Consider the following 245287-nt stretch of genomic DNA (forward strand, 5'->3'; position numbering starts at 1 on the left):
ATTTTGTTGTGCGGCTTATTTATCTTATAAATACTGGGCTATGTTTTTCAACTGCTTTTTACTGACCTCTTGGATTTTGTTTGGATACATGTATGTATGTATGTAAATTAATTTTTTAGGTACGCGTATGTATTGTGACTATAATGAATTTTGCTATCAAAAAAAATATGTCTTTCAGTTTAAGATCGGAAATATAAATAAAATATTTCTTTTTTTTTTCTTTCCTCGTCGCTACATCCCTTTAATTTTTAATATTATGGTTTTAATCATCAAATATTAGAATTCCTATCTTAAACTTTTCAAATTATTTTTCCCTGGAATACTTGGAAATGTTGCTTAATTTTTTTACTGTAGGAAAACTAAACACTCACTTACTTAAAACACACTATTTATTATTGTTTAAGTATTTTTTTTACGTAAACATAACAATGGGGTCCCAAATAGACAAATGAATGACCTTTCTAGGGGGGCCCCTAGAAAGGTTATACCTGCGTATACAACCAACGAACGTCAAAGTGTTGAGTATTAAAAAAAATTGTACCTATTTAAAAGTCATATTTTTGAAGTTAACAAAGTTATCTTCGACTGTATATAAAGAAATGCCGATATTTGTGTACGAAAATGAGTGCATTTGCATGAAAATTTGAAGTGTCCTCGTCAGTAACCTATAATTAAACATATTTAAAAGAAAAAAATGTATGCATATTCTGCTTTTCATACATAAAACTTAATTTTACTTTGTAGATAAAATTGAAGATAAATATTAACTTCACATATCGGGGCCCTGGAATTAAACCTTAAATTAAACCATTTTTTTTCAAATTTTGCTTTCTGGCTTTAGTTTGAAGCTGTGTATTTATTTTAATGCGTGAATTTTTACTAAAAGTATTGTTATTTTTAACGAAAGTCGTGATATATAATGGTTTGTAAAAAAACAAAATAAAACAGTATTGAAGAGTTTTTTATTAATATACACGGCACATACAAGAAATACATAGTGTGTAGAAATAAACACTTTTAATAATATGCTGTAGGTAAACGAAAAAAAAGTATAAAAAAGTTTATATGTACATATTATAACACAATGGTTATATACAATAAACACGCTAACATGTTGTGCAAAAAATAAATCAATATGGGAAAATAAAAAAAAGTTAGAAAAATGTGTTTTTAAATAGGTTATGTGTATAAGTTATGTGACAATACAATATAATATTATTATTGCCGACAAAGATTAACATTAACAACAAATTAAATTGTAGGCTTAAAGTGCGAAGAGACATTTAATTAATCATATTATTTCAATTCGGCAAACTAAATGAAACTAACTCAAATGTTTTTATTATTTATCCTTGAAAATTAAGTCAAAGTTAAATAAGTATCCGAATCATTCGGAACTAATAAATAACCTTAGAAAAATATAAACGCTAGTTTTAAAACTTCCCAGTCATATTTAGATATAAACGTTCTAATCGTCAATTTCATTATATGTAGTTACTTTGTATTAGGTATAAACTCTTCGCCACGCCATTGTCTGCTTAGACGTCGCTGTGTCACTAGGGTGCTCGAGTTTGGGTAATAATTTATTGGTAAACAGTAAACAGTAAACACCTCATAAGCCAATATATGGTCTTCATTGACATGTTTACAGAAGGGATTATTCTGCTCCATTCCACTCGGTGATTAGCCAGCATCTGTAAATATATTTCTAATTCGACAATCTACCACGAATGTGTATTATTTCTAGAGATATGTAATTTTAATACTCTTTCATACTTTTTTAACTTTTAATTTAGAAATGAATTTGTAACTATTTTTTCGATCATGTTCATTTCGATTTGATCATAATTTTAATTTTATTTATTTATTTATTTACATACATAAGTTTATTGTACATTATTTGAGCCAGCCCCAGCCAACTATTCCATATTTTGATATTGGTTGATCTTTTTCACTGCCCATTACATAAACATTGTTATATGTTGTATACTTTTTTTTAAATAGGATTTTTGAATGTTGCGTTTTATTTTTATTAAATACATTTTCCTCAGTCATTTGTTTGTTTAAAGCCAGTATAAAATATTTCCTATGTACTCGTAACATTGCTACTACGTGTGTGAAATATTGACTGGAAAAATTGGACGGAAGCAACGAGAATAATATCAAATATATCGTAAATAAGACGACAGATTTCACGATTTATTTTATAAAGCACCATGAAAATATGGATACGTATTTCTAATAACTAAAATATATTCGCAGAAACGGAACTGCAATGGTATTATCACTATAATAATCCTAAGCAGGATATATTTTCCTTGTTGCAGCACCCCATTTCACCCTTCATAATATCATTTCGCGTGACACGTAATAAATATTTATTCCATTTGCCAGTCTGCAGCACTAACTATGCACAACACTCTTTCCTTTATCCACTGGCGGCTCCTGACCGAAAACATTGGCAGTGCATTTCTTTACATTTTGTCAACTTGTAACTTGTATATTAAGTTCAATAATAATTTAAGAATATGAGATGATAAACGGGCAATAGTATGACAGATGACAGCCCGCGCATCGGAACCAGGAACGCTAAATTCGCCTATATATTTATTTATTTATTTTTTTATTTATTTATATTTATTTATTTATTTATTTGACACTTTATATACATATACAATAAATATACATATAAGGGCGGGCATATTGCCTTAAGGCAATTTCTTCCTACCTACCCAAACCGTTCAGTTTGAGAAAATTATAAATACATAGACATATTGAATCTTACAATTTTATACAAAAATTAAAAGCAAAGATTAACAAAAATAAATATAAATATTTTTAAAAAATAACACTATACTATGAAGAGAGGAGAGGGGATGGGAAGGAAAGAAGAAGGATAAAGGAACAATTTAAATATTTAGATAGTGACATTTCAATCTTGACTTAAATGTAAATAAAGAAGGGGCGTTATATACGCTCGTTATAGGATACTAATCAACTAAATTCGTACTAACATCATGTCATTACGCATGTTCAAAGTGACATTGCAAACGCACTTTTAACTTCATATATGCGCATGCGTTGGCGATGCCCGGAGTATGTATATTATCTTCTCTCTAACGCACGATTCACCGGTATGAAGCGTTGTCTATCTCGCTCAAATGACGATCTTAGAAGAAATTACATATTTCATACAAATTCAGGGTAAAGAATTGTGCAAAACAGAACATGCACAGGGACGATTGCGCATGCGTAGACAAGATGTGAAAATCGTCCGCTAGAGTCGATCTCGCTAGATTTTTTGGCGCTAGTATTTAATATTATAATGTTTACGAGTATAATATTGCAACGAATCCCTGTTTTTTATAGCTACCTATAACATATTTTTACTATCAATAAAATTACTCCTTTATTTGCACATATTTTTACTTGGCAGTGCACTGCACTTATGCACATACTAAGAAACCGCCCCTGCCTCTATCGTTCTTGTTCAAATTATATATGTATATTTTCATCTATTGATATATTTACCATGCCCTTTCATTTATATAAAAATAAATTACGGCTTATTATATATGACTACGATACGCTCTCACTTGATTTTTAATAATGCACACGCTTACACACACCCGAACACTTACTCTCATGCGCAAACACGCCGTTTTACATATTATATACGCACGCACACATTTAACTCTTAAAACCCGCTGACTAAAAAATATAACGGGCGTGGCGGTGGTGGGTCTTATTAGACCCAGTTTCAAAAGTTTCCTTTTAGGCATTTTTTTTGTTTTCCAATATTATTTTATGTTCTGAATCATAAAAACACGTCTGGTAATGTTTTGTGTACGATTTATCATGACTTTGTTAAGAAAAAAATAAATATAATATGTATAAATAATACTTTTCACGTAATCGATAATTTTTTAATGTCGTAATCTGACCTTTCTCCGGGGGGTATAAGTTAAGAATGTACCATAATTTAATATGTATGATTATTATTTGGGAATTTTGCTAGTCTGTGTTTCAACTTTATCTTTAATATGTAATTAATTTAATTAATTTTAATCGGGTTGTGGTCCTGTGGCTAGTGTCTCGGACTCACGGACCTTAGGTCCGCGGTTCGAATCCCACTCTACCCCAACTCGATTCCATTTTCTAATAGTGAGTTAATTACAACTCGTTGAAAATGGCCCTCAAATTTAAATATTTGGGTAAATCATAAGAACGCAAATATTTCTTTTTATAAAAAATAAATAAAAATTAATCATTGTTGACTATATATTTCTATTGCTTTTGAAATAATGCAGCTATTGGAATCACATTAAAAACTTATTTAAACATGTCCAGCAAAGTTTATTGTACAATTAATTTAAAATTAAAAACTTCTTTACTCTTTCTTTCATGATAACGATCTAGCACGGTAAATTTAGAGTGGGTGGATGCCTGTATATATTTTTTTTCTTAAGTTTCTACTCGCGAGTGAAATTATTTCTAAAGGAAATCAAGTGGAGATTAGTCGGCCTCATGGTGTACTGATTAGTGCGTTTACGTGTCTATTGTCTGTCGGACTGGGTGGATTTGTGCTGTGGTGTAAAAACGGCCAATAGGCGTTTGCAGTTCAAATACTTTAGCTAGAATATGAGTAAGATCTGCCTTATTGGTTAAAATATTTTTTTAAATAATGAAACCGCTTTTTAAAATTTTAATTGTGATTCGATCTCTTTCGGTTTATAATTAAAATCGACGAAGACAGCTACTATTTCACACAGGTATAATACGATGTTCTAATTTTGTTGTGACTAAACAAAAAAGTTTTTTCACCAACATTTTTGTGGCTCGACTCCATTCTGCAAGCTTCTGGATTGAACAGAACTTTTATTTATTTGATAGTAGGTTTTTACTTCTTGTTGACACTTCCAGATTGTTATCGTTTGGATTTTGCCACACGATTTTCGCACTTCTTGCGTTTTTCTACTCTCTGCGATTTCGTTTTATGTCTACGGATACTGATTGCGAAGGAATTATCAGTCCAGATCGTCCTGCAAGATTATTCTAAGAAAATTTGTCGACTGAAAATGTCTTAGAAGTGCGACATCTCATTTAAAAACATGCTAACGCCGCCACCGCAACCTCTGACCCTGTCTTGTTTTCTGTTAAAAATAAAAACCTAATGTATTTGTGGTTTGTTTAAATTTAAATATAATTATGGATATTAGCATTCAAATAATATGTTAAACATAAGATATCTAGTACGTTTCTCAATAGTACCTACGTATAATTTTAAAATCATTTATCGTTTTAAAATATTTTCCTCAATGGTGTTTTTTACCGTGACGCGACTGAGATTGGCGTTACTTTAAATTATAATATTTTTATTGAATTTGTAAAAAAGCATCAAAGCCGATTATAATGTTTCAATTATTTTTTTGTGTGCGCTATTTATCATAAATTATAGAAGTATGTTAGTAAAAGAAAATGTGAAATATTGTTTAAACATATCCGAATTAATTTAGGTTTTTTTAAAAACATCAACCCGAATTTTAATTTACCTCTCAAAGGTTTCATGTTCTACTCCCGCTTAAATCACAAAAATGAAATGTTTTTTTTCCAAGCCTGTTCTTTGCTGTTTATTTTTTTCTTCGCCACAGCAGGCCAGAAGACTCGATTACAGTGGTATATTACAGCTCGCAACAACCGGGCTTCAGAAAAAACACATTCAATTTTTTGTGTTCTTCCCGGGAATCGAACCCGGAACCTTCCGTGCGTGAGTCAAACAGTCATCACTCCACGGAGGACGACATTTTAACATGCCTCTTGGCTTGTGATGCAAAAAGAGTTTTTTTTTTTTTTTAAACATTTAAGTTTTGTCAAAATTCTCGGTGGAAGTTTTTTGTTATTTATTTTACAAATTTGTCGATTTAAGTACCACTCGTCTTTTATTTCCATAACAAATTTAATTTATTTATTAAAATTTACTGTTGAAATAATTATCGTGTTTTATTTTTTTATTAAATTAAGGCTACTTGATTGATTCTTCTGTTTGTATTTTAATAGTTAATAAAATAGAAAGTAAATTTCATAATTTCTTCACATGTAATATGTGTATGTCAGGGGCGTGCGGTGATTAGGGAAGCAATTAGTATATAAGTAATAGGTTAATATACACAGTATATATACATATACACATAATATATATATACACATAATATACACTGCCCTTAAGAAATTGAAGATAAAATAAACACTTATATGATTAGAAATAATAGCAATAATTTCACATATCTAGTAATAAATTGAAATAATAAATCAAACAACTTCACTATATATACTATAATAAATAACTGCGAGTATTTTGTGGCGTTATATTTTATTTGACTAAAATTCAGTGAAACCAAAATTGATATTATCTTGTTAAAAAACTTGACTTTTCAACGAGAAAAAATTGTTCATTATTTGAACCCGAAAAATCAAAATATGTAGTAGATTATAAACTTTTTTCTTAAAACAAATCAACATCATATTGATACAATGTTTGAATTAAATTCTAAATTTTATTTTGTATTCCTATTCCACCAGAAAATAATAATAATAATATTATGTTCAGCGTCAAAATACCAAAATTGCATCTGCTGCGCGGCGCGGCGCGGCGTTACGTTCGCATCGCATCTAAACTACATGGCGAAAAACGCATTGGTGTGTTTCGATTACTTCCCTTGCCTGGTGAGAATTGAAGTCTGCGCCTGCGCCCGGACTGCGCGTTCAGTACGGCGCTGGAATGGAATTTCGAATTTGCTTCCACCGCGATCGTTCTTTAAATCGATACCCAGCAAGTCCTCGCCGATCAGTACGCGCATGACAGCGCTGGTGAACGGATGCGTTAGTGGATTGCGTTTCTTTTTAACATTTTTTTATGAAGCGATTGTAAAATTCTTCCGCAATTTATTGCGATTATAAATAAAATTATTATTACATTATGTGTTCATAGTAATATAAATGTTGGGTATTATGACAGATAAATATGTATTAAACATGATGTTTTATAAACATTATTTGGCTAAATTTAGAAAAACCAATGGTTCCATGCAATCTATGAGCGGACCGCGCATGGTGTATGTATGTATATTTTTCCTTGTTGATATGTGAGTGTGAGAATGTCCATGTTGTTGTGTGCACATATAAAGGTATTTTGATAAAATGTAAACAATGTATTTGGGTATTGAGGAAAATAAGGCTTATGTAATTGAGAAATAAATTTCGATCAAAATTGCAGTAGGTATGTATTTGCTATGCTGCGTGCCGACAAATTAAATTTTACCAGAGTAGAGCCCCGAGAGATATTTTTATTTAATTATTTATGTTACCAAAGTATCACGTTTCTTGCGATGTACATGTTCACCTTTGGGTAATAGCAATGGGATCAATTAATTAATAATATGCTCATTATAATAATAACTCTTTTATGATTTTTAATATATCTCTAACTTGCAATGTTTTGCTTAACCTTGCTTTAAAGTTTCACGCTTATTGGATTACGATTTTAAAGAGTCAAGTACCGTTTAGAGCCGAGGAGAAGAAATTCGCTTGCTTCGCAGTCTTCCGTCTAATTCCTTGATTAATTTAAAGTTAGAAATAGTTCCTCACGTTCGTTGAAATGAAAAATATTGCTAATTTAAAAAAAAATCATTAGCGTTGTAATCCAAATAGTGTGGGATATTATATTTTTTTAAACTATTAAATTTTGTTACATTTTGTGTTGAAAGGTGGCCTATTTTATGTTATGTACAATTTTTTGTTTATTTTATCCAAGATTTGTGAGTTTTTCTTGCCAAAAAGAATTAGCGACAATTTTTTTAAATTTTCATCTGTTTCCGATAACCTACCTGATTTTTCTGCTGCCAGGAATCGAATTCGAGACCTTAAGAATGGTAGGAGAATGTGTCAACCGCTACACTACTAGGCTGACTTATCCCCACTCGATTTCCTTTGTCAGGGTTTTTACCTGATAGTAGCCATCGAGTCGAAATCGCTCATCCAGGTTTCTGGTTCTATTTCACACACAAAACTGTTATCTTCACACAAAAACAGAAAATAACATTGATAATACCTGCATAGAATTTCATTACATTTAGCTTGTTCAATTATTACATGCTAGTGCTATTTAATAAAATAATGATCATTTCACGATGTTAATATTAATTATTCTCTCACTATTCCGCTGTACGCCGGGCAGCCTTCACTAAGCTAAGGGTTTAAGTCTCACGACTCGACTGTTGCTAGAGCCTTGGCTCATTAAGCCCCCAACTGTTTTATTGCACACGCTCGTCTGCCTCACTCCTTTCTTCCTACGACGTACAACTTACTGTTCCTCGTTCTCCTGTCTCTTAGTTTCTTACTGCTTCTCTCTCCTAGACGAGGCTAGCCCGCTAATCCTAGAGGTCGGGATTAGAATCTGGTTACCGGGTACAGGACAGGGGTGAATTCTCCTTATAATCGATTATTTGCAGCTTACAATATTTTTTACATCGAAAGTAATGTTTTAGTTTACATTATTATTAGGAAAAAACACGTTACAAAAATAAAACATTGCATTTCTTGGGTTAGTAAATTTGCATCATATTCCTTAATTCCATACAGCGAGCGCCTCTATCGGCCAAAATTATTAGTACTGGATTACACGGGATTACTCTGCTGAAGAAAAAACATGAATTTAAATACGTCTCAAACCAAAAATTTAAAAATATGTTCGAAAAATTACACTTACGATTACAGTAAAATCTTGCAGCTTTTCATAATTTCAATTTAGTATTTCGATACTTCTTCATAAGGGCTATTATTCTTTAAATAAATCTATTTGACTAACGACGGTCTAATGGAGGTGGCATAATACGCACTTGTTATGTGTAAGAAAGAGATAACGAATATATTTTGCGTATCTTAACGTTCAATAATAGGTACTTGATATGTTTCGGTGGTTTTGTGAAATTATAATTTTGAGTTATTGTAAAAACGTTACTAGTGTACAGTGTTAAGAATAAATATATACAAAGAATTATAAAATGAATAATAAATCGTTTTGTGAATATTAATGTGATATAAAAATCGATGAAATGATGATTCTTAAAACGCAATTTATGTTTTGTTTAGTGAACTATCGTACTTGGTAAGGAATACTTTTAAATAATTTTGTTTTTACATTCACTAAGAAATAGTGTTTTATTTTACGAAAAGTTATAATAGTCAGACTTAAACAAAGGTGCACCGGTACGCTAATAAATTATACTTATTTATTTATTTTATTAGGTAAACAAACAGTATGTACACATATATTGCCAATTTCTTTGTATATTTAGTGTAAGAAACTCATGCACACACCAAAAAAATTGTTTACACTTAATACAATAATTTTAATTATGTTCAATGTTAAAAGTAAAATGAAAACATATGTATATAATAAAAATAATAAAGTTAAATATCTGCTTCTCTCAAAATTTATATAATTTTTGACTTAAATTTACATACATTATTATACAGGATGTTATGGATTATTTATCATATATAAGAAGATAGGAGTGGACTAAATGAAATAATTCTTATTTACAATATTTGAGTTTGTCCAAATGTTCGTAGACAAAAGACTGGATTTCACCCCTCGGGAGTTTGATCAACAAATTACTACAGGGATGGAGAATACCTTAAATAAAGGAGTATGAAAGTCTTGGCATTTACAGGGCTTATGACCTGTCATTGGCTGGTTTAAGTGGCCACTTTACACACTGTATAACATTCACCACTTTTCCTATGTTTGAACATCCATATTTCTTAAATTCAACCATTTGTTGATTTTTGTGTATATTAATGACTCCCGAGGAGGTAAAATCCAGTCTTTTGTCTACAAACATTTGGACAAACTCAAATATTGTCGATTTTTTTTGTTTTAAGAGGTTATCAGACGGATTGTGAAATAACAAAGGTGTCCTAACTAAAATATTGTTTAAAAGCTTGATAAGCTATGCGTCCTTCTCATATCTCTTCGTGAGTTGGATAGTTGTAACACCCTAATTAGTCGTCCGTTTAGGCGCCCAACATTGTCTCCCGTAAAACTGTCTCGCGTTCTCTTATCGCGCCCACTTTATAGTTCCGGAGAAATAGTTCAGATAGACGCCAAGGTCGGCGAACCTTACCGCCCCTGCCTGCTGCGACAACGAGAGTAGCGCCACACGTGAAGACAGTCTAAAAGAACCTTAACCATATTCACACTTAATGGAGCTTTAAAAATAAATCTGTTATTTTGACATATAAAAAGGGACATAATATATGAGGCGCTGAGAGCCAGAGAAACTTGAACGACAAGTTTTTAGCAAATTGGCTTGCAAACATTTTTGACTATTGTTTTTTTTTAATATTTTTTTTTTTGTTTGTTTATTTTTCCAAACACATATTATTTACAAAGAAATATAATTACAAAAATACGCTTTAGAAAAATACATCTTAAAATTAAGGTATAACATGAATTAGAAAAAATGCCCACAAAGACATCAGCGTCTGAGCGTAGGCTATTACTTTTTTAATTATTCAAAAGTTTATAGCATATATATATATGGTATGACATGAACATGAAAAGAAAAGAAAAGAAAAGAAAAGAAAAGAAAAGAAAAGAAAAGAAAAGAAAAGAAAAGAAAAGAAAAGAAAACATAAATAAAAGAAAAACTAAATTAACATATGCTGATATTACGAAAACCTGATTCATTTGCAGTATGCATTTATTTTTAATTTTAATTATTTTTTTTAAGAATGCGTCTATCTGTTCCTTCCATGCTAATCCAAGACCTCGAACCTACTTTACTACATTATTATTTTTGGGTTTCGGATAACATAAATTGTGAGCATATGCGGTGACATGGAATTTTGATAAATAGGTATTTGAACATTGTTTTCCTGTCACTGTCTTGCAGATGCTTCTTCGATACTGTGCGAAAACTGCATATCGGACCTTTTGTTAGAATAGACAAAATCGACGTTTCGTGATCCCGTTTTCCGCACCTCAAAACTGAGCAGATTTTGTAATTTTTTTAGACAAAGTATCAAAATAAAATTTTCTGTATCAGTACGCTCTGCGTTTTTCAAAAATAGTTTTATTTGTATACCGTGCACCCAAAGACATTTAATTCTAATCCAAATTCATATTCAAATATTGAATTTAAGTAGGTATCTAAGTACTTGTTTATGCTTGAATTGCAAAACATAAAATAATTAATTTTCAACCATAGAATTCTTTTTGCAAATGTCAAACCCTGCTTTTCTAACCAACGGGGGTGCACTTTTATTTAAGAATGCGATTTTTTTAAATGTATTGAATGTCAATAAATATTATTTTAGTATTCCCAAAAATCCAGTAAAACGAAGCAAATGGGTAGAAATTAAAAGGAATTTTAGGAAATAATCTGATTGGGATCCATAAAAACAAAGTTGTTTGGAAACATTAAAAAACACACTTTTCTTAAACTCAAAAAAATTACATCATTCAAATTTTTTTGGATGTCCATTTTTGTCGAATGCAACCTTGGTGATGGATGAAAAATGCATTTATGCTCCTACCTTTTTTCTACTTAAGAAATTGAAGATTTTAATTGCCAATAATGTGATCGTGGCAAAGATCTACATTTCGCTAAAAACTGCCCGTAAATCGGTCCAGTAGTTATTCAGTCCATCGGGGACACACATGCGAACATTTCCTTTTATATATACATAAATGTATAAGAGCATGCATATTTTATAAAAAATTGAAGGATACTTATTTTTGGTACATAAAAAAGTTTGTATTTTAACCTTAACAATCAACATTCGCTTTTGGTGGATCCCAATCAGGTTCTTTCCTTAAATTCCGTTTATTATATTTTAATATTATATTAATACATAATAAGAATAAAAACATAAACTATTAAAATATATTATTTGTTCCGATTATTAAATATTAGTTTGTCATCGGATGGTCAGATATTAGTGTTAATTTTAATTCAACTCTTATGAGAATATACATATTATTGTTTACATATAAAATAATAAACATGTCGATGCTGGAAAGGAAAAAGTTACAAAACGATGTTTAGAAACTTTACAGAAAAGCCGATAATAGTTTTTTTTTTAAATCATTTAAGGATCTCGCATTTAAATTGTGTACGAATCACGCCAAAATAATACTCATGCGTAAGATATTTTTGTTAATTAAAAAAAAAAAAAGGCAAAAAGTATTTAATCGGCTCTTTTGTTAAGTTGCTACATGTCGCTTGGTATTTTTTTCCTTTTCAGTGTCGAGTATTATGGTTTTGATGCTTTAAAAATCATCATCATTCCCTTTCGCACCTAATGGTGCATAGGGCACTGCATTGGAACACCAATTACAGCGTATTTGGATCATTTTTGTTACATGAAGATAAGATGATCAGTTGATCAGTCTTACGCTTCAGGTATTAGTCCAGGGACTATGAAATATTCTAGTGTAAAAACATCCATTTAAATAAATATTTCAAATCAAACATGTCGGGAATAGAACCCGAGACCTCCTGCATGGTAGGCAAACGCGCTGACCGTTACACTACGAGGTTTAAAAGGAGGCGCTTTAAATATAGGAATAGTATTTTTGAAAAAGCTTTAACGAAAACAACATAAGATAGTTTAACATAATCAATATGTATAAAAAAAGATTTATAAAAATACAATGAAATTAAAGAATAAACATTTATTTTATGGTTTTAATGCTTTTAAGAGAAATATAGTAGGTGCTCATAAATGCAATTAAAAAAAAAATGAAAAAAAAACAATATGATGGTGATATTGAAATTGTTTTGATCTTTAAACCTTTTAACTTTTCATTTCTCAAGCTTTTATTGTATAGGACTTTACGCTATATAGCAGAATATTTAATATACTAGTCATTCAGACATAATTACATATATTTCCACAAAAAGATAAATAAATTATTTGCAGTCTGAAAATCTAAATGTAAATTACGTGTTTTTTTATTTTTATTGTATATTTAAATTGCGTTTGGAGTTTCAACTTTTCATTTTGAAACTTTTCCTGTGAGTATATATATGGCTTTGTGCTTGACGTAAATTCAATTTGCTTTCAGGCAGAATCATTATTTAAGGATGAAACAAAACGTGTAACGTCTTTGGAAACTTTCACAGCGTCAAACTTGTATTTTTAACTGCAAACGAACGAACGTAAAAGCTTCCAAAAAAGTGTGTGTTTTTACGAAAGTTCTAAAATAATTTATTAAACCTGGAAAAATAAAACCTCGCTTAACATTTAAATATAAACTATTTAATAAGTTCTGAAATTTTTTATTTCTTTTGTGTAGTATATCAGAAATGCTATGTCCAAATAAATAGTAAATTAATACGACATATTGTGATATGGGCTAAAGATAGATGGCACATATCTGAGTCACCTTAGATTTGCTGATGACATAATAGTTATAAGTGAAAGCGATAAATTGAGTCAATCAGAATTGCATGAGGCTTCTAGTAAAATCGGTCTTAATATGAACATTACAAAAACAAATATTATAAGTCCTAAAACAAAATCATCACTGTTAACGATTAAAATCCGAAATGGTAGATGAATATATACTTGGACATAAGATAAAATTGGGTAAAGAAAACCAAACGGCAGAACTGCCAAGACGAATAGGAATGAGTTGGGCAGCTTTTGGAAAACTTAGGCACATACTTGAAAAAAAAGAGATTCCGATTTGTCTGAAAAAGAAAACTTACGAATCATGTTTACTGCCAGTGACTGCATATGCATTAGAGACCATGGCTCTCACACAAAGAAATGTAGAAAAGCTCAAATGCACACAGCGATCCATGGAAAGATCCATGCTTGGTATAAGTCTAAGAGACAAAATAAGGAATGAAGAAATTAGGAACAGGACCAGAATAACGGATATTATGGATCGCGTAGCAGGACTGAAGTTTCAATGGGCAGGACATGTTGCGAGACAAGACCCCACAAGATGGACCCCTAAAATTTTAAGATCGAGATCTTGGGAGAAATATAGATGTTCAAATATGGGCAGAATGGTGAATGTTACACAGTGTGTAAAGTGGCCACCTAAACAAGCCAATGACAGGTCATAAGCCCTGCAGATGCCTAGCTTTCTATATTACCTTCTCTTAAATGTTCTTAATCTCTGTTGTAATATGTTAAAGTTACACGTAAGATTTAAAAACCGTTGCGCCTTATAATTAAAATAAATATAAAACAGCTTTTCAACAGCTAATTTTTTTTTCTACCGACCGGTTTCAAAGCTACACCAGCTTCTTTATCAAGGTACACTTTACTATTAGAAAAAAAATATGTGGTTAAAAACAAAGTTAGTGCTTCATATATAAATTTTATAAAATAAAAATTTAACTCACATAATTGTTCGTAATGTTTTTTTTTAAATTAATTATTTGCGTTCTTATGATTGACTCAAACATTAACAATTTTGTGACCTTTTTTAATGAGTTGTAAATAACTCACTATTAGAAAATGAGAATCAAGTTGTGTTAGAGCGGGGTCCGAACCTCGGACTCTGATCCATGAGTCCGAATTTGATTTGCCGGTTTTTTTTCGTGCTTTGATTTTATCATATACCAACATAAGTAATAACCCGCTAAGCCTCTATTTTAGAGGCTTGTCAGCAGGTAGGAAAGGAAGGGTATGGAAGGATGTTATGAATTATACACCGCAAACCACAACACCCAGACCCATTGAGAAAAAAATCTTTGTTGGTTGTTTTCTTGCAACTGGCGGGAAATTTTTATATATTTTTTTGAAAGTTTTATTTATTTTAACAAATAAGTAACATACATAATTGTATTTTTGTTCCTGCAAAGCCGAATCTTGTCTGCAGCTTACTTTACATTTTTTTTTTTTTTTTATTTATAAAAGGTAAGTACATAGTTAAATAATAAATGAAGAAAAAATATGTTTATGTGCACACTGAAGTTTCACTTGCTGTTTTCAATAAGTTTTTGACTATTTTTTAAAAATGAATATAGGTTTTTTTCCTCACGGTTCACAGCTGGTATTAAATTATACAGTTTTGGTACTACACTTCCCATTGTTCTATCTCCATAGTAGTACTTCTGTCGTGGCACCGTCAGCTGCTGTGCCGATACTTGTCGGGTCACGATCTGGTGGGTTACTTTGGATTTAAAACTGCAATCGAGGAAATGATCTGTCACTATCTTATACTGACACTGCTTGTTAATTGGCAAAACGTTAACATAATCAAATAATAATAATTGAACCCGCGACGCCAGTTTCACAGTTGGCCGTTAAACCAACTAAACCACGACGCCTGTATAGTTAACTAGTTAAACAAACATTTGATTATAATAACTTTAGCAAGAGCTTAGCTCCAGCCCCGGGGAATGGCAATTAGATGTGGCCACATGTAAAGGAAAAAAAAAAAAAAATGTGGCACGTGCGATGATAGGTAGATGATACCCAGGTTACTCCCGTTTCCTTTTCCCGCTGGCGCTGTTTTATTATAGTGCACAAAGCATAGGAATACGATCACATAATATAATATAACACTCCGTCATAATCTATCGCTTGTGGCAAAAAGTAAAACCGTGTTTTCTTTACCTATCCTGGCAGGGTTCACCGCTGCGTGTGAAAGTGATAGTTCCTTTAATACCGTTCCGGGTGTCTCCCTACGCGGATTCGCTTCTGAATAGGAATCCAATACTCTTATACCAGCTCGACTCGGCTCCAGCGCCGTAGTACGTAACGCCTCCAAAGTATAATACAACATCGTCGTCCCCAGAAATGCCCGAGACTAGTATTGAGAATTGTACACGCTAAAAGAAAAGCAAACGCCCAAAAATGAAGAAAAACTCGTATCTAAATTTGTTGCAACAGAGAGGGAAAACATTTTTGAGAAAGGAATATGGAAGTCTAGCCATTTACAGGACTTATGACCTGTAATTGACTGGTTTAAGTGGCCACTTTAGACACTGTGTAACATTCATCATTCTGCCTATGTTTTCTCGACTCTTCCATTTGTTGACTTTGTGAATGCCTAGACTTCCATATCCCTTCTCAAAAATGTTTTCCATCTCTTTTACAACAAATTAAGATCTAAATAACTCCCAAGAAGGAAATCCCGCCAGTTTGCAAATATTTAGACATACTCAAAACATTGTTGAAAATCTCTTATCGCTAAATACTTATCGGTGCTTTGGTTATTTATTTTTTATTTCCTCTTTTTCAGGAAACATACAGTACGGTTGTATAGTTTTATATTTTAAACAGGTTAACTTAACTCTAATGGACCAGTGAAGTGTCCATATTATATAATAATTATGTCAAAAGTAAATTGAGTTACATGATCGCCTTCTGGGGAACGGGTAACAAGACAGACATAACAAGAATACAAAGACAACAAAATAAAATTCTTAAACTAACATACAACCTACCCTACCTGACCTCTACGACTGAACTGTACAAAAAAACACACCAGTTTGACATAAACTACTTGACTAAAATTAAGACCTTAAAAATTGTGCACAAAATAACACTGGGAAACATACAAGACGACGACATAATATTAGTTAAAAATGCTGACAAATATAACACCAGACAACAACAACACTATCATATTGAAAAAGCAAAGACAAACACAGGACAGTCAAAAATACTACATAATGGACTTAAACACTACAACGACTTACTTTACTACTTGAAAACTTTTACTGGAGACAAATTTAAAATCAATCTGAAAAAGCACATGATGACTGAACTAACTAGACTAGACGAGACATAAAATGACTAGACAATATTAAATTTCTAATGTAACCCTAACGGGTTTTTTAAAATTGTAAATAAATTTTTAAAAAATATGTAAGGTTATCAATGAAAGTACAAAAAAGAGAAGGAAAAAAAACAAAAATGGAAGTTGTTTAAAAATTAAAGTAAAAAAAGTTATTTTAAAGTTTGTAGTTATGTGCCGCGGTTTACTTAGCTTCCATTGCTAGAAAAATATAAAATGTAACATTCAGTTTACTAAGAAGATAAAATTAAACAAAATGTATTATTGAAAAATGGGAAAGGAGAAAAAAAACGTAAGCCAATGTATAGAAATCAACAAACTTATAACAAACATTATTAGATCACAAAATGTTGACAATTGAGATGTTATGAAACATTGTTTTTTGTGGTTTTTCGGGCTATTTTGTATGTTCAAATTAGTAAAAATATGAAAGCGTACCAACTATTTTTAATATAGCCTATTATGAAATATGAGATACTTGGCATTAATGTATAAATTGTATTCATTAACATGAATTGATAGATTTAAATACGTGTAAATAAGATATGTATTATTGACGTCGTTTTGAGCTTGTCCAATTTTTTGTAGACTTGAACCGAATTATAAACGTTGAATATATGAACGTTATACAGTGTGTATAGTGGCCACTTAAACCTGCCAATAACAGGTCATAACTTTTAGACTTTTACAAAATCTTATTCATCTCTGTTGTAATATATTAATTTGTACTATCAATTTTATTTATTAATGATTTTTTTCTTTTTTCCAGGTAATTTTAACTTTTCGGCGTCAAGCATGTTAACCGTCATTTACAGATTGTAGGGTAAGTTTATCATTTATAATACCGGTAAATTATACTATTCAAAGACGAGGAAAATGATGGAATATGCAGGGATCATACCAAAAAATATTCACAGTTTTTGTTTGAAGTTTTCTTTATTGAAAATACAAAAAATGCTCATGACATAATTGTACTTCCATGATTTTGCAAACTTATTCTGTGATAGTTATAATTAATTAGATTATGACATAATAAGATATATAGAGTTATACAATTAAATATAAATTAAACAAATAGTGCACAATTTTAAATGAATAGGCAGAAGTAAATGGGATGAAACAATGCAAAGAAGTGACTTAAGAGTGCACATGAGGTAAATAGATACAGTTATAAAAATTATGTTAATCAGTTATTTTATTTAAAACATCTATGTTGGAACAATACGTGTTAAAACATGGAGCAGATAAGATAAATAAATGACTTTTAGATAGTTGAATGTAGTTATGCAGAAAGCAGCCAGCCATGTATATGGGATAATAGCGCTTTTGTGAAAAGAGTGAATAATCAAATCTGCACAACAGTTGTAATTTTTTTTAGTTTGACAACCTAAAATGTGCGTTTTGCAGAACACAGCCAGCCCCAGTATGTTGTGTTATTATGTTTTGAACATTTTTTTTTTCGGTCTTGTGCTCTTCTATAGGCATTCGTCAGTGACTTCTATAGGCCGCTCCATCTTGTCGGTTGACGTCCACGCGACTTTGTTCTGCGACACTTCTCAGGAGAATAGTTTTCTCCAAATTATCAGAGTTTCCCTTGGAAATATGTCCAAAGAACCGCAGGATTCTTTTCTCGCACATGGATGTAAGTTTTTCTACTACGTCTAGTTCCTGGCATTTAGATACATTTGTACGTCTGGCCGTCCACGGAATCCGTAGCATTCGCCGCCAACACCATATTTCGATAGCTTAGTTTTTTTTTGTTTTTTTTTATATTCTCTGTTGCCAACACTCCACACCATACATGAACACTGAAAAAACTTAGGCTTTTTGCATAAATACATTCAATTGATGGTATTTGGTGCAAATATAAATAAGCGTTCTTAAATGCCTTTAAATTGTGACCGATATTTATTTATTAATTAAATATACGGCCTAAGCCAATTACAACAGTTACATGAAGAAACATAAATGCAAGAAACTGAACAAAAAGAACATAAAACTATTTAGCAAAGACAAACAAGGGCAAAACAATAATTGTACACAATATATTTAAAAAAACGAAAGACCTAAAACTTTGAGCTAAACCATGCCAATCCAACTTCATCCCACACTGTTTAGTCGCGAAGAGATCTACGAAAAGCCGGAATATCTATCCCAAAAAATTCCAAGTCGTGTGATGAATTGACTAATCTACACATTCTGGACATTGGGGCATAAAAACCAAAGTTGCTCTTATAAGATTTTATAAATAGCAGATTTTGCCTTCTGGTGACACGGTTGGGAACATGAAAAGAAATTGATTGCAACAGAGATGGGACATCACTTAAAGCATTAAGTATTTCGAAAATGCATATAAGGTCCATCTCAGTTCTACGTCTCTCCAATGAAGACAGATTAAGAGATTGCTCTATTTCAAAATAAGAATAATTACCCCTTTGTAATCCGAGCAACCATGCCACTTTTCTTAAAAAACGGTGTTGGACAGACTCGATATGGTCAATATGAGTCCTGTAGAATGGAGACCAAATATGAGAAGCGTATTCTAGATGGGGTCGAACTAGTGAGCAATAAAGAGTTTTGATGGTATTAATATTTTTGAAGTCCGCCGTCACTCTATTGATAAAACCGAGAAGTTTGAGAGATTTGTTTACAATATTATCAATGTGTTCACGATAGGAGAGCTTACTATCTAAAGTAATGCCGATTTACTGACGAAACCATTGAAAGGGAAGTATTTTTTACTTTGTAGTTGAATTGTATAGGTTTTTTTCGTCGCGAGAAAGAGATTATTTTACATTTGTCAATATGATTACTTATTACCAGTATTCCTGTACACGGTATGAAAATGTATTACTGTCTGCATCATATCGACTCCATACTATTCTTTAGCTATCGGTCTTCTGTCCTTATATACTGCAGCGTTCCCTCGGGCCATTGCGGGAGGAGGGGGGAGGAGCTTTAATCATCTCAACCCCCCACTCCTATTATTCTCCCGTGTCGAGGATATACCACGCCAAGTCCATCCGACAGTGTTGGGGATTAAATGCCACCGCTGAATACCATTATATTCGTCAAGTCAAGAAGCGCAGGATCATTCAAAATGATATGCTTATATTTCAACTGAAAAATAATCAAATTGATTTTTAATTTATTGCAACAGAGAGGGAAAACATTTTAGATAAAAGGATTTGGAAGCCTAGGCATTTACAGCTCATGGGCTTGTTTAGGTGACAATTTTAAACACTGTAACGTTCACCATTCTGCCTATGTTTGGATGCAGTGTGGTGCCTCAGAAGTAGGTACCGCCAACCGTCGAGCATAGACAACAAACACGACAGGTTGGCGACACAGTGACGTAGGTAAGCATATGGCAGCACCGACGCACTGATCGCTCTCTCTTCTCCTCTACAGCTCGCCACCTACTACCAAGATCTACGTCGTCCGAAACTATTGTTAATCGCGTAGTAGAAAATATGAATATTATCTTAACCCTACACTGCATTTTGTATCATATATGACACATCTCTCTAAAAGGTCAATTTAAGTATGTTAAAATACGTCGAATACCTTTAAAGCTCAAGTTTACAGATCTGTTACATCTTAAGGCGTAAGAAAATAATACACACTCGGATGCAGTAGTCTGGTAGATAATATTATTCAAATTAGTTTGACTGCTTGTCCCAACTTGCAAATGTGTTATATTTATGCTGCTGGTTCTTATATTGAAATAAATTTAATTTCTCAGTAAAACTTTCATTAAGTATTGTTTTTAACTACACCAAGGTTTGTTATTGTATTTTTAATTATTTTTATCAATCTAACTTCTTTAAATAATTTCTAATATCATAATTACTTTAGTTGTAACATATCTGATAACTTGTGCCTGAACGCGTGTTTTGACTTGCCTACAGAAATAATGTCGGACTGGATTAATCGTGAATTTATCACAGATAATGAATACAACGACATGCTTGCAGTCTTTTCCGAGAGTTAAGATGATAAAGACGAATCTGATGATGTTGATAGGGTTGGCGAAACAATGCCGCCTATTATACATAATGAGGTTTATGGCACATAGACTATGCCAATTATTTTTGATGATGGTAAAACACTTATTTGTTTATTTCTTACTACTGATTAGCTTTTATTTATTTCTTACTACCAATTAACGTAGTATATTTATTTTATTTTTTTATTTATATCCCTACAGAGATGAGGTAGAATTTTTTCAAATTCAGGATTATGGATATTCGAGCGTTTACAGGGTTTACAGCGTTCACAGGAGAAATCCAGATTTGTGTATGTACAAAATACACGTACCAAAATAATGTTATTTATTTTAATATTATAAAAAATAAGTACCTAAACATTATACCTATGTATTTAACTTTCAAATGATGACCGAAAAAAGCCCGTTGCTCTCATTTATAATGTAAATGATGATGCTAAATGTTTACTAGAAAACTTATCTAACACCAATTCTAAATAAGAAGCTTAAAAAAACATTTTCAAGAATTATGTGAAGACAAAATAACTTGATTTTATATGAAAAAAAAAAAATGTAGAGGTGATTCATAATTTCGTCTGTCAATTACAAAATTTACTACTCCATCAACTTTTTTCAAATATTTATCTAGATCTCATGGATGGATTGATTGGTCGATAAATTGGGATGGTAAATAAGAATAAGAGCCGATAAGTGGTACATGCGATTATTCTATCATCTCCTGGACACGACAGTAATAAACACAAACAGTTGGCTTCTCTAAAAGCAAGTATGAAAAGATGACAAAGAATCAGCCCTGGCCAATTTCTGGGCTGAAAGAGCAAATAGCTTTTTCCATTCAGGTTTTACGTGACCAATAAACGAAGGAGACCAAGCACATATGCTGTGGAAACAGAGATTTCCAAGAAAAAATAGAGATCAGCAACGACTGCTCATGTGCCTTCTGAAGATGTAAGAATGGATAACGTTGGGCTCTGGGTAGTATTTGGTGATATGTAAAAATGGTGCAGGTTACCTGTTTGCTAGGTACTATCATTAATCGAATACTCAAAATGTGAACTAAATTTATGTGCGAATAAGAATAACAATTGTTTTTATATTTTCCACACGCCTTAAAAATAAAAGTCTTCAAGTTTTCTCAATAAAAAAATATCTCAAATTTCTAAGCTATAATTTTAAAATGTATGAGTATAATGTCTAATTTATTATTGCTCAAATTATTTGAAAAAATAAAAAGAAACGAATGATACTCATCGAAAACAAAATCACTCCTTTACGTACAAGTTAACATATATGTTACATTTGAATTTTTCGTAATAAAGCATACAATTTTATTTTTTTATTATTATTTTTCCCATACTCTGTGTATTAAAATGTAGATAAAAACTATTTTTAATTTCATTTACAGAAAATCATGCCATGTAGGGTTAACTTCCGTGTTCAAGTTTATTAGTTAAATATTCCATAACATATCTCGTTTATTTTATTGTATTTTATTTTTGTTTTAGTAAATAGTGCTCAAAACTCATGCAAGTACCGACTTCCTTTTATTTATGAATTTTGAAGCAACCTTTTGAAGAGCAAAGTAAAGGCCACGCGTCATATGTTGGATGTTGGACTTCAGACGACTTAATCTGTCGACATCTCTGCGTAGCGTATACACGCTGGTAAACCTACCTACGGAGATAATAGTACAGTCGACAATTGGTGACCAATACAACTGGTGACGCCGACAATAGGTCCCTCCACAGCAGCATTTCCTCAACTCTTTTTTCGGTTGACTCTTGTGAAGTAATCGGGTTGTGGTCCCGTGGCTAATGTTGCGGACTCACGGATCAGAGGTCCGAGGTTCGAACCCCACTGTACCCCAACTTGATTCCATGTGGGTTATTTACACCTCGTTTGAAAATGACAAAAAAAAACAAACGGAAATATCGTTTTTTTATTTTTTTTGAAAAACCACTGAAACCTTTTTTTATGTGTGAGATTCATCATTCTGGAAACGCCTGTAAATACTTTTAAATGTTTATTATCGTTCAATGTGACCCTTTTTGGTTGCACGGCAAACATTTTATCAGTAATTATGTAATAATTAATATTTCTGTATACCACAGTTGTCTGTTAAAATACTTGGTACACTTCCAATAGCATGTTATTATTTATACACGTTAAAAAAATCGACGAATTTCAATTTCAAGATAGACAAGATGTATGAATGTGAAAGAAGCTAGACGTGGGTTGTGATAGTCCATCGTTCTGCCAACACTTCCGGGGAAATGGCGTGATAGTAGTAGTATATGAAAATAAAGGTTATTACTAATTACATTGGGATTTCATCAAGAATTGTGAATAAATTACATGCATAAATCGAATCAGTAGCTTGACTCATTCCATACCCGATGAAGCTCGTTTTTCCTTAATAAAACGCTATTTCTAATTGAATGTTCAATGGTCATATCAAAAAACTTTTACACCTCTTTCAATTACTAATTACTATTCAGATCGTTCACATATTTTAACATTATAAGTCATTATAATATTTTAGCGATCGTGCGATATCACGCAGTGGGTTCGTGGTTTGCACGCGCACAGCGGTCCAGGCTCCGTGAATGTACGGAACGTTATATTTTATGTTTTGTTTATTATTTACCAAGAATAGGTATTCGCAGACCCTCAGAGTTAAAACTTTTTAGTTTGTACGTTTACGTACATTATTTTGATTTCTCTTTATTGCTATACGATGCTAGATACTGCGCTTTATATTATGCCGCGGCCAGTGTAATGAATATCCTAAAGTAACCAACCCTCCACGAATAACAGTCGATATTGGATTATTGAAAATATCTGAAAACGAAATAATGGGTAGAAGAAACTCCTTCGTGTCCGAGCGCCCTCTTCCTACTGTTATTTCAATAATTCTGCTTCGAGATGAACATTGAAAGTATTTTGAAGAAAGTTATAACGAGTTAAATATTCAGCGATCGTACATAATTATTATTTCATTTTGAATTCTGCCTTGGGTAAAATTTTAACCCGGGAAATGTTTCGGCCCCTCGTGGATTACAAAAACCAGCGTTTCAAATCCGCGTTACCGTTTTTAGATTTTCAAAAAATACATTTTCACATTCTTAAATAAAGGGTTCTGTTTCTTTAATAATAATTGTCACATGAATTCTATGGTTATCGAACACGGATATTTGGCGTGTATAAAAAATACATTGATATAAATAAAAACTGCGTCGTTGAAAATGAAGGTTTGTCAGTTTTTGTAATTGATTTGCAATAGCAGGTAACTTTCGTGGGAGAAGATACGTATATAAAGGTACCCAATGAACCATATGAAAAAAAAAATATCATTTGAAATGTTTTTATTTTTTCAAGAATTGTTTAAATTGGCGACGTAAGATGATTTTGACTTATTTGAACAATTTTGTGAAAAAGACTGATTGAAATATTTGTGGAGGCTTTTTTCTCTCCATATTTCTTACTGTTTTGGCATCAATACCAGGGCCCCCAATTACAATGGGAAGTTAACAGAGTTATCTTTGATTGTCAATAAAGTAAAATCGTTTTTTTTCGTAAGAAAATTTGTATACCTATCATATATTTTTTGTATTTACAACATGTTAATTACCCGTTATCGACGAAGATACATCAAATTTATATTAACATATTATAACAGAGATGAAGAACATTTAAGAGAAGGTAATATGGAAGTCTAGGCATCTACAGGGATTATGACCTGTCAATGGCTGGTTTAAGTGGCCACTTTACACACTGTGTAACATTCACCATTCTGCCCATATTTGAACATCTATATTCCTTCAATTCTTTCATCTGTTGATGTTTGTGAAGTTATTCTATTTTACTTTATGGATATTCGAAGCTAACTCTGTTATCTTACCATTGTAATTGGGGCCTATTTGACGCATCTTATCGCTTTGATTTCAATCTCCTTGGTTCTGATTTTAAATCAAAGATAAACGACGGTCTAAACTCTAAACTATTACACAGTTTTCACTTAGTTGTCCATTCCATATAACTGTGTACAGTGTGGAGTAGGCATATATGTATAATGTAGAGGATGACACCACAGTACCCACGTTGGATACTCGTCTTAACTTTAGGCGCACATCCACAGATGTAATAATGTGCTCATGTCAAATTGAATGTCGGCTCTTTGTGTGTGAAACTTACTTCCCAAATCCCTTTCCGGATCTGTTTCTAGACCATTTCCTGCCAATTTGCTCCATCCGCCGAAATTTCTTCCAGCGCAATGTGTTCGCTCGACCACTATCATAATAATTGCCCGGAATTCGTTCATAAACCCCGAAAGTAAAATAATAATATCCATATTCATATGAAGAACGTCCTTTACTAGCCGAGACAGAAATATTATCGGCCATAATTCCAGGCGTCCAGAACGCTTTCTAACTACAATATAATACTAATGCCAATTTCTGTAATATAATTTTTCAGAATTTCATAACGATTCTTTCAGACTTTTAAGATTAAATTACTATGAAAATAAAACGTTTTTTATTAGTGTTACACAATTTTCGGCGGGTGCGATAAGAGAGGTGCTCTCCCGAGACTGTAGTAGTGTTCTTGTAAAAGAATAAAAATTGTGTAACACTAATAACAAACATATTACAACAGAGATGAAGAACATTTAAGAAAAGGTAATATAGAAGTCTAGGCATCTACAGGGCTTATGACCTGTCAATGTCATTTCACTTTACACACCTTGTAACATTCACCATTCTGCCTATATTTGAACATCTATATTCCTTCAATTCTTTCATCTGTTGATGTTTGTGAAGTTAAAGAGCTGAAACCTTTATTTATGCAGGTGAGATTCATCTAATTGAATTATTTCACCTACATACAGGTCATAAGCCCTGTAGATGCCTAGACATCTATATTACCTTTTCTTAAATGTTCTTCATCTCTGTTGTAATATGTTAATATAAACAGCTCCCCGGGGAGTTGAATCCAGTCCTTGTCTACAAAAATTTGGACAAACTCAAAATATTGTTGACTAATAACAAAGTTTTATTTTCATAATAATTTATAATGAAGTGTTACGAAATGAATGCCGTTTCAATTAACAATATCATTCGAGATTTCTTAATATTTTCTGATTATTTTTATTCGTGATGTCCTTTTTTTGTATAAATCTTTTTTTTGTTCGTATTTTTTTGTACTTAACTTACGGTAAAAAAAATTCGCAGTTTTTATATTATATTGATGATAAACAAAAATAAGCTTAATTAATATACATCATCGGCATTCCCTTTTCGCTCCTAATGGTGCATAGGGCACTGCATTGGTACACCAATCGCAGCATATCTTGATATTATTTTGTAACATGAAGGTAAGATGATCAGTCTTACGTTTCAGGTGCCTTTCCAGGGACTATGAAATATTCTAGTTTAAAAACACTTTTAAATATATATTTATATATATATATATATTTCATGTCAACCATGCCGGGAATCGAACCCGAGACCTTTTGCATGGTAGGCAAATGCGTTGAACACTTCACCACGTGGCTGACAAATTAACATACTATGACAAAAAATCGACGAAAATTCACATGCATAGTAAACAGTTTCAGCAACAAATATGTATTTTTCAAAATAACAACAAATTAATATAAACAACAGAAAACGCCGTTTACCGTGGGGATAGGAAGAGAGAGAGAGTGGATTGAACTCCATACAACTTTATTTACACAAATATCTCGGTTACTTTGTATTCGTGGATTACTAATACTAATGCTGACAGGGTTAAGAATGATGAAAACAGGCAAAAGTGCAAATCTGAGATAGGTATAATTGATAAGATTTAAAAAGGGTCACTGCGATGGTTTGGTCATCTAGAACGAATGGATAACGAAGGAATGGTAAAACAGATGTATAAGGCGAGAATGAACGGCAAGGTAAGACGAGGACTATCAAGAAAGGCGTGGAATTATCAGATAAACTGAAATCTGGAGTTTGGTTATGTCAAAGGCAGACACAACTGAAGGGCATATGTGACAAGACATATGAATGTGAATGTGAAAGAAGCGAGGAATGTATTTCAGGGTAGACATGTGTGGCGGTCCAATCCTCTCTGCCTTACGGTAGCCATTTTACCACATACATCCACATGTGCTTCGTAAACATTTTAAGCCGTTCTTTCGCCTTTCTATCGCTCTATCCCGGCTACCTTCATCGTTTGTTAACAAAACCTCGTGTTGCCGGTGATGCCATATTAACTAATTGAATACTGAGTACTTATTGATTACAACACAGCTTAGTAGTCCATCGGTCTACCTACATACTACGGGTACATAATATTATACAATCTATCTATCTCTCCCCGTACAAGTTACATGGCGAGGGGTTGACCCCACGGTCCCGGCGCTAACTGCTGGCGGTTTGACACACATAAATCTCAACGGCTTCCTGGCGGCAGGGCTGGGGGCGGGGGTGGAATCTAAAAATGTTCATTTTGCATTTGAGGGCGGATTTCTTTTCGTGTAATATGTGTATTTTTAACGTATTTTTTTATTCTTTATCACCATCATCATCAAACCCTTTCACAGACCCGGTGGCGCATAGGGCACTGAATTATTTGATAAAATGCAGCGTACCTCAATCGAAAGTTACAGGGCCGCGATTATAAACGGCTATCTTCTTCGGTATATATTGAGACAGTATAAACTAAAATCGATATTTATGTATGAAAGTGTGTATATTTCTATGAAAATTTAAAATATCTTCGTCGGTAACTTATAATTGAACATGTCTTGACAAAAAAATATATGCATATTCTGCTTTTCATACAGAAACTTAATTTTACTTTGTAGATAAAATTTAAGGTAAATGATAACTTCCCATTGTAATCGGGGCCTAGGGACAATAAATACTTCAGTGGAAAACCCCTGAAGTATTTCGGCATTTTTAAAATTATTTTATTTATTGATCGGGTTGTGGTCCCGTGGCTAGTGTCTCGGACTCTCGGCTCAAAGGTCCGTGGTTCGGATCCCACTCTGCCCCAACTTGATTCCATTTTCTAATAGTGAGTTATTTACAACTCGTTGAAAATGGCCCCTTAAAATTAAATATTTGGGTAAATCATAAGAACGCAAATATTTTTTTTTTTTTTAATTGAATAAAATATATTATTACCCTTCTATACTTCTCTTCATTTATATCACTCAATTATTAAAATATTTATTTTTCAATCAACAAAATAAATTCCCTTAGATATTCCGGAGCAGAGTTGTGCAGTGATTTATACAAGCCGACAGAGTTTGTATTCGACCCTCTGATATATATAAAGACTGTTGACTTTATGCATTCTGTCAGTAAAGCCTCCTATATATATTTTAAATATTTTAAAATATAGGTGCAAGCTGTAGATTTCAACTTTTATGCTATGCCTAGAATAAAGATTTAAAAAAAAAATTATGGGAGAAATAATGCGTTAAAGGAATAAAAAGGCTTTAAAGGCGATTATCCCGGAATTTGTTTTAATGACTTAATGCATTCTGTGAGTAAAACTTCGATATACGACTATGATTATGTAGTTATCACTGAAACCAGCCAATGGACTGGTCATAAAATAAATAAATCATTCTTCGCCTTTGTGTAGATTCTTCATTTTTTTTTGTATCTGTAATGTTCATTTTTATATATTTTATTTTTTTAAACACTATATATACATACAGTTTACATACGCGTGCATAAGGGCGGGCATATTACCTTAAGCCAATATCTTCCTACCTTACCAAACCGTTAAATTCGAGAAAATCAGTGGTACATGAAGATCTTGTTGGTATATTATTATATTTCTACCATAAAACAAAACATAAATGTACATATATATTTTTTAAAGAAATAAAAATTTACTTAATATATACACTATAAAGAGGGGGGGGTGGTAAGGAGGGAGGAGAAAGGAAAAACTCATATATTCAGGGAGTGACATTTCATACGCGATATGAATGTAAATAAAGAAGGCGTCTCCGACATTATGATTTTCATTGATGATATTTTTCAATCGAAAAGAACACTCTCGAATATTACTGTTAGAAGGCTTACGGGGTGTTTCATCCAATAATTGAGCAGCAATTCTCCCGTCCAGCCCGGCGCACGTCCGTCATACCGGGACGCTGATTGCTTCCTTCTTCCTTCTCCAGTCACTGTCTCCCCCCTGCCCCCACCCGGGCCGTGTTTCCCGCCATTTCTGTTCCGCTCTCTTTTGTTTCCGCCACGGATTCATTTGTTTCTGGGGGCGGGTTAACCCAGTTTGTTTTCAAACTGTCGTTATTTGGATGCCCCCGGAATTAATTTTGCGTTTCGAAATTAAAATTACTCCCCGGTAAGTGTCGCCGGGTAGGAGCTGCGAATTCGGATGAGATCGTTTTTTATGTGTAATTAAAGTGATTCGTCGAAATTCCAACGTAACTTTTTAATGGCGCAAATTTTTTGTTCATTTTATGCAACGTTATGAAATTCTGTAAAATGTAATTACTCCATTACATTAACATTACCAGTACAAGCGTATAACATTTTGATATTGCATAGGATTAAAAACATACCTACTTACAAATTGTATTTTACTTAACTGTTTTTTTTTATTAGTTTATTCAGAAAAAATCTAAGTATATAATATGACAACGAATTACAAATTTGTGTATAAATTAAATTCATACATTTATATTAACATTTACCATAACGTAAAAGAAAAAACAATTTTTGTATACATAAAGGGTAGTGACGTCTTACAATAATGTGTTTTTTTTTTTTTTTTACTGATTAGTAAATATTTTCAATATAAATTAGTGTTTTCAATAAGTAGGTACTACATAAAAAATAATTATGAACAGTAGTAAGCCAGGGTAATATAATATGGCAACAATAAAAGAATTGGGTTTTTTCGTTAGTGGAAAAAGGAATATTATCAAAAGTCAAATATCAGAAAATAGTTTTTTTATTATTATTATTTTTTTTAATTTAAAAGGAATAACCCGCTAAACCTCTTCTTTAGAGGCTTATCAGAATGTGGTTAATATGATATGGAAGGAATTTATGAAAAATATACCACAACACCCAGACCAATTGAGCAAAAATCTTTCTTAGATTTTTTTCTTTCAACTGGCGGGAATCGAACCCGTGACGCTAGTTTCACAATTAGCTGTATTATCAACTGTGCCACGGCGCCTAACTTGCCTATATTGCATATAGTTAGATAATTTATAAAGCGTTATTTTTGTGAAAATTACCTCCAGGGCGTTGTACAGTAAATAAATATTTCAGCACGTCTTGCAGCTACAGAACGCATGGACGGTTGGGATTCTAGTTCCTTGTTTCCAATTAAGATTTATTTAAATTATAACAGATAGGAGCTTGATTACAGCACGTCTTGCAGCTACAGAGCGCATGAACGGTAAAAAAATCTCGCACCCATTTACACTTTTTAAGTGACAATGAAGTTAAGTGTATTATTACAATTAAAAAATATATTCATAATAATGAGTAAGATTACAACACGTCTTGCAGCTACTAAGCACATAGATGGTTGGAATGACATGTTAATGAGTGGTTTAAGTGGTCACTGTACACACCGAATAAACTATTCCGCATGAGTTTAAACCTTAGAGTGATAACCCAATAGAGTCGCCCATACGGAGAAAAACCAATCTACGATTATTGACCATGATGTTAGCTACAAATTACACCAATACAACGGGCCGTAGGTACTCGGGTAGAGAATTGCGAGCGCTAACCGAAATCGACCATACACATTTGTTGATAAAATAAAAACTAAAACGAAACCAAAAATTTAGAACGCTTTTGTTCTATGCAATAAATCTTAAGGGCTTCTCTAGAGAATTATTCATGTTCACTCTGAGGTTTAAACATATTCCTTAACTCTTTCATCTGTTTATTTTAGCTAAGCAATCTTCTCTTCTCAAAAATATTTTCTCTGTGTTACAATAAATGTCATTCCACGCGTCTTCAACTCTTCCATAAGATGATTTTTGTGAAATTTTATTCGTTTTACACAAAATTAATTAATTTAAAGTAATGTATAACTTTTTGTCAGTCCTGTTAATATGCAAGCGATATCCTATATTAGGAGACCAGTGCCTCGATTATGAACGCTATCTTCATCTGTATACATCGAGACGGTATACTTAACTTCTGTACTATCTGTATCTTACCTCGGTATGTTCTACCTACTTGTCATATCGACATCGTATGATCGAAACAAGCCAATGGAATGACCGCAAACAATTAGTCCGCTTTCCTTACGTCATTAACATTTAAAATAGTTCACATTTATAGTTTAAATAGGCTTCTGTAATAAAAATTGCTTACTTCAAAGTGATTATAAACTCCAATAAATCCCAATTCAAGCAAAAAATGCTCGCTTAAACATGAACATGATGACTCTTAGAAATCACCTAGACGATACGCTTAACGATCGTCTGTATGTATCTACCGATCGACTACAAAGCCGGCTCCTTTAACGTCTCGATACATACACTCGGAAAGATAGTAAAACAGATGGAAAAAATATAATAACTATTTTTTTTTTTTAAAGTGGTTACTTTCTAACGCCTAGATACTCTTATTTGTTAATAGGACAGAATCTAGCGACATTATTTTCACATCTAGGCGTTCGTTTTATTAAAGTGACAGTTATGTCGGAATTTAATTCGACTTCAAAATTTACTTATTTCTCTCTCATATTTTTAATAGGCTTTTAAGAAAAAAAGTGCCAACCTCAAAATGATTCTAAATTTTAATAAATCATAAGTATAGAAAAAATTGCTCGGTGGAGAAATTTTTTGACACTTTTAATGCATAGATAAACGTATTGGGGGTTCAAGACCCGTCGGCTTTGGTATAAACCGATATACTTACATCAAAACTTGATGGTGGGGGGTATCGGTAGTGTACCTTTATATTCGGTCGGGAGACTTTTATCTTCAACTATGACGTCATACTGAAGCTATGTCATTTTAGAGCGTAGATATGTGTACCGTGACGTACGCTTCCCTTTGATTCATATCGATGTACCCACCCAAAACTTGAATGTGGGGGATCGGTAGTACATCTATAAACGCTAGTGGGAATTTGTCTTCAACTCTACCGTCAAGGTGAAGGTATGACGTCTTTATCTTCCCATCATAATCGAGGCCCTGGAGACCAGGAGACATACGTTTTATAGATAGACGCTGTTTTGCAGCACTAAATTATTCAAGAATTTAATTTTAAAAAGCTTTATAGGTAGTTTTTAGATACTATTAATATTATATCGACAGTACCTTCAATTCTACAGATCATATTGTAGCAAAGTAAAATATATTTTAACTAAAATTACTGAAACACTGAAAATTAAAATATTGGTAGGGTAAGAGTAAATAAATAATTATGTCAATATATTAAAATTAGAAAACCTTTTTTATTGTTTATGTACCACTTCAAAAAAAAAAAGAAGTACAGTTAACAACTTAGAAATATTAGAAATTAAAAAGCCTGTAAATAACAATTTAAATGTGATTTATAATCAAATAAATAGTGCTGTTTTGAATATGTTCCCTCTCCTTAAATGCACACATAAACTCCAATTTTCCACCTCCTCTCTTCTTCCTTAGCCACACCCACTCTACCCTTAATGCGTAATTTTTAAAATATATATATTAGTTTGTAACTAACTCTGAAAATGGTATAGTGTTTTTGCCGAAACTGGTTGATTATTAAATTATTTTTAAAAAGTAGTACATAAAAAAACAAAGTTATTTAATTTTAATATGTTGAATCATTTTAATATTGTTCCACAAAGTTAGTGTTTCAAACATTAAAAGTAAGTATTCATGTTTTTCTTCATTTTATTAAACAGTCTAAATCACAATTAATCTTATTATGATTTATATTTCCACTTTTAACTTTCTTTTTTGCTGTATCTTGGTCGTTTTGTCATTTTGTCGTTTCTTGTTATCTTTTGCTACTTTTCTCGTTCGACAACGAGGATTTTTACTTAGTATATGGACACCGCCGAAGAGACTCGTCTTTAAGTGCGATATGTGGTTTCTTCTTCTTTTCGTGTCTTGTCCGAGATCTGGCTTAGAAACCCACCTTCGGCTACCAGCCTCAGTCCGGGCGCAGAACAGCAGATTTTCAGTATTCGGCTGTCCTGTCCACGTCCTTTCATAACAAACAATATACAATATAATTTTTCCTACGGATAAATTCCCTCTTCTTATTTAAAAATAATAATTCAATTATCTTAGAAATTTTTACAGACGTAAACCATTCTCAACATCTCAGTCTTTTGTGTCTTTGTTTCTTGAATAATAAATACTAAAGCCTTTGTTCTTCCACTGTTACTTTTATATAGTATCTGTATAGACTATGGACAAATTCCTTTGTATGGCAGGTCGGAGAAGGTGACACGTCTTATATTTTGTGTCACCGCTATTTTACTGCCATGTTATCAGTATTTTTTAAAAGGTATTTATGTTTAGTACCTGATTTAATAGCAGAATATAAAAGGATATATCTCAACAAACCCCCATAATGATAAAAGTATTACGCTTGCTCGTATACATAACTTTTTATAGTTCTCGGAAGCTTTTTGCCATAATGTATTTGAAAATGTTGTATTTAATAAATAATGGGTATTTTCTTACTGATTACATGATTTAATTTTAAATTATATTATAACTTATATTTTAGTATGAGTTATAAATTTAAAATGGTTGGTACACTCCACATATTTCTTTGATTAATTAGCGCTTTCAACGGGCATTTTCAGACTGGTTAATATTATACAGTGTTGAAATCATTAGTACCAAACGGAACATTGTCTTAAGTACCTATAGATAAGTATAAAAATCAAATTGAAAACTATATTTAAAAATAAATTAAAAGATTTAAACAAAACGTACACTAAAAATAAACATATTTTCATTTTTATTATCAAATTATGTAGATATAATTTTTTTTTAATTTTTAGAAGAATATTGAGTCATTATTTTGTTATTGTTTTTATTTTTCACTTTTGTACCTTTTATTTTGATGATTTTCTTCGCAAAACAAATACATGTTATTTTCTTGCTGTATTTCTTTAAATGTGTTTTGTTTGTGTACCTGTATCTTTTAAATGTGAAATATTTGTATGAGTCCTATGGAAGTGGAAAAGAAAAAAATATATATTTAACATTTATTTTTACATCTTTTTAAGTATTGATGTTTTTTGTTGATATTTCTTGATAAAACTCCATAGTTAATGATTATAATAAAATTATAAATAAACTTATCAATGAAACTTCTTGGTTTAGTTTTACTTTTTATTATTTTGACCAACGAGCGCTTTCGCCTAAGTAGACATTTTCACAGTCTTAAAGATGCCTACTTAGGCGAAAGCGCTCGTTGGTCTAAATAATAAAAAGTAAAACTAAACCAAGAAGTTTCATTGATAAGTTTATTTATAATTTTATCATAATCATTATATGTTTAAGTATTTCTACAATTTATGGTGCAACTGAGCTGTTAGTACCATTGTTAGTTTAACTAACGTCTGAATAATACTCGAATCGGACAGCTTAATGAAGCGAAAATCAATTAATTATTCGTGTATTTTAATGAAAATTATATCGCTCTTATGATTTACTAAAATATAAATCCTTTTTGGCGAGGACTCGTTATGTTTCCCATGCCTATGTATTGTTAAATTTTGATTTTATAATTGAAATACATTGATTTATTTATAAAACAATGACGATTACCAGTACCTAACACTTCTATAGGCACATACAAAACGAAATATGACTGGGTCAGTAATTCTTAATAACTGTCCACAGTATGCGAATAAAAAAATCATTGGAAAGATAAATTTAAGAAAATGTATAGAAAAAGTACATCGATCATTAGGATATGCACTGATAACCATGTACCTATAGTACTACTACTACCAGGGCGAACCGTGTATAGAAGCGATTATGCGCAGCTTACCTAATGGTAATGGTAATATAATTATTTGACTAACCGTAATAATGTTTTTTTGTAACTTTATTTACAGAAAAACAAAAAAATAATTACTATTTATTTTAAAACATTTCCAACGTTTGTATTTTTATCCTTATACAAATATAAATTTTAATAAAGCGCGCCCAGCGCCTGCGGTGAGCCAAGAAAATAGCCAATTATTTTTTCATACAAATAAGTATACTATATTTTAAATGTATTAACCCCAGTGCGGGTTTTTTTTTCCTAGATTAAACTTGCAGATAACACAAATTATTTGAAGATTCTTGATTTGGAAAACAGTATTTCAAACATTGTTTCTTAAGGGCTATTTTTCTTTGAGATGGTACTTTTGACATAAGACCATAATTACTTTCACGCGTCATATTGCAGGACATATAGCACTCCACGCGGCCGTTTTTAGCACTAGTAATTACTATAACAATGCGGCCAGTTGACATTTTAATTGAATACCTAATATCGACTGAATTCATAGTGGTATTTTTTATTTATTTTTTAATGAATTATTTATTAAAGTAATGGATAATATATCTATATAATTCAATATATCACGAAGTTACATCGTTTGAGTTGATGGATGAGAGTTGTTGTATCACACAGAACCACAGAAAAATATCAATTTATGGTATATATTATTACTTACATTATATTATTTACCTCCTATGTAGGTACAAATATATGATATCTTTAATAGCTTACCTGTAAATAAAATCACCATTCGCCACTGACGACTACTATGATTACGCCAGTTCCCCGTAGGGGTAAGCAGAGAGAATGCACCGCCACACACGTCTATCCTGGCATACATTCCTAGCTTCATCCACATTCATACATCTTGTCACACATGCCCTTCGGTTCTGCCCGCTTTTGATATGACCAAGATTAATTAAGACCGTACATCGTTAACATTTTATCAAATTTGATACCGATGTATCGGCGATATTTATTTGCCAATACTCAGGTACGTTTCGAATTCAGCTTATTAATGTTAATTTTTAATTGTTAACTTTTGTTGTATTTCAAAATTACAGTTTTCGTTTCCTTTCTGTGCTTATCTTTTCAATCAATTAGATAAATTGATGTAAGCACTTTGTTTGTTTTATTTACAATTTACAAGGGTTGATTGATGTGCTTCACCCCTGACCCGGAGGAGAAAACGTTCGATGTTTTTCAACGTATTCCCTCTTGACTTGTATTTATTTATTTATGCTTTATTAAGTTAGTTCATAACATCTTAAGAACTAATATAAACTTTTATGAACATTACAATTTTTTAGTAAAAATTTCTCAATAACATATTATTTCAAATTAATTTTCAATATTTCGATCTTTTCTATCTCCTTTGTTTCTTCAGGTAACTCATTGTACAGCTTCAATCCCTTGTACAATGAGTTTTGAGATTCTGTTTTTCTCCTCATTGGTAATTTTATCTTTTTTTGATCCCTTGTTTCATATGCATGACATTGTTGGTTAAATTTTACTATTGTTTTTATTTTATTCATCCCCTTAATTATTTTATGTATTAAATTTCTACATTATATTTAATTTGCTGCTTTACTGTGAGCAAGCCATTTCTTCGTGTATTTTTTCTACATTAGAATAGATATTTCTTTTGAGTATAATCCACATCGCCTTATTTTGAAGAATTTGTATTTTTTTTTATTTCTCCTTCATTACATAAAAAAAGAATAGAAGAACAGTAATTTATGTGTGGACATATGATTGTTATATATATAAGAACACTACGCCTCCGTGGTGTAGTGGTCAAGACGCTTGACTCACGCACGGAAGGTTCCAGGTTCGATTCCCGGTGAGAACACAAAAATTAAAATGTGATTTTTCTCAAGCCTGAGTGCTCTGTGGTGTAATTCACCACTGTAATTAGGCCTCCTGGCCTGTTGTGGTGCAAAAAAAATGTAATTATTATGTAATGTAATACTCTTTACATCTATTTTATTTCGCAATCTTCCCGTAAATAATTTTTTTTTTGTTGCATATTGGGGATGTGTTTTGAAATTCAACTATCTATCTAAGTAAACCCCGAGATATTTTATTTCGTCCGCAGAATTTATATTTAAATTATCAATATTAATATTGTATCCCTGTATTGTAATTTATCTTATTTATCATTGTATCATAATCATCACCTGATATGTAAACCAGTGCATCATTTGCAAAAAGTTAAATCTTACAATATTTAATATAATATCCACTTCTCCCAGCGATGATCCAACATTCCTATAGCTTCCTGGTAAAACATTAATTTGTCCAAACCCTACCAACCGCTCATCTACACAGCACATTACCGCATTGTCGTCCATAAATATCTTTTTTAATTTTTTGTTTGTCTTTTCGCAATATACATAAGAGGTAAAACAAAGTATTAAAAAAATTAACGATAATTACATAGCAATGAAATACATATTGATAGTAAAAATAGTAAACAAAAGACTTACAAAGGCATGGCCTCTTCGTGGGTATACAAGAAAATGCTAATGAACTTTTGCTCCTATAATAAGTAGACAGTTATAATATTTTTGTGTAACATAAGAAAGAGAAAATAAATTATTCTGTAAAAGATTATACAGTATTTGTTTTTACAGTAATTAAAAAAGGAAATAAAAAATATTAAAAAAAACATTCCTTATTATTAAAGGGCATCATAGAAAAAAAGAGTTTATATCTTAAGTTTGAATCCAGGATAGTGCTTGTTTTTTAAAAGAAGGAAAATTTTGAAAGTTTGGAATCAATGAAATATTATCAGTAAAAAAATAATTAAAAATATTTCGGCCTATAAAATACGCATGCCTCTGTGCGAGCCTCGTTTTACAATGTTGTATTTCTAACACACGACTCCTTCTTTGTCCTGATCTATTTGAATTACTTGTAAATAAATTTTGGTTCTTAAATATATATTTTAAACATTGAAAACAATATATTTGTCTCATGTCTAAAAGTTTAGCTTCTTGGAACAATTGGAAAGAGGGAAAAGTGCGATTTTTGTGAAGCATTATTTTTAATATAAATTGAACAGTTTCTAATGGTTTAATATGGTTGTTGCACGTTCCCCCCCATCTAATTATTCCGTAGGAAAGCGATGACTGTACAAGTGCATAATATACCATTTTAATAGTACTAAGCTGGGCGTAAATACTTAGTCGTTTGAACACATAGGTTAAATATCTCAGTTTATTAACAATTATTATATTATTATATCCACGCAAATATTCCTTGAGTTTCGAGAAGAGTCATTAGATCAGGTGAAGATGAGGGGTGTTCAACTGATTCAACCCCAGCCTTATAAATAGCAACCATTGACACAAACGCCTCGAGTGCTAGAGAATTGTCCTGATGAAACAGCACCTTGCAGCATTTTGCAGTGGTCAGCGACCTGTTGTAACTAAGCCGTTGCACGTTGAAACTTCTCGCTCGGTACTGCACACGTGGGCACATCATACTACAGAATGCATGGACATCAGCTCGACCGGTCAGCTCAAAGCAGGTCAGGTGTGGAGCATATTAATAAACCCCCATGTGCCTTCTTGTATCCGTAAAAAACGTTGCACAACCGCCTAATTTTGGGCGTTTTGAAGTGACTTTAAACTTTTTTAAATAATATTAACAAATTACAACAGGGATGGAGAATACCTTAAAGTAGGGAATATGAAAGTCTAGGCATTTACAGGGATTATGACCCGTCATTGGCTGGTTTAAGTGGCCACTTTACACACTGTGTAACATTCAACATTTTGCCTATGTTTGAAGATCCATATTTATTAAATTCAACCATTTACTGATTTTAGTGAAGTTTCGAGACCACTTTCGGACAAAGCGATTTTCAGTATTATTCAATTAAAATCTATAACTACTTCCACTATCTATTAAAACAATTAGTAACAAGAAAATGTTTAAAAAGGCTATAAAAAAATGAATAGTGGAGCTAGGTAGAAGTAAAATGGATTGTCTCATTCGCCCATGTTGAATCAACTGCTCCACAAGTGTATAGCTTATGTTAGGTTTTTGTTATTTTCATTGTGTGTTTTGTAGTATAAATAATATAGATGTACATAAATACCTTGTTTTTAAAACTGCCCGAATATTTGTTAATTATTTTCGTTTTTTTTAAGTTAGTCTTCTTTGTTTATTCTCAAATGTAAATTTAAAAAAGTACATTGTTAAGTGTCCTCGGCATGGGAAACCCCAGTGAGGTCACATTATTTTTATTATTAATTATAGTTTGTTAGCAAAAAATATGAATAAATAAATAAATAAAAAGTTGAAACCTGTATTATTGTGGAGAGATTCATTTGACTGAATCATTTCACATACTAGGCAACGCCTGAAAACAATTTTTCAAGTTTCGGTTTCGGGCAAAATTAGAACAGAAGCCAATTTTTTTTTGGCTGATAATCTTGTTTCGGCCAGTCACTATAAATAATACTTATCGGAATCGAATCGGCAAAAGCGCTTATCGATGCATCCCCATTTTATTTACAAATAACCGACACTTTATCTATGTATCACTGAACTGAACCGCATAAAACTATTCTGTACGATTAATTACGTTTCAAATACGTCGTTTCTGGGTACCGCTCGCGGCCATAGATCATCTAGAATATTCCTTTGTTAAATGTCTAACGCGAATCTCGTGCCGTTTTTCTTCTCAGTGTCCCACTGCTAATTGCTTGAGATGGTGGTAAAGTGAGTAAATGGGGGAAGGAGAAGTGAGTAGAACCGAGAGAGTTGGAGTAAAAGTAGATAAAGAACCGTTTGAGTTCTACTCTTGACTCCCGGACCTTTGTCCCATATATTTTCCCTTTCTCATACCTATTTTTTATTCACAGTGATATTAATGTCCTTTGCAAAGCTGCTTTATATTATTCTACGGTGCATTTTTTACTGCTTACTACTTCTAAGTATTAGTACTTACAGTCCTTAAAATATAGCTTGATTAAAATGACGTTTGTCAGAAAAAGTGACGACATAACTTTGTGGTAACGTCAAAGGAGTTATTTATATTGACACACGAAAAATCATTCGTATCTGGCGTGTTAATTATTTTTTTTAATACAATGCTTGACACATAAATCAACATTAAAATATAAAATCAGCTTTAAAACAAAAATAATAATAATGCATTATTAACGACGTTCTTACAAGGTTACATCATTTTGCAAAAACGTTTGAGATGAGACAAATTGATCGAATGAAAAAATAATTCATTTGATGTTGTTCATGAAAAAAGTATAAATGTCTTATTTTTTGGCGAATAATTGTTTTAAACACACTATCTATAATAGGCTTGTTTTTGCGTTTTTATATCAATTTTCAGAAACAGAGTTTCATGATTGCATGAAATAACTGATAAAATCGATTTGATCAGTGATCACTAATGAAATTAGTTTGACAGCTGTCATTCTAATCAAGCTATATTTTAAGGACTATTGTAGGGGCGAATCGTCAGAATAAGCGTTTATGCACTGCTTACCATTAAATGTGACTTTCAATATTCAATCATCATCACCGTTTATGTCTTCCTATGAATAAATATCTATAAAGTGCGCCCAGCGCCCTGCACGTTCTCAGTGAACTATGAAACAAGCCGATTACCTCAGCTTATTGCTCCATACAAAAAAGTACATTATGTTTTACATCTTTAACCCGAGACAGCTTTTTTAGTACTAAACAAGCTTGCAAATTACAAATATTTGAAGATTCTCTATTTGTAAACTAGTATTTCGAAAGTTTTTTCCGAAGGACTATTTTTCTTTGACATGATACCGTTGACATATTATGTATCACACAGGACATGTGGCGTTCGTTCGCAGTGGCCGTTTTTGGCATTATTCATTTTTAAAGGAATCGGCCAGTGCTCAGTGTTGACAGTTAAATTATAATGGAAATATCTGCTGAATGTCATTGTGGTATTCATTAATAAACTTTTGTGCAAGTATTGTATTAAAATAGTCTAGAATAAAGCTATGTTTATCGCGTGGTTAACAACAATTGTCATTTGAGTTGATTGTCACAGAACCACAGAAAAAATAGTCATTTACAATTATATAGGTCAATTTATATGATACATAGTTCATAAGCTGGTCAGTTAGGAGATTTATCAATCCTCTGCTCCCTGGCGGTAAAAAAATGACCATCAGCTCAATCACAAATAGCTATCGACGTGCTAATAAGCGACGTGAAAACAATTTCTCACCATGTTTGTTTATCGTATTCGTGATCACAATGCAACATCCGTGAACACATAATATTAAATGTCAAAATATTCACGTTTCGCGACGTATAATCCTGCTGCGCAATCACATATTTGAATTTCACCGGTGTAAATATTCCAAAACTGCTATTTTTATTAATTAATTTATTAATCATCATATATACCAGCTGACAAGCCTCTAAAAATCAGGGCTTAGCGTGTTTTTCCTCAAAAAATAACTAAACGCAATGCAGAATTACAGGTTATGTGGTTTTTTTTCTCATAAATAGCAGGCAATTGTCTTGCAGCAGAGTAGCCATCTTTAAAAAAGAGAATTGCTAAATGTTCAAATTTATTCGCACAACACTGAAGTACCAAAACGAGAACTTCTGTTTTGTCTTTATACCGTAACGTTTGTACCAGTTCCTGGAACTGCTAAATGGTGAATTTACTCATTATCTTCCCTTTCTATATTTATAGTGACCGACCGGAACAAGATTTTCAGTCAAAACCGAAGCACAAACCGAATTTCGGCTTCTTTTTTTGTTTCGGCTGAAACTAAAACCGAAATTTAACGTAAAAAGTCACTTCAGAACGCCTAAAATTAGGCGTTTTTATTTTTAAACCTCACAAATTCATTCAAATAAGTAGTGCATAAAAGGCATAATTGAAATGAGTAGATGTGTTTATTTTTAGCGCTTTTTGGTTCATTGTTATGTTATACATATAACTTATGGTAAGTTTGTAATTTTTTCTACAAATTCAAGTTATACTTACTTACACAGTGGTTGCATCGTCTGTGAAGCATGTAATGTTAACGACATTATCTCCCTTAGTCGTAGATTTACCACTTCCTTCATTCTTAAAAGCGTTTAATTAAAATTTTAAAAAAACTTGTTGCAGTTTGGAGCTCATTTCACAAACGTATTTGTTACTTTTATAGCGAATTTTTACAAGTGAATCTACGTACTTTTATTTTATCTAGCAGTTCAGTTACCGCTGTTCCTTAATTACATTAACATAGCTGGCTGTTCACCCTTTCTTTGTATCTCCGACTACAATTGGACCAGTGGCTCCCAACTGAAATTATTACTGTTATAGCGCCGGTCTAACGCCCATAATGGGGGCGCGGACATCGATGACTGGCCACCGTACCCTTGGAAGGAAACTTTAAAGACCACGCTAAAAATTTCATTTGAAACATCATTTAATTGTTTATGCCGTACAAATGCTTTTTCCTATGAAATGTTGCATAGGGCACTGTTATTGTATACCAATCGCAGCGTATCATTATTGATCCAAATGAAACTAAAACATTCAACAAAACGAACTAAAATGTGAAATTTAAATGTGTTTCCCATTTTCTATCATTCAGGTATTTGCTAGTTAAGAGTAGAACATTTGAGTAAATCATTAGAATGCAAATACATATTGTAAACGAAAAGCGGACTGTATACTATAAAAACGAATATCATTCAATTTCGTACAAAAGTAGAGTATTTGAATAAACGAAAGGAGCACGGAAATGGACCTACCTTTAATGCGATGAGGATGTTCTTCAATATTGGTGCACTGGATGATGAAAGTTCACTATGATTATAATATTTAACGATTTATGGTTAAAAAAAACTTTTACAAATGATTCTAAGAATTCTTACGCAATGTGTCATGTTGTCAAAATTATGTTTTTAATGTTGATTTTGTAAATCTTCATTCTTGATGTTAGTTAGGTTAGGTTAGGTTAGGTTAGGTTTGATTTTGTAAATCTTCATTCTTGATGTTAGTTAGGTATCATAAGGATGGGTGACGGGAAGGATGGGAAACAAAGGTAATCGGTTGTTAATAATATCGATGCACGCTGCTTTATACTAAACGCGTTTTAAAATATCCTAAAAAATTAATCCACAGCGCTTCACATGGCAAGTATTCAATGCTCGTATTTAAATTAAATTAAATGCAATCGGAAATAACTTGCATCGTTACTTAGCTTTGATCTAAATAGCTTTGGAACCTCTGGGTTACACGGTAGCCGGTTGGTAGAATAGTAATATTTGTGTGAAGTTCAGTTCCTATGTAGTCACATGTAGTGTTCTGTGTTCTGTGTTCCAGTCGTGTAACTTAACTTAGTTCAATATTCCAACTTATTCATATGCATATGCATGGCAGTGTCTTTTACTAACCTGCCTAAAGTTCTGTAGAAAGTTTTTAGTGGGTAGTTTTGTATAACATTTTAACAGGATTATGTATTAATAGAAATATAGTATTCATCAGATTAATAAGGCGTAAGGTAGATGGTCGAAATACACTGCATTTAGTTTACCAATGCAGTGCCATCTGCACCACCGGTTGCGGAAAGTGAAATGATGGTAATAAACTGAACGTAGATATGCAGAAAGCAGCCAGTCCACAATTTTGAAAAAATGATATATTGATGTTATCGAATGCAGTAAGGTCAATTCTATGTTCGGCTTAAAACAGCCAGATCGCTTTCATACAAAAAACTGTATTCATCACCTTCTGAAAATGGTGTCGATCACAAAAACGGCATTTCTCATTAAGATGGGTGAATGGTAATTATATTTATTTATTTATGCATTTCATAAAATATTAAAATTTTTGTTCACCTTGCCCAGCTGTATGAAACAGTACTTATGATTTTCTTGTTATATATTTTATTACTTTAAAATATTTTATTATTTAATTTGTTTTTTACATTTATTCTTGAATTGTTTAAACTGTCTACTGAATATGTTAATTTTATTATAATTTTTAGGTTAATTTTTTTTTATAAATCTTGGGTAAAGGGAAATTTATGTATAAAAAAAATATCTATATACATATTAAGCCAAATATGCTAGTACTATAAATTTTTGTAAAAGGCAGATTTGCCGTTTATGTTAATAAAATAAAATAAATAAAATTTCTCAATTTGCTGAAAACACCCACAGCACTAGAAAAATCTTATGGGACTTAAAAAATCATTAAAACTGGTCAAATACATTTTAAGATTCTCGTTTGTATAATAAAAAAAAACCTCATATACCTATTTATTGTTTATCATTTGTTAAAGTCAAAAAAATTCGAACTCTTGTGTAGATTAGATAACTTACTCTTTTCACAAAAGTGCTATTATCTCAGTTTCACTTTTCTATGGCTGGCTGCTTTCTCCATAAATAAGTTTGACTGAAGTACCGTATTTTGCGGAAGATAAGACGCATCCCAAAATTTATCTATTAATTTTTAGAAAAAAAAACCTTTTGGATGATAAGACGCATCGGACCATAAGACGCACCCCAATTTTTGGTTGAATTTTCAGAGTAAAAAAGCGTGTCTTCTGTCTCATGTCCCTAAAAATACGGTAAGTACACCCGCTTCTGGCTGTTTTTGGCATTATTCATTTCTAGAACAAATCGGCCAGTTGACATTTCAATCGTTATGAGAATACCTAATACTTACTGAATTATAAACTTTTAAATAAGTTATGTGTTAAATTAATGGATAATATAGCTAGACGATACAATATGAGTTGATTTCATAGATGAGAGTTGTTGTATCACACATAACCACAGAAAACAATAGCAATTTATAGTATAAATAACTTACATTATATTATGTACCTATGTAGGTACAAATAAATAATATTTTTTTACAGCTTACCTGTAAATAAAATCACCGTTCGCCACTGCTGTATACTTATTCCCTCTTCTTTACTCCAACCAGCATCAGACCAGTGTCAGTGCACTTAGCCGCGGCTCGCGGGGAATCTCCCATCTCCCCCATCAAAGAAAAAACTATAACGACTGTTTAGTCTTCGTTTCATTTTATTTGTTTTCGTTTCATTGCGGGAGATCCGCTCTTCATTATTACCGCCACGTGTTTACGTTCCCCGTTTAACGAGACAAGATACATGAACGTGTTAAAAAAATATGTTCAATAAACACTAAATACAACAAGGCCTTGTGGTACAACTGTCATCGCGTTTGCCTACTGTGCAAGAGGTCTCGGGTTCAATTCCCGACATGGTTGATATGAAATATTTAATTAAAAGGGTGTTTTCACACTAGAATTTTTATAGTCCCTGGATTGGTAGCTGAAACGTAAGAATGATCATCTTACTTACATGCAACAAAAATGATCAAGATACGCTGCGATTGGTGTACCGATGCACTGCCCTACGCACCATTAAGTGCGGAAAGGGAATGATGATGATGTAAATACAAAATAAAATCCAAAAATCATAAATAACTTAATAATTTAAATATTATTAAATAATTGTAAACGACCATTTATCTATTTTTCTATGTCTACCGATTTCGAGACGTACCTGTCTCTTCGTCAGGACACAAATTAAACTAATATTGAAACCCCACTAACCTTCACCATAGTTGTTGCGCTTAAATATAAAACTTACGTGCTGATACGAGACATTTTTTTAATAGCTAACGATATCATTTATGAAAATATTTGATTTATTTTTTATTGTTTTTTTTTTGCACCACAACAGACCAGGAGGCCCAATTACAGTGGTGAATTACAGCCAATTAACACCCAGGCTTGAGAAAAATCACATTGAATTTTTGTGTTCTCACCGGGAATCGAACCCGGAACCTTCCGTTTGTGAGTCAAGCGTCTTAACCACTATACCACGGAGGCCGCTTGATGTTGTGAGAGAAATGTGAGAGGAACGTGAGTTTACTAGGTATAGGGTGGCTATTACGATGGAACATCGTATAATGGGTGCAATGTTTCAATTTTTATTCTTCATCCTGGACCAGTTGGTTTAGACCAGTGGTCTTTAATCTCAATAAGGATGTGAGCTACTTTCAGAAATTGAACTTGTCTGGTGAGCTACCCATACCAATTTCCTCCTTTATAATTTTTTATCATCGGCCCTTATCGTACCATACATAATATTTTTTATATTAGTTTAAATAAATAAGAACATCAGATTAGCAATAAAACATAAAATGCGTACTTTAAATATTTATTTACAAACAAAATAATAATTGAAAATAGGTGTGATTAAAAATAAACATAAAAATAAAAGTAAAAATAATTAGTGAAAAGAATGGCATTCACTTTCCTCCACAATTTTTTCAAATCTCGGTGAGTACCTTGTCACTCCCACCCGAATGCAAATATCATGATGTAAATATGCGAGTCTGTTTCTATATTTACTCTTAACAATCTTCATAGTGGAAAACGTTGATTCACATAAGGCGCCTTAGATATGATTTAATTTTTCTTTTCAAAATTCTCAATAACATAGTTGATTCGCCGTATCTTTTACAAAATATTGGTTTCCGTTGTCCTCTTCGCTATACTAGATTGAATTCCCTTTTTTATTTACCAACTTGTAAAAACAATTATACCTCGAATTCATTCATACCTGTAGAAATTATAACGGACTCAGTATTGATGTAGACATTTTTAACTGCACGTTGCATTTGTACAGAAAATTTCTTCATGGGGTCGATTATTTGGGATAGTTGCTGAATGTACATCTTGAGTGGTTTACGCTATGTATATGTGCCACATGTAATGTATATGTTTGTGTATGTTTTATATGTGCGTTCATGTGTGTGCGTGGATGGCTCGGAGTGTACATTCGGTATTTTTATTTATTTTAATTTATTACCTCCATGGAAAACGCAAATGTCAACAATTATCCTTTTCTCACTTAAAATTCTTATTTATTTTTTATTTTTTGTCACATTTCATGTTTATATCTTTTTAATTTATGAAAACTCAATTGGTCTTTTTATGTTAAAAAATTGTTGTTCTTAGTACTTATTTTGTATGACTGTGTGTTTTCTAAATAAAATAAAATAAAATAAAATAAATAAAAATAAGTAGGTAGAACGTAGAACAAAACAATGCCTTCATTTTGAGCGCAATTCTAACTCAAATTGGATACTTTTCTTTACCATAACATTCATCATTTTGTCTAAACTTTAGTCAAAATGGTGAATGTTACACAGTGTGTAAAGTGGTCACTTAAACCAGCCAGCGACAGGTCATAAGCCCTGTAAATGTCAAAAAAAATCCGTAAGATTGTTACAAAAGCATGTTAAAATTTGCAAACAAACAAACAAAACTTAAAACATTTACGCCGTTTCACTCTGATAGAACGCCACATCACTCTGTCTTTGCATTCAGATCTCGCTTCCATCATTCATACATCTTCTTATGCCGATTATGCCGACTCTTGACATGTCCATCTTCGAGTATTTGTTGGATTTGGTCATGCCGTGTCTTTCTCGGTCTCGAAATATATCAATACTGATACTATAAATGCGAAAATGTGTTTGTTTGTTTGTGTGTCCTTCACGTCTCAACGGAGTAACCGATCGACTTAATTTTTTTGCGCAGAGATAGCCGAAGAGATAAGAAGTAAAATATGTTACTTACTTTTCATCCCGAAAATTAAAATAGTACACTAAAAAATATTGAAATATTGTAACAATTGGCAACATTATTTGAATGAAATTCTTTAAATTTCTTTAATTGACTTACTTTATCTATGGTTTGTTTGGTTTGTTTTTCGTTTTGGTTTTGTAGTAGAATTTTGGAGTAGTGCAGGGGTTCCCGAAGTGTGCGCTGCGGCGCTCTGGTGCGCCGTGAGTCGATCCTCTATCATCATCTGAAACCACAAATATTCGCGGGTATCTATAAAGCTTTAAAAATTTTCATTCCGTTTGCCACATCATATTTATGCGAGGCAGGATTTTCAGCCGTAGCTGTAATCAAGAACAAATATCGCTCAAAGATCAATGTGGAGCTAGAAATGAGAGTAGCAGTCTCAAGTCTTATTCCCTGCTTTGAAAAACTGTGCGGAAATCATCAATCTCACCCGTCACATTGATTTGACTGAGTAACTATCGTATATTATTTTTTTCTTTTAAGTCTTTTTTGTTGTTCTCTGTTTCAATTCTGAAATATTATAAATATAATAAAACTCAATTTTATATTGTGGATGTTTTAATTTTTGTGCCTATCTACCTAACTACTATTACTGTAGGTACCTATTTCTTTCGACTATAATATATATCAGGGGTGCTCAAACTTGAACTGCTGGCGATCTACCTCAATATTTTTAGACTACTTACGATCGACTTGAGAGGCTGCAAGTATGTGTGATGCAGGGTTGTCGTACATACACGATACACCCTACCTACCTAGGTAGGGTGTACCGTAGCATATATAGATATTAGCTTTTCGCACGGTCGATCGCGATCGACCGTTTGAGCACCCCTGATATATATATATATATATATATATATATATATATATATATATATATATATATATATATACAGGGTGTTCTATAAACCCTGTCACATTCGAAACCACGATGATCAGTATGGGCAAGAAGACATATTAGCATATTTAAAAAAATATTTAGACCAAAGATTTTTTTTTTAATAAAGTATTAAAAAAAACAAATGGTTGCTTACTTCTGCAGGGAAGAAGTGAGGAGAGTGCGGCGCAGTATCAGACTCCCCAGAAAAAAAAGAAAAATAAATGTGTCACGTGCGATGATAGGTAGATGATACCCAAGTTACTCCCGTTTCCTTTTCCCGCTGGCGCTGTTTTATTATAGTGCACAAAGCATAGGAACACGAGCACATAATATAATATAACACTCCGTCATAATCTATCGCTTGTGGCAAAAAGTAAAACCGTGTTTTCTTTACCTATCCTGGCAGGGTTCACCGCTGCGTGTGAAGGCGATTGTTCCTTCAATACCGTTCCGGGTGTCTCCCTACGCGGATTCGCTTCTGAATATTTCAATAATTCAATTTCATAAATTAAAAAATACTTACTTGTTTATTTTTATTACCTTATACTTGTTTTTTATTTTTTACTATAATATCAAATTGCATTGTAGTATTGGCAAATACGCATTTCATATATACATATTTTTATTTCTTCTTTTTTCGCGATAATATATGCTTGCTTGTTTATTATTTTAACTTAAATTTGTCTTTCTTGCTTACCGTAAAACTTTATTTACTGTGTTTGCTTTACAGAATTTATTTCATACGCTTATATCATTGCATTTTTTGTTTTTATGGTCACTGTTTTTTTTGCATACCTTTGTTATTTTTGTTATTGTTTTATTATACCCTTTCTAACTAATTTCACATATTTTTTCTGTATATTCTGTATTAGTATGTTAGCATGTATTTTATTTTTTGTAAATGCCTTTTGGGCGTTAATGAACAAAATAAATAAATTAATTACCTAAATCATTTCTCTTTTACACTGCCGCGGATAAGAGCTAGTATTTCAATACATACATGTTTCTATTTTCTATGACTTTTTAAAAATGTGCTGTTTCCGTGTTTTGCAGATAATATTTACATAATTTGCGTGCGCCGTAAACATTTGGTTACTGGGTGAAATATTTCCGGGACATAAAGAATGAAAGCTATTTACTTCCGCGACAGCAACTTCGCCCTAACAGTGTGACAAAAAACGGTTCAGGATTCAATCAACCGCCAAATACGTAGCGAGAGCGAGACGCGTTGGTGCGGGAGCGCTATCTTGGCTATTATCGTATATTGTTTAGTATGAAGATAGGAGGGGGGGCAGCCTATAAGTGCGTGTGTTGTTTAGTATGGAGAGAGAGATGAGAGAATGGCCCATTTTACACGTATCGTCCAAATCCACACGGCGCGAAAAAAATTACGGTGGATTGACATTTCTCTCTCTCTTTTTCCAAAACAGACATTTTTACATAAAAGATTCTAAAATCTTATGCTCTTTCAAATGGAAAAAGGATACATCACTCTAGAGCTTCTTTCAAATGACCTTACGAAAATTTGAGGGGTATCTGTTCTTTTAAGGTGATTCTAAACGAAAATATGAAACTAATTATTTCATATTTTCGTGTAAAAATAAGATAAATATTTTTTTGTTTTGTACACCATTTTGTGAAAAGAACCTTAATTATATTGTTATAGTATTTGTTACAACCAATATAGTGTAAAGTTTCCACAAACCAAGTTTTGTAACATTTCCATCGAAAATAAACGTAAAAATAGCATTTTTTAATAAAAAATTCTACAAGCGCCATCTACGAATAATTAGTTTCATATTTTCATTTAGAATCACCTTGACACTTTAAGCTGTGTGATAGAAGGAATTATTTGCTTGTCTTGTCAATGTTTCTTTTTAAAAGCATTCAGTTCAGTTCAGTGCCGAATATCGGCGTTTATTATTATTCTGTTTGCAAAACAGTGAAAAATGTAAAAAAATATACAAATAAGCAAAATTAAAATATAAGCAAACATATTAAGCACTGTCAATGGTCACTAGGTATAGTAAATATCTGTTCTGAGGTAGACAGCATTTCTTCTCTTTTTTTAAATATTAAATACAGCATGACGTTTTATTAGAGTTGTTGTGAAATTGCGTTGTGAAATTTTACACTAAATTGAATAATATATAAAAATACTATACTCTTTAAAAAATTACGGAACTAAAATTGACGAGCTATCGACTTTTTTGGGTGGTGAACTGTGGTTTTAATACCAACTGCAGTTGTGTTATGATTAGAAATATTTAAAGATAAATATATGAACAGAAAATATAAAAAGAAAAATAATGAAACCCACTAAACCGCGAAACCGGCTTGTCAGCAGGTTTCCTTTTTTTGTTAAAATGCGTATGTGCAGATTTAAAATAAATAAATAAGAAAATATAATTATTATTGAGTCGGAGATTGAGTAGATTTTTACATTTTCAGGGGCGCGCTTAACATCAATGAAAAAATAGTTGCTTTTTAATTTTTTGTCTTATTCTGAAATTTGACATTTGCAAGATTTTAACCAATTTATTTATTACAAGACACACTATTTTCCAAGTCAAAATTACATCTGATCCATATAATATAGTCTTACGTCGAGTACCGCTTTACCCACTGTTAAACTACTGGGAGTCATCCTTAATTCTGACCTTTCTCTTGACGCTCAAATTAGTAGAACGATAAGTTCATGCTTTTACCAGCTGAGACAGATTAAATGCATACGCAAAAATTTGCCAGTTGATGCCGCCCGTCAATTAATAAATGCGTTTGTAGTGTCTAGAGTCGATTATTGTAATGGTATCTACGCAGGTCTACCAATGAATAAAATGACTCGCCTACAGGCTGTACTAAATGCCGCAGCGAGACTTATTTTTGGAATCTCTAAATTCAGTCATATCACTCCACTACTTCGGGAATTGCACTGGCTACGTTTTCCACAGAGGGTGGAATACAAACTCTGTTGGCATATGTATAAGTCACTGCACAACTCTGCTCCAGAATATCTAAGGGAACTCAGCATTCCAGATGAACTAGCTGACAGACGTCTTACGCTTAGATCAGCTACATCTACGTCGAAAGGAAAAGTTATTATACCTCTACGCAAACAGCGCACTAAATTCGGCGAACGTGCATTTGCGGTCGCAGGCCCTACGGCATGGAATGCTCTCCCAGCAGAAATCCGAAACTGTGAGAGTGAAGTGATATTTCGGAAGAAACTTAAAACCCACTTGTTCTCTAAATCATTTGAATAAATTCTTAGCATGTGGTGGAAAAGTAATATGAAAAAGTACATTGTTTTTCTTAAATTAAAAAGTTAAAATTAAATTTATATCTTTATATAATCACTTTGTAAAGCGCCCTTGAGGTATTTTATTACGAAAATGGCGCTATATAAGTTATCCATAATAATAATAATTATTATTACGTCCGTAGGGTATATTATTTTCTACGGTGTTAGAGAAAGGTAAGCCGGGCCGCCTATTAACATTTATTTTACGTTTTACGTGTCCTCCCAACTTGAATAGTAAGATTTTGTATGAGAAAATTTTAGCCGAGAGTGTGCAGTCAGTAAATTTCATAGAAACTAAAAAGTTACATACATAAAAGGCAGTGCTTTTTCCATATTAAAGGTGCAGGATATAAAGGATGAATGTCAATTTTAATGTGTTTTAAACTAATGATCTGACGGCAGTTAACTTGATCTACATTTCTGTTGAATAAAATTTGACATTGCGGCTCTACTTTCCAAGATACCTGAACAAAATAAATGCATACTTAGGGTAAATTTAGAAGGTTCTGCCTTAAAATATGAATTTTATAGCTAGTAGGGATCTGAAAGAATAAACCTATGTACATTTAAAAACTGAAAAAAAACTGTGAATGTCAGTTAAATACTGGGAATAAAGCGATAATTTATTAATAATGAAAACCATTTTATATTAAATAAAAGAGTATAGCCTATTTACATTAAACTTATAATTAGAAATCAAACACTGATTTGAGTGAAACGACATTCGTTTGAAAATGCCCTAATAAGGCGAAACAATTGTCACGAAGTTTTTATTTTTATATGTTTATATTTGTAAAAATAAAATAAAGTGTTCAGTAGACTCAAATCAGTGTTTGATTTCTAATTATAAGTTTAAATATGGAGTTCTACAAAATAAACACCAAATCAATCAATATTTACATTAAGCAGGTTCTTTTATGTTTATAGGTTTATTCAAATGTCAGGGTAGTTTGTAAACTTAAAAACGTTTTTTCTCAAAACTTTAGTTTTTGTCATTCGTCCTTTATATCCTGTACCCTTCATATTAAATAGCTGGTTAGGATTGTACTAAGTTCTTAACCAGTACTTACATTTTTTTAATGAGGCGTTTCGTCTTTTAAATATTATATTCTTTAACTGATTTTTTTTGCGTTAATAAAAAACAAAAGTATTTTTATTTTTTTCTCGTATTTTACAGTTCAAATCAACCCCTGAACTCATAAGAAAATGGTAGAGTTTTCTGTAAGTATATTTTTTATTTTCAGTAATTAAATTTAGTTTCGCAGAAAGCCATAGAAAAATAAAACTGAGATAATAGCACCTTTAAAAAAAATAGTATTCCTCAAATGAAGAATATTCCCGTTTTTTTTATTAATCCAAATTTTCGGGGTCGTTTTAAATGGGTTGTAAATAACTCACTATATGAAAACGATAATAAAATTGTGTTAGAGCGCGACACAGTACGGTTCTAAATTGTATACATATTTAATAACATTTAAATATTTAAAACATATTTTATAATAGATCATTTTGGATGTGCGATGGTTTGCCTTCGAAAGGAACGTTGAAATGAGGTAACGGCCGCTACAAGGACGTAGAAATTAGACATGGAATGGTATGTATGCCCTTTTTTTATAGGAAAACTAAGCATTAATTATGCATACCGGCTTTGAAGGGCTGTATATTAGTTCAGTGCCGAAAAAATCGGCGTTTATTATAAGTAAAGCTTAGTCTTATTATGATCTGTTTGCGAAACAGTGAAGAAGGTAAAAATATACAAATAATCATTTCAATGACGATGAACGGTAATTTTCCATTTTTTATATTATAGTGCTTTCTATGTTTACTTTTGTATGGGTACTACTATTGTGTACCATATATACGCGTATACTTATTTTTTAAATTACTTTAATTGTCATTATTATTACTAATTTTTTATTTTTTTTAATACTTATATTTTGTACCTTTTAAAGAAAAATATATATAAATTATTTTCCTTTTAAAATTTTATCTGCACACATTGTTTAATTATTTTTTTATATCTAAATATGTTCTTAATACAAAACTGCTGTGTTATATACGTATATAGATAGTATTTATGAAAAAATAATACTTTTCAATTTAATTTTAAAGTTTTTCACATTATATCGAAATGTTTATATTATTTTTAATATGTTTCTTTTTAAGGTATAAGGCACTGCGTGCCGTGTATATTATTAAATAAATAAAATAATCTAAATTTAAATCGCTTAGTAGATAACAGATACCGCCCACCCTTGGGTAACATTAGCTTTAGCGTCTACTCCCGAGGAAAGCTCTCTTGCAATTCCCTAATAAAACATACACTTTGACCAAAATATTTTGCTTGAATGGGGTAATTCCTTAGATCAGCGGTCGGCAACCAGCGGCCCGCGGGCAGCATACGGCCCTCAAGGCGTCTTGGCGCGGCCCGCAAGGATTTCGCCGCAACGCACGCGACGGACGATAGCATACGCAACGGAGTTGCATACCCACCGACTAAAGATATCATTTTCTGGATTGCAAACAAGCGATATTACAATCTGGGGTGAATTTTGTTTAGCAAAATACTAAAATGAATAATGCGTTATAATAACTCAAAACTGAATTAGAAAACGGTTTTGTGATTCCAAAAAGATCTATGTAAAATGGATTTTTCGGAAACCTCTTCGTAGTAGATATCGATTATGAATACTTGCTTTTTTTTATGGGATTTTACCTTTTGAAATTTACAAAGACTTTAAAAGGTTTGCTAAGCAGAGAAATTACCATGTTTGATAGTAAATACATTTGTGAGAAAACTTTTTCAATTCTGAATTACCGAAAAAACAAACTCTGTTCTCGATTATCAGATTCAGATTAAACGCATCTATACCTCAAAACATGCAAGCTTATGTAAAACAGACATGCAAGTCAGATACAGTTAAAAAATTATTGCTTTGACTTGATGATAATTGATTTTACTAACCACTTTTAATGTCGAAAAAATATATAACGAGCGTTTTATTTTTAAAACAAATATTCCAGGTAAACTGTTAACATACGGCCCAATAGCGGCCCGCACTATAATAAAACGAAATATTTGTCTTAAAGGTTGCCGACGCACTCAGATGCTCAGATAAATCTTCCTGTGTTGCCCCTTTTTTTCTCCATCCGTTGTACAGTTGCGGCTAAAACTATACTCTGGGTTTATACATAATACCTGGTGAACTCTAACCGGAGAAAAAGCTTCATTCCAAATAATCAAACTTGTGTATGTATGTGCTCTTTTAGCCACTAAAAATATAATATTATATAACTAATGAATAATATGTGATATTTGTTTAAAGCTTAATTAGGTTTAATTACACTTTCATCTTTCCGTTTCTTATGATGGAGATCGCAACGCATTAGTAATTATTGGTACACCGAAATTCGCTGTGACGCTTAGCAATGACGATAGGGTATTATCACCGAAATGTCGGTTTTAACACGTTGTACATATAGAGGATTTTTCAAAGAGTCTTTTAGTGTTTATGAAAGTCCTAATAATCAATAATTTCATTAAAAAATTTCGTTTACAATATTCGATGTCTCAGAAAAGCCATTTTGTTCGGTTGGTAATAAATCTAGTCATACAAATCCACCTAACAGTACACCGCGAACCATGCATTTATTTTGATGTTAGTAATGCCATTTATAGAAATTAAAACGACCCGTATTGTTGTCTTTGCTTTTTTCTCCCTCTCTCGTCACCTTGTAGCTAGTAGCTATAGTAAAATGGGGCGACATTTGAATCGTATGGTGACTTTGATAAGTAGATTGGAGTTCATATTTCTCCTCTATCACTTGGAACCCTCTGACAATTTTTAACTGTTTTTTCTATAAGGTAATACGGAATACGCTTTAAATGCAAATTTTATATGACTACTTCAAATAAACGTAGTTATGCAGAAAGCAGCCAGTTCACAATTTTGGAAAAATGAGATATTGATGTTATCGGGTGCAGTAAGGTCGATTCTATGTTTTGCTACAAACAGCCAGACCACTTTCATACAAAAAACTGTATTAATCACATTCGGAAAGAGGTGTCGATCACAAAAACAATATTTCTCAATTTGCAGAAAACACCCTTAAAACTAGAAAAATCTTATGGAACTTTAAAAATCTTTTAAACTGGTCAAATACATAATAAGATTCTTGTTTGTAATATTAAAAAAAAAAAACGTATGTATTCATTGTTTATCGTTTGTTAAAGTCAAAAACATTCCAACTATTGTGTAGATTTTATAATTCACTCTTTTCACAAAATGGCTATTATCTCAGTTTCACTTTTCTATGGCTGGTTGCTTTCTGTATAACTACGTTCACATTATAGTGTATTATAGCGAACTTATATTATAGTGACAAATTATGGTGTATTATAGCGACCTTATATTAAAATGGCCCAAAAATGTTAATATTTTAAAATAATAACTCAAATATTTATTTTGAAAAGAAAGTACCCAGACATTTACTTTCGTTTTAATAAAACATATTCTTAAACACCAACATTATTCACGTTTATATTTGGTTCACTAGTGTTTTTTTTTTTTCATAGATGAACTATTGATAATGCATTGTCTCCGCGCTATTCCTTTTACCTGTTTTCTACGTATTTTCTTTGCCAATTATTTATTTTAATTACCTTAATTAGGGTTTCGGGGCTTTCATGAAAGTTAGTATTATCTCTGAGGATTTAAATTTTAATCGAAGTTTCAATAACTTTTTGGCCCCCTCAACCTACCTATCAGCGAAGCACTTCTCCCACTTAAAACAATTTCAACAATTTAATAGCAACATAATTCGTGTAGATATTTTCCCCGTTGAGTACGTTAGATCAATTTTTATTTTTTCTTGACGGTTTGTCGATGCTAGTCCGAAAAATTAAGGATATACTCCGTTCAGAGATTTAAAAAAAGAAACAAAGATATTAATTTTTTGAGGAAATTTATTAGGTTTTTTTTTTAAATATATCTCTGAAGTTTTGCGGTTTGTCCCTGAAACACGTGTATGTCGTTAAATGAAATTAGGAATAAACTTGTTTTTTTTGCAAGGGTTTCATGATATTCTTACTCTTGATGAATTTTTAATTTTAGTTAGCGAAAATACCTTCATCGATAAATAAAGGTAACAAAATTAATTAGTAATTGCCAGCTTGGTTATTAAAATCTCCTCACAATACAGCAGACCGTACACCAGAGGATGGTCGGCGGCTCTAATCTGCAGAAAGAACATTAATTTCCATTTACGAAACGAAAAATACGCTTATAAAAAGCAGCAGCAGAGTGGATTAAGCTTAAAAGTGCTTTTACCAAAAGGGGATTAAAAAACTTCTTTTTTTTTCGCAACTCTTTGAAGAACGTCATCCCTTTTTACGCGGAGGAAAATAGAAAGTCTCATTTCCCAGGGGTTTAGAGTGAAGTTTTTCAATTTTCCATCCCTGGTCCTAGAATGTATAGCTCCCTCTATGTACCATTTTCTTCAGTCTTCTGTATTTTATCTTGCATGTTTCCTTTTTGGTTTTATTATGTTAAGCGCACTTCTTTTGATTCAACAGTACGCTAACAATTTCATTTAACTTGAAATAATGAATATTTTCCTAATATCCAACCTTATCTAATGGTTTTGCCGGTAACCGCTTTTGCCTTTAACTGACTAATTCCGACTGTCTGGTATTATAGTGCTAAGCCTAAGCAGGCTCGATCGATGGTCAATAATTGGTAAAACTAAACCAAGAAATTCGATGGATACTTCTGATCAAAATGATTATATTTCCTATGATTTCTATTTCCGTAAAAGGGAGGAGGGTTAATCTACTAATACACTAACGAGTAGGGCTGGTAGGCGTGTATCGGCCGGGCTCGGGCTGGGCTGCTCCTTCGCCGCCGTGGTGTATTATTGACGACGATGTCCTAGTATGCAGGATTCGGTTTTCATATTGCGCGGGGTTAATAAGGTTGGATGATAGGTTGGTTGATAGATTGGTTGACAGTTCTTGACTAGGATGATGCCAGGTTTTGAATTGGGTGGTGCTAAGAATAGGGCGAATTTATGAATAATGATTTTCTTTTGGCCTTATAGGTTTGAATTATTTGGCCGGTGGCGGGGTGGTAACGGTTCTGGTTCTCCCGATCGGCCTTGTTTCTTCCGGTTTATTAACAAGCTAATGAACTAACATACCCTATCGCCGTCAGAATTGAAAAAAATAGTTTGAGGGTGACAGACAAATTGTCTGTATATACTTAGGTTGCTCTGAAAGCAGTAAATGTAAATTTAAAAAAAAAATTGTTTTTATAATTTGCGGATCTGAAAAGAGGTCACAAGACCTTTAAAACGGATCCGAGTAAGTAGGTGAGGCTTTCTATGATCAAAATGATTATCTATGGTATGTAAATATCAATATAATTCCTTGGTTAATTATTTTTATTTTGACTAACGTGTTCTTTCGCCTAAGAAGGCATCTTCAGGACTGGTAAATTGTTTACAACATTTTCAACTTTCTACTATTTTTTACAAGGTTGGCGGATAGTATACTTTAGAGTTTTATCAAGACTACAAAAAAATAGATTTTAAACACTGTACTAAAAACAAAATAGCACACTTATACATTGAAAAAAATGTATGTTTAAGAAACAGGCTATAAAGCTATTAGTTCTTAAAACTACCGACAAAACATATACACTGAAACGTCGTTTCACAGTTTTTTTTACTCGGTCCAAAATACGGTCCAAAAATATTTTTAGTTTTATTAGACACAAATTTAAAAATGCGTAGTAGTAATATAATTATAATGTTTGTTATTGGAACGCCCTACATCTCTAATTATACTTGGCATATAACATAATATGAAATTGATTTTTTAAATTGAGTATGTTGATGTATGTCGTATTTAAGAAAAAAATTAAGGTCTATTAAATATTATTGAATTTTTTTTGAAATCCTGAATTGATTTCTGTACAAAGAAACCTATCCAGCATTGTTATTTTTATTATACTTTTTTTACACGGTACTGTGTGGAACGCATTCTCCGTGTAAAAAGATGTTCCAGAGTATATTATTTTTACACATCCAAATTATCTCTTTATACCCCGTGTAAAAAGCGGTTCCGTTGTATTTACTATTAGATATTATAGAGTTTATTTTCTCAATAAATCACACTCACGAAGGATGGAACACTAAAAATAAAATACTTAAACTCATTAAAATAGCATTATATCAACTCAGTAGTTAACCCAAAAAAAATTGATAATGATCTTTAAGATAAAAATTACTTTATTTAATTTACTTTCATATAATTTTGAATTCTCTATCCTTACCTCTGTTTTGTATAAATACATTGAACTCCTAAATAAAGATACCAGTCTCGAAGATATCGCGAAAGCGATGAAACCGGTCACTGGATATTCCAAATTTGTGGATTAAAGTATTATTCGTCTTTTATTTTTATAATAAATTACAATAAACTTCCATCAAGAGTTTTCACTTACAAACTTAAAGATTCTAAAGAACGAAATGTATGTACTTCAATTTTAAACACCTAAATAAATTTATATTATTTAATTCATTTATTCAACATTTGTGTCTATGAAACTGCCCTCAATTGAACGTAGTAATGCAGAAAGCAGCCAGAAAAAATGAGATATTAATGTTATCAGGTGCAGTAAGGACGATTCTATGTTCTGCTAAAAACAGCCAGATCGCTTTCATACAAAAAACTGTATTAATCACCTTCTGAAAATGGTGTCGATTACAAAAACGACATTTTTCAATTTGCTAAAAACACCCACAACATTAGAAAAATCTTACGGTTCTTCAAAAATCATTGAAAGTGGTCAAATACATAATAAGATTTTTGTTTTTCAAATAAAAAATACTAATGTTTTCATTGTTTATCATTTGTTAAAGTCAAAAACATTCTAACTGTTGTGTAGACTGGATTATTCCGTCTTTTCACAAAAGTGCTATTATCGCAGTTTCACTTTTCTATGGCTGGCTGCTTTCTGCATAACTACGTTCAATTGTCTTGCATTTTCACTTCCAAATTCGGTACATGTTGTAATATTTTTTTGTTTTATTTCAGGTAAATACTGTACTGCCATTTTGTCGTCGTCGTGTTGTCACGTGGTCGTGACGTCACCGCCGCCGTCGTACTTGGCTAATTGCGCGAACCTTCACTAATTTCAATCACATTTTTTACCGCATAAAGGTAATCACGTTTTCATTTTGTCTTCACCTTTAAGTAACCTACTTCAGAACACTATTTTTTTATGTTCTTAGCGCCTGTAATCTTTATTTTAATGTGTAATAATAAATGTCGCTTAAAAGATAATGTTTTTTTTCAGTACGTTTTTTTTTCAAATTAAATTTTATTTATTCATATATGTGTACATTACAAAATGGAATATCTCAATTCGTACATGTAGAAATAATTAAAATAATAAGGTAAAATTAGGTATATATGTATAAAAATTATACATAATATCCAGAGAATAATATGTTAAAAAAGTAAGAGAATCTTGTAACGAAAAACTCCCTCAGAGACGTGAAAAATGTCAATTAATTATTGCAAAAATATTCAGGCTTTACTTTTATTACTACTACGATTATTACTACGATTCAACAACGGAAAAATAAAGTTTTTTTTTGTAGCTAAATTCTGTTGTTGTACAATAGGGAAATATCACATACTACGAATACCAATAAAAATATATGAAATGGATTAAAAATAATTTATTGTATTTTCAAAATCAATTTGGATATTGTGGAGAAATGTTTTCATGTTTTCATGTTTATTATTTTTTTTTTTTTTTCAATACGTCACTAGAAAAACGCAACATGTTTGATAGTTGTGACGTCAAGATTCGTGACAATGTTCTAATCAAATTTAAATAGTCAGGAATAAATAAACACGAATCGTGACGTATAAGGGGTGTGGCCAATAGAATGACCGTTTTTGCGGGAATTCAAAATTCAAAATTTAAAAATATTGTTTATGCTACTAATAAGTAACAATTTTTTTTGCTGGACAGTATTTCATAGACCTTTATTACTTTACAAATGTAAAAAAAGTGATATTTCCCTATTCTAGTAATAGATATTTTTTGGGAAACGGAGTATAAAAAAGTAAAGGCTTATGTCCTGTCGTCAATGTTCACTGTGTAACATTCACCGTTCGCTTATAAAACTTTTATTAATGCTGATTTTAAAACAACCCTTTATCGAATTAATATAACTAAAAATTGAAGAATTATTTGAATAATACGTGTCAAATTCTTATTTTATTTTACTGTCTTTTTTGCACAACAACGGGCCAGGAAACCTAATGAATGTGGCGAATTACGGCATCGAATAAGGGAATCCAATCCGAAACCCATGTGACAAGCATCTTTGCCATTACACCACAATGACAGTTCATTAGCCCAGTAAACACCTAGAGTTTTCTTTTACTCTGTTAAAAGGACTGTTTTATTAATAAAGGTTGGATTATCATGTACCGTTTTATGCTCATTTTTAAAATCTCTAATATAGCCAATGTGTTTCCTATTAATTTTATTTGTCCTATTACGATTTATGTACTACTTTTTAACATTAAAGATAATGTTCCCTCACTGGGGTGTCCCATGCTGAGGGAGCCATTTTATATAATTTTGAAACATGCCTTTTTAAACATAATTTAACCGTAATATCAAATACGTATAAAACACGTAAAACTTACAAATAAAAACACTATAAATATAAATATATTTCTACCTGTTTGGCCTGATCCACTCATCAATCCGTGTGCATCCCACCCCCATTAATCATTTCTTAGTGGCCATTTTATTTTAATTTTATTTTAATTTTATTTTGACACCCTGTGGTCGGTTTACGTTGAGGAGATACAAAAGCTCACCGTCCACCCGCAGTCCTGAGGGACTCTTTGTCCAATGCTTGTGGCGGAAGGTTAACTAAATTATTTCCAAGGAATACAAACTCTATGCAGGGAAGAAGATGTATGGACAGAGGCCAACCCATCAGTCCCCATTCATCGGATCCCCTCAACGCCTCTGTTTTTTCATTTATTTATTTAACAATAAAATACATACAAAAATTTACAGACAACTGATTGAACAAAAATAAAAAAAAGGTTCAATATTAAATATAAAGTTTTGCGCAGTTTATAGAAGAATATCTGATTGTAGGGGGGTGTTTGTGGGTGATGAATGAAAGGGGTGAAGAAAGGGGTGTGTGCCACCATTTTGGTACCGCCACCGGCTTGTAAAGGTTGAAGGTTGCTGCGCAAACCGCTTTCAAACTGCAACTACGGTACTCTGTACATATATAATAATGTACATGTACACCTATTTATTATTTATCTTCTGCCCAAATCTGGAACACCGTATTGGCTCGGGTAAAAATAGAAACTGGATGAATACTTAAAATAATAGTTTATTTTACACGTATGCCTGTGAAGTCTGATCGCGCCACTTAGCTTAGATAAAAGGTAAGCGCACGTTTGATAGCTCGCTGGTTCGCAGATTTTATGTGCTGGTTGCAAATCGTGTTATTTATAATACTGAACTCCAATACAAAATGAACACAAGTACTCACCTTATACTGGGGTTCAAGTCTTGTTAGAAGTTCTTCTCGCGAGCAGGCTTACGGGATGCTGTGTTTAACAAGACCCTAAGGCTTGAACAGTCGCGCTAGATTGTTGTTTTTAAATACCTGTGTTTCAAAATATATCGTTTTTTGCTTAACACGGCATTACAGCTCCGTTTTCAGAGGGATTTTGTAGCATAGTCTTTTAAGAATCAATGTTTTAGACGACTCCAGAACATGTTCTTACGTGTCACGTTTTAAGTTTTTGATGGCGTTTGTAAATTTATTAACCTATCGTAGCCGCGTTATTTCTCTGAATTACTTGATAAGTTTTTTTTTCAAAAATATTTACAAAATAGTCTTAAATTAAAGTCCTGCTGAGTTGCATACATACAACTCGTCAGCTGGTTCATTGCAGAATGTTTGTATACGTTATATCTTTGACCTTCGCAAACTTGACCACTTAACCGAATATCGCACGCAACTACACTTTCTATGCCTGATACTTAAATATATTTTGGTGTACAAATACTCCAATATGAGGAACGAAAATTCAAGTTTGCCATATCGAAAAAAATCGGCAACTTTCTTACTATTGTTATCGATGGCTTGGACTAAAATGGCGAATAAAACACTGATCGAGCCATTTCTAATGTCAATATTATACTAGTACTAGTTTAGCATCGCGCAATCAATCAAACCGACCCAAGAATACACCTATCAATATTTTATCTCTTCCCCCCCCCCCCTCCAATATCGCCTGAAGAGTATTTCACTTAACTGACAAACGATACTTTCGTGCTTCCCATTGTTAGCGTTTGACGCATGTAAGGGCGCCCTATTTCGGCGGCCGGGTCCGTTTTCGACGCTCTGTTAACCTTCGTCCCTCGCGGACTCCAACCTTTTAGCGGGGCGGTAGTTTGTTACCCCCGCACGGGTGGCGGCATCGCGTGCCGAAGGAGACTCTTCGTTTTTCTTGTATTTCCGCCTCGTGACGACATATTGCGACAAGTTTCGTATTCTGAATTGTTGCGGTGCAGACGGCCTCACAGAAGCTTTCAATTTTTAAAAGTTTTCCTCAATAGCAATAAAAAACAACAACAACAACAAACCATCACGCCGTTTCCCCGTAGGGCTAGGCCGAGAGGATAGAACGCCACATCACCATCTTTGCATACAGATCTCGCCTCCTCTACATTCATTCAGTCATGCACGCGCTCCGATTATTCCGACTTTTGACATGTCCATCTTCAAGTATTTGTTGGATTTGATCATGCCATGTCTTTCTCGGTCTTCCTCTATTTCTGCATCTATCAACATTCATAGAATAAATACTTTTTGTGTTCGACCACTTATTATTAAACCTCACTGTTTAATTTGAATACTGTCTTAAGTCCAATACATATTATAGAGTAAATAAATCGTGAACACCCGAGTTGAAAGGGCCATTCAAAAACGAAGAAGTCTTTATGCCAAGTATTATTTTGGGTTTGTGGAGTTATGAAATTCGATCATTTGCACTTGGTCCAAAGTAGATAGGAGTGGACTACAGGAAATGTTGTTTGATTTGATTTACTTTTTTTTTTTTTTTTTTCTGAGTTGTCTAATTTATTATATTATTTTTAACGTGCAGAACCTTAACCCAGTGTTTTTATTAAAATTATGATTAAAGGTGTTTTCATTTTAACTTTAGTTACAAAATAAACGATAGGTATAAATATTTTATTTATAAAAAAATTCAGCCTTTTGTCGGTGTCATTTGATGAACGTCTATGTCAAAAATAGACCGTTATCTGGTATATATTTTTGACTTTTGTCGCAGCTTGGCGATCGTCATATACTGGGTATATCTCTAGTCACCTTTAAAATAATTACTTTTATACCCTGCGCTCTGCATGCAAAATGACGTTTGCATTTATCATGAAATGTGAATTTTCCCAAGCTTGAATATTTTTTTTATATTTTAACATACATACAGTAAAACTCCAATTATCAGGATTAATTAGTCTTAGATTTTATTTCTCTCGAAATGACACAGCGAATTGACGTAACATTAAAAACTTACTTAAATATATCCATAATCATCATAATTCCCTTTCCGCACCTAGGGGTAAATAGGGCACTGCATTGGTACACCAATTGCAGCGTATCTTGATCATTTTTGTTACATGAAGGTAAGATTATCAGTCTTACGCTTCAGGTACCAGTCCCATGAAATATTCTGGTGTAAAAACACCATTTTAAATCAATATTTCATATCAACCATGTCGGGAATCGAACCCGAGACCTCTTTCATGGCAGACAAACGCGCCGACCATCACACCACGTGACCGACATAGACATAAACACATCCAGCTCATAAAGGTAATAAACCAAAATCAGTGATCGAACATCCCATTTCCAAGACAAACAAAAACGATTTTTTCCGAGTACCTTAGCCTTGTACATGACACGTAAGGCTACTAAATACAGGGGTCCAAATATATATTTAAAAAATAAAATAAAACATACCTAGTAAAGTCAGTTGCGTAATTAAATTAAAATCAAAAACTTATTTATTTTTTATTTCCTAATCATTATTATCCAATAATAATGATTAGGATCATCATTAGGATTATCTGGCAATCCGGATGACCGGAGTTCAAGTAAACGGAGTTCTATTGTATTACTTTATTATTTACAATGCAACTACACAGAGACGGTGTATCGCCAGTGTCCTTGTGAATTTTATTTAACTGGAGTCAAAACCTCTTTGACTGGACAGTATTCGGATAAGACATGCAATGGACAAAACTGGACAATCCTACTTTTGTGCAGACTAAATTGCAAGTCTGCAGAAGTGCAGAATGCAACCACGGTACACCCCCACGCTCGCATGCAAGTGGCAATGTGGGTGTGTGTGTGTGTGAGGGTGAGTGTGTGTGTGCCGATCGATATGCCGGTGACCTTGCGAGCGCCGCACAGTGTACTAAATTTCTTATGTCTTGACACTGTGCCAAATTTTGGGAAAGCTATTCCAAACCCACATATTTCTGCAAACATACATTCATTTTTACTTTTCTTTAACGCTCTTACCCGGGATGCATTTCATCACAATGCAATGTCTTTAGATATTTGCAACAAAAATGCAAGAAGATGTGTGTAATACCCACCTTTAAACTATTATTTTAATTAACAACCACAATATTTTAAAGTTTATATTTGAAGCACTAACTTTGTGGTTATTCATTATAATTAAATAAATAAAACAACTTTGTTTTTAACCACTATTTTTTTATAATTAGTTTTTTCCACCGACCGGTTTCAAAGCAAACAAGCTTCTTCGTCAAGGTTTACGTAACTAATGAATCAATTCCTATTTTATTTTTATCATGTTCACTAAATACTACATGTGGACCCAATAAATCAAGTCTTATCTACATTGGAAAAACTAATAGAAACTTTAATATTAGAGTAAAAGAACACTTAAGATGCTTAAATAATAATAATTTTTCTGAATTCGCAAATCATTTGATAGAAAATAATCATAACTTCAATAAAGACACTGGATTAAAAGTACTTCATTTTGAAAATAAAATATTAAAATTAGAAATCTTAGAAATTAAAAAGCGATTCATAATAAGAAAAAAATAATTAATAACCAAATAAACAATATTTCTTTTAGTCCTCTCCTGTCTAGCTTCGAAAATATTGATATCAAATTAACACCCTTGTAAGAAAAAAATACTTGAAAAAAACAAAGTTGTTTTTTTAATTTTTTTAACCACAATATTTATTTAAGATTTTAAGTACAAAAAATTATGTGCGCTTTGACGAACTTATTGCTAAATGCAATATCTTCCAGCCAACTAAAAAAAAACAGACGGATCATATAAAAAATTCGTCAATTTTTTTTTACAAATTTTAAATACACATATTTATTTTCAAATTTTAGCTGTTTTAGTGGGTAGAAACAGCTTGCAAACCTTAACTTTATTTTTTTAAAGGATTAATCCGCTAAGCTTCTATTTTAGAGGCTCGTGGTCGGAAAGAGGGCATATGGAAGGAAGTTATGAAAATACACCACAACACCCAGACCAATTAAGAAAATAATCATTCTTGCAACTGGCGGGAATCGAACCCGCGACGCCAGTTTTTTTACGCCGCGATACAGTCGACCGTCTCACCAACTGCGCTACGGTGCCTGACAAAAATACTTATATTTTATTGTATTTATTTAATCAATTTATTGCATAGGTAAATAAGTATAAATATTTACTACCAGGGAATAAAACTAGTGAATCGAAAATGAATACGAAGCGTTCTCTGGTTAGGATAGTCTCCATCTAACATGGCTCAGCCTGTTCTAAGATGGAGATTTTTTATCTTTTAAAGTATAAATAAGTTTCATTGCCTTTTTTGTTCGAGTTGTTGTTGGTTTTGTTTATTTTAATTTCTTCCCATTGAATTTGTATTATTGTATTTATTTATTTTATACTCTATCACTATGTAGTTTATATTTACCATATCCGTGTATTTTTTATAATGTAAAACCCCACTAGGGCGCTTAAATAAATAAATAAGTACTTTTATACTAATATAACAACAACAACAAAATAACTGAAACTAATTATAAATGCATAGCTAATCAAATGTAAGAAATTAATAATCGTTATAGTATAAATATAAAGTATGTGCTAAGAATACATAATATTTCTTAAACATAAATAATATAGTATAATCTTAACAAATATAATTCCTCTGTACGTGTGATGTAACTAAAATCCTCCTAAACGGCTTAGTCGATTTACGTGCAGTTTTCAGAGAAATGATATATGCGCTGCGCGTGTTCGTAGATATTAAAATCTTCAATCTAATATGTAAAAAAGAAGTTCGGAGCATATTTTTTTTATTTATTGATCTACCAGGGTTGCATTCCAGGAGAATGCATTTACAGAAAAATGGAAGGATGTTGTATATTTGTGTATAAAAAAAGTTTGTTTTTGAATGTTTACAAAGAGCATACATTTTTTGTGGATCTCGATCAGATTTTTTCCTTAAGTTCCTTATAATTTCTACCCATTTATTTATTTTTACTGGATTTTTGGTAATACTAAAATAATATTTATTAACATTCAATACGTTTTTTAAAATCGTATTCCTACATAAGTGCACCCCTCTGTTGGGGAGAAGAACGGAGTTTGACTTTTGCAAAAATGATGCCATATTTGAAAAATATTAATCGTATGTTTTGGAATTCAACCATAAACAAGTACCTACTTAACTTCAATATTTGAATACTAACAATTTTTAACTTTTGAATTTCATCACAAACAAGTACCCAATTATCAATGAAAAGTCTTTTTTTAAGGCAATAGCAGGCAAGCCAACGTTCGGGCAGGACAACGTCTGTCGAGTCAGCTAGTTGTTAATAAAAAACTAATTAATATAAAGTAATGTAATACATATTATAACTATTATAAATGATGGCGGTATGTGGGATCAGGTAATGAATTTAGAATGAAACAGAAGAGGATTCAGTTATAAAAAATTGAGGGGGTGTTAGGTTCTAAGGATATAATAATTGTTCAGGCGTTTCTTAATAGCAGTCAAGGAAGGAGCATTTTTCTGTGAAGAGGTAGCTAATTCCAAAGTCTGGAATATTCATTACATATTTAAATCAAAGTAGGTGTATTTCGCGGGGTAATTACTTCAGCTCGTTACCTTAAAAATCAGCTTTTGTGAGTTACCCATTAAAAACACATTTTTTCAACCTCCTCCATAAATGCTACAAATAGTCTTGTCATGCATTGAAATCATCATAATATGATTTTAATGAATCATGACAATATATGAATAGGTAGCATTCATAAAGGAAGACACAAAATAGTGTTTTTAGTTCATAACTTAAAAATGCTGATTTTAAAGTTACCTAGTTTTGGTAATTACCCTACGATTTAAAAACGACACAACCAACGTATGACGAATATTCGAAAATAACTACCCAATAAGATAAACAGGGAACTCAGCCCCTAGTCACTGGGTCACCTGGTGAGGGGTGGGGTTGGGTAAAACGAGGGTGGGGAGACTATTTGGCAATGTTCCAGCAGTGCGCCAACACCCCCACCACAAAACCGTCCTATACACCAATTGTGTATTTTTTAAATATTTATACCGTTATTTATAGAACTGATGGATAATTCGTCATCGGCGCCTGATATTTTTTTTTTTTGACTTTTTAATTTTTTAAATTTAATTTTATTCCTTTTTTTGCACCACACAACCTACACCTACAGCACAGAACACCTAGGCTTGAAAAAAACCACATTTAATTTTTCTGTTCTTACTAGGAGTCGAACCGATTCTCTTAAAAAATGCATAAAATATATAATATATATATTATACATAAAGTTACAACATGTTAGCAAAAAAAAAACATAATAAAGCTAAAGTACAAAAACAAAAATACGAAACGGAATACCACACCAAAAAAGAAGCAACTTCTTGTGCTTGCTGTGAGATTACAATATTAATAATTTAAGCCCAAAATACACATATATTTCAAAAAATTAATGAAGGTATATAAATCATTTTTTTAAAAATAAATGCATATACATATGCATGCAAATGAGCATGCGTGGGCACGCATGTATAATTACACACACATATACACGCACACTCACTCACTCATACGCACAGACACATTCACCCACATACATAATATAACATGGTAAAGAAAATTATAAAATAAGGTAAACATATATATCCATATGTGTTTTGTTGTACAATAAAATTATACGATTTTGTTTTAATGTATCTAGATGTCCATGGAATACTTATTTTCTCAAACTGAACGGTTTGGGTAGGTAGGAAGAAATTGCCTAAGGCAATATGCCCGCCCTTATGTGTACGTATAAAGTGTTAAATAAATTAATAAACCCGGAACCTTCCGTGTGTGGGTCAAGCGTCTTAACTACTACTCCGCGAAACCCCCTCATTAGTATCAGGTTAATATTTAAAATAAATAAACTTGCTAGGTTAAAATCAAACATGTACATAACCACCTTTGAAGGCAATATTTTACTGCCCCTGGACTGGTACCTAAAGCGCAAGACTGACCAGATACACCGCGATAGGAGTGTTAATGCAGTGCCTTATGCACCACCGGGTCGCGGGTAGAGAAATGATGATGACGAACCCTGACGGGTTATATTTCATTACAAATAAATCAAATTAAAAAAAAAAAAATCGATAAAAAATATTTGACACTTTATATACATATACAATATATATACATATAAGGGCGGGCATATTGCCTTAAGGCAATTTCTTCCTACCTACCCAAACCGTTCAGTTTGAGAAAATTATAAAAACATACACATATTGAATTTTACAATTTTATACAAAAATTAAAAACAAAGATTAATTAAAGAATTAAAAATTCACACTATACAATGAAGAGAGGAGAACCGGGTTCCGGTTCTATTTCACACAGAGAACTGTATTCTTCGTCCGCCCAGATACGGAGTAATTGTTTAAGTGCGCTATTAAAACGCTCTATGAACTAAAGACCGCACTAACGTTTAAATCAAAACCAAACGATGTAGCATTATTTTTCTGTGTGGAATTCGCGGTGCAAATTCATTTTGATTGTCACTTATCAATACAAGGCGACTGGCGACCCAGGCATGTATGTGTAAATGTGTATAGATATAATACTGTTTATATCGAGACTATGTTAATGGCTGCTCGTGTCCCAGTTTAAAATAATCTCTATTTTTTTATCGATTTGCAAATCTGGCAATATGGGAATCACGTTAGCTGAATGCGGGGCTTTTAAAACTACTCGCCAGCGGATTTGTTTAATTTCTTATTAACATATTACAACAGAGATGAAGAACATTTAAGAGAAGGTAATATAGAAGTCTAGGCATCTACAGGGCTTATGACCTGTCATTGGCTGGTTTAAGTGGCCACTTTACACACTGTGTAACATTCACCATTCTGCCCATATTTGAACATCTATATTCCTTCAATTCTTTCATCTGTTGATGTTTGTGAAGTTAAAGAGCTAAAACCTTTATTTATGCGGGTGAGATTCATCTTTACATGCATTTTTAAAATTTAATTTCGGGTTGGGTTGGAATTCCTCATTTTAAGTAGAAATAAAGGAAAATGTCACAAAAATTTATGTAATTTAAAATGCTTGTATTTCTTTTAAAAATTCAATTTATTATGTTTAAATTATACCACAAATTTTAGTTCAAAACTTAGTATTTATTGAGATCCCAGATGCCTAAGTTTAGTCTAAATTTGAAATGGCGTAATCTGCCGGTCTAAAAGTAATTATATTTCAGTTACATAAAACTTTTAAGTAAATTTTTTAACAGAAATACCTTCAAAAAATATTGTTTTTATCTAATTTGTGTTTTTTATTTTATTTTATTATTGCGCGATTAAAAAAAAACATTGGTTTTCAAATGGCAAAATAGTATAATTTTGCGTTCGTTTTACCAGACTACAGCCTTAAGAGTTGAGATTATATTCCCCAATTTACAGTAAACGTGAATGTTGAAGTATAATTTTAGCATAGTCTCCAAACACCCTACGTCGCTAAAATCTCATTTGAAACATAGTTTTCTTAAGCAATATTTTTAATCAAATTGTTTTCAGCTATTCTCTTCATTTTAAATAAAAAAACCTAGGATTTAGCCTTCGGTCGGTGGAAATGTTTCTGGATATCAAAATGTAGAAGTACAGAACCTTCCGAGTGGATGTTGATTCTTCCATAATTCTAGCTTACCGTATCGCGGACAAAGTGTTTACATTTTAAAGTACAATTCCACTATGTGAGGGAAGCTTTTACTCTTACCTACTGGGGATTGGGGGTTGGGGATCCGAGCTGTGACCGGCTTAAGCGGGCAGCCTTGTATCGCCATTATGTGACGCATTAAACAATATTCAGACGTAATCGGCTTATAAATCATAGAACGGGTTATGGTTCCGTGGTTAGTGTTGCGGACTCGTGTATCAGACGTCCGAGGTTCGAACCTCACTCTACTCCAAGTTGATTGAAAATGGCCCCGAAAATCGAAATATTTGAGTAAATAATAAGAACGCAAATATATCATTTTCTTTAAAAAAAATTTTTTTAATTCCTTACAGCATAATCAGTATCGATATGTATAGGAAATAATGAATGTATATTTTATTATGATTTTTTATTAATATAACTAATATATAAAGTAATGCCTAGTGGTCTTAATTTCAACGAATTTTACTGTTTTTTCACCCTCCTGTATTTTTTTTATTTTTGGAGATTGGAGTTTTGCAAGTTAGTCAGACGATATAATAAAAAAAAATGGATTGTCTAATTTTTCTTCATTCAAACGTATTCCCGTATTTACTTCCTGAATTTTAGCACTAGAGTAGTGATTTTTTTACACACTATAGATATTTACCATCGTCGTGTCTCTATTGTTTTGATATTTTGATCAATTGTTTCTTATAGGAGCTAGGACCATCCAAACACCCATAACATCACCCAGTTTTATTTTTCGTCTGTGGACGTACGGTATACAAATATAATAATATACCAATATAATAATATACCAATATAATAATATACAAATATAATAATATACAAATATAATAATATACAAACATAATAATATAATTATCATAATAATAAATATAATTATTCTGAAAAACGGAAAAGGTACCGACAGAAAATTTCATTCCAATGCTCTTTCTCAAAAAATGGAAAACAAAATCGTTTCAGTTTTAGGGCTCGGAAAACCGGACAACGAAACGTCCATTTAAGCTAGGCATATTCAGTCCGACGACATTTTCGCAATACCGGGAAGGCATTTGCGAGAGAGTGACAAAAAACAGTGTTCAAATACCTATTTATTTGTTATTTTACAATTTATGTTTTACTTTGTTTACATTAAAGCTAATGTTCCCTCACTGGGGTGTCCCGTGCCGAAGGAGAAAGTACATAACTTAAAAACATGCCTTATTATACATATTTGAATCGTAATATCAAATACATATGAAACGTAATAAAAACACAAAAAACTCACAAATAAAACCACTATAAATAAAAACGTATTTCTACCTATTTGGCCTGATCCACTTATTAATCCGTGCGCATCCTACCTGCGTTATCCATTTCATAATGGCGATTTTATAGTACCGACATGGAACTTTTCCTGAATATATCCAGTCTCCCACAACGTCGATTTAATGCAGATTTAATTTGCATGTTTAAGACACTTTATAGTGTATTTGATGTCCCGACTATTCTCCAACAAATATCTCTTAATGTTCCTTCACGTAGACTCAGAAATAATGAAATTCTGTTTCTCGGTCATCATAAGACTAATTATGGTTCCCATGCGCCTCTACCCGGAATGATTAGATTTGTAAATGAAAATCAAGATCTAAATTATTTTGATTGTAAATTGAGTTTTTTTACAAATAGGCTGAAGAAATATTCCCAATAAATTAACTGTATATTTGTAGAATTAACCTGGATTTCATAATGCCTGTCTAATGCATTATTCTGTCTGCTTTTCTTTGTTGTATTCCTTTTATTGTTTGTTACTATATTATTACTGTTTTTCGTTATATAATTTGTTTGAATTGGACATTGTCCGTAAATTTGTTGAATTAAATAAAATAGTAACAATATTGACTAATTGTCCTTATGGACAATCGAAGTAGGTTGTATCTAAACTTCTTTGAACGAAAGAAGTGTTAATTTTCGATTGCGTTTGCAGCATCAGGTGGAATGTATAATATAATGATCTTCAAATAGTCTGAAATTACATATCTTAAGGTTCGCGGTTTCCGAATCAAAACGAAAATTTCTAAATTTGTAGGGTTCACCAGCCAGATTTTCGTTTCGTATTATAAAAACAATATCGCGAGATCGAGCTGAGCTACCCATTTACAATTTTCCTCTTCCCATTCGATTTTGGAGCCAATTTTTATTTTCTTATGTCAACACTTCCCACGCCCCTTCCTTTGTTAAGGGATTTCGCCACTCGCCACCCGCCACCCGCTGTAGGAAGAACGGGGATCAGCTAACCTTTTTCTCGAAATCATATTAAAGTCTGTTTAGTTCTCGTCTTTGTTTATTTACTTCTTTTATATTATCTCTATTGTTTTTTGCTGCTTCCGAAATTTCCCTCTGAACTTGTCACGATCTTGACGGAAATTCGGAATGACCTCAGTAGCTCAATCACAAATAACTGCTTAAAAGCGACGTGATAACAGTTTCTCGGCATGGTTGTTTATCGTATTCGCGATCACAATGCAACATCCGTGACCAGCTAATATTAAATGTCAAAATATTTACGTTTCGCGACGTATAATCCTGCTGCGCAATCACATATTTGAATTTCACCGGTGTAAATATGGAAAATATTCCAGAACTGTTATGTTTATTTATTATTTATCATGATGTTCATTGCATTAAGCCGGCGGCGGCGGTTGGCAAGCCAAATGTCAAGAAAAGCATTTGCCACAGTAATTGTAATTTAATTTTCACTTTTTCTGTATTAGATACTCACTATTTTGCAGTGTATTGTATTATTGTTTACAATAAACGCCGATTTTTCGCCAATGAACTGTATTTATTTACGAGGAAAACAAAAAACAAATCGACACGAGCGTTGGCTTAGAGATTGCACACGCGTTGACTTATGACTGCGATAACTTAAGCATGTTCATTATTCAACAATGTTTGATTATGTCCAAATGCTTGCAGACTGGCTGGATTTCCTCCCTAGGGAGTTGTTCGTATTTAAATTTATTTCAACAGAGAGGTCATAAGCCCTGTAAATGCCTAGACTTCCATATTCCCTTCTCAAAAACTTTTTCCCTCTCTGTTGAAATAAATTTAAATGCTCATTATTGTTCATTGTGATCGATCAAATGCTTAGCTTGTTTTTAAGCGCGTCGATAGTTATTTGTGATTGGGCTACTGAACAACAATAGTTGTACTAGTACGTCAGAGCCACTGTGATAATTTCCATAAATCCGGCGGCCTCCGTGGTGTAGTGGTCAAGACGCTTGACTCACGCACGGAAGGTTCCGGGTTCGATTCCCGGTGAGAACACAAAAATTAAAATGTAATTTTTCTCAAGCCTGGGTGCTCTGTGATATAATTCACCACTGTAATTAGGCCTCCTGGCCTGTTGTGGTGCAAAAAAAAAAAAAATGTAAAAAAATTGTAATAAAAATATTGTTTTTTTTTAAATGCTAGATTTTTTAAATGAAATTAAGGTACATTAAATAGCAAACCATTTTTTATTTTTTAATGGAAGGGTTATACAAGGAAACCTATCCACCATTATTTTATTTTATTTTTTAAACCTATATTTTATTTACTTGGTTCTGCTAAAACATATCCTCCGTGTAAAAAGAGGTTCCGGTGTACTGATGTTAAGTCTACACAATTAATCGAGTCCTTCGTCTTACTGATACTTTAGATCATAGGTTCTCAAACTTATTTCGCCTACCGCCCCCTTTGATAATGAAAAAAATTCTAAAGCCCCTTGAATCTGCTGCGCATCTTAAAAACAGCTATCGCAATTATTATTTTTAAACGTGCCGTATCCTATTTCTGAATTCAAATTTACATTTTATATTAGGCTTTTTAATCAGAGCAATTAAAATGCATAACTACCTAACCATTTTTTTTTTAAATTATTTTTAAATATATATTATAAAGTAATGCCTAGTAGGAGAAGACCAGTGCTAAGGCAGACTAACATATATGTTTTTTTAATATATTGCCATAAACATACACACACACGTGTGCACCCTTATAAACATTCATACATATAAACACATACATACACGCCCATACACACATATACGCCCATACACACATATACATGTATATATACACACATATATGTACACATACACATACATATACACATACCCACATAAACATTCATACAAATATACACACACATATACATAAACACCCTTACATACACATACATACATATATACATTTATAAATTTTATCCTTCTTGTCATTGTATTGTCTAGTGTTTAAATTGTACCATGTTTAGAAATCAACAATATTTTAAGTTTTTCCTAATTTTGGTAGACAAGGACTGGATTCCACTCCATGGGGAGCTGTTAATATTAACATATTACAACAGAGATGAAGAACATTTAAGAGAAGGTAATATAGAAGTCTAGGCATCCACGGGCTTATGGCCTGTCATTGGCTGGTTTAAGTGACCACTTTACACACTGTGGAACATTCACCATTCTGTCCATATTTGAACATCTTTATTCCTTCAATTCTTTCATCTGTTGATGTTTGTTTCCGAGGCGGGGGATCTGGAGCGTGCGGCCGCGGTCTCAATTTGGAATTAACACTGTATTCCTTCACTGTCATACTGGGAAATTAGAAAAAGGTGATTGTGCTAACCATGTGTATTTGATTGATCACGAATTGACAATACTGCAGTGAGGGGTACAATGAAAGCTTTTAAAGTTTCTTTGTTTTGTTATTTCCGCGGTTTGATTGTAAAGAAATATTAAATTTTCGCTTAATTAGTTAGAAAAAAATGATATTGATATGCGAAACTGAAGAAAGGTTCAAGTCTTTATGAACAGTTTCGGGAAAGGGGTGGATGCTTTCATTGTTGATGTTTGTGTTATAGAGCTAAAACCTTTATTTATGCGGGTAAGATTCATTTAATTAAATTATTTCACCTTAATGCTAGGCAACGTCTGAATTTTTTTTTTCCATTTCCATACTTTTTCATGAACCAGGTGGATTTATCAACAATATTTTGAGTTAATCCAAATTTTAGGTTTCAGCTCTTTAACTTCACAAACATCAACAGATGAAAGAATTGAAGGAATATAGATGTTCAAATATGGTAAAAATGCTAAATGTTACACAGTGTGTAAAGTGGCCACTTAAACCAGCCAATGACTGGTCATAAGTCCTGAAGATGCTTAGACTTCTATATTACCTTCTCTAAAGTGTTCTTCATCTCCGTTGTAATATGTTAATATTTGGAAGTATTTTTATTACTCTGAAAACCTCAGAGTACGTAATAATATGCCACCGGCTAATAGAGTCGCCCATACGGACAAAAACCATTACAAGATTTTTAACCACGAAGTTTTTTTTATTGTGGATAACTTAAATAGCGCCATTTTCGTAATAAAATACCTCAAGGGCGCTTTACATGGTGATTCTATTGTTAAGTTAATTTAATTGAAGCTTTTAAATTTGTAATTTAATTAAAATAATTTATTTTGTTGTCACGTGCTACGGATTTATTCAAATGATTTTACAGTTAGCTACAGTTTACAGCAATATGGTATATTAATACAAAAATATATACAAAAAAGCGGCTGTTGTCGGCCTCGTGGTGTATTGGTCAGCGCGTTTGCCTACCATGCAAGAGGTTTCGGGTTCCATTCCCGACATGGATGACATGAAATGTTTATTTAAAAGGTTGTTTTTACACTGTAATATTTCATTGTCCCTGGACTGCCACCTGAAGCATAAAACTGATCATCTTAACTTTATGTAACAAAAATGATCAAGATACGCTGCGATTGGTGTCCCACTGCAGTACCCTATGCACTATTAGTTGCGGAAAGGTAGTGATGATATAAAAAAGCATTGTAATTTATTACGTTGTTTTTATTAGTGATCATTCTTTATAATGTGAAAAAAAAAATTACAAATATATGTTATCCTTCAAAAATATTAATGCCATCAAAACTCTTTATTGCTCACTAGTTCGACCCCATCTAGAATACGCTTCTTCTATTTGGTCTCCATTCTACAGGACTCATATTGACCATATCGAGTTTGGCTTTTTTCTGGGCCTTTTACCACCCCTCTGAAGGCCTTCAGCGCCCACTTTGAGAAATACTGCTTTAGATTAACATCAAACGTTTCCAGTATTTACTCTCGAAAATCATTCTCTGATTTCGGAATATCCGAGACGTTTAATTACGCCTTCAAATATACAATAAATATTTGTCGTAGTTAATAGATTGCCCGATCGTTAATATGTAGGTATATTTTCCTGTTTGTTTACAGACTTATCCACCCCGCTCCCCTCCCCTTCCGGCGCCCCACTAACACAGAGATAATATAATATAGACTCCGAAAAGTTGCGCATTGCCGAACTTGACGCTTATCCTCTATTCACAGTCTTTTTCAGGCTAGCGTTTTGATAAATATCTAAAAAAGACGGCGAAGTCCTTTTTATAGGGAATATGGAAGACTCGTAATATTTGATTTGTTTAAAACTGTTATTTAGCAAAAAGGTTTAATACCAAACGCACGTAAATTATGTTAGTACTGAATTTTAAATGATTTATTTGACCACTGTGCCTACGTTTGAACGTTAATATTTCTAAAATTATGGTCCTTGATAAAGTCATAGTACCGAAAACCATTCGTATAATTATTTAATTTTTCAAATAAATTTATTTGGAAAAGTTATCCATAAATAATAAATGCTCAAAAAAAAAGTATTTCAAAGCACATTGTCATTTTTAAAGTTAAACTTTATTTATTTATTTTTATCTTTAACATTGATATCTACAGATTTTTTGTCTCATCAATTCTTCAAAGATCAACTTTGGATTTTATGCGCCAATGTACTCTTCGTACAACTTAGAGATTTCCAGCGGTGCTATTCTGAATTGCTCCTGCGGCCGTAGAAAACACTTTTATCTCGCGTATTTTGTATGTAAATACGCGAGATAAAAGCTTTTTCTACGGCCGCAAGAGCGTTTGGAATATAACCCAGGATAGATCTTCCCGCGTTTCGTAGATCTGATCATCATTAATATCATGTGGTGTTTAGGGGGATTGGCCTAACTCGAAGTTAATCTATATTATATATATTTTATTAGTTCGAATTGTCAGTAGGGTCGCAGTGAGTCACATCTTGCTGGAGGGTGTGATTCTTTAAATGCTGTAAACGCCCAGTTGCATTCCACCCGCAACACTACTGACTAGTCCCATTCGTTAGCGTCCAAATCGCGAACTCTGGGCAATAGGATCGCACTCATAATGGTGTGATCACAGCGAGTTTCTGGGGCCCCCTAACCAGAACCAACCAGCTAAGGGAAGGTAACCCCGACAGAAAAATCCTCCAGAGAAGGCAACGGGAAACCACTCTGGTCATCTTTTTCCAGGAATTACTATGGCGAGTACATCCAATAAGCAGTTGTCCTGGCTGTGGAATACAAAAGAGATGCTTTTGCCGTAGTGATCGCCAACGTCGGGGGGACCTGACAAGGCACCGCAAGAAGAAGAATTTTATATTTAAACTATTTATTATTTAATTGATAAAATTAAATTATACATATGTATGAAGTACCTACTACTACTACCATCACGCCATTTCCCCGTAGGGGTAAGCAGAGAAAATGGACCACCACACACGTCTATCCTGGTATACAATCCTAGCCTCTTCCACATTCATACATCTTGTCATACACAACCTTCGGTTCTGTCTGCTTTTGATATGACCAGAATTAAAATTTTGGTTTATCTGATCATGCCACGTCTTCCTTGGTCGTTCTCGTCTCGCGTTGCCGTTTATTTTCGCCATATATACTTGTTTTACCATTCTTTCGTCGTCCATTCGTTCTACCTGACCAAACCATCTCGGAGACCCTTTCTCAATCTTATCAATTATACTTGACTCAGATTTACACTCTCGCCTGATTTCATCATTCGTAACCCTGCCATACATTGATTTCCCGCACATTCGTCTAAGAGATCGCATTTCAACAGCGTTCACTCGGCTTTCATCCTTCCTCTGCCAGTTCCATGTTTCACTTCCATACATAAGTGTTGGGACTAAAACTCCGTTGTTCACTGCCAGTTTAGCTTCGATTGACATATTTTTATTAGAAATTACTGTGCTTAGTGCTCCGTTCATTTTGTTGCCCGCATTCACTCTTCTTTCAACATCTTTTTCTACTCTTCCATCTCTTGAAAACATGCCTCACAGATACACAAATTCTTCTACTTGCTCGAGACATTCGTTGTTTACCTACTTAATTTTACCATTTTAAGTACCTACTTCATTTTTGTATTTGTAAAAAACAATTGAATGAATATAAATCTTAAAATATGTATGTGTATTACGAGCATATATTTTTTTTCTTTTTAAAAATACGCTTGTTTATCTCTACGTTATCCCTTTTATGTAAACATTATCTGTTCATGAATACGGCGTCAGTCCTGCGTCCTGCGTCCTGCGTTCTGCCCTCTAAGGGCGAAAGGTAGACGTTAGCTTGGTGGGTAATGGATGCCTCCGCCTCGCCCTGTCCGTGTGTAAGGGCGCCTTTCAGTTAAGAGCGAAATGGGAATGTAATGATTTATCGAAATCGCATTATTCCACCATTTTCAGAAATGATTTTACCGTTTGTTTTTCCAAATTATTTGTGTTCTCAACGGGTGGTGGTGTGTGGTTGAGTTTGGTGTAATATATGGAATAAAATACATTAAATATACCGTGAGAAAGAAGCTTGTTTAGCTTTGAAACCCGGTCGTTAGAAAAAAAAAAATAGCGGTTAAAAACAAAATTGTTTTATTTATTTTACTATAATTAATTATATATTGTATTAGTTAATTAGAAATAGTGTATTATTATTTATTATTATCTTTTTCTGAAATTGATGTATCAAATATTTTTGTGTACCAGATATTATGTTATTATTTATTTTATTTTATTTTATTTTATTTAGAAAACATACAGTCATACAAAATCAGTATTAAAAACAACAATTTTTTAACATAAAAAGACCAATTAAGTTTTCATAAATTAAAAAGATATAAACATTAAATGTGACAAAAAATAAAAAATAAATAAGAATTTTAAGTGAAAAAAAGATAATTGTTGACATTTGCGTTTTCCATGGAGGTAATAAATTAAAATAAATAAAAATACCGAATGTACACTCCGAGCCATCCACGCACACACATGAACGCACATATAAAACATACACAAACATATACATTACATGCGGCACATATGCATAGCATAAACCACTCAAGATGTACATTCAGCAACTATCCCAAATAATCGACCCCATGAAGAAATTTTCTGTACAAATGCAACGTGCAGTTAAAAATGTCTACATCAATACTGAGTCCGTTATAATTTCTACAGGTGCGTCTAATGAATGAATTCGAGGTATAATTGTTTTTACAAGTTGGTACATAAAAAAGGGAATTTAATCTAGTATAGCGAAGAGGACAACGGAAACCAATATTTTGTAAAAGATACGGCGAATCAACTATGTTATTGAGAATTTTGAAAAGAAAAATTAAATCATATCTAAGGCGCCTTTTTTGTAGTGATTCTATATTAAAATTGATCAAAGATGCGCTGTAATCATTTTCAATGTTACCAAAACGATATTCCAGGCTCCTTATAAATTTCTTTTGAATGTTTTCAATTTGATTAATATATACATTATATTGAGGGGACCATACTAATGAAGCGAATTCGAGTTGACTTCGCACATAAGTATAGTAAAGAAGTTTTAATGTATTTGGTGATGAGAATGGCTTGGAGATTCGTAAGATAAACCCTAGAAGTCTGTACGCCTTATCTACTATTGTATTTATGTGATCTCTAAATAAAAGCTTATCATCCATCAGTACACCCAAATCTCTCGCTTTCATTGAACGATTGACAATTTTCCCAGATAGTTTGTAGTCAAATAGTATACTTTTTTTCTTTCGAGTAAATGACATGACAAGACATTTATCAGAATTCAATAATAACTGATTGTCCTTGCAATAGCAACAGATTCTATCTAAGTCAGCTTGAAGAACTTCGCAATCATTTATTGAAGACACAATTTTAAATACTTAATTGTCATCAGCGTATAGCAAAAAATTTGAGTTTAATCTTATATATACTTACTGTAAACTAATTTTTATTATTTGTTTTTAACAATAATTTGTTGATACATTTTTTTTTATACATAAGTATATGTAAATGTACTTATTTTTTTGTTTAAATTCTTTACAAGTTATTTACAATTTGCTTTTTAATTCAATTACTTTTCTTATATCCATTTAATTTATTATTTTTTTTTACTATGTAAAGTTTCACTTTTTATTTTGCACGGCAGTATGCTTTTTATTTTTTCTACATGTAAACAAAAAAGCGTTGTTTATCTTTTAAATTTTTGCTCACTATGTTTGTACTTACCTGTATATTTTGTAAATGCCCCTTATGTGTATTGTAAAATTAAATAAATAAAAAATAAATATACTAAATAACCACAAATTTAGTGCTTCACATGTAAAATTTATAAAATACATAAGTTTGAATTAGTTGTGTGACTATGTCATTAGGTCAATGCAAAAGTTACGAATCTCCAACAAATCTAAAAATCTAAAACAAATTAAGCTTAAGATCAGAATAATAACTCAATCTAGGATTTAACAAAAAGATTGTAAAATGGCTTCATATATTTTTGTACCTGAACATAGCGCAATATGCAAGACCGGGCCAACACGAGGCCCTGTAAACACTTAATAAAGGAAGAACAAGGAGAGATCGTTCTCTTTTCCACGCCGACAGCCTCCGAACGAATGTAGGATGTTTATTAAATAGTAAATTATTCTTACCATTGAAAATACAGTGAAAAAGTAAATCCCATATAAGTTATCCTAATCGCGTGTTATTTAATATTCGTAATTATTATAATTGTAATTAATTCATTTTAAACCGGGAAAATAACACCGGATATTATTCTGACAAAATCTTTACATTTTGAGATGTAACTATCATCACATCATGTGAGTATTTTCTGTTTCCATAAATGTTGAAATGCAATAAATAATTGCAATTTTCGTTTACATTTAATATATCAATTGATGAATTATAAAATTTTATACCTATCCATATATTTTTAGGGCAGTTTAATAAAGAAAGAAAAACGAAACAATTTAAAAATATAATTTTGTTTATACTGAGGAACATCGTTTTACACCGTTTTTTAAATAACACGGTCCAAAAATTGGAGCGTTGACATTGCGTAATAGTACCTAATAATATAATAATTATACTATTCGTTTTTGCAATGACCTACATCGCTCTTTTTACTTACTTGCGTATAATATATTTTTAATAGAGATAGCGAATAATCTTGTTGAGATTTTTGTAAGTATTTTAGTTTCATGTTGTATTTATGAAAAAAGTTGAGTTACAATTTGTTTTTTTTTTTTTTTAAATCACGAATCGATTTTGATTCTTCCTCCAACGTCACGATTCACCTGCATAAAGCGTAGTCTATCTTGCTCAAATCACGGTTTTAGCAGATATGATAATTTTCACACAAATTCAATATGAAAATAGAATATTATATTTTACGAACATAATGTTGCAATGAATCCCCGTTTCTTCTTATTACATATTTTTAATATCAATTACTTATTTATTTTCACATATTTTTACTTGGCAGTGCACCGCACTCATGCACATGCTAAGGAACCGCCTTTGGTTCCAGTGTATTTTTATTTAAGTATGTATCTAAAAAAAAACGTTGTAATTTGCTAGTTATTATTTTTTTTATGAAAAATAAATATTTGCGTTCTTATGATTTACACAAAAATTAAATTTTTAGGGCCATTTTCAACGAGTAGTAAATTACTCACAATTAATAATGGGAATCAAGTTGGGGTAGCGTGGGATTCGAACCACGGACCTTTGATCTGCGAGTCCGAGGCACTAGCCACCGGACCACAACTCGACTCAATTATCAATTTATCATAATCATCATTCCCTTCCCGCACCTAATGCTGCATAGGGCACTGCATTGGTACACCAATCGCAGCGTATCTTGATATTTTTTGTTACATGAATTTAAGATAATCAGTCTTACGCTTCAGGTACCAGTCCAGGGAAATATTATTGTGTGAAAACACCCTTTTAAATTTAATCGAATTGTGGTTCCGCGGCTAGTGTTGCGGAACGGTCGGCTAGAGGTTCGCGGTTCGAACCCCAATCTACTTCAACTTGATTTCATTTTCTAATAGTGAGTTATTTGCAATACCTTGAAGATGGTTACCAATATGGAAATATTTGGGCAAATTATAAGAACGTTAATATTTTTTCATCTTTTTAAAAATGTTTTATATCGACCATATCAAGAATCGTACCCGAGATCTCCTGCATGGTAGGCAAATGCGCTGACCATTACACCACCAGGGGTGGTATTCTGAACGCAAAATAGAAAACGCATTTTTAACGCGTATTTACGTACTAAATACACCCTATCAGAGGGATCTCTTCGCGCGTAATTCCGTTCAGAATACCAACCCGGACCGATTTATTTTCATTGTATTGATTTTTTTTTATTTCGTTCTTAACTTTTAACCGAGTATCCTCTCTCGTATTTAGCCCATTTCACATTTATGGGTAACGAATACATTATTAAAAGTAAACTTCCTTTTTTCTTCCTCTGGGCTAACATAGGTTTTTATACATAAGGTAGACATAGGCTTTAGACATTTAGGAATTTATAACAGCTTTTTCTCACCCTCACGCTGTACAAATTCGCAAGTCCTGTGAACATTTTCGTTCCTGTTGAGCGCTTATAGTCTACATTTTTCACAGCTCAATATCTACATTACGTTTCTCGATGCGTAAATATACTTTCTTAAATTTATTTTACGTTTTCGGTACTAACTTGACCTTTAGTAAAAAGACCTAAGGGTAAGATCGAAACTTTTAGGATAGCTGTAGGTTTATATACATCTGTGGTATTTGGGTAACGAGTAATACGTCACGATATGTTGAGTGTGTCCAAATGTTTGTAGACAAAATACTGGATTTCACCCCCTAGGGAGTCATTAAGATTAACAAATTACAACAGAGATGACGAATATTTTAGAGAAGAGAAAATGGAATTCTAGGCATTTACGGGGCTTATGGCCAGTGGTGTAGTCGGGCCAGAGCGCACCGGAGCGGCGCTCCGGCACTTTTTATCTGAGTGGAGCAGCGCTCCGGCTCTGGCCAGGAACAAATATTACAGATTATTATATCTACTTAAGTCTCTTCAAACAATTCGAAATAACAACAACCGTATTTATTGCCGATAACTTGAAAAAGTCTAAACATGTGTGTGTTTCCCCCCCCCCTCCCTCCCCCCTCCCACTTCCCTCCACTTCACCGTAGTGGTGGCGGTGCGCTCCGGTACTTATTTATTTAGGACTACACCACTGTTTATGGCCACTTAAACCAGCCAACGACAGTTCATAGGCCCGGTAAATGTCCAGACTTCTATATTCCCTTCTCTAAAATGTTCTCCATCTCTTTTGTAATTTGTTAAGAGTACAATTTTTCACAAGTTTGGGTGAAAATACAAAATTTAGTAAACGTTCAAACATAATTCAATAGTAAAATTAGTTTATATCGTATAATTCGAAAATATTACAAGGTAACAAGAACAACTTGCCCACGCATACCGCACACCGCATCTGAGGACATAAGTCTCCTTGGCGGTGCCCACATACACGGAAAATTTGCTCGTAGTCTAACGAGAAAAGCTGCCCGAAGGAGCTCTCTGAAATCTGGTAGCCTTAGCACCTTTGTGCTGAAAGAAAGTAATCCAGAAGTACATCATATGTACTTCATTGGATTGAGAAGAGAGGGAAGTGAATTCTTCACTGACTGAGATTAAATTTATTGAACATGATCAATTCGCCGAAATGATTACAAAACTTTTTAAAAGCCTCGAAATTATTTTTGGAAGCCACCAAATCTGCATATCCGACAGGACCTATAACAGGGCCACGGATAGTAGCGAGAAGCTCCATTCGGTAATCATAGAGAAGGGGAAAGGAACAAGACCACAGGATGTGTTCAGAAGGAAAAAAGAACATTTAACTTGTATTAATATTCCCTTTTGAAAATACTAAAGGTCTACCGTACATTCACGGAGACTGGACCGCTGTGCGCGTGTAAACCACCAGCCCACTGCGTGATATCGCATGATTGGCCTATTTCACACAACGGTAAAAATCTACACGGCATGATAAAATACAATACGGTGGATCGATATTATTGTTTTACAAATATTTACTTATTTAATGCCTGGCAAACGCAATATTCAGTACACCATTAGACCGACTGATCTCCAGTCGATTTCTTTTTGCAGGATTTTTACCTGAGAGTACTCGCTAAATTTAAATAATGATTTTGATAAAATTATTAACTAACTTTTCGGGCTGTTTAACCTATTACGTAATGTAAACTACCGATTATGTAAAATGTAACTTAATTTGATATGAAAAAGAAACATATTATAATCTAATCAATAATCAAGAACATCGAATAACAAAATAATATTTTTTCCAAATGGGTCGCAGAACGTGTAAATTTCATACTCGGTATTGATATAAATTTAAGATATTGAATTCCCCGGTAAATCAACATAACACCCGCGGCCGAAGACGTTATCCAGTTTGGCGACGAAGGTTTTATACACCCACATAAAACACCGGATAAACTTGCGTCTATAAATTTTCCTTAGTTCTGTGTGCTCCGCGGAGATATGGGACTGTACCCACTAGAGATGGTAAAAAAATGTAACTGCTGTTTTAAAACAGTTACACCTCCGAAACACTTAAAACAGTTTCACAAAAATAAATTAAATCGTTTAAAAGAAACAAAATCTAAATCACCAAGCGCTGGAGAAAATACAAAAATAAATATTACGGCCCTTCGCCCTATCTTCAAACCTTTATCCATAATACCTACCTATTTGTATTATTATTACCTAAGGAAGAAGTACATATTGGTGGTTTAACTTAAGCTGGCGCGTTCAGAAAACTAACACTAACGCATATAAAATGAAAACTTTACAATTTTAAATAAAATGTGATTTTCTTCACCATTTAAAAACAACTGCGTTTCAAAGAAACTGTTTAAAATATGACCAGGGTAATATTTTTTACGTTTTTGCGCCATTTATCTCAACTCCATTCAATATTATCGGAATTCACATACAGTATTGAGGGACTTAATCAACGCACTATTTATCTAAAATGTCGACCCTGTCTTATGTATAAAACGAAAGCCAAGTTTACTAAGCTCGCGTAAACATTGTAAGTAAAAAAGCCCGGCCAATTTACATGCGCATTTTACGACAATTTCTTGGATATACAATATTGATAATTTTACGTGGGTAATTTATTATAAATGTTAAATTAATATTTAAGTACATTTAATACGCATATAATTCGAATGAAAACATAATTATAGGTATAAATGAAATGACATTTGGTGAATTTAAAGGTTTCTATTTGGATTTAATAAAAAATTTAAGCTAAAAAATATTAATATCATTCCATAAAATAGGGTTTCGATAAAAAACATTTAATAATAATTAAAAAACGTTTTAGAAACTTGGTAATTTTTTGTTTCTTAACTATCAAAAATTTGAGCTACAGAAAAAATTTTCATATATTTTTTTTTCATAACATAATATTTAATGCGATTAGGGAAATGGGAAGCTAAAAAAATAATTTTTATACTTAAATTGAGATTGTTGGGAAGAGGGGGGGGTTCGCCAACTGCACTAAACTGTTATTTTTTAAACGTCTTTACGAAACAGCTTAATTTGTGAAACAGTAACTGTTATTGCTATTTTTATAAAAAACCGAAATGCCCACCTCTAGTGTCCACAGCGACAGCGTACACTGTACTATGGACTACGGACTACCGCTCAATATTGTTATTTCTCCGCAGTTCCTTTTTCCGAAATTATAGTCCCGACTATGTTTTAAAAAAGTGTTTTTTTTTGTGAGGATCAAGTGCCGAAATTTAACTATTTATTATAAAACAATTTCTGTATAATATAGTGCTACCTATCTATGTTCATTTAAAAATACAAATGATACGTTTTTTCCTGTATCACCTAAAATTACTCGAATATCAAAAGTAATCACACATAAGTTTATCTGACATCTTAATCAAAGTAAAATAATAATAATCAAAAATTTTAAGCGGATAGATTCCTTGGTACCTACACTCTACACTACGCACACAGATGCGTTTCTACTATCATCTCCCAGGGAACAGCCAAATGTGAACCAAGTGTTTTTACAGTTATTTACTAGGAAAAAGACAATAGATCCTGTTTACTGCATACTAAAATAAAGCAGGGATGAGTTTGAGTTTGAGTATCGTCTATTGTCTTGTTAACCTTAATAATAAGTTAAGGAATGCTATCTTTGTTTAGTTTTTTATATTTTACTTTTTGTGTTGTTACATGTTCACTTAATTGCCATACTTACTAGTTCTTTGCTTAATGTATTATTATTGCGTTTTTTAAAATTATTTTTTATTATTAACTTTTTTAAATCATTCTTATGTTGTTGAAATTCCATTTGTCGATGCGTTTTGAAGCTGCAAGCCTTTTTGTGATGTTAACTATCATTTTATTTTTATCATATTATGTAAATGTTATCAACTATCAAATATCTAAATTTAGTAAATGGGGTCTAGAATTTCAACCGTCCATGCGCTCAGTAGCTGCAAGACTTGTTGTTATCTAACTTCTAATTGTGTAAATTAGCTTTTTATTTCGTTTTTAAAATATCACTTAAACTCTAAACTTCATTGTCAAATAAAAATTTTAAAAATTAAAATGTAAATAGGGGCTAGATTTCCTATTGTCCATGCGCTCTGTAGCTGCAAGACGTTCTGTTATCTAGCTCATATATATCATAATTGTAATATACCATAATTGGAGACGAGGAACTAGAATCTCAACCGTCCATGCTCTCTGTAGCGGCAAGACGTGTTAGGATATTTATTTATTATACAGCGCCCTTGAGGTGATTTTTCACAAAAATGGCGCTGTATAAATTATCCAAACATTATTATTATTATGACTATCTCTACCAGTACGTCTCACTCCCCAGTCCCATACTGTCGCACTGCCCTGCTTACGGAGATAGATCGAACCCATTCTTCTGGTAATCACGGTCACCCGCGTCTTTTATCTATCCTTCGTTAGCAACAATAACAATATTTCTTCTTTTTCATAACCACCCGCAATTTATTTTTTATATTGTGCGCTATAAATTATTTTAATTCGATGATAGAATCACAGATTGTATGACTATTTGACATATGTAAGTACATAATATTTTATTTTTTAAAATTATTTTTTAGCAAAATTAAAGTTAAAAAAATAAAAAATTCTTGAGGCCCAAGACAAACCTGGGCCCCGATTACAAAAAAACATTTACAGTGTTGAAAAAATAATAACTTGAGTCCACATGTGTGGTGTACCCAGGGACGCTGAAGGATAATAAGAATTAAAAATATACACGTAAATAAAGTGGCCGTTTCAACCAGCCAATGGCAGTTCATAAGCCCTGTAAATGCGTCGAGTTCCATATTTACATATGTATCTTGTTCTCAGTCTCTGTTGTAACATGTTTATATAAATAAATATAAAATTAGCCCTTTTTCTTATCATCATAATTTCTCTATCCGCATAGACCTTGTGGTTCATAGGGCACTGCATTGGCTCTCCAATTGCAGCTTATCCAGATATTTTTTTGTTACATGGAAGGTAATGTGACCAGTCTTACGCTCCGCATACCCGAAAACTGTTTTAATGACCAAGGGTCTTCCTGTCGGTTTCGCTCACACTAAAAAAACTATACACTTGTTTCTCAAAAATCAAGTAGCTTTTTTTTTTTTTATCTTTTTAAATTTTATATATTTAATGAAGGCAACAGAATACAACACAACAAATATATCAAAACGAAAATGTCATTTTAGTTGTATTCCAATCAGAGCATATTTTTTTTACTGGGTATGTCAAAACAGGGTGTGTGTGAGTGTATGTGTATGTGTATGTGTATGTGTATGTGTATGTGTATGTGTATGTGTATGTGTATGTGTATGTGTATGTGTATGTGTATGTGTATGTGTGTGTGTGTGTGTGTGTGTGTGTGTGTGTGTGTGTGTGTGTGTGTGTGTGTGTGTGTGTGTGAGTGAGAGAGTATCATAAAAAAATATATAAGTGAGGATAATAACAGTTCAAAATAAAAAAAAAATCAGAATATTATTTTTAAACGATATTGCAGAGTCTAGTAAAATGTCGTGTCGAAAGTATCTATTTGATTGTACAAGGTCAGGGCACGATTAAATTTGTTGCTGGATTCGTATTGTATTTCGATATATGAAAAAGTTTTGTGTCTGGTCCGCCTAGGTGGGATATTGACATGAATCGAAGAGAGTAGGTCTGGGCAGTCAATTTATGTCATGAAGTATTTTATGAATAAATAAAAGGTCCGCAAGTGCTCGCCGTTTCTTTAAAGTTGGAAGTAGGTGACACCTATTGTTGTTTCGAATGTCTTAAATGTGTTCTATTTTATCTATACATATTTTATATTGCGGATTCCATATTGTAGATGCATATTCCAGTGGACCACGATTTTAATTGAATTAAACTTTACTGCTTTCATTCACTCTGTGAGTTTGGCAAATTACGTGGAATAAAAAATGCAGGAAAAACAATTAACTGTGTCAACAGTAATGCGCTTTCTTTTCTGGAGCAAAGCGGTATTGCCAAAGCGGCACAAATTCTTGTAGCCAATATGTCAGCCGGGTCAAGGTGGCACGTTCCAGGGGGGGCGGAGGCGGTCGCCCCAGTGCTGAATTGGGCCGCCTGAAGCCCGGCTTCAGGTGACGTAGGCTCTGAACTGGGACATCCCCCCGAGGAATGCTCTAAGTCCCATTCGTAAGAGGTAAGATTAATCTCAAACGACCAGGAAAACTGCTGATATCGTGTAGCATCCTCTCAACCGAAAACAACTCCATAATATACCAACCAGCATTACCAATGACCCGTGAAATCACGTTTCGAAGTAGTACCACAATGTTTTATTTTTTATTCCATTCATTTTTTTATGCCTTTGCAGTAAATTCTTACTTTCTAAATTCTATAAAAAAGGTTTCAACTAAAATATTTCAATAAATACATTTTTTTTAAAAGTATTACCGAAAGCATAATTTTACGTAGAAATAAAAGAAAAAAAATTTTTTTTTTTTTTAACGGACATTGTCCATGTATACAATTTATAGGGTTTAATATTACAATAAAAGAATAGTTTAAAACATTAAAAAAATAAAAGAACCATTGACAAACATAAGGGACATCGAGACAAGATCTGGACTATTTATTTAGTGCTCGTTTAAATCGTTGTAAACTTAAACCAAAAAAGTCCAGATCTTGTCTTGAGTTAACAATACAGAGGGAGAGAGAGAGAGGAGAATTAAGGCCATAGTTTGTTCTATGCTGATTGATGAACAGTACTTCATTGTTTCTCAATCTACGAGTCGGAATATTGAATTTTACTTGTCCCAGTAATGATGGAACATCGATTATACCATTTAGTATGCCGAACATATATATGGAGCCAATAAAAAAGACAATAAAAAATGTCACAATAATGTATGTGATTTAAAATGCTTGTATTTATTTTCAAAACCAAAAAAAAAAAAGATTTTGATTCGGCCACTTTCATGTTCAATTTATTATATCCAAATTATTACAAGTTTTAGTTCAATACTTAGTCTTTATATGAGAACCCAGATACCTTAGTTTAGTCTAAATTTGAAATGGCGTAATCTGCCGGTCTAATAGTAATTATATTTTAGTTACATAAAACTTTTTAGTATATTTTTAAATAGAAAAACCTTTAAAAAAATTTTTTTTAAACTAATTTATGTTTTTTCATTTTTTTTTATTGCACGATTAAAAAAACAATCGTTTTTAAATCGCAAAATCGTATGATTTTCTCATTTTGCGTGCGTTTTACCAGACTACAGCCTTAAATCATACTTACTGAGTTCTTAAAAAAACAGTATATAAATAACAAGTATATTTCTTTTTAAATTCTTACGAAAATAAAACTTTGTTATTAATGTTACACAATTTATTTTTTATTTTTGCATTGTTTTTACTTATATACAGGGTGTTTTTTAAACCCTGTCACATCCGAAACCACGATGATCAGTATAACCAAGAAGACATACTGGCACATTAAAATAAATTTTTAGAACGAATAAAATTTACAAAAATAAAATATTGAAAAAACAAATGGTTGCTTACTTCTGCAAGAGTGAAGGGAGGAGAGGGGAGGGGGAGTCTGATACGCCGTCAACCACTTGGCCACGCCCCCCTCGCTTCTTCCCTGCAGAAGTAAGCAACCATTTGTTTTTATATATATATATATATATATATATATATATATATATATATATATATATATATATATTTTAATTTTTTTTTATGTCTGCGTTCTAAATATTATTTTAAATATGCTAATATATCTTCTTGCCCATACTGATCATCGTGGTTTCGGATGTGACAGGGTTTAAAGAACACTCTGTATAGAAAACCATAATAGGGAAATATCACATACTACGAATACCAATAAAAATATATGAAATGGATTTAGAATAATTAATTGTATTTTTAAAATCCATATGGGATATTGTGGAGAAATGTGGAGAAAGTCTTCATATATAAATGTAAAAAATAAATTTTAAAAAATACATTCGTAGAAAAACGCGACGTGATTGGCCTTGGTTGTTGTGACGTCAAAATTCGTGATATTATTCTACACAAATTTCAACGACCAGCAACAAATAAACATGAATCGTTACATATTAGGGGCGCGGCCAATGGAATGACCGTTTTTGCGGGAATTCAAAATTACAAATTTAAAAATATTTTTTATGTTACTCGTAATAAGCAAAAAATATTTTTTTACCGGACACTATTTCACGGACCTTTATTACTTCAAAATTTTTTTAAAAGTGAAATTTCCTCATTGGCCTTTTGATTTTGGTTTATTTGTAAATATTGTTTTTTTTTATTTTTTTAATATTATAATGGTTTTTGCTTTTTTCAATACATAAAATAAAATACATATTTTAAAAATTCATTCATAATATAAAAATAATAAAAACTCACATTGTAAAAAAAATTAATCACTTTTCACAGTGAATGATATAAATTATTATTATTTCATTACATTACGTGTACCGGGTTGTGGTCATGAGGTAATATTGTGGACTCACGGACCAAAGGTCCCAGGTTCAAATCCCACTCTACCACAACTCGATTAAAATTTTGCCAGCACACGTTATTTACGACTTTTAGGAAATGGTCTGAAAATTGAAATATTTGACTAAATAAGAACTCAAGTATTTCTTTTTTTTTAAAAATAAACATATATACCTTATATACAATCAGTCTCGTATTATAAATTTAGTAAAAATATAAAATCAATAATTTATATATTTGCAGGATGCCTTGAATAAAAATATTCACTTCGATGTTCCTATATTGTAAAATGCAAAAGAATAAAAATATATTTAATTCCGAATTATTTTTCCGCTTAGGTCGTTATAACAATTACATAACATCGTTGTGTACGTCTATTTTACAATGAGTTTTCAATTTCGGTTTAACCGCAATCGAGCAGTCACGCCCCATAAGTTATACGGTGCTAACTGCCGGCTGGAGATTAGTCCGCGTAACATCTTGGCTTCAGTATTTGAACTGCGCTCAGCGCGTACGATTAAGGGTAATCCACGATCATAAAGCCCTCGGGGGAGGCTTAGGCACGTGTGACGTCACTGTGGAATCGTGCTGGACGAGTCCAGTAAGGGGTATTGTAATACTTTTGATAAGCCATCTTAGACTACATATTACACCGGAACTAGCACAATGCCCCGTTTTGTAGGGGGATTATCACAAACGATCGATATTGGATGTAGCTTATTTTTAAAATTATTTTTGTCTTATAAAGGTTTTACAACTCAATGTTTTTATTGCTAAAAGCAGTATCTTACAGTCAACCAAAAGACAGGCTGGTCAAAAGAAAACATTGTGCATTTAGAAGAAAGGAAATATATAAAAATAGACATCATTATTTTCAAAAAGTAGCTGTTCTTTCGTGGGTAGATAAAGCTTGCTCGTGTAAACTTATTTTTTTTAAATTACTTATGTAATACACATTATATATATATATATATAAGAAAAGTGGGATCAGTGCCTCGATTATAAACGCTATCTTCATCTGTATATATATCGAGATGGTATACTTAACTTCTGTATCTTACCTCGGTATGTTCTATGATGAGGTATGGTAGGATATTTACTATCCTATTACACTCATTATGTTTCTCCTTAACGAGCTTAGGTCATGGGCCAGAAAGGATAGCGTAATGCTTTGGCAAAAAGTACCCAGTCAGCACCATGCGAAGGAACTGATAAAAGGGTTCTCGCAAAGGTTTGCCTTCAACCTAAAAAAGCTCAGCCGAAATCGAGTGAGGGTTATCACTAGAGCCCTTACCTTAACACCTTACTAGAATGAACTTTTCCGAAAATTCCAGCTGTAGGTTCTGCATCGCAGATGAGGAAACACCTATACACCTTCTATGTGAGTGTGATGCTTTGCATCATAAAAGGAGTCTCATCCTCGGGGCACCACTGGTTAAACCTGAGGATGTCAAAGAGCTCGCTCCCTGCCTAATAGCCCGATACTGTGCGGATGGGCTTGGAGGGGAGATTTAGCAAAATGTAAACTCTCGCCTTCCACACAGTAGCCAGGCTCTTTATAGACCTGGGCTTGGAGGGCGAGAACTATTCACGGGGACCCGTCACAATAGATCTACACAGGTCGCAGTGACGACAGGAGCTTGCAAGCACTGACCCCCACCTCTAAGCATAAGAATAAGTATATTTACTAGGGTATTATGAGGCTGATTTTACATATTATAATCATACCGGCCCTTGTCGGCACCGGTATGAAGGTAACAAATCCTAAATAAGATATGGTTAGAAATTGAATATTACTACCAGAATTATCTTCTTAAAAAAAGAGATCAATTAGAATTCTATAAAAAAAGGTTTTAACTAAAATATTTCAAAAACTATTTTATTTTTAAGTATTACCGAAGGCATAATTTTACGTAGAAATAAAAGAAAATGTCATAAAAATGTATGTGATGTAAAATTCTTGTATTTATTTTCAAAAACAAAAAAATTAAGATTTTGCTTCGGCCACTTCCATGTTCAATTTACTATCTTCAAATGATTACAAGTATTAGTTCAATACTAAGTCATATATGAGAACCCAGATACCTAAGTTTAGTCTAAATTTGAAATGGCGTAATCTGCCGGTCTAAAAGTAATTATATTTTAGTTTCATAAAACTTTTAAGTGTATTTTTTAACAGAAAAACCTTTAAAAAATATGTTTTTATCTATTTTATTTTATTATATTTTTTATTATTGCGCAATCGAAAAAAAAACATTCGTTTTAAAATGGCAAAATCGTATGATTTCCTCATTTTTCGTGCGTTTTACCGGATACCTATAAAAGTACATGGTCAAAAAATACATCGAATTATTCAGAGCTCGACACCAACCATTTATTCGGACACTACAAGTACACCTAAATCACCCAATGTATTACATACGTATATTATATGTAGTTGTGTCGTGTTTGTGTATGTGTGTGTATGTGTGTATGCAGATTTCATTTGGCGAAGCGATGCCCGGAATCCGGTAGCACAATGGAAACCACACCCCTTTACACTTCAAAGGAATTCCTAGTTTTGGCGGATTCCAAATGCATTCACACATCCACGGAGCTACGAATATAGGGGAACCTCGTTTATTATTATGTTTTTTTTCCTGTTTCCAGATGTATTAAAGAATACCATTTTGTGTCTCAAATAGAACTAGAACCCTACACGAGTGTTTTTGACTCAATGGCCACTGTCGGATAAAAATCTTAAAAAAGAAAATTCAGTGTAATTTAGTCCGCATCGCTGCAATATTTCATAGACCCTGTACTGGTGCCTAAATCGATGGACTGATCATCATTTTCTCCTTCATTTTTATTTATTATAACTCCTGTGTGGCTATGATGTCACGTGAGCCTACATAGGATACAAGACTTTATAAATCTCTCTTTTTTTTTTAAATAATGAAGTCGTATTTTTTCCTAATAAATAACATGATAATTTTTTCAATACCTGTATTTTAAAATATAGTTTTAAAGTATAGGCATTTACAGAACTTATGACCTGTCATTGGCTGATTCAAGTGGTCACTTTACACACTGTAATATTCACCATTCTACCATCCACATTTTCTTAACTATTCCATCTGTTGTGAATTAAAACAGACGAAACCTTCACCATGTGGGTTAGATTCATCCGGCTAAACCAATTTCACATACTAGGCAACGCCTGAAAACAATTTTCCAATTTTTATACTTCTTCTTTTACCAGTTGGTAAATTCAACAATGTTCCGAATATGTCCAAATGTTTGCAGTCAGGCTGCATTTCAGATCTAAATTTAGACCTTAATAACTCCCTAGGGAGAAAATCCGGCCTGTCTGCAAACATTTGGACATACTCAAAACATTGTTGTATCTCGTCTTATCCTAATTGTAACACGACGTTACAGCCCCGTTTGTAGATACTGTAATAAAAATATTAATAATGTAATAAGTCAATTATATTTATTATCTTTCATCCATGACACGCGTACATTTAAATGATGTCCATGCTGCACAACTCCCCACACACCCTCCCTAGCCCTCGGAAAGTGTACAAAGCAGTCCGCAGACGTACATATTGTGTACATTATAATATGTTTTATCCATTTCATTTATTTTTCAGCTTAAATAATTTACTATGTATCTTTGTTATAGTAATTTTTAACAATCGACTCTATCAGGAATTTGTGCAAATATTTTTCGCTTCTATGAAGGTCATTTATTTATTTATTTATTCATTCAAAATTACAAAATTAAATATTTATGAACTTATTAAGGCCTTTTAGGCTATGCCCGTGTCAAGCCACAATAAATAACAATAAAAATACATAGTAAAATTAAATAGATCAAATTATTATGACATAGAAAAACAATCTATAAAAAAAGGTAAATGTAATAAATAATCAGAAATAATTTTTAAAATATAAAATAATACAAATTAAGAATCACAGATAATCAAATATACAAAATAGTGGTATCAATAAAATCAACAAAATAATAGTAAAATATAGTAGTATTAAAAAAAACAAAATAAGAGAATCATTTAAATCAACAGAAAAAGAATATATACATAAAAGCATACTTGAAATGATAATTGAGATATGTATTCTAGAAACTCACTGAATACTAAAGTAAGAAATATAATAAATAGGAGTAATAAATCATATGCCAAATAATAGGACGTACTAAATTAAATTAAACAAAAATATATAATGAAAGAAAAACATAAAAATTAAATTAAACAAAATTATTTAAATCGTATTAAAATGAGCTTGAATATAAATAATAAATATAGTATACATTCATGAGTTCTGTAGCTGCTAGACGTGTCTTGATCTCGCTCGCATCCGTAAATTCAATACATCGAGGCTTTACTGACAGAATGCATTAAGTCATTAAAACAAGTTCCGAGATTATTTTATTCTTTCAACGCATTATTTCTCCCACAATTTTCTTTTTTTTTTAGTTTTGAAAGAGTAAGCTTTATTTTAGGCAAAGCATAAAATTTGAAATCAACATCTTGCAACTATATTAAAAAATATTTGAAATATATGTTGACTTAATACATTCTGTCAGTATATTGTATAATTAAACCATACGCTCTGTAACTGGAAAATATTTTTGTTGTGTAATTATAATATATGGCACCCTTATCAATTTATAAAAAATATTTACTAAAGAAATTTTCTTTTTTTTTTCTATTTTTGGAGACCTTATCACGTTATTTTTTACGCTTGAATACGCTTATTTTACCAACTTTTTTCATGTTTTTCAATTAAAATTTAAGTGCTGCAAGCAGCTTCAAATAATAAATTGAATTATCATGTTATGTACGTGAAAATATACATATATATATATTTTTAAATATTTTATTCCCCCGTACATCTTTTCACACTACGATCCTGTCTTTGATTTTCTGAATTATTTATTTATGACAAAATACAAGGTTTTTAAACTTCTCATATTACATTACATTACATATTTTATTTGTACGAAATATTCCCAATCAGCAAAAGTGCTGGTATGAGGGGATATTATATGTAATAACACAATAGTTTAAATAAAAAGTCGATAAAATAACATAACATATCACTCGTCACACGGGCTCTAAGAACTGTTTTATTGAGGTGTTTTTTAAGTACGTATATGTTTTGTATATTTTTAAGGTCATTAGAAAGTGAATTGTAAAAATTTATTGCTGTACACAAAAAACTGTTTCTTTTTCTGTTGGTCCTAGGTTGTTCGTAAGTTAAATTATTTGATGTTCTTGTATTTATTTTATGTATGTTGTAGTTAAAATTAAATTTAATATTTGTTTTTATTTTATTCTTTTTTATCTTAAATTTTATTGATATTTTTTCTGTGTAGATTAATTCCTCTAGAGTGAGCATTTTTGTTATTCTATATAAATCTGTGGTTCTAGTATATTTATTCAAATTAAATGTTACTTTAAGTGCTTTATTCATTGTTCTTTGTATTGATTCTTGCATCTGTTTACTACATTGCGACCATATTGGTAATCCATATACGAAGTGTGGAAGTAGTATATCATTAATTTTGTTTTTTATCAAAGACTTCTGTTCTTCTCATTATTCCAATTTAAAATACGATCATTACAAGTTTTAAGAACTTTGATTTCAATTTCAATACGTTTATGTACATTACAAAAATATATTCAAGGCATGCATAGCACGAAAAAAAAATAGCAATACAATTTGAATATGAAAAAATGGTACTTATAAGATGGTAATGAATTGGACAGAATGTCTGCAGCCGTTCCATAAGTGTTACCTAACCTATGCAGTCTCGGTATTAATGAATTGTTTTGTTGGTTGGAAGAAGTACTGGAGCAATGAAACAATAAAGTACTCCTAGTGTTGACAGCAGGTACTCTAAAATTAATCAATTCAAGTATTTTTGGTGCGTCAAAAAGAGAGTTTACAATTTTATACAGTACAATGAGATCATTAATAGTTCTTCTTTCAGAAAGTGTTGTTAGGTTAAGCAGTTTTGATAAATAGTCATAATTCATATTTTGTATTGGAATGTTTAGTTTGTAGTTTATATATCGTAGAAATTTATGTTGAATATTTTCTATATTATAATCATGAACATTATAGCAGGGTGACCATATTGATGAATTAAAATCTAAAATACTCCTTACAAGAGAACAGTATAATATTTTCAATGATCGGATAGACTTGAAATTTTTTGTATTTCTCAAAATAAAGCCCAACATTTTTAATGCCTTGCTTGAAATTTCATTGACATGATATACAAAAGACAATTTTTCATCAAAAAATACCCCGAGATCCTTTATCACTGATACTGTAGAAAGATTGACACCGCTAATACTGTAACAAAAAATGAGCGGTTTTTTTATTCGATGAAAACGAATGATCTGACATTTATTAGTGTTTAAGTACATTTTATTTATATGTCGAAATCTGAAGAGATACGGTTGATTAAAGACATTACTCTTCCTACTGGCATTACCATTGATAAGCCTCCTTTTTTACGAAATATTCTAACGTTGAAGTAAAACCTTGTTTATTCATTAAAATAATTCGTATGTAAATTTCTTTCTTAGGCTTGTCTGTGATTTGGTTGTGTTCGTTTCTCATTTGTATTTTCTCTCATTTTTGCAGGTAAATTCCATCAGCCATCTTGTCCGGTGTGAGTCCATGATGCTGACGTCGCCCATAATGGTAATTTGTACAAATAAAAACTTTTTTTCATTGCATGTCCTCGAAAATATATAATATGCATATTGCATGTCATCTAGTCTGTACATATTCAGAACTGTATTCACACAACGCATTTTTTATTATTTTGAAAAATGATATTTTCGACTTAACGCAACATTCCCAAAATTGAAATATTTCAGACTCTAATATTTTTAAATGAGTCGCCCATTTCCAAAGTTCATCTCGCTTGGTTTTGAGATATTCACGTAAAATGTGTATATACTATAGACCTCTGTTTTAAATATAAATGAATAAAAAAATAAATTAAAAATAGCGTCAACGAAAAACACAACGTTTTTTAAAATATAACCGATAGTTTTTAAATTATTTTAATTTACCTATATCGAGCCGTGATCGCCAAAACACCGTAACCGACAAAGGCAAATTTTATTTTTTCTCAATTATTAAGGAATACAATTTGAAAACCAAGTTTTGAAATACAGATTGATTCTCAAAGTTGTTAATTGAGAAAAAGTTGTCGGTTTCGATGTTTTGGCGATCATGGCTCAATATCATGGATAAGATGAGTTTTGTTACTGTTTTATGACACTTGAGAATTTTTAAAAAGAGACATATTTTATTATAGCAAAGAATAAGTCCAAAGGTAAACAATATGTAACTTGAAGATGAAAAATATGATATTATTTGGAAATGGGGAGCAGATGGACAAGATTTCCTTTGGAATTGGACGATGTTTTTCAGCCGTTATGCTGACTGTAAAATACTAGCTTAGGATTTTTTTCTTGAAGATTTATGTGCCATACTTTAATTACCCATAATTAGCATACTCGGTTCATTTTTGATAAAAACTGGACAAGATGAATTTCAGAAATAGGTTACTCGAATATTTTTATAAGAAAAAAGAGTTGGAGCACTGTCAACGAATAACGGACTGTATAATGTAAAAACGAATATCATTCATTTTTGTACAAAGTTGGAATATTTGAATAAAGAAAAGGAGCACGAGAATGGACCTACATTTGATGCGATAGTCTTCAATATGGACGATAAAAGTTCACTGTAACACGTGATATTTAACGATTTATTATAATAACGTTCACAACGATACGCGACGATTCTTAGAATTATTATATATGTGATTTAATGTCAAAATTTTGTTTATGACGTTCTATATCCAAATGCTCTATTTTTCTATCTCGATGTTAGGTAGGTACCATAATGATGGGTCAGAGAAGGATGGGAAAGAAAGGTAATCAGCCAAGTATAATATCGATAAATGCCGTTTTATACTAAACAAGCACCATTATGAATAGTATTTTTTAATTGGCCTTTAAATTTTCCAGTGGGTTTAATCTATCTATTTGTCTGACTAACTGAAACTATTAGAACATACTTAAAATATGCTTTAATCAACATAATACGATAACAGACACTTAGAAGTGGCAGGAACCATTTTAATATATTTCTGCTGAAAAATTGCATTTTTCATATAACCGCTCTATCCAGTTAGACCGTCAATGTGACCTTATAAAATTGATGACAAGTTTGTACCTTTTGACCTTAAGTTGTAGTGGGGTGCAGATTCCCGATTGGAGCTTGCCTGCGCCCCTGACATTTCGGTGGAGGCAGTGCCGCATTGGAATTTTTTTTTGGGACTGCGCTAACCCTACTTGACTGGAGTGAAAACGTATATTTTATTACATCGATTAATTATTGACAGAAACTTCTGGGAAATATTATATTTGTGTTTTTTACTATAAAAGTAAATATGAATAAACAAGTAAATAATAATACACTTAAATTATTATGAAAATAAAACTTTACACTGATAACAAAGTTTTATTTTCATAATAATTTATAATGAAGTGTTACGAAGTGAATGCCGATTCAATTAAAAATAATACACTTATTTTGTTCGATCAATTTACGAGTTTGTATTAATTGTATTTATTTTTATTTAATTCACCTAAACGCCCGGAGGGCTTTTACAAATACGCTTAAAAATAGCTTTGGTCGATCGTAAATTGAAATTGCGTGAGATAACTGACACCTCAAAGATATCAGGGGTGGTATTCCAAACGCTCTCGCAGCCGTATTATCTCGCGTATTTACATACAAAATACACGAGAAAAACTGTTTTCTCGTGCCGCGAGAGTGGTTCAGAATAGCACCCCTGAAGGCAACGTATTCGCTATTTTGCGTCGACATTTGTCCACAAAAAGCTTTGTTCGAAGTTGGTACTGCGTTTGCTAACAGTTGATCAAAAACAATAACGCGTCGATAATTTATTCAAAGCGCTGTTTGGAGCTGTTTCAGCTAAAAAACAATTTGTTTCATGCGTTATTTGACAATAAATGAGACATGGATCCATCACTACACTCCAGAGTCTAACCAGCAGTTATCCGAGTGGACAGCAACCGGCGAAAGCCGCAAAACGCGACCGAAATTACAAATGTCTGCTGGTAAGGTTTTGTCTTCCGTATTTTGGGATTCTCACGGTATTGTATTAATTGTTTACCTTAAGAAAGGAAGAAGCATCAATAGCGAATGTTATATGGTGTTGTTGGTGCGTTTGTTGGAAGAAATTGCGGAAAAACAACCCCAAATGAAGACGAATAAAATTACTCTTTCACCAAGACAATGCACCGTGTCACAAGTCGATGGTAACGATGGCCAAATTGCACGAGTTGAACTTCGAATTGCTTCCAAACCCACCGTATTCTCCAGATTTGTCCCGGGAAAGAGATTTGGCTCCAATAAAAAAGTGATTCCTAAAACTGAAGCCTATTTTGATGCCAAAGATAAATCTTTTTACAAAAAAGGCATTGAAAGCGTTAGAATGAATTTATCACTCTTGAAGTAGCTAAGTCGATGAACAAAGTCAAATTTTGTCTAAAAGTTGTTGTTTTATTAGTTATTTCGTATTTTCATTTAGATCTTATTTTTATTTCTCCTTAATATTTTTGCAAAAGACACATTGCCGGCTTCGAAAGACCAACGGCGGTAATTTACAATTTACTTGATTACTCACAGCGAAAGAACGGCCAAAAATATGTATGATGCGAATGCTGATGGACGCAAAAAGAAGAATAACACCGAGAAAAAAATGGCATTATCAAATCCAACAAACTCCTGATAATGGACATCTCAAAAGTCGTAAGAATCGGCGTGCATGCGTGAGAAGTTGTATGAACGTAGTGGGAGTGAGGTATGTATTCGAAAACGATGACGCAGGCGAGTTAGTTTGTTTTTTTTGCACTTACTGCATCTTTATATGCGCTGCTTAGAAAGTAGCGTCCCCAGAAGTAGATTAGAGCAACATTGTATATTGTGTACAGGGTGGATATCGCACCCTCGCTAAAAATGTGCCACAACTCAAAAAAATCACTTTGAGAAACAAAATATTTAGTACATTTATGAACTTCTGGTATTGATTTCGAAGCAAATACAACAAAACTGCAGTTATACAGTATTTTTATTATATCTTTCATGTTTTCTGTTTGATTTGTGATGATTATTAAACAGTTAACTGCTTAGTATCTATACTTTTTGCTTTGAAGAAACCTTTCAGATTTCATACACCACCAATATTCATTTCAGTGTAAAATATTTTTAAAAAACTGTTACAACACAAAATGTAACAGTTTTGTACCCAACTTCGATAAGGTTTCCAATGAAAAGAAACAAAAAACTGTCATATTTCAAATGTGTCAGATTTTTACTTGATTAAGTTTTAATTGAAGAGTTACGAAAAATTCAAAAGTCACAGAGCGTAATAGAACGGGGTTTTTACTTACCTCCGGTAATAGATCTATTATTCATTTAAATTTGATTGATTTATTTCACATAAAACTTTATATATTTTTGTTTTCTTTATAAACACCTCACTGGGCATAACCGTGTCGAGGAATTCATTTTCATTATTTTAGTATTTTGTTTTAGTTACAGTAGTTGGTATTTATAATAATATATGCGCATACATACATTTACATAATTTATGCATAGATTTACACATACATATACTTAGAAATAAATAGTAAAAACAATAATAATAATAGAAAAAAAGTCATAATAGTAATATAATACACATAGATACTGTGCAGATATTAAGCCAAGAAGCATACCACCGTCGCGGGCTATTTGGCTCCTCTACACCGGCCAGCTACCGCCGGTCCTCCAAAATCCAAACAAATACCAAATACATACCTGTTTACATATACGACAATGTTTTAAATGATAAATCAAAACACTGTATGGATAAAAACATAAATTATAAATAGCAAACATGCAACAATATTTCCGACTTCAAATAGACTACTGTTTTGGTGGGGTGACCGTGTCGAGGCAGTTGTCGGGACCCAAATTCAGAAGCCATTTTTTAACTTACGAACTATCACAATACAAAATGTAACACGCGCTCGTGATACAAGCCTGTTGTGATCCTATCGATCACAGCCACAACTGAATACCATAGAGCTAAAGATAGCAGCTTAGCTAAATTAGCTTAGGCTACAATTTTTGAGTTATGACACTTTTCTAGCGGAGGTGCGATATGTATTCTGTACATTTATATGCTACGTGTATTATGGTGTATATCGTACCCAGTGACCAGTAGTTGGTCACTTTGCGGCCCGTAAATCTCTTCCGAGTAGTAAAGCCTTATTTATATCAGAAGTTTACTTCTGAAGACGCTGTGAATCCGGGCCAAATTGAATTTCTGTGTTACTTCCTTCGGGAAATAATTTACTGTTATTTCGCTGGCCGGGTGTAAACTTCAAAGCGTTGACGTGTCTCGCACGTTATTTCGTTACGTAGCCACATTACGCGCAACTTTGTAATCTGTAATTTGTTAATACAATCAGAATATGCGAGTATACCACGGCAAAAATCAAAAGGCTCCTTTGATTTGGCACTCACAGGCTATTAACGACGTGGAAGCTTACCTAATACCACTAACCAGGGTTGTCAAATCAATCGACTGAAAATCAAAACAAACAACAAACAAACAAACAAACAAACAAACAAACAAACAAACAAACCATCACGCCGTTTCCCCGTAAGGGTAGGCAGAGAGGATAGAACGCCACAACACTCTATCTTTGCATACAGATCTCGCTTCCTCTACATTCATACATCTTCTCATGCACGCGCGCCGATTATTCCGACTTTTGACATGTCCATCTTTAAGTATTTGTTGGATTTGGTCATGCCATGTCTTTCTCGGTCTTCTGAAAATCCGAAAGGTAAAATAAAAAAAACTAAAATCAAACATGAGTTTATTAAAAATAAAGCATTGGATATTCACAAAACGTAATTTTTAACATTATTTATTGTAAAAAATAACGTTGCAACAACATAACAGAGTGTTTCCTTACAATTCTACTTGTTTTCGCTGCGCGCAGAACCCGAATGACTTTTTAACAAAAGTTAATTTAGTACACCAAACCACGGAAATATCACATACTACGAATACCGATAAAAATATATGAAATGGATTAAAAATAATTAATTGAATTTTTGAAATTAATATGGATATAGTGGAGAAGTGTTTTCACATATAAATTTAAAAATTGAATTTAAAAATACGTCACTAGAAAAACGCGACTTGTTGATAGTTGTGACGTCAAGATTCGTGACAACGTTCTAAAGAAATTTGAATGGTCAGGAACAGATAAACATGAATCGTGACGTATTAGAGGCATGGTCAATGGAATGACCGTTTTTGCGGCAATTTTATGCTACTAATAAGTATATATATATTTATTTTTTTACTGGACGGTATTTCATAGACGTTTATTACTTTAAAAATCTTTTTAAAAAGTTATATTCATTTAACACACTCGTCTTTATAATAAAAAAAGTAGTCTACAGCATCTTAAACAGCAATCGATTTCGGGAGATTTTAACTGCATTCTGGGAGACAAGATTAAAAAAAAACTTTCTGCAGGAGAATCCTGGGAGGGTTGGGAAAATACCGTAAATTGTATTGTAAAAATGTTTTCTTGTGCAAAATAAAAATACGAAGATAATATTTTTTATAAAGAATTTTCTACGAATTGGGCGAAAAAAATCATTGAAATATTTCCCTAATCGTAATCGCTCGTCCACAGATTTCTTAGCACATCTTTACTAGGAATGATCGCTCTCTGTCTGGTTATTCGCAATACTATTTACTATTTAAATACTATTTGCGGTCTACTGTAAGTGGAGCGTTAAACTTCAACAATATGTCCAAATATTTGTAGGCAAATTCTGGATTTCACCCCTAGGAAGATTCCTTACAGCGGGAATATAATTATTTTTGAGAAGAAAATTAACGATTTTACACACACATACATCCCTGTAAATGCCTAGACTTCCCTAATACTCTTTTCAGAAATGTTCTCCATTTTTGTTCTTATGTATGCACATATATTATCTCTCATTGTTAATATCGCGTATTCAAACGTTTTTATTTATAGCATAAAATTACATTTTTGTGCACGTTTATTTATAAGGAAGTTCATTGGTTTTTTTTTGGTTGATAGACTATTAAACTGAGCCAAAAAAAATATTTTTTTGTATTGTATTATCAGCGCTATGATTTTTATAAGTTTTGTATTTTTTAAACCGAAAATCTATCACAACTCTCTTATTATTGGTTGATTCGGAAGAACCATTGACGTCATGCAAAGTAGTTTGTTTTTATTAAAATATTTTTTATTATTATTTTCATACATTTTCAAGAAACGTCGCCGTACCTACAATTTAATGCTCTATTTTTTACTGCGCGTAAGAATACATTTAATATATCCAATTTCCCTTGGGGCTGAACTTCTTCGTTATTATTTTAGAAATTAAAAAATATTTTGAAAATAATTTTGATAAATATTTTTTTATTTTCTTTTTCTTCTTTTATTTTTGCACCACAACAGGCCAGGAGGCCCAAATACACTGGTGAACTACATCGCAGAACACCCAGGCTTAAGAAAAATCACTTTTTTTTGTGTTCTCACCGGGAATCGAACCAGGAAACCTTCCGTGTGTAAGTCAAGCATCTTGACCACTACACCACAGCGGCCTCCGTAAAAATTATTGCATTAATTGTTGTTAAATAATAACAATTATTAATGTATCAGAATGCTTATCTTTGCACTCTCAACGTACTATTCCCCTCCCCCCCCTCCTTGTCGACTTGCGTTGAGCTTTTTGCATGCGCGTAAAGATGGCAGCATAAGCGTTCGCGTGGCGCTAGTGAAACTGCTTGCAATCAACATAAGGTCCCAAGTCTCCCCTCGTTTCAGTACTCTGGTTTCCCTTCAATACGAATAAATCTTTCGCCTTTTACTAAAGATTTCCGTGGAGGGGAACACTCAAATGAGTCTATGACCAATTTTTTGTTTCCCGCTTTTCGAAGCGGGACCTTAACTTTATCAAAATTCTACTCAAGTTTGAGGATCTTCTGTCGGTAAACCCGCTTGACAGTTGATCTTTAAAATCGATATTTTTTCTATCCGGTAATGCGACAGAACTTGAAAATTGTAAAAAAAAAAGTATTGGGAAGATTTACAGTGCATTTCGACGGTCCCTATGCATGCTATCGAAATGCATTTTGCATTTTGCGAGGTTTACAAGAAAGCAAAAACAAAGCCTGATTTTTTTTACGAAGCTATCAGGTGCTGTAGAATAGGAAAATATCGCCTATTTTTTAAACATTTTTGAAGTACTAAAGGTCTATGAAATTCTGTCAAGTAAAAAATATTTTTGTTACTTATTACCAGCATAAAAAATATTTGTAATTTTGGATTCCCGCAAGAACGGTCATTCCATTGGCCACGCCGCTAATACGTCACGATTCATGTTTATTTGTTCCCGGCCATTCAAATTTGTTAAGAACATTGTCGGGAATCTTGGCGTCACAACTATCAATTCCAAACATGTCGCGTTTTTCTAAAAAAAAAAATAATGTATGTATGAAAACATTTCTCCGCAATATCCATATTGATTTTTAAAATTCAATTAATTATTCTAAATCCATTTCACATATTTTTATCGGTATACGTAGTATGTGATATTTCCCTTTTGCCAAACATGAGCCTATCGAAATACGATAGTCACATGTTTGACAATTCTACAGTATCTGATACTTTGTTTTTGCTCTTCTGTAAACCTCGCAAAATGCTGTTTCGATAGTATACGCAAGGACCCGTCGATTTATATCTTTATTAAACGTTTCTTATGCTTGCGTAACAATTTTTTTAAATATTTAAATCATTGAAATGTGCGTGCTTAAACAAGCAAAAATTGCATGTTTACTTGGTTCACCGGCACTAACACATTTACATATTAAACATTCGAACGTAACTTGCATTATAATGTTCTATGTATGTAGGCTTTTAATGGAAATATGTCATGACGTTTTACTTTGATAACGTTACTATGGTAAATAAATATACAGCTTTAAACAATTCTAATCGGATTTAGTCAGAAATATTCTTAAAATTTGTTTTGGCTTATAAATTGCGTTAATTTGTCATTAAAAATGTGTACCGGTCACAGTACACTAAACCGGTTTATCGTTTTAGCGACGTCACCGGCCATGTGACCAATCTGATAAAATTGAACACCTCGTTTTGAAAACAATAAGTATTTTTTTTTTTTTTTTTACATTTTGATTTTATGATTCTCTGTCCGTGACTCTATACAATGGTTCTTGTCCCCATAATTTACGAATTGACAAAGTTTATTTGAATACACATTTTCTTGTCATAATTTTAATGTTCATTTAAAGTTTAGTGATTTAAAAAATATATACAGGCTGTTCATTAAACCCCGTCACATCCGAAACCACGATGATCAGTATGAGCCAGAAGACATGTTGGCACATTAAAATATTTTTTTAGAACGAATATTAAAAAAATATATATATATATATCAAAAAAAGCAAATGGTTGCTTACTTCTGCAGGGAAGAAACAAGAAGGGGGGAGAGGGAGTCTATGCGCCGACACTTCGCGGCCGTGCTCCCCTCACTTCTCCCCTGCAGAAGTAAGCAACCATTTGTTCTTTTAAATATTTTATTTTTAAAAGTTTTCTTTGTTCAATTTTTTTTTTTAATTAACTAACATGTCTTCTTGCCCGTCTTGCCCCACTGATCGTCGTGGTTTCGGATGTGACAGGGTTTAAAAAACACCTGTATTTCAAAAATATTTACACAATAGTAATCCTGCTGAATTGTAAGCATACATTTCGTCAGCAAGACATCGGACCCTCCCAAAAAAAAAAAAAAAAACAGGTTCTTATATGTTGCTTCGATTTTTCATACTCAACCTACATTAATCATAATTTTATTAGAAAAATATTTAATATTATACCATATTTGTATTTTATGAAAAATAAAAAATTATCAATAATGCAAAAAACCTATTTCCATTAGTCATCATTTGAGCATACTTCTCATTCATGAATTTAACTCACTATTGTGTTTTGTTGTGTTACTGGTGTAATGTTAATTTTTTCTTATAAAATGCGTTAACGAAATACATTAAATGTTTTATTCCAACGATTTAAAGTGAACTCTGCATAGTTTGCGCTAAAAACAACAAATTTCCAACATATTATTTTGTTGACAAATTACAACAGGGATGGAGAATACCTTAAAGAAAGGAATAAAGAAGTCTAGGCATTTACAGGGCTTACGACCTGTCATTGGCTGGTTTAAGTGGCCATTTTACACACTGTGTAACATTCACAATTTTGCCTATGTTTGAACATCCACATTTCTTCAATGCCTAAAAACAATTTTCGTATAGTAGGTAGTATACCGTCTTCTATGTTACTCCCCCTATTTTTAAGTTTTAAGTTATCTCAATATTTCAAATTCCTATCCTCCCCCGTGTTAGTGAGTATTTCGGTTTAAATTGTTCCATAAAGGGATTTATCTGGAGTTAATAAAGTCGTATATTAGTCCTGGCGACGCGTAGGGCTTAGGAAGTTTAATTAGTTCCGTCGTCAGGACTGCTGGTGGCTGTCGGGTATTTGTAATTAGGAAACATCTAATACTGTCATGGAACAATCTAGAGTCTGCTCTCTGCTACACCTACACGATCGTGATTATAATAATAATACTTACGGATGATTTATAAATCGTCATTTTACAGCTAGATCTCAGCATGTAAGGCGTCATGCAGCTGCAGTAAAGAATGTTTATTCTAAAAGTTGAAATTATTGAATCCGCACACCGCAACTGAGGACTAAAGTCGCATGTACTGTCATGTAAAGTCGCATTGGTTACGCCACATTTACTATATGTGTGTATAGCACATTTACTCGGTTGAGGCGTTCAAATTTATTTGCTACCTACTGGGCCCCGGTTAATATATTGCAATGCCTACCGTGGATACCAATATTGTTCCAGCCCCAATAATAACAACTGAACTGTCATCGTGTGTGCACCTTTTTTTTATAAAATCTTAAAGGTTAACAATAAAAACGCTTAATTTTGGGCGTTTTTCAGTCACTTAAAACTGAAACATCAGCTGAAATTCAGGAAAAGTCAATAAAAGCACAAATCATGGAAAAAATGTATTGTTTCTCTCACAGTATGGACTCCACACATCCGCTTTATAGGAGCTTACATAATAGGAGTTTTAATAGTTGATAAAACTCTCTTTCAAATTTATATTTTGTTTGAATCAAAAATAAATCTGCATGAAATGTGAATATTCAGCAAACCGTTGAATGACCAGATTAAATATGGATATTTTTTTAGCCAATATTTTGAAAGTGTTTACTCTTCCATTATGCATGTATGGAGCGGCGGAACAACTGCACTTCAATTTGTAGGAACTAAATTCAGACCACCTAAACACTAGGGTAGAATTAGCGTAATTGTGCAAATTTTATGTGATGTTAACCCGCGTTTCCCCTTGTCTCGGAGCCATTCATTATGTCGCGGAAAATTCGGAAAACAGTGCATTAGGGTATTACTGGAGGGTATAATATATCCCGCGGGAGCACATCATGACGTCATAGGGCACATTTCCCATTTCTATCTCCTTTCCTTTACGTCGGTAATTCGATTGGCCTAAGTGGAGGGGGAAAGGGCACCTTTGGTACAAAATAATCGAATAATTTACTTTTGTTAACTTTTACACTGTAAAATCGCGTGTTGCTGCGGTTGCACGTAATGGCGACTAATAAATAGCCAAGTTCATATTGATGTGCAGAGTTTTTTTTTTACTAATTCGAGGTATAAATTATGGACGCAAGCGTTTTTTTTTGCCACAGGTTTTAAACATTTGAACAAATTTAATTATTTTTTACCTAAAATAACTCAACTTGTGACAATAGTGGTCTGGTCTTCATTTTATGTGAATCGCATAAATCACTTTGAATCAGTCCAACATCGCTGGCTTCGAAAAGTAGCGTGGATGCTTGGACTATAGAGAGGTCATTATTCTTATGCTGAAATAGAGTCAATGTTAAATATTTCTAGTCTACAAAAACGTAGAACTAATATTGTCTCCATATTCGGTATACTAAATGGTATAATCGATGTTCCATCATTACTGGAACAAGTAAAATTCAATATTCCGACTCGTAGGTTGAGAAACAATGAAGTACTGTTCATCGATCAGCATAGAACAAACTATGGCCTTAATATTCCAATGACCCGTCTTTGTCGTATTGTTAACTCAAGACAAGATCTGGACTTTTTTGGTTTAAGTTTACAGCGATTTAAACGAGCACCAAATAAATAGTAATATCTTTTTGGTTACTATTTTTACCGTCAATATGTATTCCATTGCTATGTAATTATCCTTTAATTTTCGAATACTCTGTTTTACCTCTTATGTATATTGTAAAAAAACAAAAAAGAACAAAAAAATATACATTTTTTTTTTAATGTCCCTTATGTTTGTCAATGCTTCTTTTCTTTTTTTAAAAAATGTTTTTAACTATTCTTTTATTGTAATATTTAAACCCTATAAATTGTATAAATGGACAATGTCCATTAATAAATAAATAATTAATAATAAATAAATCATAACTAAATCAACTTATGGTACAGTCTAAAAAAATATTATTATTTTATTATTTCTCTGTGTCCAGGCGGATAAAGAATACGGTTATGTGTGTGAAATAGAACCAGAAGTGTTTTTGAATAGATAGCTGCTCTCAGGTAAATATCCCGAATAATGAAATCGAGTGAAGATAACGCCGCCTTCTAGTGTAGTGGTTGACACTATTCTCGGAGTACTGGGTTTGATTCCTGGCAGCATGGACATGAAATGTTGATTTTAAAGGTTTTTTGAACTGCGGTACTTCATTGTTCCTGAACTGAAGTGTGATCGAACTACGCTGTACTTGGTTTACTAATGCAGAGCCCTATGCACCGCCGCGCACCGTCTGCAATGGGGGATGATGGTGATAATATTTTTATGCATTTTTTTATGGAGAAATTTTTGTACACGCCTGAAAATGAGCAAAAGTACTGAATAAGTAGACATTTATTCATTTATCGCAAGAAAATTCAGATATTAATTGTTCTAAGTCAGCCAGGGTTTTTGTCAATTATTAGCTCTAAATCATTTTGTCGATTAATATAATCATCATCATCATTCCCTTTCCCCGCACCTAATGGTGCATAGGGTACTGCATTGGCACACCAATCGCAGTATATCTTGATATTTTTTTTGTTACATGTAGTTAAGATGTGCAGTCTTACGCTACAGGTCCAGGAACTATAGAAGATTCTAATGTAAAAGCACATTTTTCAATAAATATTTCATGTCAACCATGTCGGAAATCGAACCCGAAACCTCTTGCACGGTAGGCAATCGCGCTAACCACTACACCACGAAGCCGACAATAATAAATTACAACTATTTATATTGTATTTATATACGTGTTATATTGAAATTCGCCTCATAGAAATGATATATAGTAGATACTACGAAAATAACATGCATGTCCACTCCATTCAAATATTTAATAACCTCCGCTTTATGTGTGCGAAACAACAAGTTTTCATATAAATCATTTTAGTGTACCTACTAACACGAATGAAATTTGTATGTTTACTTGGTTTACCGACACACTAACACATTAACAGAGGGTTATTAAACATTCAAACGCATTGTACATATTTTTTTATTGATAAATTTTAAATTGTACAAAAATTATAGTAAAATGTTTTGTAAGCATAAAAATCTATCATAATATTTATTTCTTGAACCTACACCATACTATTCCCATAAGTATATAGTAATTAAAATAATTTCGGCCTCGTAGTGTAGTGGTCAGCGCGTTTGCCTACCATGCAAGAGGTCTAGGGTTTGATTCCCGACAGGGTTGACATGAAATATTTATTTACAAAGGTGTTTTTACACTAGAATATTTCATAGTATCTGGACTGGTACCTGAAGCGTAAGACCGATCATCTTACCTTCACGTAAAAAATATATATATATATTAAGGTACTCTGCGATTGGTGTACCAATGCAGTGCCCTATGCACCATTAGGTGCGCAAAAAGAATGATGACGTATTAAAATAATTGTAATTATTAGTTTATATACAAACGTAATATTTACTAACTAAAGCAAATAAATAAGTGTTCATTACAATGATTTCAGATATCATATTTTGAATTAATTTGTCGGCCCAAAATTTTTTTTTTTATTTTGTGAATTTCAATGGCTATTTCGTGTTTATTATTTATCTTCAATTTAATTACTATGCCTCGCATATTATTATTTTTTGTTAACATCCGATTTTAATATTCTCACTTGCACGCCGTTTTAGCATTTAGTACAAATGAATAATTAACTTCCATCGGCCAAACCGCAAACGTCACAGATATAAACCGCATGCACTTACTCGATCAAGATAACTCCCATCTCCTTTATACATAAATAGTGTGTGCATATTATATTTAATACATTTATCGCCTGATTTACGCGGAAAATCGGTCTCCATTCGAGATTTCCGTGTAAATCGAAATTTTCTATTTATTTATTTATGTAATAATTATTATTATCTTATTCATGTTTGCATCTTAAGACGATTGCGTTTAATTTATTTTTTTAAAATCTTACTTATATCATTAAAAAATATATGCTTTAAATAAAAATAAATTACAAAATATGAAAAACAAAAAGGAAAATAAATATATAAAGGCAATTACAACAGAGATGTAGAACATTTAAGAGAAGGTAATATAGAAGTCTAGGCATCTACAGGGCTTATGACCTGTCAATGGCTGGTTTAAGTTTAAGGAAAAACTGCTTTTGCAGTTTGGCGGGAATAAAAAAAATTGTTTAGAAGAATGCTTATATAATTTTTTTAAATTTTTTAAAGTGACCACTTTACACTCTGTCTAACATTCACCATTCTGCCCATATTTGAACATCTATATTCCTTCAATTCTTTAATCTATTATTGATGTTTGTGAAGTTAAAGAGCTGAAACCTTTATTTATGCGGGTGAGATTCATCTAATTGAATTATTTCACCTACATACTAGGCAACGCCTGAAAATGTTATTTTTCAATTTCTTTACTTCTTCATGGACCACGTGGATTTATCAACAATATTTTGAGTTTTTCCAAATTTTTGTAGACAAGGACTGGATTCAACTCCCTGGGGAGCTGTTTATATTAATATATTTCAATAGAGATTATTCTCTGTTGTAATATGTTAATATAAAATACTGTTTAAAAATATGTTAATATAAACAGCTCCCCAGGGAGTTTAATCACGTTCTTGTCTACAAAAATTTGGACAAACTCAAAATATTGTTGATATTAAGGCAAGATTAGATATTTAAAAAAATGCGTGCAATTAATTGCTATTGTTGTTTCATCTATACAATATATTGTTTTACATCTAAATATTTCGTTGTTTAGATAAACGATCAAAAGTGATTTTAATTTCATTCAAGTCAGTAAGATTTTGAACAGTACTTTTATTAAGAAATCCGTTGGTATAAATGTGTCAAAAAACACGGATATTTAAAATACAACAAATGAATATGGTGTTTTAAAAATTATGAAAAACTCTTTTTTAAAGTCAACTTCTGCTTAAAATACGCTCAGTGGGCATTTATAAAGGATGAGGAAAACAGTAAGAGGAAAACTTGTCGAAATCCGGCGCTCCCCAAACACTAGATTTGGAGATCGTGCTTTTGCCGTTGCCGGCCCCTCTGCCTGGAACCAATTGCCTTCAAACTTACGAATCATCGACAGTCCCAGTCAGTTCAGATCCCAACTAAAATCCCACTTCTTCAGACTATCATACCCTCAATTTTAAATCTGGAAATATAATATATCACTTTAGTTCAGTTAGAATGTAAGCTTAGGTATACAATTGTAAAGCGCCCTTGAAGTGATTTTTTACAAAAATAGCGCTGTATAAATCAGCCTAATATTATCTATTAACATTATATTATAATATAAAATATACACAATTCTTTATAGTAAATGTACAAGAATATAGACGAAATCATTGATATGTGATAAAGGTAAGAAAGGTAACAAAATTCAAATAGGTTGGAATGGAAGAGGGTGAGAGATGGTTATAGTTGAGTACGCCAATCGCGGCGTTTCTTGATCATTTTTTTTGCTACATGAAGACAAAGTTATCAGTCTTACGCTTCAGGTACCAGTCCGGGGACCATGCAATATTTTGGTGTGAAAACACCATTTTAAATTAAAATATCATATCAGCTATGTCGGGAATCGAACCCGAGACCTCTTGCGTGGTAGGCAAACGCGCTGATTATTACACCACGATGCCGACAGATTAATACGTACGACAAAATGTTTTTTAACATTAATTTTTTAATTATTTTGTAAAAAAAATGCTTTTTAATTTACTGAAATATTTAAATTTTAGGGGCATTTTATTTATTTAAAACTTCAAGTACAAAAGATAAGTACTTTGGCGGACTTGCTGCTAAAAGCAATATCTTCCAGCCAACCAAAAAAGAGACTGGTCAAAAAAAGAGTTGGTCAACATTTTGTACTAATAAACCAAATATGTATCAAATAGCGGACCCGACAGACGTTGTCCTGCCCGAACGTTAGCTTGCCTGCTATTAGCTTGGAAAAAGACTTAATTGAAAAGTAGGTACCTAGTACCTAGGTACTTGTTTGTGATTGAACGCCAAAAAAAAAATTGTTAATATTGAATTTAAGTAGGTACCTACTTGTTTATGGTTGAATTCAAAAACATAAAATTAATATTTTTTCAAATATGGTATTCTTTTTGCAAACGTCAAACTCCGGTCTTCTCACTAACAGAGTGGTGTACTTATGTAGGAATACGATTTTTAAGAATGTATTTATTTATTTATTTATTTATTATCATTATATTACATACACAAAATTATAATTTATGTAAAGTTGCTTTGACTGTCTAACTAGGGCTATTTACCCCGTTCTAAAACAGTCAAAAAAATATAAAAAACAGTATTCAATTTATAGAAACAGTTATAAAGATACAGGACAAAGTGAAAAACAAAGTAAAAAATGGAGTAAAAACATGGTAAAAAATGTAGTAAAAACATAGTAAAATTGTAGTAAAAACATAGTAAAATTGTAGTAAAAACATAGTAAAATTGTAGTAAAAACATAGTAAAAATGTAGTAAAAACATAGTAAAAAATGTAGTAAAAAAAACGTACGCAAAAAAAATAAATTATTAAAACAAAGTAATAAATGCAGTAAAAACATAAAAACAGAATACATAGTAAGAAACATATTTAAAGTCATAATAAAAAAATGAATGTATGTTGTATTGCAAAAAGCGTATTTAAAGAAAGAAAAGAAAAAAACAGCATATTAAAAAATAAAGTAAAAGATGTGATAAAAATTAATACATAGTTAAAACAAGTTAAAAAGTCATGAGGATCTTAAAAATTAAATCAGCAAAAAAATTAAATCAGCAAAAAATGTAAGAATGTATTGAATTTAATATTATTTTAGTATTACCAAACATCCAGTAAAAAGAAATAAATGGGAAGAAATTATAAGGAATTTTAGAAAATAATCTGATTGGAATCCATAAAAAGCAAATGTTGTTTATAAACATTCAAAAACAAACTTTTTTTATACACAAAAAAACAACATCTTTCCATTTTTTGTAAATGCATTCTCCTCGAATGCAACCCTGGTAGATCGATGAATAAAACATTTATGCTTCTAACTTATTTTTTACACATTAAATTGGATATTTTAATATCTACGAACACGCACAGCGCAAAGATCTATATTTATCTGAAAACCGCACGTTAATTGGTTAAGCCGTCTAGGAGGAGTTCGGTGACATCACACGTACAGAGGAATTATGTATATAAAGACGAGACATACATAAAATAAAAATAACCTAATTAATTAAAACTAACAGCTATTTTTAATTGGGAGACTTATCTCGCACAGATCAACTTTTTAATAAAATTACATATTACAAGTGTTATACATATTACATATGTTATACATATTTTTTAATTATTTTTTTTTGTAGTTGCAAATTATTTGTACCTTGCTTTTGCTATGTACAAGGTTTTATCGCATATATTTATCTTTAGATTATATTCCGTTGACTTTGACGTGTTTCACCGTAGACTACAATAATAAAAATAAAGCAGAATCAGAATAAACAAAATAACTCTAGAAATATTACATTAACAGATAATAAAAAAAACTGTTATTCATATTAAATGATGAGAAAAGTGGAATCACATAATGAGTTTTGAAGGAGAGCGAAAGAGGAACCAAGGAAAGAAAAAGGGATAAAAATATGTATTTAAAAAAAAAAACATTAAAATTCGGGAGTTCAGGATTCTGGGGATATATAATATTTTATTAGGCGTTTCTTGAAGGTGGCTAGAAGAGGTGCATTTTTATATGAAGAGGTAGCTTATTCCAAAGTCTAGCAGCTTGGACGGAAAGGAATAGCTGACAAATGATGTGCTATGTCGAGGAATGGAAAGCGTTCTATCCTGAGAAGAGCGAAGCGAAAGACCACTTATTGGACATTTCAACTGGTTGTAAATAATTTAATGTTATAAATCTGCCCGGAGTGAGTCTGCGACAGTAATGCTGTGCCACAGCCCGATTCAAAACCGTGTAAATCGAGGGATAGCGTGGTATATGGGTAATGGCATGTACCGGATTGGGTTGGATAACAGTAGTGCATTTGTGCAGTGTAAATCAGATTGTCACCCTCGGGTATGCGGTAGTATGCACTCCGCACTCCTCACTCGGGACGCTGGCGCTGAGGCGAGGGCAATACTCCCATTAGCTGACGCCCCATGTCTCCCCGACTTCCCCTATCTCGAGGGATTTGGAGTTCTCTGGTGTACTATATTAGGTATTTTAAGATTTAATCGTTTTACCCGATTACCTTCCCTCCTCCGTGCACCCTAAATCATCCGCTTAATCAAAACGGTTTTAAATATTTTATATATACAGGGTGTTCTTTAAACCCTGTTACGTCCGAAACCACGATGATCAGTATGAGCAAGTAGACAAATATTTTTTTAGAACGAATAAATTTAAAAAAAAAAAAAAAAAAAAGCCAATCGTTGCTTACTTCTGCAGGGGTGAAACGAGGAGGGGGAAGGGGGTAGTCTGATACTGCGCCGCGCTCCCCTCACTTCTCCCCTGCAGAAGTAAGCAACCATTTGTTTTTTTTAATATTTTATTTTCAAAAATTTTCTTTGTTCTAAATATTGTTTTAAATATGCTAATATGTCTTCTTGCCCATACTGATCATCGTAATTTCGGATGTGACAGGGTTTAAAGAACATATATTTATTTTTTAATTGTGTTAGTTTTCAAAAAATATTTGAAGCTCTAACATTGTTATTTATTTGATTACCGACCGGTTTCTAAGCTACAACGTGCTTCTTAATGAAAATAATAATCTAATAATATGTGGTTTTAAAGAAAGTATTTTTTGTTTTTATTTATTTAGTTCCATGATTTATTACACAGTTTTACATTTAAATGTAAAATTATAAAACTTAGTATTGTTTACATTTAGTATTATTATAGTCCAGCTTTAGTATTGGATCTTGAGTAGAGGGTTTTATATATAAATATATATATATAAATATATACTTTATTTAGTTAATTTCATGAAACCAACACAGTCAGAATTATAAACAATACTTTCTGAATATAACAACAAATAACACGACAAATTGCGAGTTACACATTGGAACAAAAATATAAAAAAACAAAACGTACAGTTCACTAGGAGTAAAACGAAGTGGAATAGACACACCCTTTTTGTTGTAACACAATTTAATAATATGTATGATTCTTATTTAGAAACTTTGCTGGTATGTCTTTAAACTGTATTTTTTTTAATTTTTAATTTTTAATTTTTAATTTTTTAATTTTTTAATTTTTTGTTTATTAAGAAAAACAACAGCAATACAAAAAAATATACACAACATTAAAAAAAAACATAAAATAAAGCCAAATCAGTTTTCCACATAAATACAATTATAAAAATCCAGTTCAGTTAGATATAATTCATAGAAGTGCATGTGTGCGAGTTTTTTTTTGTGTGAGGATGCGTGTGTAATGTTACTATATCATTGTCGACTGTTTGTTTCTTTAAATAAATAAATATATAACAATGCAAAAAATTTATATAAATATACACAAACAACATACACACATACATACATATACATATAAATACGCATACACACATACTCATTCATACATATACGTATATATAATTTATAACAAAAGAAAGAAAACTAATAAATAAATGAAAAGGTGTGGTTAAAATAGGTTTTTTTTACATCTAACTAACGTACTCGGATTAAATCGATACGAAATGTCGCTTAAGTTCATATGGCTCTTAGCGCCTCATATTATACATGTAAAGTTTTATTATATTTTAGTTGATTGTATGCATTTTTAAACTTTTTTTTTCAGCAGCTTTTAGACTATTAATGAACAAAAATCGTTCTTTTAGAAGATGATTTACCATTTCATTACCATTACTCATGTCTTATGGCAAAACGATGCATCTCAAAAAAGGTCGAACTGAGATAATCGCTTTTAATTTGTTTTATGGCAATTAAATCAGAACTTTTCCATAGTTACACCAAGCTGCCAATTGGCTAGGAAGCTCTATAAAAATAATCTTAATTACCTATGACAGATCTCAGGGAGTAGAATATTTTGAGCCGTATTGCACATCAGACAGGAGATTAGTGGTATAATACTGATTTTAGTCATTTTTATTGTTGAACAACGATAGCGACGATATAAATATGCCAATAGCAATGCCAGTAGGAAGAGTAATAATGTCTTAACTCAATCGCATCTCTTCGGATATCGACATCTTTCGTGTTACTGAAAGAAAGTTATAGAGGATATCTTCCTTTTACTCTAATTACTGGCTATTTTTATTTTACCATTTTATCACATTTTAATTGTATAGCAATTTTTTTCTTATGTTTTGAATGCCTTAAATATATTTTTGTAATATACGTAAACGTATTCAATAAATAAATAGAGAAAAAATATATGTGCGACCAAAATATTGCTCCTTACTATCGCGATTAATTTGTTTACGAATTCTTTGAATTTAACATCTATTATTGAAAATGTTTTTATTTATTTTATTTTATTAGGTAATTCAACAAAGATACATACTAGAAAACATACAATTTGAAAGCATTCGTCGATACAATTTTATATGCATATATATCTTCAATTATAGAATTACACAAAATAGATTTAAATATTAAGTTGTAATACATATTTTAAAATATTTTTTAATATTTTTTTATACAGGATTACAGTGCAATAAAAAATAAGTTGTACGTGTGTACTTATTGAATAAGATTTATTCCTAAAGCTAGGGTTTCCTAGGACAGCGGTGCCCGTATTTTAACGGCGGTAGAGAACGGTGATGCGGTGGACAGCCGTCGTAACGGTGACTAGGGTGTGGTTTCCTAGGAAAACGGTCTTATCAACACCATTTAACACCGTTTCCCTAGGAAACCACTCTCTAGTCGACGTTACGACGGCTGTCCACCGCATCACCGTTCACTACGGCCGTTAAGATACGGGCACCGCTGTCCTAGGAAACCCTAGCTTTAGAGATTATTCGCAAAAGCTGAGAGAGTATCATGAAAAATGTCAATTTTATTGTTTCGGCAGTATATATTATATTCCCGACACATGCGGGCCATAGGTGTGAGGTATGTAGCATTATTTGAAAACAAAGGCAGTTTAAATATTTCCCGATGTCTGAGTGTTCTTAATCCCGCATTTATTTGTATTTTATTTAGGAGGTTGGTATCTAGTTTGTAGTTTAATATTTTATACAGAAATTTTATATCGAAAACAACGCGGCGTTTTATCAGAGAATGAAAATGAAAAAGAGTTAGAAGTTGCTCGTAATTTGAACGAGGGTTAGAAATTTGGAACTTAAACAAAAGGTACTTTGATAACTTTTTTTGAACAGATTCTATTGAGTTTATATGATTTTGATATTGCGGACTCCATACGCATGAGTATGCACTCAAGATTACTGCGAATCAAACTCATATATAGGACATATGACAGTTTCCGTTTTTTTTAAAGGGTTTGGTTACTCTCTTTAGGAACCCCAGTAGCTTAAGTGACTTACGAGTTATGTAATCTACATGATGTTTAAAATTTAATTTTGTGTCAAAATAAACCCCGAGATTATTATTTAGTTGATAAATACACTATTAAAAATTATTAGTCCATGTAAAACAAATATATTTAACAATCATAAACGGAGTCATTGAACTTAAATAACCGATGCAAATACGTAATTTTTTATTCTTGCGTTACAAATATAGTTTCTTTTAGATTTTCAATAATTTACTGTCGCATTATGCTCGCCTGTCTGTCCGCACAAAATGTAAAATGCATACATACTTGAGACGAGCGAGGAAGCAATGAACTGTATAATATCGTCGCTATATTATCCATTTTGAATTCTTACAATGGCCTGCGATGTCATGCTCGTCTTACGATCCGACTAGAATCCTCACATTTTGTAATATAAAATAATGTAATAGCGCCAGTGGGTACTGGTATACACTAGATGCAGCACGAAGCAGTCGTCTTGTGTTCCATTCAACTTAAGTTCCGGAACACTCAACTTGTAGTCAGTATCGTAAAAAGGCGCGAGCTTTGAATAGGGAAATATCACCTCTTTTAAAACATTTTTAAAGTAATAAAGGTCTATGAAATACTGCCCAGTAAGATTTTTTTTTACTTATTAGTAGCATAAAAAATATTTTTAAATTTGTAATTTTGAATTCCCGCAAAAACGGCCATTCCATTGGCCACGCCCCTAATACGTCACGACTCGTGTTTATTTGCTCCTGACCACTCAAACTTGTTTAGAACATTGTCACGAATCTTGACGTCACAAACTATCAAGGCCGAACATGTCGTGTTTTTCTAGTGACGTGTTTTTAAAAAAATGTCTTTTTTAAATCTATGTATGAAAACATTTTTCCACAATATCCATATTGATTTTGAAAATACAATTAATTATTCTAAATGCATTCCATATATTTCAATCGGCATTCGTAGTATGATATATCTCCCTATTCACAGTTAACTGGCATAGACAGCTAGTTTTTTTTGCTCTGCTACGCGTTTTGCACGCCAATATTGAAACAGGACGACTGCTTATTGGTGTACTCGCCGTAATAATTCCTGAGAAAAGATGACCAGAGTGGTTTCCCGTTGCCTTCTCTGGTGGATTTTCCGTCGGAGTTACCTACCCTTAACTGGTTGGTTCGGGTTTTGAGGCGCCAAAAACTCGCCCTTCATCCTCTGTTATCTGCTGTGATCACACCGTTATGAGTGTGATCCCATTGCCCGGGGTTCGCGACGTGGACGCTAACGAGTAGGACTAGTCAGTAGTGTTGCCGGTGGAATGCAACTGGGCGTTCGCAGCATTTTATAGAATCACACCCTCCAGCAAGATGTGACTCACTGCGACCCTACTGACAGTTCGAACCCCTGAATATATACGTTATAAATACATCACCTTGTATTAGCTTTACGTTTATAAAAGTTTTCGGCTAGATAATATGTAGAAATTGTCATCGCGGTGCCAGACTGCTTTTTTTTTCTTTTTTTTCTTTTGGATTTAGATCATTGTTTATTTTATGTTTGAAAATATTTTTTAACTCACTGTGATGCTATTTGTGAAAACCTGTAATTGGCTTATTGGTTATTTGTTTTGTTTTTTATGTATGATAATTGTAGCTGTTGGTTATCCGAATAAATAATATTTTTATTTTTTTAAAGTAATGTACAATGCGGTGCAATGTTTAATAAACCTATGTTAATGCGTTAGTGCCTGCAGGTGAACGAAGAAAACATGTATTTTTTGCTTGTGTAAGCACGCACACTTGAATGATTTACATGAAAACCTATTGTTACGCTCACATAAGCAAAGGTTATTAAATGATTTGATTGTAAAACACTGTTTCGTCGGCTATTAAAAATAACTTAAAATATCTAAACAAACAAACAAACAAACAAACCATCACGCCGTTTCACCGCAGGGGTAGGCAGAGAGGATAGAACGTCATATAAGTTACATGATCGCCTTCTGGGGAACTGGTAACAAGACAGACATAACAAGAATACAAAGACAACAAAATAAAATTCTTAAACTAACATACAACCTACCCTACCTGACCTCTACGACTGAACTGTACAAAAAAACACACCAGTTTGACATAAACTACTTGACTAAAATTGAGACCTTAAAAATTGTGCACAAAATAACACTGGGAAACATACAAGACGACGACATAATATTAGTCAAAAATGCTGACATACACAAATATAACACCAGACAACAAAAACACTATCATATTGAAAAAGCAAAGACAAACACAGGACAGTCAAAAATACTACATAATGGACTTAAACACTACAACGACCTACCTTACTACTTGAAAACTTTTAATGGAGACAAATTTAAAATCAATCTGAAAAAGCACATGATGACTGAACTAACTAGACTAGACGAGACATAAAATGACTAGACAATATTAAATTTCTAATGTAACCCTAACGGGTTTTTTAAAATTGTAAATAAATAAAAAAATAAAAAAAAACTGTCTTTGCATATAGACCTCACTTCCTCTAAATTCATACATCATCTTCTTATACACGCACGCCGATTGTTCCTACTTTTGACTTACCCATCTTCAAGTATTTGATGTACTTGATCGTGCCATGTCTTTCTCGGTCTTCCTCGTTTTCTGCATCCATCAACATTCGCATCGTAGATCCTTTTAGCCATTTTTTCGCTGTCCATTCGCTCTACATGTCCAAACCAACGCAGCACTTCTTTCTTGATTCTGTCGATAATGCATGTCTCAGCCTTACACAGTTCACGAATCTCGACAATTGGGCACCTATCATACATCGTTTTACCACATATTCGCCTGAAGGATCGCATTTCGACAGCATTTTACCTACTTTTATCATTATTTTTCCAATTCCATACTTCGCTCTTATATATTAGAGTTACAAAGTAGATTTCAGTGCATCGTTCACCCTGTTCCCGGCACTCACCCTCCTTTCAATATCTTTCTCGGTCTTTCCATCCCTAGTAAACATACTTCCCAGATACACAAATTCTTCTACCTGATTCAGAATATCTCCGTTCACACTAATCTCACATTTATTTATATTTTCATTCCTTTCGAGAATCATCACTTTCGATTTTAACCACATTCATAAGCAAATCGCTTTTCTTGCATTCATCGTAGACTTTTGTTACCAAGAATTGCGGGTCTTCTTTGCTGCTAGCAAGAAGCACGGCATCATCCGCATACAGAAGACAGTTAACAGTTATACCACTCATGTTTGCTCCCATTATTAAATCATTCAGTTCTTTCTATATATCTAGAAAGTAAAATATCTGGAAATCCCTATAAAATTGCGTTGTTTTCATGAAGGGAGATATGGAGGTCTAACTACGGAGAATTATGGGTAATCACGTTTGATTTCGTGTTGCAGTTTTATACAAATTAGAGCCCTAAGAGAACCTTGAACAATAGCTGTACAATCTTTGGGCAATTTGACGATTTCATGCATACGCAAGGCCTTGCACGCGATGTATTTGTAAAGTTAGAATAATGCACATTTCGTCAGCCAACCCTATCGCAACAACCCTTTTTTCAGTTGGGGTTGAAGTCACTCCGCGCGGGGTGGGTGCATACCCAAGTCGAAGCGCGCCACTTTCGCGGTTTAATGCAATATTATATAAGCGGGTGTCGCGCTGCACCCGGGTTCCCCTTCTCGACGTTAAGGACCGCACTCGCTATCGGACGCGGTGCGCTTTACGGTTTCATTTTAGGTAGCAATTGCAACAATAAACATTTCGTGTAATAGGTGTGTATTTTTACCTCCGTTTCAAATATTAAATCAAAGCACTTAATATATAAACGAACTTAAAACCATTGTACCACAGCCGTTTGAATCATATTATATCATTGATGATAATACATTGATTTTACATGTTGTATTACTTATAAAATGTTGAATTTAATACCTCCCATAAGCCAGATAGTAACCAATTATTAACACGAATTTATGTCTTCTAGAATCTTGATAAGTTCTTACTAACGTTATTTTATACAAAAATAATATTTCAGATACTTTTAAAACGAAAATACGTTGATACGATCTATACTGATTTTAGCAAGGCCTTTGATAAGGAAAAAATACTGCGCATAATCCATCATAGAATATCTAAAGGCACATAAAAAAAATCGTGTTACCGATGGGTAGAAAAAATCTAAAATAGTGGATTTTAATAAAACTGTCCAGAAGCCGGTCGGTTCTTCCTTATTATTATTACTTTTAGTTGGGACTTACTGGGATTATTTTTAATGTAATTTTGTTAACCTTTAAAATCTGAAATCTGTGTGATTTTTTAGGCCAAATCGAGCTAATGAGCGAGGTACAGTAGTGAATTAAAATTAATTAACACATACTGTAATATTTTATTAAGTAAACACCTCACTTCGTAATACCACACTACGCTAATGCTACGAAACGTCCGGGTCTTCTTAAGGATAACCAAATATCGTGTAAACCATTACACTATAATCATTGTTGTTTCCGTCCAAAATATATGTTTCATTTACGTAGCAATTTGAAAAATGCAACTTTTAATAGTAATTTTAATAATCTTGATCTTTATTTAGGTCAATTAATAATTAAACTTTAGGTAGGTACAGGTCCGAGGTAACGCACGAGTAAAAAATATTTGTATGTGTATCTAAATATTTGGGGATCAAATAAGAGAACTCATCAATTGATTACCCTACGAAGCCGACGATAGTATAAAAATTCCAGCCTTGTTAAGTGAACCATTTTTAGCCCAAAAGCCTTTCCAAAATGAATATAACGTCTTAATGAACATTTCGCAACGTTTTGGTAATTTTCTTATGACTCTGTCACATAAATACGAGCTAAAATGCGAAAAGGATTTGATAATATGTATTCAGAGTACCACTGCTTACTTCGTACTTTGTATTAATAGTTGACATTATTAAAATGGAAAGTGCTTAGAAGTTAACGGCGATACATTGCCTCGGTAAAAGTGAGAAATTCAAAAGGCGTAAAAGTACAGAGCGTCGTTAAATACATTAGTTTTTAATGGCTTCCACGACTCAGTAGCACTAAGGACTCTAATAACTGCCATAACCGGGGAATGGTCGAACATTACCGCAGCTAAAATGTCCATGCTACGGCAAATATATTCATTCGTTCTTCATCTTGTCGGTACAGGTCGACCTGCCTTACTTGGCAGTTTGGTGAGGGAGCTAGTATAGGATGGACAATGTTGTCAGGCGTAGAAATAATTGCTAACGAAAAGTTTTCGTTTATTTAATTTTCTTAGCAAAAATATTTAACTGTGATAATTTTAATGTGAATATTAAATAAGCATGGTCTATTCATAATCAAATTCAAGAAATATTGTAATTGTGTTTTTTTATGGAATTTGATTATGCCACGTCTTCCTCGGTCTTTCTCGCTTTCTGCATCCATCAATATTAACATTGTAAATCCTCTTAGCCGTTCTCTCACCGTCCATTCGTTCGACATGTCAAAACTACTACTTTTTATTAAATTCCCGTTCACTATTATATTATTGTTATATACTGTTATAGTTTGTTAATAAATATTAATTGAATTACAAAGACGTGTGTTCGATTAAACAATGTACTGCCATTAAAAAATGTACATTATATATACTAGATAAAGTTTATACATCAAAAAAATATATTTAATAAAAGTGTTAAAACCTGAAAAAACAGAACAATATGAAATTATAAAAACTGACCAAATAGATTTTTTTTTAAAATAAAACAAACACAAAAATGCTTTATTTAAAATAATACAAAACTTGCTTAGAAAAATATAAAAATACTTTTATACTTAATTTAACGAAAATCGAACAATCCTTTTTTAAACATGAAATAAAAAATAGTGCACGCAGATATAGATTTTATCCGAAAAAATCACTAACAAGGGTTAATTAAAATAACTGTCCTGGCAGCACTCAGTTAAATAATCAAATAACAAAGCTGTCATGGCGGCAGCTCGACTTATCGAATTTTCAAATGCGATTAATGGCCCTTTCTGCATCACAATATTGTAAAGCTGCGTAAGCAATTGTTTTAACATCACCTAGCACTACTTTTGATGATCGCGACATATTATTTAATGAATAATAGGAAGTAAATATAGAAATCTTTTAGTTATAAAATTAGTCAACTGCCACGTAAAGCTGGTCGACCTCTAGTGCGTAGTGTAAAGTGTGTAGCACTGCGCCGACTTCGAGCCTTCACTGTTTGTTAGTTTTTTTCTTTGTGAACTTTTGTTTAGTCAATGCAATGAGAAATATTACAACGTTTTTGGGTGTATTAGTTATTATTAAAACTCTCCCATTCAAAATATTTGTGAGAAGTACCAAATCGAGCCTAACAACAATACATTTGAGCGAAATATGTACGTAAACTTACCTAAACTGACGAGTGTTTTCGGCTTGGCAGCCGCCCTCGGGTAAAAATCCTAAATAAGTAAATCGAGTGGAAATAAGTCCGCCTCGTTGTCAGCGGTTGGCGCGTTCGCCTACCAACCATTCTCGAGGTCCCGGTGGACGTGAAATAGATTTTGAAAGATGTTTAAACTGCAATATTTCATCATTCCTGGACTGGCGCCCCACGCACCACCGGGTGCGGAAGGGGGATGACGGTGATTTATACTTACGAATCGTTTGGGATATTTTTGTGAATTTACAGTTACTTGTTCTTAGTTCAACTCATTGAATGAATTTACATTAATGCTCTATTTTCATTTACTGAAAATTATCATATTTTACCAAGAAATATGTAGTTTACCTTAATAACTTAACAATTATTGATAATATAACGAGAGGTGTTGACTATAAAATTCACTACAATTTATAGAGCATTCAGAAGATACTATTTAATTTAAGAAAGGCGCCAACAATCTTTGCCTCATTCAACATTGATTTGTACCATTAACATTTTAATATTTCTGAGCCAGATTGTGAATAAAATCAGTGGGTTCCGGAGGGGGGTAACCAGCTGAAATACTATAAATATGACTTTAAAAAAATGTTGTTATGATTGAAGGTAGTGTTTATAAAACTGTTTCATAATATTTCGATTTTTCTATAAAGTTCATACATTTTTTCATAAAATACTGTTGCGAAATGATGCTTTATCACATTGCGCTCCTTCTGCTGTTAAATAACAATGATCAAAAGTCACAGAACCCGTTAACGGAAAGGTATAGCGGGGAGTTGGGAGGGGGAATGCATGTAAAATCTCACGCAAGAAATCCGGATTTTTGTGGTTATTGCTGAAAATAAGCGACCAAATAGTAAAAAGAGTTTGAAACTATATAGTTTGCACGGAGGAAAAGCAAACACAAATTTAATTATTATTGAAAGAATACAGCATTTTTTTTTTATTATTAATTTTTGTACATTCTTAACATTATGGGGTAGTATGTAAAAAAATATGTAGTTGCTGAAAAATATATGCTACCTGAAAACAGTTTTTCTCGTGTATTTTGTATGTAAATACATGAGATAATATGGCCGCAAGAGCCTTTGGAATGCCAGCCCTGGGAGACCATAGATACCCCCTTAGACTTGGAAGGGTTAACGACACTTATTAAAAATATCCCTCCCAAATTAGTAAATGTGTATGAATTGTTTATGATCGTAAAATATATAAAATTAAATTGTTTTGTTAATTTTCCTAAGAGTTTTATGGTATTTCCAAATATTGATGGCTTATTCTGAATTTTTGTGTTTCAGATAAATCTCCGGTTGATTCTCGTTTCCGGGAAGACAAAGGAGTTCATCTTTAGTCCTGCATTTTCAGCGGGTGACATAGCACTGCACGTGTACGAAAATTGGCCCGAAGGTAATTTTATTTTCTTCATAAAAATATCAAATTTCCAACAATTATCATTTATCAGGATAAAAAAATATAAATTTTCTCAAGTCTTTGTGTTTTACGCTGTAATTTTGCGCCTTGGCCCGTTGTGGTGCAAAAAATTAAATAGTGTGTCAGCAATATTTTCAACATCTCTAAATATTGGTTGGAAAGCAAAAAGTATTACACAGCCCTACTGCGAGGTCGCAAAAACAGCATAAATGGGATTCAAAAGCGTAGAGGAAAGTTAGCTAAATTATTCCTCATGAATGCAAACTCTTCAGATTGATGAGGGAAGAAGTATGAACAGAGGCCAACGCGTCATCCACACCCCTTGGATCCTCTCAAGGTTATTGTTCATATTTTATTTTAAATGAAAGAAACAAAAAGTAGACACAACTAAAAATCAACAATAAACATTTTAAAAATTGTTATTTTTAAATTATTTTTTATATATTCTAATTAATGTACAGAAGTAAACAAAATCTAGATCGCGCCAAACTAATAATAAATAAACGTTTATCGGCGCGTTTCAAATACATTTTTTATTTTTAATAGTAAATTATCACAAAATTTCTTTACCTCTTTCTTTGCTGCAAATTGTTTTCAGGCGTTGCCCAGTAGTATGTGAAATAATTCGATCAGATGAATCTCTTCTCAACAATAAAGGTTCAGCTCTTCAATTTCATTAAAATCAACAGATGGAAGAATTGAAGAAACATGGATGCTCAAACATAGGCAAAATGGTGAATGTTACACAGTGTGTAAAGTGGCCACTTAAACTAGCCAATGATACTGCTGCGAGATATTGCATAGATTTATATACCATTAAGCCTGGTTTTGTCCAGATGCTTTTTGAAATATATTTATGTTTATGAATAATATTTCATGTTAATTTTTTCTATTATTTAATTATATACGTGCTTCCACTTTCAATTATGTTGTATTCCAACTCTACACAGGGCCCTTGGCCTCATAGAGTTTGGGATACGTTATTATAATATTTTTTTGTAATATGTATGGTCCATGAAGAAGTATAGAAACTGAAAAAATAACATTTTCAGGCGTTGTCTAGTACGTAGGTGAAATAAGTCAATTAGATAAACCTCACCCGCATAAATAAAGATTTCAGCTCTTTAACTTCACATACATCAACAGATGAAAAAATTGAAGGATGTTCAAATATGGGCAGAATGGTGAATGTTACACAGTGTGTAAAGTGGCCACTTAAACCAGCCATTGACAGGTCATAAGCCCTGTAGATGCCTGGACTTCTATATTGGCTTCTCTTAAATGTTCTTCATCTCTGTTGTAATATGTTAATCTTAACCTTTAGTTTGAAATTTTTTTTTCTTCATAAATGTTTTTTCCTGTGATGCCTCGTATAAAATGTATTTTTTCTATTTCAAACAGACAATAACAGTTTGCCATGTAAATTATTCGAATTCTGTAATGTAATGTATTTATTTAGATGTACAAAATATAAACTTAAATACCTCAACTAGTAAACAATATGTACAAAAATCATTTCAAAAACAAAACGTTGTTCTTAAATCCAGACGCTTTAAGGTGACACTATCTACCTACATGGATGTTTGTTATGCCCATGAAATAATATGATAGACCCAGCATCCCCAATCTCTTTTGGCAACTCTTAAGTCGGCCTCGTGGTGTAAAGGTCAGCGCGTTTACGTTCGATTCCCGACATGGTTGATATGAAATATTTATTTAAAAGTTGTGTTTTATACTAGAATATTTCATAGTCCCTGGTCTGTTACCTGAAGCGTAAGACTGATCATCTTCACCTTCATGTAACACAAATGATCGAGATACGCTGCAATTGGTGTACTGATGCGTGTCACTGTCATTTTTTTCCTCCTTGTGCGTAATTATGTGCATATTACGTTATTTATTACTCAACAGCTATAAGTTGATAATTCGTATCCTGATTATTTATCTTGACAGTTTAATTACCTATTATTATCATATTATCATCTTATCTTCATGTGACAAAAAAAATGATCAAGATACGCTGCGATTGGTGTACCAATGCAGTGCCCTATGCACTATTAGGTGCGGAAAGGGAATAATGATGATGATAAGTCCATTGTACTGTACAAGTCACAGTTTGGACTGTATTCCACAATCCTGTAGCAAGGGGTAGGTGTTGGCCGTGTCTCGCTGCCGTCGTCGCTCTCGGGGTCGTAAATCCCGAAAGTTATGTAGTCTCGAAATTCCTCTCAAGTCCGGTGTCACTGCGTAGGTCGGTGGAAGATACTGGTTCGTAGTCCTGGGGTGAAGCGATGGTCAAGTCCAAGGTGTAGATCCAGTAGTAGAGCGGGAGGTCGGGCGGGGTGACGAAATGAAACGATCAGACTAACTTGATGTCTCGAGGCGAACTCAATATTTATTCTTTAAAATGTACACATTATATAGGGCGTGTTGCGGGCTCCCGCTACCTGCGTCCGAACCGGCGTTAGGCCAATACGGGAGTGGGGGGGGAAATACCGCTCCCACTATACCCGGCCGGCGCGCCTCCCCCAAAGTGCATATAGGGAGGTGCCGGCGCTCGGCCCGGTCACTTCGCTGGGAGCCGCCGCACGCGCCACATCAATTACAAATGCCTTTTTTAAGGCAGTCCTTAGTCTTTATATAAATACAAATATGCATGTTAGAGCAATAACGCGTCAAACGTCTAGATTCAGGCCCTTTTTAGGGCCTGTAACACAAATTCCTGCTCTATAGTACCCCGGTATCGCTAAAGTCAGACCCGAAAGTGGAATATTCATCCTTTATTGTGGGTCCAACATTTAGCCTACAGATACCGGGGGCCCTAACTATATTATTGCATTTTCATTTACATATTTAACCGTCCGTTACACTCCCCCCGATGCCACGCTGTTCGGCTGCGGGGGCATCTTCTTCTCTGGACGGTCCTCTAGTAGTAGTGGGATGAGCCGGATCGCTGGTCGGGCATATTCTCCGGCCGCCGTCTGAACTCGTGCGGTCCGCACCTGTCCATCGGCAGCCAGTCGTGTCTCCATGATCCTCCCTCTTGTCCACTGGTTGCGGGGTGATGAAGGGTCGGCGATCACTACAAGATCGCCGACTTTCAATGGCTCCGATCTATCGAGCCACTTTTTCCTCTGTGCTAGTGTAGGCAGAAACTCGCCCAGCCAGCGTCGCCAAAATTTGTCGGCTAGTTGCTGGGCTATCCGCCACTGCTTTCTCAGGCAGATATTCTCCGTTTCTTTGGGGTAGAAGGCGAGATGTGTGCGTGCCCCGGCCGAACCAATTAGGAAGTGGTTCGGAGTCAATGGGGTTTCATCTGCGGGGTCCACCGCCACATGGCTAAGGGGACGGCTGTTTACCGAGAATTCGGCCTCGGCGAGCGCCGTCAACAGGGTCTCCTCTCGTGGAGATTGTTCTTTGAGGATAGCGACTAGGGAGGTTTTAACTGATCTCACTAGTCGCTCCCACGCGCCACCCATATGCGGTGAGGATGGCGGTATATACTTCCATTCTACGCCTTTATTTGCAAGTTCTATTTGGAATGCGGCGTCATTATGGAGATCAGCAATTGATTCTCGCATTTCTCTGTCGGCGCCGTGGAAATTTGTTCCGTTATCGGAATGGATCACCCTCGGTTGGCCTCTTCTAGCGGTCATCCGTCTGATGGCTTGGATGGCCGCGTCACTTGTCAGGGATGATGCTAACTCGAGGTGTATGGCTCTGGTCGTCATACAGGTGAATAAGACACCGTATCGCTTCTCCCGGCGTCGCCCTATCGTAACATATAGGGGGCCAAAGTAGTCCAACCCACAGTGGGTGAATGGTCGTTGGTAGCTGGCCACTCGCGCCTCCGGTATCTGGCCCATTTGCGGTGTGCCGGCTCGTCCTCGCCGAACTCGGCAGATGGCGCATCTGTGACTTATATTTCTCAGCGTCCCTCGTAACTTGAGCACGTAGAAGTTACGTCTCACGTCACATAACACTCTCTCCGTCCCCGGATGCCCGGCTCGTCTGTGGTACTCCTCCAGGAGCAGGCGGGTATATCTATGGGCGCCATCCAATATTATAGGCGCCCTCAGTCCTTCTGATGTATCTGTGTTCCTCAAGCGTGTTCCCATTCGCACGGCACCCTTGTCGTCTATGTGCGGCGTCAGCCCGTATAGGCGGCTCCGCGTAGGGAGTCGCTCCCCCCGTCTCAGGGTAGGTATATCGCCGCCGAAAGCGTCCGCTTGCGACTGACGGACCCAATGGAGCTCAGCATTTTCTAGCTCCCCGGCCGTCAGTTCGCCAACTTCGCGGGCGCCGTCTCTTCGGCGGCTTTTTCTCACGAAGCGCAGTACCCACGCCGTTGTCCTTATCAAGCGATTCCACGACGAGAATCGCTGTGGCGCGGGTAGCGCCTCGCTGGTGGTTATCGCCAGTACCACTCGCTCTGCTTTCTTCTTCAGCATCGCATCGTCCGGAGTGGGCGTCATCTTCTTTTCTCGAGGCCATGATTCTTCTCCTTGCCGGAGGTAGTCTGGCCCCTGGAACCATACTCCTTCGAGGGACAGGTCAAGCGGGCGGCCATCTCTCGTACCGATGTCGGCGGGGTTGAGTTTTGTCGGCACCCACTTCCAGTCCGCGGCGTCGGTGAGTTCGTCTATCTCACCTAGCCGATTGGCCACGAACGTTGAGTAGGCGCGCGGCTCCGACCGGATCCAGCACAGGACCGTTGTGGAGTCAGTCCAGTACACCACCTTTTCTATGGCGCACTGGGTTTCTCTCCTGATGGTGGCCGCCAGTCTGGCCGCCATGAGTGCGCCCTGTAGCTCAAGGCGCGGTATTGACATCACCTTTAACGGCGTCACTTTGCATTTACTGCTGATAAAGGTGGTCTTCTTGCCCTCGGTCGTGTTCTCCACGTAGTAAGCTACTGCGCAGATCGCCACTTCCGAGGCGTCGCTGAATAGATGTAGTTCTCGGCGGTTCCACCGACTTACTATGGCGCATCTGGGGATGGCGCAATTTAAATTTTCTAACTGTGCGATCCAATTTTGCCATCTAGTCTTATGATCTTCTCTTATCGTTTCGTCCCATCCGGTTTGAGCCCTCCATACATCCTGTAGGAGCATCTTAGAGCGGATGACGAGACATCCCAGGAATCCGACCGGGTCAAAAACTCGCATCACTGCACTCAACAGCTCCCTTTTAGTGGGCCAACTGTCGCTACCCTGGCCGAGTGGGTCGTCGAATTGATAAATAAACTCATCTGTGGCAGGTCTCCAAGTCACTCCCAGGACTCGTCCTGTGAATTCATTTGTAGCGCCGGCCGTCTCGTGCGCTTCCGTTAGGTATATCGGCGTGGCCGGCGCGGCGCGCGCTTCAGGCGGCACCGAACTGAGCACTTCACTCTTGTTGCTAGCCCAGTTCGTCAGTGTAAACCCGCCTCGGCGTAGGACTTCGGATACCTCCCGGACCATTTTCTCAGCAGCGCCGGCATCGTCCATGGCGTCCAAATAATCATCCATATAAAATTTGGATTTGCATGCCGCCGCTGCCTCCGGGAACTCGTTCCGACTCTGTTCGGCCACTGTATTTCGCACATACTGCGCAGAACTTGGTGAGCACGCGGCTCCAAAAGTCATTGACGTCATCTTGTAGGTTTTCGGCATCGACTCCGGATTATCTCGCCAGAGATAAAGTTGAGCGAGTTGATCTTGTTTTGCGATTTTTATTTGTAAAAACATTTCACTTATGTCCGCCGCAAGCGCTATATGTCCCTCCCGGAATCGAAACATATTTCCCAATAGCGATGATAATAGGTCCGGTCCGGCCATTAACTTGTCGTTGAGAGAGACGCCTCTATACTTGCTTGCGGCGTCGAAGACTACCCGTATTTTGGCGGGTTTCTTCGGATTAATGACCGCAAAATGTGGCAGGTACCACCTCTTTGGTACGTTATTTAATTCACTTTCACATACCTCGGATGCATATCCCTTTTGTAAGTATCCGTTCATTTTCTCATGATATGCGGCGGCAAGCTCTCTGTTATTTCTTAATTTTCTTTCCACTCCTTCCAGGCGGCTGAGAGCGTGTTGCCTATTGTTGGGCAACCACGTATCTCCGTCTTTCCACAAGAGTCCAGTCTCCCAATGTCCATCCTGAAGAGGTTTTGTCGTGGCTTGCATGATCGCGTATGCGCGCGTTATCTGTCTGTCAACGCGCGTGGCACTCGTTACTCCCAACGAGTCGATTGTGAAGTTATTTTTTACAAGACTTGCTAAATTAACGCAGCACTTGGTTTGCTGCGCACTATCACTGTCAGTCGGGCTTGTGGGTAGCTCCGACACGATACGCTCGTTCTGTCCGCGGCACTCGTGATTTACTTCGGTGGTTACAAACGGCCTTACTGGCCCGTTACACTCGCGATTCACTTCCGCGATTGTAAGCGGCATTACTAGCGAGCTATACTCGCTATTCACTTCCGCGATTGCAAGCGGCATTACTGGCGAGCTATACTCGCTATTCACTGCGGCGGTTGTGAGTGGCATTACTAGCCCGTTACAGTCGCGATTCACTGCCGCGGTTATGGGCGGCATTACAAGCCCGCTACACTCGCGATTCACTACCGTAGAGCACTTTGATTTACTCATAGTCGCGAGCGTAATGTTGTTTTGCGCCAGTGCGCTGCCGTTGACTCTACCGTGAGTCACCCAGCCTAACAAGGTTCTTGAACGGATTTCATCACCGTTCGTTATCACTTCCCGCGACACTATTACGCCAGCGTTGTCTTGCCCGATGATCATTTGTGGCTTGACAATTCTCGAACCGTTTGCGGTTCCACTGCGTGCACACGGCGCTTGTGGAAGGTTCAATTCTCGCACTGTGTTCGCTCCGATGCGATATGAAATGTCACTATTTCCTTTTATGTTCACTTGCACTCGGCGCGTGTCTATCGTTGCACTATTTCCACCGATTCCGCGGATCGAGATCACATCACTGCGTCCGCGGGCTCCCACTTTGTTCGCGACTTCATTGTCTATCAACGTGATAGTGGAACCTTCGTCCAGCATCGCGTTCACTGTTACGCGACCCCGTGGTCCGCTTATTTCCACTTCGATCACTTTTAATAAAACTTTCGAGTCACTATTCGGTCCGCTCATTACCCCGACGAACTGATTCCCGTCGGGCACTATTGCGGTTTCACTAACGCTGTCCGCGCTATTCACTCGCGGCTCGCTGTGTAATAACTTGTGATGGTTCGCTGTACACGTACCCACGTTGCACTTAGCGGTGCTTCGGCACTGGTTTGCTCGGTGTCCGTCACTCAGGCACCGATAACACAATTTTCTATTTCGCACAAAGTCTCGTCGCATCAATAACGACATCTTCGCAAACTCGTTACATGCACTTAACTTATGACCGCTACGGCCGCACTTCGCGCACTTTGATTCTGTTGTTGGCCGTGATTCCGTCGCCGCGAACACTGTTTCCTTTCCACGCGCCGGTAACTTCGTCTTTTCAAAGGCGCAGGCGTCCTTGGCGTTGTCCGCGAAAACCATGATCCAGTCCACGAAGTCGCGAAGTGTTGCCTTCTTGTTGGCTCCTTTGCGCGACATCACCCAGAGTTGGCGCGTGAAAAACGGGAGTCGAAGCACCATCTCGTTCAGCAGTTCGTCCGAATGCAGGTGTTCTTTGCGCCTCTTTTCCAACGTGAGGCACATGTTCCGTACGGCAATCGCGAACTCCACTAAATCGTCCATGGTGCTTTCTGCCGTCAGTCGCGGTGATTTTCGCAGCTTGTCCAACTGCGTGCTCATGATGACGTCTGGGCGGTCGTAGTGCGTCTCGAGGGTGCTCATGATCTTGTGAACATCCTTTGATTCCACTAGTAGTCCCTCCACTAGCGCCCGGGCGGGCCCTTTGAGTGCCTTCTTCAGCCTGAGAAGGTTTTCCGGGTCCGTCAGTTGGCACAGCTCTGAAGACTCCCAGAATTGGTCGCAAAATGCCGGCCAATGCACGGGGCTGCCGCTGAAGTCCTGTAGCTCCCTGGCGTTCCCCTGTCGAGCGAGCATGGCGCCGATGCGTGTTTCCTCTTCCTGGTTTTGTCCTCGATTCCCTCCTTGCTTTGCCAGCAAGGCCTCGAGTGCCAGCGTGAAACGGTCGGCTGGTTCGGCGTTGGTGTGCTCCTCAACCCATCTCTCTGTGTTGCGGCGCGCCGTTTCCTTCGGCCTCGCCTCTTGATTGTCCTCCTCAGAGAAAGGCTCGTTCCTCTTGGGGTAGACAGGATCAATGACTAGCGCGTCCCGGTCCTGGGGCGCACTCGATGTAGCTTCCTTCTCCGCCTGGGCCAGAGCGGTCCGCGCTCCGAGTTGCGCGGTGTCTGGCTGAGCGGCTGGCTTGCTTGTAGTTCCCAAAAGCGACATCAGTTGCTTGATTTGCTTCTCGTAGTGTCTTCTCTCCCGACGCCTCTCAGATCTCTCGTTCTGCAGCGTCTCGTCAGTCGCAGTCGGCGAGGGGGTTGCTTCTTCCTGAAGAGTGATGTCACCTTCCGAATCGGAATCTCCATCCAATACGGGCTTGGTGGGCTGCTCCTCGGCGTTCTTTCCAGAGCGTAGTGAGGCGGGCATCGTAGATTCGTCTCGGCTGAAGACTCAAAGTAGATGGCAGCTGAAGATCACAATCCGGCGAGTCGAAGGACCAGAAACTGTACTGTACAAGTCACAGTTTGGACTGTATTCCACAATCCTGTAGCAAGGGGTAGGTGTTGGCCGTGTCTCGCTGCCGTCGTCGCTCTCGGGGTCGTAAATCCCGAAAGTTATGTAGTCTCGAAATTCCTCTCAAGTCCGGTGTCACTGCGTAGGTCGGTGGAAGATACTGGTTCGTAGTCCTGGGGTGAAGCGATGGTCAAGTCCAAGGTGTAGATCCAGTAGTAGAGCGGGAGGTCGGGCGGGGTGACGAAATGAAACGATCAGACTAACTTGATGTCTCGAGGCGAACTCAATATTTATTCTTTAAAATGTACACATTATATAGGGCGTGTTGCGGGCTCCCGCTACCTGCGTCCGAACCGGCGTTAGGCCAATACGGGAGTGGGGGGGGAAATACCGCTCCCACTATACCCGGCCGGCGCGCCTCCCCCAAAGTGCATATAGGGAGGTGCCGGCGCTCGGCCCGGTCACTTCGCTGGGAGCCGCCGCACGCGCCACATCAATTACAAATGCCTTTTTTAAGGCAGTCCTTAGTCTTTATATAAATACAAATATGCATGTTAGAGCAATAACGCGTCAAACGTCTAGATTCAGGCCCTTTTTAGGGCCTGTAACACAAATTCCTGCTCTATAGTACCCCGGTATCGCTAAAGTCAGACCCGAAAGTGGAATATTCATCCTTTATTGTGGGTCCAACATTTAGCCTACAGATACCGGGGGCCCTAACTATATTATTGCATTTTCATTTACATATTTAACCGTCCGTTACATCCATTATGGTACAGATTATTCCTGATTGGCGGTCTCCGTGGTGTCGTGGTTAAGACACTTCACTCACACCCGGAAGGTTCTCGTTTCGAATCCCGGTGAGAACACCAAAATTAAATGTGAATTTTCTCAAGCCTGGGTGTTCTTTTGCTCTGTAATTCACCGTTGTATTTGGTTCTCCCGACCTGTTGTGGTGCAAAAAAATATGTATTCCTTTCTCAAAAATAATTTCTCCATCTCAGTTAAGATATGTCTACATGTATTTCAACCTATTTCTCACTAGACTGAGTTTTTCATTAATTCACTGAGAATCCCCGAACAAAGTTTTCATCCGACGCTTTCTTGAATAAATTATACAAGCTAACAAGGTCAGACTAAGATGCACGAAAAAATAATGTCAATATGCATTATTAAAGTAGGGCAAACGTGATGCAGTATAAAGTATGCAGGTGCACCATACAGGCAACCCCTCGGAGGAGCGCGAGCTGTGCCAATACTTGACCCACATAGTGTGAGACTCTGCCAGGTGCACTGCAAGTACCGGGCTAGATACTCTGATACGTGAGTCAGTCTCCCTCTAGTCTTTTGTTCTTCGCGAGGAAGTCTCCCACTTATCACATTGGCCTCATTTTCAAATTAGGCTGCTTTTCAAGGTTATTCTAATTAATAATTAATAGATAAGACCAATTGTGCCAATTACTACTCTCTGCAAAAATTCGATGCTGATTTTGCATTTTTATGGTTCTTTTAATGCTTTTTAAACTTAGACTATAATGCTCCAATAATAAAATACCTAATATTACATATTATGGACTGGTTATATTAATATTTTTTGTAATTTTCAATTTATGTTACATTTTTGGCAACAATTCAAAAACAACAAAAACAAAAATAGAATTCAAAATTATAATTACTCCATGTACTTGGCAATAACTATTCCGTTGCTGTTATTTCTGACATAAAGTATAGTTTATATACATCAACTCTATTTAATAATTTCAAAGATGGTGAATGGTAATTTACAAATTTACATTTGTTAGATTATAGTGCTTTTTATGTTTACTTTTGTATGGGTACTTACTGTGTACCATATTTAAGTATAAACTTAATTTTTTTACTATTTTAATTGTTATTATTATTACTATTTGTTTATTTATTTTTTGAGATATAAAATAATTTTTTTGCTTTTTGTATTTCATATACTTATATTTTGTACCTCTTAAAAAATATTTTAAAATCCCTTTCTTTTTCAAATTAAAATTTTTATAAGCACACATTGTTTAATTTTTTATAATCTGTATCCTAAGCGTGTTCTTAATACGAAATTTCTGTATATTTATGTGACAAAATAATACTTTTTTTTTTATTCTCATTATAAGTGTTTATATTCTATTAAATGTGTATTTTTGTAGGGTAAAAGGCACTGCGTGCCGTGTATATTAATAAATAAAAAATATTTAAGAACCTAAAAGTATTTGTAAAAGTTTTGTAATTGATGGGATATTATCTTTAATACATATGTGCTTGATTGTGTTACAGCGGACTGGGACGCAGAGGCGGTGGCGCGAGCGGAGATCCTGCGCCTGATCTACCAAGGTCGATTCCTGCACAGCAGCGTGACCCTCGGGGCCCTAGGGCTACCTCCAGGCCGTACAGCCGTCATGCACCTTGTGCCCCGGGAGAACCTCCCCGAGCCCAACTCTCACGGTAACCTCACTCACCTGCCCGAGTATATAGAAATACGAGACCAGATTTTACATTTAATGTCAGGAATTTGTTGTCTTCACAGACCATACAAATGAGATGGGATTGCACTAACCAGCAGGCATTTAAAGGGTGCCCATGCAGCCATCTAAAGCATTTTTTTTTCTTTTTTCTCCATTTAAAAAAAAAAGGAATATTTAACAACATGTGGCTGCCTGAGATCTCAGCTGGCACAAAAACAGCCAAATGCGATTATTGTTGCAATGAGCTTTAAAGAGTTTTAAACTAAATATAAATTAGACATTTGTGTTTCTTTTTTTTTGTAATTGTATGTAAAAATATAATTACTTGAAAAGATATTTCATTAAATACATGAACCCAGTGTCCTACAAGTAAAGTTTTTAATCTTCTTTTTGCTATTCTGTAAAATTCATTATTTGTTATTGAGCCCGTTCTTGTCTTGTATCCTTAATTTAATTTACGCTACTTCCATTCCGCTGTCCGCATACATTTGTTAGGAATCATTTATAGGAACTTATTTCCACAGTCATTTTTGTTTATATTCCTACGATAACAACCCAATTTCACAGGATGCTTCTCTTAGAATGTCAAATATGAATATATTTTGTATTCTCTATTGTAATACCTCTGTAATAATTTCAGATCAACGACAAAAGAGCAAAGGAGGGTCGAGCAGTTGTTGTTCCGCATCATGCTGCATATTGTAATGGGGCTATACTACCGGCTCCCTCTGCTCAGGACACCGCACGCAGCAACTGTCGGCAGTAAGCGACAACTTCCCCCCCACCTCCACACAGTGGCCGCCTGACCGACCCGAGTGTCTGGACTGAATTCCCAATATCAGTGTTGTGTCTTAAATTCCAAGCACCGTTATTTATTAAACGTTTTCCTTTAAATAAGCATAGTGTCGATGAAATGCTCAAGAATGATTGAAAAGCGTGATTTTGTTCATTCTGACAGAGATTTTTGTTTACGTCTTATTTTATTTGAATTTTGGGGGCACGTTGGAGTCTGATCTTCGTAATGTATTCACTCTGAATACCTGTACATTTTTCCTGTATGTATGTTTAAAATAAATATTAAAGTGTATATTAAATGTTTAACAATTAAATATTATATGTATGGACTATGAAGTGTGTTGCACCGAAGGACATTAACATTTTTATTAATGTGTAGAAATTCAAACATTACTTATAAATATTTAATTCTCATAAATTTTATCAGCCTAGGCATGTCCAATAAGGCTCCTGGACGCATTGAAAGGACGTGTTATATTTTATTGTGAAAGCTATATTAGTAGTGAGAAGTGAAAAAAATATATTTATAATTAAATTCTAATTGCAAAAATAAATTAACAGAATAGATTTTTTTCATTTTATTAACAGACGCGACTGAAATTCAGTTTCAAAGCTAATTTTATCGTTTAAAGTTTTTGGCTTTTCTAAATGCCGATCCGGTGTGTCGGTGTGTAAGTGTATAGAGTACGCATAGTGTGGGAGGATTATGTGACCGCGGAGGGAACCAAACCCAACCTAACCCAACGCGAGTGTATAGTGATAAATGTGTATAGACAATGAAGTATTACTAAGTGTTCTCCTATTGAAGAAAATCTCATTTAGTTACTGTATTATATTTGGTAAAAGAAAAAAGCATGGATACAAATTAATTTTAATCAAACATTAATGTATTGGATTTTAAGTAATCACGTGTTGAAATGTTAGTTAGTTTCTAGCTAATCGCTATCTAAACTTAAATCACTGGTTCCCATAGGCTGATGTTATTGACAATACATCGTCATTCCACAATGCAGATAATAGACTTAGGATTGTCCACGTCGAGTGGTGAAGAAAGTATTTATGAACCGTTTGCAGTATGCGGGTGAAGAATCGCTTGTCATCGACCATTAAGTATTTGGTCTTTTATAGTTGTGATATTTATCAAACAGTATTTTATATTTTCATTCAAAATAGTGATTAGGAATTCTCGTGTGTTTTAGATTTCTTCTCAGCTCTAGCTCTCAAAACAAACTTATGGATAAATGTATGTTTGTTGCGTAAACAAAAGGAATTAATAATGCAAGTATTGGAACAAAGACGTGCGTGAAGCACATTTTCGTTGATCTCATTACAGTTATTAAACCGTATCATAAATGAATATCAAGCTCTCTGTTGGTTGGTTACATTATAATACATTACAGTGACCCGAGTACACAGTACTGGTACACACAGTATTGGGACCCAGTGCTTTAAAAGAATAAATGTAAGAATATATGTTTAGGGAGAAATTTAGCGCGAGATAAATTTTTACGGATAGTGTTATAATATTTACAGGTGCGTAAAACGAATTGAGAAATGAATTATTATATGTAAATGTGAAGACTCGGCTATTCGAATGTATTAAGTGTAAATAAGTTAATGGATGTTAAACGCTTCACGCTTCCTTATCTTCTCTGTAATAGTTTATACCAGTCTTAGTAAGGGGGCTTTTCGGACCGCTTGCAAACTAATTCTGTAAATAATACGTACACCTACATTCTGAAAAATCTTGTTGTATGTTGTCAATGTGTGGCCAAATCCCACCTTACTGAGGAAAGAAATGCAACTTATATTGTAACTTAATATGAGCATCGATTTTTATTTGAATCACAAATTATGCCGTAGCAATAATGTATTTTAAAATATTTAATTTAATTGATAAAATGTTCAAAACACTTTCTTGGTATATTAACACTGGCTTTTTAATATATCATAACGGCATCGGCAATATCTGTTAAGCGAACTTTATTTTTAAAAATTATTTTTAATTTCTCAATAAGATTATACATTTTTTTTTAACAAAATATGCTTAAATATTTTTTCAAAATAAAATAAAGCCATTTTCCTTTTTGTTATCAAAAAAAAAATTGTTAAAAAAGATCCATCATCAAAAGGTACACCATTTTATTTATCTCCTAAACAATTTTGAAAATGTTACTTAACAGATATTACATGGAAATAGGATGGTTTCTGTTTAGTTTTACAATACATTTTATTTTTTTAACTCGAGACCTTATTTTAAAATTAATTTCATTTATCTAGATATATATACTCGAGTAATAGTTTCCACATGGAGGTTGTAATTCGGTCTCGCGTATATTTGTGTATAATATTTATAGTTCGGAGTTGATCCAACCACCATATTGTTACCCACATCATATTAAATCCTTTATCCTACGCATATTGTAAAAATAATATTTATTTATGATATAGTAGCCACATACAAATATTACTGCCATAGTTAAGCCGTCGCTTTCGATCGATGTTTTATTTTATTTTAAGACAAAAATTGTGGTTTCGAAAGCAGTTTGATTGTCATCCGGGATGAGAAATGTATAAATAACAAGATATTTTTAATGCTCAGCGTGGTGCAACAATGGAATCGTCATAAACAAAGTTCATCAACAAATGTAATAATGCACTCAAATATTATCTAAATTTAAAAATTCTTATCACTTTTTTCATTTTCCCTTGAATATAATTCATTTAAAAAATATTTAAAAAAGCACTATTTAAAATCAGAAATAAATAATTTATTCCTCGGCACCTATTATGGGATACAATAAATTCAACACTGTAATTTTATATTTATAAATGCACACTTTGTTCAAACGTGTTTTATCCACTTTATCAATATAAAATGAATAATAGTATCTATATTTTCTTCAATGAGATGGATAGGAAGTTAACAAATTAGAACAAACAATAAATATATTATGTAAAACTAATGGATTTATTCAATAAAAAAAGTAAGTATTATGACAAAATGGGGACTGTGTTGTGGGTTTTATCCAAAGTATTTTTTGCTTTTTTATATTGTATGTAATTTTCAATTTTAAATAACGAATAAGAATGTTTTATGGTTATTCCGCAGGATGAAATTGTATTATTTTTGAAACAATATTTCTCTAACTTTGATTGGATTTTAAATGCGAAATTCAACTCATCGCAGTATTACAGTGTAATTCCCAATAATGGCCGGAGATGTATCACTATAACATAACGCAGATATTCCCCAGTAAAGTCTTAGTAAGCTACAATCCTCATGTACATTTGGAATAAATTAAGTAATACGTTTATGGTGTGTGATAAGTTTTTTTGCCTGAATAATTTAAGTAAAAAAAAATATATGTAAATAATATTAAACAATTATATTAACTATAGATTATATTACATATAGATGGGAATGTAATTTCGTCTCTATACATTTTTAGATGTTGCTAATATGACAGGTGTCTATCTATGGTTATAATTAATAATGCGAAATAAAATTACTTTTGAGTTGTGAGAGGAACAGAACGAGTATAATGTTATGTCATTTTTCCATAACGGGTATTCTTTCTTAATATTTTATTTTAGCCGAGTTCTCACTTCATTGTTTTTCCATTTCAAAGTTTAGGTTTCTGTATATTCTCGATTTGCTATGCTTTTTTAACTTTTAACCTGATTTTTTTAGTGTGGCAATACATTAATGGCTTACAATGTTATCATAAGGTCAACATCGAATTATTGATAAAATATTCTATAGTCTTTGGATATGAATACATATTGTAAAACATAACTACTACTTGCTTAATACAGAGGTAGGGTGTTTTTTAATTCATATATATTATCTTCTATTCAGGTAATAAGAATTGTCACAATAAAATGTGGAAGTTCAGTGGTTATTTTATATTTTTAAGTATCGTTAGCGCTATGATTTTTATAAATTTTGAAATTACTCGAACGGTGACGTCACAAGTTCTAGTCGGAGAGTTCGGCTGATTGGTGAGTTGGCTTCCCGGAAATCTATTACAAAATTCTATCATTGGTTGATTCGGAAGAACTTGTGACGTAACTCAAAGTAGTTTTTTTTTTTTAATATTAATTTTTTCATGCATTTTCGAGATACTTTGCCCTACAATTAAATGCTCTAATTTTAACCGCACGTGAGAAAACATCTTTTATATATAAATTCCCGTAGCACTGAACTTCCTCATTAATTAATCAATTTATCAAAACCATAAACAATATTTTAGAAATACATACGTTTGTAAAAAAGATGCTTTTGAAATCTAAAAACTTCATAGAAAATATTGGCATTGCAACAATAACAGTATATTATGCTGTCTGTTCTAAATTTATGTGAAACACTGAAAAGATAAAAACACATTTTACTTCTTGAACAGTCAAATCCCTTCTTTTAGTTATTTTTATTTTAAACCCGTTGACAAGCTTCTAGATTATTTTTTTAAAAGGTAAATTAATCAACTTTATGCTATCAAATTTAATGTTTTGATAAACCACATGTGATAGCATATGAAATGAAAAATTAATATTATTTACTTATTATTTAACTCTGAAGACAGAACTCGGAATTAAGTATTTATATTTTTTTGTTTAATTTGATTTCAAAGATTGGTGATATTTGTTTATTTGATTCAGTTGATTGTATAAAAGTATATATTATATTCTTTTGAACTGACTGCAATGAATGTTGAGTTTTATATTTAATTTGTAGAATTGGATATCTGTTTGAAGTTGTTGGTAATGTAACGACTGTATCTAAATGCATATATAGTTATTATTTTAATAGAGTGTTAATTAATTCAGCGTCATTCATTATGATTGTTTTGTGTTATTATGTTTATAACATGTAACTGATAGATAGTGTTAATGACTCCATTTTTTATGAGAAAATTACTTCATTTGTATCATATTTTTTTCATTGCAATTATTTTTAGTCTGAGAATAAAAAGAAATGAAATGTAATTCTGATTTTTATTTAAACCAAATAATTGTTGCCACGCAATAAAAATATACCAGCTGTACACCCGTAGGAGAAACCAATTTTTCATTTTATTACATACATATTTATTGTATGGGAATGATGCAACATGAGCTTAAAAAATGAAAACCAAACCTTACTTTTAATCATTTTTTGGAGTTTGTCCAAATCTTTTTAGACAAGCACTCTGGACTCAACCCTAAATAATTAATCACTGTAAAATCTCTATATTAAAACAATGAAGCAGGTTTCATCTAGGCATTAGTTATAAAAGAAAGACGTGATATTTCTGCATGTTTTTCCACCAGTTAATTCGTAGCATAATGAGGAAGTTCAGTGCTCTGGAAAATTGGATACAAAAATGTTTTATGCATGCGGTAAAAATTGGGGCATTTAATTAGACGGCGAAGTTTCGCAAAAACGTATGAAAAAATAATAAAAATAATTTTTAGAAAAAAATAAAAAAATATGTATATATTTTTGGCACAAAAATAATAACAATAATCAACAAATAAAAAACAAACTTCCTTATTACTAAAAGCAAAACTAAAATAAAAACAGCACGGATTGTAGTAGTTGTCTATTTACAGTTTAACAGTCCAAATTAACAATAATATCTTATCTAGAATGCAATGCTTACTAAAATTAATCATAAAATATATTTTAGATGTATAAAAGTAATCTAAAAATTACATAACTTAATAATTTGATGTTTAATTCATACTGTTTGAATGAATCGAACCAAAATGAAACCAAACGACAATATGATTATTTGGAGTACATAACTATAATCAGTAATTAACTGATTATTATCGTTTAATTAACCGTATACGTACAACGAAAATTGAATATCCTAATAAATGTGCTAATGTCCTTATAACAAATAGTGTGATTTACTTATGTTCTTATGCTAGTTAGTTAGAAAACAATATTCTCGATGGAAGAAACTTCACCTTAAGATATGATTTAATGAAGAATTAATAACCTTTTGGGTTTCAAAAAAACACGTTCATTTTAATTCTGTAGAAATTCAACAGCAAAATATTCATTTGTATAAATCACATTTTTCACATTGCTTTTAAAACTTTAGAGGAAACATTTAATTTTAGTTATATACATATTTGTTGAACTCAAAATAGATTTATCATACAAATATGCAGATGATATTATTATGTATTTAGATATACATATTATTATTTACACAAGTAGCAATTCATAAATAAAGTTATGATAATAATTGAAAAGAACAATATGATATGATAATAATTCAGAGGTACTGCCATTGTAACAAAAATGAGGTTTATAATCGACCTTACTCTATGTATTCAAAATGTAATACAGAAAAAATGTTTCAGATTTACAAAATATTTTGTGGATTTATTAAAATATTCAGATTATTATAGAAAATGCGCTGTGTCATAGAAAAATACTCGAATGATAAAAATCAATATTATTATCTATTACTAGTTTTTACTAATTAAATTTACTTAAGTGTATTTTCCACATTTCAGGAACTAGGTTGAAGCATGATGACTTTACATAAATAATACTTTTTTTATACATCGAGACCAATTTACGTCATTGGACAGGATTACTCGCAAAATCATGATTTATAAATTAATTAAAAGTTTTAAAAAATAAATTATGGTACCCTTTCGACACTCAAATTCAAGCAAGATGTATAAAGTAGTCGAGGCAGAAAAATCTGGAAAAACCAAAATAGTTTAATAAAAAAATCATATATACGTCAATATCGAGAAAACATATATTTATATTCAAAATTTATATATTTTTTTAAAAAATAAAACAAAAAAAAGATTTTTGAAATAATTTTCTGTACTCAATAATTGTTTTCAAAATCTTAATATCGAAATGTAAAACATGTTTTATTTATCTAGGATATGGCTGACATTTACTACGTCAACATATTTCATCAGAGTACAGGACAGTTGTGATTTGAACAAATCTAGGTCTATATATATATTGTGTTCATCATATGGAGTTGTGACACATCTTTAATTAAAATATGATCATAGTACACTCCCTCTGAAATGTGAAATAAAATAAACACACTTCTATAAATACATTTTCGAGGCATAAAAAAAAAAACAAACAAAAGTTTACTTTTCTATACCCTCGTATTATATGCAAATGATCCAATTGAATTACTGAACAATCCTAACAAAGGTAGTCTTTACTTATAAAAATGTATATATTATGTCATTCTATCGAATCGATATTATTAAACTTTATTGAATATATATTATGGTAAATAAATAAGTCATGCGATTTTCAGAATAAAAAAAAAAAATCATCATTATCATCATTTATTATATTTTTTAATTGAATGACAACTAGTGCTTTTTAAAAATTAGCAAAATGACTTTATGTTGAAAAAATAAAAAACATATACAACTGACTCTAATAAAACTAGTAAATATTTTCAAATAATGGGAAAATATAAAAAGCTTGAAAACAGCAAAAAGTGTCCATTGAAATTTCATACGCATATTCCCATTTTCGTAATTGTAAATTGTTATCAAATAAAACATATTTACACTAATTTATAATTACAGGGCAAGAAATAATAGAACATCAATTTGAAATATGTAATACCAATAAAATGAGTGCAAAAATTGTTATAATGTGTGGTCAATGCCAAAATCATGAGTCTACATATTTTATTTTTAAGATAAAAAAAGTTTCAAATAATAAAAAAAATTACCAATAAATCCCATTCATATAAAGAATAATAAAACACTTTGTAATATATTTCAAATATTAATCCGGAAAGTAAATGCTGAAACAATAAACAATATAGCAGTCATTTGTCATAGAATTTAGAATTGGTTTTATAAATGAATTAAACCGAGAATGCAGTTCCACGATATTGCCATTTGCACTACAATATACAGAAGCAGATAAATTGATATCTGAATATAAAAATTAATTTTATATTTTCCCATTTATGATTTTAATACACATAATTTGATGCATTCTATGTATATATTTTCTTCAGAATTGAATTACGCATCTTAAATTGTCAAGGTTTGTTTATATAAAATTATTTTTAGATTAATCAGAGGAAAATATACATAAATGATAGCGAGCGAACACAGTATAAGGCGGTAAATATTTTTAAAAGTAATTTATAAACTGTGAATCATTATTTTTTCTTGATTAACATTTTTTTTGAAGTGTGAGAATCAGTGGAATGTTTAAATATTTAATAATATTTACTTTCGATAAATTCAAATAACTGTTTTGAAGGCCTTCAAAGGTTACGAATATTTTTCTTGCACTTTAATGCCAAAAGGCTCGTTAACAATCATTTTTGCAACGGGTGTATACGGACCGTTGTCCGTTGGGACAGTTTTGTATGGACAAGTATGAAGAAACGGATCGTCGACAAGGATTCGCGTTTCTGACCGGCCCGTTTTCATGGCATAAAACGATGAGAACAAATACCTTTACATTTTAATTCCAAAAGTTATTTGAGAAATCCAATAAAAATACAAGTGAGTAAGTAAGCAAGCGAGAATTATTGAAACAGCATTCAAACAAAATTACAAGTAATATGCGCAATTAAAAATTGCTTAAGTAGTTTGAGTACACATTTGTAATTTATTCAAATAAGTGGAATATACATCTTTAAGTAGGTAGATTTATTTATTTTTCAAAACTATTAAGTGTTAAAACACTATCACCATTTGTTATGTTATGAAAGTCAACATTAAACATAAAAAAACAAGACTTGATTTTCTTTGAAACATTCAAAGTTGGCTCTTGTAGAAAAATCAAGAGATCATAATAATTATAATTTGGTCTTTATGTACAAGTGTAACAACTCAATTTAGTTTAAAAATCATTCAATATTCATTAATTTAAATTTTATGACATAATAGCAATCGCTTCGTAATAATTATCCAAAGTAAACCATCTTTAGTAAGATTGTCTTTATTCGAGATATTGTGATCCCTTTAAATTTGCCCGTTCGAGACGAGCCCGTTTGCAAAAAATATACATGATTATGGCTGCACATTAAAAATACACATGGATTTATAATCAGAAATTTAAGCTCACTCCAATATATTTATTACATCCATATATTCAACTAACAATGCTAAATGTATTTGCTGAATTATTGCAATAAAACAATTTGCTAGATAAAAATGATAGTGTTTAACTGATGTTAAATTTCACTAAAGGCCGCATTACAAAGAGTTACTATAGGAATAAACATTTGGTATTAACGCTAAAGGATAAATACATCGATTACGTTTGTTTAAAACTTATCTGCAATAAAATAAGCCATCTCACAATACACATATATACATTCAGCACCATTAGATTTGGCCTCCACGATACATATGTCATTTCGCGCTCCGTAATTCAATTAAAAGAATGTTTGGTATTCACTAAATAATCCTCCGAATCCTTAGCTCCGAGATAATTTAACACAGTAGCGATGTCATATTCTTCATGCGCCGCGCGGTTGGAAACTTTCTGTACTGTGTTTAACGTTAATTTCATATAATTTGTCTCACTGCTGATATCACTATATCTCTAGATTTGTAACTTGCTTGTTGAGTTGAGTTCGTCCGTGTAAAGATCGAGACCACGTTTCGTTGAAATCAATTCCCCGACAGGTGACGCCATCCGTTTATAGAACAACAGTTAAATATTTGATATTGCATAACACGCAGCAACTAAATTGTTAGCTTGATTTGAAAATAAAGTTTTTTGTGACCTCCGAGATAAAAATCCCACTGGCCAATTGTGTGAAAACATTGACCATCAATGGCAATAGTTGGCCATTAATATAATCACAAGTTGACTATAGATTTCATCACTATGGGCAATATTAAAACCAATTTGACCATTAATCTCATTGCTTTGGCCAAAATCTAGACAAAGTTAACATTGATTTCATCAGTGGGCATTGATTACATCGTATTTGCCGATCAGTGTTGGCCAGTAATTTTGACCGATATTGAGGAGTCGACCATTGTTTTTAGATAATATCTAGACAAAGTTTATCTCTATCTATGTGTTGCTCATAATTATCATCACAAGTTGACCATTGATCTCATTGCCTCGGACAATACCTGGATGTATTCGATCATAGATTTAATTACCCGATTTAATTGGCGATTTTGAACATTGACTTTATCAGTGGCCAGTATTAAGAATAAGTTGGCCGTTGATTTTAGATAAAATTGATCACTATCCAGGAGTTGGCCGATATCTAAGGCGAGTTGACCATTGAGTTTATCTCCGATCCGAGGTCACGACGGGTGGATTCAGAACCAGAATGGCCAGTTAATGTAGTTCTTCTGGTAGGTGGCGGGCGACCGGCGGGGGTAGGGCCGCAGTCAGCAGCCGGGGCCGGCGCCCGGCGGAGGCATGGCGGGTCAGTCCAGCGTGATAGGCGGGTTGTGTGCGGCCAGGCGGGCCCTCTTGGTCTGCTGTTGCAGGCCCCCCCCGTCCTCCAGGAGGCTGCCGTCATAGTACATGTAGTCGGGGAGCAGTTTCTCCAGCTGCTGGTCGAAGAACTCTTCTAATCGCTTAGCGTCCTTGTATACCACCGATTCCGGCTATAAAATTATTTAGATTATGAGTTAGATCAAGCATTTACGCTATAGTTTTAAATATTAACAGATACGAAGGGCACAGGGTGAGGAGGGGATAGTCACAATTTGTAAAATCATCAGAAAATCCCACTTTTTAGCCTGTAAGCATATTTCAAATCGTGTTTTAACCGGTGCAATACCCTTGATTAGCGGGTATAATAAATAAATGGAATAAAACACAGGATTTTGAAAAATGTATTGTAATTAATTTGTTTTGACAAAATGATGGACTTTCCTCCTTTACTTTTACACTTCATATATTATTATTTATGGATTCTTGAAACTCGCATAAAGGGCTTAGTTTCGTTTTGTATGTGTCTAAGTATTACCGGTAATTTTCTATTGTTCTAACTATTTGACTTACCATTTTTACTTATCGAAAATAACTGAAAAATGAAAATCTAGTGATGGGAGAGCACGTTTCAAACCTTGGACCTTTGTCCAAGTCCAGTCAGAAACACTCCTACGAAACCACAAACCAGTTCATATGAAATATTTAAGCATTCATTTTGCTTTTGCCTTATTGTTTACATAGATCCCATCACAATATATCTACACAGGTTGCAGTGACATCGGGAGTAAAGAAATAGAATACTATGTGAATTCTGTATTTGACACTTACATACTACCACTCGTCACTCCATTTCTCCGTAGGGATAGGCAGAGAGAATGGACTGCCACGCTCGTCTACCCTGAAATGTTCCTAGCTTCTTCCACATTCATAAATCTGGTCGTACATGCTTTTCGGTTGTGTCTCCTTTTGATTAGACTATACTAGATCAGACTTGAGATTTTGGTTTGTCTGATCGTGCCATGTCTTTCTCGGTCGTCCTCTGTCCTCATTCGTCCTCGTCTTAATTATGCTTATTGTAAAAGTAAAAAAAAAAAATATATTTTAATCTCAGAGTAATAAGGCACTAGTGCTGTAGAGCAGCCCATACGAACAAAAATTATTCTTGGATTATCAATCACGAAGATAGCTATATTTTACAGCAAAACGATGGGCTGTAGGTACTCAGGTCCAGAATCGCAAGCGTAAACTGAAACCGTCCATTACACATTTGTTGTTAACCAAACCAAAAATTTGCAATGCTTTTGTTTTATGCAATAGAGTGAAATGCCGTCTACAGCTGTGGCACCTTATTACTTTGAGATTTTGGCACATTTACACGTTCTACAACATTTTTTTCGACTTACGGGATTATAGGTGTAGGCATTGGAGAACATGAGGCGACAGTCGGCGATCATCTGTGATATGTGCGTGTACTGGTGTGGACTTCCGGGCTGTAATTTCAGGCGTATCGTGTCGAGGGCCATCGGACTCCGGATCTTGGTGTGATAATCTATGTTCTGAAATCGTGACAAGGAATAAATGAGACGTAGTTACAAAACCAGAAACGGATGAAGTTTCAAAATAATTTTAAAAATATTATAAGTGCAATCACTATATAGCTGGCCCTAAGCAACAGCGAGTTATCTCTGAAGAACATATTCTGAGATAGTCTGACTTTGAGGTATGCTAAGGGTTTGACTAAATTAAATTATTTGGATTAGATTATGAATTATATATTTTCACATAGGTTAGCTATCTAACTTCAATATTTTATTATTTTAAAACATTCATTTATGAGCATATCTGCATGTGTATCTCAAAATTGGACATTTGGGTTTATCTCACTGTTGCTTTGGGCTAGCGATATTTCCTTCTTTATAATGTTTTTTTTATTTTTGAAAGAAATATTTGCACTGTAAAATATTTTTAGTTGGGGTACAGTGGGATTCGAACCTCAGATCTCTGATCCCCAAGTCCGCGACACTAACCACGGGACCACAACCCTGTTTTCCATCTCCGATATATTGTTAATCAGGGGGTGAAATCCAGTTTTTGTCAACAAGCTACTAAATATTTCAGCATAAAGACACATCCAGCTGTGTGTTACCTCCTCGGGCACCGGTTCCCGGAAGTGCAGGCTGGTCTCGTACTGGCAGTAGAGCTCCAGGACGATGCGCTCGATGAGCTTCTGGTGGCGCGGGCCGAGGCCGCTCGAGCGCTTGTCTCCCGGGGAGACGGGGATGTCCGCAAAGTTCACGCACAGCAGACACTGCCAGCTCTCCGTTTCGCTGCAAATATATTCAAACGTTTAAACTCATATACAGCAGTGGAGAGCGGTGAGTTTTTTCGATAAGTAAGCTGCGAACATTCACAGACATCAAAAAATGTTCTTGCGAGGACTCAACCTCAACCCTCCTTGCCAGAAAACAAAAGCTCTACTAACGCAAGAAATGCATAAAATATTATAATTGAAGTAAAAAAAAATTTTTAAAAATATGGTAATCTGCGAATAATCGCTTATAAGGACAATTCGCCCATGAAGTGACCATCAAGAATTCTAGTGATGAATTCATTGGACATCAAAATCTAGTTAGAATCAATAGGATCAGACTGGCTCGCGACTTTGCAAATTCTACTACCTTTAAATCCTTAAAAGCTTTACAGAACCATACTAACCCAGGAAGACCATATTTACACTAACAGGTACTTCACCAATCTACCCAGTGCAAAGGAACTCTTAAACACGAAGAGTATTTTATTTTTAATTTAACTAAAAATTTTGCTAGTGTCAAGCAACACTACAAAAATTCAAAGAAGCATTTCATGAGCAGCAGAACGTATCTCTATGTATCTAATTAGATTAAAACTAGACATGTCTTTATAAAATTTAATGAAAACAATAAATAATAAAATTTCTAAGATTTTCTCGGCCGTTAAGATGCAAGTTTATTTAGTTTCAAGGAGTTTTTTTAAGAAAACAAAATATTTTCAACGTTTTGTAAATAACTCACTATTAGAAAATGGGAATCAAGTTGGGGTAGAGTGGAGTTCGAACCCCGGACCTCTGATCAGTGAGTCCGCAACACTAGCCATGGGACCACAACCCGATTATTGTGCCATGTGTCATTCGCACTCATTGCCAACGCTTTGGATCACATTGCAGTATCCGTCATTAACATGATGAAAAAAATCTCTATTTGAAACTATGTTCTTACAGAATGGTGCGAATATTGGTGATTATACATTAGAATGACTCACTCTGGCAGTTTATCAATGGTGGGTATGTGGCAGTACTGATGGAAGACCTTGGGACACTTGTCGCAGCACATGAGCTCTCCACCGTCCATACAGACTGCGCACCAGTCCTCGTTAGGGTCGGCAGCTCCTGTCTCTGTTCCCGTACCTGCAGCTGGTTTTTCTGAAAGAACAAATATAATTTCAACCAATTTACAACAACCGTGTAAAAAGTAAGTATTCAAGGTGACATTAAGACCCAAGACAAAAACTAGCTGACTGCCGACACTAGATATTTTATGAATTTACGCAATCCCGGGTCCCCCTTTTATATTAATAAAAAAAATACAATTTAAATCGAAGTGCGTCTAGTTTGTCTCCGAACGGACAAATAAATTAATGTACTGTTAGAATTATTTTTAAATGCCACGGTGTGCCGTGAGTCACTCTTACTTATCATAAAAAGTATAGTCGAAAACTCTCATCCAAAATTCGGATTTCATACACAGAATTGTATTTTTCACCCGCCAAGACACGGGCAGAGAAACATATCTTAAAAACAAACAAACCTGCGGAGAGCGAGTTGAGGGGCATGGGTGTGGTGTCATCAGTGCTACTGTGCACTAGGGGAGAGGTCCCCTTGGTCCCCGTACTGCCCCTCCCGGAGGACCCCCCGCCCGCTGAGTTCTCGGCCAATACCTGCGTAAGGAGATCCACATCATCACGCTACAAGTCTTTTAAAAATACAAAACTTTGGAATTTTCATAATTTCATTTGTAAAACTTACAAGGCCCTTTATTGAATGAGGAATTCCAGCCCAACCCGGAATTAAATTTTAAAAATGTTTTCGTGTACACGTGAATATTTAAAAATTTTGGAGTAGGATGAAATATCTCAAAAACGCACGCAAAAATAAATAAAAAATGTTAAAAATAGTATTCATTTTAAAATCGTAAATAATGACGCCACTCCTTATATCCACGTGTAGTATTTCCGGTTTCCGCTTTAAAGCCCCCGCACCTTGTAAGGAACGTTTTGACCATAGAAAAAAAAAAAGAGTATAATTTGTGATTGAAAAGTTTTGACATTTCAACAGCGTTGCCGTCGGCGAATAATTCGATTACGATCTACGACCTGAAATCCGGCAAATAATACTTTGTTGACATTTCAACCAGAGATTATGTCAACTTTCTAGGTTTTTCTAAATCGAAACGTTCGTAAAAACAACCATAACATAGAAATGAGCAAATTACGATCAACTAAATGAAGTAATCAAAGCAATATTCCATAGATTCTTGTCAGTTTTGTTATTGGCTGGAGAAATATAACTTACCGCGGTCAGTAAAAGTAAGAACACCAACCGTTTCATGACGTCACTACTGAAAAGTGACACACTGATTACAGTCATTTGGTGCGGTATTTGATAAATGTAACTTTAAAAAATTATATCTTTGTAAATAAAGCACAAAAAAAAAAAATTTGCTTGGTTAAATAGTACGCTAATAGAAAAAAAATATTAGAAAAGTGGAATTCTTCATTCTGAATTTCTTTTTCTTGTCAATTTTTTTATATTTATCAATACATAAATTTCCTATAGGGTCAAGGTGCCGACAGTGGACTGTAAAATAGATTATAAAACCGTATAATTTACGTGTAAAATTTTTGTACTTAAAAATATTAGATCTTTTTCTTAACGTAACACGACGTTACAGCACCGTTTCCAGAGTGATTTTTTAGTACAGTCTCTTAAGAGTTAAAACCCTCATCATTGTCGGAAAGCGTGTGAACGACGCAGAGCATAAAAACCCATAAAAAATACATTTGCAGGAATAATAGAGTGCGTTAAGTTAGTATACTGTGGTTACCTGTACCCCATTGCTATCTAGTTTGGCGATGGTCGCTATGAGGTCGCTCACGGAGTCTTGGCAGAACTTGTCCAGGCTATGGGTCACAGATTCAGTAGCATTCATGCCCTGTTGACAGAAAAACACATTTAATCTTTTATAAAATTACTTAATCAAACTGCGGATAAATACTATCCTCTCAGTTTTGTCAAAAGACAGCAATTCGCATACTTAGTCACATATTCCGTGGGGAAAAATATGCCCTTCTACAGCTCAGTGGAAGGGAAGATAGAGGGTAGACGGGATGTAAAAGAGCATCATGGCTCAGGATTCTCCGGCAGTGGTTTGGAATACCAGACGCAGCAATGCTCATCAGAATGGCCCAGGATCGAGAGGACTTTCAAGTGACGGTCGACAACCTTGATTTGTAGAGCAATTAATACATCTAGCACTTCTGCGACACTCGTGTGATTTTAAAGAATGTCAAACGTTGGAAGTGAGGAACTGGAGAGGAAGGGCAGCAGACCGGCAAGAGTGGAGGAGACTCCTGGATTCAGCCAAGACCCACCCAGGGCTGTCGAGCTTATTTATTTATTTAACTTTTTGTACATAATGTTATTTGTACATTGGCGGGCTTATTGGCAAATGGCAATTTCTTCCAACCAACCAATAAAATAAAAGTTTTATTTTTATAATTCAAGTTACAGAACATATTAAACAGAAAAAAAATTATTAAAAAGTTTAAAATATATAAAAATAGAAATAAACGTATTTGTTCATAAATTACCTTAAATCAAAACTATTACTCAATGGGAAAAAGGACAGAAGAGGAAAGAGGAAAGAGGAAAGAGGAAAGGAGGAGAGATTAAGGAAGAGAAAGGAGATGTTTTTTCAGACGTGATTTAAACAGAGATAATGTAGTAACATCTTTGATGGTGGATGGGAGATGATTCCACAGTCGAGCCGCATGGACACCATATGAGTTAGAGAAGAAAGAGGAATTGTGGATGGGTATTAAGAGGGTGTTTTGAGAATTAGAACGAAGAGGTAAACCATGAACTGATAAGCGTTGAAATTTTTCACGCAGGTATATAGGAGCGTTAGGACTATGAAGTACATTGAACAAAAGTGAGAGGGAGTGATAGTCTCTCCGCTGTCTAATTTTGATGATGATGATGACGAAACTAGTTACGACCTGAGAAATTCGACTTTAATTTTTTACTAAATCCCTTATATCAGCTTAATAACACACCTAATTATAATGTCCTGTCATTATTAAATTCTTGCAATAAAAAATATCTCAAATAATAATATTCGTAAAACATGTTTAGAGAAACACCTTAAAAAAAACTTTACTAAATCCCCTATTATTTCACAGCCTATAAATAGGTTTATCATCACTATTGGTGCATAGGGTAAAGTCACCATGAACTCCAAATCAGAGGTCCAAGGTTCGAATCCTGCTCTATTACATTTGATTCCCATTTTGTGTCACGGTTGATTACGACTATTTGAAAATTTTAAAAATGGACACAAATTTTTATTTTTTAACAGTGTGAAAATATAAAAAAACACACTGCATTACAATCACTTATTACATGTAAAGCGATCAGTTGAAGTTGATGAAATATTGCGTGTCAACCCCGTCAGGAATCGAGCCCACAACCTCGTGCATAGTAAGCTAATGTGAACAATCATTCAATTAAAAAAAACACTTAATAAAATTACAATAATGATAAAAACATTGTTTTACATTTATTTTTTTAGTGTGACAAACATGCACAAAAGTATTTTAAAAATATAAGTTAATAAATGTAATTTTAAAAACAGGAAACAAAGACACAAAAATTACACTGAGTGAAATGTTCAAATAATTATTACAAAGGATTGTTGTATATTGAAATATTTATAATAATAAGTACAGTTAATTTAGTTCAATCCAGATGCATTCGTCATACAAACATAAACATAAAATTCATGATTTAAACACACAAAATATTCAAGTTATTACCATAAATCCACTATGAACTGTAAATAATAGTTTTATAGCCAAAATATCTTAACCAACAATAGCCCCATACACTTCTGAACATTTTTGGGCAGCTATTGATTTAGAAAATAAATAATAAATGTTCAATAAAAAAAATACTGCAAAAATAACCAAATTAGTAATCAAACTAATTTTGTGGTTTTCCGTGTAAATTATATAACTACGCATTTAATTTGTGTAAGATCAGTTAAATTTTAAAATTTATATGCCGACCGGTTTCAGAACATTTTATTTTAAGGCTCGACAAAGGAACAGGTATATTAATTTTATTTTAGTGATTTTAGACAAACTGAATTCATTTCAAATTACATCAGTTTATCTCCTGTAAAAATTACAATGTTGGTTAAGATAAATGGGCTGTTATAACCATCGATATAGACTAAGGAAATAGTTTATTGCAAATAACAAAGTAAAAATAATTCTAATTTGTATTTGATGGATATACATAACAGTCCCTATCGATAATTTTACCACCAGCTTATAATTTTTTCATAATGCACATTGATACATTTTTTGAAATTTATTTAATGATGACTAGCTAAAGTCGAGCATTCATATTTTAACCCACGGAGGCACTTCTTGTGGACCATTGGACAATCCTCCAGATGAGGATCAATTATAATTAATTATTAGTGCAATGCACATTAAAGTTTGCAACAATCGTCAAACATGATGCAATGTAATTTTTAAAATACATATATATATATATAAATTGCATTAGATGTACAAACATGCTCCAATCAAACTGTAAATATACAACCACTATTTTTTTAAAAAAACATGTCCATCGGTTTCAGAACACAAGCCGATTCTTTGTCAAGCCTCACATGCATTTACCTAAAGTAATCTTATTTTTATTTATTTTTTATTTTATTAACATGCACGGCAAAATTGCCTTTTACAAAACGTATAATATTAACATATTTGGTATAATTATTTTTTTAATAAAAACATACATTACTAAGATTTAGAAACAAAAAATAAACCTAAAATAATATAACACATTCAGTAGAAGTTTAAAAGAATTAAAAATAAATGTAAAAATCCAATTAAATAATAAAATATTTGAAAGGGTAAATATAACAGGAAAATCATAAAGCACTGTTTCATATAAGTTATACTAAAGGCTTAATTACCATTCACCATCTTTGAAAAAGTTCAATAGGTTTGATCTATAAGAACAATATCCTACACTAAATATATCCGATACGTGGGTGGGGTACGGTATCGGATATCTTGTTTGAATAATAATAATCTTCATTGGTTAAGTGTGTATACATTTACATAATATGTACATATTAGTTTTTCATTTATCTAAGTAGATGAAAAAAAAAAGAAAAGAAAGGAATCAAGAAAAAATTGTCTGCTTATGGACAGTGAAAGCTGAGGATTCTTACATAAAAGCGAACATACTATTTTAGAGAAGGAATTAGTTTAGCAAGCGCAGTATTGGTTTTAATTAGAGATGCGCCGAGTGCAAGTTTTACAGAGTTACCGAGTACGAGTTTTACTCGGTTTGATGTTTGCCAAACCGAATACTCGGGCGAATAACTCGGTTCAATCAATTAAATGTTTTGTTTGGAGCGCGAAAACAGGTTTAAACAGGTCGCAGGTGCATCCGGCACGCGGCACTTCAGCTCCCGCTCTGTCTCGGCTAATCGGTGGCTTGTTATTTTACAACAAAATAGCATTCGTTGTGCATCAAATTTTATAAATAATTGATAAAAATTATTCCTCGTGTACAGAAATTGTTGACCGCAAAAGATTGCGAATTTGTAAATTTTACGACGAGATTGAAGAAGATAAAACCAAAGTGAAATGTTCCTTGTGCAATTCTTTGATTTCACAAAGTGGTGTTGGATGTAATGCTTCTACGACGGCGATGTTAAACCATATTAAAATTGAACACAAAGAAGAGTCAAAAGATTTGCAGAATGAACCTCTATCCGAAAGATTCTAAAATCGCGAGGCGGCTGCTTCAACTTCATCGTCGGAATCGAATGCGACAAAGGTGCAACAAAGCCTTCAGGAGTCATTTGCGGCAAAGTGGGACATAAATGAAAGGAAACGATTGCTATTGACAACGAACCGATTTCCATGGTGGAAGATAATGGGTTTCGAAGATTAATGAATGTCGTAACGTTTTCATTATATTTCCCAAAATATTATATTACTTTAGTTAAACCGAGTATACTCTTCATTTAAACTGAGTTATTCGGCCGAGTACAAGTAATAAAGGAGTATTCGGCCCATCACTAGCTTTAATTGATCTCTATTTTCTTTATTCATACTGAAAAATTATGATTTTGTTGAATATCATCATTATAAAGATGTGACATGTTAAAATAGTTACAGTCTACATTATTATAAAAACCTTGTTATTAGTATTAGATGTTTTACTCTCTTAGAAGAACACAACCATAGTTTCGGCAGAGCACTCCTCCCATCGACGGGTTGAAACTCCTTTGACTGAGTTTTATATCACCCGTCGATGGGAGGAGTGCTCTCCCGATACTTTATTTGGGTTCTTCTTAGAGAATAAAATGAGAAACACCAATAAGGAAGTTTTCATTTTTATAATAATTTATAATGAAGTGTTACGAAGTGAATTCAATTAATAATATTAGGTAATGTCGATCTTCAATAAATTTTTGCTTATGTGTAAGTGACGGAATAATATTCTATTGTGTAATTCTTTTTTTTTCTTTCATTTTTGATCAAAATCATTTTGTAAAAAAATAATAAAATTAAAAATAATTTTAATCATCATTAAAAACAATATCTCTCAATTTTTTTTTATAACTTAGGTATGTAGCGTTACTTTTTTACAAACTATTTTTTTTTTTTTTTTTTTTTTATTCCACATGCTCCTTTTGGGAGCAGACATGGGAAAGAAGGTTTTTAATTTAAAATAAAGTGGAAACAATGATAATTTGAAACACAAACAAAATTTGTATGTTTACTTGGTTCAACGATAGACACTAACACATTAACATAGGCTTATTAATCATTTGAACGCTCTGTATGTACCTGCAAATTTTGCACTAATCTTGATAGGTTTTTAGATATTTGTACCTTATTGGATGTTTTTTTAGTTGTTATACTTGCCGAAGTTTAGGACAGCATTGTCACATCCATAATCCGAAATGTATACTGCAGTACTGGCCGAAATTTCAAAAACAACCCAGTAAAAAGTCTAAAAAATAACTTCTTGACAAAGGAACAAGTTGTGTTCTGAAATTAGTCAGCGTTAGAAGATATTAAAGTGATTTCAAAGTAGATTTAAATTATTGACTTAGACCTCTTCTGCCAAAATATTTTTTTTAAGGTTTAAACTTAATACTTTATCCTGCAATCTATTTCATTCACCTTTCTACCAGTGATATATGTTTAATTTATTTACTTAGTTATTGTACATGATTATTGCACATGCGTTTGTATCATCATGCAGTTTCTATTTTTCTTTTAAACATTTTAGGTATGACATTATAGTCAGATTAAAAAGTTACGCTTATTTTATATTGGGTCATGTAATTTATATTACAAATATAAAAAACATGCATTGTTTTCATATTTATATCTTTTGTTCTTTAAACTAAATTTCTGAAATAAATACAAATATATAACTTGCAATTTTCGTATATTTGTGTTCAATTCTTTTGCTTTAAACTAGTGTAAGGGAAATTATAACCGTAATCTTTGAATTTTAAATAATAATTTTCTTACTTTATTTTTTAAAAAAACAACTACACAGATTTTGTTTTTTGTGGTTAAAAAAATTACCCGTGGAAATTATGTTTGTATATCCGCATGCACATTATTAAAATATTCCATTGGTTTAGAATTGTCTAGAAAAGAATCCTTTTATTTATTATAGTGTAAATATAGTCAACAGAAAACACAAGTAAAGGACAAATAATCATAAATGATATTTTCATTTATAATGGTTTTCTTGATAGATATGTACTACCAATATTATCATTTTAATAAACTCTAAAGAAAATAGTTTTTTTAAAGTAGTTGATGACATCTATTAATAATTTATTGGTCACAGAAATTTAATATTTCTTTTTTTCATAAAAACTTTTGGCATATTCCAGCATTTTAAATGACCATAAAAGTCATGTATGATAAATATTATTATTATTTTTAAATTATTATTTATAAGATAACATTTGCAGCATCAAGTTGTGTTGTTTAAATTAGATTGTATTGTAAATTGTGATCCTGAGAATGATGATCAATGAGGAAGTTCAGTGCAAAGGGAAATTGAATATAAAAAATAAAAAAAGAGTATTTAATTGTGCAGTGAAGTTTGAAAATGTATGAAAAAATTTATAAAAATGATTTTAATAAAAATTGACTACTTTGAACAACGTCACTAGTTCTCTGAAATCAACCAATGGACAAAGTGTTGTGATACATTTCCGGTTACCGGGAAGCCAACCCACCAATCAGGACAACTGACTGTAGAGAACTCGCAAAATCACAAAACTTTGTTTTATCAACACTACAATTTTTTTATTTTTTTTAATTTGGATTAGTTTGATAGTCCATTAACAAATATATATATATTTTTTAAACTACTGAATGTCTTCATTGCCAAATAAGCTATTTAAAAGGACTTCTCACATCCCACTCACACATTACGTTTAACTTTATTCACCGTCTATTGCGTTAAATAAAATTTTGTTTTGTATGTCCATGCATTTGTCCATCATCCAGTCAGAGAGCATGGAAAAGCATTTATGTAAAATTTTCCAGGAACATGTGGAACTAAGGGTTTCTTTAGCCATTTTTCCACCTCATTAGACACATGAATTAATTTTTATAAATGTCATATGCTTATGTTATGGAGAAATAGACAACAATAAAAAAATTCTGAAAAACTTATAAGCCGACCAGGAAGCTGAAGTTTTACTAAATTTGATTTGTCTATTTTTATTGAACGAGATAATTTTGTAAAATTCCATATCAAATGAGGAATAAGATAAGTATTTATCACTCATTTGAAAATATTTTCATGAGGCAAATTAGTAAAAATAAAACATTACAAAGGCTGGAAGTATGTATGTGTCTGAATCGAGGTGCTGAGAGCCATAGGAGCTTAAGTGACATCAATTTAATCCGAGTATGCAATTAGATGAACCAAATCATACATTTTAAGCCACACCAATTCAAGCGCCAATATTTAAGTTAGAAACTAAATAAACAAGAAAATCTGAATGGCTTCATTAAATTTCATAAAAGAATTATGCCAGAGAAACATAACCGCCAAATTTGTATGAGCTGTCAGTTTACATAATTTATTTCCTTTTCATTTATGTGAAAAAAAAAATCGAAACATTGACATTAATCATTCTAAGTCACTTTTTATAAAAAAATAAGCCATAAATGTTTAGAAGCCATTTTGCAAAAAACTCTTTAAGTGGCGCTTAGGTTCCTCTGGCTCTCAACGCCTCATTTCATCTTATCAAGTTCCTAATTTGAATTATATATATCCCTTCCAAATAAAAAAATTTGGTGTTTCATGAGCTGGAGAATCCATTATTCTTTCAGATGATGAACTCTTTTCTTGGTGATGGTATTATGTGCGATTTTCATTTGTTGCAGTTATTTTATTTTAAAATATATAGTTTTAGGAATAATCGAGCAATCTAGAGTGAACTATTAGTGAAATTCAAGTGTTCCATTATACTAACTAGTTAATGGAGCATTACTTAAAGTGCTTAAAGAAATGAGAAATGATTGTTCTAATGAAAGATGGCATATGTAATTGGTTATAATTATTTATTGTAACGATTTATACATAATAATATACAACTGTAAATATACATCTTTAATATAATATCACAATTTTATAATTTACATAACACTAAATGAGCACGAGTTACTGTGGCGAAAATTAACGAAAGCATAAAGTCTAATTACAATACATTGAATAAAACCGTACATAATAAGCATTTAGGGGTGAGCTAAACCTAGAATGATTCTTAAACAAGGTGCGTAGACCCTCCCCTAACCGAAAAAACATTTTGTAATTTCATTTTATAATAAGTCGTAACATTTAAATTGTCATTGCCAATCATCAGTCAAGTCTCAAAAATATGGTTTATTATTTATTCCCTAAAATAATGTGAAAATATATTCAACACAAAAACTTAATCAAATAAAGGTGTCATTATACAAAAGTTACAAATTTGGCCAATGAAAACATCGAACTGAAAGTTCGGGTAGTATTGTCAGTTCTGTGGCTTGGATATAAAATGGCAAACGTCAGTTTTTTTTTTCTTGCCAACATTTTGAAAAGGGTCAATGTCAATTAACAAAAAAAAAACATATTTAACTATTTTATATACATACGTGGTCATGTTTATTTACTAATATTTGTTTCAAACAGATAAAACAGTTCATTATAATGCTACAAAATTACTTTTACTAATATTGCGATTTACGACACCGCCCCTTTTAGATCCAAGCCACAGAGTTGTCAGATAATTTGGATTTCAATAAAAAATACTTATCCCGCTGGTGGGTTACAATAGATCCATTAATAAAGCCACCTTTTAGAACGCTGTAAGTTTTCTAAAATAGATATATTGATTAAAATATGCTTTATAAGTTATTATGATTTCTGGAGATACCTAATTTTAGGGCCATTTTCCGTCATAAAAAGCTGCGATAGAAAACGGGAAACAAGTCACGGTAGAGTGGGATTCGAACCTTGGAAACCTCCGAATTTGGAGTCAACGACACTACCAAGGGACCACAACTCGTCTCAAAGCCTTGCATTTGCATTGAGAGTTTTAATTGAATATAGAAAAATATAATACAATGTATGATATGAATCATCGTGATCATCAAACAAGGACAGATCTGTATTTTATTAAGTTTTAATTAGAGCTGCATTAAGTTAATTTCTAATTATTTGTTCGTCATAAATTGTGATGAGACAAAATTTGGGCTCTTACAAATGTCAAATGGCCCTCACAGTCTTAAAACTCATTGTACAGGAGTTAAAAAATGTACAATGAGTTACATGAAGAAATAGAAAGCCTTTAAATATTTTTAAATAAAATGACCCAGAATAAAATAATTGTACACTTTAGTTAGTTTCATTTTTAGCTTAACTTTATGTTTTTTATTAAAGCCTTTTACAAGATGACCAATACTAATTTTATTAATATTGTTTCATAATATGTACATGATTTTCTCTAGCCAAAGGAGCAGAATATTTGTGGGAAAAGGAATCAAAGTGCTGATAAATATAAAATTATTGTATGTGTGACAACTTTTTAAGCAGATTTTAATGAGTTGCAGTTTTTGTTTCTATGCTTCGATTGACCTTTCTATATATATAAGCACGTTTTATATGTCGTCGATCGTCCAGTTCATTAATTAGACATTTCCAAATTAAAAGTTAAAAACAAAACACTATTTAAATACATAGTCAATAATAAAAATCTGTATTTTATATAGGGTTCATTGGCAAAACGTCCGCTTTATTAGTAAGACATTTAGGAATGTTTTTTTTAATGACCCAAGCAACCAATGAGGTATAATTAAATAGACACACGACAAACGAGTAGTCAATGGGATTGGTGGGTAATTGCATTCCTCTCTTTTATTTTCCAACTGGCGATTGTAGTGGAAAAAGATGTCGCCTGTGACATCAGTAAACTGACATTATTGTACGAATCGCTGGCTTGCAGGCATTCTACAACATCGTTTGACATGATCGGATTAGTATGTAAGAACGACAAACAGTTTTTTTTTTGTTCACGACGTTCAAAAGTTGGACCTCATGCAATGAGGAAGTTCAGTGCTATGGAAAATAGTATATAAAAAGAATATTCTTACTTTCGGAAAAAAATAGAGCATTAAATTGTATGGCGAAGTTTCTTGAAAACATATGAAAAAAATAATCAAAATGAACTACTTTGAAGGACATCACTAGTTCATCAAATCAACTTATGATAGAGTAATGCGGTAGATTTCCACTTTCCGGGAAGCCAACTCACCAAGCAGCAGAACTCACTGACTAGAACTTGTGACGTCTAACATAGTAATTTCAAAATTACAAAACTACATAAAAATATTTTGAAAATAAATTTGGTTTAGTTTGAGTCTATTAACAAATAAAAAAAATAAAAATAAACCTATGAACTTCCTCATCTGAAATCTTACCATGGTTGCCACAACAACATAACACTATTATTTATTGGCTGTTTCAAACATACGATCACATAAATCTGCGACTTTGCAGAGTAGTTAATTTTAACTGAAACTAATCAAATTTCCCATAGCACTGAACTTCCTCATGAGTGATGAGTTTTGATAAGACTTTGTAGAATACTTAGAAATTTTACAGAATTATTGTTATTTTTCTGACAGTACCTATAATTTTCCAATAGTGTAAAACATAATTTTTCAAAGTTTTACACATTTTTTGTTACTCCCTTGAAAATATAAAAAGGGGGTTTAACTGTACTTAACACAACACAAATCTAATGGACGATTGAGTTGTTCACAAATCCTAATCCTGAAATATTTGGACTTAAAGCTAGAGGAACATTTAATAAAATCCGAGGATTTTTTCACATTTTGTCACACGAGTCTACAAAGAATACAAGACTTGATGCCTCTTATTAAAAAAAAAAATGAATGAAATCGTATTTTGCTGTAACAGGCCTAATTATGCATCGTATTATCAGCGCTGTGATTTTTTAAAGTATTGTATTTCTGAAATTACTCCGCATGTGACGTCTCAAGTTCTCTTCCGCTTCTCGGTCAGTTCTGCCGATTGGCCCGTTGACCGTAAATCTTCCACAACTCTCTTATCATCGGTTGATTCGGAAAACTAGTGACGTCATGCAAAGTAGTTTGTTTTAATTAAAATATTTTATTTTATTTTCAAACATTTTCAAGAAACTTCGCGGTGCAATTTAATTTTCTAATTTTTACCGCACTGAAGAACACGTTATTTATATCCAATTTCCAGTAGGGCTGAAAAAGTTAGTATATGACCTTTTTTTTACATTTTTTTTTGCACCACAACAGGCCAGGAGGCCTAATTACAGTGGTGAATTACGTCACAGAGCATCCAGGCTTGAGAAAAATCACATTTTATTTTTTGTGTTCTCACCGGGAATCGAACCCGGAACCTTCCGTGCGTGAGTCAAGCGTCTTGACCACTACACCACGGAGGCCGCCAACTGAACTACCGCTTTGAACAACGCCACTGAACTACCGCTTTGCAATTTTTCTGAGAGTCCAAGACAGTGATGCGTAAACTTTTTAGCTCGGCGTATCAAAATTCTGAAAAAACCCGGTTTGATTTGGGTGCTGTGTCACATCTAGGAATATTATCAATTTTTGCAACTCTTGTAAATGATGAGAATCAAAGCAAGTTTAGTAAACGAAGAAAGCGAATCGCTCATTTGTAAATGACGTGTGTCACCAATGTTTTGGCGTGTCACCACCAACACGCATTTCATAGATTACCTGCCCATCACTGACCTGGAGCGTTAATTTAATTTGTACGTAGTTAATTTTTTTGATACATTTTTCATTTCCCTTCTTTAGGTTTTACACTGCTCTGTAGCTCCCTTGAAAAATGTAAAAAGGGGGATTTACCATATTTAACTCGACATAAATATCATATTTTGGAGTAGTTTTTAGCAAACTGGACGATCGACTCGCAGATTAGCGTCAGTTGAACAAGTCTAGGTTGAATTCAAAATGTTGCACTAGCGGTGGCGGGGGGGGCGTACTCACCGCTGTATTGGGGCTCGGAGTCTTGGGGTTGGTGGAGGTCACGGCAGGGGCGGCCCTCGGGGGCTGGCGGATCGTGATCTTGAACGAGTCTCCCGACGGAGAGGATCCGGCCGCCGCTGCCTGCTGCTGACCCTGGTCGGAGACGGAGTACAGACCTGGGGGACGGAGACTTTTATTGTATTTTTAAGCAGACTGTCGCGTAATTTTTTTAATCGATTTCTATTTGGTGCAGACAAAAAAGGCATTTTATAAATGCAATATGTGAATGCGGGTCGGGACTTATTTATTTATACGTACGCCCAGTTGGTAAGAGCATTGACACAAAATTGAGGAAGAAAGGGAGCAAAATTGGACTAGGTGGGAATGGAAAAGGGAGAGATGGGTATAGTTGAATTTGATTCAGTGATCGTATCAAAAAAGACAACTGTTATCAAAGAATATTGATATTTCTTGATGATTATGATAAAATTATAAATAAACTTACTTATAGACTGGTCTTGAAGATGCCTACTTAGGCGAAAGCGCTCGTTGGTCAAAATAATAAAAAGTAAAACTAAACCAAGAAGTTTCATTGATAAGTTTATTTATAATTTTATTATAATCATCGTTATCAAAGATATCAAGACTGGGATATTTGTTGGCAGACCTTAAAATTCTGGGCAAGGCGGAGTGAAAACCGTAATTAGTTCTATGGTTTTCAATATAAAAAATTAAATTTTGTCTTAAGTTTCTTGTAGGAATATTTGATTATACAGTAAATCCTCGTTTTTAGGTTTTCCCGCTTTTTGCACTGAAATATTTTTCATTCATTCACTCATTCAATTTTCCCCCCAATTAACGTTTTTTATGTTTTTCATAACCCCGGTTTAACGTCGAATTGTTTTCATAACTCATTCGATCTGTCAAACGACGAGCCGCGCGCCGCCGCATGAATGGAGAATAAAATCGAGGTAAATAAAAAAATGTGTAAATTATTGTCTCAAACTAAATTCAAAGTAGGTACAGTGTAATTGACTATTTTGTTGTGTCTAATTTTGACGTTTTACTAAATTGTGACATGCAGTTGACGCATATTTAGGAAGAATAAAGTCTTTAGATCAATAAATTACAATGCAAAAAGATAAAAAAAATGGCAATATAAATATTATTTGATGTTATGCACACATAATGTGAAAAGGAGATAGTTTAAACAGTCTGCGATGACAGTTGAAATTTTGTGGTGCCATACTAAAAAAAAAAGTGATACCATATAAATAAAATTTCCCTATATTTAAGGAAAAAATCGTTATATGCATTTTATGCAAATTCAAATGTTTATTTTCGTGTTTTTAAGGTTAAGTACCTAGAAAAAATTATTTATGCATGTATTTTTTTTAATTCAATAAAAAATAACACATTGTTTGAAAAAATACAAAATATTTTTAATTATATCAATGGTAAATATTAATATTCCCCAATCATGACAGTTCTTACAATTTTTCTGCAGTAAATTAAGTAAAGTCTTGTACAATAATTATATTTTAATGAAATTTATTTTTTTCCATACATTTTTCATTTCCTCACTTTAAAGTTTTCCTCAGTTTTACACATTTTTTGTTGCTCCCTTGAAAAACGTAAAACAGGGGTTTTATTGTATTATACTCCTTAGTTCAGGCACATTAAAGAACGAATCGAGGATTTTGAATAGGACTAAATGATTGGATTTATTTAGATGATCTTGAAGAGAAGATGTAGCTCATTATAAATATGTAGATTGCACTATAACAGTGTTTAACCATTTTGTTTAAGTGGTTAAACTATCTCCTTTTCACATTATGTGTGTATAAAATCAAATAATATTTATATTGCCATTTTTTTAACTTTCTGCATCGTAATTTATTGATATAAAGACTTTATTCTTCCTAAACATGCGTCAACCGCATGTCACTATTTAGTAAAACGTCAAAATTAGACACTTAAACAAAGTGGTCAATTACACTGCACCTACTGTGAATTTAGTTTGAGAGAATAATTTACACATTTTTTTATTTACCTCGATTTTATTCTCCATTCATGCGGCGGCGCGCGGCTTGTCGTTTGACAGATCAAATGAGTTATGAAAAAAATTTGACATAAAGGTTTTACTGTATTATATATCAAGTCATGTTAGGTCTCGTCTGGTCAGTGTAGTCATCATGTGGTTCTTAATGTTGATTTTAAATTTGTCTCCAGTATAATTGTTCAAGTGGTCAGGGAAGTCATTATAGTGTTTATAAAAAAAAAGGAAAATTAATAATGACCATTGGTGGCACTCTGCGGTATGTGCCACTTGGCTGCCGCCGCGGCGTGCTGCTGCTGTTGCTGGTAGAGCTGCAGCTGCTGCTGCTGGTGGTGCAGCTGCTGCTGTTGCTGCTGCTGCTGCAAGAGGGGGCTCGGGGGCTCCCGCGGCCGCGCCTGCTGCTGTGCGCCGCCCGCCACTCTGTTGCCGTACACGCCCGCCTGGTTGAATGCCGCATTTCCTGCAGGCAAAATGTGGAATTTTGTAATGTTTTTAGTAATTCACTGCTGCACGGGTGATATACATTAAATTTCATTGTAAACCAGATGAGAACATTTATAAAAAAAAAACGTTTTAAAATGGCAAATTTTTTATCAGACTAAAGGATCTTAAACGAAACAACTATAGATGACTTCAGCTAGATGATAGAATATTATTTAGGATTCGGCACTACTCGATATAAGGAGTACCGCTTTACCCACTGTTAAACTACCGGGAGTCTTCCTTAATTCTGACTAATCTCATGATGCTAAATTTGGTAACACGATAAGTTCACGCTTCTACCAGCTCAGACAAATTAAATGCATATGCAAAAATTTGCCGGTCGACACTGCCCGTCAATTAATAAATGCTTTTGTAGAGTCTAGAGTAGATTGTCATAATGGTATCTACGCAGGTCTACCAATGAATAAAGTGAATTTTCAACAACACTTGGAATCTCTAAGTTCAGTCATATCACTCGACTACTCCAAGAATCACACTGGCTACGCTTTCCACAGAGGGTGGAATACAAACTCTGTTGGCTTATGTATAAGTCACGGCACAACTCTGCTCTGGAATATCTAAAAAAGAACTATGCATTGCAGATAAACTAGCTGACAGATGTCTTACGCTTACATCAGCTACATCTACGGCGATAGGAAAAGTTATTATGCATGTACGCAACCAGCGCATTAAATTAGGTGAATGCGTAATTTGTAGTCGCAGGCCCTATGGCATGGAATGTTCTCCCAGCAGAGGTGTGATGCTGTGAGAAATGATGTTTCAATAAAAATAAATCTGTAGCATACGATAGCAAAAACTTGTTTCACTTGAGGCAATCTTGAGGTATTAAATTAGGAAAATAGTGCTATATAAGTTATGCCTATGTCAGCTTGTCAATAATAAATAAAACCATTAAACGAGGCAGACTAATTTACTCAAGAGTAGCAGTCAAGCTGAAAACGTTTGGGTTTGTTCAAAAAGGTTTGTACCGTATCACAGTCGTTAATCTGTATTGTGTATGATGAAATAACAAGTAACCTTGGTAGCCTTGCATGGCCTGCATGGCCTGTCTGCTGTACTGGTTGGCCTGCTGCAGGGCGCGCTGCTGTTGCTGCTGTTGCTGTTGGCTGTAGGGAGACGTGGCACTCAGCAGACCGCGTAGGTTCACATCAGCTTGCTGCAGGCCAGTCATGTAGTTCACTCCGTCCACTGAAACAATAGTCAACAATATGTTAGGTGCCAAAATAAATTAAGATAAATACTGGATTAAATTTAATACTTAATTTTTAGTGTGAGACGGATTCAGGCAGAGAAAAATTTGTTGAATTCCAGCGCATTCTAAACTGTAGATTTAGGGATTATGATTTGATTTGACCAATCGCCTTCACACCTGCGCAATATCGATAGTCCCATCTAGACTTAGTAACAAGTCCGTGATTGGAAAGGTTGTTTGGGGTTGTTTAAGCGCAATTCTCGCGAGTTTCTGTCAATTGGCTAGGCCGAGGGCTGTTTTGCAGAGTTGTCAGAATCGAAATGAACAGAATCAAAAGGCTGAAAAATCGCTGGAATTGATGTATCGAGCTAAAGGGGGAACTATGTTGAAGAATAAAATAAATTTTGCCCAAAAAATTGTGGTTTTCATCGTTAGGCTCAGTAGTTATTATCAGCCCACTTAGTAATTACATATCGCGGGGTAATTACTACAACTAGGTGACTTCGAAATTTGCATTTTTCAACAACACACACAGTAAAACCTTGTTTTTACGTTCCTCAATTTTGCATTTTCCCGTTTTTTACGCCGAAAGAGAATAAAATCGATGCAAATAAAAAAATGTGTAAATTATTGACTCAAACTAAATTCAAATTAGCTTCAGTGTGATTGATCGTTTAGTTTAAGTGTCTAATTTTGACCTTTTACTCAATTGTGACGTGCGGTTGACGCATGAAGAATAAAGTCTTTACATCAATAAATTACAATGCAGAAAGCTTAAAAATTTGGCAATAGAAATATTATTTGAAGTTGTAAACATAATATGGAAAGAAGATAGTTTTAACAGTTGTGAAACAGTTTTGCCGCGATGTAAATGACAGTTAAAATTCTGTGGTGCCATACTAAAAAAAGTGATACCATATAAATAAAATTTCCCAATATTTAGGGAAAAAAACATTGTATGCATTTTATGAAAATCAAATTGATATTTTTGTGTTTTTAAGGTTAAGTATCTACATAAAATTATATGAACATGTTTTTTAAAAATTCAATTAAAAAAACACATTGTAGTATTGACTAAAAAAATATAAAACATTTTGAATGAAATCATAGGTAAATATGAATAATCCCCAATTATGACAGTTTTTACAATTTTTCTGCAGGTTTTTCATTTCCTCATTTTAGCGTTTTCCTCGGTTTAATACTTTTTTTGTTGCTCCCTTGAAAAATGTAAAACAGGAGTTTTACTGTATTTGAATCGAGTCAAATTAAAAGCAAGTAGAAAACAAATTTAAATCATAACACGATGATGTGTCTTTAGTGGGTATCTCAAAAATGCTGATTATGAAGTTACCTATTAATTACCTCGCGATATGTTACTTTAAATATATCAAATAAACACTTTTCTACAGAACTGAATGAAAAATGCTGATACGGTGGTTAATTGCAGGTGCCATTAGTGTTCTTGTGAGTGTGTCAGTAGTGTCAGTAGTGTTAGTAGTGGTAGTAAGAGAATGAGGTCACCTGCGGCAGCCATGTGGTGCGGGTGTGTAGAGGAGGTGACGTGCGGATGGCGGATGATGGGCCCCGCGCCCGCCGCGCCCCTCACCCCTCCCCCGAGCGGCCCCATTATGCCACCTATAAACACACACACATTACTCTCCTGCTCACGCACACACCCACACCCGCAACACAACCTGCCACAGTTGTGTCCCACTCGCAACTACCGCTGTTATAGATAGAAGCTTGTATACAGTGCTCTTTTTCTGTCCATATTATCCGCTCTATGTTTAAACGTCCACATTTGCTCAACTCTTCCATCTGACGACTTTTGCGAAGTAAGAAACCTTTATCATGCGGGTGAGGTTCATCCGGCTGAACAAATTCGCTTACTAGGCAACGCCTGAAAACAATTTTCCAATTTTTATACCAGTTAGTTTAATCAACAATGTTTCGAGTATGTCGACAGATGGAAGAGTTGAGGAAATGTGGATGTTTAAACATTTGCAGAATGGGGAATGTTACACGGTATGGACACAAGGGAGGATATCCAGCCTGTCCACGAACATTTAGACATACTTAAAACATTGCTATTGCCTAATGGTAATTTCTTCCTAGCAACCAATAAAAAAATAAAAAAGGTAAAAAAAATGGCAATACACATGTGTATATAAATAAATTAATATAGATACTAGTCTTCAATAGGAAAAACGCATAAACAAATGTGAAGGGAGAAGTGTTTAAGAAAGAGATAAGAAATTTCGACAGCAATCCATCACTGCATATTTAATGTCACTGCCTAAGTCACCCAGTTATACCATCTGGCGGTGGTAAGCATCCTTTTGAGTAATTTGGGGATTTTTGTGGAACATCTTTGGACTTTTTCCAATAGCTCGATGTCTTTAGTAAAGTAGGGACTCCACACTTGATATCCATATTCTAATAAAGGTCTTACATAGGTCTTGTATATTTTAAGAAATATCTCTGGAGTAATATTTTGGAAAGCCTTTTTAATCAAATAAATTATTGTGTTCATTATTTCATCATTTTTGTCTTGCTTTTTATGATGATTTATGTTCTTTAGTTTATTTGTTAGTATGTTTTAGGATATATGTGTATACATAATATTACTACTTACTTATTTTATACTACAAATATTGCAAAAAATAATTTAAAACAAAACAAAGAAAATCGACTCAATTACTAAAAAATATATTTAAAAAATAAAAATCTAGCAATAATGATTCCACTACGGTTCTCACCGCCACTGTTTTGTCTCTGGAGCTGGGCGGACATGTGTGACAGGTGGACGAGCTGCGACGGTTGCTGGCCGTATTGTTGCATTTGCTGTTGCTGCTGTTGTTGCTGCTGCTGCTGCTGTTGTTGTTGCTGCTGCTGCTGCTGCGGGAGCGGAGACGGCAGCTTCTGGTATTGCTGCTGCTGGGGGACGGGAGATGCCAGACGTTGGTAGGGCTGAACGGCGCCAGCCATCGCCTGAGGATCACATAAATAATACACAACATTATTGGTATGAAATAGCTGGTGTTTAAATGCTCGCATCTTTCGTTCTCTCTTTTTATTTTCACATACATACACATCGAATGACTGAGCTTTTTTTGTATTCATTGCCTAATCCACGTGATGTCTGTTGTCAAATGAGACCGGTTAGTCTCATGGGTAGTGTCACAGACTCAGGATCAGATGGTCCGAGGTTGGGACTCTGCTCTACCACAATTTGTTTCCTATTTTCTAACTTTTCAACTCAGTTATTTACGACTAAAAGAAAATAGCCCTAAAATTGTAAAACCCCTAAATTGCGTTTTAAGGGACCGACAAAAAAATGTAAATGGAGGGTAGTGAAAATTATTCACCGTAAAAAGTACCAACCTGATGGTGGTGAATGGCCTGGAGGGCGCTGGTGGCGGACGGCGAGGGGGCAGGGGGGTGGTAGGGCCCCTGGGACTGGCCGGGCGGGGGCCCTGCAGACTCTGGCCGGGCCCCCTGTTGGGGGTACACCTTCCCGTCCACTACCACGCCGCCTATCGTTGATACCACTGAAAAAATCAAAGTGTTAACCGATGAATTCTAATTTGTAAACATCACGTGAGGCGCTGAGAGCCAGAGGGACTTAAGTGACATTTAAACTGTTTTTGGCAAAATATTTTCCAAAAATTTATGACTTGTTTTTTGTACGAAATAACTAAGACGATGTTACGATAATGATACGTTTAATGTTACGATTTTTTCTCAACATAAATGAAAAAAAATAAATTATAAAAACTGACACAGCTGATACAAATTATGCGGTTGTTTCTCTGGCATATTTTTTTGGTTAAACTTTAATGAGGAAGTTCAGTGCTAGGGGAAATTGGAAATAAAAGTGATTTCTTACATTCAGTAAAAAATTAGAGCAATAAATAAATTGTACGGCGAAGTTTATAAGGAATACAGAATAATTAAATGATAAAAAAAAATTTGACAAACAATTAATTTTTATAAGATATTTTATTTGAAAACATTTACATTTGACAATATTTTTATTAGGGTTTATTTGTAATTTTAAGAATATTTATTAAAATAATAGAAAAAAACATCATTTTAAGATGTTACTCTCCATTGTTGTGCTTAATTATTTTTCTTTTCTTATCCACGGGAAACTTAAAAAAATACATATATACATAAAATTGTATTTCCATATAATATTTTTTTTTAACAAAAATTAAAAAGAAATACATATGAAAAAAAAGGGATAAAAATAAAAGGAGAGTTTAAATACATTGTATATTTTTAATTATATAAATTCTAACGATACTCGAATTAATGATTATACAGTGCAAGTCCCTCTCCAAGCACAAGAGCTTTCCTCTTTTGTTAAGAGAAACGGCACAAAAAAAATAAACCTATATTTAAATATTATATATATATTTTTTTTTGCACCACAACAGGCCAGGAAGCCCAATTACAGTAGTGAATTATATCACAGAACACCCAGGCTTGATGAAAATCACATTTTAATTTATGTGATTCTCACCGGGAATCGAACCCGGAACCTTCCGTGTGTGAGTCAAGCGTCTTGACCACTACACCACGGAGGCCGCCAATATATATTGATACTGAAACTGTAAAAAATGTAACTGAATTGTATTATATTAAATAAAAGTAAGCCAAGGTCATAAAAAAAAAACCTAATTCATTATCGAAACCTAAAAAAATAGTAAATAAATAATACCTTTGATGAGGTCTGGCACTTTTTCTAGTGACAGATGTATTCTGACAGGAATTTCCGGATTGGGAATATCTGCTCTCCGACTCTTGATCCTCTGGAGGTGTGATGTCACTTGTTTCTTCGTGTACAAAACTGCCGTGTTGCTACCCTGTTATTGGTAGACGATAATCAATATTAGAAACCACATTAGGCACGGAGATCTAGTTTCATCTTTATAAAAAGAAAATAATTACCTGCTCCAGAGCGGAGTTGACAAACTCGATACAGTGGTCGGTGATGGAAGAGAGTTGCTCCAGAGCCACCTTCTTCTCGTTCAGGGTCTTCTGTTTAGCATCACAAACCTCATTTAGTTGCAGTACCAGCTGCTTGCCGCGTGTGTTAATTGTGTTTGTAAGTCTGAAAAAAACAAATATAATAGATTAAGTTTCTCCACTGACATTCCTCCTCGATGAAACAGCATCTTGACTGACAATTTCGGTCATGATGAAACCCGGCTCTGGTGAAAAATGTATAATTAAAAGTGGTAAAAAAAAAAAAGTTTTTCTTATAATCACATATTTAAATTTACATATATTTAAAATAAAACAACTTTGTTTTTAACTACTTATTTTATATTTTTTCTACCAACCGGTTTCAAAGATAAACGAGCTTCTTTATCAAGGTATAAATTTTAATTTAATTTTTAGTGTTTAAATAAATAAAATTTACTAATGAAACTGGCATAATTTTATTTTAACAATGTTTACTAAATATTCAATATTTCAAGAACAACATGACAAAAAGACATGATTTATTAGCTCCATATGTTTAGATTTAATATTGTGTAAACACTGTTGAAATGAAATAGGAAGAGATTCACCAATAAATTATACCTTGATAAAGAAGCTTGTGTAGCTTTGAAACCGGTCAGCAGAAAAAATATAAAATAAGTGGTTAAAAACAAAGTTGTTTTATATTTATTTTTTTATAATGAATAGCCACAAAGTATAAGTGGTTAAAAACAAAGTTGTTTTATATTTATTTTTTTATAATGAATAACCACAAAGTTAGTGCTTCAAATATAATTATTATTTTAGAATACATTTTTATTTATTTATTTATAAACGCCATGCATATAAACCACGCTTGAAGAAACATCTCTTTTCTCTTCCTTAATTTCTCTTTATTCCCTTTTCTCATTGAAGACTAGTATCGATATTAATTCATAAAGTTCTATTTTCGCTGTTGGTCAAAAAACAGGTGGTTTTATTATTGACTTTTTAAAAAATTAAATGAAAACAAAAGCAATTGTAAAAAAAAGGAGGCGCTCGCCATCCTGGTTGTTGCGATGACAGCTGGTTGCAATGGTGCAGTAGCCGACAGTCGCACACTACAGTAATGATGAAGATACTCACTTGACCACTGTTTGCGTGATCTCGTGCACGAGAGCCTTCTTCTTGTCGGCAATGAGCGCCTGGCGGTCGCGGATGACCTTCATGGCGCTGGCCAGCAGCACGCGCTTGTACTGCACCTCGGACAGCAGCGCGGCTATGGACGAGCGCGCGGCGCCCGCCATCTCCGCGCTAAACTGGTAGCGATGGTCGCGGTGCTGCAGCAGCTGGCAGTCACGGCAGGTGAGACGGTCGCACGTCTCGCAGAATAGGGACAGCCGTTCCTGGATACAAAATAAATCAACTCTATTAAGTTAGGAATTACATTTGATAGAATTTTATCGGGAGATTAACAACTGGGTTGTGGTTTCATGAGTAGTGGAAGGGTTCTCTGTGGGGATTTATTTTAGTACGGTTAGAAGTTAATACCGGACAGCTCTGGTACAGCAGGAACTTAAAAAAGAGGGCCGCTAAAGATTACTGTTTCACGAGCTATTCGAGCGAGGAGCGCATTAAGATACAAATTGCCCTCTCTTATACAGTCTCTATTCCTGGATTGACACATTTGATGAAACGCATATCGCTAAATCGAACGTACCCAATTATCTTCGAACACGTCTCGAGAAAGGGCAACCTTGCTTCACAGACTCAAGGTATCGATGGAGTTAAAGACACTAACTAATTAACTAAACTAATTATATTAAATTTTGGTTTGTACTAAAAAAAATGATAATGATTTTTAATGTTTAGATATTTTCAAACTTTGTAAATGGCAAGACTTACATATTTCCTTCTCTAAAAAGTTTTTTATTCCTTTTGCAATTTGTAAACATAATATGTTTCAACAAACTTTCTAACAAATAACAACAAACAAATAATTTTCAACAATTTTTTATATTTTTTATTTAAATTATTTATTGACAATTACACTTAAGATGATATTTAGTTTTATATAAACTATCCTTACACCGTATAATATTCACCGGTCTGAAGATGCCCATTAGAGGGTGAAAGCGCTAATTGGTCAAATAAATAAGTGGAAGAGTACTAAGTATTTAAAAATTAATAACTTACATGTAAATATAAGTTATTATATCATTTTAACTTTCAACAACTTTATATTATAAAGTTGTTGAAAGTATGGAAGTCTAGGTATTTACAGATGCTTACGTGATCTGTCATCGGCTGGGTTATATTATCGCTGGGAAAATTCAGAATTTGTCTACAAAATTTTGACTTACTCAAAATATTGTTAATGGTTTTAGTCTGACATTTGAAAATAACTTTTGAACATCATACCTGTGTATGTTCTTTACAGAACATTTCCTGACTGGAATTTGAAGTGCTGTTAGATGCAGACTGTATCTCTAGCAATCCTTCATCTTTTGATTTTATTGTGTGGTCTTTTGTTATTTTTAGCCTGAAAAGAAATATAGAATAAATAAGTATGCGCAAAGTGCAGTCTCTTCAACTCCTAATCGCTGTAATACTCGAGCAACATAACTAATTATTTATTCGCCATGTAATAAATAAACATCAAACAGTAACCTTGTGTATGCTGTCAATCTCTAACTGGGGTAGGAACTCCAACCTAAATCCAACACAAGTTTTTGTTTTCTTTATTAAGTCTTTTTAATAAAAAATAAATAAATTTTTACTTGTAAGTTGTTAAATTTATTAGTAAATATTGTGTAATCTTATATTTTAGCTTATAATATTTAAATTTTTTATATTACGAAACCTCAGTTTTTTTCATAAAAATCATTGTTGGCATATTTCCTAAACTATCACCAATTCAATGGTGCAAAAATTCAATATAAAGCTTCATACAAAATAAACAAGATAACGGTCAACTTTTCAGATGCGGTTCACCGGTCAAGATCTGTGGACGCATTTTGCGTTTAGTAGACTTAATTTTTTCCAAATGTGAAAACAGTATTTATAATACATACCCGAGAAGTCGCACAATGGTTAATTATGAATTTATTGGAGTTACTTTATGTAAAGAATTACAACTTTTTAAACAATTCGGATCGAATATCGGATGTTAAGCAATAACGCAGAATTACAATTTTTTAAATAATTTATCAGATGTTGAGCAATAACGCATAATAAATGTACACGTTATACCTATAATAGCTACATAAAAGATATAGCACGTCCACAATTCGAAAAAAAAAAGATAAACATAATCACGATACACACATGCAATCACTCATGTAAGAAACAGAAAAACATATTTCATTAGTTCATATTTATTTCTGTGAACCTCGTTACCATAGATACGATATTAGCTGACAGCTGTCAAAATTTTTTAATCGGAGTAGCTGCAGCAGTGCTGCTCGCCCCGTGAAGGGCCTGCGGACGCACCCTCTGCCTTCTGCTCCTTCACAAACTGCTGGTCAAACATGCCCACCGTGGAACTATGTACGCGGCACGGGGACAGATATCTCCTTACCTCTGGTGCGCCTGCACGCAGACATCGCAGATGAACTCAGAACACTCGCAGCACCAGGCCGTGGCCGCGTTCCCATCGGAGCAGCTGTTGCAGCGCTGCTCGCCCGGCGCGGGGCCCGCGGCCGCGCCTTCCGCCTGCTGCAGCTTTTTCTCCACCACAAACTGCTGGTCGATCATGCCCACGGCGGAGCAGTTGACGCGGCACGATGGACACATCACGGTCAAACTTTCCGCCATGCCTGAAATATAAAAAAATCTATAAAAATAATTTGACTTTTTAACGTGGGAGAAGGCGAGTGCTGGGTAGCGACAGGGTCTTCTGGAGGAGTCTGGTAATGTCCACATGCTACACTTGAGAGTGGATGTGGAAAAAGACAAAGAATCGAACTTTTGCCAATCACATGCAAAGAATTATTTAAAGTGAACAAATTTACAATTTAAGATTAATTTTGGCAAAAAAAAATTAAGAAATTAGGTGCGAAAGGAGTAGGTAAAACCGAAACAAATGTTAATAATGCATCTTGCTCGATGGACCTGAATTATATCTAGTTGAAAGGATTAGAAAGCTATAATTTCGAAAATCTTTTTCCGCAAAAATAATCGAACTTTTGACATTCATATGTAAAAAATATTATTTAAAGAAAACAAATTTAGGCATTATTAGGTGTCCGGCTCGAAGGACCAGAATTATATGGGCCAACTGACAAAACTGACAAATTCTGGTATTGCAATTTCCTACTCTGTGAGCTTTTTGCCCATATAAACAATGAGTTTAATTTACCTTTAAAATGTAAGTTAGTTCACTTCACCTAAAATGGGTTCATATTTTTATATACTTATTTTTTTATTATTATTAAATTTATTACTATTTATTAAATATATTACAATAAAATAACTTTGATTTTACAATATTTTAAATAGCCCTGAAGAAGGCATAGTGTTTTGCCGAAACTAGTTTGTTATTAAATTATAAAAAGTAAAGTGGTCCATATAAAAAAACAAAGTTATTTTATTGTAATTTATTTAACAATAATGTTCCACAAAATTAGTGCTTCAAACATAAAAAAATATCTTATTTATTTATTTAGTGGCGCCCAAAAAGCTTGAACAATTTACAAATATAAAAGTACAATTTAAAATGAAAAAAAAAAAATTCTAAAAATACTAGAAACTGAGTTATTCATTTTAAAATTTAAGAATAATTGGTTCTCAAAATTTGTACAAGTTGTAGCAAATGCCTGCATGTATTTTTTGGTCATCTGTGTGTTTGTTCCCGAGAAAGTTAATTATTTCAAAATACAAAAATGTACAAAACATAATTGTATTCCCATGAGTTAGCAAACTCATTCTGGGATAAATACAATTAAAGATTATCAGATAAAAATACATTTAGTTGAACATAATTAAAACAAAAATTGACAAATCTCGGAGACCTTTTTAAAAACAAATTATAATATATTATTTAACATTAATGGGTCAAGGGTTATCGAGAAATAATTTAAGGAAATGATTTTTTTGTGTTATTTGATTTCCATTCATAGACTGGTAAGAAATTGATTTAAGGTGAATAGGCAGGAGGTTATATTGAGTAGAGGCAATGTAGAGGAGTGACCTCAATCCGAATTTAGAGGGGTGTACAGAAGGTAAATGTAGACAGTTATGAGATCGTGTGCGATGGTTATGTATATCACTGTTGAATGTAAGCGCTAAATTTGAGTTTAATTTATGTTGCAATATTTGTAAAAAAGTGTTGGTTATTTCATATGAAGGTAAAATGCTAAAAGGAATTATATTTGTTTCGGAATATATCTCTTTTAAATTTTAAATTTAATTAAAGAGTTTAATATCTAGTTAAAGAGGTTAAAATAGTTAAAATATCGGAAAATATAGAAAGCACAATCACGGAGAGAGGTGGATAGAAGGAAAAAAAATATTTCTCACCATTGTAATCCCTGTTTTGCGATTTCTCCTCCAGCTTGGCGGTGACGCAGCGCTCGCAGGCCGAGTGCAGGCACTCCATGAGGCGCGGCGTGCCGGGCGTGTCGGGCGCCGCCAGCGCGCACTGGCAGAACACGCAGCGCAGCGCGGCCCACGGCCCGCCCTCGGCCTCGGGCGCGGCGCCCTTGCCCGCCTCCTCGGCGCGCGCGCCGCCCTCCTGCGAGGCGCGCCGCCCGCTCGACTGCGCCGGCACCCCCGATTCGGCAGGCTTCTGAGAACAAAAAAACGATCGTTTCGTTTATAGTTCATAATAATTTCACGACCAGGCGGATGAAGAATACAGTTCTGCGTGTGAAACAGAACCAGCGTTTTCGACTCTGCGGATACTCTCGGTTAAAAATCCCGAAAGGTAAATCGGGGGTAGGGGGGAAGTTGGTCTAGTAAGGTAGTGGTTGGCGAATTCGGCTACAATTATTGAGGTTCCGGGTTCGAATCCTGGCAGGCTCGACGGCGGCTTCCTCGGTGTAGTGGTCAAGACGCTTGACCCACGCACGGAAGATTCCGGGTTCGATTCCCGGTGAGAACACAAAAATTAAAAATGTGATTTTTCTCAAGCCTGGTTGCTTTGTAATGTAATTCACCTCTGTAATTGGGCCTCCAGGCCTGTTGTGGTGCAAAAAAATTGATTGAATGAATGAATGAATATATATATATATATATTTTGTTATTGATAATTAAAGAGTAGGACTTGATAATTTATATTGATTGATTCGGTGTTTATTTTGTAGAACTCCTTACATAAATTTAAAATATTAGAAAACAAACACTGATTTGAATCTACTGAACACTTTATTTTATTTTTATAAATATAAGAAAAAAAAAATTCGTGACAATTTTTTCGCCTTGTTAGAGCATTTTCAAACGAATGAAACATTAATTTCAAACATTCGTTTGAAAATGCCCTAACAAGGCGAAACAATTATCACGAAATTTTTGTTTTTATATTTGTAAAAATAAAATAAATTGTTCGGTAGACTTAAATCAGTGTTTGATTTCTAATATTTTAAGTTTGTTAATTTATATGTTGATTTTTGTATGCTTTTGATAAATAAAAACATTAACTCTTTCAACAACAACAAAAAAAGTGTGTTAGTATAGAACTACTTGTACTTTAAAACATTAAAAAATCTCCATCTTAGAACAGGCTGAGCCATATTAGATGGACACTATCCTAACCAGAGAACGCTCCGTATTCATTTTCTATTTACTAGTTTTATGTAGATTCCCTAGTATTAAATATATATACTTATATGTGCAATAAATTTATGAAATAAAATAAATAAATAAATGGTGGTTTTACACTGCAATATTTCAATGATTATGAACGGCTATCTTCATCGGCATATACTGACTGAGACGGTACAAACTAATATCGATATTTATGTATGAAAGTGTGTATATTTGTGTAAAAATTCAAAACACCTTCGTCGGTAACCGGTAATCAAAAATGTTTAGAAAAAAAAAATTGCACACATATTCTATTTTTCATACCGAAAACTTAATTTTAATTTGTAGATAAAATTGAAGATTAATTTTAACTTCCTATCAGAATACGTACCCTGGACTGGTACCCGAAGAGTAAGACAAAAATGATCTAGAAACACTACTATTGGAATGACAATGCACGCACCGCTGGGTAGCGGATGGGGAAAATATTATTATGATGATAATGTATTACAAAGTATTACGAAGTGAATGCCGATTCAATTAATAAAATAATAATAAAACTCATGTTCATTTGCATACAAGAAATTACCACAGGTTCATATAAATTAGATGATTTTGCATACGCTAAGGTTACGTAAAAAATCAACAAAGACGACATACAAATTCAAATAAAAAATAAATAAATAGATACAATCACTGCCGAATAGACGAATCACAAAGGACAACATCGTTAATTTGGGTCAAGGGTGACTTATTAAAAAAGGAATCGCAGCTACGGTTTTTTTTAAATAAAAAAATAACAATTTCCGTTCTTGTGATGTAATCAAACATTTTATTTTTTTGAAAATTTATTTATTTACCCTTACGGATTATTACATTAATTTTACAAAAATAATATATAATTTTTTATTCATACTCTGTTGTTGTCAAAAATATTTTTTACATCTTTTGAAAAGTTTGTCTGAGTCTTTTGTTTAGTTTCGTTTAATAGTTTATTTTATAATTTCAGTCCCTGGTTTATTGGTCTCTGTTCTTGTCTCGTTTTAGAGGGTTGATATTCTCATATTTTTTTAAATCATTTTTTTTCAAGTTTTAGTTCTTCGTCTAAAATTACATTAGTGGCTAATTTATGAATAAATTTTAAGGGTTCTAGTTTAAAGAGTTTAGTTATATTTAATTACTACGTTTGTTTAAAGAGTTCTTTAGTAGCTGTTATACATGGTGTTCTTTAAACCCTGTCACATCCGAAACCACAATGATCAGTATGTGCAAGAAGACATATTAGTATATTTAAAAAAAACATTTAGGACAAGTTTCAGTTTTTTTCAAGTTTTAGTTCTTCGCCTAAAATTACATTAGTGGCTAATTTATGAATAAATTTTAAGGGTTCTAGTTTAAAGAGTTTAGTTATATTTAATTGCTACGTTTGTTTAAAGAGTTCTTTAGTAGCTGTTATACAGGTTGTTCTTTAAACCCTGTCACATCCGAAACCACAATGATCAGTATGTGCAAGAAGACATATTAGTATATTTAAAAAAAACATTTAGGACAAAGAAAATTTTTAAAAATAAAATATTTAAAAAAACACATGGTTGCTTACTTCTGCAGGGGAGAAGTGAGGGGAGCGCGGCGCAGTATCAGACTCCCCCTCCCCCTCCTCGTTACTCCACTGCAGTAAGCAACCAATTGCTTTTTTTGATATTTTATTTTTTGATATTTTATTTTTTTAAATTTTATTCATTCTAAAATCATCGTGGTTTCGGATGTGACAGGGTTTAATGAACACCCTGTATAGGGGAGGTTATTTACTAACTTTGATATACTTTAAGGGTCATTTTCAACAAGTCGGAAATAACTCACAGGTTGAAAATGATAATAAAGTTGTGGTAGAGAGGAGTGCGAACCTCGGACCTTTGATCCACGAGTCTACGGCACTAGACAACAACCCAATTCAATTGATACCAAACAATGAGGAAGTTCAGCGGTATTTTTTTGTTTTGTTAATAGATTATGAAACTAAGCAAAAAAAATAATATGTATCGTATTATCTCAGCGCTCGATTTTTTTAAGTTTTGTAATTTTGAAATTACTCCGCCCGTGGCGTCGCAAGTTCTAGTAGGAAATTCTGATGTTTGGTGAGTCTGCTTCCCGGAAACCGGAAATTTATCACATTATCAATATCGTATCATCGTTGTAGTTTTTTTTTTTATTAAAATCATTTTTGATATTTTTTTCGTACGTTTAAGAAATCATTTTTTGTATCCAATTTCCCGTAGTACTGAACTTCCCCATTGATTGGAAACCCGTAGTGCACTTTGTAAAAAATAAAATCAACAATAATTTAAGCATGTCCAAATGTTTGTTGTCAAGGCTGGATTTCACTCCCTGGGAGTAATTAAGATTGAAATTTATTGCAACACACAGGGAAAATATTTTTGAGAAGGGTGTAGATATGGTATATTTTAATTGGTATGGTATATTTAATTTAATTGTCAAACATCTCCTTGTTATTTTTATTTATATATTTATTTATTTTTATGTATTGTAATTTATGTTTGTTTTAATTTTCTTATTATTATTAGTATTTACACGCATGTTTTATTTTAAAATTATTAATGGTATATTTCCTAATTTATATTTATGTTCCAATTTTCATAATAATCGGTATCCTTTCTAATGTACATGCATGTTTCATTTAAAAATAATTAGTGGTATATTTTCTAATTTGTATTTATGCTTAAATTTTTATTATTATCGGTATATTTTCTAATTTACATTTAATTTTATTTTTTTGATTTTATTATTATTTGAATTTAATGAAAAAAAAAAACAAATGTAAAAATGAAGGTCCTGCCTAAACACAGGAATTTCCTAGCTAGTCGAGCCATGAAACAAAAAACCACTGTGCATTTTAAAACTGTGAAATAAATAAATAAAATAGAAGTATAGGCTTACTTTAAAAAAGTCAAGGCTGAATGGCCAATTTTACACAGTGTGTAAAGTAGTCACTTAAACCAGCCAACGACAGGTCATAAATAGTGTAAATGCCTTGACTCCCATATTCCCTTATCAAAAATAAAATCTTTATTTAAAATATTTTGTTGGATTAGCGCACTATTTTTTAAACAAAAAATACGCGGCACTGAAATGGATTGCGCGAAAAAAAAAGCAAAAATAAATCGACCATTGTTCAAATATTTTTTCCGTCGACGTCCGATGCCAAAATGTTGAGAACAAAAGCTCATAAATAATATTATGTCAATTATGTGTTAAGGAATGAAAATTGACGTAGCGATAAACAAGCTGTTTCTTTTTGCAGTTTGCGCAGCGAATGCACGTCAATATTCTTAGCCCAGAACACAGCACTAACTGAGCACCGTAATTTAATCAACACTCTTAACTAATTTGTTAATTAACCGTGAATCATTGTTTACGCGCTAATCTTTACCTGGGCCCCGATTACAATGGAAAATTAACAGAGTTATCTTCGCCTGTCTATAAAGAAAAACCGATATTTGTGTACGAAAATTAGTATATTTGCATGAACATTTAAAGTATCTTCGTCGGCAACCTATAATTGACCATGTTTAGAAGAAAATAATGTATGCATATTCTGCTTTTCATACAGAAAACTTAATTTTACTTTGTAGATAAATGTTAACTTTCCATTGTAATCGAGGCCCCGGGCTGGTATTTCGAACGGAATTGCGCACGAAGAGATCGCTCTGTTAGCGTGTATTAAGTACGTAAACACGCGTTAAAATGCGTTTTCTACGCGCGCTTTTACGTTCAGAATACCACCCTTGGGGTGGCATTCTGGATCTTCTCTACCCCCTAGAGAGTGATTAATTTAAGTTGTTTAATTTTTTTAATGCGTCAACACTTTGCTACATATAATGGCCACACTGATGATTAAACGTCAAATGGTGTATAAAACTGCTTCAAAAACAGAAATAAAACTAATACGGTTTGGTCGATTCAACCTAATTAAGTGTTTTGGGTAATGCTTCTCATGTTTCATTTCACGTGTTCATATTTTTTAACGTTGAGTCATCAGTCTGGGCATATTTGAAGCAAAAACTTGCCGCATGGAAAAAATCAACACCCCCAAATTAACCACTCTCTAGGGGATAGAGAAGACTCATAATTGCATCTAAGGTTGTAAGGCAGAAATCGAATAAGTTCAGAGGATGCGCGGTCGGACTTTTATTTATTTATTAAGGAAATCATACAGTCTCTACTATAAATACAAGGTACGAAATAACAATAAAAAAAAGTAAGACCAATTACAGATTTCACATTAATTTATTATGAATGCAGGAGGAGAGGAGAAAAAATAATTACATATATGAAGAAGACCTGTAATAAAATTGGGCCTAAGCACCAGAAAAGTGAAAAAAAGTTACAAGGGTTTAAAGATATGCTCAGTTTTTTTGGTATCCAGCATATATTTTTTAATTCTTTAAAATGTGTACAAATGTGTAAGAAATAAGTTTAGTGAAAATTATATAGTTAAATATTATTTTAAAAGGGTATAAAATAACAAAGTAATTGAGAAGGCCTTAAGACCAACTGCTATTTCATTAGTCAGGCCTAAGTGCCTAGCGTAAAAACATAAAATAGGGCCTATCACCAACATCCATTAAAATGTCTGATTTTTAATTCAAGGATGCGTAAAACTAATAAGTTTGAACAAAAAAATACATCATTTATAATGTAGGTTTGTAAATTAAAAATAATAATTATTAATCAATGGAAAAAGATATCTATCATAACTCTCTGCTGGAAAAGATTTTTGTAGAAATTTTTGTTTTCTTCAGAAGGCATATACTCGATCATGTTGAGTAAATCTTTTTTTTTTCGTCCGTGATCCGGCTTTGGTAATCTAATTGGCGTAGTTTATAGGTTTTTATATCGCCAATTAATTTATTTATTTTTAAATTTAATTAATTTATTACTTGTCTTAGCTCGTGAATAGTGGCTTTCTTGTCGTGGAAACAATTTAACATGCCCGATGACTTGGTTTTCGTCTTCAAGATCGAATTTTCGATATTTTTTCTTATTACCCCTTTTTCGGTGAGGGTAGTCTCTCCGCGTTTTTTTCTCTATTAGTAGGACTCGAGTACCTTAATACTTACTCCAAATATATCAATAAAAGTGGCACGACAGACATTGACTACTTGACCATTGTCATTAGGGACAGTGTAATAAACAGTACACTGCCTTTTGCTTTCTGATGGGTTTTTGTATTTCCCATTTCTCCGTCTTTTAATGTTTGAAATATGGAATAATCCCATTAAATATGCACTTTGCTTCAACCAGTCACCTGCTTCGTAAAATTATTTATGCAACTGCAGTTTTTGATCATAAAGAAGACTTTTACAGTCATTCTGGCACTTGCAAGTGAACTGAAAAAAAAAGTCAACTTTACGGAGGACTGTCAAAAATAACCCTAAATGCCACTTTCTAAGGTTAACATACAAGCAATACTACAAATTATTTACCTGGGTGAATATGTATTTCACTTTTGACATTTCGAAAAGCCGTATTTTTATCGCTTTCTTGCCAAAAAATAAATATTCACCCACCTATCTGATAATTTCGCAGAAGTAATTCGGAAAATGCCCAATGTTTCTTGTAAATTAAGCTATAAAGCTATTTAATCTTCTAAATTATATATGAAATACATACTAAATTATACATGAATTTTAGTTAAAACGTTTGAATAAAATTTGTAAAATTTGGTATAACGGGGTCAATTTAGCACTTATTACAGCTATAAATATAGAAAAATCCTTTTAAAATCTCAGATAAATAAGTCTAAGTATCATGCAAATGAACATAAAATACTCCGCTATTCTTAAAATTTTAGTAATTCACTCAAAGATTGTATTTTAAGCCGATATTTTTCCATACTAAAATAATTGAAATGTCAGACGCCGTGCAATTCGAAAACGAAATTCGCCGACAATTATTTGGAATTCCCCATACAAACATAAAATTTTTGACAGCCGGTTCTTCATTTAAAAAATGGCAGAAAATATCACTCACTATTTGGTGATCGTGTTCACTCGATTTCTCCTCCCAGGCTACGTGCTTTGACCCCTGTGCACCTCAGACATCGTTTGCACACCCCTAGATTCTGAACGCTAGTTAAAACTTATCAAAAATTTGTCAAAACAGATTTTTAAAAACAAATCGGCTTACCGAAGTATTCGGAGGACTTATTGCTGGTACAATCACATTTTTAGTAGAACAATATTGTCTCCCTTGGGTTTTTAACTTTTTATTTTCACTTAACTTATTAAAACCACTTCTTTTCCGCTTTGTTGTAAAAGTCGTATCCGGATCACAAGTCTCGCGTCCAGCCATTTTGTATGAAATGCTTAGCGCTGCGATTAATCGCGTAGGCCCTTATATGCGTTAATGGGTATTGTACTTAGGCTCCATCCCATATACATGACTTCAGATTGATATAAAATATTTTTTTCTGGTACATAAATTCTAATTTGTGTTATTGGCGTAGGCATATAGAACATTTCCTCATACTCAACGTCATTTTTTATTTTTTGGTATTTAAGCCCTATTTTATTACAGGTCTTCATATGTAAAAATATAAATATTAAATAAAAAGTACATAAAAGGGAGAAGACATTGTATAGATCCAACTCTACTTTCCTTCCCTCTCTCTCTGCTTCCATGAATATTTTTTTTTAGTAAAAATTCACAACCAACAATAATTAATTAGATGCAGGTAGTATATGTACATATGAATAAGTAAAAGTTAAAAGTTTTTCTTTCTCTTTCTTTTCTTCATATAAACGTAAAACGAGTTTTTTCTACGGCTGCGAGAGCGTTCAGAATAGCAGCGATTTTTCACACACTAAAGATATTCACCAATGTGGCATGTCCCTATCGTTTGTTATTTTTGTTGAAAAAAAATATTTTATAGGAGCTAAAACCACCCAAAAATCCTTAAAAGCTCCTGGTGTTATCTGCCGTCTTTGGACGTACGGTATAGTTCAGTTTCGGGGTGCGGAAAACGTGAATACGAGATCTCGATTTTGAAGTTGTCTTTTTCGCACAGTATTCGGGGAGGCATCTGCGAGACGTAATATATCCATACATAATATTATTACTCCACAAGTGTTCAGTCAATATAATAATTACTGTGTCTGTATGTTGGTACTAGTACCTACCAAATGCAATTTGAACCCTATTGACAAGCACTGTATACGTGTATACGCTGTACGTAATGTCGATTTTATTTTATTATCTAGTCTATTTAACGAACGGAAAGCAACGAAACCTGTTTGGCAATAAAAAAATATTTTTAATTAAAAATGGTTATCAGTTAAATAGGGGTGGTAGAATTATCCACTGAAACACAATTTTCAATTAGGGGATGTTCTCTATCGTTTCAAAGCAGCGTTCTCAACAAGTTTAAATTTACTGAGTAACGGGAGTAATGATACCACAATACCAAAGACGATAAGATAATTATTTATACCGAGCCACATCCGACATTTCCCTAAAGCTAAAATGATAAATATAAAATAAGAAATAAATAAGGGAATGTTAGTTGAAATTACCAACCATCATAGTATTCTGTAAAACTTTTAACGTATTATAATAAGCTCCAGGGTCCACATCCTAATGGGAAGTGAAAATTTATCTTCAATTTATTCTACAATGCAAAAATAAGTTTTCTGTATGAAAAATAGATAATATTTCCATTTTGTTTTGTAAACTAGTTGAATTACAGGTTACCGACAAAGATATTTTAAATTTTCATAGAAATATACACATTTTCGATGTTACTTTATAACAACAATAACAAACCATCACGCCGTTTCCCCGTAAGGATAGGCAGAGAGGATAGAACGCCACATCACTCTATCTTTATATACAGCTTCCTCTACATTCATACATCTTCTCATGCACGCGCGCCGATTATTCCGACTTTTGACATGTCCATCTTCAAGTATTAGTTGGATTTGGTGATGCCATGTCTTTCTCGGTCTTCCTCTATTTCTGCATCCATCAACATTCGCATTGTAAATATTCTTAGCCGTTCTATCGCAGTCCATTCGCTCTACATGTCCAAACCAGCGCAGAGACCTTTTCTTGATTTTGTCGATAATGCTTGTCTCAGCCTTACTATCGTACACAGTTTTACCACACATTCGCATGAGAGATCGCGTTTAGACAGCATTAAGCCTACTTTCATCCCTGTTTTTCCAAGTCCATACTTCAGGGACGGGACCAGGACTCCGTTGTGAACTGCTAATTTTGCCTCTTGTGACAAACATTTGATTGCCAAGGTTGATTTAAGTGCACCGTTCACTCTGTTCCCGGCACTCACCCTCCTTTCAATATCTTTCTCAGTAATTCCATCCCTAGTAAACATACTTCCCAGATACACAAATTCCTCTACTTGTTTTAATATAGCTCCATTCACGGTGATTTCACATTTAGTCATACTTTCATTTCATTAGTTACTTTATGCTGTCTCGATATATACCGATGAAGATAGCGTTCCAACTCGACGACCCTAAGGTATCGCACGAATCGTTAAAATCCACACGGCACGGTAAAATTAGGGTGTATTTATTTAAAATTTAGTCAGCGGCATCTCTTAGGTAAAAATCCTACAAAAGGAAATCAAGTAGAGATTTGTCGGTCTCATAGTGTAAATTATTGTGTTTGCTTGGCATTAAATAAATAAATAATATTAATAATAATAATAACCACGGTTTATCAACAAAAAATAAAATTTCTTTATCTACTATATACACACACATAGGTAATATATTTAGCTGGATCATGTCTAGTCTGCCTAACTAGGTACATATGATATATGTATTTTTTAATTTCAGTATCTCCTCAACGAATTAGACCCACTTTGAACACATTTTCTCGTATAAAATAATATTACACAGGTATGTATGTATCTTAAAATATTTCGTCATTTATCTATAGGTATGTAAACTTCCCTATCATCTGTTAAAATGTGTGTTTACCACTCTGTTGTATTTCGCCTTGTGTTCTTTTCCCAGCTTTTAAATAATAAATGCTTAATCCTAATTTCGGTCCAATAATTCAAAAAAATGGACTGTATGGCAAACTAGTTGTAAATATTTATGTTTTCTGTCCCCTTATTTGATCTCCTTATCTCCAAAATATGTTAGAAATAGTAGAAAAGCTGTAAACGTTGTAAACAATTTACCAGTCTTAAAGATTGCCTACTTAGGCGGAAGCGCTCGTTGGTCATAATAATAAAAAAGTAAAACTAAACCAAGAAGTTTTATTATTTATAACTTTCGATATAATTTTATCTAATCATTAACTATGGAGCTTTATCAAGAAATATCATCAAAAAACATTACCCTTTTCCAATTCTCTACTGAGTAATGGAGATGTGTTTTAGCCAAGTTTATTTTAGGGGTCAATTTCGGCTTTTCAGCGGGCCTCCTGCACATAATATTGACTTCATAGAGGCGTCGTCTTAATGTGGACACAGATATGTGAATACCGTCTCCATCCAAATTATTTTTTAACATTTTTGCTGGAGCACTACGACACTCGATAGCACTTTGGATAATCTCCTTATCCATTCTAGGCGTTGTTTTTCGTGTTCCTTTACAATTTTTTCGCTGATTGCTCGTAGGGGATAATGAATTTTGTATTAAAATCGATATTCTGTCAACAGTACGCCGGGAAACGCTTTCCTTTTTCGCAATTTGTCTATTAGATAAATTTCCCAGCTTTATCAATGCCGTAATACTGGACTTCTTTTCTTTAGAAATGTCTTTACGCTTTCCCATTTCGAATTATTCACGAAAAACACTGAATTGAAAAAAAAAATGGGGATTTTAAGAATAAAACACCTTCAAATTATAGTAGAAAAAAATTTAGACACTCTTTTAGCAAATGATAGAACTGCATTACATGAAATCTCACTTTGAAATGAAGAATTTTTTGTAGCGTATTGAGCGTTTGTCTACCTGCTTTGCCCGGTGACAATTCCTAGAAAGAGGGCTTGGAAAATTTTCAAGCGTTAGAAGTAACATTTGAATAGTTAGAAAATTTTTAAGATTGCATTACCGAGAAATATTAAACAAAAGCCATTCCGAGAAGAAAAAAATAAACACTGTATTACCACCGAAATACAAATTGTTAGGAGTGGGTCTAATTCGCTGAGGAGATATTGGGTCCGTATTACGATGGCAATTCGTTTAGTAAGTTCGTTCGTATCTCATAAATCCATCTCACTCTAACGAAATAAAAATCCTGTTCGTTTCTCCGTGTTGAACTTTACTGAAACTCCCAGGGCGTCATAAAGTCGCGTTTGTTGCGTGTTGTGGACCGGAATGGGGATTCGCCCGGAGCAAGGGGAATAATATGCAGCAACAGCAGCTCTAGAGAGATACTTTTCATCCTTTAGTTTGGTTCAATCCAAACTTAGAGATAGGCTGGGCAATGAAAAGGCCACGCTGGGTAATGAAAAGGCCACGAAACTGGTATGCGTGATCCAGATAAATCTATTACCTAAGTGTGTATGTGGTAGACAAAGTAATTGTTATTTTTGTTAATAAACCATGATTATTATTATTTCTCTATAAATATTTTAACCAACACCAGACATACCGATTTGAATTGAGTTTGGGAGGCATTGTTCACAGATGCTAATGAAGATTCCTGGTCATTTGATTATATCGTCGGGTTTTTGTCACAAGTACGTAACGACATTAAAAATTATAAAAAAGAGATGTCTTCATAAATGGCATTAAGTAATTAAATAAAAATATTTCGTATTTTATAAATACATTTTTTTTCAAATAATATTCAGCTTGCAATTTTATTTGAATTGTTGATTTGGGGTGACCTTTTAACTTTTTAAGTGCAATTTCTCACAACTAGTAAAATGCAATTATCAACTTGTGCCAGAATCCCGATGATATTATAGTTTATTATTTATTTTAAATTATTATATTAATTAATGGCAGGTAAACGCACTAACCAGTACCTACAGCATGACGCCGACTAATCTCCACTCGATTTCCATTTGCATTTTTTTTTACCTGCGAGTAGAAACTAAATAAATAAAACGAAAATAATAAGTATCCATCAACCCTAATTTTACCGAGCCGCGTGGATTTGAACGATATGTGTGAAATTGGCCGTTGGATTAATCAGATTCACATCCAAGTTGGCAGATGAAATGTTTTTTTCTATGGTAAATCTTGCATCGAGACGGGTTGTGGTCCCGTGGTTGTGTCGCACATTCCGGATCAGGAGGCCCTAAATTCGAACCGCGCTCAACTACAACTACAACCTATGAATCGGGTTGTGATCCCGTGGCTAGTGTTGCGGACTCGGGATCAGAGGCCCGAGGTACGAACCCCACTACACGACAACTTGATTTCCATTTTTTAATAGCAAGTTATTTCAAACTCGTTGAAAATGGTCACCAAAATTGAAATGTTTGGGTAAATTAGAAGAACGATAATATTGATTTTTTATTTTTAAAAAAATGACAACTAAATTATGTAGTTGGGTAAATTATAAGGCCGGCCTCGAGGTGTAATGGTCAGCGCGTTTGCCTACCATGCGAGTGGTCTCGGGTTCGATTCCCGACATGGTTGATATGAAATATTTATTTAAAAGGGTGTTTTCACACCAGAATATTTCATAGTCTCAAGACTGGTACAACAAAAATGATCAAGATACACTGCGATTGGTGTAGTTCCCTATGCACCATTAGGTGAGGAAAGTGAATGATGAAATTATAAGAACGCAAATATTTATTTTTAAAAAGGTGGCTTTGCAGTGTGTTTCTGAACGCTCTCTACGGGGTAAAGAAAGCGTTGCTAGCACGTAATTTACCCACAACTTTCAGCACTTTATCACGTAAATAATTTACGTAATTATTACTCAGAACAGGTTTCCCTAGTGAGGAGGACTCTTAAATTACTTCTGTATATAAAATATTTTATGTAGTATTTTTTTTTTTTTAATATGTAAAAAAAATATTTATCTACCCCCTAGAGAGCGTTCATAATCGCACAATTTAATAGAACATCGCGTCAGAGTATTAACGTGGCAAGGCTAGCCGTGGAGCGCCTCGCCTGTCCACCTGCGCGTGACACAAAGCAATCTTGAACGAAATGCAACAAAGTAGGTAGTTAAAAATAAATTAGGTACTTCGTAAAATGAGGGGTACGCTGTGAGGCGCCAGTAATGGGAGATGGGACTCGCAGAGAGACTTTTGTAATAATTCATAATGGACGGGCTCGGTAATAATGGTAAAACATAATGATAATGAAGATGTTGAACGTAATTATTTTTAGTTACACTAGCAACTTTTGTATTTGTACCGCATAAAAAGATGAAAGCACAACAAAGTTAAAATTCAAATGTGGCGGCCGCGCGCGGTGGTCTGCGGAGATAGCCTGCCCGTCTATCTCCGTGACAATGTCTCGGAACAAAGTATTTATTATATTTTCATTAGACTTGAAAACATTCCATGGTAAAAATAAAATTATGTTTTTATTACGAAAGTGGTTAATAGACAGAACGTTTCTATACAGGGTGTTCATTAAACCCTGTCAAATCCGAAACCACGATGATTAGTATGAACAAGAAGATATATTGGCACATAAAATTATTTTTTTAGAACTAATACATTTAAAAAATATATATATATCAAAAAAGCAAATGGTTGTTTACTTCTGCAGGGGAGAAACGAGGAGGGAGGAGGGAGTCTGATACTGCGCCACGCTCCCCTCACTTCTCCCCTGCAGAAGTAAGCAACCATTTTTTTAAAAATATATTTTTTTTTTTTAATTTCTTGGTTCTAAATAAAAAAAAATAATATGCTAATATGTCTTCTTGCTTTCTTCATGAAATGGGGGTTGGATTTCACAGGAATATATCGAGGGTTTACTGACAGAATGCATTAAGTCTTAAAACAAGTTCCGGAATAATCGCATTTAAAGCTTTTTTTCTGTCAACGCATTATTTCTCCCAAAATTTTCTTTTCTTTTTTATGGCTTTTTTTTAATATATTTTTTTTATTTTCTTTTATTCAGGAAACATACAGTACAGTTACAAAGTTTAATATTTTACACAATTGGACTCAATTCTAATGGACCAGTGAAGTTTCCATATTAAAAAGCAATTAAATCTAATGTTAATTATGAAAGTATAAAAAAGAGAAGGAAAAAGAAAACATAAATGAAAGTTGTTTAAAAATTTAAATTTAAGTGAAAAAAAAAAATATTTTAAGGTTTGTAGTTTGTAGTGAGTATTTACAAATGGAAATAATATTAAAAATGAAGAAAACTTGTAAGAGTAATTAAGAATTAAGAATGGAAATAAAGAATGAAAAACATACTCAGATGTAAAAATAAAATAAAATAGTAATAACATTTTTTTTTTTTTAAAAAAGGAAAAACATAAACACATGTTTATTTTAAGGGATTCAAAGAAACGATGAGAAGAATCTTTAAGTGAAATATAAGACAGTAAATTTAAATTTAGGTCAATTTAAAAAACATCTTCAAAATTAATGACACATTATAGTAAGAGCAGCAATATATTGATTTTATTAACATATATAATATAAGTAATTAAAAGTAGTTCAAAAGTATAAAAACATGCCAATGGCAGCAGAGAAAAAAGAAAAAATAAAGAAGGAATAACAAGTATGGCAAGTAATCATTTAAAATTTGAAAAAACAATATAAGGAGAAGATTTTAAACCAAGAGAAGTCGATAAAAATTTCATTAAAGCGATTTTAGAAGTAATACAAAATTTCAAAAGAGAAATTTAATTTATAATAATAATATGAATATAAGAGAAAAAGGGACCAACCGGAGTTTTATTCAAAAGTTTTCAATACACTATTTTTAAATAATTGTAATCCTGTATGATATATATCTATATGGTTAAAAAAGCTGTTAAAAGTGGAACACGATCTGTGTAAAAACGAATTCTGGCAATAGTTCGTATTGACACTAGGTATTCTAAAGGTTGGGTGATTTCGTAGGGCACGTGATGGACAGTTAATTTGAATTTTATTTAGGAGCTGGGACGAATCAGCTAGACTGTTAATAATTTTATAGAGGAATGTGAGGTCCATTAATGTTCTCCTTTTTTCGAGGTTAATCAGTTTGTGAAAACGTCCAGATAAGTCATGATTTGGAAATATAAGAGAGCATCGGAAATTCAAATGTTTTAAAAATTTGTTTTGTACTTTCTCCAGCCTGTCAATATAAGTAATGTATTGTGGATTCCAAACGATAGACGCAAATTCAAGATGGGTTCTTACATGACTATAATAAAGATTTTTTATTGTTAGATCATTTTTAAAAGGCTTAGATACTCGTATAATAAAACCTAACATTTTATATGCTTTTTCAATAATTTTATCATAAGACTAATCTTTATTCTAGGCATAGCATTAAATTTAAAATCAACGTCTTGCACCTATATTAAAAACGGAAGAAAAACATATTTTTTTATTAATTAAAAGAAAACAACAGGCATTGTAACAAAAAAATACAATATTTACAAAAAAAACTAAATTATAGGCCAATTATAGTTACCTATATACAAGTAAATAGAATGCAAAAAAAGAAGAAAAAGTGTACCGTGAAAAGACACTCCGTATAATTCCACTTGTAAAAAAATAAAATATCACAATAATAATGGAAAAGAACATACGAAAAGATTTTTTTTGTTGACTATGTCTTAAAAAAATCATTTCGTCAGCGGATTCACACGAAGTAACCCCAGATCAGCCTTCCTTCCTTCCTTTCTTCGTCCAATCAAGAAAAAAATAATATAATATAATAAGAAAGTATACAAAAAATAAAGCATGTAAAACATTTTTAAATAGGTACATAGATTAATTTATAATTCTTATTTGCAATTAAGGATCTAGCATTTTCTTTATAGTTATAGTTAAGAGTGAGGAAATATTTATCGATTTGAGAAAACCAGTTGTTATTAATTTAACTTTGTTTCCAGGAATAAGTGATTTTTATTTCTTTATTTAACACGTTAGACATAATTTAAATAGTACATGGGTGGATTTATTGCCAAATGGCAACTTCTTCCAACCAACTGATGATGATGATTTCACTAGATAAAGGTATTATTTAGTTAATTTAATTTTTTAAATTTTTTATTTTATTGTTCAAAAAACTTATATTTTTTGAAATACTTATGTTGTATTATTTTGTTATTATTTTAATCTAGTTATTCTTAACGTTACTGTGTTATATTTATATTTAGAACATAAGATTTTCTCATGGTAATTGTTATATTTTATTTAGAGATGTTGTGTTTCTTTTTTACTTTTTGTTTTTTGTATTATATCTTAACTATTTTTTTTAAGTTTTAATTTTTCTATTATTTCATACCATGTACTACATGTTTATTGTGCACTGGTGTGATTATTTCGGTAAATTATTATTTTTGTAAAAGGTTCTTTGAACCGTTATGTATAAATAAATAAATAAATAATTTAGGATTCTAGGAAAAAATGCATTCTTATTATTATTTGTGCTTGAAATACCAACATGAAACAATTGTTGCAGCCGAGTTGTACGTCGTAATTTATAAACAGTTTCGGGAAAGGCGTGGGTGCTTTCATTGCCATGTTTTTAAGCAGAATTTTCACCACAATTCTGACAGCTCCCAGCTAGTGTCGTTTCTACGGTAATGAGTTATACATAAATAAATATGAAGTAACGAAATATATTTATCTCTTTGATACACGAATGATTGCCTGGGCATCGGGATTTGCTATCTGCTTTTTTTCCTGTTGAGAGACCAACGGATCATTTGTTAAAACTGAGATGCATTTAGTAAGGAAACAACGTGTATGTTTATTATACATCAGAGTCACTCGCTGGATTATTCAAAACTATAACCATGGTTTGCTTAAGAATACATATGTATAAAACGCAATCATTCATTGTGAAATTATATTTATTAATTTAATTTATGTTCATCCTTTTTAAAACATTCAAGTTTGTAAGTAAAAATTCTTGAAGGAAGTTGATTGTAAATTCACTATAAAAATCATTCATATGACCATAAATTAGAAATTCTTGTCATTATATCAACTCATTAGTTACCTCGGAACACTTTGTTAAAAGGTCCCTCACACAAAAATTACTCAATTAAAATTACTATTATATAATTTTGAATTCTCTTTCCTTATTGTTTTGTGTGAAAAATTGAATTTTATAATAAAGATATCAGTTTCGAAAGCGATGAAACCGGTCACTGGTTTTTCCAAATTTGTGGATTAAAGTATCACTCGTCTTTTATTTCTATTATAAATTGATCAGGGCCCCGATTACAATGGGAAGTTAACAGAGTTATATTCGACTTTATATAAAGAAAAACCTATATGTGTACGAAAATGAGTATATTTGCATGAACATTTAAAGTATCTTCGACAGTAACCAATAATTGAAAATGTTTAAAAGAAAAAAATGTATGCATATTCTGCTTTTCATACAGAAAACTTAATTTGTAGATAAAATTGAAGATAAATGATAACTTCCCGTTGTAATCGGGGCCCAGTTTTATTTAATCACCTACAAACTTGCGTGAATTATTTAACTTATAAATATATGAACAATATTTTGAGTTTGTCCAAATTTTTGTAGACAAGGACTGGATTCAACTCCCTGGGGAGCTGTTTATATTAACATATTACAACAGAGAATTCAATTAGATGAATCTCACCCGCATAAATAAAGGTTTCAGCTCTTTTACTTCATAAACATCAACAGATAAAATAATTGAAGGAATATAGATGTTCAAATATAGGCAGAATGGTGAATGTTACACAGTGTGTAAAGTGGCCACTTAAACCAGCCATTGACAGGTCATAAGCCCTGTAGATGCCTAGACTTCTATATTACCTTCTCTTAAATGTTCTTCATCTCTGCTGTAATATGTTAATTATAAATATATTATGTAAATCTGTATACCTGCCGAGAATCTTAACCCACTCTGTCTAAATTAAATCTCTCTGCGCTTAGTAGGAATATAATCAATTTTAGGAGCAATTAATTTCAACAATGTTTTGAGTATGCCCAAATGTTTGTAGACAGGCTGGATTACATTTAAACACTCCCTAGTGAGTTATTTAGATATAAATTTATCGCAACAGAAAGGAAAATCATTTTTGAGAAGCGAATATGGAAGTCATCGGCTAGTTTAAGTGGCCACTTTACACACTGTAAACAATCACCATTCTGCCTATGGATAAATTTGTCTGAATTTTTTCTAGACCTTCATATTCCATTTTAAATACGTTTTTCCTCTGTGTTGAAATAAATTAAGCAATAAATTTAATTTAAAATACAATTAACACGAAATCAAATTAATCGATTAATTATTTAATTCATTTGACTTTTTTTGTAAGTCCCGACCTTACGGATTTTATTTCCAGCAAGTTAGGAGGTGAATATAAAAAGAAAATGAAGCATTTATTGTAAATTAAGGAAATATATAGTTCAGATATTATGGCGTGTAAATTTTCAGAACAGTACAAAGGGTAAGTGATTGATTTGTTTTATTATTTTGACTTAAACATAGATATTTCCAATGTTTCCCTCGGCACAAGACACCCCGGAGAGGGGAACATTATTAAAAAAAAAAAATAACACAAAAAACTGCAAAAGAATAAATAAACACCTAAATAAAACAAGCGACCACTTATGAGGCGTTTTCATGTTTTTATTTTCATAAAAGCTTTACTGTGCAAAGGTTACTGGATAATTAATTAAGATTAACTCACTCTGTATGTGAACATTATGTATGTATATGTACGTGTGTATTATAACATAATCACCAATAGGGTAAGGTCACGGATCAAGGTCAACTGTACCCGAGAATAAATATATCAAGACATTGAGCGGATGCAATAAAAACCTAGGTAAATATTATACGGAACCAGATAACAGCCTTTCTTTATCACCCTCATTCATCTCTAACCTAACGTCGAAGCACACTCCTGCAAAATGTACGAACAATAGAGTCCATGATTGTAACCTCAGTGCCTCGATTATGAACGTTATCTTCATCTGTCTATATCGAGACGATATACTTAACTTCTGAACTATTTGTATCTTACCTCGGTATGTTCTACCTGCTTACTATATCGACATCATATGATCGAAACAAGCCAATGGAATGACCGCTAAAAATTAGTCCGCGTTCCTTACGTCATTAACATTTAAAATAGTCCTCATATTTTTTGTAAATAGGCTTTGATAGAAAGTGCCCACTTCAAAGCGATTATAAACTCCAATAAATCTCAATTCAAGCAAAAAAATGCTCGCTTGAACATGAATTTTGTATGACTTTTAGAAATCACCTAGACAGTACGCTTAACGATATTCTGTATATATCTACCAATCGACTACAAAGCCGGCTCCTTTAACGTCTTGATACAACACTCGGAAAATTTTTAAAACAAATTGAAAAATATAATAAATAAATAATTTTTTTGGAGTGGTAATTTTCTAACGTCTAGATAATCTTATTTGTTAATAGGACAGAACCTAGCGACATTATTTTCACATCTAGGCGTTCGTTTTATTTAAGTGACAGTTATGTCGGAATTTAATTCGACTTCGAAATTTACTTATTTCTCTCTCATATTTTTAAAAGGCTTTTAAGAAAAAAAGTGCCAACCTCAAAACGATTAAAATTTTTAATAAATCATAATTAAAGAAAAAGACACTTTTAATGCGTAGATAAACGTATCGAGGGGTTTTAGACCCGTCGGTATAAACCGATGTACTTACATCAAAACTTTATGGTAGGGGTATCGGTAGTGTACCTTTGTAGTCGGTCGGGAGACTTTTATCTTCAACTATGAGGTCATACTGAAGCTATGTCATTTTAGAGCGTAGATATGTGTACCGTGACGGATGCTTCCCCTTGTTTCATGTCGATGTACCGATTCAAAACTTGAATGTGGGGGGTCGTTATAATCGCTAGAGGGAATTTATCTTCAACTATACCGTCAAGGTGAAGGTATGACGTCTTCCCATCATAATCGAGGCCCTGGTCTCAGCCTCAGAGTGATAATGTACTCCAGGCGTGGGGTGTGTTATACACTCCTACAAAATGTATGAAAAATAGAGTCCATGATTGTAACCTAGGGCGTTAGCTTCCGAATAATAATGTACTCGAGGCGTGCGCGCGGGGTGTGTGATTTAATAAATGTATGAACAATAGAGTCCATGATTGTATTGTGTGACTTGAGGTGTTGAATCGTCGTCCAGTCGTCAAAACAGCAGGCTTATTCTGCAACAATTTCGTTTCGTAAGTTCGTTCGTTCGCCATATACCGTTCTCATTCTAACGCGATAAATAATTCCCTCTCATACTATACGAATGAATTTACGAAACGAATTCGTTACAGTATCGAGGACAGTTGTATTTCATATTTATTCACGAATAAAATAACAACTGTTTCAAACTATACTGTTTTGTTAGGTTATCGTACTAAGATTAATATTAATAACATTTTGTAATAAAGTAGCGCAGTCACGACGTACTGAGGTAAGAATCTAATCCCAATATGTCTTTAAGGAACCGATATATGGAGTTATAAAAAAACATGGGGGGGGGGGGGTATGTCTGTTCAATTTTAAGAAGGTATTACAAATTAGTGATGAAACGGATAGTAGTTTGGCCGGATACTGGATATGCGGCCCACTGTCTAAAAAACAATGAAAACACCCCGATACTAGAATTTCTTTCATAGCTAAAAACAAGTTTTAATATCCATAAAATAAAAAGCGGTAAAAATATTTTCCCGAAATATTTAATAATCACTTACCGATCAATGAGTTACATATCAATATGGTTAATAATTAATTTAATAATTAAAATGGTTTTGTTCTTTAAACCCTGTCACATCCGAAACCACGATAATCAGTATGGACAAGAGGACATATTAGAATATAATAAAAAAAATATATGACAAAGAAATAAAAAAAAACAAATGGTTGCCGACTCCTGCAGGGGAGAAGTGAGGGGAGCGCGGCCGCGCGGTTGTCGGGCGTATTAGACTCCCCCCTTCCCCCTCGTTTCTCCCCTGCAGAAGTAAGCAACCATTTGCTTTTTTTGATATTTTATTTTTTTAAATTTTATTCGTTCCAAAAAAGAAATATTGACACAAAAAATTAATGTGCCAATATGTCTTTTTGCTCATACTAATCATCGTGGTTTCGGATGTGACAGGGTTTAATGAACAATAAGTAAAAAAATAAATATGTAAACATGTATGTTATTTGCGGGTTTAATTATTTTTCTGGGGGTGTATATTGAACACTAACGAACGTTTTTTATATAAAAAAAAAGAAATTAGGGTTAGGTAGAGGGTTAGTTCCGTTTTCATGGTCGATATCAATGAATGAATTTAGTGGCGTTTATTTCATGAAATTTTCGCAGTTAAATGTATATTGGGCATCCGCTAAATATAAGGCTATCTGGTATCCGACCGGATATTGAGCTACTATCCGGCCGGATAGCATAATAAGGTCGGATAGCATAATAAGGCCGGATAGTATAATAAGGCCGGATACCGTAAAATTACCGGATATCCGTTTCATCTCTATTACTAATATTCTGGGAGTACAAGATGCCGTTAATAAACAACACCTGGAAAACCATTTTTTTTCTAGAATATTGTATCAACCTAATGCAATGTTTGGAATTCAACTTGCTAGGACATTTTTTATATTGTATTTCCAGACCCATTTAAGTCAATTTGAACAGTATACTTAGCAAGAAGAAGGTGCCATTATTTGAAGTATACAATCGCACAGGGACATTTTAGGAATTAATACATAACTTAACTTAATATTCAATAGGCACAATACGTCGTAATATTTCAAAGTCGCGCCGATCGCGTCAAGCCTTAAATATAACAAAGGAAGAAACTTAAAAAGAGGGTAGGTACATTAAAATTTAAGGTTTTTTTTCTTACAGAAACTGCATAACTGCTATTGACTGATATTAAAACATGTTTACAATATTGTGTTCAAAACAAGCGAAATGTTTCATAAATTTTTAATACATAATGTTTTTTGCAGTTAATGAGAAAACATTCCAATTTCAGTTAAATAGTTTTTGTAAAAATAAACTCCCTTCAATTGTAACATCAGCCCTAAGCCACAGTAATTAATGTGACAGAGACGTGCGGTGGGGTGTGTGAAACACTTCTACAAAACGTATGAACAATATTATAGTCCATGAATGTGTAACCTCAGCCCTCAGCCTCGGAGTAATATAAAATAAGGAAATATCCAACATAGGTTAATATTTCCCGTTTCCTCTAATGAAATGTTTCTAATCATTTGTTAAATGAAAGCATGGTGATCAGCCTATAGTATAGTCCTGGGGTGATATTCAAAACGCTCTCGCGGTCGTAGAAAAAGCTTTTACCTGCAAACATACAAAAAACGCGAGATAAAAGTGTTTTCTGCGGTTCAGAATAGCACCCCCCTATTAACGTTACACTACGCGGCGGACTCAACGCAACTCGATTTATTATTATTGTTCGTCCGCTCGGAGACGGAGAAAAATAAATACAGGTAACAAAACCATTTTCCTGCGCTCCGTTGAGTATTTCTAAAAATAAATATATTTAAAATGTTTTTTGTTTTGTCATCTGACAAAAAGCTCCCCCCTATCGTCACAAGAAATGTAGTGCTCAAGACCCATTTTAAACGTAAAATCCTCAAGCACTATATTATTACGAAGGGTTGATTGGATTCCTTTTTATATAATTTTCAATTATTATTTATTTAATGGCAGGCAAACGCACTAACCAGTAATTCAAGCGATTTTGTGGGATTTAAAACCACCAATAAACCCTAATTTTACCGTATCACGTGGATTTGTTCTACCGATGTGAAATCGGCCAAAAGGTTTTTAAAAAAAACATAAACAATAACGGGTGAGTAGATTTTTAATATATATAGTTTTTTTGGGTGATCCCGTGCAAGTTGGATTCGTTACGACGTTTCGGCTACCGTTGCAGGAGCTATTTACATTTAAATCAAGATTGAAATGTCACCATCTGAATATTTGAGTTTTTCCTTTCTTCTTTCCTACTCATTATTCATTAATAGAATAAACTCTGATTTTACTAACGTCCGCACTCTTAAAACTCTTTATTGCTCAACTGTTCGCCATCTTCTAGAATATGCCTCCGTGGTCTGGTCTCCATTCTATGTGAACCGTATAAATCACATTGAATCAGTCCAACATCGCTTGCTTTGAAAAGTAGTTGGAGAAAACTATTCATATGCTGATAAGGAGTCAATGTAAAATATTTCTAGTCTACAAAAACGTAGAACTAATATTGACTCCATATATATGTTCGGCATACTAAATTATATAATCGGTGTGCCATCATTACTGGGACAGATAAAATTTCTTATTCCGACTCGTAGGTTGAGAAACAATGAAGTACGTTGATCAGTCAATATGAAAAAATATGTTGAGAAATTTTGATAAAAAATTTGTAATATTATCAAAAGTTTATATTAGTTCTTAGGATGTTATGAACTTACTTAATAAAGCATAAATAAATCAATAAATTAACATAAAACAAACTATGGCCTTGGTTTTCCGATGACCCGCCTTTGTCGAATTGTTAACTCAAGACAAGATCTGGACTTTTTAGTTTAAGTTTACAACGATTTAAACGAGCACTAAATAAATAGTCCAGATCTTTTCTGAGTGTCCTTTATATTTTTCAATGCTTCTTTTCCTCTTTTTCAATGTTTTAAACTCTTCTGATATTTAAATATTTATCCCTATGAACTGTATAAATGGACAATGTCCGTAAATAAAATAAAATATATAAATGCTAATTCCCCTCCTTTCTTCATAACATGGTAAGATTTTAAGTCAATTTTTGTTTTTGTAAAAAAAAGTGTATATGTAAATACAGCGGGAATATGTCCATATATCTACTATTTTTTTCTCAAACTGAACAGTTTGGGAAGGTAGGAAGAAATTGCCTTTAGCCAACTCGCCTGCCCGTATATGTATATTTTATTTATTTATTTATTTAGTATTTCACAGTTTTAAAATGTACAGAGTTTATTTGTTTCAGGTCCCGACTAGCTAGGAAATTCCTGTGTTTAGGAAGGACCTTATTTTTTTCATGTGTTTTTTTTTATTTTTAATTTCATTAAATGATGCTTAATAAATTCAAAGAATAATAATAACATTATAAAAAATCAATATAAATTTAAATTAGAAAACATGCAAGTAATAATAATAAAAATTGAATCATAAAAATAGATTAGAAAATATGCCATTAATAGTAAATAAATGAGACACAATTATTATAAATTATAAAACATACGGATAGTAATAAAAATTGAACCACAAATACACATTATAATATATAAAATGAGTAATTAAGAAATTAAACAAAAATATAAATTGGAAAACATACCGATAATAATAAAAATTGAAGAACAAAAATAAATTACAGAATATACCATTTATAATTTTTTTTTTAAAATAAGGTACGGTTAAAATACTAGTATTAAAAAGAAAAAAAAAACATATGTAAATGAATAAACATAAAAAGTAAAAATGAAATATACATAAAAACAATAAGAGATTTTTTTCAATTAAAAGCAACACAATTTTTAGTCATGAAAATAATTACAGGATATTAAAAGGTCTACCCCTAATCCACTTGCTCACCTTCTTCTTATAAACATTGTAACTGACAGACGTCTTTATGTCAGGGTCCAACATGTTAAAAAACCTAGGGCCCAATACTGCAAAATGCCCCTGAAAAAAGGCAGTTCTACTTAGAGGTACCCCAAAGTTTATGCTCATTGCATATCTTGTTTTAATATTTTGTTGTGTTCTATTTTTTATTGAAGACCAGAAATTTGTAAGGACTTCTCTAACATAAAGTTTTCTGACAGTTAGTAAATTTGTTGTTTCAAATAGAGTATGAGAGGGGTAAGTAGATGGCAGTTTTAGCATTATTTTCAATATTGTTTTTTGGCTCTCAATGAGTAGAACACATGTATCAGTTTTCGGAGTTTTTTGACAGTCATAGAAATGTGAGATTCCCATTTAAGATGGCTGTCAATCATAATTCCCAAATATTTAATTTCATTAACTCTAATATAAAATGCGTATATATATAAAGTGTTTAATTCATAATAAATAAATAAGCTATCTTCAGGGAAAAATATGTTTCTATCTTAGAGTAATAAATCGCTAGAGAAGCCCTTAAGCTAATTTTTGGTTTGATTTTTAGTTTAAACGTATAACGGACGGTTTCGAATTGTCAATCCGAGTACCTACGGCCCGTTGTATTGCTGTAAACTGTAGCTTACTTCGTGGTTGATAATCATATAAGGATTTTTATCCTTTATAAGGTTTATACGCTAGTAATTTTTACCGTGTGGCAGCCGGCAGTAGGTACATTCAAAGACATTTTTTCGTGTGTATTGCCGGGAACTACGTTGAGTTTGTTTTTTTAACATTTAATAACATTATACAATATTGTGCGAATTAATGGAATAAAATTCCTTGTAATTATAAAATATTTTTTATTTAATAAGATGTATGTCATTACATTACATTTTTTTGCACCACAACAGGCCAGGAGGCCTAATTACAGTGGTGAATTACATCACAGAGCACCCAGGCTTAAGAAAAACCACATTTTAATTTTTTGTGTTCTCACCGGGAATCGAACCCGGAACCTTCCGTGCGTGAGTCAAGCGTCTTGACCACTACACCACGGAGGCCGTATCCTCCTTTTGTATATCATATTTATCTTGGTGGTGCAGTCCAATTTTTGTATCGTAGATTTAAAAATCGCCCTCAAATTTTCTATAGGGTTAAGGTCAGGTGAATTTTCAGACTAGTCTAAAATAGTTATCTTTTTATCATTGAAATATTCAAGCATAAACTTCGAAACGTGACAAGGAGCCGAGTCCTGTTGAAATACAGCCTTACCATTAGGACAACATTTACACAGTTCTGTACTCAAGTGCTACTCCAATAGAGATTTATACTTTAGACTATTCATCATTCCTTCTATTGGTATCAAAGATCCGGTCTCCATATCCGAAAAGCAGCCCCAAAACATTTTCTTCACAGGATATTTCACCATTTGGTCAATATGAGCCACAGTAAGTTTTTCATCCCCACTTTTTCTAATAAATTTTGTGCGACATCCCTGCACGAGAAAGTGGGTCTCATCTGAAAATAGCACCTTCCTCCAGTCTTCTATAGTCCATTTGTTATATTTTCTAGCCCAAATGAGCTTTTCCTTCATCATACATGCCGTCAGGAGTTGTTTCTTCTGTGGTCGAATTGCTTTTCTTCCAAATTCAATGAGTCTTCTTCATACTGTTGAGTCATGTATCATTACCCAAGTTGCTGCCAAATCTCGTTGAAGTTCGTATCTTGTTTTTCTGGGGTTTGACTTACTATTTCTGATTAAAGATATTTCATCTCGGACACTAGTTTTCCGGTTTCTTCCACATTTCCCAATTCTCTTTGCTTCAACTGACTCTCTTTCTCTTTTCTGATTAATAATCTAGCTGACTGCTCCCTGGCTCACAAAACATTCATTTGCAATCTCCTTCTGAGTCATTGATGTATGTTCACTTAAGGTTATTGTTGGATGCTCGATACCTTCGACCTCGGGACTGTAAAACAAGGCCTGCCCTCTCGCGATACGCGTGTTCGAAGAAAACAGGGAACGTTTGATTTTAGGTAAACTAATTGACGGTATGGTTTTGAGTGTCAATCCTGGAATTAATGAAAGGAGTAAGGACTTACGGTTTCCTCCCTTTGGCACTGGTCCAGAAAGACACCGTTATCGTTTGCACTGGTCACTTTGCACGTTTTCTTATATGTTGGTGATTCGAAATCACTGTCACGCTCGCGGTACGGTTTTCGCTGTTGTTCGCGGTACGGTTTTTTTGTTGTGTTGTCACGCGTTGCTTTCTTGACTCGCCGTCAGGGAGAAGTAGGTATATTGGGATTCAAAACAAGGACCACCGGAATCAAAGGAAGGAATGGCTTGACACTTGAATAAAAGAAAATGAATCCGAAACATACTCCCCCGCGCTGCGGAATATGACGGCATATTCCCAGTAAATGGTTCTGTTTTGGTTAACGGTTAAAGAAATATGCCGACCGATGTGATGTATGATATGATGAAGGTTTGAATAATACGATTGTCACTACGTGAATATGGATAATAAGTGATGATGGGTGATTATAAACAATGTCTAATGAGGGATGATTATGAATGAGAACTCGATACTCATTCATCCGGAATAGGGCATAACTTGAAAAGTGGTCTTTTGAATAAACCACTTTCTGTTTGCACGGATACGATAAGATGTTTTCGAGGCAATAAAGCTGGATGTTTTGCGTCGTATGATAAATCTGAAGATTTTATTCCCCCACCGACCCGTATATTCTTCACTGTTAATAAAGGGATTTAATTTTCTCATTGATTTCGGTAAATCTTTTTCCAGTTTCAGATTCTGAATTTCCCAAATGAAGGCGGTGTTTTGAACAGATTTTACAAGATACATCAAAGCCTTATGCATTTCCTGATCTGTAGGTTGACGAAGTGCTTTATCTTTTATAAGAGAAGAATTTATGAAACGTAATATGTATACTACGATACGTTGTATTTTTCTAAGTGAAGAATAACGTGTGATTAGCACTTCTAATGGACGCTGACATGAGTCGTTAACAAGTACGTTAGGTCGTTTTTCTAATTCAATATTTCTTGCTACGTCATTAGATTTACCAATTATCAAATTCGGCCAGTCGTTAAGTTCCAATTTCAGCCATGAGGGGCCCATCCACCAAAGTGGATGATGTATCAGGTCATCGGGCAACAAGCCTCGACTAGCACAATCAGCTGGGTTTTGACTGGTAGGCACGTGCCTCCATTCAGCACACGGCAGCTTACGTTGAATGTTGGAAATTCGATTTCCAACAAAAACCTTATATCGGGTTGATTGTGATTGAATCCAAGATAAAACGATAGTTGAATCTGACCATGCATATACTTTTGTTATATTGCTGATTTCTGAATGTGTTTTAAGAATGTAATGCATGAGATCAGCTAATAATGAAGCTGCACTGAGTTCTAAACGCGGTAACGTCATGCGCTTTACGGGTGATACTCGAGATTTGGCGCATACAAGTGCCACCTGGTGATGATGATTTGCTGTCGAACTGCGTAAGTAAACAACTGCGGCATAACCAGATTCACTGGCATCACAGAATCCATGAACTTGATATTCATGAGATCCGTTGTTAGTTATACGTCGGTTTACTTTAATTTCTGTAAGATTAGGTGATTGCGTAGTGTACCTTAGACATAGGTTATGTATGTCACTTGGGACTGAGTTATCCCAAGAGACCCCGAGCAGCCAAAGTCGTTGTATTAATAACTTGGCCAAGAATGTTAGAGGCGATAAAAATCCTAGGGGGTCGAATATACGGGCTGGCTCTGAGAGCATAGTCCGTTTTGTGCATGATCGGTTAAGCGGATTGATGTGATAAATAAATTGATCTTCTGCAGAATTCCATTCAAGTCCTAAAATTTTGATAAAATCACGATTAGAATCGAAATGTAGTGACGAAGCTCTGTGTTCTTCGGGTATAGCATCCAGAAACTGTGGTTCATTACTCGACCATTTTCTCAACTCAAATCCTCCAGAAGACATGATACCGTTTAATTGTGTCTGGAGACTCCGAGCTGATTCTAGCGAATCACAGCCCGATACTACGTCATCAACATACAGGTCTCTCATTATTACGCTAGATGCAAGGGGAAACGAATTTCTCTCATCTTGTGCTAATTGATGCATAGTTCTAATAGCAAGAAAAGGAGCCGAAGAAATTCCAAAAACAATTCGGTTGAGTCGATATTCTCGAATGGGTTCATTAGAAGAGCAACGGAATAGAATACGTTGATAATCTTGATGACCTTTAGTCATTTTTATTTGGCGATACATTTGACGTATGTCCGCCGTAAAGACGATTGCATGAAGACGAAATCTCAAAAGAATTTCTACGATATCTGTTTGTAGTTTACACCCTGTCAACAAGGTGTTGTTTAATGAAGAACCTCGCTCATCCTTGGCCGAAGCATCAAAAACGACGCGAAGTTTTGTCGTAAGACTTTCGGGTTTCACGACTGCGTGGTGAGGAATATAATATGCAGATGAGGATTGACATTCACCGGGAGGAATGGGCTCCATATGATTGCTTGATAAATATTCCATGATATGATCATTGTATTCCTTATAAAAAATATGATTTTTTAATAGGCGCTTTTCAAGATGATAGAATCGCCGCAGGGCAATTGAATAAGAATTGACGAACGATGGTGTCTCTGAATTGCGGAAAGGTAAATTCACTACATAACGCCCATCGGACTCTCTGGAGTGAGTGTTCTGGTACATCTCTTCACATCGTTGATCGTCCATAGAGAAATTTGATGACTCAATGTTAGGTATGTTTTCAATCTCCCAAAGTTGTTGCACAGCACAATCCAGTCGGGTGTCATCAATTACAGACAATGAATGTGACAGTAAATTGATTTGATTGCTCGAGTTAGCAGACAAGACTCTTCCCATCAAAATCCAACCGAATACGGTATTTACGGCTGTCGGAACCACTTCATCTCCTTCTAATTTGCCTGAAAGAAGAAACTTGGGAAACAACTCACCGCCTATTAAAATATCAATGGGACGAGGTTGGTTATAACGATTATCAGCTAACACAATATTTGATAGGTGACGATATTGACTAGTGATTTGGTGGGTTGGCATGTCACCGCAAATACGCTCTAGTGTGACAGCTTCGGTAAAATATACTGGATCTGGTTTACCTACTGGACGTAGCTCAATGCTCACTTTATGAGAAGAGGTAGTAGGTACCTGACCAATGCCTGACATCGGGGTATCTACCTTACAACGTTTTAAACCTAATCTGTTTACGCAGCGATTTGAAATTATGTTGATTTGACTACCAGGATCGAGTAAAATACGAACGACTTGATAATTGCCATAATAATCCTTTACTTCAACATCAGCTGTCGCTAAGAGGACAAAAGAAGGTGTAGGGCGTGATGCCGAATACATATTGCTAAGAGTAGTAGCTGGAATGATATAATTATTTTTAGAAGTGGAAGCGATAACTTCTGGTGAATTATGAACTTCAGAGACGTTTGAAGAACACAAGTTTGTATTATGACGAGAATTGCATTTTTTGCAATTGAAAGTTGATTTGCAATTTGATAAGTTATGATTTGATCTCAGGCAGTTTACGCACAGTTTTAGTTGCTTAACGACATTCCAACGTTCTTTCGTGGGTTTCTCCTTAAACCGTTCGCATGAATATATAAAGTGATTTTCCGAACACAAAGGACACGTTTGTGTATTCGCCAATAAGGTTGATGAGGATTTCGGTTTGTTAAACGGAGTCTTCTTGGCGATGACGTCAGGAGAACGATCTCTGGAAAGACGTGATCTCTCCAAAGCCTGACATCTTTCTACAAGAAACTCTTGTAATGTTGAAAAAACTGGAAAATCTACCCCTTTAATGGATAATTCAAATGCTTCGCGTGAATTTTTATCGAGTTTAGTCAAAAGAGTGTGAAAGAGAATAAAATCCCAGTCAGATGTCGGAAGTCCTAATCCCTTTAGGATAGAAATATTTTCCATAAAAATGTCTAGAATTTTTCTTAACGCCTGAGGAGTATTAGTAGTAATTTGTTTTTGATATAAAATCTCTTCCCAACATAAAAATGCAAGATGTCGTTTATTATTATATCGCGCTACTAACGCATCAAATGCGTCACGATAATTATTAGCCGTGATTGGATATGCTCGCATAATGTTTACAGGCTCCCCTGATAGTGACGATATTAAATATTGGAACTTTTCCACGTTCGATAAGTCGTTTCTACTGTGCACTAGACTTAAAAATAAATCATAAAACGCAGGAAACTCTTTTATTTGACCTGTAAATAGAGGTAATTTTATTAATGGCAATTTTGCGTAGTGCTTCTTTTCACACGTTTCGGACTGGACTTCTTTCTTCAATGGTGGTAAAACCAGTCGCTTGATGCTGAAAATCTCACACACGATTTCATCCATTTGTTCCTGAATCTCATTGTTCTCCCTTACGGCAGCTTCATCTTCAGAAATTTCGGACAAAATTTTTATTTGCGTTTCGTTAAACATATCCATTATAGGATCTAGCCGCTCGCACCACGATAAAAAACGTGGAATGTTTTCTGGATCGGACATAGCGTTTTTTCCCGATCGTAAAGCATCCTTCAATCTTTTTAGCGCGTGATTTCGCCTAGTTGTATAAACATTTACGCTAACACTCATGATTCTAAGTTAAAATAAGTGAAAATGATTTATAAGTTGCTAATGCTAAATGCTAAATGCTACTGCTAAAAATTATTGTTTGCTTTGCGGGACAGTACACGCGCTTATTATTGACGCGCGAAGAAGGTAGTTTAAAAGTTTTGATGCAAATAAAAAAAAGAGTATGACGAAAAGGCTCACAGAGATTTATGTAAATGAATGTTGTTAATGTTTTTACGATGATTATAGGTTAATAATATATTATATATAAATATAAATTAATGATATGTTATGATACGATGAGAATTTAATCGTTAACCAATGCAGGTTTATTTTCATCGACAACGTGTCGCGAAAGGGCAAAATGTCCGAATATATTAATTATCCGGTTCGCAAGATAGACCAAATGTTGGATGCTCGATACCTTCGACCTCGGGACTGTAAAACAAGGCCTGCCCTCTCGCGATACGCGTGTTCGAAGAAAACAGGGAACGTTTGATTTTAGGTAAACTAATTGACGGTATGGTTTTGAGTGTCAATCCTGGAATTAATGAAAGGAGTAAGGACTTACGGTTTCCTCCCTTTGGCACTGGTCCAGAAAGACACCGTTATCGTTTGCACTGGTCACTTTGCACGTTTTCTTATATGTTGGTGATTCGAAATCACTGTCACGCTCGCGGTACGGTTTTCGCTGTTGTTCGCGGTACGGTTTTTTTGTTGTGTTGTCACGCGTTGCTTTCTTGACTCGCCGTCAGGGAGAAGTAGGTATATTGGGATTCAAAACAAGGACCACCGGAATCAAAGGAAGGAATGGCTTGACACTTGAATAAAAGAAAATGAATCCGAAACAGTTATAATCTTTTCCCTTTTCCTCGGCGTGATATCCATGATTTTAAACACCTCAAAAACACTGTTTAATATGCAAGAAATTAAAAAAATTAGTCCTTTATTGAGAAAATGTAAAAAAAAAACAACAGATAGTACACCAACAAACACCAATATGAGCTCCCAAAGGATTAATGAACTGTAAGTCATAATTTTTGGCGCTAAACAACTGTCAAATTGACATGAGTGTTGCTATACATAAAAAGCGACAAAAATTAATCTTATTACATTAATTCGCACAATACTGTATTATCACCGATGCGAATAATTTGTACTATGTGGACGAGAAATATATTTTTCTAAACTGCTGCAAGTACTTAATTATAGAAATAAAAGACGAGTGATACTTTAATCCACAAATTAGGAGTATTCAGTGACCGGTTTCACCGCTTTCGTGATATCAAGTGCTGCAAGTACTTTTGTATAAGAGTTGGTTTTCTTAGTTGTTTTGGCGCAACAATTTTTTCGATGCAGATGAGGGAATGATGATTCTAGTGTGTAGTTTTATTGCACAAATAAAATTCCAGTTCACATGCAAACGTGTTTCATGGCGTTTATCTTATCACCTTGGTCTGACCTTCACGATAGTATATATATATATATATATGTAACCTTCAACTACAACCCACTGCGAGTAATAAAATTAACCACAGAAATGAATAATGGTTGTTTCTTCGCCACTTTCAAGTTTTTTTTTTTTAAAGAGGTTGCGCGATCTCACTTTTCCCCATACAAACGATTCTAGTATTTCCTTCCTGGGTTGTGGCACTAGAGCGGTGATTTTTTTTACACACTATAGAAATCCACCATTGGCTCGTCCCGTACATATGTGTACGCGAAAACATGAATAAATTATTGCACGGTCATAAACACTTCCAACGTTTTATTCTCCTGATGCCATGTACAATAGGGTGGGCCGATAATTTTTTTTTTCCGAATTTTGAAATGAAAGGGGTCTAAAAAGTTGCCTTTTGGATTACTCGGAATGCAAAAAATATTTGATACTACTTTTGGCCCTCAACCAGAGCTTGAAGTTTTCGAAAATGTCAATTTTTTGCCCTAAACCGGCTGTCATTTCGTATTAAAGTAAGAAAATCAGTCTAATTAAATTGTATAATCTGCATTAAATATTATTATATAAGCATCCAAGGGCGTGAGTTGCTCTTTGTTTTGTAATAAATGGGTAGCATTGTTTTAATGTGCCATTGTTTTCATCAATTTTAGTCAGGCGCTCAACGGAATCAGTTCCGCGGAGTGTATTTTTTTTGCATTTCGGTAGTTTTAAAACGTGTTCGAATTTGTAATGTGATTAACATATATCTATTCCTCCCACGCTCAGACGCTCAGAAGTCTTTGTGGGCATTTTTTCCAAATTTAAGGCTATGTTTATTTTTAGAATATGTATTTTTTCTCTTCTAATGTTTAATAAATATAATGTATAAAATATGTAATTTAATACATGCATAATATGTAACAGTATGGAAAAATAAACAAAAAAAAAAAAATCTTTACGAACAAAAAAATAATTTTATCAATATAGATAATCAAAAAATGTTCAGACAGCTATAAACTTCAAACTTCTGTTGAGGGCCAAAAGTAGTATGGAATATTTTTTTAAATAATTTTTACGTTCAGTGCGATCCAAAAGACAACTTTTTAGACCCCTTTCACTTTGATATCTAAAAAAAAAAAACTTCAAACATCATCGACCCATTCAAGCTCGGCTACAAGTAGGCTCTGGGGTCGTTTGGTCCCCCGTTCGGATCATGTGTAATTTTTGGATGCTCAGTGAGGGAAAGGTTAAAAGTGTAAATTTCGCGGCGAATTAACAGTCTACATTTTGGCAATTTCACTAACTGGACTTGATTTAAGGAAATATGGGGTGATTCTATAAAACATCCATCACAATCCGCATCTGATGGCGCGTAGAGAACTGCAATGGAAAAATACACGCAGTACCTATATCTCAATCATGTATTAACGGGAGGTTAGGTGATCAGTCCTGCGCTTCGGGTGCAAATCGAGGGACAGTGAAATATTGCAGTCTAAAACCACTCGATAAAAAGCACAAAGAACAGTAATTGCTAATAAAAATATGTCATTCGAAGCTAAACTGGCAGTGCACAACGGAGTTTTAGTCCCAACACTAATGTATGGAAGTAAAACATGGAACTGGCAGAGGAAAGATGAAAGCCGAGTGAACGCGGTTGAAATGCAATATCTTAGACGAATGTGTGGGAAATCAATGTATGACAGGGTTACGAATGATGAAATCAGGCGAGTGTAAATATGAGATTGCAGTCTAAAACCACTCGATAAAAAGCACAAAGAACAGTAATTTCTAATAAAAATATGTCATTCGAAGCTAAACTGGCAGTGCACAACGGAGTTTTAGTCCCAACACTAATGTATGGAAGTAAAACATGGAACTGGCAGAGGAAAGATGAAAGCCGAGTGAACGAGGTTGAAATGCAATATCTTAGACGAATGTGTGGGAAATCAATGTATGACAGGGTTACGAATGATGAAATCAGGCGAGTGTAAATATAAGGCAAGTACATATAATTGAAAAGATTAAGAAAGGGTCTCTGAGATGGTTTGGTCACGTAGAACGAATGTACGACGAAAGAATGGTAAAACAAGTATATATGGCGAAAATGAATGGTAACGTGAGACGAGGACGACCAAGGAAGATGTGGCATGATCAAATAAACCAAAATGTTAAGTCTGGTCATGTCAAAAGCAGACAGAACCAAAGGGCATGTATGGCAAGATGTATGAATGTGGAAGAAGCTAGGAATGTATGCCAAGATAGACGTGTGTTGCGGTCTATTCTCTCTGCCCACCCCTACGGGGAAATGGCGTGATGGTGATGGTGGTGGTGGAAATTGGATACATTTTTTTTTACGCGCAGTAAAAATTGGAGCATTAAATTGTAAGGCAGATTCGTGAAATGTATAAAAAAATTATTAAAAAAAAAACTAACTACTTTAAACGATTTCACTAGTTCATATGAATCAACCAATGATGAGAGTTGTGAAAGATTTTCGGTTTACGGGACGTCAACGGACCAATTGGCAGAAAACACCGAGAAGAAACGGAAAAGAACTTGAGACGTCACACTCGGAGTAATTTCAGAAATACGAAACTTGAAAAAATCATAGCGCTGATAATACGATACATTAAATTTTTAAAAAACCACTTTACTTTCCTCATTGGTATTATTACTCAGCTCAAAATTATGTAGGCACAGCCATTACAATTTTCGTACAAAAAAAATGGGTTGACTAAATCGACATCGATTAATATCTATTTATTATCGCCCTCATCGCCTCCTGTAATACGAAAATATAACTTTAAAAAAAAACATTTTAAAGTTATAAGGATCATTGGAATACAGTCTAGTAAAAGAAAAAAAAATGCTACTTATTAGTAGCTTAAAAAATATTTTTTAATTTGTAATTTTGAATTTTCGCAAAAACGGTTATTGCATTGGCCACGCCCCTAATACGGCACGATTCATGTTCATTTTCAAATTTGTTCCAAATCATTCAATTTTTTATGGAACATCTTCACGAACCTTGACGTCACACTATCAATGCTAAACATGTCGCGTTTTTCTAGTGACACAATTTTTTTATATTTTCTTTTTTAAAGTTATATATGAAAACATTTCTCTACAATATCCATATTGATTTTGGAAATACAATTAATTATTATTAATGCATTTCATATATTTTTATCGGTATTCGTAGTACGTAATATTCCCCTATTGTGGCCCAATTATTTTTGGTATCTGGAAGATTTATCGAGCCAGCTTTCCATAGGAATTTTTTTTGTTTTAAATGTATTCATTTTGAGTCGGTAGTGTAATGCACTCCGTTTCAGAACTCTACCACAAATTTAATTTTTTTAACACGGTCATTTACAGCTAACAGAAAAAAAATACTTGGCTAAATCATAATGCCAATATTTTTTTTGCCATCAGCTGTCTTTAGTTCTTAGTCCAAAGATAACATCGAACGATGCGCTTATTGCCTATCTGCAATGAAAGAACAGGTGTAAAATAGGTAATAGTACATCTGCCACAATGGCTCATTTCACACGTATCGTCCCAATCCACACGGCACGGTAAAAATAGGGTAGATATTTATTATTTTACATTTTTGGTTTTATTTATTTAGTTTCTACTCGCAGGTAAAAAAAATGCAAAATGAAATCGAGTGGAGATTATTCGCTTTCATTGTGTATGGGTGCGTTTTGAAATAATTATAAAAATCAATCCACCCTCTACTACTATTTTATCGTGCCTGGGCCCCGATTAGAAAGGGAAGTTAACAGAGTTATCTTCGACTGTCTATAAAGAAAAATCTATATATGTGTACGTAAATGAGTATATTTGCATGAAAATTTAAAGTATCTTCGTCGGTAACCTATAATTGAACATGTTTAGAAGAAAAAATTGTATGCATATTCTGCTTTTCATACAGAAAACTTAATTTAACTTTGTGGATAAAATTTAAAATAAATGTTGGCTTCCCTATGTAATCGGGACCCTGGTGGATTTTTACTGTGGCATAAACGGCCAATAAGCAGCGTCTAAATCCGAATCCAATCTGCCCATTTCATATGATCGTAATAATTTTTCTTCCTGTTAACAGTAATGATAATAAATGGAGAATAATTCTTTAAGTAAATACTGTACCCTTCAATGTATCCACTTTTTTCCAAATTATGTCAAACCTGCCTTCTATACTTATAATAATACGAGTAAGTTATTAGTAAATAATTATGGTAAGAATATCTTATTAAATAACTCGGGTGTTTGCCAATTGAAATGCAATTCTTGTCCTTCAGTGAACGTTAGAAGAACATCAATAACTGATGATTTTCGTGTTGTGTCTCCACAATAACAATTTCTCCGAATTCGCAAATCACCTAATCAATTGCACGTTGTTATGCAGAAATCAACCAGTCCACAGTTTTGAAAAAATGCGATATTGTTGGCATCGGGTGCAGCAAGGTCGATTCCATATTCTGCTAAAAATAGCCAGGTCGTTTTCATACAACAACAAAAACTGTTACAATCCCAAAAATAGTGAAAATAGTGTTGTAGATCACAAAAACGGCATTTCTCAATTTTCAGAAAATACCCACAACACTAGAAAAAGCTTACGGTATAGAAGCTGATGGGGAGATTAATACCTCCAGAAATCTAGTTTTCTCTAATTAATTAATGTGGATAAATACATTAGTATTTTAATTTTATAAATTAATTATTTTTTTAAAAAAGGAGTTAAAAAAACATGTTTTAAGTCACCTCATACGCTCAATGTTTGAATGAGGTATCATTCACTATAAGATCTAGCAGTTTTCTGCAAAATGCATATTTAAGTTTGCGTGGTCAGCCCGACCTTAAATAATCCCCGCAATTTCTTGAATACACAATAAAAATATTTTTAAAGTTAGAATAACAAATTATTAAGTGATTATTTACAGTTTAGTACCCTAATATAAATATAAAATAATATGTTCAATACATAATGACACAACATACATCAGAGTTTAACTAGGGCTGGCTGTTTTCTACAAAATGTACATCTTAGGTTGTGTGGTCCGCCAGACTTGAAAAACATTAAAACAGGTCAAATACATAATTAAATTATTTTTTGTGTTATAAAGAAAACGAATGCATGCATTATTTGTCATTTGTCAAAGTAAAAAAAAAAAATTCTAACTGTTGTGTATTCACCCTTTTTACAAAAGTGCTATTATCTAAATTTTAATTTTCTATGGCTGGCTGTTTTCTGCATAGCTACGTCCAATTTTAATAAACATACAAAAGTAAAATTTTTACATAAAAATACTAAAAGATTAAAAGTTTATTATAATATAGAAATATTTAACATTATGGAGGTTTTGAAAAATAATGTGTCTTTTATCCATAATCAAATAACTTTTTAATATACCTCATTATACGATGTTCCAACGTAATGGTCACCCGTGTACCTCATAAATTCGTACTCCTCCCTTCCCCTTTTTTCAACAATTGCTCCCACAAGATCACACATTTGAAAATATATTAGTAAAAATCTTTAGCCATAAAGTTAATGCTTTAGGGCGCGTCCAGGGTGCGGGCCTAGCGCGGTAGCGACAGCGAAATTTCAAACTTACGAAAACGTATGAAAAACGCCACACATGGCCATAGTGGGAGACCCGTGGCGGGCGCGACAAATGAATGTTCGAGGCCTAAAAGCGAGCGATTTTAACATACAATCGCTCGTTACGGCTGGTTCCCATTTCACATGCATGGTCCCAATCCACACGGCGCGGTAAAATTAGGGTGGGTGAATACTTATCAATTATTTTCTTCTTTCGGTTTATTTTTCTACTCGCAGGTTAAAAGTTTGCAAAATGAAATCGAGCGAAGTATTCAGCCTCATGGTGTACTGGTTAAAGCATTTACCTACCATTTAATAAATAAAATAATTTAAAAGTCAATCCACCCTGTGTTATTTTATCGCGACGGGGAGTTTTTACTGTAGTGTGAAAACGGCCTAACAGTTGGACATCTGTCAGTCAACTGATGCTGCATAGCGCGATAAAGATAACACACGAATTTGTATTCATGAAAATATTGTTCGTGTTTTTTTGTATTGTTGTCATTTATTTGTACACACTATTATTTACTTTTTTTTATTTACATTTTGATTATAAAAAGGTCGAAAGATCTATTTAGAGTTTGAGAAAATGACTAAAGTCATTAATAAATTAATATGATAAAGATATTTTTAATTCTTAAAAACGATCGAACAATCGAAACAAGGGTAGTTTCAGACTGGAATAAATTGCCAAGCTTAGTTGTCCATTCTATTTCGGTCAACCAGTAGCCCAATTACAAATCGACGTGCTAATAAGCGACGTGATAACAATTTCTCACCATGGTTGTTTATCGTATCCGCTATCACAATGAAACATCCGTAAACACCTGATATTAAATGTCAAAATATTTACGTTTCGCGACGTATAATCCTGCTGCGCAATCACATATTTGAATTTCACCGGTGTAAATATGGAATTTTTTTAAAATATTTATTTATTTTTTATTATGCTACTCATTGCATTTAGCCGGCGACGGCGGTTGGCAGGCCAAATGTCAAGAAAAGCAGTCGCCATAGTAATTGTAATTTAATTTTTACTTTTTTGTATTAGATACTCCTTACTATTTTGCAAATGCCATATATTGTAATTTTTTTTATAGTAAACGCTGATTTTTCGCCAGCGAACTGTATTTATTTACGAGGAAAACAAAAAACAAACCGACACGAGCATTGATTTAGAAATTACACGCGCGTTGACTTATGACTGCGATAACTTAAGCAAGTTCATTATTGTTCATTGTGATCGTTCAAATGCTTAGCATGTTTTTAAGCACGTCGATAGTTATTTGTAATTGATCCACTGTTCAAAAACCGTTTGGATGCTTTTTTGAAGGAAGAAGAACGCGGACAAAAAGCCGTACGCGAGATATAGGCGCATCAACAAAAGCTGCCTGCCTATAACTAATAACAATAATAATAATTTACTTAAGTTACAAATCGCTCATTTTATAAAAAACCTTATTTCTATTAAGAGCATTATTATCAAATTATGGATGTGCACGTGTTGACAAATGAATATATTTATTTTATTTATCTTTCATTGCATAATGTATACAATACAAAAATAATGTCACTTGTATCAACTAAATGAGGCTTCAAGTCCAGTGTTGAGTTGAGACAAACGCTTAATCAAAAGTGGAAAAAACGATAATTGTTGAAACTTGAATAAATATTCAGCAGTACTATTCTGAACGCTCTTTAGGGCAGTGATGGCGAACCTATGACCCGCGGGTCAAACTTATTTTATATATCATTAAAAAAAAAAGAGAACAGACAGTCAAAAGTATTTTTTAAAACAATGTATATGAGGGCATTGGAAGCAAAGATAGCAACCTCCAAAATTATTTTTTTTGGTTATGATGTCATTCTGTAGTTTATCAACTTTATTTTTATAAAAATCATGAGTTGAGTTGCAAATGTAGTGTAAAATCATACTTCTGTTGGTTTGAAAATAGTGTTAAGCGAACATATCAATATCCATCGGCCATTTTATTCGACCAATGACAGGCTTGAGATTTAAATTTTCAAAATGGCCGTGCCATACAAATATTAAGAAAGTTTTTTGAATTCGTGTTTCTATTAAAGCTAATTTATTAGTATCTCAAAGTTTAAGTTCAGTGAAAATAACATTTTTAACATGAAGACTCTCTTTAGCATTAAAAAAGTATAAAACCTAATCAGTACGTAAATTACGCGCTAGCAACGCTTTCTCTACCCCTAAGCATTCAGAATCGCACTGCAGTATGCACAGTATCTACTTAACAAATTAAGAAAATGACCAATTAATTATATAATTTATTTTCTAATAAGACTCAATTTTAATACAAATACCAAGTGCGATTAAAAAAAAACAGTTTTTCTCTATCAGCTTTGAGTTTTACCCTGGTTACATGTGAAAAATATTATAATTGCTCATTTTTATACCTACTTCAAAAGGGACAATTTTTAGTGTTTCTCATGTTTTGTTGCGTGCAGTTTTGTGATTTATCAGGATTTTTTTATTCATGAAATATTTTTTTAAAAACTGTTTTTTTTGGGAAATACACGAAACAGGGCCCCGATTACAATGGGAAGTTAACATTTATCTTTAATTTTATCTACAAAGTAAAATTGAATTGGGTTGTGGTCCCGTGGCTAGTGTTTCGGACTCGCGGCTCAAAGGTCCGTGGTTCAAATCCCACTCTACCCCAACTTGATTCCCATTTTCTAATGGTGAGTTATTTACAATTAGTTGGAAATGGTCCTAAAAATTAAATATGTGGGTAAATCATAAAAACGTAAATATTTCTTTTAAAAAAAAAAGAAAAGTTTTCTATATGAAAAGCAGAATATGCATACATTTTTTTATTTTAAACATGTTCAATTATAGGTTACCGATGAAGATACTTTAAATGTTCATGAAAATATACTCATTTTCGTACATAAATATAGATTTTTCTTTAAGGACAGTCGAAGATAACTCTGTTAACTTCCCATTGTAATCGGGGCCCTGGTTGGTGTAAAACCATTATGAATGCAAAAATAAAACAATTTCAAATCTTTAAAAAACCAGACACTTAAACTTCAGTGAAATTTCAAGAAATAAAAAAGTTTCACTTCGAACTGTTTGGAAAATTAACTAAAATTTGAAAAAAGATCATTTTACTAAAGGCAAATTGCCATGTTAAACAAAAGACTTCCGGTAGTTGATTGAATCATAATCCACTAAGCATTAGATAATCACAGTGGACGTGCAAAAATATATAATATTGTCTCATAGAAGTAAATATAAATTTGTTAGTGTCCGCAATAAGAAAATGTTTTTATGAAGTGAACATGAAGAGCTTTCGGCCAGATAAAAAACCCAAATTAACATTGAAAATAAAGAAAGATAGGCTCCAGTGGGCTAAGATCCATAGATATTATATTGTTGAGGATTAGCAAAAGATAACACAAAAAAAAATGAAAAAAGGTAAACTAAATTATTTTCTCTTTGCACATAGTATTGAACTTTTAAAACATCTCGTTCACATTTAGTTTTTAGGGATGAATCACATTTGGAAGCTGTGACGGAAAGTCGCAAATTTGTTCACAAACAATCACAATGTTATGATGAAGTTTACATATTGAAATCTTTAAAACATCATACAGCAATATAGTCGTGTATTAAGATCCAAGGAGCCGGCCATTATATTTTATTAGTGGTTCTATGAATCAGCGGTAACAAGTGCCCTAGAATGTTTTATTGCCATTTCAAGAATCTCTTGAGCCCACCCAACATCTTTATGCTCTATGCAAGCTTTGTACAAGTATGTCTGTCTGGTGCATCTTGCCAATGGGCACATATTATAAAAAAACTTTAAAATGTCCTCATTATTTTTGGCACGAAACTTATCCAGACCTAAACCCTAACGAAAATCTCTGGACTCTGTTTCAAAATAAAAAAAAATCGAAAAAGCTTGGTTCGGTAGCGATATAAGTCAAATGATACAACGTTTTAAATTGAGTATGCCAGATATAATTAAAGCGGTAATTCACTAAAACGGTGGTTTTCCCAAATATTAATACATTTATTTTTATAAGTATAATATTGATAAATATTATATGCATAGTCGAATGATTATATTCATAAATTAATAGGATGAAAACTGAGATAGATCCGAGATGAGATAAACAACAGATGTATATTTTTGTTTTATATTGAGAAAACAATTATTTTGGAAGAACAAGACCATACTTTAAAAAAGAATAAACATGTATAATATATAATACTAAACCAAATATTTTGTAAAAGAAAGAGTATTCATTATGATACATACATAAGCTTCTGATTCGAGGGCAAATTTTTCCCACAAAATGACATTCAATTGTTTAAGGCACCTAATTTTGAATAAACAAACAGGTTGTCTTTAATTATTTCAAAAATAAAGCTAGACCGTAAACCCGTTAAAAAGTTACACTATCAATCTGCACCAGAGAAAATATATTATGACATGAAAGATCGACAATCCATACATAATTGGAATTAATTAAGGAAGTATGAAATGGCAATTAAATAATTACAAACCAATCCTGCACATGAGATTGACTCAAAATAAAACAAACCTATTGAAATATACAAGATTAGTTTACAAACAGCTCATTTCAAGAGCTATCAAACCGGGCATGAAGGTTATATAGATGACAGAATTAAAGGTAATTCATTAAACACTGAAATGTTATTAAAATATGTCATAAAACTATTCAATCAATACTCACATCATTCTGTGCAACATGGTTCTCTTGTGTTTCTTCGAGGACTTCTTCCTTGATTGGCACACTCAAGAGTGGTTCTAAATCCATAAGGGATTGCTCCAGCTCGTCAGTCGGGGGTTGCAAATGATTAATGTTATCCATTCCGATTTTTTAATCTTAGGTGGTCCGTTGAAAATCGTTTAAAACCATCGAAATATCCGTCAGGTTGATTAAAATCTTAACACAGTAATCACATTCGCAAAAAGCCATAAATAAGATGTGTATTAAGGCTTTCCGGGAAAACAAAATGTCGAGAACCGAAAGGAAAAAATCGTGGCTACACTTTCGAAAACTTTCACTCGCGTCAATCCGAACTACGGTGATTATAATTGCACATCTAACCAACAAATAAGATCATTTTTTTACTTAATCGTTATCTCTACAACCCGAAAAACTTAATTAAAAATATCGTCGGTGACGGATCGCCGACCAGACACGGCAAAAAACGACAGCTTCGGACGCCATTGAAATTAAAGCTATTTCTTTGTCTATGAATTATTTTTTAAAAATTGACTATGGTAAATAGAAAAAAGAACATCGAGTCTATGGTAAAGCGTCCAAAAACAAATGAAATTAAATGCAACAGTTGGAATTTATTTTTATCCAGAAAGTGGATGTTTTATCAAAATCTTGCATTATTTTCATTTTGCAATTAAATCATATGTTTATTCTTTCAAAAAAATATGAAAAATCCTTTTTATATGTATAAACCATGTACATATTATATTTTCTTTACTAACTTTGTACAATTTGTGGAAACCTGTTATTGGTTTTGAGTTTACACAATATATGTGTTGTTTGCTTTAAATATATACGTAGAACTGTTGGTTTCCTTAAAAAAAAAATAACACTTATTAAAAAACAAAGATAGTTAAATCGTCTTCTCCGGCTAAGAGTATTTTTCAAGCTTATAAATTGTAAAAATACGGCATGTCCAAATTCAACAAACATTTATAACAAGATGCACCATTGTTGAATAAACGTGGTACGTATATAAAGATAAAGTGATGTGGCGTTCTATTTCTCCTGCCTACCCTTAGCGTATTTTAAAAAAATAGTGCATCAAAAGCAACATTTTTATTTTGAAATACCTTTGTATTCAGTTTTATTCTTCTAATGATAACATTTAGCTACTGTTTGTTTATTGACTAAATATAAATAAACAAAAACAAGGGGAGACCGGGAACAAAAGTAACAAACAAGTTTTAAAAATAATTGCTTTTCTTTAACAAACATTTCTGCTACTAGTATGCGTCTATTCTACTTTCCTTTTACCATTGTAATGTCCGTGTCTCTGCGCTGAACAATTGTGAGTAAATCGTATGAGTGTCAGTAAAATACAACGAAGGTAAGTTTGCGATATATTTTTTTAATGCTTTATATTTCTTTAGGTTAAAAAGTAATTTTAAATTTTTGTCTTTAATGTTTATTTATGAAGATTTTTTTTTGTTTTACATCAAAAATAATCTACTTCTAAATCTGGTTTCTCATTTGAGAGATTTAATTGTCTGATTTCGGGAAATTAAAAATGAGGGATGAAAGTAACAAGTTGTTACTTTCATCCTGATTATGCTAGTAACTTCTTGTATCAGGTTTAAGTTATTTTTTATATTTTTTTTAATAACAACTTGTAGATGCAGGTAGAAAGAATAGAGGGCCATATCAATAGAATTGAATACCTAATCTTAAAAAAGGAAAACTTATAGAGACTGGCAACGCCCGAGATGCTTCTGCTTCTAAGATTATTCTACTCTAACAGTTGATACCCTTTCATTTTCATAAATCTCGACTATTCAATTGCCCGTGCTGATTGCTTTAACAGCTAATCCTACAATGCCATCTACGTCATGTGTGAATGTTGCTTACCCACTAAATATGATTTGTAACTCATTTGTTCCATCTACTTCATCATCTAGACTGGACACTATATCAATATAATAGATCGATTTAGCAGTTCTATCTACTTCTTCAATTACTTCACATAGTTCAACATTTAAACTTTTAAGTGAGCAAAATATTCATAGCAAGCCAAGCAAAGGAAAACAATAGTTTTCTTTCTACAATATTGAACCCATGTCAAAAGCAGGATCCCGCAAAAACAATGGAATGGGAAGGATATGAAGGAAATTGGCAATAATGACAGACACCCAAAAAAGTTTGAAATTCAGGAAGAAGAAATAAAAAAACGGTAGGCCACATCAGCTAAAAGATCTGTGCTCAATGATGAACCGAATATTAACCCGAAAAAAAGCTCCCAAAAAAGTATAAAATGAAAAAGAAAGTAAAGAATATAAAGAATATTCCTGTTTTATTTTTGTTGAGCTGTTTTCGTGTGTGGTGCAAAGTGGGTGCAGTGTTTAGAGCGCCTACTTTGGGCTCAGGTGAGTTGCACTAATAGTAAGCTGAGCTATGTTTATCAAAATAGGGAAATATCCCTAGGGGCCGGGATGGTTACCGTCGTTTGCATAATTAGTATTCTTTTTAATCATCAAATTAAAAAAATATAAACTAAGAAAAAAAAATTTTTGATAAGAAAAAACAACTATAAGCAAACGAAAGGTATGAACACAAAATTGAAAGTTGATAATTTCATCCCTGGGGTGGTATTCTAAACGCAAAAACACGCGTAGAAAACACATTTATAACGCATCTTTAAGCACTAAATACACGCTAACAGAGCGATCTCTTCGCGCGCAATTCCGTTCAGTATACCAGCCCCGGTCTCCCCTACGAAAAACAATACGATACTAAAAACAGCAGTTTGTTTTTTATTTCATAGACAATAAGTAAAACATAACTAAGAAAGTTTTATAAGTTGTCGGTACTGTCGCTACAATAAAAAATAGACGCTTCCAAAATTTGTCGTGATTTGTCGCGTAAGTAAATTTTAGGTTATAGTTGTGAAGTTATTTAAAAATAAAATACAAATATTGACACAATTCAATAAAAACCTCTGCAAATATTTGCTCTTATTGATAGAACGTTTATATATTTTATAATTTGTCCATTCTTTTAATTTTTAATTCACGATTTCGCGTTTAAAACTATCGTCGTGGGGGATTATTTTTAGTTGTGTTTTTATCTGAAGAGAAAATAACTTCTTCGTAGCGTGTAATAACATTTATAATTTTAAGCTAAAACTCATTATAATCCTTTAGGTTTTTCAAGTGATAATAACCTGTTTAAGTTTTACGTTACAGTTATGAGCGTTAAACTGTGTCGAGGTAAACGATATTGAATTACAAATATACACTCGGTTCTTTTAAAATGTTTTTTATTGCAGGATTACGCTGGTATGCTCGTAAAGATGGGCGTCGTGTCGAGTTTGACGCAATTCCACGTTCTTGGCTTTTTAATAGCAGTGAGATTGGCTTCAGTATTCTTAGTTCAGACCTGGTATGTGCCTGATGAGTACTGGCAGAGCTTGGAAGTCGCCCATAAGTTGGTGTTTGGCTATGGGCACCTGACCTGGGAATGGACGAATGGAATAAGAAGCTATTTGCATCCTTTAATAATTGCCGGCGTCTATAAAGTTCTGGATTTGTTGACCATCGATTGCGCTGAACTTCTGGTAATATATATTTTCAATTAGATTTATGATACTTCATCGGATTTCGACATCTTACACGATCTTTCATTGCCTCAATACTTAATCTCAATCCGTAAAGATGAATTGTTTTGTTATGACAGAACCGATTCAAAATGGAGGGAAAATAGAAAAACAACTGAATATCATGTTTTGATATCAAATCTTGCGTTTTTAATAATTGTGAAGGTTCAGACACCATAATAAAATGTTTTTTGATTGTAAATAAATTGGTATTTATTAAGTTATTTTCAAACCAATGTTTGAGGTTATAAGGCTTAGTAAATCACCTTTAAAAAATTCAACATGTCCACATTGAAAACATCTTTATTCAGTAAACTGTATACATAAATAGAAAAAATCAACTTACCACCACTGAGGTATAATTAAATAGAGATGGTATGCTTCATAGAATGATAGTTTCAAATTATGTTCTGCAAAAAGGCGATGTCGCGTCAACATTTCAGTTCAAAACGCATTGTGGAGTAAAAAAGACTGTCTATGGCAGTTTTCACGTGTATATCAATTATGGTAACAGAACTATTCTTTTTTGATATTTTTATGTATTTTTTAATTCCAATAAAAAATAAATTATTTCAATATACAAAATAATTATTTCCTAGGGTCGGTTTAGGTTTACATTTCAGCTTGTTAGGTAAAAACCTGCATCGAGTCAAAAACTATTAGATAAGTTTAAATAATTCATCATCGTCACTCCATATCCGCTCCCTAGTTTAAGCATATGGTGTCCACAAAGAGCCTAGCATATCTGTTGTCTGCCAGCTCCTGAGCATTCTCCCAAGTCGGGTTCGCGTCTCGTCGTTCTGATATAAACTGCCGACAAACAGTCAGCAGCGGACGTCGAGAACCTGATGAAGCAGGCAGCCTGGTTAAAGCTCTCAGGAGGCATCTGCATTATATGATCTGGCCAACCTTATCGCCTCCACTTGATGACAGTTGTCACCGGAGTTTGCTGCATCCATTCTTTTATCACTTCATATTTATTCTCAAAATTTCATGTGCTTTCGGCGGAACTAAGGGACGCGGGATTGACATGCCGGTGATAGGGTCCCCTGGCGGCGTTTGGTGATGTCCACATGCTCCACTTAGGAGCTGATAATGAAAAGAAGAAGATATATTTAAAAAATAAATATTCTTATGTACGGATACATAGAAAAATATGTTTTTGTAAATGAATTATTAATTGCCTTCTAGATCCTTCTTCCGCGTATCCTCCAAGCGCTGCTGAGTGCGGCTGCGGACTATTCCCTGTACAAGTGGAGCGGCAACCACAAGTGGGCCCTGTTTCTGATCGTCTCACAGTGGTTCTGGTTCTACACGGCTTCCAGGACGCTGGTCAACAGTGCAGAGTCTGCCCTGATCACCATCGCTCTGGCTAGATTCCCCTTCCAACCCAATCGTCCCAGTAAGTCTGTGATTGAACCCGAAGTAAATAAACTTGCATGATTCGATTACAATTAACGACCTCGAGCAATAAATACACAACTAGAGACGGATAAGTGCAATGCACTGCCAAGTAAAAATATGTACGAATAATCTTATGTTCAAAATGTAAAGAAATGCACTCCCAGTGGTTTTGGTCAGGAGCCGCCTATGAAGGCAACATTATTTTGTGTAAAAAACTTTCCCTTATCTTTGTGTCAGAGCGGAATATAGAATGCAATTCTATGTGTGAAATAAAATCAGAATTCTGGAGGAGTGCTTTTGATTCGATGGCTACTCGGGTAAACATTTTGAAAAAGGAAATCGAGTAAAGATAAATCCACCTCATAGTTTACTGTTTGGTGCATTCCCTTACTTTGCTTTAGGTTCTGGGTTTGATTGCTGGCAGGATTGACATTAAATAAAATTTAAAAGTATGGTTTTTATTTAGTATTTGCGTTTTTACGATTTACTTAAATATTAAAATTTGGGGATCATTTTCTTGATCATCATCATTCCCTTTCCGCACTTAATGGTGCATCTTCTTGCGGTGCCTTATCAAGTCTCCCCGACGTTGGAGATCACTACAGCGAAAGCAATTTGGTCCTGCGCTACTCCGAGGCCAGGACAACTGTTACTGCTTGTTATTTATTTATGCTTTATTAAGTTAGTTCATAACATCTTAAGAACTAATATAAACTTTTAATAACATTACAATTTTTTTATCAAAATTTCTCAATGACATATTTTTTCAAATTAATTTTTAATATTTTAATCTCTTTTATTTCTTTAGGTAACTCATACAGTGAGTTTTGAGATTCTGTTTTTCTCCTCATTGGTAATCTTATCTTTTTTTTTATCCCTTGTTTCATATGTATGACATTGTTGGTTAAATTTTATTATTGTTTTTATTTTATTCATTCCCTTAATTATTTTATGTATAAAAATTGCTACATTATATTTAATTTGCTGCTTTACTGTGAGCAAGCCAATTTCTTTGTGCATTCTTTCTACATTGGAATAGATATTTCTTTTGGGTATTATCCTCATCGCCTTATTTTGAAGAATTTGTATTTTTTTAATTTCTCCTTCATTATGTACTTGCCATAGTGATTCCTGGGAAAATATGACCAGAAAGATTTCTCGTTGCCTTCTCTGGTGGATTTTTCTGTCAGGGTTACCTTCCCTTAGCTGGTTGGCTCTGGTTTGGAGGTGCCTGAAACTCGCCTTTCATCCTCTTGTTATCTGCCGTGATCACACTGTTATGAGGGTAATCAAATGGTGCATAGGGCACTGCACTGGTACACCAATTGCAGCGTATCTTGATAAATTTTTTTGTTAGATGAAGGTAAGATGATCAGTCGTACGCTTCAGGTGCCAGTCCAGGGACTCATAATATTCTGGTGTAAAAACACCCTTTTAAATAAATATTTCATATCAACCATGTTAGGAATCGAACCCAAGACCTCTCGCATGGTAGGCAAACGCTCTGACCACTACACTACGAGCTGACATTTTTTTTCCATTTTCTTATAGTCGTAAATAACCGTTTTGGCACAGAATAGGGAAGCTTGTGCCACAGTGATCACCAACATCGGGGGAAGAGATGTTCTGGATTATATTTTTTCTGTGAAAAGATTCCAAGGCAACCGGATTTTAAAGAGATGAATCCACTAGACCTGTAAATCTGACAGGAACTATAAAAGGGTTACTGATAGTAGTCAAAAACTCCATTGCGTATTCAAAGAGAAAGGGACAAGACCAAATAATGTAGAGATAAAAATCAAAACTGCTATGGCATTTCTATTTTAGCATTGGTTGTGATATTGCAATCCCTGTAGTGAAATGTTAAAATACTCGCTTCACTGGGGGCTTAAATATGAACAATATTATGTGTAAATTTACAGAAGACAATGGCTGGCTTTGCTTGGCTGCTCTATCCTGCGCAATCCGCCCAACGGCGGCCATTATTTGGTTCCCCCTATGCGTATACAATATTGTGTCAGCTGTGAACAAGAAGCGTCTGATCGCCCTCTACTACATCCCCATTGGGTAATATTTCTTTATTTTTGTAATTCAATGATGCACACAGAACTTGTTAGAGAAACAGTAATAGGTGACATTTTGTGTACATATCGTTAGCTCAATGCTATTATAAGTAGTCATTTCAAATTTTGGCGGATTTGGTGTTTTTAAAATAATGAAGTTATTTTTTAGCAAATTTTATATTTAGAGGCTTCTTTGTACTCTTATTAAAGAGATTTCACAATATTATTATGGTTTAATTGAATTATATTGGTTCTTGTTGAAGTAACATGATGATTTATGTAGCCAAAAATTTTGATCACCACTACATTTTTGACGTCTAGTTTTAAGAACCCACAATATCTTCAGTTTATTATAGATACACTTTAATCAATTATGTGTTTATTTATTTCTTGAGTTTAATATTTGTGATATTATGTCATATTTACGCTAAGTATACATTTGTACATGTAATTAATTTGTAAATGTTTCATTATGTATTGTGTTAAACAGAAAATTCTAAGTTGCTTTCTTCGATCAGCACCTTAGATTTCCGGTGAAATAACTTGGGGTGGTTGTGTGTCATCGATCTACTTGTACCCACAGCTTTTAAAATAGAAGTTGTAAAATAAAAATTGATAAATATGTAAACAAAGATGAAGATCCTTTTCTGTCTGGGATTTAAAGGGTTATATCCTACCATTGGCTGTTGTTACTTTAGACTCTGTCAAATCAGCAAATGGTACCATGTGTAGACACTTAAATCAGCCCCCAAGGACAGGTCATAAACCCTTAATGGCCTATATTTCCATATTCCTTTCCCTAAAAATTGCTTCAATTCCGTTATTTATTTTTATTAACAATTTTGGTAAATAAAATGCTTCTAAATCCATTGTAAACTGATACATTTTCAGTATTTCTATTTTGGGACTGTCCACACTCCTGGATTCTTACTTCCACGGGGAGCTGATCTTTACTCCATGGGAGTTCTTGAAGATAAATGCCATCAATGAAATCGGAAGCTTTTATGGGAGTCAACCATGGTAAGATTTTATTTTTATTTATTTATACAAAGATAAGAATAAATAAATAAGTAGGTAGGAAGAAATTGCCTTACGGCAATATGCCCGTTCTTATGCCCGGCAATAATAAGATACATATTATATGAGTTATGAATTTCATTGTGAGATGCCATATCTATTTCTATGGCTGGATCTTTAATTCTTATGTATGATGAGTGTCGTTGAATGAATTCTACGTAATTTGATTGTTATTTATGTTTTGTATTTATTAAAATGATTTTTTTATTGGACCAAAATAATATTACAAATAAAGTAACATATTTAAGGTGTTAAATTGGAACAACATATCAGGTTAAGCAGATTTGAGCAATGGCTAGGTATCATGAACGCATAATACTCTCCAATAGCAAGAGTATTTGCCTCTTAAACATGTGAAAGATGTCGATTTCCAAAATGATCATGTTGAGCTGCCTGACAAAGGCAGGTTGGTTCTGGAAGCCTTGACGTAAAACAGTCTGTGCTGACGTTGATGGAGGTATTTATCAGGAATATTAAATCTGTGACTCCAAAATGGCCAAGTTCTCAATATAACCTCTTATCAGCCTGAAAAAATAAATCAGTATGAACACATCCCTTCTAAGTTGCAAACTGTTGGTCCCCAGCATGCCTAAGAGGAATGCAGTGGGATAAAGCCATACTCCCCAATATCACGTGATGTAAATGAATGTTTGTCATTCTTACGTATCTTCTTCTCCTTCAATGGCACTACAGCACATATCTGAATCAAACCACATCCTTGAAATAGAAAAGGTTCAAAAGCGATTTTTGCGATATTCATATCTTAAAGGAAATAATTGTTTTCCATTTTTGTATCCATCATTATTTCTAGCAGGGATGCTGGATTACAAAACCCTCGAATCTCGAAACATTTCTATAAGCTGATTTCTGGAAGTATATGTATATAATCCAAATATACTGAAAGAGATCAGTTTGTATGTTCCCAATAATTATACTAGAGCGAGATTTCATGCACTGTTTTACACACTCGGAAGCCGTACAAATGCAAGTCAGAATTCACCTATTAATAGGGATATTCGATTGATGAATACGGCTTCTGCGGATAATATGGATCTATTTTCTGTACATATCGGCAGTTTAGCAGCTATCTGCTTTCTATTAATTAATTTCTAACTTATGTTTACAGTCTGCATTACGTGACGGGTTAAACAGTCCGTAAAGTAATTCAGACTACAATTGTCAAATAAATATCGAGCCTTGGCTTCCATTAACTTTTGCCTCCAACTTCTGCCATCTGCTGCAACCTTCCAGTAGTTAGAATGCATATTTTTTTACGTCATCTTTCCGTCGCAGCCTCGGTTTACCGACCTTTCTTCTGCCTCCTGAATGTCCACCTGAGAGTCTTTTCCTTATGTATAATGTTAGTAAATTAATATTTGCAGGTATTGGTATTTTGCTATCGGCTTTCCTACTGTGATGGGGATTAATCTCATCCCATTGTTGTGCTCTGCGGTGGAAGCTATAAGAGACAGAAAAGTATTCAAGAGACAGCTCCTGCTACTCTTCGTTATTTTCTTCACAGTTTCAGTTTACAGGTAATTATTACTAATAAAACTAAAAATATTTTTATAACAAGGTTACATATGTCAAAAACAACTGAACAAATCCTAAATTGTTGAAAACTGGTTGAGATTACTGAATGGCCTTCTTTATCGTGTATTACTAACATCACGCTTTCATTTGGAGGCACAGTGAGCTTTTTTGGGTTGCTATGCCGTGTCGTTTGCTCTCCTTTCTGACGTTTTGGATCACATTTTAACATCACATACAACTCTGACGATAGACTCTGTAGTGCGATCGAAAACGACTCACGGCGTAACAACCCAGAAAAACTCATTGTGTAACTGAACAGCCGTGAAAATCTAAGAAATTTACTTTTTGGCATTTAGTCACTATTTTTCTCAGCAGGGGATTTGTTTATTTATTTATTATTTCACATTATGACAAAATTTATGCATTTTAAAATTTTAATAAAATTATGTATTATTTAAGTCAAAATATTTTTTTTCATGATGTTTTGAAGGTGCTACCTGAAATTTTATTTTAACAGTAATATGTATTACATAATTGTTTTCTGTTATGCCAGATATTTCTTGAATCCAAAGAAAAACATCATCAGCATCCGAAATGCTGTGAAAGTCAAAGAAATTTAATGCACAATTTTCTTACTACTTTTTATTATACATTTTTTTTAGTTTTCTTCCTCACAAAGAGTTCCGTTTCATCTTGTCGCTGGTACCTATCGCCACCTTCGTTACTCAGGACACCTTGTCTCGGTGGAGCAGAAAAGCTAAAGGGTAAGCTTACTATCACATGATATAATTTAATAAGCGTATGAGTATTTCTTTTGGAATTCAACAGAATAATTTACCTTTGCATACATTATTATTCTATAAACATACAATTCCCTTATATCTACAACCCCTAACTCTTCAAATAACTAGACCCTGGGGTACCAGAAGGGCTTTTTTTAAATGATTTTTATGATTGATTTTTGAGCAGACTCGGGAGGTTTCAGTATTAATTTGTTAATGCCTCCCCATCCTATTATGCCATAAGTTGTAACTGATTTACATAACAAATCATAATATAATGAGAAATTTAGTTGCTGCGGAAATTGGATTTAAAAATGTTTTTTTTACATGCAGTAAAAATTAGAGCAATTGTATGGTAAATTAAAAAAAAAAAATTAAGAACTACATCACAAGTTTTTGTAAATCAACCAATCAATTACAGTGTTGTTGTATGTTGTGATAGATTTCCAGGTTTACGGATAGCCATCTTTTTCAACTTTTAGTGTATTTTGAGGCTAGGTGGCTCTACTTTTAAACACCACTACAACTCACCGACGAAAACTCGTGACGGCACGGGCGGAGTAAATACAAAACTTAAAAAAAACATAGTAATGACAATACGATACATAAAAAATATTTTTTGTCTTAGTTTGATAGTCTTAATAGACTTCCCGATTGTTTGAATTGAATTATAGTCCTTAAAATGTAACATGATTAGAATGACAGTTGTCAGAAAAAGTAACTACATAACTTTGTAGTAACGTCAAAGGAGTTATTTATATTGACACACGAAAAATCATTTGTATCTGGCGTGTTAAATATTTTTTTTATTACAATGCTTGAAACATAAATCAACATAAATATATAAAATTAACTTTAAAACTAAAATAAACCTTATTATTAACGACATTCTTACAAGGTTACATCATTTTGCGAAAATGTTTGAGATGGGACAAATTGATCAATGTAAATTGATTCAATAAAAAAATTATTCGTTTGATGTTGTTCATGAAAAAAGTATAAATGTCTCATTTTTTGGTGAGCAATTATGTTAAACACACTATAATAGGCTTGTTTTTTCGTTTTTTATATCAATTTTCGGAAACTGGGTTTCATGATTGCATGAAATAACTCATAAAATCGATTTAATCAGTGATCAGTAATTTCCCATCACTAATGAAATTAGTTTTACAGCTGTCATTCTAATCAAGCTATATTTTAAGGACTATAAGTATGAGATGTTAGTAATCAACTCAAAAATACGAGAAAATTTTCTAATTTTTATTGTTGCGTATTGTATATTTATTTTATTTTATTTGGGAAATCAATAGTTCTACATACATATTTATAGTAAACAAACAGATATAATGTATAAACTCAGAACTAATAACAGATTTCCACAAAGTATACAAAGTTAGTACACTCTTTATAAAATAAATTCTATTATACAAATATATAAAAAAGAAAAGAATTTTAAATGAATAAGTCACTCAGATACCAACATCATATTAAAATTCCATACAAGTCATGGTCAAAATAGCTTTGTCTTCAAAGGTGTGAAAAATTATAATTATCTTTCTAATGAACTAAAAACTATTAAAAATAATATATCAATAAATAAATTTAAAGTTAATCTAAAGAAATTTTTTGAACTCGTGTAAAAACGACATTAAATTTTAATTAGTATGAATGTCTTATTGTTTTATGTTTTTTCTTTATATATCCTATGTTTATATTTTTCTTTTCATGTACTCGTATTTAAAATGATATAAACTCTTATAAATAAACAACTTAAACAGTGTAAGTCACTCTCCAAGCACAAGAGTTAGTCTCTTTTTTTGGAGAGCTACAGTGATAACATTTACTAGATGTGTAAAAGTAGTTGTGTTTAGAATTTTACAAAAACTTGTACTTTTTATGAAATTTATGAATAAAAAAAAATTTCACTTTAATTTGAATACAACATAATTCTATATCGTCGCTTGAAATGAATACAACGTAAGTAATTTTTTTTATGCATTTGAGATTATGATTGAATATTGTTCAGCATACAAAATAGCATCTATCTCTGTCATTTGAATGAAGAAATTGTTAACAGAAAAGAGGTAAAACACATTTTATGTATAATGCGCTTTTCAAAGAAGATGTATATTTCTTGAAATACAGCGTAAGTCAGTAAGTAAACAGTAGTACAGTAGTTAATATTTGTTTGTATAAAACGCTCTTCATGTATACCTTAAAAACAAAATATTTGGTGAAAAAAAACCGCTAAAATTTCGTACAAAATATGTAACTGATTTATGAAGTTTTTTTATTGTCTCCTGTAAAGTTATCATTTTGTGACTGCGTTGTATTCAAAATTAAGGTGACGATATGTTGTCTATCTAAAGAATTTATCAATAATTAGTCTCAAGTATTTTATATGGTGTGCCTATTATAGTTATATACCTAGAGCTTCATAGAAACTTGCCAAGTAAATCTGAAGCACTGATTTTTCCTTCTTAATTATTATTTTTTTCATTTCAGATTATACGTGTACCTGGTGTTTGCGATCATTCTGTTGGGTAACATTATTCCTATTGGCTACGTGAGTTTGATCCATCAGCGTGGAGTGTTGGATGCCATGCCCTTGCTGAGAGAAATTGCCAACAAGCATCCTTCCAACACATCTCTTCTCTTCCTGATGCCCTGTCACTCTACACCGCTTTACAGGTACAGATAAAAGATTTATATTTCTACCTTTCGTATTTATTTTTTTAACCCTTTAAGTGCCATAATCATTACGCGCTCTCTATTTCCGTGCTCCGAGGGCAAGCCATACAAAAATGGCAAATAAAGATGCGTGCCTTTTGATGTACTAAAAAATTCAAAATTCAATGGGACTATAAAATATACATGTAAATCACGGGAAAACGCAAATTGCAGGGACTTAATTTTGAGGTTTCATTGTATTTGTGATTTACCTACATATTTAAGTTTTAATGCATTTTTAATTACATAGTCATAAATGACAAATATTTGTTTTTATGGTATATATACAAGTATCTGTTCTTGAACTGTCACTGGAACCATAAGACTGACCACCTTACCTTCTTGTGAAGTGTAATCGAGATACACTGCGTTTGGTCTTATATGCACCATCGGATGCGGATAGGGGGTATGATGACGATGAACCTTAGTTTTGTTTGTTTTCTTCCAGCCACCTGCACGTCAACATCCCCATCCGCTTCCTGAGCTGCGAGCCCAACCTGGACGGGAAGGCGGAATATCGGGATGAGGCTGAGCAGTTCTATCGAGACCCGCAGACCTGGTTCCAGCGAGAGTACCTGAACCAACAGGTCGGGGAGAACAACAAGAAGTCCAAACTTCCCTCGCATCTGATCACCTTCGACAAGTTGGTACCGCAGATAGGAAACATCCTGGCATACTATAACCCCGTACACACAATATACCACGCAGACGTAAGTCCTCAACCCATTACATTATTTATTTTATGAAGAGATGTGTGCATGAGAAAATGTATAAATGTAGAGGAAGCGAGGTCTGTATGCAGAGACAGAGTGATATGGCGTTCTATCCTCTCTGCCTACCCCTATGAAGAAACGGCGTGATAGTTTGTTGTTGTTGTTGAGACGAGCTTTTAACTTTATAAGTGCAATATCTCACAACTAGTAAATTTGTTACCAATTTGTTACAGAAACGCGACCATCAAGTCTCCCCATTCAATTATTTTTAGAATACGGGACTTGATTATTAACGATGTATAAAACATTTAAAAATCATTGCTGTACTGATTTACAAGTCCCTGTATGCGGTTAACTTGTGAATTTAATAAATAATTAGTATTTTGATGATGACTGTTGAAATTAAATAAGTTTATTGTATCTTTAATTGTACACTTCTAACTAATTGCTTGATCATAGATCCTGCTTGAAGACCGGCTAGGACACAATGTTTTGATACACGAACGTGTTGCCAGGAGTACAGCCAAACCTACCCCCAAGAAACAAGAATCATAAAAAAAACTACAATTATCTGCTGACAAAAACAATACAAAAGGGTTATAAATGTCAAAACAGGGTAGAAAATAATTTAGGGGCGCTGGTGCTCCTATGTCTTTTCCCTTACGGCGACACTTTAAAATCAGCAACAGTGAAAAATAATGTGATCTTGTTATAACCAATCGCAAAACAAGCCGCTTATAATTTGGTGTTGCCAGCGTTAAAATCAATTATATCCGAATTTTACTGGTTTCTACCCTTTTTGACTGAAGTATCTCAAACTTGCCTATGACCACAGTTCTCGTTTTCGCCTTGACTACTGTTTTGACAGTTTTTTTTTTTAATCCCCCTTTTAAACAGCTCTGTGTTGTAAATCCATGTCATTTTTGTATTTAATTGTAATTCTGACAGTAGAATACGTATTTTTTTATAAATCATTAAAAAGTACAAATTATACTGTATTTTTAAGCAACCATTAGAACTGCCATAGCGCGCGCATAAACAGTTACATGTTTTCCACAGAACTTAAGAATAATTATTTTTCAATATTAATGCAACTTAAAAATATAAAAATCTTCCTCAAATCTTTATTGATATGATAAAATGTACATAAATATTTAACAGACAGGCCTACAGATCTATTATCAATGTTGTGTAAAAATAATTATGTCCGTAATCGACAATCGTGAAAAATTTTTTGATAAATATTTTGAATATATCTGAATCTATGTAAACACATACTGGGTTTTGACTATCAGGATTTTATCTAAATAGATTTCTCAACAGATAGTGACGGATCATAAGCCCTATAAATGCCCAGACTACCATACATACTAATAATCCATGTGGGCCTGTTAAAATATCTGAATCTGACTTCTCTGCGAAGAATTTTACTAAAATGAATTTTGTAGCTATAAATATTATTTTTAAACCCCTCCAGGGGGGCGATTACGAACGCTATCTACATCGGTACATAACGAGATAGTATACTTAACTCCTCTGCTATTTCTATCTACAGAGGCATTATGAATCCGGCTCTACCGAAATGTGTATACGCATTGTTTTCAGGAAGACACGGCTATTGATGAAATAAAATTAAATAGTGTATTTATTTTTAGTGACAAAATTTCTTCCAAAGAATTGCCATTACATCTTACGGCACATGCGCATAATGTCACCTTAAATGTCAAATGAACTGACACATGTGTTGGTGGTGCTGTCTTAACTCTCAAACATTACTCCGCCCTCAATGGCAAATTAGAATTGACTCATTTCTCTTTCGTATTTTAAATGGGCTTCTGTGATGAAAGTAGCTACCTTTAAACAATTTTTAAATTAAAATAAATCACAACTAAGTGCTTACTTGAATATGATTTTAGTCATTTCCAGTGCACAGATAATTGAGAAACTTAATCTTCGACTGTGAAAACTGGAAGATACTGGCTTGATACTTTATCTACATAATCGCTTTGGAGAATCCAACTTTATATATCTTTTTATTGTAATCGCCCCCCAGATCCAAATATTTTTTTTCAAATGTTTAAATTTTAGTTTAACAATCACAGAATTCTGGAAAATAAAAAAAATCGTTCTGTGTTCTTTCAACGTCAATATTTTTCTAAAATTTAAATTTAGTGCATATAATAAATAAGTCTAAATGTTAAATTTTAAGATTGTTTTTCTCATAGGAAAATTTTGAACTGTGTCTTTTTATTATTTGACTATCATTAGTAAATATTTTTATGGTAATGTTTTTCACATTTCATGAAAATAGTAATTAGAGACTGGCTTCTCAAAATATAACTAAGTTTAGAATTTAACTTGCCAATGACTTTTTTATTAAACAAAAATGTATTATGTATGTAGTTACAACGTTAAGATTGTAAACCTTAAATCACATTTATAAATCACGTAGTTTTAAAATAAGAATTATAATTCTAGTTTTCAAAAATATGAAATGGGAGAAAAGCAATTCAGGCGACGCATTACATTTTCTATACTGTTATATTTTACAAATGTTTTATTTTATTTAAAAAACTTTATTATTTTGCAATAAAATGTAATTTTAAAAGTACTTTAATTTTATTTCATCGACTGTAAGCGTGGTTTTCCACACAAAATTTGACTCTCGAGACCCATAGTCTCGGACTCCGATCTTTTCTAGAGCAGACTAACCGAATTGGTCCGTAATTACAAGAAGACCTAAAAAATAACACAGACTCGACAAGAACTCACACCTGCATATTTATATAATCACGATTTGTAATCAGCCAATCAATATTTTTTAAATCGAAATTTATAGTATGTATATTGAGATTTAAAATGCGTAAAAGATAAACATGGTGCGTGTTTTTTTTAATTCATTTATCAATAAATAAACACCCAGAATATGAAAATCTTAAATTAATTTATTCCATTTTCAAACACTAATGGCGCCACTTCAAAAGTATTTGCTTCATATGAAAATTAAGCAAGTATAGATGTTTAATGACACACAGAATGATGAATTTCTCAGAGTGTGCAAAGTGATCACTTAAATAAATTGTACATTACAAGTCCAATCAGTACTAAAACAAATTGTAATTGATCAAAAAATATTTTAAAATAAACAATATTTTCATTTCAGTATGTGTTAGAATTAGTAATATTATTGCTCATTATCTTAAACTTATTGTAAAATATCAAATGGAACTGATATTAGTAGCGTGTTTTAATGATAGTATTATATTGTGTGTTTATAGGTTATATTGTTGGTTTTCGCGGAAATTTAAAAACTAAGGGACGGAGTGTAAATTGTTCTAAGAGAAGCTAAAGAATGTAAAAAAATAATGTTTCTGGTTTTTGTTAACCACAAATAATTATTACTATAAATTAATGATAAATTCATTCATTATCCTTTCCCCACCTAGTAATTCATAAGTCACTGCATCAGTACACCCAATCACGGCGTATCTTGATCATTTTTGTTACATGAAGGTGAAATGATCAGACTAAAGCTTCAGGTGCCTTTTTAAATAAACATTTCATGTCAGCCATGTCAGGAATCAAACCCGAGACCTTTTAGATGGTAGGCAAACATGCAGACCATAAGGCGAACGTAATGAATACTTATAATCTGAATTAAATCCTTAACCAAAATATTTTGTAATTTTATGTTTGAATAGGGCTAAAATACCAACCATTTATGCGTTTTGTAGCTGCAAGACATAGCCGTAAATGAACATTTTAACTGTAAATAGGGCCTAGAATTCCAACCGTCCATGTGCTCTACACCTGCAGAACGTGTGGTAATGTAGCGCCTATCAAAATTATTTTCTAAATAACAAGTTTAATGTAAATAGGATCCTTTAACTACAACCATCCATACAAAACATTTTATAATCTTGTTTTTTATTGTTACTTATTAAATTAACCAAAATTATTTTAATTGTAAGCGAGGAACTAGAATCCCAACCGCTTATGTGCTCTGTAGCTGCAAGATGTGTTGAGATGTAATCATTGTTATTCATATATTGACCGAAATAAGAAATGTGATTTTTATAAAATTTTATTTTCTCCTTGAACAAATAACACTCTCTTATAGTATTTAAAATTTCTGCGTAATATTTTGTATTGAAGTATAAAAACTTGAGAATTATTAATATAGGAAATAACTTATCTCATCGCAATATTAAATTAGAACAATTCTATCAAAATTTTATTAAACATAGTACTTATAGATGATTTATAATTAAAACAGCGATAGTTTTGAAAGACATATTTTAGAATATTGTAAGGAATACCTTAAGTTCATAGAAAAACATGTACAAAATTTAAAAAAATTGCCATAAATAAGAATTAATCGGTACAATAAACTTTACTCCAAATTTGATTTTTTATACAGGCATTTTAATATTATTTTCTGTGTTTATGAAGAAATTTGTTTGTAAGGTTTTTTTTGTGTAAAGCGGATTTTTATGTCGATCTTCTTCACGTGTCATATTAGGTCCACCCAACGTCGACATTATCACAGGTCCACAACCCGGTGCATGTCCAAATCTCTGTAGTAGACAAACATTGAATTTAACCTTCCTGTGGTGGTATTCTGAATCTTCTTTATCCCCTAGAGAGTGGTTAATTTGGAGATTCTTATTTTTTGCATGCACCTAGACTTTGCTTCATTTATGGCCACACTGATGATTAAACGTCAAACAAATACGAACACGTGAAACTAATTACAAAAATTTTCATTTAGACCATTATTGCGACCTTAAGCATTACCCAAAACACTTAATTAGGTTAAATTGACCCAACTGTATTATTTCAGTTTTTAAACAGTTTTATACATCATTTGAAGTTTAATCATCAGTGTGGCCATTTCATGAAGTAATGTTTAGGTGCATGCAAAAAATTTAAATCCCCAAATTAACCACTCTTTAGGGGGTAGAGAAGATTCAGAATAACACCCTTTGTTTTATTATCAAGGTTTGTAGAAATTTTGTAAGAGATGGCAGACTTTTTCGAGAAATTCTTTAAATGCCTATATTTTTCTTTATATCCTTTTTAAAAAGGATTATTTGATTAAGAAACATGTTTAATTTGCTTAAAGATAACCAGCATAATAGGGTATTTTCACTTTTTTTTTTCAATATAAAAATAAAGGTAATGTTATAATTGTATTTTCCATGCAACGTCGGACATCTTTTCTGTAACAGTTTAAAATTTGCATTTTTTGAATAACCTGAAATAGAGACATTTCGAGCCCTATGGGACAAACGTATTATGTTAACGTGCCATACATGGTACGCAATGTTTGTTAAAAGCGCACTCGACATGCTTGACGTGTGATATCAGAGCGACGTGACACCACTCTGTTTTGTATGTGATTATTTTTAAACCCAAAAATTATGAAAAATCATGATAGTTATAAAGTTAGAATTGTAAAAATTCAATCTAAATATTTGATATATATTTTTTTTTATTTGTGAAAATACCCTATTTAATTAAAAACATACTTTATTTGCAAGTAAATAGATCCTACATTATAAAGAGATTTAAGTTCAGTATAGAATTATAAAGCAATGAATTTTAGATT

The 245287-nt window shown here is 33.2% G+C and overlaps 3 protein-coding genes, 1 long non-coding RNA gene and 1 other non-coding gene across 9 annotated transcripts; 4 read left to right on the top strand and 1 right to left on the bottom strand.

Annotated features, from left to right (window-relative positions):
* The first annotated feature begins 43628 nt into the window (after positions 1-43628).
* LOC148282354 (uncharacterized) lies at positions 43629-99107 on the top strand. Its single transcript, XR_015822113.1, has 3 exons — positions 43629-43669; positions 59802-59927; positions 99089-99107. It is a non-coding gene; the product is annotated as an uncharacterized LOC148282354 (long non-coding RNA).
* A 7323-nt stretch (positions 99108-106430) lies between these two features.
* LOC148282355 (U5 spliceosomal RNA) lies at positions 106431-106550 on the top strand. Its single transcript, XR_015822114.1, has one exon. It is a non-coding gene; the product is annotated as a U5 spliceosomal RNA (small nuclear RNA).
* A 20889-nt stretch (positions 106551-127439) lies between these two features.
* UBL3 (ubiquitin like 3) lies at positions 127440-141923 on the top strand. The gene is made up of 4 exons (XM_088225207.1): positions 127440-127445; positions 128542-128650; positions 139675-139842; positions 140503-141923. Exons 1-4 carry the CDS (start codon positions 127440-127442, stop codon positions 140565-140567), a joined length of 348 nt encoding a protein of 115 aa, XP_088081333.1. The 3' UTR covers positions 140568-141923.
* Positions 141924-149603: 7680 nt separating this feature from the next.
* Positions 149604-226261, bottom strand: LOC148282357 (E3 ubiquitin-protein ligase TRIM33-like). 3 transcript variants are annotated; one of them, XM_088225208.1, is made up of 19 exons: positions 225729-226224; positions 182259-182526; positions 180319-180556; positions 179160-179280; positions 177885-178144; positions 176724-176886; positions 176494-176638; positions 175152-175318; positions 174527-174758; positions 173289-173402; positions 171593-171763; positions 170313-170531; positions 168034-168188; positions 156228-156335; positions 154932-155061; positions 154387-154546; positions 153236-153416; positions 152493-152645; positions 149604-151259 (listed from the first exon to the last, which is right to left on the bottom strand). In XM_088225208.1, the coding sequence occupies exons 1-19, from the start codon at positions 225864-225866 to the stop codon at positions 151077-151079; spliced, it is 3306 nt and encodes a 1101-aa protein (XP_088081334.1). In that variant the 5' UTR covers positions 225867-226224; the 3' UTR covers positions 149604-151076. The 3 variants fall into 3 exon arrangements, with proteins under 3 accessions (XP_088081334.1, XP_088081335.1, XP_088081336.1); XM_088225209.1 differs by lacking the exon at positions 173289-173402; XM_088225210.1 differs by lacking the exons at positions 149604-151259; positions 152493-152645; positions 153236-153416; ... (2 more) ...; positions 156228-156335; positions 173289-173402 and having other exon boundaries at positions 167285-168188; positions 225729-226261.
* Positions 224347-241540, top strand: PIG-B (phosphatidylinositol glycan anchor biosynthesis class B). 3 transcript variants are annotated; one of them, XM_088225211.1, is made up of 10 exons: positions 224347-224442; positions 229048-229335; positions 230566-230776; positions 232701-232845; positions 233733-233861; positions 235301-235453; positions 236114-236215; positions 238739-238924; positions 239412-239673; positions 240136-241540. In XM_088225211.1, the coding sequence occupies exons 2-10, from the start codon at positions 229060-229062 to the stop codon at positions 240229-240231; spliced, it is 1560 nt and encodes a 519-aa protein (XP_088081337.1). In that variant the 5' UTR covers positions 224347-224442; positions 229048-229059; the 3' UTR covers positions 240232-241540. The 3 variants fall into 3 exon arrangements, with proteins under 3 accessions (XP_088081337.1, XP_088081338.1, XP_088081339.1); XM_088225212.1 differs by lacking the exon at positions 224347-224442 and adding an exon at positions 228558-228640; XM_088225213.1 differs by lacking the exon at positions 224347-224442 and adding an exon at positions 228636-228875.
* The last annotated feature ends 3747 nt before the right edge of the window (positions 241541-245287 follow it).

This window comes from Micrasema longulum, unplaced genomic scaffold, assembly GCF_059751315.1.
Source record: "Micrasema longulum isolate JH-2025_06_02 unplaced genomic scaffold, ASM5975131v1 h1tg000335l, whole genome shotgun sequence".
In the NCBI taxonomy this organism is placed as follows: domain Eukaryota; kingdom Metazoa; phylum Arthropoda; class Insecta; order Trichoptera; family Brachycentridae; genus Micrasema; species Micrasema longulum.

Bases quoted from the DNA above. Each gene is read 5' to 3' on its own strand.
- LOC148282357 (XM_088225208.1), bottom strand. From the start codon at position 225,866: ATGGATAACATTAATCATTTGCAACCCCCGACTGACGAGCTGGAGCAA. The intron at 178,145-179,159 runs GTATGATGTTCA...TTTTGTATCCAG, and splicing joins TCTGTAAAGAACATACACAG to GAACGGCTGTCCCTATTCTG. The intron at 174,759-175,151 runs GTTGGTACTTTT...TGTGATCCTCAG, and splicing joins AGGCCATTCACCACCATCAG to GCGATGGCTGGCGCCGTTCA.
- PIG-B (XM_088225211.1), top strand. From the start codon at position 229,060: ATGCTCGTAAAGATGGGCGTCGTGTCGAGTTTGACGCAATTCCACGTT. The intron at 229,336-230,565 runs GTAATATATATT...ATTGCCTTCTAG, and splicing joins TCGATTGCGCTGAACTTCTG to ATCCTTCTTCCGCGTATCCT. The intron at 232,846-233,732 runs GTAATATTTCTT...ATACATTTTCAG, and splicing joins CTCTACTACATCCCCATTGG to TATTTCTATTTTGGGACTGT.
- UBL3 (XM_088225207.1), top strand. The intron at 128,651-139,674 runs GTAATTTTATTT...ATTGTGTTACAG, and splicing joins GTACGAAAATTGGCCCGAAG to CGGACTGGGACGCAGAGGCG. The intron at 139,843-140,502 runs GTAACCTCACTC...TAATAATTTCAG, and splicing joins CCCCGAGCCCAACTCTCACG to ATCAACGACAAAAGAGCAAA.